The sequence below is a fragment of the Hemitrygon akajei genome, chromosome 5 (assembly GCF_048418815.1).
Source record: "Hemitrygon akajei chromosome 5, sHemAka1.3, whole genome shotgun sequence".
In the NCBI taxonomy this organism is placed as follows: Eukaryota; Metazoa; Chordata; class Chondrichthyes; order Myliobatiformes; family Dasyatidae; genus Hemitrygon; species Hemitrygon akajei.
This window is the reverse complement of record NC_133128.1, coordinates 93051335-93339692: the sequence shown is the minus strand read 5'-3', so window position 1 is coordinate 93339692 and position 288358 is coordinate 93051335. Positions and strand designations below refer to the sequence as shown.

The 288358-nt window shown below is 50.9% G+C and overlaps 2 protein-coding genes across 9 annotated transcripts in view; both read right to left on the bottom strand.

The window, feature by feature from the left end:
- Nucleotides 1-125107: 125107 nt before the first annotated feature.
- On the bottom strand, nucleotides 125108-271432 carry LOC140727993 (coagulation factor VII-like). 2 transcript variants are annotated; one of them, XM_073046067.1, is made up of 8 exons: nucleotides 271310-271432; nucleotides 253932-254092; nucleotides 153472-153496; nucleotides 138951-139064; nucleotides 129942-130082; nucleotides 129103-129218; nucleotides 127491-127611; nucleotides 125108-125782 (listed from the first exon to the last, which is right to left on the bottom strand). In XM_073046067.1, exons 1-8 carry the CDS (start codon nucleotides 271377-271379, stop codon nucleotides 125154-125156), a joined length of 1377 nt encoding a protein of 458 aa, XP_072902168.1. In that variant the 5' UTR covers nucleotides 271380-271432; the 3' UTR covers nucleotides 125108-125153. The 2 variants fall into 2 exon arrangements, with proteins under 2 accessions (XP_072902168.1, XP_072902169.1); XM_073046068.1 differs by lacking the exons at nucleotides 153472-153496; nucleotides 253932-254092 and having other exon boundaries at nucleotides 271310-271416.
- Nucleotides 271433-281633: 10201 nt separating this feature from the next.
- mcf2la (mcf.2 cell line derived transforming sequence-like a) overlaps nucleotides 281634-288358 on the bottom strand; it is a 275198-nt gene continuing 268473 nt past the window's right edge. For all 7 annotated transcript variants that reach the window (XM_073046062.1, XM_073046063.1, XM_073046061.1 and 4 more), the window contains 3 exons: nucleotides 287873-287985; nucleotides 284538-284641; nucleotides 281634-283038 (listed from right to left, as the gene is read on the bottom strand). In XM_073046062.1, the coding sequence (XP_072902163.1) occupies nucleotides 282944-283038; nucleotides 284538-284641; nucleotides 287873-287985 (312 nt within the window). In that variant the 3' untranslated portion in view covers nucleotides 281634-282943. The remainder of the gene's footprint in view (nucleotides 283039-284537; nucleotides 284642-287872; nucleotides 287986-288358) is intronic.

The window sequence follows — 288358 nt, the reverse complement described above, 5'->3', positions numbered from 1 at the left end:
CAGTTTCCTTACAGGAAACTCATGTGGTCACGGAGAGAACGTACAGATTCCTTACAGGAAACCCACGTGGTCAAGGAGAATCTACAGACTCCTTACAGGAAACCCACGTGGTCACGGAGAGAAAGTGCAGACTCCTTACAGTAAACCAACGTGGTCACGGTCAGAACGTACAGACTACTTACAGTAAACCCACGTGGTCACGGAGAACGTACAGATTCCTTACAGGAAACCCACGTGGTCATGGAGAGAACGTATAGACTCCTTACAGGAAACCCACGTGGTCACAGAGAGAACGTGCAGATTCCTTACATGAAAGCCACTGGGTCACGGAGAGAACGTACAGATTCCTAACAGGAAACCCACGTGGTCACAGAGAGAACGTACAGATTCCTTACAGGAAAGCCACGTGGTCACGCTGAGAACATACAGAGTCCATACAGGAAACCCATGTGGTCACGGAGAGAACGTACATACTCCTTAATCAAACCCACGTAGTCACGGAGAGAACGTACAGATTCCTTACAGGAAAGCCACGTGGTCACGCTGAGAACATACAGAGTCCATACAGGAAACCCATGTGGTCACGGAGAGAACGTACATACTCCTTAATCAAACCCACGTAGTCACGGAGAGAACGTACAGATTCCTTACAGGAAACCCACGTGGTCAAGGAGAACATACAGACTCCTTACGGGAAACCCACGTGGTCACGGAGAGAACGTGCAGACTCCTTACAGGAAAGCCACGTGGTCACGGAAAGAACGTACAGAGTCCTTACAGGAAACGCACGTGGTCACAGAGAGAACGTACAGATTCCTTACAGGAAACTCATGTGGTCACGGAGAGAACGTACAGACTCCTTACGGGAAACCCACGTGGTCACGGAGAGAACGTACAGACTACTTACAGTAAACCCATGTGGTCATGGAGAACGTACAGATTCCTTACAGGAAACCCACGTGGTCACGGAGAGAAGGTACAGACTCCTAACAGGAAACCCACGTGGTCACAGAGAGAACGTACAGATTCCTTACAGGAAAGCCACGTGGTCACGCTGAGAACATACAGAGTCCATACAGGAAACCCATGTGGTCACGGAGAGAACGTACATACTCCTTAATCAAACCCACGTAGTCACGGAGAGAACGTACAGATTCCTTACAGGAAAGCCACGTTGTCATGCTGAGAACATACAGAGTCCATACAGGAAACCCATGTGGTCACGGAGAGAACGTACATACTCCTTAATCAAACCCACGTAGTCACGGAGAGAACGTACAGATTCCTTACAGGAAACCCACGTGGTCAAGGAGAACGTACAGACTCCTTACGGGAAACCAACGTGGTCACCGAGAGAACGTGCAGACTCCTTACAGGAAAGCCACGTGGTCATGGAGAGAACGTACAGACTCCTTACAGGAAACCCACGTGGTCACAGAGAGAACGTACAGATTCCTTACAGGAAACTCATGTGGTCACGGAGAGAACGTACAGACTCCTTACGGGAAACCCACGTGGTCACGTAGAGAACGTACAGACTACTTACAGTAAACCCATGTGGTCATGGAGAACGTACAGATTCCTTACAGGAAACCCACATGATCACGGAGAGAAGGTACAGACTCCTTACAGGAAACCCACGTGGTCACAGAGAGAACGTACAGATTCCTTACAGGAAACCCTTGTGGTCACGAAGAAAACGTACAGACTACTTACAGTAAACCCATGTGGTCATGGAGAACGTACAGATTCCTTACAGGAAATGCACGTGGTCACGGAGAGAAGGTACAGATTCCTTACAGGAAACTCATGTGGTCACGGAGAGAACGTACAGACTCCTTACAGTAAACTCATGTGGTCACGGAGAGAACGTACAGACTCCTTACGGGAAACCCACGTGATCACGGAGAGAACGTACAGACTCCTTACAGGAAACCCACGTGGTCACAGAGAGAACGTACAGATTCCTTACAGGAAACCCATGTGGTCACGGAGAGAACGTACAGACTACTTACAGTAAACCCATGTGGTCATGGAGAACGTACAGATTCCTTACAGGAAACCCACGTGGTCACGGAGAGAAGGTACAGACTCCTTACAGGAAACCCACGTGGTCACAGAGAGAACGTACAGATTCCTTACAGGAATCTCATGTGGTCACGGAGAGAACGTACAGACTCCTTACAGGAAACCCTCGTGGTCACGGAGAGAACGTACAGATTCCTTACAGGAAACCCACGTGGTCACAGAGAGAACGTACAGATTCCTTACAGGAAACCCACGTGGTCACGGAGAGAATGTAGAGACTCCTTACAGTAAACTCATGTGGTCACGGAGAGAACGTACAGACTCAATACAGGAAACCCACGTGGTCATGGAGAGAACGTACAGACTCCCTACACTAAACCCACGTGGTCACGGAGAGAACGTGCAGACTCCCTACACTAAACCCACGTGGTCACGGAGAGAACGTGCAGACTCCCTACACTAAACCCACATGGTCACGGAGAGAACGTAAAGACTCCCTACACTAAACCCACGTGGTCACGGAGAGAATGTACAGAATCCTTACGGGAAACCCACGTGGTCACGGTGAGAACGTAAAGACTCCCTACACTAAACCCACGTGGTCACGGAGAGAACGTAAAGACTCCCTACACTAAACCCACGTGGTCACGGAGAGAACGAACAGACTCCTTACAGGAAACCCATGTGGTCATGGAGAGAACGTACAGATTCCTGACATGAAAACTACGTGGTCACGGTGAGAACATACAGACTCCTTACAGGAAACCCACCTGGTCATGGAGAGAACGTACAGACTCCTTACAGGAAACCCACGTGGTCACAGAGAGAACGTGCAGATTCCTTACAGGAAAGCCACTGGGTCACGGAGAGAACGTACAGATTCCTAACAGGAAACCCACGTGGTCACAGAGAGAACGCACAGATTCCTTACAGGAAAGCCACTTGGTCACGGAGAGAACGTACAGATTCCTTACAGGAAAGCTACGTGGTCACGCTGAGAGCATACAGAGTCCATACAGGAAACCCATGTGGTCACGGAGAGAACGTACATACTCCTTAATCAAACCCACGTAGCAACGGAGAGAACGTACAGATTCCTTACAGGAAACCCACGTGGTCAAGGAGAACGTACAGACTCCTTACGGGAAACCCACGTGGTCACGGAGAGAACGTGCAGACTCCTTACAGGAAAGCCACGTGGTCACGGAGAGAACGTACAGACTCCTTACAGGAAACCCACGTGGTCACAGAGAGAACGTACAGATTCCTTACAGGAAACTCATGTGGTCACGGAGAGAACGTACAGACTCCTTACGGGAAACCCACGTGGTCACGGAGAGAACGTACAGACTACTTACAGTAAACCCATGTGGTCATGGAGAACGTACAGATTCCTTACAGGAAACCCACGTTGTCACGGAGAGAACGTACAGACTCCTTACGGGAAACCCACGTTGTCACAGAGAGAACGTACAGATTCCTTACAGGAAACCCATGTGGTCACGGAGAAAACGTACAGACTACTTACAGTAAACCCATGTGGTCATGGAGAACGTACAGATTCCTTACAGGAAATGCACGTGGTCACAGAGAGAACGTACAGTTTCCTTACAGGAAACTCATGTGGTCACGGAGAGAACGTACAGATTCCTTACAGGAAACCCACGTGGTCAAGGAGAATCTACAGACTCCTTACAGGAAACCCACGTGGTCACGGAGAGAAAGTGCAGACTCCTTACAGTAAACCAACGTGGTCACGGTCAGAACGTACAGACTACTTACAGTAAACCCACGTGGTCACGGAGAACGTACAGATTCCTTACAGGAAACCCACGTGGTCATGGAGAGAACGTACAGACTCCTTACAGGAAACCCACGTGGTCACAGAGAGAACGTGCAGATTCCTTACATGAAAGCCACTGGGTCACGGAGAGAACGTACAGATTCCTAACAGGAAACCCACGTGGTCACAGAGAGAACGTACAGATTCCTTACAGGAAAGCCACGTGGTCACGCTGAGAACATACAGAGTCCATACAGGAAACCCATGTGGTCACGGAGAGAACGTACATACTCCTTAATCAAACCCACGTAGTCACGGAGAGAACGTACAGATTCCTTACAGGAAAGCCACGTGGTCACGCTGAGAACATACAGAGTCCATACAGGAAACCCATGTGGTCACGGAGAGAACGTACATACTCCTTAATCAAACCCACGTAGTCACGGAGAGAACGTACAGATTCCTTACAGGAAACCCACGTGGTCAAGGAGAACATACAGACTCCTTACGGGAAACCCACGTGGTCACGGAGAGAACGTGCAGACTCCTTACAGGAAAGCCACGTGGTCACGGAAAGAACGTACAGAGTCCTTACAGGAAACGCACGTGGTCACAGAGAGAACGTACAGATTCCTTACAGGAAACTCATGTGGTCACGGAGAGAACGTACAGACTCCTTACGGGAAACCCACGTGGTCACGGAGAGAACGTACAGACTACTTACAGTAAACCCATGTGGTCATGGAGAACGTACAGATTCCTTACAGGAAACCCACGTGGTCACGGAGAGAAGGTACAGACTCCTTACAGGAAACCCACGTGGTCACAGAGAGAACGTACAGATTCCTTACAGGAAACTCATGTGGTCACGGAGAGAACGTACAGACTCCTTACAGGAAATGCACGTGGTCACGGAGAGAAGGTACAGATTCCTTACAGGAAACTCATGTGGTCACGGAGAGAACGTACAGACTCCTTACAGTAAACTCATGTGGTCACGGAGAGAACGTACAGACTCCTTACGGGAAACCCACGTGATCACGGAGAGAACGTACAGACTCCTTACAGGAAACCCACGTGGTCACAGAGAGAACGTACAGATTCCTTACAGGAAACCCATGTGGTCACGAAGAGAACGTACAGACTAATTACAGTAATCCCATGTGGTCATGGAGAACGTACAGATTCCTTACAGGAAACCCACGTGGTCACGGAGAGAAGGTACAGACTCCTTACAGGAAACCCACGTGGTCACAGAGAGAACGTACAGATTCCTTACAGGAATCTCATGTGGTCACGGAGAGAACGTACAGACTCCTTACAGGAAACCCTCGTGGTCACGGAGAGAACGTACAGATTCCTTACAGGAAACCCACGTGGTCACAGAGAGAACGTACAGATTCCTTACAGGAAACCCACGTGGTCACGGAGAGAATGTACAGACTCCTTACAGTAAACTCATGTGGTCACGGAGAGAACGTACAGACTCCTTACAGGAAACCCACGTGGTCATGGAGAGAACGTACAGACTCCCTACACTAAACCCACGTGGTCACGGAGAGAACGTGCAGACTCCCTACACTAAACCCACGTGGTCACGGAGAGAACGTGCAGACTCCCTACACTAAACCCACATGGTCACGGAGAGAACGTAAAGACTCCCTACACTAAACCCACGTGGTCACGGAGAGAATGTACAGACTCCTTACGGGAAACCCACGTGGTCACGGAGAGAACGTAAAGACTCCCTACACTAAACCCACGTGGTCACGGAGAGAACGTAAAGACTCCCTGCACTAAACCCACGTGGTCACGGAGAGAACGTACAGACTCCTTACAGGAAACCCATGTGGTCACGGAGAGAACGTACAGATTCCTGACATGAAAAGTACGTGGTCACGGTGAGAACATAGAGACTCCTTACAGGAAACCCACCTGGTCATGGAGAGAACGTACAGACTCCTTACAGGAAACCCACGTGGTCACAGAGAGAACATGCAGATTCCTTACAGGAAAGCCACTGGGTCACGGAGAGAACGTACAGATTCCTTACAGGAAACCCACGTGGTCAAGGAGAACGTACAGACTCCTTACAGGAAACCCACGTGGTCACGGAGAGAACGTGCAGACTCCTTACAGTAAACCAACGTGGACACGGTCAGAACGTACAGACTACTTACAGTAAACCCATGTGGTCACGGAGAGAACGTACATACTGCTTAATCAAACCCACGTAGTCACGGAGAGAACGTACAGATTCCTTACAGGAAACCCACGTGGTCAAGGAGAACGTACAGACACCTTACGGGAAACCCACGTGGTCACGGAGAGAACGTGCAGACTCCTTACAGGAAACCCACGTGGTCACGGAGAGAACGTACAGACTCCTTACAGGAAACCCACTTGGTCACAGAGAGAACGTACAGATTCCTTACACGAAACTCATGTGGTCACGGAGAGAACGTACAGACTCCTTAATCAAACCCACGTAGTCACGGAGAGAACGTACAGATTCCTTACAGGAAAGCCACGTTGTCATGCTGAGAACATACAGAGTCCATACAGGAAACCCATGTGGTCACGGAGAGAACGTACATACTCCTTAATCAAACCCACGTAGTCACGGAGAGAACGTACAGATTCCTTACAGGAAACCCACGTGGTCAAGGAGAACGTACAGACTCCTTACGGGAAACCAACGTGGTCACCGAGAGAACGTGCAGACTCCTTACAGGAAAGCCACGTGGTCATGGAGAGAACCTACAGACTCCTTACAGGAAACCCACGTGGTCACAGAGAGAACGTACAGATTCCTTACAGGAAACTCATGTGGTCACGGAGAGAACGTACAGACTCCTTACGGGAAACCCACGTGGTCACGTAGAGAACGTACAGACTACTTACAGTAAACCCATGTGGTCATGGAGAACGTACAGATTCCTTACAGGAAACCCACATGATCACGGAGAGAAGGTACAGACTCCTTACAGGAAACCCACGTGGTCACAGAGAGAACGTACAGATTCCTTACAGGAAACCCTTGTGGTCACGAAGAAAACGTACAGACTACTTACAGTAAACCCATGTGGTCATGGAGAACGTACAGATTCCTTACAGGAAATGCACGTGGTCACGGAGAGAAGGTACAGATTCCTTACAGGAAACTCATGTGGTCACGGAGAGAACGTACAGACTCCTTACAGTAAACTCATGTGGTCACGGAGAGAACGTACAGACTCCTTACGGGAAACCCACGTGATCACGGAGAGAACGTACAGACTCCTTACAGGAAACCCACGTGGTCACAGAGAGAACGTACAGATTCCTTACAGGAAACCCATGTGGTCACGGAGAGAACGTACAGACTACTTACAGTAAACCCATGTGGTCATGGAGAACGTACAGATTCCTTACAGGAAACCCACGTGGTCACGGAGAGAAGGTACAGACTCCTTACAGGAAACCCACGTGGTCACAGAGAGAACGTACAGATTCCTTACAGGAATCTCATGTGGTCACGGAGAGAACGTACAGACTCCTTACAGGAAACCCTCGTGGTCACGGAGAGAACGTACAGATTCCTTACAGGAAACCCACGTGGTCACAGAGAGAACGTACAGATTCCTTACAGGAAACCCACGTGGTCACGGAGAGAATGTAGAGACTCCTTACAGTAAACTCATGTGGTCACGGAGAGAACGTACAGACTCCTTACAGGAAACACACGTGGTCATGGAGAGAACGTACAGACTCCCTACACTAAACCCACGTGGTCACGGAGAGAACGTGCAGACTCCCTACACTAAACGCACGTGGTCACGGAGAGAACGTGCAGACTCCCTACACTAAACCCACATGGTCACGGAGAGAACGTAAAGACTCCCTACACTAAACCCACGTGGTCACGGAGAGAATGTACAGAATCCTTACGGGAAACCCACGTGGTCACGGTGAGAACGTAAAGACTCCCTACACTAAACCCACGTGGTCACGGAGAGAACGTAAAGACTCCCTACACTAAACCCACGTGGTCACGGAGAGAACGAACAGACTCCTTACAGGAAACCCATGTGGTCATGGAGAGAACGTACAGATTCCTGACATGAAAACTACGTGGTCACGGTGAGAACATACAGACTCCTTACAGGAAACCCACCTGGTCATGGAGAGAACGTACAGACTCCTTACAGGAAACCCACGTGGTCACAGAGAGAACGTGCAGATTCCTTACAGGAAAGCCACTGGGTCACGGAGAGAACGTACAGATTCCTAACAGGAAACCCACGTGGTCACAGAGAGAACGCACAGATTCCTTACAGGAAAGCCACTTGGTCACGGAGAGAACGTACAGATTCCTTACAGGAAAGCCACGTGGTCACGCTGAGAGCATACAGAGTCCATACAGGAAACCCATGTGGTCACGGAGAGAACGTACATACACCTTAATCAAACCCACGTAGTCACGGAGAGAACGTACAGATTCCTTACAGGAAACCCACGTGGTCAAGGAGAACGTACAGACTCCTTACAGGAAACCCACGTGGTCACGGAGAGAACGTGCAGACTCCTTACAGTAAACCAACGTGGTCACGGTCAGAACGTACAGACTACTTACAGTAAACCCATGTGGTCACGGAGAGAACGTACATACTGCTTAATCAAACCCACGTAGTCACGGAGAGAACGTACAGATTCCTTACAGGAAACCCACGTGGTCAAGGAGAACGTACAGACTCCTTACGGGAAACCCACGTGGTCACGGAGAGAACGTGCAGACTCCTTACAGGAAAGCCACGTGGTCACGGAGAGAACGTACAGACTCCTTACAGGAAACCCACGTGGTCACAGAGAGAACGTACAGATTCCTTACAGGAAACTCATGTGGTCACGGAGAGAACGTACAGACTCCTTACGGGAAACCCACGTGGTCACGGAGAGAACGTACAGACTACTTACAGTAAACCCATGTGGTCATGGAGAACGTACAGATTCCTTACAGGAAACCCACGTGGTCACGGAGAGAACGTACAGACTCCTTACGGGAAACCCACGTTGTCACAGAGAGAACGTACAGATTCCTTACAGGAAACCCATGTGGTCACGGAGAAAACGTACAGACTACTTACAGTAAACCCATGTGGTCATGGAGAACGTACAGATTCCTTACAGGAAACCCACATGATCACGGAGAGAAGGTACAGACTCCTTACAGGAAACCCACGTGGTCACAGAGAGAACGTACAGATTCCTTACAGGAAACCCTTGTGGTCACGAAGAAAACGTACAGACTACTTACAGTAAACCCATGTGGTCATGGAGAACGTACAGATTCCTTACAGGAAATGCACGTGGTCACGGAGAGAAGGTACAGATTCCTTACAGGAAACTCATGTGGTCACGGAGAGAACGTACAGACTCCTTACAGTAAACTCATGTGGTCACGGAGAGAACGTACAGACTCCTTACGGGAAACCCACGTGATCACGGAGAGAACGTACAGACTCCTTACAGGAAACCCACGTGGTCACAGAGAGAACGTACAGATTCCTTACAGGAAACCCATGTGGTCACGGAGAGAACGTACAGACTACTTACAGTAAACCCATGTGGTCATGGAGAACGTACAGATTCCTTACAGGAAACCCACGTGGTCACGGAGAGAAGGTACAGACTCCTTACAGGAAACCCACGTGGTCACAGAGAGAACGTACAGATTCCTTACAGGAATCTCATGTGGTCACGGAGAGAACGTACAGACTCCTTACAGGAAACCCTCGTGGTCACGGAGAGAACGTACAGATTCCTTACAGGAAACCCACGTGGTCACAGAGAGAACGTACAGATTCCTTACAGGAAACCCACGTGGTCACGGAGAGAATGTAGAGACTCCTTACAGTAAACTCATGTGGTCACGGAGAGAACGTACAGACTCCTTACAGGAAACCCACGTGGTCATGGAGAGAACGTACAGACTCCCTACACTAAACCCACGTGGTCACGGAGAGAACGTGCAGACTCCCTACACTAAACGCACGTGGTCACGGAGAGAACGTGCAGACTCCCTACACTAAACCCACATGGTCACGGAGAGAACGTAAAGACTCCCTACACTAAACCCACGTGGTCACGGAGAGAATGTACAGAATCCTTACGGGAAACCCACGTGGTCACGGTGAGAACGTAAAGACTCCCTACACTAAACCCACGTGGTCACGGAGAGAACGTAAAGACTCCCTACACTAAACCCACGTGGTCACGGAGAGAACGAACAGACTCCTTACAGGAAACCCATGTGGTCATGGAGAGAACGTACAGATTCCTGACATGAAAACTACGTGGTCACGGTGAGAACATACAGACTCCTTACAGGAAACCCACCTGGTCATGGAGAGAACGTACAGACTCCTTACAGGAAACCCACGTGGTCACAGAGAGAACGTGCAGATTCCTTACAGGAAAGCCACTGGGTCACGGAGAGAACGTACAGATTCCTAACAGGAAACCCACGTGGTCACAGAGAGAACGCACAGATTCCTTACAGGAAAGCCACTTGGTCACGGAGAGAACGTACAGATTCCTTACAGGAAAGCCACGTGGTCACGCTGAGAGCATACAGAGTCCATACAGGAAACCCATGTGGTCACGGAGAGAACGTACATACACCTTAATCAAACCCACGTAGTCACGGAGAGAACGTACAGATTCCTTACAGGAAACCCACGTGGTCAAGGAGAACGTACAGACTCCTTACAGGAAACCCACGTGGTCACGGAGAGAACGTGCAGACTCCTTACAGTAAACCAACGTGGTCACGGTCAGAACGTACAGACTACTTACAGTAAACCCATGTGGTCACGGAGAGAACGTACATACTGCTTAATCAAACCCACGTAGTCACGGAGAGAACGTACAGATTCCTTACAGGAAACCCACGTGGTCAAGGAGAACGTACAGACTCCTTACGGGAAACCCACGTGGTCACGGAGAGAACGTGCAGACTCCTTACAGGAAAGCCACGTGGTCACGGAGAGAACGTACAGACTCCTTACAGGAAACCCACGTGGTCACAGAGAGAACGTACAGATTCCTTACAGGAAACTCATGTGGTCACGGAGAGAACGTACAGACTCCTTACGGGAAACCCACGTGGTCACGGAGAGAACGTACAGACTACTTACAGTAAACCCATGTGGTCATGGAGAACGTACAGATTCCTTACAGGAAACCCACGTGGTCACGGAGAGAACGTACAGACTCCTTACGGGAAACCCACGTTGTCACAGAGAGAACGTACAGATTCCTTACAGGAAACCCATGTGGTCACGGAGAAAACGTACAGACTACTTACAGTAAACCCATGTGGTCATGGAGAACGTACAGATTCCTTACAGGAAATGCACGTGGTCACAGAGAGAACGTACAGTTTCCTTACAGGAAACTCATGTGGTCACGGAGAGAACGTACAGATTCCTTACAGGAAACCCACGTGGTCAAGGAGAATCTACAGACTCCTTACAGGAAACCCACGTGGTCACGGAGAGAACGTGCAGACTCCTTACAGTAAACCAACGTGGTCACGGTCAGAACGTACAGACTACTTACAGTAAACCCACGTGGTCACGGAGAACGTACAGATTCCTTACAGGAAACCCACGTGGTCATGGAGAGAACGTACAGACTCCTTACAGGAAACCCACGTGGTCACAGAGAGAACGTGCAGATTCCTTACATGAAAGCCACTGGGTCACGGAGAGAACGTACAGATTCCTTACAGGAAACCCACGTGGTCATGGAGAGAACGTACAGACTCCTTACAGGAAACCCACGTGGTCACAGAGAGAACGTACAGATTCCTTACAGGAAAGCCACGTGGTCACGCTGAGAACATACAGAGTCCATACAGGAAACCCATGTGGTCACGGAGAGAACGTACATACTCCTTAATCAAACCCACGTAGTCACGGAGAGAACGTACAGATTCCTTACAGGAAAGCCACGTGGTCACGCTGAGAACATACAGAGTCCATACAGGAAACCCATGTGGTCACGGAGAGAACGTACATACTCCTTAATCAAACCCACGTAGTCACGGAGAGAACGTACAGATTCCTTACAGGAAACCCACGTGGTCAAGGAGAACATACAGACTCCTTACGGGAAACCCACGTGGTCACGGAGAGAACGTGCAGACTCCTTACAGGAAAGCCACGTGGTCACGGAAAGAACGTACAGAGTCCTTACAGGAAACGCACGTGGTCACAGAGAGAACGTACAGATTCCTTACAGGAAACTCATGTGGTCACGGAGAGAACGTACAGACTCCTTACGGGAAACCCACGTGGTCACGGAGAGAACGTACAGACTACTTACAGTAAACCCATGTGGTCATGGAGAACGTACAGATTCCTTACAGGAAACCCACGTGGTCACGGAGAGAAGGTACAGACTCCTTACAGGAAACCCACGTGGTCACAGAGAGAACGTACAGATTCCTTACAGGAAACTCATGTGGTCACGGAGAGAACGTACAGACTCCTTACAGGAAATGCACGTGGTCACGGAGAGAAGGTACAGATTCCTTACAGGAAACTCATGTGGTCACGGAGAGAACGTACAGACTCCTTACAGTAAACTCATGTGGTCACGGAGAGAACGTACAGACTCCTTACGGGAAACCCACGTGATCACGGAGAGAACGTACAGACTCCTTACAGGAAACCCACGTGGTCACAGAGAGAACGTACAGATTCCTTACAGGAAACCCATGTGGTCACGAAGAGAACGTACAGACTAATTACAGTAATCCCATGTGGTCATGGAGAACGTACAGATTCCTTACAGGAAACCCACGTGGTCACGGAGAGAAGGTACAGACTCCTTACAGGAAACCCACGTGGTCACAGAGAGAACGTACAGATTCCTTACAGGAATCTCATGTGGTCACGGAGAAAACGTACAGACTACTTACAGTAAACCCATGTGGTCATGGAGAACGTACAGATTCCTTACAGGAAATGCACGTGGTCACAGAGAGAACGTACAGTTTCCTTACAGGAAACTCATGTGGTCACGGAGAGAACGTACAGATTCCTTACAGGAAACCCACGTGGTCAAGGAGAATCTACAGACTCCTTACAGGAAACCCACGTGGTCACGGAGAGAACGTGCAGACTCCTTACAGTAAACCAACGTGGTCACGGTCAGAACGTACAGACTACTTACAGTAAACCCACGTGGTCACGGAGAACGTACAGATTCCTTACAGGAAACCCACGTGGTCATGGAGAGAACGTACAGACTCCTTACAGGAAACCCACGTGGTCACAGAGAGAACGTGCAGATTCCTTACATGAAAGCCACTGGGTCACGGAGAGAACGTACAGATTCCTTACAGGAAACCCACGTGGTCATGGAGAGAACGTACAGACTCCTTACAGGAAACCCACGTGGTCACAGAGAGAACGTACAGATTCCTTACAGGAAAGCCACGTGGTCACGCTGAGAACATACAGAGTCCATACAGGAAACCCATGTGGTCACGGAGAGAACGTACATACTCCTTAATCAAACCCACGTAGTCACGGAGAGAACGTACAGATTCCTTACAGGAAAGCCACGTGGTCACGCTGAGAACATACAGAGTCCATACAGGAAACCCATGTGGTCACGGAGAGAACGTACATACTCCTTAATCAAACCCACGTAGTCACGGAGAGAACGTACAGATTCCTTACAGGAAACCCACGTGGTCAAGGAGAACATACAGACTCCTTACGGGAAACCCACGTGGTCACGGAGAGAACGTGCAGACTCCTTACAGGAAAGCCACGTGGTCACGGAAAGAACGTACAGAGTCCTTACAGGAAACGCACGTGGTCACAGAGAGAACGTACAGATTCCTTACAGGAAACTCATGTGGTCACGGAGAGAACGTACAGACTCCTTACGGGAAACCCACGTGGTCACGGAGAGAACGTACAGACTACTTACAGTAAACCCATGTGGTCATGGAGAACGTACAGATTCCTTACAGGAAACCCACGTGGTCACGGAGAGAAGGTACAGACTCCTTACAGGAAACCCACGTGGTCACAGAGAGAACGTACAGATTCCTTACAGGAAACTCATGTGGTCACGGAGAGAACGTACAGACTCCTTACAGGAAATGCACGTGGTCACGGAGAGAAGGTACAGATTCCTTACAGGAAACTCATGTGGTCACGGAGAGAACGTACAGACTCCTTACAGTAAACTCATGTGGTCACGGAGAGAACGTACAGACTCCTTACGGGAAACCCACGTGATCACGGAGAGAACGTACAGACTCCTTACAGGAAACCCACGTGGTCACAGAGAGAACGTGCAGACTCCCTACACTAAACGCACGTGGTCACGGAGAGAACGTGCAGACTCCCTACACTAAACCCACATGGTCACGGAGAGAACGTAAAGACTCCCTACACTAAACCCACGTGGTCACGGAGAGAATGTACAGAATCCTTACGGGAAACCCACGTGGTCACGGTGAGAACGTAAAGACTCCCTACACTAAACCCACGTGGTCACGGAGAGAACGTAAAGACTCCCTACACTAAACCCACGTGGTCACGGAGAGAACGAACAGACTCCTTACAGGAAACCCATGTGGTCATGGAGAGAACGTACAGATTCCTGACATGAAAACTACGTGGTCACGGTGAGAACATACAGACTCCTTACAGGAAACCCACCTGGTCATGGAGAGAACGTACAGACTCCTTACAGGAAACCCACGTGGTCACAGAGAGAACGTGCAGATTCCTTACAGGAAAGCCACTGGGTCACGGAGAGAACGTACAGATTCCTAACAGGAAACCCACGTGGTCACAGAGAGAACGCACAGATTCCTTACAGGAAAGCCACTTGGTCACGGAGAGAACGTACAGATTCCTTACAGGAAAGCCACGTGGTCACGCTGAGAGCATACAGAGTCCATACAGGAAACCCATGTGGTCACGGAGAGAACGTACATACACCTTAATCAAACCCACGTAGTCACGGAGAGAACGTACAGATTCCTTACAGGAAACCCACGTGGTCAAGGAGAACGTACAGACTCCTTACAGGAAACCCACGTGGTCACGGAGAGAACGTGCAGACTCCTTACAGTAAACCAACGTGGTCACGGTCAGAACGTACAGACTACTTACAGTAAACCCATGTGGTCACGGAGAGAACGTACATACTGCTTAATCAAACCCACGTAGTCACGGAGAGAACGTACAGATTCCTTACAGGAAACCCACGTGGTCAAGGAGAACGTACAGACTCCTTACGGGAAACCCACGTGGTCACGGAGAGAACGTGCAGACTCCTTACAGGAAAGCCACGTGGTCACGGAGAGAACGTACAGACTCCTTACAGGAAACCCACGTGGTCACAGAGAGAACGTACAGATTCCTTACAGGAAACTCATGTGGTCACGGAGAGAACGTACAGACTCCTTACGGGAAACCCACGTGGTCACGGAGAGAACGTACAGACTACTTACAGTAAACCCATGTGGTCATGGAGAACGTACAGATTCCTTACAGGAAACCCACGTGGTCACGGAGAGAACGTACAGACTCCTTACGGGAAACCCACGTTGTCACAGAGAGAACGTACAGATTCCTTACAGGAAACCCATGTGGTCACGGAGAAAACGTACAGACTACTTACAGTAAACCCATGTGGTCATGGAGAACGTACAGATTCCTTACAGGAAACCCACATGATCACGGAGAGAAGGTACAGACTCCTTACAGGAAACCCACGTGGTCACAGAGAGAACGTACAGATTCCTTACAGGAAACCCTTGTGGTCACGAAGAAAACGTACAGACTACTTACAGTAAACCCATGTGGTCATGGAGAACGTACAGATTCCTTACAGGAAATGCACGTGGTCACGGAGAGAAGGTACAGATTCCTTACAGGAAACTCATGTGGTCACGGAGAGAACGTACAGACTCCTTACAGTAAACTCATGTGGTCACGGAGAGAACGTACAGACTCCTTACGGGAAACCCACGTGATCACGGAGAGAACGTACAGACTCCTTACAGGAAACCCACGTGGTCACAGAGAGAACGTACAGATTCCTTACAGGAAACCCATGTGGTCACGGAGAGAACGTACAGACTACTTACAGTAAACCCATGTGGTCATGGAGAACGTACAGATTCCTTACAGGAAACCCACGTGGTCACGGAGAGAAGGTACAGACTCCTTACAGGAAACCCACGTGGTCACAGAGAGAACGTACAGATTCCTTACAGGAATCTCATGTGGTCACGGAGAGAACGTACAGACTCCTTACAGGAAACCCTCGTGGTCACGGAGAGAACGTACAGATTCCTTACAGGAAACCCACGTGGTCACAGAGAGAACGTACAGATTCCTTACAGGAAACCCACGTGGTCACGGAGAGAATGTAGAGACTCCTTACAGTAAACTCATGTGGTCACGGAGAGAACGTACAGACTCCTTACAGGAAACCCACGTGGTCATGGAGAGAACGTACAGACTCCCTACACTAAACCCACGTGGTCACGGAGAGAACGTGCAGACTCCCTACACTAAACGCACGTGGTCACGGAGAGAACGTGCAGACTCCCTACACTAAACCCACATGGTCACGGAGAGAACGTAAAGACTCCCTACACTAAACCCACGTGGTCACGGAGAGAATGTACAGAATCCTTACGGGAAACCCACGTGGTCACGGTGAGAACGTAAAGACTCCCTACACTAAACCCACGTGGTCACGGAGAGAACGTAAAGACTCCCTACACTAAACCCACGTGGTCACGGAGAGAACGAACAGACTCCTTACAGGAAACCCATGTGGTCATGGAGAGAACGTACAGATTCCTGACATGAAAACTACGTGGTCACGGTGAGAACATACAGACTCCTTACAGGAAACCCACCTGGTCATGGAGAGAACGTACAGACTCCTTACAGGAAACCCACGTGGTCACAGAGAGAACGTGCAGATTCCTTACAGGAAAGCCACTGGGTCACGGAGAGAACGTACAGATTCCTAACAGGAAACCCACGTGGTCACAGAGAGAACGCACAGATTCCTTACAGGAAAGCCACTTGGTCACGGAGAGAACGTACAGATTCCTTACAGGAAAGCCACGTGGTCACGCTGAGAGCATACAGAGTCCATACAGGAAACCCATGTGGTCACGGAGAGAACGTACATACACCTTAATCAAACCCACGTAGTCACGGAGAGAACGTACAGATTCCTTACAGGAAACCCACGTGGTCAAGGAGAACGTACAGACTCCTTACAGGAAACCCACGTGGTCACGGAGAGAACGTGCAGACTCCTTACAGTAAACCAACGTGGTCACGGTCAGAACGTACAGACTACTTACAGTAAACCCATGTGGTCACGGAGAGAACGTACATACTGCTTAATCAAACCCACGTAGTCACGGAGAGAACGTACAGATTCCTTACAGGAAACCCACGTGGTCAAGGAGAACGTACAGACTCCTTACGGGAAACCCACGTGGTCACGGAGAGAACGTGCAGACTCCTTACAGGAAAGCCACGTGGTCACGGAGAGAACGTACAGACTCCTTACAGGAAACCCACGTGGTCACAGAGAGAACGTACAGATTCCTTACAGGAAACTCATGTGGTCACGGAGAGAACGTACAGACTCCTTACGGGAAACCCACGTGGTCACGGAGAGAACGTACAGACTACTTACAGTAAACCCATGTGGTCATGGAGAACGTACAGATTCCTTACAGGAAACCCACGTGGTCACGGAGAGAACGTACAGACTCCTTACGGGAAACCCACGTTGTCACAGAGAGAACGTACAGATTCCTTACAGGAAACCCATGTGGTCACGGAGAAAACGTACAGACTACTTACAGTAAACCCATGTGGTCATGGAGAACGTACAGATTCCTTACAGGAAATGCACGTGGTCACAGAGAGAACGTACAGTTTCCTTACAGGAAACTCATGTGGTCACGGAGAGAACGTACAGATTCCTTACAGGAAACCCACGTGGTCAAGGAGAATCTACAGACTCCTTACAGGAAACCCACGTGGTCACGGAGAGAACGTGCAGACTCCTTACAGTAAACCAACGTGGTCACGGTCAGAACGTACAGACTACTTACAGTAAACCCACGTGGTCACGGAGAACGTACAGATTCCTTACAGGAAACCCACGTGGTCATGGAGAGAACGTACAGACTCCTTACAGGAAACCCACGTGGTCACAGAGAGAACGTGCAGATTCCTTACATGAAAGCCACTGGGTCACGGAGAGAACGTACAGATTCCTTACAGGAAACCCACGTGGTCATGGAGAGAACGTACAGACTCCTTACAGGAAACCCACGTGGTCACAGAGAGAACGTACAGATTCCTTACAGGAAAGCCACGTGGTCACGCTGAGAACATACAGAGTCCATACAGGAAACCCATGTGGTCACGGAGAGAACGTACATACTCCTTAATCAAACCCACGTAGTCACGGAGAGAACGTACAGATTCCTTACAGGAAAGCCACGTGGTCACGCTGAGAACATACAGAGTCCATACAGGAAACCCATGTGGTCACGGAGAGAACGTACATACTCCTTAATCAAACCCACGTAGTCACGGAGAGAACGTACAGATTCCTTACAGGAAACCCACGTGGTCAAGGAGAACATACAGACTCCTTACGGGAAACCCACGTGGTCACGGAGAGAACGTGCAGACTCCTTACAGGAAAGCCACGTGGTCACGGAAAGAACGTACAGAGTCCTTACAGGAAACGCACGTGGTCACAGAGAGAACGTACAGATTCCTTACAGGAAACTCATGTGGTCACGGAGAGAACGTACAGACTCCTTACGGGAAACCCACGTGGTCACGGAGAGAACGTACAGACTACTTACAGTAAACCCATGTGGTCATGGAGAACGTACAGATTCCTTACAGGAAACCCACGTGGTCACGGAGAGAAGGTACAGACTCCTTACAGGAAACCCACGTGGTCACAGAGAGAACGTACAGATTCCTTACAGGAAACTCATGTGGTCACGGAGAGAACGTACAGACTCCTTACAGGAAATGCACGTGGTCACGGAGAGAAGGTACAGATTCCTTACAGGAAACTCATGTGGTCACGGAGAGAACGTACAGACTCCTTACAGTAAACTCATGTGGTCACGGAGAGAACGTACAGACTCCTTACGGGAAACCCACGTGATCACGGAGAGAACGTACAGACTCCTTACAGGAAACCCACGTGGTCACAGAGAGAACGTACAGATTCCTTACAGGAAACCCATGTGGTCACGAAGAGAACGTACAGACTAATTACAGTAATCCCATGTGGTCATGGAGAACGTACAGATTCCTTACAGGAAACCCACGTGGTCACGGAGAGAAGGTACAGACTCCTTACAGGAAACCCACGTGGTCACAGAGAGAACGTACAGATTCCTTACAGGAATCTCATGTGGTCACGGAGAAAACGTACAGACTACTTACAGTAAACCCATGTGGTCATGGAGAACGTACAGATTCCTTACAGGAAATGCACGTGGTCACAGAGAGAACGTACAGTTTCCTTACAGGAAACTCATGTGGTCACGGAGAGAACGTACAGATTCCTTACAGGAAACCCACGTGGTCAAGGAGAATCTACAGACTCCTTACAGGAAACCCACGTGGTCACGGAGAGAACGTGCAGACTCCTTACAGTAAACCAACGTGGTCACGGTCAGAACGTACAGACTACTTACAGTAAACCCACGTGGTCACGGAGAACGTACAGATTCCTTACAGGAAACCCACGTGGTCATGGAGAGAACGTACAGACTCCTTACAGGAAACCCACGTGGTCACAGAGAGAACGTGCAGATTCCTTACATGAAAGCCACTGGGTCACGGAGAGAACGTACAGATTCCTTACAGGAAACCCACGTGGTCATGGAGAGAACGTACAGACTCCTTACAGGAAACCCACGTGGTCACAGAGAGAACGTACAGATTCCTTACAGGAAAGCCACGTGGTCACGCTGAGAACATACAGAGTCCATACAGGAAACCCATGTGGTCACGGAGAGAACGTACATACTCCTTAATCAAACCCACGTAGTCACGGAGAGAACGTACAGATTCCTTACAGGAAAGCCACGTGGTCACGCTGAGAACATACAGAGTCCATACAGGAAACCCATGTGGTCACGGAGAGAACGTACATACTCCTTAATCAAACCCACGTAGTCACGGAGAGAACGTACAGATTCCTTACAGGAAACCCACGTGGTCAAGGAGAACATACAGACTCCTTACGGGAAACCCACGTGGTCACGGAGAGAACGTGCAGACTCCTTACAGGAAAGCCACGTGGTCACGGAAAGAACGTACAGAGTCCTTACAGGAAACGCACGTGGTCACAGAGAGAACGTACAGATTCCTTACAGGAAACTCATGTGGTCACGGAGAGAACGTACAGACTCCTTACGGGAAACCCACGTGGTCACGGAGAGAACGTACAGACTACTTACAGTAAACCCATGTGGTCATGGAGAACGTACAGATTCCTTACAGGAAACCCACGTGGTCACGGAGAGAAGGTACAGACTCCTTACAGGAAACCCACGTGGTCACAGAGAGAACGTACAGATTCCTTACAGGAAACTCATGTGGTCACGGAGAGAACGTACAGACTCCTTACAGGAAATGCACGTGGTCACGGAGAGAAGGTACAGATTCCTTACAGGAAACTCATGTGGTCACGGAGAGAACGTACAGACTCCTTACAGTAAACTCATGTGGTCACGGAGAGAACGTACAGACTCCTTACGGGAAACCCACGTGATCACGGAGAGAACGTACAGACTCCTTACAGGAAACCCACGTGGTCACAGAGAGAACGTACAGATTCCTTACAGGAAACCCATGTGGTCACGAAGAGAACGTACAGACTAATTACAGTAATCCCATGTGGTCATGGAGAACGTACAGATTCCTTACAGGAAACCCACGTGGTCACGGAGAGAAGGTACAGACTCCTTACAGGAAACCCACGTGGTCACAGAGAGAACGTACAGATTCCTTACAGGAATCTCATGTGGTCACGGAGAGAACGTACAGACTCCTTACAGGAAACCCTCGTGGTCACGGAGAGAACGTACAGATTCCTTACAGGAAACCCACGTGGTCACAGAGAGAACGTACAGATTCCTTACAGGAAACCCACGTGGTCACGGAGAGAATGTACAGACTCCTTACAGTAAACTCATGTGGTCACGGAGAGAACGTACAGACTCCTTACAGGAAACCCACGTGGTCATGGAGAGAACGTACAGACTCCCTACACTAAACCCACGTGGTCACGGAGAGAACGTGCAGACTCCCTACACTAAACCCACGTGGTCACGGAGAGAACGTGCAGACTCCCTACACTAAACCCACATGGTCACGGAGAGAACGTAAAGACTCCCTACACTAAACCCACGTGGTCACGGAGAGAATGTACAGACTCCTTACGGGAAACCCACGTGGTCACGGAGAGAACGTAAAGACTCCCTACACTAAACCCACGTGGTCACGGAGAGAACGTAAAGACTCCCTGCACTAAACCCACGTGGTCACGGAGAGAACGTACAGACTCCTTACAGGAAACCCATGTGGTCACGGAGAGAACGTACAGATTCCTGACATGAAAAGTACGTGGTCACGGTGAGAACATACAGACTCCTTACAGGAAACCCACCTGGTCATGGAGAGAACGTACAGACTCCTTACAGGAAACCCACGTGGTCACAGAGAGAACATGCAGATTCCTTACAGGAAAGCCACTGGGTCACGGAGAGAACGTACAGATTCCTTACAGGAAACCCACGTGGTCAAGGAGAACGTACAGACTCCTTACAGGAAACCAACGTGGTCACGGAGAGAACGTGCAGACTCCTTACAGTAAACCAACGTGGACACGGTCAGAACGTACAGACTACTTACAGTAAACCCATGTGGTCACGGAGAGAACGTACATACTGCTTAATCAAACCCACGTAGTCACGGAGAGAACGTACAGATTCCTTACAGGAAACCCACGTGGTCAAGGAGAACGTACAGACACCTTACGGGAAACCCACGTGGTCACGGAGAGAACGTGCAGACTCCTTACAGGAAACCCACGTGGTCACGGAGAGAACGTACAGACTCCTTACAGGAAACCCACTTGGTCACAGAGAGAACGTACAGATTCCTTACACGAAACTCATGTGGTCACGGAGAGAACGTACAGACTCCTTACGGGAAACCCACGTGGTCACGGAGAGAACGTACAGACTACTTACAGTAAACCCATGTGGTCATGGAGAACGTACAGATTCCTTACAGGAAACCCACGTGGTCACGGAGAGAACGTACAGACTCCTTACGGGAAACCCACGTGGTCACAGAGAGAACGTACAGATTCCTTACAGGAAACCCATGTGGTCACGGAGAAAACGTACAGACTACTTACAGTAAACCCATGTGGTCATGGAGAACGTACAGATTCCTTACAGGAAATGCACGTGGTCACAGAGAGAACGTACAGTTTCCTTACAGGAAACTCATGTGGTCACGGAGAGAACGTACAGATTCCTTACAGGAAACCCACGTGGTCAAGGAGAACGTACAGACTCCTTACAGGAAACCCACGTGTCTCGGAGAGAACGTGCAGACTCCTTACAGTAAACCAACGTGTTCACGGTCAGAACGTACAGACTACTTACAGTAAACCCACGTGGTCACGGAGAGAACGTACAGATTCCTTACAGGAAAACCACGTGGTCACGCTGAGAACATACAGAGTCCATACAAGAAACCCATGTGGTCACGGAGAGAACGTACATACTCCTTAATCAAACCCACGGAGTCACGGAGAGAACGTACAGATTCCTTACAGTAAAGCCACGTGATCACGCTGAGAACATACAGAGTCCATACAGGAAACCCATGTGGTCACGGAGAGAACGTACATACTCCTTAATCAAACCCAAGTAGTCACGGAGAGAACGTACAGATTCCTTACAGGAAACCCACATGGTCAAGGAGAACGTACAGACTCCTTACGGGAAACCCACGTGGTCATGGAGAGAACGTGCAGACTCCTTAAAGGAAAGCCATGTGGACACGGAGAGAACGTACAGACTCCTTACAGGAAACCCACGTGGTCACAGAGAGAACGTGCAGATTCCTTACAGGAAAGCCACTGGGTCACGGAGAGAACGTACAGATTCCTAACAGGAAACCCACGTGGTCACAGAGAGAACGTACAGATTCCTTACAGGAAAGCCACGTGGTCACGCTGAGAACATACAGAGTCCATACAGGAAACCCATGTGGTCACGGAGAGAACGTACATACTCCTTAATCAAACCCACGTAGTCACGGAGAGAACGTACAGATTCCTTGCAGGAAAGCCACGTGGTCACGCTGAGTACATACAGAGTCCATACAGGAAACCCATGTGGTCACGGAGAGAACGTACATACTCCTTAATCAAACCCACGTAGTCACGGAGAGAACGTACAGATTCCTTACAGGAAACCCACGTGGTCAAGGAGAACGTACAGACTCCTTACGGGAAACCAACGTGGTCACCGAGAGAACGTGCAGACTCCTTACAGGAAAGCCACGTGGTCATGGAGAGAACGTACAGACTCCTTACAGGAAACCCACGTGGTCACAGAGAGAACGTACAGATTCCTTACAGGAAACTCATGTGGTCACGGAGAGAACGTACAGACTCCTTACGGGAAACCCACGTGGTCACGTAGAGAACGTACAGACTACTTACAGTAAACCCATGTGGTCATGGAGAACGTACAGTTTCCTTACAGGAAACCCACATGGTTACGGAGAGAAGGTACAGACTCCTTACAGGAAACCCACGTGGTCACAGAGAGAACGTACAGATTCCTTACAGGAAACCCTTGTGGTCACGAAGAAAACGTACAGACTACTTACAATAAACCCATGTGGTCATGGAGAACGTACAGATTCCTTACAGGAAATGCACGTGGTCACGGAGAGAAGGTACAGATTCCTTACAGGAAACTCATGTGGTCACGGAGAGAATGTACAGACTCCTTACAGTAAACTCATGTGGTCACGGAGAGAACGTACAGACTCCTTACGGGAAACCCACGTGATCACGGAGAGAACGTACAGATTCCTTACAGGAAACCCACGTGGTCACAGAGAGAACGTACAGATTCCTTACAGTAAACTCATGTGGTCACGGAGAGAACGTACAGACTCCTTACAGGAAACCCACGTGGTCATGGAGAGAACGTACTGACTCCCTACACTAAACCCACGTGGTCACGGAGAGAACGTGCAGACTCCCTACACTAAACCCACGTGGTCACGGAGAGAACGTGCAGACTCCCTACACTAAACCCACATGGTCACGGAGAGAACGTACAGACTACTTACAGTAAACCCATGTGGTCATGGAGAACGTACAGATTCCTTACAGGAAACCCACGTGGTCACGGAGAGAAGGTACAGACTCCTTACAGGAAACCCACGTGGTCACAGAGAGAACGTACAGATTCCTTACAGGAATCTCATGTGGTCACGGAGAGAACGTACAGACTCCTTACAGGAAACCCTCGTGGTCACGGAGAGAACGTACAGATTCCTTACAGGAAACCCACGTGGTCACAGAGAGAACGTACAGATTCCTTACAGGAAACCCACGTGGTCACGGAGAGAATGTACAGACTCCTTACAGTAAACTCATGTGGTCACGGATAGAACGTACAGACTCCTTACAGGAAACCCACGTGGTCATGGAGAGAATGTACAGACTCCCTACACTAAACCCACGTGGTCACGGAGAGAACGTGCAGACTCCCTACACTAAACCCACGTGGTCACGGAGAGAACGTGCAGACTCCCTACACTAAACCCACATGGTCACGGAGAGAACGTAAAGACTCCCTACACTAAACCCACGTGGTCACGGAGAGAACGTACAGACTCCTTACGGGAAACCCACGTGGTCACGGAGAGAAGGTAAAGACTCCGTACACTAAACCCACGTGGTCACGGAGAGAACGTAAAGACTCCCTACACTAAACCCACGTGGTCACGGAGAGAACGTACAGACTCCTTACAGGAAACCCATGTGGTCATGGAGAGAACGTACAGATTCCTGACATGAAACCTACGTGGTCACGGTGAGAACATACAGACTCCTTACAGGAAACCCACCTGGTCATGGAGAGAACGTACAGACTCCTTACAGGAAACCCACGTGGTCACAGAGAGAACGTGCAGATTCCTTACAGGAAAGCCACTGGGTCACGGAGAGAACGTACAGATTCCTAACAGGAAACCCACGTGGTCACAGAGAGAACGCACAGATTCCTTACAGGAAAGCCACTTGGTCACGGAGAGAACGTACAGATTCCTTACAGGAAAGCCACGTGGTCACGCTGAGAGCATACAGAGTCCATACAGGAAACCCATGTGGTCACGGAGAGAACGTACATACTCCTTAATCAAACCCACGTAGTCACGGAGAGAAGGTACAGATTCCTTACAGGAAACCCACGTGGTCAAGGAGAACGTACAGACTCCTTACAGGAAACCCACGTGGTCACGGAGAGAACGTGCAGACTCCTTACAGTAAACCAACGTGGTCACGGTCAGAACGTACAGACTACTTACAGTAAACCCAAGTGGTCACGGAGAGAACGTACATACTGCTTAATCAAACCGACGTAGTCACGGAGAGAACGTACAGATTCCTTACAGGAAACCCACGTGGTCAAGGAGAACGTACAGTCTCCTTATGGGAAACCCACGTGGTCACGGAGAGAACGTGCAGACTCCTTACAGGAAAGCCACGTGGTCACGGAGAGAACGTACAGACTCCTTACAGGAAACCCACGTGGTCACAGAGAGAACGTACAGATTCCTTACAGGAAACTCATGTGGTCACGGAGAGAACGTACAGACTCCTTACGGGAAACCCACGTGATCACGGAGAGAACGTACAGGCTCCTTACAGGAAACCCATGTGGTCACGGAGAGAACGTACAGACTACTTACAGTAAACCCATGTGGTCATGGAGAACGTACAGATTCCTTACAGGAAACCCACGTGGTCACGGAGAGAAGGTACAGACTCCTTACAGGAAACCCACGTGGTCACAGAGAGAACGTACAGATTCCTTACAGGAATCTCATGTGGTCACGGAGAGAACGTACAGACTCCTTACAGGAAACCCTCGTGGTCACGGAGAGAACGTACAGATTCCTTACAGGAAACCCACGTGGTCACAGAGAGAACGTACAGATTCCTTACAGGAAACCCACGTGGTCACGGAGAGAATGTACAGACTCCTTACAGTAAACTCATGTGGTCACGGAGAGAACGTACAGACTCCTTACAGGAAACCCACGTGGTCATGGAGAGAATGTACAGACTCCCTACACTAAACCCACGTGGTCACGGAGAGAACGTGCAGACTCCCTACACTAAACCCACGTGGTCACGGAGAGAACGTGCAGACTCCCTACACTAAACCCACATGGTCACGGAGAGAACGTAAAGACTCCCTACACTAAACCCACGTGGTCACGGAGAGAATGTACAGACTCCTTACGGGAAACCCACGTGGTCACGGAGAGAACGTAAAGACTCCCTACACTAAACCCACTTGGTCACGGAGAGAACGTAAAGACTCCCTACACTAAACCCACGTGGTCACGGAGAGAACGTACAGACTCCTTACAGGAAACCCATGTGGTCATGGAGAGAACGTACAGATTCCTGACATGAAAACTACGTGGTCACGGTGAGAACATACAGACTCCTTACAGGAAACCCACCTGGTCATGGAGAGAACGTACAGACTCCTTACAGGAAACCCACGTGGTCACAGAGAGAACGTGCAGATTCCTTACAGGAAAGCCACTGGGTCACGGAGAGAACGTACAGATTCCTAACAGGAAACCCACGTGGTCACAGAGAGAACGCACAGATTCCTTACAGGAAAGCCACTTGGTCACGGAGAGAACGTACAGATTCCTTACAGGAAAGCCACGTGGTCACGCTGAGAGCATACAGAGTCCATACAGGAAACCCATGTGGTCACGGAGAGAACGTACATACTCCTTAATCAAACCCACGTAGTCACGGAGAGAAGGTACAGATTCCTTACAGGAAACCCACGTAGTCAAGGAGAACGTACAGACTCCTTACAGGAAACCCACGTGGTCACGGAGAGAACGTGCAGACTCCTTACAGTAAACCAACGTGGTCACGGTCAGAACGTACAGACTACTTACAGTAAACCCAAGTGGTCACGGAGAGAACGTACATGCTGCTTAATCAAACCCACGTAGTCACGGAGAGAACGTACAGATTCCTTACAGGAAACCCACGTGGTCAAGGAGAATGTACAGTCTCCTTACGGGAAACCCACGTGGACACGGAGAGAACGTGCAGACTCCTTACAGGAAAGCCACGTGGTCACGGAGAGAACGTACAGACTCCTTACAGGAAACCCACGTGGTCACAGAGAGAACGTACAGATTCCTTACAGGAAACTCATGTGGTCACGGAGAGAACGTACAGACTCCTTACGGGAAACCCACGTGATCACGGAGAGAACGTACAGACTCCTTACAGGAAACCCACGTGGTCACAGAGAGAACGTACAGATTCCTTACAGGAAACCCATGTGGTCACGGAGAGAACGTACAGACTACTTACAGTAAACCCATGTGGTCATGGAGAACGTACAGATTCCTTACAGGAAACCCACGTGGTCACGGAGAGAAGGTACAGACTCCTTACAGGAAACCCACGTGGTCACAGAGAGAACGTACAGATTCCTTACAGGAATCTCATGTGGTCACGGAGAGAACGTACAGACTCCTTACAGGAAACCCTCGTGGTCACGGAGAGAACGTACAGATTCCTTACAGGAAACCCACGTGGTCACAGAGAGAACATACAGATTCCTTACAGGAAACCCACGTGGTCACGGAGAGAATGTACAGACTCCTTACAGTAAACTCATGTAGTCACGGAGAGAACGTACAGACTCCTTACAGGAAACCCACGTGGTCATGGAGAGAACGTACAGACTCCCTACACTAAACCCACGTGGTCACGGAGAGAACGTGCAGACTCCCTACACTAAACCCACGTGGTCACGGAGAGAACGTGCAGACTCCCTACACTAAACCCACATGGTCACGGAGAGAACGTAAAGACTCCCTACACTAAACCCACGTGGTCACGGAGAGAATGTACAGACTCCTTACGGGAAACCCACGTGGTCAAGGAGAACGTACAGACTCCTTACAGGAAACCCACGTGGTCACGGAGAGAACGTGCAGACTCCTTACAGTAAACCAACGTGGTCACGGTCAGAACGTACAGACTACTTACAGTAAACCCAAGTGGTCACGGAGAGAACGTACATACTGCTTAATCAAACCCACGTAGTCACGGAGAGAACGTACAGATTCCTTACAGGAAACCCACGTGGTCAAGGAGAATGTACAGTCTCCTTACGGGAAACCCACGTGGACACGGAGAGAACGTGCAGACTCCTTACAGGAAAGCCACGTGGTCACGGAGAGAACGTACAGACTCCTTACAGGAAACCCACGTGGTCACAGAGAGAACGTACAGATTCCTTACAGGAAACTCATGTGGTCACGGAGAGAACGTACAGACTCCTTACGGGAAACCCACGTGATCACGGAGAGAACGTACAGACTCCTTACAGGAAACCCACGTGGTCACAGAGAGAACGTACAGATTCCTTACAGGAAACCCATGTGGTCACGGAGAGAACGTACAGACTACTTACAGTAAACCCATGTGGTCATGGAGAACGTACAGATTCCTTACAGGAAACCCACGTGGTCACGGAGAGAAGGTACAGACTCCTTACAGGAAACCCACGTGGTCACAGAGAGAACGTACAGATTCCTTACAGGAATCTCATGTGGTCACGGAGAGAACGTACAGACTCCTTACAGGAAACCCTCGTGGTCACGGAGAGAACGTACAGATTCCTTACAGGAAACCCACGTGGTCACAGAGAGAACATACAGATTCCTTACAGGAAACCCACGTGGTCACGGAGAGAATGTACAGACTCCTTACAGTAAACTCATGTAGTCACGGAGAGAACGTACAGACTCCTTACAGGAAACCCACGTGGTCATGGAGAGAACGTACAGACTCCCTACACTAAACCCACGTGGTCACGGAGAGAACGTGCAGACTCCCTACACTAAACCCACGTGGTCACGGAGAGAACGTGCAGACTCCCTACACTAAACCCACATGGTCACGGAGAGAACGTAAAGACTCCCTACACTAAACCCACGTGGTCACGGAGAGAATGTACAGACTCCTTACGGGAAACCCACGTGGTCACGGAGAGAACGTAAAGACTCCCTACACTAAACCCACGTGGTCACGGAGAGAACGTAAAGACTCCCTACACTAAACCCACGTGGTCACGGAGAGAACGTACAGACTCCTTACAGGAAACCCATGTGGTCATGGAGAGAACGTACAGATTCCTGACATGAAAACTACGTGGTCACGGTGAGAACATACAGACTCCTTACAGGAAACCCACCTGGTCATGGAGAGAACGTACAGACTCCTTACAGGAAACCCACGTGGTCACAGAGAGAACGTGCAGATTCCTTACAGGAAAGCCACTGGGTCACGGAGAGAACGTACAGATTCCTAACAGGAAACCCACGTGGTCACAGAGAGAACGCACAGATTCCTTACAGGAAAGCCACTTGGTCACGGAGAGAACGTACAGATTCCTTACAGGAAAGCCACGTGGTCACGCTGAGAGCATACAGAGTCCATACAGGAAACCCATGTGGTCACGGAGAGAACGTACATACTCCTTAATCAAACCCACGTAGTTACGGAGAGAACGTACAGATTCCTTACAGGAAAGCCACGTGGTCATGGAGAGAACGTACAGACTCCTTACAGGAAACCCACGTGGTCACAGAGAGAACGTACAGATTCCTTACAGGAAACCCACGTGGTCACGGAGAGAACGTGCAGACTCCTTACAGTAAACCAACGTGGTCACGGACAGAACGTACAGACTACTTACAGTAAACCCATGTGGTCACGGAGAGAACGTACATACTGCTTAATCAAACCCACGTAGTCACGGAGAGAACGTACAGATTCCTTACAGGAAACCCACGTGGTCAAGGAGAACGTACAGACTCCTTACGGGAAACCCACGTGGTCACGGAGAGAACGTGCAGACTCCTTACAGGAAAGCCACGTGGTCACGGAGAGAACGTACAGACTCCTTACAGGAAACCCACGTGGTCACAGAGAGAACGTACAGATTCCTTACAGGAAACTCATGTGGTCACGGAGAGAACGTACAGACTCCTTACGGGAAACCCACGTGGTCATGGAGAGAACGTACAGACTACTTACAGTAAACCCATGTGGTCATGGAGAACGTACAGATTCCTTACAGGAAACCCACGTGGTCACGGAGAGAACGTACAGACTCCTTACGGGAAACCCACGTTGTCACAGAGAGAACGTACAGATTCCTTACAGGAAACCCATGTGGTCACGGAGAAAACGTACAGACTACTTACAGTAAACCCATGTGGTCATGGAGAACGTACAGATTCCTTACAGGAAATGCACGTGGTCACAGAGAGAACGTACAGTTTCCTTACAGGAAACTCATGTGGTCACGGAGAGAACGTACAGATTCCTTACAGGAAACCCACGTGGTCAAGGAGAATCTACAGACTTCTTACAGGAAACCCACGTGGTCAGGGAGAGAACGTGCAGACTCCTTACAGTAAACCAACGTGGTCACGGTCAGAACGTACAGACTACTTACAGTAAACCCACGTGGTCACGGAGAACGTACAGATTCCTTACAGGAAACTCATGTGGTCACGGAGAGAACATACAGATTCCTTACAGGAAACCCACGTGGTCATGGAGAGAACGTACAGACTCCTTACAGGAAACCCACGTGTTCACAGAGAGAACGTGCAGATTCCTTACATGAAAGCCACTGGGTCACGGAGAGAACGTACAGATTCCTAACAGGAAACCCACGTGGTCACAGAGAGAACGTACAGATTCCTTACAGGAAACCCACGTGGTCACAGAGAGAACGTACAGATTCCTTACAGGAAACCCACGTGGTCACGCTGAGAACATACAGAGTCCATACAGGAAACCCATGTGGTCACGGAGAGAACGTACATACTCCTTAATCAAACCCACGTAGTCACGGAGAGAACGTACAGATTCCTTACAGGAAAGCCATCTGGTCACGCTGAGAACATACAGAGTCCATACAGGAAACCCATGTGGTCACGGAGAGAACGTACATACTCCTTAATCAAACCCACGTAGTCACGGAGAGAACGTACAGATTCCTTACAGGAAACCCACGTGGTCAAGGAGAACGTACAGACTCCTTACGGGAAACCCACGTGGCCACGGAGAGAACGTGCAGACTCCTTACAGGAAAGCCACGTGGTCACGGAGAGAACGTACAGACTCCTTACAGGAAACCCACGTGGTCACAGAGAGAACGTGCAGATTCCTTACAGGAAAGCCACTGGGTCACGGAGAGAACGTACAGATTCCTAACAGGAAACCCACGTGGTCACAGAGAGAACGTACAGATTCCTTACAGGAAAGCCACGTGGTCACGCTGAGAACATACAGAGTCCATACAGGAAACCCATGTGGTCACGGAGAGAACGTACATACTCCTTAATCAAACCCACGTAGTCACGGAGAGAACGTACAGATTCCTTACAGGAAAGCCACGTGGTCACGCTGAGAACATACAGAGTCCATACAGGAAACCCATGTGGTCACGGAGAGAACGTACATACTCCTTAATCAAACCCACGTAGTCACGGAGAGAACGTACAGATTCCTTACAGGAAACCCACGTGGTCAAGGAGAACGTACAGACTCCTTACGGGAAACCAAAGTGGTCACCGAGAGAACGTGCAGACTCCTTACAGGAAAGCCACGTGGTCATGGAGAGAACGTACAGACTCCTTACAGGAAACCCACGTGGTCACAGAGAGAACGTACAGATTCCTTACAGGAAACTCATGTGGTCACGGAGAGAACGTACAGACTCCTTACGGGAAACCCACGTGGTCACGTAGAGAACGTACAGACTACTTACAGTAAACCCATGTGGTCATGGAGAACGTACAGATTCCTTACAGGAAACCCACATGGTCACGGAGAGAAGGTACAGACTCCTTACAGGAAACCCACGTGGTCACAGAGAGAACGTACAGATTCCTTACAGGAAACCCTTGTGGTCACGAAGAAAACGTACAGACTACTTACAGTAAACCCATGTGGTCATGGAGAACGTACAGATTCCTTACAGGAAATGCACGTGGTCACGGAGAGAAGGTACAGATTCCTTACAGGAAACTCATGTGGTCACGGAGAGAACGTACAGACTCCTTACAGTAAACTCATGTGGTCACGGAGAGAACGTACAGACTCCTTACGGGAAACCCACGTGATCACGGAGAGAACGTACAGACTCCTTACAGGAAACCCACGTGGTCACAGAGAGAACGTACAGATTCCTTACAGGAAACCCATGTGGTCACGGAGAGAACGTACAGACTACTTACAGTAAACCCATGTGGTCATGGAGAACGTACAGATTCCTTACAGGAAACCCACGTGGTCACGGAGAGAAGGTACAGACTCCTTACAGGAAACCCACGTGGTCACAGAGAGAACGTACAGATTCCTTACAGGAATCTCATGTGGTCACGGAGAGAACGTACAGACTCCTTACAGGAAACCCTCGTGGTCACGGAGAGAACGTACAGATTCCTTACAGGAAACCCACGTGGTCACAGAGAGAACGTACAGATTCCTTACAGGAAACCCACGTGGTCACGGAGAGAATGTACAGACTCCTTACATAAACTCATGTGGTCACGGAGAGAACGTACAGACTCCTTACAGGAAACCCTCGTGGTCACGGAGAGAACGTACAGATTCCTTACAGGAAACCCACATGGTCACGGAGAGAACGTAAAGACTCCCTACACTAAACCCACGTGGTCACGGAGAGAACGTAAAGACTCCCTACACTAAACCCACGTGGTCACGGAGAGAACGTACAGACTCCTTACAGGAAACCCATGTGGTCATGGAGAGAACGTACAGATTCCTGACATGAAAACTACGTGGTCACGGTGAGAACATACAGACTCCTTACAGGAAACCCACCTGGTCATGGAGAGAACGTACAGACTCCTTACAGGAAACCCACGTGGTCACAGAGAGAACGTGCAGATTCCTTAAAGGAAAGCCACTGGGTCACGGAGAGAACGTACAGATTCCTAACAGGAAACCCACGTGGTCACAGAGAGAACGCACAGATTCCTTACAGGAAAGCCACTTGGTCACGGAGAGAACGTACAGATTCCTTACAGGAAAGCCACGTGGTCACGCTGAGAGCATACAGAGTCCATACAGGAAACCCATGTGGTCACGGAGAGAACGTACATACTCCTTAATCAAACCCACGTAGTCACGGAGAGAACGTACAGATTCCTTACAGGAAACCCACGTGGTCAAGGAGAACGTACAGACTCCTTACAGGAAACCCACGTGGTCACGGAGAGAACGTGCAGACTCCTTACAGTAAACCAACGTGGTCACGGTCAGAACGTACAGACTACTTACAGTAAACCCATGTGGTCACGGAGAGAACGTACATACTGCTTAATCAAACCCACGTAGTCACGGAGAGAACGTACAGATTCCTTACAGGAAACCCACGTGGTCAAGGAGAACGTACAGACTCCTTACGGGAAACCCACGTGGTCACGGAGAGAACGTGCAGACTCCTTACAGGAAAGCCACGTGGTCACGGAGAGAACGTACAGACTCCTTACAGGAAACCCACGTGGTCACAGAGAGAACGTACAGATTCCTTACAGGAAACTCATGTGGTCACGGAGAGAACGTACAGACTCCTTACGGGAAACCCAGGTGGTCACGGAGAGAACGTACAGACTACTTACAGTAAACCCATGTGGTCATGGAGAACGTACAGATTCCTTACAGGAAACCCACGTGGTCACGGAGAGAACGTACAGACTCCTTACGGGAAACCCACGTTGTCACAGAGAGAACGTACAGATTCCTTACAGGAAACCCATGTGGTCACGGAGAAAACGTACAGACTACTTACAGTAAACCCATGTGGTCATGGAGAACGTACAGATTCCTTACAGGAAATGCACGTGGTCACAGAGAGAACGTACAGTTTCCTTACAGGAAACTCATGTGGTCACGGAGAGAACGTACAGATTCCTTACAGGAAACCCACGTGGTCAAGGAGAATCTACAGACTCCTTACAGGAAACCCACGTGGTCACGGAGAGAACGTGCAGACTCCTTACAGTAAACCAACGTGGTCACGGTCAGAACGTACAGACTACTTACAGTAAACCCACGTGGTCACGGAGAACGTACAGATTCCTTACAGGAAACTCATGTGGTCACGGAGAGAACATACAGATTCCTTACAGGAAACCCTCGTGGTCATGGAGAGAACGTACAGACTCCTTACAGGAAACCCACGTGGTCACAGAGAGAACGTGCAGATTCCTTACATGAAAGCCACTGGGTCACGGAGAGAACGTACAGATTCCTAACAGGAAACCCACGTGGTCACAGAGAGAACGTACAGATTCCTTACAGGAAAGCCACGTGGTCACGCTGAGAACATTCAGAGTCCATACAGGAAACCCATGTGGTCACGGAGAGAACGTACATACTCCTTAATCAAACCCACGTAGTCACGGAGAGAACGTACAGATTCCTTACAGGAAAGCCACGTGGTCACGCTGAGAACATACAGAGTCCATACAGGAAACCCATGTGGTCACGGAGAGAACGTACATACTCCTTAATCAACCCCACGTAGTCACGGAGAGAACGTACAGATTCCTTACAGGAAACCCACGTGGTCAAGGAGAACATACAGACTCCTTACGGGAAACCCACGTGGTCACGGAGAGAACGTGCAGACTCCTTACAGGAAAGCCACGTGGTCACGGAGAGAACGTACAGACTCCTTACAGGAAACCCACGTGGTCACAGAGAGAACGTACAGATTCCTTACAGGAAACTCATGTGGTCACGGAGAAAACGTACAGACTCCTTACGGGAAACCCACGTGGTCACGGAGAGAACGTACAGACTACTTACAGTAAACCCATGTGGTCATGGAGAACGTACAGATTCCTTACAGGAAACCCACGTGGTCACGGAGAGAAGGTACAGACTCCTTACAGGAAACCCACGTGGTCACAGAGAGAACGTACAGATTCCTTACAGGAAACTCATGTGGTCACGGAGAGAACGTACAGACTCCTTACAGGAAATGCACGTGGTCACGGAGAGAAGGTACAGATTCCTTACAGGAAACTCATGTGGTCACGGTGAGAACGTACAGACTCCTTACAGTAAACTCATGTGGTCACGGAGAGAACGTACAGATTCCTTACGGGAAACCCACGTGATCACGGAGAGAACGTACAGACTCCTCACAGGAAACCCACGTGGTCACAGAGAGAACGTACAGATTCCTTACAGGAAACCCATGTGGTCACGAAGAGAACGTACAGACTAATTACAGTAATCCCATGTGGTCATGGAGAACGTACAGATTCCTTACAGGAAACCCACGTGGTCACGGAGAGAAGGTACAGACTCCTTACAGGAAACCCACGTGGTCACAGAGAGAACGTACAGATTCCTTACAGGATTCTCATGTGGTCACGGAGAGAACGTACAGACTCCTTACAGGAAACCCTCGTGGTCACGGAGAGAACGTACAGATTCCTTACAGGAAACCCACGTGGTCACAGAGAGAACGTACAGATTCCTTACAGGAAACCCACGTGGTCACGGAGAGAATGTACAGACTCCTTACAGTAAACTCATGTGGTCACGGAGAGAACGTACAGACTCCTTACAGGAAACCCACGTGGTCATGGAGAGAACGTACAGACTCCCTACACTAAACCCACGTGGTCACGGAGAGAACGTGCAGACTCCCTACACTAAACCCACATGGTCACGGAGAGAACGTAAAGACTCCCTACACTAAACCCACGTGGTCACGGAGAGAATGTACAGACTCCTTACGGGAAACCCACGTGGTCACGGAGAGAACGTAAAGACTGCCTACACTAAACCCACGTGGTCACGGAGAGAACGTAAAGACTCCCTGCACTAAACCCACTTGGTCACGGAGAGAACGTACAGACTCCTTACAGGAAACCCATGTGGTCACCGAGAGAACGTACAGATTCCTGACATGAAAACTACGTGGTCACGGTGAGAACATACAGACTCCTTACAGGAAACCCACCTGGTCATGGAGAGAACGTACAGACTCCTTACAGGAAACCCACGTGGTCACAGAGAGAACATGCAGATTCCTTACAGGAAAGCCACTGGGTCACGGAGAGAACGTACAGATTCCTTACAGGAAACCCACGTGGTCAAGGAGAACGTACAGACTCCTTACAGGAAACCCACGTGGTCACGGAGAGAACGTGCAGACTCCTTACAGTAAACCAACGTGGTCACGGTCAGAACGTACAGACTACTTACAGTAAACCCATGTGGTCACGGAGAGAACGTACATACTGCTTAATCAAACCCACGTAGTCACGGAGAGAACGTACAGATTCCTTACAGGAAACCCACGTGGTCAAGGAGAACGTACAGACTCCTTACGGGAAACCCACGTGGTCACGGAGAGAACGTGCAGACTCCTTACAGGAAAGCCACGTGGTCACGGAGAGAACGTACAGACTCCTTACAGGAAACCCATGTGGTCACAGAGAGAACGTACAGATTCCTTACAGGAAACTCATGTGGTCACGGAGAGAACGTACAGACTCCTTACGGGAAACCCAGGTGGTCACGGAGAGAACGTACAGACTACTTACAGTAAACCCATGTGGTCATGGAGAACGTACAGATTCCTTACGGGAAACCCATGTGGTCACGGAGAAAACGTACAGACTACTTACAGTAAACCCATGTGGTCATGGAGAACGTACAGATTCCTTACAGGAAATGCACGTGGTCACAGAGAGAACGTACAGTTTCCTTACAGGAAACTCATGTGGTCACGGAGAGAACGTACAGATTCCTTACAGGAAACCCACGTGGTCAAGGAGAATCTACAGACTCCTTACAGGAAACCCACGTGGTCACGGAGAGAACGTGCAGACTCCTTACAGTAAACCAACGTGGTCACGGTCAGAACGTACAGACTACTTACAGTAAACCCACGTGGTCACGGAGAACGTACAGATTCCTTACAGGAAACTCATGTGGTCACGGAGAGAACATACAGATTCCTTACAGGAAACCCACGTGGTCATGGAGAGAACGTACAGACTCCTTACAGGAAACCCACGTGGTCACAGAGAGAACGTGCAGATTCCTTACATGAAAGCCACTGGGTCACGGAGAGAACGTACAGATTCCTAACAGGAAACCCACGTGGTCACAGAGAGAACGTACAGATTCCTTACAGGAAAGCCACGTGGTCACGCTGAGAACATACAGAGTCCATACAGGAAACCCATGTGGTCACGGAGAGAACGTACATACTCCTTAATCAAACCCACGTAGTCACGGAGAGAACGTACAGATTCCTTACAGGAAAGCCACGTGGTCACGCTGAGAACATACAGAGTCCATACAGGAAACCCATGTGGTCACGGAGAGAACGTACATACTCCTTAATCAAACCCACGTAGTCACGGAGAGAATGTACAGATTCCTTACAGGAAACCCACGTGGTCAAGGAGAACATACAGACTCCTTACGGGAAACCCACGTGGTCACGGAGAGAACGTGCAGACTCCTTACAGGAAAGCCACGTGGTCACGGAGAGAACGTACAGACTCCTTACAGGAAACCCACGTGGTCACAGAGAGAACGTACAGATTCCTTACAGGAAACTCATGTGGTCACGGAGAAAACGTACAGACTCCTTACGGGAAATCCACGTGGTCACGGAGAGAACGTACAGACTACTTACAGTAAACCCATGTGGTCATGGAGAACGTACAGATTCCTTACAGGAAACCCACGTGGTCACGGAGAGAAGGTACAGACTCCTTACAGGAAACCCACGTGGTCACAGAGAGAACGTACAGATTCCTTACAGGAAACTCATGTGGTCACGGAGAGAACGTACAGACTCCTTACAGGAAATGCACGTGGTCACGGAGAGAAGGTACAGATTCCTTACAGGAAACTCATGTGGTCACGGTGAGAACGTACAGACTCCTTACAGTAAACTCATGTGGTCACGGAGAGAACGTACAGATTCCTTACGGGAAACCCACGTGATCACGGAGAGAACGTACAGACTCCTCACAGGAAACCCACGTGGTCACAGAGAGAACGTACAGATTCCTTACAGGAAACCCATGTGGTCACGAAGAGAACGTACAGACTAATTACAGTAATCCCATGTGGTCATGGAGAACGTACAGATTCCTTACAGGAAACCCACGTGGTCACGGAGAGAAGGTACAGACTCCTTACAGGAAACCCACGTGGTCACAGAGAGAACGTACAGATTCCTTACAGGAATCTCATGTGGTCACGGAGAGAACGTACAGACTCCTTACAGGAAACCCTCGTGGTCACGGAGAGAACGTACAGATTCCTTACAGGAAACCCACGTGGTCACAGAGAGAACGTACAGATTCCTTACAGGAAACCCACGTGGTCACGGAGAGAATGTACAGACTCCTTACAGTAAACTCATGTGGTCACGGAGAGAACGTACAGACTCCTTACAGGAAACCCACGTGGTCATGGAGAGAACGTACAGACTCCCTACACTAAACCCACGTGGTCACGGAGAGAACGTGCAGACTCCCTACACTAAACCCACGTGGTCACGGAAAGAACGTGCAGACTCCCTACACTAAACCCACATGGTCACGGAGAGAACGTAAAGACTCCCTACACTAAACCCACGTGGTCACGGAGAGAATGTACAGACTCCTTACGGGAAACCCACGTAGTCACGGAGAGAACGTAAAGACTCCCTACACTAAACCCACGTGGTCACGGAGAGAACGTAAAGACTCCCTGCACTAAACCCACGTGGTCACGGAGAGAACGTACAGACTCCTTACAGGAAACCCATGTGGTCACGGAGAGAACGTACAGATTCCTGACATGAAAACTACGTGGTCACGGTGAGAACATACAGACTCCTTACAGGAAACCCACCTGGTCATGGAGAGAACGTACAGACTCCTTACAGGAAACCCACGTGGTCACAGAGAGAACATGCAGATTCCTTACAGGAAAGCCACTGGGTCACGGAGAGAACGTACAGATTCCTTACAGGAAACCCACGTGGTCTAGGAGAACGTACAGACTCCTTACAGGAAACCCACGTGGTCACGGAGAGAACGTGCAGACTCCTTACAGTAAACCAACGTGGACACGGTCAGAACGTACAGACTACTTACAGTAAACCCATGTGGTCACGGAGAGAACGTACATACTGCTTAATCAAACCCACGTAGTCACGGAGAGAACGTACAGATTCCTTACAGGAAACCCACGTGGTCAAGGAGAACGTACAGACACCTTACGGGAAACCCACGTGGTCACGGAGAGAACGTGCAGACTCCTTACAGGAAAGCAACGTGGTCACGGAGAGAACGTACAGACTCCTTACAGGAAACCCACGTGGTCACAGAGAGAACGTACAGATTCCTTACAGGAAACTCATGTGGTCACGGAGAGAACGTACAGACTCCTTACGGGAAACCCACGTGGTCACGGAGAGAACGTACAGACTACTTACAGTAAACCCATGTGGTCATGGAGAACGTACAGATTCCTTACAGGAAACCCACGTGGTCACGGAGAGAACGTACAGACTCCTTACGGGAAACCCACGTGGTCACAGAGAGAACGTACAGATTCCTTACAGGAAACCCATGTGGTCACGGAGAAAACGTACAGACTACTTACAATAAACCCATGTGGTCATGGAGAGAACGTACAGACTCCTTACAGGAAACCCACGTGGTCACAGAGAGAACGTGCAGATTCCTTACATGAAAGCCACTGGGTCACGGAGAGAACGTACAGATTCCTAACAGGAAACCCACATGGTCACAGAGAGAACGTACAGATTCCTTACAGGAAAGCCACGTGGTCACGCTGAGAACATACAGAGTCCATACAAGAAACCCATGTGGTCACGGAGAGAACGTACATACTCCTTAATCAAACCCACGTAGTCACGGAGAGAACGTACAGATTCCTTACAGGAAAGCCACGTGGTCACGCTGAGAACATACAGAGTCCATACAGGAAACCCATGTGGTCACGGAGAGAACGTACATACTCCTTAATAAAACCCACGTAGTCACGGAGAGAACGTACAGATTCCTTACAGGAAACCCACGTGGTCAAGGAGAACGTACAGACTCCTTACGGGAAACCCACGTGGTCACGGAGAGAACGTGCAGACTCCTTACAGGAAAGCCACGTGGTCACGGAGAGAACGTACAGACTCCTTACAGGAAACCCACGTGGTCACAGAGAGAACGTACAGATTCCTTACAGGAAACTCATGTGGTCACGGAGAGAACGTACAGACTCCTTACGGGAAAACCACGTGGTCACGGAGAGAACGTACAGACTACTTACAGTAAACCCATGTGGTCATGGAGAACGTACAGATTCCTTACAGGAAACCCACGTGGTCACGGAGAGAAGGTACAGACTCCTTACAGGAAACCCACGTGGTCACAGAGAGAACGTACAGATTCCTTACAGGAAACTCATGTGGTCACGGAGAGAACGTACAGACTCCTTACGGGAAACCCACGTGGTCACGGAGAGAATGTACAGACTCCTTACAGGAAACCCACGTGGTCACAGAGAGAACGTACAGATTCCTTACAGGAAACCCACGTGGTCACAGAGAGAACGCACAGATTCCTTACAGGAAAGCCACTTGGTCACGGAGAGAACGTACAGATTCCTTACAGGAAAGCCACGTGGTCATGCTGAGAGCATACAGAGTCCATACAGGAAACCCATGTGGTCACGGAGAGAACGTACATACTCCTTAATCAAACCCACGTAGTCACGGAGAGAACGTACAGATTCCTTACAGGAAAGCCACGTGGTCATGGAGAGAACGTACAGACTCCTTACAGGAAACCCACGTGGTCACAGAGAGAACGTACAGATTCCTTACAGGAAACCCACGTGGTCACGGAGAGAACGTGCAGACTCCTTACAGTAAACCAACGTGGTCACGGTCAGAACGTACAGACTACTTACAGTAAACCCATGTGGTCACGGAGAGAATGTACATACTGCTTAATCAAACCCACGTAGTCACGGAGAGAACGTACAGATTCCTTACAGGAAACCCACGTGGTCAAGGAGAACGTACAGACTCCTTACGGGAAACCCACGTGGTCACGGAGAGAACCTGCAGACTCCTTACAGGAAAGCCACGTGGTCACGGAGAGAACGTACAGACTCCTTACAGGAAACCCACGTGGTCACAGAGAGAACGTACAGATTCATTACAGGAAACTCATGTGGTCACGGAGAGAACGTACAGACTCCTTACGGGAAACCCACGTGGTCACGGAGAGAACGTACAGACTACTTACAGTAAACCCATGTGGTCATGGAGAACGTACAGATTCCTTACAGGAAACCCACGTGGTCACGGAGAGAACGTACAGACTCCTCACGGGAAACCCACGTTGTCACAGAGAGAACGTACAGATTCCTTACAGGAAACCCATGTGGTCACGGAGAAAACGTACAGACTACTTACAGTAAACCCATGTGGTCATGGAGAACGTACAGATTCCTTACAGGAAATGCACGTGGTCACAGAGAGAACGTACAGTTTCCTTACAGGAAACTCATGTGGTCACGGAGAGAACGTACAGATTCCTTACAGGAAACCCACGTGGTCAAGGAGAATCTACAGACTCCTTACAGGAAACCCACGTGGTCAGGGAGAGAACGTGCAGACTCCTTACAGTAAACCAACGTGGTCACGGTCAGAACGTACAGACTACTTACAGTAAACCCACGTGGTCACGGAGAACGTACAGATTCCTTACAGGAAACTCATGTGGTCACGGAGAGAACATACAGATTCCTTACAGGAAACCCACGTGGTCATGGAGAGAACGTACAGACTCCTTACAGGAAACCCACGTGGTCACAGAGAGAACGTGCAGATTCCTTACATGAAAGCCACTGGGTCACGGAGAGAACGTACAGATTGCTAACAGGAAACCCACGTGGTCACAGAGAGAACGTACAGATTCCTTACAGGAAACCCACGTGGTCACAGAGAGAACGTACAGATTCCTTACAGGAAAGCCACGTGGTCACGCTGAGAACATACAGAGTCCATACAGGAAACCCATGTGGTCACGGAGAGAACGTACATACTCCTTAATCAAACCCACGTAGTCACGGAGAGAATGTACAGATTCCTTACAGGAAACCCACGTGGTCAAGGAGAACATACAGACTCCTTACGGGAAACCCACGTGGTCACGGAGAGAACGTGCAGACTCCTTACAGGAAAGCCACGTGGTCACGGAGAGAACGTACAGACTCCTTACAGGAAACCCACGTGGTCACAGAGAGAACGTACAGATTCCTTACAGGAAACTCATGTGGTCACGGAGAAAACGTACAGACTCCTTACGGGAAATCCACGTGGTCACGGAGAGAACGTACAGACTACTTACAGTAAACCCATGTGGTCATGGAGAACGTACAGATTCCTTACAGGAAACCCACGTGGTCACGGAGAGAAGGTACAGACTCCTTACAGGAAACCCACGTGGTCACAGAGAGAACGTACAGATTCCTTACAGGAAACTCATGTGGTCACGGAGAGAACGTACAGACTCCTTACAGGAAATGCACGTGGTCACGGAGAGAAGGTACAGATTCCTTACAGGAAACTCATGTGGTCACGGTGAGAACGTACAGACTCCTTACAGTAAACTCATGTGGTCACGGAGAGAACGTACAGATTCCTTACGGGAAACCCACGTGATCACGGAGAGAACGTACAGACTCCTCACAGGAAACCCACGTGGTCACAGAGAGAACGTACAGATTCCTTACAGGAAACCCATGTGGTCACGAAGAGAACGTACAGACTAATTACAGTAATCCCATGTGGTCATGGAGAACGTACAGATTCCTTACAGGAAACCCACGTGGTCACGGAGAGAAGGTACAGACTCCTTACAGGAAACCCACGTGGTCACAGAGAGAACGTACAGATTCCTTACAGGAATCTCATGTGGTCACGGAGAGAACGTACAGACTCCTTACAGGAAACCCTCGTGGTCACGGAGAGAACGTACAGATTCCTTACAGGAAACCCACGTGGTCACAGAGAGAACGTACAGATTCCTTACAGGAAACCCACGTGGTCACGGAGAGAATGTACAGACTCCTTACAGTAAACTCATGTGGTCACGGAGAGAACGTACAGACTCCTTACAGGAAACCCACGTGGTCATGGAGAGAACGTACAGACTCCCTACACTAAACCCACGTGGTCACGGAGAGAACGTGCAGACTCCCTACACTAAACCCACGTGGTCACGGAGAGAACGTGCAGACTCCCTACACTAAACCCACATGGTCACGGAGAGAACGTAAAGACTCCCTACACTAAACCCACGTGGTCACGGAGAGAATGTACAGACTCCTTACGGGAAACCCACGTAGTCACGGAGAGAACGTAAAGACTCCCTACACTAAACCCACGTGGTCACGGAGAGAACGTAAAGACTCCCTGCACTAAACCCACGTGGTCACGGAGAGAACGTACAGACTCCTTACAGGAAACCCATGTGGTCACGGAGAGAACGTACAGATTCCTTACAGGAAACCCATGTGGTCACGGAGAAAACGTACAGACTACTTACAGTAAACCCATGTGGTCATGGAGAACGTACAGATTCCTTACAGGAAATGCACGTGGTCACAGAGAGAACGTACAGTTTCCTTACAGGAAACTCATGTGGTCACGGAGAGAACGTACAGATTCCTTACAGGAAACCCACGTGGTCAAGGAGAATCTACAGACTCCTTACAGGAAACCCACGTGGTCAGGGAGAGAACGTGCAGACTCCTTACAGTAAACCAACGTGGTCACGGTCAGAACGTACAGACTACTTACAGTAAACCCACGTGGTCACGGAGAACGTACAGATTCCTTACAGGAAACTCATGTGGTCACGGAGAGAACATACAGATTCCTTACAGGAAACCCACGTGGTCATGGAGAGAACGTACAGACTCCTTACAGGAAACCCACGTGGTCACAGAGAGAACGTGCAGATTCCTTACATGAAAGCCACTGGGTCACGGAGAGAACGTACAGATTGCTAACAGGAAACCCACGTGGTCACAGAGAGAACGTACAGATTCCTTACAGGAAACCCACGTGGTCACAGAGAGAACGTACAGATTCCTTACAGGAAAGCCACGTGGTCACGCTGAGAACATACAGAGTCCATACAGGAAACCCATGTGGTCACGGAGAGAACGTACATACTCCTTAATCAAACCCACGTAGTCACGGAGAGAATGTACAGATTCCTTACAGGAAACCCACGTGGTCAAGGAGAACATACAGACTCCTTACGGGAAACACACGTGGTCACGGAGAGAACGTGCAGACTCCTTACAGGAAAGCCACGTGGTCACGGAGAGAACGTACAGACTCCTTACAGGAAACCCACGTGGTCACAGAGAGAACGTACAGATTCCTTACAGGAAACTCATGTGGTCACGGAGAAAACGTACAGACTCCTTACGGGAAATCCACGTGGTCACGGAGAGAACGTACAGACTACTTACAGTAAACCCATGTGGTCATGGAGAACGTACAGATTCCTTACAGGAAACCCACGTGGTCACGGAGAGAAGGTACAGACTCCTTACAGGAAACCCACGTGGTCACAGAGAGAACGTACAGATTCCTTACAGGAAACTCATGTGGTCACGGAGAGAACGTACAGACTCCTTACAGGAAATGCACGTGGTCACGGAGAGAAGGTACAGATTCCTTACAGGAAACTCATGTGGTCACGGAGAGAACGTACAGATTCCTTACGGGAAACCCACGTGATCACGGAGAGAACGTACAGACTCCTCACAGGAAACCCACGTGGTCACAGAGAGAACGTACAGATTCCTTACAGGAAACCCATGTGGTCACGAAGAGAACGTACAGACTAATTACAGTAATCCCATGTGGTCATGGAGAACGTACAGATTCCTTACAGGAAACCCACGTGGTCACGGAGAGAAGGTACAGACTCCTTACAGGAAACCCACGTGGTCACAGAGAGAACGTACAGATTCCTTACAGGAAGCTCATGTGGTCACGGAGAGAACGTACAGACTCCTTACAGGAAACCCTCGTGGTCACGGAGAGAACGTACAGATTCCTTACAGGAAACCCACGTGGTCACAGAGAGAACGTACAGATTCCTTACAGGAAACCCACGTGGTCACGGAGAGAATGTACAGACTCCTTACAGTAAACTCATGTGGTCACGGAGAGAACGTACAGACTCCTTACAGGAAACCCACGTGGTCATGGAGAGAACGTACAGACTCCCTACACTAAACCCACGTGGTCACGGAGAGAACGTGCACACTCCCTACACTAAACCCACGTGGTCACGGAGAGAACGTGCAGACTCCCTACACTAAACCCACATGGTCACGGAGAGAACGTAAAGACTCCCTACACTAAACCCACGTGGTCACGGAGAGAATGTACAGACTCCTTACGGGAAACCCACGTAGTCACGGAGAGAACGTAAAGACTCCCTACCCTAAACCCACGTGGTCACGGAGAGAACGTAAAGACTCCCTGCACTAAACCCACGTGGTCACGGAGAGAACGTACAGACTCCTTACAGGAAACCCATGTGGTCACGGAGAGAACGTACAGATTCCTGACATGAAAACTACGTGGTCACGGTGAGAACATACAGACTCCTTACAGGAAACCCACCTGGTCATGGAGAGAACGTACAGACTCCTTACAGGAAACCCACGTGGTCACAGAGAGAACATGCAGATTCCTTACAGGAAAGCCACTGGGTCACGGAGAGAACGTACAGATTCCTTACAGGAAACCCACGTGGTCTAGGAGAACGTACAGACTCCTTACAGGAAACCCACGTGGTCACGGAGAGAACGTGCAGACTCCTTACAGTAAACCAACGTGGACACGGTCAGAACGTACAGACTACTTACAGTAAACCCATGTGGTCACGGAGAGAACGTACATACTGCTTAATCAAACCCACGTAGTCACGGAGAGAACGTACAGATTCCTTACAGGAAACCCACGTGGTCAAGGAGAACGTACAGACACCTTACGGGAAACCCACGTGGTCACGGAGAGAACGTGCAGACTCCTTACAGGAAAGCCACGTGGTCACGGAGAGAACGTACAGACTCCTTACAGGAAACCCACGTGGTCACAGAGAGAACGTACAGATTCCTTACAGGAAACTCATGTGGTCACGGAGAGAACGTACAGACTCCTTACGGGAAACCCACGTGGTCACGGAGAGAACGTACAGACTACTTACAGTAAACCCATGTGGTCATGGAGAACGTACAGATTCCTTACAGGAAACCCACGTGGTCACGGAGAGAACGTACAGACTCCTTACGGGAAACCCACGTGGTCACAGAGAGAACGTACAGATTCCTTACAGGAAACCCATGTGGTCACGGAGAAAACGTACAGACTACTTACAATAAACCCATGTGGTCATGGAGAGAACGTACAGACTCCTTACAGGAAACCCACGTGGTCACAGAGAGTACGTGCAGATTCCTTACATGAAAGCCACTGGGTCACGGAGAGAACGTACAGATTCCTAACAGGAAACCCACATGGTCACAGAGAGAACGTACAGATTCCTTACAGGAAAGCCACGTGGTCACGCTGAGAACATACAGAGTCCATACAAGAAACCCATGTGGTCACGGAGAGAACGTACATACTCCTTAATCAAACCCACGTAGTCACGGAGAGAACGTACAGATTCCTTACAGGAAAGCCACGTGGTCACGCTGAGAACATACAGAGTCCATACAGGAAACCCATGTGGTCACGGAGAGAACGTACATACTCCTTAATCAAACCCACGTAGTCACGGAGAGAACGTACAGATTCCTTACAGGAAACCCACGTGGTCAAGGAGAACGTACAGACTCCTTACGGGAAACCCACGTGGTCACGGAGAGAACGTGCAGACTCCTTACAGGAAAGCCACGTGGTCACGGAGAGAACGTACAGACTCCTTACAGGAAACCCACGTGGTCACAGAGAGAACGTACAGATTCCTTACAGGAAACTCATGTGGTCACGGAGAGAACGTACAGACTCCTTACGGGAAAACCACGTGGTCACGGAGAGAACGTACAGACTACTTACAGTAAACCCATGTGGTCATGGAGAACGTACAGATTCCTTACAGGAAACCCACGTGGTCACGGAGAGAAGGTACAGACTCCTTACAGGAAACCCACGTGGTCACAGAGAGAACGTACAGATTCCTTACAGGAAACTCATGTGGTCACGGAGAGAACGTACAGACTCCTTACGGGAAACCCACGTGGTCATGGAGAGAATGTACAGACTCCTTACAGGAAACCCACGTGGTCACAGAGAGAACGTACAGATTCCTTACAGGAAACCCACGTGGTCACAGAGAGAACGCACAGATTCCTTACAGGAAAGCCACTTGGTCACGGAGAGAACGTACAGATTCCTTACAGGAAAGCCACGTGGTCATGCTGAGAGCATACAGAGACCATACAGGAAACCCATGTGGTCACGGAGAGAACGTACATACTCCTTAATCAAACCCACGTAGTCACGGAGAGAACGTACAGATTCCTTACAGGAAAGCCACGTGGTCATGGAGAGAACGTACAGACTCCTTACAGGAAACCCACGTGGTCACAGAGAGAACGTACAGATTCCTTACAGGAAACCCACGTGGTCACGGAGAGAACGTGCAGACTCCTTACAGTAAACCAACGTGGTCACGGTCAGAACGTACAGACTACTTACAGTAAACCCATGTGGTCACGGAGAGAATGTACATACTGCTTAATCAAACCCACGTAGTCACGGAGAGAACGTACAGATTCCTTACAGGAAACCCACGTGGTCAAGGAGAACGTACAGACTCCTTACGGGAAACCCACGTGGTCACGGAGAGAACGTGCAGACTCCTTACAGGAAAGCCACGTGGTCACGGAGAGAACGTACAGACTCCTTACAGGAAACCCACGTGGTCACAGAGAGAACGTACAGATTCATTACAGGAAACTCATGTGGTCACGGAGAGAACGTACAGACTCCTTACGGGAAACCCACGTGGTCACGGAGAGAACGTACAGACTACTTACAGTAAACCCATGTGGTCATGGAGAACGTACAGATTCCTTACAGGAAACCCACGTGGTCACGGAGAGAACGTACAGACTCCTCACGGGAAACCCACGTTGTCACAGAGAGAACGTACAGATTCCTTACAGGAAACCCATGTGGTCACGGAGAAAACGTACAGACTACTTACAGTAAACCCATGTGGTCATGGAGAACGTACAGATTCCTTACAGGAAATGCACGTGGTCACAGAGAGAACGTACAGTTTCCTTACAGGAAACTCATGTGGTCACGGAGAGAACGTACAGATTCCTTACAGGAAACCCACGTGGTCAAGGAGAATCTACAGACTCCTTACAGGAAACCCACGTGGTCAGGGAGAGAACGTGCAGACTCCTTACAGTAAACCAACGTGGTCACGGTCAGAACGTACAGACTACTTACAGTAAACCCACGTGGTCACGGAGAACGTACAGATTCCTTACAGGAAACTCATGTGGTCACGGAGAGAACATACAGATTCCTTACAGGAAACCCACGTGGTCATGGAGAGAACGTACAGACTCCTTACAGGAAACCCACGTGGTCACAGAGAGAACGTGCAGATTCCTTACATGAAAGCCACTGGGTCACGGAGAGAACGTACAGATTGCTAACAGGAAACCCACGTGGTCATAGAGAGAACGTACAGATTCCTTACAGGAAACCCACGTGGTCACAGAGAGAACGTACAGATTCCTTACAGGAAACCCACGTGGTCACGCTGAGAACATACAGAGTCCATACAGGAAACCCATGTGGTCACGGAGAGAACGTACATACTCCTTAATCAAACCCACGTAGTCACGGAGAGAACGTACAGATTCCTTACAGGAAACCCACGTGGTCAAGGAGAACGTACAGACTCCTTACGGGAAACCCACGTGGCCACGGATAGAACGTGCAGACTCCTTACAGGAAAGCCACGTGGTCACGGAGAGAACGTACAGACTCCTTACAGGAAACCCACGTGGTCACAGAGAGAACGTGCAGATTCCTTACAGGAAAGCCACTGGGTCACGGAGAGAACGTACAGATTCCTAACAGGAAACCCACGTGGTCACAGAGAGAACGTACAGATTCCTTACAGGAAAGCCACGTGGTCACGCTGAGAACATACAGAGTCCATACAGGAAACCCATGTGGTCACGGAGAGAACGTACATACTCCTTAATCAAACCCACGTAGTCACGGAGAGAACGTACAGATTCCTTACAGGAAAGCCACGTGGTCACGCTGAGAACATACAGAGTCCATACAGGAAACCCATGTGGTCACGGAGAGAACGTACATACTCCTTAATCAAACCCACGTAGTCACGGAGAGAACGTACAGATTCCTTACGGGAAACCCACGTGGTCACGGAGAGAACGTGCAGACTCCTTACAGGAAAGCCACGTGGTCACGGAGAGAACGTACAGACTCCTTACAGGAAACCCACGTGGTCACAGAGAGAACGTACAGATTCCTTACAGGAAACTCATGTGGTCACGGAGAGAACGTACAGACTCCTTATGGGAAACCCACGTGGTCACGGAGAGAACGTACAGACTACTTACAGTAAACCCATGTGGTCATGGAGAACGTACAGATTCCTTACAGGAAACCCACGTGGTCACGGAGAGAACGTACAGACTCCTTACGGGAAACCCACGTGGTCACAGAGAGAACGTACAGATTCCTTACAGGAAACCCATGTGGTCACGGAGAAAACGTACAGACTACTTACAGTAAACCCATGTGGTCATGGAGAACGTACAGATTCCTTACAGGAAATGCACGTGGTCACAGAGAGAACGTACAGATTCCTTACAGGAAACTCATGTGGTCACGGAGAGAACGTACAGACTCCTTACGGGAAACCCACGTGGTCACGGAGAGAATGTACAGACTCCTTACAGGAAACCCACGTGGTCACAGAGAGAACGCACAGATTCCTTACAGGAAAGCCACTTGGTCACGGAGAGAACGTACAGATTCCTTACAGGAAAGCCACGTGGTCATGCTGAGAGCATACAGAGTCCATACAGGAAACCCATGTGGTCACGGAGAGAACGTACATACTCCTTAATCAAACCCACGTAGTCACGGAGAGAACGTACAGATTCCTTACAGGAAAGCCACGTGGTCATGGAGAGAACGTACAGACTCCTTACAGGAAACCCACGTGGTCACAGAGAGAACGTACAGATTCCTTACAGGAAACCCACGTGGTCACGGAGAGAACGTGCAGACTCCTTACAGTAAACCAACGTGGTCACGGTCAGAACGTACAGACTACTTACAGTAAACCCATGTGGTCACGGAGAGAATGTACATACTGCTTAATCAAACCCACGTAGTCACGGAGAGAACGTACAGATTCCTTACAGGAATCCCACGTGGTCAAGGAGAACGTACAGACTCCTTACGGGAAACCCACGTGGTCACGGAGAGAACGTGCAGACTCCTTACAGGAAAGCCACGTGGTCACGGAGAGAACGTACAGACTCCTTACGGGAAACCCACGTGGTCACAGAGAGAACGTACAGATTCATTACAGGAAACTCATGTGGTCACGGAGAGAACGTACAGACTCCTTACGGGAAACCCACGTGGTCACGGAGAGAACGTACAGACTACTTACAGTAAACCCATGTGGTCATGGAGAACGTACAGATTCCTTACAGGAAACCCACGTGGTCACGGAGAGAACGTACAGACTCCTCACGGGAAACCCACGTTGTCACAGAGAGAACGTACAGATTCCTTACAGGAAACCCATGTGGTCACGGAGAAAACGTACAGACTACTTACAGTAAACCCATGTGGTCATGGAGAACGTACAGATTCCTTACAGGAAATGCACGTGGTCACAGAGAGAACGTACAGTTTCCTTACAGGAAACTCATGAGGTCACGGAGAGAACGTACAGATTCCTTACAGGAAACCCACGTGGTCAAGGAGAATCTACAGACTCCTTACAGGAAACCCACGTGGTCAGGGAGAGAACGTGCAGACTCCTTACAGTAAACCAACGTGGTCACGGTCAGAACGTACAGACTACTTACAGTAAACCCACGTGGTCACGGAGAACGTACAGATTCCTTACAGGAAACTCATGTGGTCACGGAGAGAACATACAGATTCCTTACAGGAAACCCACGTGGTCATGGAGAGAACGTACAGACTCCTTACAGGAAACCCACGTGGTCACAGAGAGAACGTGCAGATTCCTTACATGAAAGCCACTGGGTCACGGAGAGAACGTACAGATTGCTAACAGGAAACCCACGTGGTCACAGAGAGAACGTACAGATTCCTTACAGGAAACCCACGTGGTCACAGAGAGAACGTACAGATTCCTTACAGGAAAGCCACGTGGTCACGCTGAGAACATACAGAGTCCATACAGGAAACCCTTGTGGTCACGGAGAGAACGTACATACTCCTTAATCAAACCCACGTAGTCACGGAGAGAATGTACAGATTCCTTACAGGAAACCCACGTGGTCAAGGAGAACATACAGACTCCTTACGGGAAACCCACGTGGTCACGGAGAGAACGTGCAGACTCCTTACAGGAAAGCCACGTGGTCACGGAGAGAACGTACAGACTCCTTACAGGAAACCCACGTGGTCACAGAGAGAACGTACAGATTCCTTACAGGAAACTCATGTGGTCACGGAGAAAACGTACAGACTCCTTACGGGAAATCCACGTGGTCACGGAGAGAACGTACAGACTACTTACAGTAAACCCATGTGGTCATGGAGAACGTACAGATTCCTTACAGGAAACCCACGTGGTCACGGAGAGAAGGTACAGACTCCTTACAGGAAACCCACGTGGTCACAGAGAGAACGTACAGATTCCTTACAGGAAACTCATGTGGTCACGGAGAGAACGTACAGACTCCTTACAGGAAATGCACGTGGTCACGGAGAGAAGGTACAGATTCCTTACAGGAAACTCATGTGGTCACGGTGAGAACGTACAGACTCCTTACAGTAAACTCATGTGGTCACGGAGAGAACGTACAGATTCCTTACGGGAAACCCACGTGATCACGGAGAGAACGTACAGACTCCTCACAGGAAACCCACGTGGTCACAGAGAGAACGTACAGATTCCTTACAGGAAACCCATGTGGTCACGAAGAGAACGTACAGACTAATTACAGTAATCCCATGTGGTCATGGAGAACGTACAGATTCCTTACAGGAAACCCACGTGGTCACGGAGAGAAGGTACAGACTCCTTACAGGAAACCCACGTGGTCACAGAGAGAACGTACAGATTCCTTACAGGAATCTCATGTGGTCACGGAGAGAACGTACAGACTCCTTACAGGAAACCCTCGTGGTCACGGAGAGAACGTACAGATTCCTTACAGGAAACCCACGTGGTCACAGAGAGAACGTACAGATTCCTTACAGGAAACCCACGTGGTCACGGAGAGAATGTACAGACTCCTTACAGTAAACTCATGTGGTCACGGAGAGAACGTACAGACTCCTTACAGGAAACCCACGTGGTCATGGAGAGAACGTACAGACTCCCTACACTAAACCCACGTGGTCACGGAGAGAACGTGCAGACTCCCTACACTAAACCCACGTGGTCACGGAGAGAACGTGCAGACTCCCTACACTAAACCCACATGGTCACGGAGAGAACGTAAAGACTCCCTACACTAAACCCACGTGGTCACGGAGAGAATGTACAGACTCCTTACGGGAAACCCACGTAGTCACGGAGAGAACGTAAAGACTCCCTACACTAAACCCACGTGGTCACGGAGAGAACGTAAAGACTCCCTGCACTAAACCCACGTGGTCACGGAGAGAACGTACAGACTCCTTACAGGAAACCCATGTGGTCACGGAGAGAACGTACAGATTCCTTACAGGAAACCCATGTGGTCACGGAGAAAACGTACAGACTACTTACAGTAAACCCATGTGGTCATGGAGAACGTACAGATTCCTTACAGGAAATGCACGTGGTCACAGAGAGAACGTACAGTTTCCTTACAGGAAACTCATGTGGTCACGGAGAGAACGTACAGATTCCTTACAGGAAACCCACGTGGTCAAGGAGAATCTACAGACTCCTTACAGGAAACCCACGTGGTCAGGGAGAGAACGTGCAGACTCCTTACAGTAAACCAACGTGGTCACGGTCAGAACGTACAGACTACTTACAGTAAACCCACGTGGTCACGGAGAACGTACAGATTCCTTACAGGAAACTCATGTGGTCACGGAGAGAACATACAGATTCCTTACAGGAAACCCACGTGGTCATGGAGAGAACGTACAGACTCCTTACAGGAAACCCACGTGGTCACAGAGAGAACGTGCAGATTCCTTACATGAAAGCCACTGGGTCACGGAGAGAACGTACAGATTGCTAACAGGAAACCCACGTGGTCACAGAGAGAACGTACAGATTCCTTACAGGAAACCCACGTGGTCACAGAGAGAACGTACAGATTCCTTACAGGAAAGCCACGTGGTCACGCTGAGAACATACAGAGTCCATACAGGAAACCCATGTGGTCACGGAGAGAACGTACATACTCCTTAATCAAACCCACGTAGTCACGGAGAGAATGTACAGATTCCTTACAGGAAACCCACGTGGTCAAGGAGAACATACAGACTCCTTACGGGAAACACACGTGGTCACGGAGAGAACGTGCAGACTCCTTACAGGAAAGCCACGTGGTCACGGAGAGAACGTACAGACTCCTTACAGGAAACCCACGTGGTCACAGAGAGAACGTACAGATTCCTTACAGGAAACTCATGTGGTCACGGAGAAAACGTACAGACTCCTTACGGGAAATCCACGTGGTCACGGAGAGAACGTACAGACTACTTACAGTAAACCCATGTGGTCATGGAGAACGTACAGATTCCTTACAGGAAACCCACGTGGTCACGGAGAGAAGGTACAGACTCCTTACAGGAAACCCACGTGGTCACAGAGAGAACGTACAGATTCCTTACAGGAAACTCATGTGGTCACGGAGAGAACGTACAGACTCCTTACAGGAAATGCACGTGGTCACGGAGAGAAGGTACAGATTCCTTACAGGAAACTCATGTGGTCACGGAGAGAACGTACAGATTCCTTACGGGAAACCCACGTGATCACGGAGAGAACGTACAGACTCCTCACAGGAAACCCACGTGGTCACAGAGAGAACGTACAGATTCCTTACAGGAAACCCATGTGGTCACGAAGAGAACGTACAGACTAATTACAGTAATCCCATGTGGTCATGGAGAACGTACAGATTCCTTACAGGAAACCCACGTGGTCACGGAGAGAAGGTACAGACTCCTTACAGGAAACCCACGTGGTCACAGAGAGAACGTACAGATTCCTTACAGGAAGCTCATGTGGTCACGGAGAGAACGTACAGACTCCTTACAGGAAACCCTCGTGGTCACGGAGAGAACGTACAGATTCCTTACAGGAAACCCACGTGGTCACAGAGAGAACGTACAGATTCCTTACAGGAAACCCACGTGGTCACGGAGAGAATGTACAGACTCCTTACAGTAAACTCATGTGGTCACGGAGAGAACGTACAGACTCCTTACAGGAAACCCACGTGGTCATGGAGAGAACGTACAGACTCCCTACACTAAACCCACGTGGTCACGGAGAGAACGTGCACACTCCCTACACTAAACCCACGTGGTCACGGAGAGAACGTGCAGACTCCCTACACTAAACCCACATGGTCACGGAGAGAACGTAAAGACTCCCTACACTAAACCCACGTGGTCACGGAGAGAATGTACAGACTCCTTACGGGAAACCCACGTAGTCACGGAGAGAACGTAAAGACTCCCTACACTAAACCCACGTGGTCACGGAGAGAACGTAAAGACTCCCTGCACTAAACCCACGTGGTCACGGAGAGAACGTACAGACTCCTTACAGGAAACCCATGTGGTCACGGAGAGAACGTACAGATTCCTGACATGAAAACTACGTGGTCACGGTGAGAACATACAGACTCCTTACAGGAAACCCACCTGGTCATGGAGAGAACGTACAGACTCCTTACAGGAAACCCACGTGGTCACAGAGAGAACATGCAGATTCCTTACAGGAAAGCCACTGGGTCACGGAGAGAACGTACAGATTCCTTACAGGAAACCCACGTGGTCTAGGAGAACGTACAGACTCCTTACAGGAAACCCACGTGGTCACGGAGAGAACGTGCAGACTCCTTACAGTAAACCAACGTGGACACGGTCAGAACGTACAGACTACTTACAGTAAACCCATGTGGTCACGGAGAGAACGTACATACTGCTTAATCAAACCCACGTAGTCACGGAGAGAACGTACAGATTCCTTACAGGAAACCCACGTGGTCAAGGAGAACGTACAGACACCTTACGGGAAACCCACGTGGTCACGGAGAGAACGTGCAGACTCCTTACAGGAAAGCCACGTGGTCACGGAGAGAACGTACAGACTCCTTACAGGAAACCCACGTGGTCACAGAGAGAACGTACAGATTCCTTACAGGAAACTCATGTGGTCACGGAGAGAACGTACAGACTCCTTACGGGAAACCCACGTGGTCACGGAGAGAACATACAGACTACTTACAGTAAACCCATGTGGTCATGGAGAACGTACAGATTCCTTACAGGAAACCCACGTGGTCACGGAGAGAACGTACAGACTCCTTACGGGAAACCCACGTGGTCACAGAGAGAACGTACAGATTCCTTACAGGAAACCCATGTGGTCACGGAGAAAACGTACAGACTACTTACAATAAACCCATGTGGTCATGGAGAGAACGTACAGACTCCTTACAGGAAACCCACGTGGTCACAGAGAGTACGTGCAGATTCCTTACATGAAAGCCACTGGGTCACGGAGAGAACGTACAGATTCCTAACAGGAAACCCACATGGTCACAGAGAGAACGTACAGATTCCTTACAGGAAAGCCACGTGGTCACGCTGAGAACATACAGAGTCCATACAAGAAACCCATGTGGTCACGGAGAGAACGTACATACTCCTTAATCAAACCCACGTAGTCACGGAGAGAACGTACAGATTCCTTACAGGAAAGCCACGTGGTCACGCTGAGAACATACAGAGTCCATACAGGAAACCCATGTGGTCACGGAGAGAACGTACATACTCCTTAATCAAACCCACGTAGTCACGGAGAGAACGTACAGATTCCTTACAGGAAACCCACGTGGTCAAGGAGAACGTACAGACTCCTTACGGGAAACCCACGTGGTCACGGAGAGAACGTGCAGACTCCTTACAGGAAAGCCACGTGGTCACGGAGAGAACGTACAGACTCCTTACAGGAAACCCACGTGGTCACAGAGAGAACGTACAGATTCCTTACAGGAAACTCATGTGGTCACGGAGAGAACGTACAGACTCCTTACGGGAAAACCACGTGGTCACGGAGAGAACGTACAGACTACTTACAGTAAACCCATGTGGTCATGGAGAACGTACAGATTCCTTACAGGAAACCCACGTGGTCACGGAGAGAAGGTACAGACTCCTTACAGGAAACCCACGTGGTCACAGAGAGAACGTACAGATTCCTTACAGGAAACTCATGTGGTCACGGAGAGAACGTACAGACTCCTTACGGGAAACCCACGTGGTCACGGAGAGAATGTACAGACTCCTTACAGGAAACCCACGTGGTCACAGAGAGAACGTACAGATTCCTTACAGGAAACCCACGTGGTCACAGAGAGAACGCACAGATTCCTTACAGGAAAGCCACTTGGTCACGGAGAGAACGTACAGATTCCTTACAGGAAAGCCACGTGGTCATGCTGAGAGCATACAGAGACCATACAGGAAACCCATGTGGTCACGGAGAGAACGTACATACTCCTTAATCAAACCCACGTAGTCACGGAGAGAACGTACAGATTCCTTACAGGAAAGCCACGTGGTCATGGAGAGAACGTACAGACTCCTTACAGGAAACCCACGTGGTCACAGAGAGAACGTACAGATTCCTTACAGGAAACCCACGTGGTCACGGAGAGAACGTGCAGACTCCTTACAGTAAACCAACGTGGTCACGGTCAGAACGTACAGACTACTTACAGTAAACCCATGTGGTCACGGAGAGAATGTACATACTGCTTAATCAAACCCACGTAGTCACGGAGAGAACGTACAGATTCCTTACAGGAAACCCACGTGGTCAAGGAGAACGTACAGACTCCTTACGGGAAACCCACGTGGTCACGGAGAGAACGTGCAGACTCCTTACAGGAAAGCCACGTGGTCACGGAGAGAACGTACAGACTCCTTACAGGAAACCCACGTGGTCACAGAGAGAACGTACAGATTCATTACAGGAAACTCATGTGGTCACGGAGAGAACGTACAGACTACTTACGGGAAACCCACGTGGTCACGGAGAGAACGTACAGACTACTTACAGTAAACCCATGTGGTCATGGAGAACGTACAGATTCCTTACAGGAAACCCACGTGGTCACGGAGAGAACGTACAGACTCCTCACGGGAAACCCACGTTGTCACAGAGAGAACGTACAGATTCCTTACAGGAAACCCATGTGGTCACGGAGAAAACGTACAGACTACTTACAGTAAACCCATGTGGTCATGGAGAACGTACAGATTCCTTACAGGAAATGCACGTGGTCACAGAGAGAACGTACAGTTTCCTTACAGGAAACTCATGTGGTCACGGAGAGAACGTACAGATTCCTTACAGGAAACCCACGTGGTCAAGGAGAATCTACAGACTCCTTACAGGAAACCCACGTGGTCAGGGAGAGAACGTGCAGACTCCTTACAGTAAACCAACGTGGTCACGGTCAGAACGTACAGACTACTTACAGTAAACCCACGTGGTCACGGAGAACGTACAGATTCCTTACAGGAAACTCATGTGGTCACGGAGAGAACATACAGATTCCTTACAGGAAACCCACGTGGTCATGGAGAGAACGTACAGACTCCTTACAGGAAACCCACGTGGTCACAGAGAGAACGTGCAGATTCCTTACATGAAAGCCACTGGGTCACGGAGAGAACGTACAGATTGCTAACAGGAAACCCACGTGGTCATAGAGAGAACGTACAGATTCCTTACAGGAAACCCACGTGGTCACAGAGAGAACGTACAGATTCCTTACAGGAAACCCACGTGGTCACGCTGAGAACATACAGAGTCCATACAGGAAACCCATGTGGTCACGGAGAGAACGTACATACTCCTTAATCAAACCCACGTAGTCACGGAGAGAACGTACAGATTCCTTACAGGAAACCCACGTGGTCAAGGAGAACGTACAGACTCCTTACGGGAAACCCACGTGGCCACGGATAGAACGTGCAGACTCCTTACAGGAAAGCCACGTGGTCACGGAGAGAACGTACAGACTCCTTACAGGAAACCCACGTGGTCACAGAGAGAACGTGCAGATTCCTTACAGGAAAGCCACTGGGTCACGGAGAGAACGTACAGATTCCTAACAGGAAACCCACGTGGTCACAGAGAGAACGTACAGATTCCTTACAGGAAAGCCACGTGGTCACGCTGAGAACATACAGAGTCCATACAGGAAACCCATGTGGTCACGGAGAGAACGTACATACTCCTTAATCAAACCCACGTAGTCACGGAGAGAACGTACAGATTCCTTACAGGAAAGCCACGTGGTCACGCTGAGAACATACAGAGTCCATACAGGAAACCCATGTGGTCACGGAGAGAACGTACATACTCCTTAATCAAACCCACGTAGTCACGGAGAGAACGTACAGATTCCTTACGGGAAACCCACGTGGTCACGGAGAGAACGTGCAGACTCCTTACAGGAAAGCCACGTGGTCACGGAGAGAACGTACAGACTCCTTACAGGAAACCCACGTGGTCACAGAGAGAACGTACAGATTCCTTACAGGAAACTCATGTGGTCACGGAGAGAACGTACAGACTCCTTATGGGAAACCCACGTGGTCACGGAGAGAACGTACAGACTACTTACAGTAAACCCATGTGGTCATGGAGAACGTACAGATTCCTTACAGGAAACCCACGTGGTCACGGAGAGAACGTACAGACTCCTTACGGGAAACCCACGTGGTCACAGAGAGAACGTACAGATTCCTTACAGGAAACCCATGTGGTCACGGAGAAAACGTACAGACTACTTACAGTAAACCCATGTGGTCATGGAGAACGTACAGATTCCTTACAGGAAATGCACGTGGTCACAGAGAGAACGTACAGATTCCTTACAGGAAACTCATGTGGTCACGGAGAGAACGTACAGACTCCTTACGGGAAACCCACGTGGTCACGGAGAGAATGTACAGACTCCTTACAGGAAACCCACGTGGTCACAGAGAGAACGCACAGATTCCTTACAGGAAAGCCACTTGGTCACGGAGAGAACGTACAGATTCCTTACAGGAAAGCCACGTGGTCATGCTGAGAGCATACAGAGTCCATACAGGAAACCCATGTGGTCACGGAGAGAACGTACATACTCCTTAATCAAACCCACGTAGTCACGGAGAGAACGTACAGATTCCTTACAGGAAAGCCACGTGGTCATGGAGAGAACGTACAGACTCCTTACAGGAAACCCACGTGGTCACAGAGAGAACGTACAGATTCCTTACAGGAAACCCACGTGGTCACGGAGAGAACGTGCAGACTCCTTACAGTAAACCAACGTGGTCACGGTCAGAACGTACAGACTACTTACAGTAAACCCATGTGGTCACGGAGAGAATGTACATACTGCTTAATCAAACCCACGTAGTCACGGAGAGAACGTACAGATTCCTTACAGGAATCCCACGTGGTCAAGGAGAACGTACAGACTCCTTACGGGAAACCCACGTGGTCACGGAGAGAACGTGCAGACTCCTTACAGGAAAGCCACGTGGTCACGGAGAGAACGTACAGACTCCTTACAGGAAACCCACGTGGTCACAGAGAGAACGTACAGATTCATTACAGGAAACTCATGTGGTCACGGAGAGAACGTACAGACTCCTTACGGGAAACCCACGTGGTCACGGAGAGAACGTACAGAGTACTTACAGTAAACCCATGTGGTCATGGAGAACGTACAGATTCCTTACAGGAAACCCACGTGGTCACGGAGAGAACGTACAGACTCCTTACGGGAAACCCACGTTGTCACAGAGAGAACGTACAGATTCCTTACAGGAAACCCATGTGGTCACGGAGAAAACGTACAGACTACTTACAGTAAACCCATGTGGTCATGGAGAACGTACAGATTCCTTACAGGAAATGCACGTGGTCACAGAGAGAACGTACAGTTTCCTTACAGGAAACTCATGTGGTCACGGAGAGAACGTACAGATTCCTTACAGGAAACCCACGTGGTCAAGGAGAATCTACAGACTCCTTACAGGAAACCCACGTGGTCAGGGAGAGAACGTGCAGACTCCTTACAGTAAACCAACGTGGTCACGGTCAGAACGTACAGACTACTTACAGTAAACCCACGTGGTCACGGAGAACGTACAGACTCCTTACAGGAAACCCACGTGGTCATGGAGAGAACGTACAGACTCCTTACAGGAAACCCACGTGGTCACAGAGAGAACGTGCAGATTCCTTACATGAAAGCCACTGGGTCACGGAGAGAACGTACAGATTCCTAACAGGAAACCCACGTGGTCACAGAGAGAACGTACAGATTCCTTACAGGAAACCCACGTGGTCACAGAGAGAACGTACAGATTCCTTACAGGAAACCCACGTGGTCACGCTGAGAACATACAGAGTCCATACAGGAAACCCATGTGTTCACGGAGAGAACGTACATACTCCTTAATCAAACCCACGTAGTCACGGAGAGAACATACAGATTCCTTACAGGAAACCCACGTGGTCAAGGAGAACGTACAGACTCCTTACGGGAAACCCACGTGGCCACGGATAGAACGTGCAGACTCCTTACAGGAAAGCCACGTGGTCACGGAGAGAACGTACAGACTCCTTACAGGAAACCCACGTGGTCACTGAGAGAACGTGCAGATTCCTTACAGGAAAGCCACTGGGTCACGGAGAGAACGTACAGATTCCTAACAGGAAACCCACGTGGTCACAGAGAGAACGTACAGATTCCTTACAGGAAAGCCACGTGGTCACGCTGAGAACATACAGAGTCCATACAGGAAACCCATGTGGTCACGGAGAGAACGTACATACTCCTTAATCAAACCCACGTAGTCACGGAGAGAACGTACAGATTCCTTACAGGAAAGCCACGTGGTCACGCTGAGAACATACAGAGTCCATACAGGAAACCCATGTGGTCACGGAGAGAACGTACATACTCCTTAATCAAACCCACGTAGTCACGGAGAGAACGTACAGATTCCTTACAGGAAACCCACGTGGTCAAGGAGAACGTACAGACACCTTACGGGAAACCCACGTGGTCACGGAGAGAACGTGCAGACTCCTTACAGGAAAGCCACGTGGTCACGGAGAGAACGTACAGACTCCTTACAGGAAACCCACGTGGTCACAGAGAGAACGTACAGATTCCTTACAGGAAACTCATGTGGTCACGGAGAAAACGTACAGACTCCTTACGGGAAATCCACGTGGTCACGGAGAGAACGTACAGACTACTTACAGTAAACCCATGTGGTCATGGAGAACGTACAGATTCCTTACAAGAAACCCACGTGGTCACGGAGAGAAGGTACAGACTCCTTACGGGAAACCCACGTGGTCACAGAGAGAACGTACAGATTCCTTACAGGAAACCCATGTGGTCACGGAGAAAACGTACAGACTACTTACAGTAAACCCATGTGGTCATGGAGAACGTACAGATTCCTTACAGGAAATGCACGTGGTCACAGAGAGAACGTACAGATTCCTTACAGGAAAGCCACGTGGTCATGCTGAGAGCATACAGAGTCCATACAGGAAACCCATGTGGTCACGGAGAGAACGTACATACTCCTTAATCAAACCCACGTAGTCACGGAGAGAACGTACAGATTCCTTACAGGAAAGCCACGTGGTCATGGAGAGAACGTACAGACTCCTTACAGGAAACCCACGTGGTCACAGAGAGAACGTACAGATTCCTTACAGGAAACCCACGTGGTCACGGAGAGAACGTGCAGACTCCTTACAGTAAACCAACGTGGTCACGGTCAGAACGTACAGACTACTTACAGTAAACCCATGTGGTCACGGAGAGAATGTACATACTGCTTAATCAAACCCACGTAGTCACGGAGAGAACGTACAGATTCCTTACAGGAAACCCACGTGGTCAAGGAGAACGTACAGACTCCTTACGGGAAACCCACGTGGTCACGGAGAGAACGTGCAGACTCCTTACAGGAAAGCCACGTGGTCACGGAGAGAACGTACAGACTCCTTACAGGAAACCCACGTGGTCACAGAGAGAACGTACAGATTCATTACAGGAAACTCATGTGGTCACGGAGAGAACGTACAGACTCCTTACGGGAAACCCACGTGGTCACGGAGAGAACGTACAGACTACTTACAGTAAACCCATGTGGTCATGGAGAACGTACAGATTCCTTACAGGAAACCCACGTTGTCACAGAGAGAACGTACAGATTCCTTACAGGAAACCCATGTGGTCACGGAGAAAACGTACAGACTACTTACAGTAAACCCATGTGGTCATGGAGAACGTACAGATTCCTTACAGGAAATGCACGTGGTCACAGAGAGAACGTACAGTTTCCTTACAGGAAACTCATGTGGTCACGCTGAGAACATACAGAGTCCATACAGGAAACCCATGTGGTCACGGAGAGAACGTACAGATTCCTTACAGGAAAGCCATCTGGTCACGCTGAGAACATACAGAGTCCATACAGGAAACCCATGTGGTCACGGAGAGAACGTACATACTCCTTAATCAAACCCACATAGTCACGGAGAGAACGTACAGATTCCTTACAGGAAACCCACGTGGTCAAGGAGAACGTACAGACTCCTTACGGGAAACCCACGTGGCCACGGATAGAACGTGCAGACTCCTTACAGGAAAGCCACGTGGTCACGGAGAGAACGTACAGACTCCTTACAGGAAACCCACGTGGTCACTGAGAGAACTTGCAGATTCCTTACAGGAAAGCCACTGGGTCACGGAGAGAACGTACATACTCCTTAATCAAACCCACGTAGTCACGGAGAGAACGTACAGATTCCTTACAGGAAAGCCATCTGGTCACGCTGAGAACATACAGAGTCCATACAGGAAACCCATGTGGTCACGGAGAGAACGTACATACTCCTTAATCAAACCCACGTAGTCACGGAGAGAACGTACAGATTCCTTACAGGAAAGCCACGTGGTCACGCTGAGAACATACAGAGTCCATACAGGAAACCCATGTGGTCACGGAGAGAACGTACATACTCCTTAATCAAACCCACGTAGTCACGGAGAGAACGTACAGATTCCTTACAGGAAACCCACGTGGTCAAGGAGAACGTACAGACACCTTACGGGAAACCCACGTGGTCACGGAGAGAACGTGCAGACTCCTTACAGGAAAGCCACGTGGTCACGGAGAGAACGTACAGACTCCTTACAGGAAACCCACGTGGTCACAGAGAGAACGTACAGATTCCTTACAGGAAACTCATGTGGTCACGGAGAGAACGTACAGACTCCTTATGGGAAACCCACGTGGTCACGGAGAGAACGTACAGACTACTTACAGTAAACCCATGTGGTCATGGAGAACGTACAGATTCCTTACAGGAAACCCACGTGGTCACGGAGAGAACGTACAGACTCCTTACGGGAAACCCACGTGGTCACAGAGAGAACGTACAGATTCCTTACAGGAAACCCATGTGGTCACGGAGAAAACGTACAGACTACTTACAGTAAACCCATGTGGTCATGGAGAACGTACAGATTCCTTACAGGAAATGCACGTGGTCACAGAGAGAACGTACAGTTTCCTTACAGGAAACTCATGTGGTCACGGAGAGAACGTACAGATTCCTTACAGGAAACCCACGTGGTCAAGGAGAACGTACAGACTCCTTACAGGAAACACACGTGGTCACGGAGAGAACGTGCAGACTCCTTACAGTAAACCAACGTGTTCACGGTCAGAACGTACAGACTACTTACAGTAAACCCACGTGGTCACGGAGAACGTACAGATTCCTTACAAAAAACTCATGTGGTCACGGAGAGAACATACAGATTCCTTACAGGAAACCCACGTGGTCATGGAGAGAACGTACAGACTCCTTACAGGAAACCCACGTGGTCACAGAGAGAACGTGCAGATTCCTTACATGAAAGCCACTGGGTCACGGAGAGAACGTACAGATTCCTAACAGGAAACCCACATGGTCACAGAGAGAACGTACAGATTCCTTACAGGAAAGCCACGTGGTCACGCTGAGAACATACAGAGTCCATACAAGAAACCCATGTGGTCACGGAGAGAACGTACATACTCCTTAATCAAACCCACGTAGTCACGGAGAGAACGTACAGATTCCTTACAGGAAAGCCACGTGGTCACGCTGAGAACATACAGAGTCCATACAGGAAACCCATGTGGTCACGGAGAGAACGTACATACTCCTTAATCAAACCCACGTAGTCACGGAGAGAACGTACAGATTCCTTACAGGAAACCCACGTGGTCAAGGAGAACGTACAGACTCCTTACGGGAAACCCACGTGGTCACGGAGAGAACGTGCAGACTCCTTACAGGAAAGCCACGTGGTCACGGAGAGAACGTACAGACTCCTTACAGGAAACCCACGTGGTCACAGAGAGAACGTACAGATTCCTTACAGGAAACTCATGTGGTCACGGAGAGAACGTACAGACTCCTTACGGGAAAACCACGTGGTCACGGAGAGAACGTACAGACTACTTACAGTAAACCCATGTGGTCATGGAGAACGTACAGATTCCTTACAGGAAACCCACGTGGTCACGGAGAGAAGGTACAGACTCCTTACAGGAAACCCACGTGGTCACAGAGAGAACGTACAGATTCCTTACAGGAAACTCATGTGGTCACGGAGAGAACGTACAGACTCCTTACGGGAAACCCACGTGGTCACGGAGAGAATGTACAGACTCCTTACAGGAAACCCACGTGGTCACAGAGAGAACGCACAGATTCCTTACAGGAAAGCCACTTGGTCACGGAGAGAACGTACAGATTCCTTACAGGAAAGCCACGTGGTCATGTTGAGAGCATACAGAGTCCATACAGGAAACCCATGTGGTCACGGAGAGAATGTACATACTCCTTAATCAAACCCACGTAGTCACGGAGAGAACGTACAGATTCCTTACAGGAAAGCCACATGGTCATGGAGAGAACGTACAGACTCCTTACAGGAAACCCACGTGGTCACAGAGAGAACGTACAGATTCCTTACAGGAAACCCACGTGGTCACGGAGAGAACGTGCAGACTCCTTACAGTAAACCAACGTGGTCACGGTCAGAACGTACAGACTACTTACAGTAAACCCATGTGGTCACGGAGAGAATGTACATACTGCTTAATCAAACCCACGTAGTCACGGAGAGAACGTACAGATTCCTTACAGGAAACCCACGTGGTCAAGGAGAACGTACAGACTCCTTACTGGAAACCCACGTGGTCACGGAGAGAACGTGCAGACTCCTTACAGGAAAGCCACGTGGTCACGGAGAGAACGTACAGACTCCTTACAGGAAACCCACGTGGTCACAGAGAGAACGTACAGATTCCTTACAGGAAACTCATGTGGTCACGGAGAGAACGTACAGACTCCCTACAGGAAACCCACGTGGTCACGGAGAGAACGTACAGACTACTTACAGTAAACCCATGTGGTCATGGAGAACGTACAGATTCCTTACAGGAAACCCACGTGGTCACAGAGAGAACGTACAGTTTCCTTACAGGAAACTCATGTGGTCACGGAGAGAACGTACAGATTCCTTACAGGAAACCCACGTGGTCAAGGAGAATCTACAGACTCCTTACAGGAAACCCACGTGGTCAGGGAGAGAACGTGCAGACTCCTTACAGTAAACCAACGTGGTCACGGTCAGAACGTACAGACTACTTACAGTAAACCCACGTGGTCACGGAGAACGTACAGATTCCTTACAGGAAACTCATGTGGTCACGGAGAGAACATACAGATTCCTTACAGGAAACCCACGTGGTCATGGAGAGAACGTACAGACTCCTTACAGGAAACCCACGTGGTCACAGAGAGAACGTGCAGATTCCTTACATGAAAGCCACTGGGTCACGGAGAGAACGTACAGATTCCTAACAGGAAACCCACGTGGTCACAGAGAGAACGTACAGATTCCTTACAGGAAACCCACGTGGTCACAGAGAGAACGTACAGATTCCTTACAGGAAACCCACGTGGTCACGCTGAGAACATACAGAGTCCATACAGGAAACCCATGTGGTCACGGAGAGAACGTACATACTCCTTAATCAAACCCACGTAGTCACGGAGAGAACGTACAGATTCCTTACAGGAAAGCCATCTGGTCACGCTGAGAACATACAGAGTCCATACAGGAAACCCATGTGGTCACGGAGAGAACGTACATACTCCTTAATCAAACCCACGTAGTCACGGAGAGAACGTACAGATTCCTTACAGGAAAGCCACGTGGTCACGCTGAGAACATACAGAGTCCATACAGGAAACCCATGTGGTCACGGAGAGAACGTACATACTCCTTAATCAAACCCACGTAGTCACGGAGAGAACGTACAGATTCCTTACAGGAAACCCACGTGGTCAAGGAGAACGTACAGACTCCTTACGGGAAACCAAAGTGGTCACCGAGAGAACGTGCAGACTCCTTACAGGAAAGCCACGTGGTCATGGAGAGAACGTACAGACTCCTTACAGGAAACCCACGTGGTCACAGAGAGAACGTACAGATTCCTTACAGGAAACTCATGTGGTCACGGAGAGAACGTACAGACTCCTTACGGGAAACCCACGTGGTCACGTAGAGAACGTACAGACTACTTACAGTAAACCCATGTGGTCATGGAGAACGTACAGATTCCTTACAGGAAACCCACATGGTCACGGAGAGAAGTTACAGACTCCTTACAGGAAACCCACATGGTCACAGAGAGAACGTACAGATTCCTTACAGGAAACCCTTGTGGTCACGAAGAAAACGTACAGACTACTTACAGTAAACCCATGTGGTCATGGAGAACGTACAGATTCCTTACAGGAAATGCACGTGGTCACGGAGAGAAGGTACAGATTCCTTACAGGAAACTCATGTGGTCACGGAGAGAACGTACAGACTCCTTACAGTAAACTCATGTGGTCACGGAGAGAACGTACAGACTCCTTACGGGAAACCCACGTGATCACGGAGAGAACGTACAGACTCCTTACAGGAAACCCACGTGGTCACAGAGAGAACGTACAGATTCCTTACAGGAAACCCATGTGGTCACGGAGAGAACGTACAGACTACTTACAGTAAACCCATGTGGTCATGGAGAACGTACAGATTCCTTACAGGAAACCCACGTGGTCACGGAGAGAAGGTACAGACTCCTTACAGGAAACCCACGTGGTCACAGAGAGAACGTACAGATTCCTTACAGGAATCTCATGTGGTCACGGAGAGAACGTACAGACTCCTTACAGGAAACCCTCGTGGTCACGGAGAGAACGTACAGATTCCTTACAGGAAACCCACGTGGTCACAGAGAGAACGTACAGATTCCTTACAGGAAACCCACGTGGTCACGGAGAGAATGTACAGACTCCTTACAGTAAACTCATGTGGTCACGGAGAGAACGTACAGACTCCTTACAGGAAACCCACGTGGTCATGGAGAGAACGTACAGACTCCCTACACTAAACCCACGTGGTCACGGAGAGAAAGTGCAGACTCCCTACACTAAACCCACGTGGTCACGGAGAGAACGTGCAGACTCCCTACACTAAACCCACATGGTCACGGAGAGAACGTAAAGACTCCCTACACTAAACCCACGTGGTCACGGAGAGAATGTACAGACTCCTTACGGGAAACACACGTGGTCACGGAGGGAACGTAAAGACTCCCTACACTAAACCCACGTGGTCACGGAGAGAACGTAAAGACTCCCTACACTAAACCCACGTGGTCACGGAGAGAACGTACAGACTCCTTACAGGAAACCCATGTGGTCATGGAGAGAACGTAGAGATTCCTGACATGAAAACTACGTGGTCACGGTGAGAACATACAGACTCCTTACAGGAAACCCACCTGGTCATGGAGAGAACGTACAGACTCCTTACAGGAAACCCACGTGGTCACAGAGAGAACGTGCAGATTCCTTAAAGGAAAGCCACTGGGTCACGGAGAGAACGTACAGATTCCTAACAGGAAACCCTTGTGGTCACGAAGAAAACGTACAGACTACTTACAGTAAACCCATGTGGTCATGGAGAACGTACAGATTCCTTACAGGAAATGCACGTGGTCACGGAGAGAACGTACAGACTCCTTACAGTAAACTCATGTGGTCACGGAGAGAACGTACAGACTCCTTACGGGAAACCCACGTGATCACGGAGAGAACGTACAGACTCCTTACAGGAAACCCACGTGGTCACAGAGAGAACGTACAGATTCCTTACAGGAAACCCATGTGGTCACGGAGAGAACGTACAGACTACTTACAGTAAACCCATGTGGTCATGGAGAACGTACAGATTCCTTACAGGAAACCCACGTGGTCACGGAGAGCAGGTACAGACTCCTTACAGGAAACCCACGTGGTCACAGAGAGAACGTACAGATTCCTTACAGGAATCTCATGTGGTCACGGAGAGAACGTACAGACTCCTTACAGGAAACCCTCGTGGTCACGGAGAGAACGTACAGATTCCTTACAGGAAACCCACGTGGTCACAGAGAGAACGTACAGATTCCTTACAGGAAACCCACGTGGTCACGGAGAGAATGTACAGACTCCTTACAGTAAACTCATGTGGTCACGGAGAGAACGTACAGACTCCTTACAGGAAACCCACGTGGTCATGGAGAGAACGTACAGACTCCCTACACTAAACCCACGTGGTCACGGAGAGAAAGTGCAGACTCCCTACACTAAACCCACGTGGTCACGGAGAGAACGTGCAGACTCCCTACACTAAACCCACATGGTCACGGAGAGAACGTAAAGACTCCCTACACTAAACCCACGTGGTCACGGAGAGAATGTACAGACTCCTTACGGGAAACACACGTGGTCACGGAGAGAACGTAAAGACTCCCTACACTAAACCCACGTGGTCACGGAGAGAACGTAAAGACTCCCTACACTAAACCCACGTGGTCACGGAGAGAACGTACAGACTCCTTACAGGAAACCCATGTGGTCATGGAGAGAACGTACAGATTCCTGACATGAAAACTACGTGGTCACGGTGAGAACATACAGACTCCTTACAGGAAACCCACCTGGTCATCGAGAGAACGTACAGACTCCTTACAGGAAACCCACGTGGTCACAGAGAGAACGTGCAGATTCCTTAAAGGAAAGCCACTGGGTCACGGAGAGAACGTACAGATTCCTAACAGGAAACCCACGTGGTCACAGAGAGAACGCACAGATTCCTTACAGGAAAGCCACTTGGTCACGGAGAGAACGTACAGATTCCTTACAGGAAAGCCACGTGGTCACGCTGAGAGCATACAGAGTCCATACAGGAAACCCATGTGGTCACGGAGAGAACGTACATACTCCTTAATCAAACCCACGTAGTCACGGAGAGAACGTACAGATTCCTTACAGGAAACCCACGTGGTCAAGGAGAACGTACAGACTCCTTACAGGAAACCCACGTGGTCACGGAGAGAACGTGCAGACTCCTTACAGTAAACCAACGTGGTCACGGTCAGAACGTACAGACTACTTACAGTAAACCCATGTGGTCACGGAGAGAACGTACATACTGCTTAATCAAACCCACGTAGTCACGGAGAGAACGTACAGATTCCTTACAGGAAACCCACGTGGTCAAGGAGAACGTACAGACTCCTTACGGGAAACCCACGTGGTCACGGAGAGAACGTGCAGACTCCTTACAGGAAAGCCACGTTATCACGGAGAGAACGTACAGACTCCTTACAGGAAACCCACGTGGTCACAGAGAGAACGTACAGATTCCTTACAGGAAACTCATGTGGTAACGGAGAGAACGTACAGACTCCTTACGGGAAACCCACGTGGTCACGGAGAGAACGTACAGACTACTTACAGTAAACCCATGTGGTCATGGAGAACGTACAGATTCCTTACAGGAAACCCACGTGGTCACGGAGAGAACGTACAGACTCCTTACGGGAAACCCACGTTGTCACAGAGAGAACGTACAGATTCCTTACAGGAAACCCATGTGGTCACGGAGAACGTACAGATTCCTTACAGGAAATGCACGTGGTCACAGAGAGAACGTACAGTTTCCTTACAGGAAACTCATGTGGTCACGGAGAGAACGTACAGATTCCTTACAGGAAACCCACGTGGTCAAGGAGAATCTACAGTCTCCTTACAGGAAACCCACGTGGTCACGGAGAGAACGTGCAGACTCCTTACAGTAAACCAACGTGGTCACGGTCAGAACGTACAGACTACTTACAGTAAACCCACGTGGTCACGGAGAACGTACAGATTCCTTACAGGAAACTCATGTGGTCACGGAGAGAACATACAGATTCCTTACAGGAAACCCTCGTGGTCACGGAGAGAACGTACAGACTCCTTACAGGAAACCCACGTGGTCACAGAGAGAACGTGCAGATTCCTTACATGAAAGCCACTGGGTCACGGAGAGAACGTACAGATTCCTAACAGGAAACCCACGTGGTCACAGAGAGAACGTACAGATTCCTTACAGGAAAGCCACGTGGTCATGCTGAGAACATACAGAGTCCATACAGGAAACCCATGTGGTCACGGAGAGAACGTACATACTCCTTAATCAAACCCACGTAGTCACGGAGAGAACGTACAGATTCCTTACAGGAAAGCCACGTGGTCACGCTGAGAACATACAGAGTCCATACAGGAAACCCATGTGGTCACGGAGAGAACGTACATACTCCTTAATCAAACCCACGTAGTCACGGAGAGAACGTACAGATTCCTTACAGGAAACCCACGTGGTCAAGGAGAACATACAGACTCCTTACGGGAAACCCACGTGGTCACGGAGAGAACGTGCAGACTCCTTACAGGAAAGCCACGTGGTCACGGAGAGAACGTACAGACTCCTTACAGGAAACCCACGTGGTCACAGAGAGAACGTACAGATTCCTTACAGGAAACTCATGTGGTCACGGAGAAAACGTACAGACTCCTTACGGGAAACCCACGTGGTCACGGAGAGAACGTACAGACTACTTACAGTAAACCCATGTGGTCATGGAGAACGTACAGATTCCTTACAGGAAACCCACGTGGTCACGGAGAGAAGGTACAGACTCCTTACAGGAAACCCACGTGGTCACAGAGAGAACGTACAGATTCCTTACAGGAAACTCATGTGGTCACGGAGCGAACGTACAGACTCCTTACAGGAAATGCACGTGGTCACGGAGAGAAGGTACAGATTCCTTACAGGAAACTCATGTGGTCATGGAGAGAACGTACAGACTCCTTACAGTAAACTCATGTGGTCACGGAGAGAACGTACAGACTCCTTACGGGAAACCCACGTGATCACGGAGAGAACGTACAGACTCCTTACAGGAAACCCACGTGGTCACAGAGAGAACGTACAGATTCCTTACAGGAAACCCATGTGGTCACGAAGAGAACGTACAGACTAATTACAGTAATCCCATGTGGTCATGGAGAACATACAGATTCCTTACAGGAAACCCACGTGGTCACGGAGAGAAGGTGCAGACTCCTTACAGGAAACCCACGTGGTCACAGAGAGAATGTACAGATTCCTTACAGGAATCTCATGTGGTCACGGAGAGAACGTACAGATTCCTAACAGGAAACCCACGTGGTCACAGAGAGAACGTACAGATTCCTTACAGGAAAGCCACTGGGTCACGGAGAGAACGTACAGATTCCTAACAGGAAACCCATGTGGTCACGGAGAGAACGTACATACTCCTTAATCAAACCCACGTAGTCACGGAGAGAACGCACAGATTCCTTGCAGGAAAGCCACGTGGTCACGCTGAGAACATACAGAGTCCATACAGGAAACCCATGTGGTCACGGAGAGAACGTACATACCCCTTAATCAAACCCACGTGGTCACGGAGAGAACGTGCAGACTCCTTACAGGAAAGCCACGTGGTCACGGAGAGAACGTACAGACTCCTTACAGGAAACCCACGTGGTCACAGAGAGAACGTGCAGATTCCTTACAGGAAAGCCACTGGGTCACGGAGAGAACGTACAGATTCCTAACAGGAAACCCACGTGGTCACAGAGAGAACGTACAGATTCCTTACAGGAAAGCCACGTGGTCACGCTGAGAACATACAGAGTCCATACAGGAAACACATGTGGTCACGGAGAGAACATACATACTCCTTAATCAAACCCACGTGGTCACAGAGAGAACGTAGAGATTCCTTACAGGAAACTCATGTGGTCACGGAGAGAACGTACAGACTCCTTACGGGAAACCCACGTGGTCACGGAGAGAACGTACAGACTACTTACAGTAAACCCATGTGGTCATGGAGAACGTACAGACTCCTTACAGGAAACCCACGTGGTCACAGAGAGAACGTACAGATTCCTTACAGGAAACCCTTGTGGTCACGAAGAAAACGTACAGACTACTTACAGTAAACCCATGTGGTCATGGAGAACGTACAGATTCCTTACAGGAAATGCACGTGGTCACGGAGAGAAGGTACAGATTACTTACAGGAAAATCATGTGGTCACGGAGAGAACGTACAGACTCCTTACAGTAAACTCATGTGGTCACGGAGAGAACGTACAGACTCCTTACGGGAAACCCACGTGATCACGGAGAGAACGTACAGACTCCTTACAGGAAACCCACGTGGTCACAGAGAGAACGTACAGATTCCTTACAGGAAACCCATGTGGTCACGGAGAGAACGTACAGACTACTTACAGTAAACCCATGTGGTCATGGAGAACGTACAGATTCCTTACAGGAAACCCACGTGGTCACGGAGAGAAGGTACAGACTACTTACAGTAAACCCACGTGGTCACGGAGAACGTACAGATTCCTTACAAAAAACTCATGTGGTCACGGAGAGAACATACAGATTCCTTACAGGAAACCCACGTGGTCATGGAGAGAACGTACAGACTCCTTACAGGAAACCCACGTGGTCACAGAGAGAACGTGCAGATTCCTTACATGAAAGCCACTGGGTCACGGAGAGAACGTACAGATTCCTAACAGGAAACCCACATGGTCACAGAGAGAACGTACAGATTCCTTACAGGAAAGCCACGTGGTCACGCTGAGAACATACAGAGTCCATACAAGAAACCCATGTGGTCACGGAGAGAACGTACATACTCCTTAATCAAACCCACGTAGTCACGGAGAGAACGTACAGATTCCTTACAGGAAAGCCACGTGGTCACGCTGAGAACATACAGAGTCCATACAGGAAACCCATGTGGTCACGGAGAGAACGTACATACTCCTTAATCAAACCCACGTAGTCACGGAGAGAACGTACAGATTCCTTACAGGAAACCCACGTGGTCAAGGAGAACGTACAGACTCCTTACGGGAAACCCACGTGGTCACGGAGAGAACGTGCAGACTCCTTACAGGAAAGCCACGTGGTCACGGAGAGAACGTACAGACTCCTTACAGGAAACCCACGTGGTCACAGAGAGAACGTACAGATTCCTTACAGGAAACTCATGTGGTCACGGAGAGAACGTACAGACTCCTTACGGGAAAACCACGTGGTCACGGAGAGAACGTACAGACTACTTACAGTAAACCCATGTGGTCATGGAGAACGTACAGATTCCTTACAGGAAACCCACGTGGTCACGGAGAGAAGGTACAGACTCCTTACAGGAAACCCACGTGGTCACAGAGAGAACGTACAGATTCCTTACAGGAAACTCATGTGGTCACGGAGAGAACGTACAGACTCCTTACGGGAAACCCAAGTGGTCACGGAGAGAATGTACAGACTCCTTACAGGAAACCCACGTGGTCACAGAGAGAACGCACAGATTCCTTACAGGAAAGCCACTTGGTCACGGAGAGAACGTACAGATTCCTTACAGGAAAGCCACGTGGTCATGCTGAGAGCATACAGAGTCCATACAGGAAACCCATGTGGTCACGGAGAGAACGTACATACTCCTTAATCAAACCCACGTAGTCACGGAGAGAACGTACAGATTCCTTACAGGAAAGCCACATGGTCATGGAGAGAACGTACAGACTCCTTACAGGAAACCCACGTGGTCACAGAGAGAACGTACAGATTCCTTACAGGAAACCCACGTGGTCACGGAGAGAACGTGCAGACTCCTTACAGTAAACCAACGTGGTCACGGTCAGAACGTACAGACTACTTACAGTAAACCCATGTGGTCACGGAGAGAATGTACATACTGCTTAATCAAACCCACGTAGTCACGGAGAGAACGTACAGATTCCTTACAGGAAACCCACGTGGTCAAGGAGAACGTACAGACTCCTTACTGGAAACCCACGTGGTCACGGAGAGAACGTGCAGACTCCTTACAGGAAAGCCACGTGGTCACGGAGAGAACTTACAGACTCCTTACAGGAAACCCACGTGGTCACAGAGAGAACGTACAGATTCCTTACAGGAAACTCATGTGGTCACGGAGAGAACGTACAGACTCCTTACAGGAAACCCACGTGGTCACGGAGAGAACGTACAGACTACTTACAGTAAACCCATGTGGTCATGGAGAACGTACAGATTCCTTACAGGAAACCCACGTGGTCACAGAGAGAACGTACAGTTTCCTTACAGGAAACTCATGTGGTCACGGAGAGAACGTACAGATTCCTTACAGGAAACCCACGTGGTCAAGGAGAATCTACAGACTCCTTACAGGAAACCCACGTGGTCAGGGAGAGAACGTGCAGACTCCTTCCAGTAAACCAACGTGGTCACGGTCAGAACGTACAGACTACTTACAGTAAACCCACGTGGTCACGGAGAACGTACAGATTCCTTACAGGAAACTCATGTGGTCACGGAGAGAACATACAGATTCCTTACAGGAAACCCACGTGGTCATGGAGAGAACGTACAGACTCCTTACAGGAAACCCACGTGGTCACAGAGAGAACGTGCAGATTCCTTACATGAAAGCCACTGGGTCACGGAGAGAACGTACAGATTCCTAACAGGAAACCCACGTGGTCACAGAGAGAACGTACAGATTCCTTACAGGAAACCCACGTGGTCACAGAGAGAACGTACAGATTCCTTACAGGAAACCCACGTGGTCACGCTGAGAACATACAGAGTCCATACAGGAAACCCATGTGGTCACGGAGAGAACGTACATACTCCTTAATCAAACCCACGTAGTCACGGAGAGAACGTACAGATTCCTTACAGGAAAGCCATCTGGTCACGCTGAGAACATACAGAGTCCATACAGGAAACCCATGTGGTCACGGAGAGAACGTACATACTCCTTAATCAAACCCACGTAGTCACGGAGAGAACGTACAGATTCCTTACAGGAAAGCCACGTGGTCACGCTGAGAACATACAGAGTCCATACAGGAAACCCATGTGGTCACGGAGAGAACGTACATACTCCTTAATCAAACCCACGTAGTCACGGAGAGAACGTACAGATTCCTTACAGGAAACCCACGTGGTCAAGGAGAACGTACAGACTCCTTACGGGAAACCAAAGTGGTCACCGAGAGAACGTGCAGACTCCTTACAGGAAAGCCACGTGGTCATGGAGAGAACGTACAGACTCCTTACAGGAAACCCACGTGGTCACAGAGAGAACGTACAGATTCCTTACAGGAAACTCATGTGGTCACGGAGAGAACGTACAGACTCCTTACGGGAAACCCACGTGGTCACGTAGAGAACGTACAGACTACTTACAGTAAACCCATGTGGTCATGGAGAACGTACAGATTCCTTACAGGAAACCCACATGGTCACGGAGAGAAGGTACAGACTCCTTACAGGAAACCCACATGGTCACAGAGAGAACGTACAGATTCCTTACAGGAAACCCTTGTGGTCACGAAGAAAACGTACAGACTACTTACAGTAAACCCATGTGGTCATGGAGAACGTACAGATTCCTTACAGGAAATGCACGTGGTCACGGAGAGAAGGTACAGATTCCTTACAGGAAACTCATGTGGTCACGGAGAGAACGTACAGACTCCTTACAGTAAACTCATGTGGTCACGGAGAGAACGTACAGACTCCTTACGGGAAACCCACGTGATCACGGAGAGAACGTACAGACTCCTTACAGGAAACCCACGTGGTCACAGAGAGAACGTACAGATTCCTTACAGGAAACCCATGTGGTCACGGAGAGAACGTACAGACTACTTACAGTAAACCCATGTGGTCATGGAGAACGTACAGATTCCTTACAGGAAACCCACGTGGTCACGGAGAGAAGGTACAGACTCCTTACAGGAAACCCACGTGGTCACAGAGAGAACGTACAGATTCCTTACAGGAATCTCATGTGGTCACGGAGAGAACGTACAGACTCCTTACAGGAAACCCTCGTGGTCACGGAGAGAACGTACAGATTCCTTACAGGAAACCCACGTGGTCACAGAGAGAACGTACAGATTCCTTACAGGAAACCCACGTGGTCACGGAGAGAATGTACAGACTCCTTACAGTAAACTCATGTGGTCACGGAGAGAACGTACAGACTCCTTACAGGAAACCCACGTGGTCATGGAGAGAACGTACAGACTCCCTACACTAAACCCACGTGGTCACGGAGAGAAAGTGCAGACTCCCTACACTAAACCCACGTGGTCACGGAGAGAACGTGCAGACTCCCTACACTAAACCCACATGGTCACGGAGAGAACGTAAAGACTCCCTACACTAAACCCACGTGGTCACGGAGAGAATGTACAGACTCCTTACGGGAAACACACGTGGTCACGGAGGGAACGTAAAGACTCCCTACACTAAACCCACGTGGTCACGGAGAGAACGTAAAGACTCCCTACACTAAACCCACGTGGTCACGGAGAGAACGTACAGACTCCTTACAGGAAACCCATGTGGTCATGGAGAGAACGTAGAGATTCCTGACATGAAAACTACGTGGTCACGGTGAGAACATACAGACTCCTTACAGGAAACCCACCTGGTCATGGAGAGAACGTACAGACTCCTTACAGGAAACCCACGTGGTCACAGAGAGAACGTGCAGATTCCTTAAAGGAAAGCCACTGGGTCACGGAGAGAACGTACAGATTCCTAACAGGAAACCCTTGTGGTCACGAAGAAAACGTACAGACTACTTACAGTAAACCCATGTGGTCATGGAGAACGTACAGATTCCTTACAGGAAATGCACGTGGTCACGGAGAGAAGGTACAGATTCCTTACAGGAAACTCATGTGGTCACGGAGAGAACGTACAGACTCCTTACAGTAAACTCATGTGGTCACGGAGAGAACGTACAGACTCCTTACGGGAAACCCACGTGATCACGGAGAGAACGTACAGACTCCTTACAGGAAACCCACGTGGTCACAGAGAGAATGTACAGATTCCTTACAGGAAACCCATGTGGTCACGGAGAGAACGTACAGACTACTTACAGTAAACCCATGTGGTCATGGAGAACGTACAGATTCCTTACAGGAAACCCACGTGGTCACGGAGAGAAGGTACAGACTCCTTACAGGAAACCCACGTGGTCACAGAGAGAACGTACAGATTCCTTACAGGAATCTCATGTGGTCACGGAGAGAACGTACAGACTCCTTACAGGAAACCCTCGTGGTCACGGAGAGAACGTACAGATTCCTTACAGGAAACCCACGTGGTCACAGAGAGAACGTACAGATTCCTTACAGGAAACCCACGTGGTCACGGAGAGAATGTACAGACTCCTTACAGTAAACTCATGTGGTCACGGAGAGAACGTACAGACTCCTTACAGGAAACCCACGTGGTCATGGAGAGAACGTACAGACTCCCTACACTAAACCCACGTGGTCACGGAGAGAAAGTGCAGACTCCCTACACTAAACCCACGTGGTCACGGAGAGAACGTGCAGACTCCCTACACTAAACCCACATGGTCACGGAGAGAACGTAAAGACTCCCTACACTAAACCCACGTGGTCACGGAGAGAATGTACAGACTCCTTACGGGAAACACACGTGGTCACGGAGAGAACGTAAAGACTCCCTACACTAAACCCACGTGGTCACGGAGAGAACGTACAGACTCCTTACAGGAAACCCATGTGGTCATGGAGAGAACGTACAGATTCCTGACATGAAAACTACGTGGTCACGTTGAGAACATACAGACTCCTTACAGGAAACCCACCTGGTCATCGAGAGAACGTACAGACTCCTTACAGGAAACCCACGTGGTCACAGAGAGAACGTGCAGATTCCTTAAAGGAAAGCCACTGGGTCACGGAGAGAACGTACAGATTCCTAACAGGAAACCCACGTGGTCACGGAGAGAACGTACATACTCCTTAATCAAACCCACGTAGTCACGGAGAGAACGTACAGATTCCTTACAGGAAACCCACGTGGTCAAGGAGAACGTACAGACTCCTTACAGGAAACCCACTTGGTCACGGAGAGAACGTGCAGACTCCTTACAGTAAACCAACGTGGTCACGGTCAGAACGTACAGACTACTTACAGTAAACCCATGTGGTCACGGAGAGAACGTACATACTGCTTAATCAAACCCACGTAGTCACGGAGAGAACGTACAGACTCCTTACGGGAAACCCACGTGGTCACGGAGAGAACGTGCAGACTCCTTACAGGAAAGCCACGTTATCACGGAGAGAACGTACAGACTCCTTACAGGAAACCCACGTGGTCACAGAGAGAACGTACAGATTCCTTACAGGAAACTCATGTGGTCACGGAGAGAACGTACAGACTCCTTACGGGAAACCCACGTGGTCACGGAGAGAACGTACAGACTACTTACAGTAAACCCATGTGGTCATGGAGAACGTACAGATTCCTTACAGGAAACCCACGTGGTCACGGAGAGAACGTACAGACTCCTTACGGGAAACCCACGTTGTCACAGAGAGAACGTACAGATTCCTTACAGGAAACCCATGTGGTCACGGAGAAAACGTACAGACTACTTACAGTAAACCCATGTGGTCATGGAGAACGTACAGATTCCTTACAGGAAATGCACGTGGTCACAGAGAGAACGTACAGTTTCCTTACAGGAAACTCATGTGGTCACGGAGAGAACGTACAGATTCCTTACAGGAAACCCACGTGGTCAAGGAGAATCTACAGACTCCTTACAGGAAACCCACGTGGTCACGGAGAGAACGTGCAGACTCCTTACAGTAAACCAACGTGGTCACGGTCAGAACGTACAGACCACTTACAGTAAACCCACGTGGTCACGGAGAACGTACAGATTCCTTACAGGAAACTCATGTGGTCACGGAGAGAACATACAGATTCCTTACAGGAAACCCTCGTGGTCACGGAGAGAACGTACAGACTCCTTACAGGAAACCCACGTGGTCACAGAGAGAACGTGCAGATTCCTTACATGAAAGCCACTGGGTCACGGAGAGAACGTACAGATTCCTAACAGGAAACCCACGTGGTCACAGAGAGAACGTACAGATTCCTTACAGGAAAGCCACGTGGTCATGCTGAGAACATACAGAGTCCATACAGGAAACCCATGTGGTCACGGAGAGAACGTACATACTCCTTAATCAAACCCACGTAGTCACGGAGAGAACGTACAGATTCCTTACAGGAAAGCCACGTGGTCACGCTGAGAACATACAGAGTCCATACAGGAAACCCATGTGGTCACGGAGAGAACGTACATACTCCTTAATCAAACCCACGTAGTCACGGAGAGAACGTACAGATTCCTTACAGGAAACCCACGTGGTCAAGGAGAACATACAGACTCCTTACGGGAAACCCACGTGGTCACGGAGAGAACGTGCAGACTCCTTACAGGAAAGCCACGTGGTCACGGAGAGAACGTACAGACTCCTTACAGGAAACCCACGTGGTCACAGAGAGAACGTACAGATTCCTTACAGGAAACTCATGTGGTCACGGAGAAAACGTACAGACTCCTTACGGGAAACCCACGTGGTCACGGAGAGAACGTACAGACTACTTACAGTAAACCCATGTGGTCATGGAGAACGTACAGATTCCTTACAGGAAACCCACGTGGTCACGGAGAGAAGGTACAGACTCCTTACAGGAAACCCACGTGGTCACAGAGAGAACGTACAGATTCCTTACAGGAAACTCATGTGGTCACGGAGAGAACGTACAGACTCCTTACAGGAAACCCACGTGGTCACGGAGAGAACGTGCAGACTCCTTACAGTAAACCAACGTGGTCACGGTCAGAACGTACAGACTACTTACAGTAAACCCATGTGGTCACGGAGAGAACGTACATACTGCTTAATCAAACCCACGTAGTCACGGAGAGAACGTACAGATTCCTTACAGGAAACCCACGTGGTCAAGGAGAACGTACAGACTCCTTACGGGAAACCCACGTGGTCACGGAGAGAACGTGCAGACTCCTTACAGGAAAGCCACGTTATCACGGAGAGAACGTACAGACTCCTTACAGGAAACCCACGTGGTCACAGAGAGAACGTACAGATTCCTTACAGTAAACTCATGTGGTCACGGAGAGAACGTACAGACTCCTTACGGGAAACCCACGTGGTCACGGAGAGAACGTACAGACTACTTACAGTAAACCCATGTGGTCATGGAGAACGTACAGATTCCTTACAGGAAACCCACGTGGTCACGGAGAGAACGTACAGACTCCTTACGGGAAACCCACGTTGTCACAGAGAGAACGTACAGATTCCTTACAGGAAACCCATGTGGTCACGGAGAAAACGTACAGACTACTTACAGTAAACCCATGTGGTCATGGAGAACGTACAGATTCCTTACAGGAAATGCACGTGGTCACAGAGAGAACGTACAGTTTCCTTACAGGAAACTCATGTGGTCACGGAGAGAACGTACAGATTCCTTACAGGAAACCCACGTGGTCAAGGAGAATCTACAGACTCCTTACAGGAAACCCACGTGGTCACGGAGAGAACGTGCAGACTCCTTACAGTAAACCAACGTGGTCACGGTCAGAACGTACAGACCACTTACAGTAAACCCACGTGGTCACGGAGAACGTACAGATTCCTTACAGGAAACTCATGTGGTCACGGAGAGAACATACAGATTCCTTACAGGAAACCCTCGTGGTCACGGAGAGAACGTACAGACTCCTTACAGGAAACCCACGTGGTCACAGAGAGAACGTGCAGATTCCTTACATGAAAGCCACTGGGTCACGGAGAGAACGTACAGATTCCTAACAGGAAACCCACGTGGTCACAGAGAGAACGTACAGATTCCTTACAGGAAAGCCACGTGGTCATGCTGAGAACATACAGAGTCCATACAGGAAACCCATGTGGTCACGGAGAGAACGTACATACTCCTTAATCAAACCCACGTAGTCACGGAGAGAACGTACAGATTCCTTACAGGAAAGCCACGTGGTCACGCTGAGAACATACAGAGTCCATACAGGAAACCCATGTGGTCACGGAAAGAACGTACATACTCCTTAATCAAACCCACGTAGTCACGGAGAGAACGTACAGATTCCTTACAGGAAACCCACGTGGTCAAGGAGAACATACAGACTCCTTACGGGAAACCCACGTGGTCACGGAGAGAACGTGCAGACTCCTTACAGGAAAGCCACGTGGTCACGGAGAGAACGTACAGACTCCTTACAGGAAACCCACGTGGTCACAGAGAGAACGTACAGATTCCTTACAGGAAACTCATGTGGTCACGGAGAAAACGTACAGACTCCTTACAGGAAACCCACGTGGTCACAGAGAGAACGTACAGATTCCTTACAGGAAACTCATGTGGTCACGGAGCGAACGTACAGACTCCTTACAGGAAATGCACGTGGTCACGGAGAGAAGGTACAGATTCCTTACAGGAAACTCATGTGGTCATGGAGAGAACGTACAGACTCCTTACAGTAAACTCATGTGGTCACGGAGAGAACGTACAGACTCCTTACGGGAAACCCACGTGATCACGGAGAGAACGTACAGACTCCTTACAGGAAACCCACGTGGTCACAGAGAGAACGTACAGATTCCTTACAGGAAACCCATGTGGTCACGAAGAGAACGTACAGACTAATTACAGTAATCCCATGTGGTCATGGAGAACATACAGATTCCTTACAGGAAACCCACGTGGTCAGGGAGAGAAGGTGCAGACTCCTTACAGGAAACCCACGTGGTCACAGAGAGAATGTACAGATTCCTTACAGGAATCTCATGTGGTCACGGAGAGAACGTACAGATTCCTAACAGGAAACCCACGTGGTCACAGAGAGAACGTACAGATTCCTTACAGGAAAGCCACTGGGTCACGGAGAGAACGTACAGATTCCTAACAGGAAACCCATGTGGTCACGGAGAGAACGTACATACTCCTTAATCAAACCCACGTAGTCACGGAGAGAACGCACAGATTCCTTGCAGGAAAGCCACGTGTTCACGCTGAGAACATACAGAGTCCATACAGGAAACCCATGTGGTCACGGAGAGAACGTACATACTCCTTAATCAAACCCACGTGGTCACGGAGAGAACGTGCAGACTCCTTACAGGAAAGCCACGTGGTCACGGAGAGAACGTACAGACTCCTTACAGGAAACCCACGTGGTCACAGAGAGAACGTGCAGATTCCTTACAGGAAAGCCACTGGGTCACGGAGAGAACGTACAGATTCCTAACAGGAAACCCACGTGGTCACAGAGAGAACGTACAGATTCCTTACAGGAAAGCCACGTGGTCACGCTGAGAACATGCAGAGTCCATACAGGAAACACATGTGGTCACGGAGAGAACATACATACTCCTTAATCAAACCCACGTGGTCACAGAGAGAACGTAGAGATTCCTTACAGGAAACTCATGTGGTCACGGAGAGAACGTACAGACTCCTTACGGGAAACCCACGTGGTCACGGAGAGAACGTACAGACTACTTACAGTAAACCCATGTGGTCATGGAGAACGTACAGACTCCTTACAGGAAACCCACGTGGTCACAGAGAGAACGTACAGATTCCTTACAGGAAACCCTTGTGGTCACGAAGAAAACGTACAGACTACTTACAGTAAACCCATGTGGTCATGGAGAACGTACAGATTCCTTACAGGAAATGCACGTGGTCACGGAGAGAAGGTACAGATTCCTTACACTAAACTCATGTGGTCACGGAGAGAACGTACAGACTCCTTACAGTAAACTCATGTGGTCACGGAGAGAACGTACAGACTCCTTACGGGAAACCCACGTGATCACGGAGAGAACGTACAGACTCCTTACAGGAAACCCACGTGGTCACAGAGAGAACGTACAGATTCCTTACAGGAAACCCATGTGGTCACGGAGAGAACGTACAGACTACTTACAGTAAACCCATGTGGTCATGGAGAACGTACAGATTCCTTACAGGAAACCCACGTGGTCACGGAGAGAAGGTACAGACTCCTTACAGGAAACCCACGTGGTCACAGAGAGAACGTACAGATTCCTTACAGGAATCTCATGTGGTCACAGAGAGAACGTACAGACTCCTTACGGGAAACCCACGTGATCACGGAGAGAACGTACAGACTCCTTACAGGAAACCCACGTGGTCACAGAGAGAACGTACAGATTCCTTACAGGAAACCCATGTGGTCACGGAGAGAACGTACAGACTACTTACAGTAAACCCATGTGGTCATGGAGAACGTACAGATTCCTTACAGGAAACCCATGTGGTCACGGAGAGAACGTACATACTCCTTAATCAAACCCACGTAGTCACGGAGAGAACGCACAGATTCCTTGCAGGAAAGCCACGTGGTCACGCTGAGAACATACAGAGTCCATACAGGAAACCCATGTGGTCACGGAGAGAACGTACATACTCCTTAATCAAACCCACGTGGTCACGGAGAGAACGTGCAGACTCCTTACAGGAAAGCCACGTGGTCACGGAGAGAACGTACAGACTCCTTAAAGGAAACCCACGTGGTCACAGAGAGAACGTGCAGATTCCTTACAGGAAAGCCACTGGGTCACGGAGAGAACGTACAGATTCCTAACAGGAAACCCACGTGGTCACAGAGAGAACGTACAGATTCCTTACAGGAAAGCCACGTGGTCACGGAGAGAACGTACAGACTACTTACAGTAAACCCATGTGGTCATGGAGAACGTATAGATTCCTTACAGGAAACCCACGTGGTCACGGAGAGAAGGTACAGACTCCTTACAGGAAACCCACGTGGTCACAGAGAGAACGTACAGATTCCTTACAGGAATCTCATGTGGTCACGGAGAGAACGTACAGACTCCTTACAGGAAACCCTCGTGGTCACGGAGAGAACGTACAGATTCCTTACAGGAAACCCACGTGGTCACAGAGAGAACGTACAGATTCCTTACAGGAAACCCACGTGGTCACGGAGAGAATGTACAGACTCCTTACAGTAAACTCATGTGGTCACGGAGAGAACGTACAGACTCCTTACAGGAAACCCACGTGGTCATGGAGAGAACGTACAGACTCCCTACACTAAACCCACGTGGTCACGGAGAGAAAGTGCAGACTCCCTACACTAAACCCACGTGGTCACGGAGAGAACGTGCAGACTCCCTACACTAAACCCACATGGTCACGGAGAGAACGTAAAGACTCCCTACACTAAACCCACGTGGTCACGGAGAGAATGTACAGACTCCTTACGGGAAACACACGTGGTCACGGAGAGAACGTAAAGACTCCCTACACTAAACCCACGTGGTCACGGAGAGAACGTAAAGACTCCCTACACTAAACCCACGTGGTCACGGAGAGAACGTACAGACTCCTTACAGGAAACCCATGTGGTCATGGAGAGAACGTACAGATTCCTGACATGAAAACTACGTGGTCACGGTGAGAACATACAGACTCCTTACAGGAAACCCACCTGGTCATCGAGAGAACGTACAGACTCCTTACAGGAAACCCACGTGGTCACAGAGAGAACGTGCAGATTCCTTAAAGGAAAGCCACTGGGTCACGGAGAGAACGTACAGATTCCTAACAGGAAACCCACGTGGTCACAGAGAGAACGCACAGATTCCTTACAGGAAAGCCACTTGGTCACGGAGAGAACGTACAGATTCCTTACAGGAAAGCCACGTGGTCACGCTGAGAGCATACAGAGTCCATACAGGAAACCCATGTGGTCACGGAGAGAACGTACATACTCCTTAATCAAACCCACGTAGTCACGGAGAGAACGTACAGATTCCTTACAGGAAACCCACGTGGTCAAGGAGAACGTACAGACTCCTTACAGGAAACCCACGTGGTCACGGAGAGAACGTGCAGACTCCTTACAGTAAACCAACGTGGTCACGGTCAGAACGTACAGACTACTTACAGTAAACCCATGTGGTCACGGAGAGAACGTACATACTGCTTAATCAAACCCACGTAGTCACGGAGAGAACGTACAGATTCCTTACAGGAAACCCACGTGGTCAAGGAGAACGTACAGACTCCTTACGGGAAACCCACGTGGTCACGGAGAGAACGTGCAGACTCCTTACAGGAAAGCCACGTTATCACGGAGAGAACGTACAGACTCCTTACAGGAAACCCACGTGGTCACAGAGAGAACGTACAGATTCCTTACAGGAAACTCATGTGGTCACGGAGAGAACGTACAGACTCCTTACGGGAAACCCACGTGGTCACGGAGAGAACGTACAGACTACTTACAGTAAACCCATGTGGTCATGGAGAACGTACAGATTCCTTACAGGAAACCCACGTGGTCACGGAGAGAACGTACAGACTCCTTACGGGAAACCCACGTTGTCACAGAGAGAACGTACAGATTCCTTACAGGAAACCCATGTGGTCACGGAGAAAACGTACAGACTACTTACAGTAAACCCATGTGGTCATGGAGAACGTACAGATTCCTTACAGGAAATGCACGTGGTCACAGAGAGAACATACAGTTTCCTTACAGGAAACTCATGTGGTCACGGAGAGAACGTACAGATTCCTTACAGGAAACCCACGTGGTCAAGGAGAATCTACAGACTCCTTACAGGAAACCCACGTGGTCACGGAGAGAACGTGCAGACTCCTTACAGTAAACCAACGTGGTCACGGTCAGAACGTACAGACTACTTACAGTAAACCCACGTGGTCACGGAGAACGTACAGATTCCTTACAGGAAACTCATGTGGTCACGGAAAGAACATACAGATTCCTTACAGGAAACCCTCGTGGTCACGGAGAGAACGTACAGACTCCTTACAGGAAACCCACGTGGTCACAGAGAGAACGTGCAGATTCCTTACATGAAAGCCACTGGGTCACGGAGAGAACGTACAGATTCCTAACAGGAAACCCACGTGGTCACAGAGAGAACGTACAGATTCCTTACAGGAAAGCCACGTGGTCATGCTGAGAACATACAGAGTCCATACAGGAAACCCATGTGGTCACGGAGAGAACGTACATACTCCTTAATCAAACCCACGTAGTCACGGAGAGAACGTACAGATTCCTTACAGGAAAGCCACGTGGTCACGCTGAGAACATACAGAGTCCATACAGGAAACCCATGTGGTCACGGACAGAACGTACATACTCCTTAATCAAACCCACGTAGTCACGGAGAGAACGTACAGATTCCTTACAGGAAACCCACGTGGTCAAGGAGAACATACAGACTCCTTACGGGAAACCCACGTGGTCACGGAGAGAACGTGCAGACTCCTTACAGGAAAGCCACGTGGTCACGGAGAGAACGTACAGACTCCTTACAGGAAACCCACGTGGTCACAGAGAGAACGTACAGATTCCTTACAGGAAACTCATGTGGTCACGGAGAAAACGTACAGACTCCTTACGGGAAACCCACGTGGTCACGGAGAGAACGTACAGACTACTTACAGTAAACCCATGTGGTCATGGAGAACGTACAGATTCCTTACAGGAAACCCACGTGGTCACGGAGAGAAGGTACAGACTCCTTACAGGAAACCCACGTGGTCACAGAGAGAACGTACAGATTCCTTACAGGAAACTCATGTGGTCACGGAGCGAACGTACAGACTCCTTACAGGAAATGCACGTGGTCACGGAGAGAAGGTACAGATTCCTTACAGGAAACTCATGTGGTCATGGAGAGAACGTACAGACTCCTTACAGTAAACTCATGTGGTCACGGAGAGAACGTACAGACTCCTTACGGGAAACCCACGTGATCACGGAGAGAACGTACAGACTCCTTACAGGAAACCCACGTGGTCACAGAGAGAACGTACAGATTCCTTACAGGAAACCCATGTGGTCACGAAGAGAACGTACAGACTAATTACAGTAATCCCATGTGGTCATGGAGAACATACAGATTCCTTACAGGAAACCCACGTGGTCACGGAGAGAAGGTGCAGACTCCTTACAGGAAACCCACGTGGTCACAGAGAGAATGTACAGATTCCTTACAGGAATCTCATGTGGTCACGGAGAGAACGTACAGATTCCTAACAGGAAACCCACGTGGTCACAGAGAGAACGTACAGATTCCTTACAGGAAAGCCACTGGGTCACGGAGAGAACGTACAGATTCCTAACAGGAAACCCATGTGGTCACGGAGAGAACGTACATACTCCTTAATCAAACCCACGTAGTCACGGAGAGAACGCACAGATTCCTTGCAGGAAAGCCACGTGGTCACGCTGAGAACATACAGAGTCCATACAGGAAACCCATGTGGTCACGGAGAGAACGTACATACTCCTTAATCAAACCCACGTGGTCACGGAGAGAACGTGCAGACTCCTTACAGGAAAGCCACGTGGTCACGGAGAGAACGTACAGACTCCTTACAGGAAACCCACGTGGTCACAGAGAGAACGTGCAGATTCCTTACAGGAAAGCCACTGGGTCACGGAGAGAACGTACAGATTCCTAACAGGAAACCCACGTGGTCACAGAGAGAACGTACAGATTCCTTACAGGAAAGCCACGTGGTCACGCTGAGAACATACAGAGTCCATACAGGAAACACATGTGGTCACGGAGAGAACATACATACTCCTTAATCAAACCCACGTGGTCACAGAGAGAACGTAGAGATTCCTTACAGGAAACTCATGTGGTCACGGAGAGAACGTACAGACTCCTTACGGGAAACCCACGTGGTCACGGAGAGAACGTACAGACTACTTACAGTAAACCCATGTGGTCATGGAGAACGTACAGACTCCTTACAGGAAACCCACGTGGTCACAGAGAGAACGTACAGATTCCTTACAGGAAACCCTTGTGGTCACGAAGAAAACGTACAGACTACTTACAGTAAACCCATGTGGTCATGGAGAACGTACAGATTCCTTACAGGAAATGCACGTGGTCACGGAGAGAAGGTACAGATTCCTTACAGGAAACTCATGTGGTCACGGAGAGAACGTACAGACTCCTTACAGTAAACTCATGTGGTCACGGAGAGAACGTACAGACTCCTTACGGGAAACCCACGTGATCACGGAGAGAACGTACAGACTCCTTACAGGAAACCCACGTGGTCACAGAGAGAACGTACAGATTCCTTACAGGAAACCCATGTGGTCACGGAGAGAACGTACAGACTACTTACAGTAAACCCATGTGGTCATGGAGAACGTACAGATTCCTTACAGGAAACCCACGTGGTCACGGAGAGAAGGTACAGACTCCTTACAGGAAACCCACGTGGTCACAGAGAGAACGTACAGTTTCCTTACAGGAATCTCATGTGGTCACGGAGAGAACGTACAGACTCCTTACGGGAAACCCACGTGATCACGGAGAGAACGTACATACTCCTTAATCAAACCCACGTGGTCACGGAGAGAACGTACAGATTCCTTACAGGAAACCCATGTGGTCACGGAGAGAACGTACAGACTCCTTACAGGAAACCCACGTGGTCACAGAGAGAACGTGCAGATTCCTTACAGGAAAGCCACTGGGTCACGGAGAGAACGTACAGATTCCTAACAGGAAACCCACGTGGTCACAGAGAGAACGTACAGAGTCCTTACAGGAAAGCCACGTGGTCACGCTGAGAACATACAGAGTCCATACAGGAAACACATGTGGTCACGGAGAGAACATACATACTCCTTAATCAAACCCACGTGGTCACAGAGAGAACGTAGAGATTCCTTACAGGAAACTCATGTGGTCACGGAGAGAACGTACAGACTCCTTACGGGAAACCCACGTGGTCACGGAGAGAACGTACAGACTACTTACAGTAAACCCATGTGGTCATGGAGAACGTACAGACTCCTTACAGGAAACCCACGTGGTCACAGAGAGAATGTACAGATTCCTTACAGGAAACTCATGTGGTCACGGAGAGAACGTACAGACTCCTTACGGGAAACCCACGTGGTCACGGAGAGAACGTACAGACTACTTACAGTAAACCCATGTGGTCATGGAGAACGTACAGACTCCTTACAGGAAACCCACGTGGTCACAGAGAGAACGTACAGATTCCTTACAGGAAACCCTTGTGGTCACGAAGAAAACGTACAGACTACTTACAGTAAACCCATGTGGTCATGGAGAACGTACAGATTCCTTACAGGAAATGCACGTGGTCACGGAGAGAAGGTACAGATTCCTTACAGGAAACTCATGTGGTCACGGAGAGAACGTACAGACTCCTTACAGTAAACTCATGTGGTCACGGAGAGAACGTACAGACTCCTTACGGGAAACCCACGTGATCACGGAGAGAACGTACAGACTCCTTACAGGAAACCCACGTGGTCACAGAGAGAACGTACAGATTCCTTACAGGAAACCCATGTGGTCACGGAGAGAACGTACAGACTACTTACAGTAAACCCATGTGGTCATGGAGAACGTACAGATTCCTTACAGGAAACCCACGTGGTCACGGAGAGAAGGTACAGACTCCTTACAGGAAACCCACGTGGTCACAGAGAGAACGTACAGTTTCCTTACAGGAATCTCATGTGGTCACGGAGAGAACGTACAGACTCCTTTCGGGAAACCCACGTGATCACGGAGAGAACGTACAGACTCCTTACAGGAAACCCACGTGGTCACAGAGAGAACGTACAGATTCCTTACAGGAAACCCATGTGGTCACGGAGAGAACGTACAGACTACTTACAGTAAACCCATGTGGTCATGGAGAACGTACAGATTCCTTACAGGAAACCCATGTGGTCACGGAGAGAACGTACATACTCCTTAATCAAACCCACGTAGTCACGGAGAGAACGCACAGATTCCTAACAGGAAACCCACGTGGTCACAGAGAGAACGTACAGATTCCTTACAGGAAAGCCACTGGGTCACGGAGAGAACGTACAGATTCCTAACAGGAAACCCATGTGGTCACGGAGAGAACGTACATACTCCTTAATCAAACCCACGTAGTCACGGAGAGAACGCACAGATTCCTTGCAGGAAAGCCACGTGGTCACGCTGAGAACATACAGAGTCCATACAGGAAACCCATGTGGTCACGGAGAGAACGTACAGACTACTTACAGTAAACCCACGTGGTCACGGAGAACGTACAGATTCCTTACAGGAAACTCATGTGGTCACGGAGAGAACGTACAGATTCCTTACAGGAAACCCACGTGGTCATGGAGAGAACGTACAGACTCCTTACAGGAAACCCACGTGGTCACAGAGAGAACGTGCAGATTCCTTACAGGAAAGCCACTGGGTCACGGAGAGAACGTACAGATTCCTAACAGGAAACCCACGTGGTCACAGAGAGAACGTACAGATTCCTTACAGGAAAGCCACTGGGTCACGGAGAGAACGTACAGATTCCTAACAGGAAACCCATGTGGTCACGGAGAGAACGTACATACTCCTTAATCAAACCCACGTAGTCACGGAGAGAACGCACAGATTCCTTGCAGGAAAGCCACGTGGTCACGCTGAGAACATACAGAGTCCATACAGGAAACCCATGTGGTCACGGAGAGAACGTACATACTCCTTAATCAAACCCACGTGGTCACGGAGAGAACGTGCAGACTCCTTACAGGAAAGCCACGTGGTCACGGAGAGAACGTACAGACTCCTTACAGGAAACCCACGTGGTCACAGAGAGAACGTGCAGATTCCTTACAGGAAAGCCACTGGGTCACGGAGAGAACGTACAGATTCCTAACAGGAAACCCACGTGGTCACAGAGAGAACGTACAGATTCCTTACAGGAAAGCCACGTGGTCACGCTGAGAACATACAGAGTCCATACAGGAAACACATGTGGTCACGGAGAGAACATACATACTCCTTAATCAAACCCACGTGGTCACAGAGAGAACGTAGAGATTCCTTACAGGAAACTCATGTGGTCACGGAGAGAACGTACAGACTCCTTACGGGAAACCCACGTGGTCACGGAGAGAATGTACAGACTACTTACAGTAAACCCATGTGGTCATGGAGAACGTACAGACTCCTTACAGGAAACCCACGTGGTCACAGAGAGAACGTACAGATTCCTTACAGGAAACCCTTGTGGTCACGAAGAAAACGTACAGACTACTTACAGTAAACCCATGTGGTCATGGAGAACGTACAGATTCCTTACAGGAAACCCACGTGGTCACGGAGAGAACGTGCAGACTCCTTACAGTAAACCAACGTGGTCACGGTCAGAACGTACAGACTACTTACAGTAAACCCACGTGGTCACGGAGAACGTACAGATTCCTTACAGGAAACTCATGTGGTCACGGAGAGAACGTACAGATTCCTTACAGGAAACCCACGTGGTCATGGAGAGAACGTACAGACTCCTTACAGGAAACCCACGTGGTCACAGAGAGAACGTGCAGATTCCTTACAGGAAAGCCACTGGGTCACGGAGAGAACGTACAGATTCCTAACAGGAAACCCACGTGGTCACAGAGAGAACGTACAGATTCCTTACAGGAAAGCCACTGGGTCACGGAGAGAACGTACAGATTCCTAACAGGAAACCCATGTGGTCACGGAGAGAACGTACATACTCCTTAATCAAACCCACGTAGTCACGGAGAGAACGCACAGATTCCTTGCAGGAAAGCCACGTGGTCACGCTGAGAACATACAGAGTCCATACAGGAAACCCATGTGGTCACGGAGAGAACGTACATACTCCTTAATCAAACCCACGTGGTCACGGAGAGAACGTGCAGACTCCTTACAGGAAAGCCACGTGGTCACGGAGAGAACGTACAGACTCCTTACAGGAAACCCACGTGGTCACAGAGAGAACGTGCAGATTCCTTACAGGAAAGCCACTGGGTCACGGAGAGAACGTACAGATTCCTAACAGGAAACCCACGTGGTCACAGTGAGAACGTACAGATTCCTTACAGGAAAGCCACGTGGTCACGCTGAGAACATACAGAGTCCATACAGGAAACACATGTGGTCACGGAGAGAACATACATACTCCTTAATCAAACCCACGTGGTCACAGAGAGAACGTAGAGATTCCTTACAGGAAACTCATGTGGTCACGGAGAGAATGTACAGACTCCTTACGGGAAACCCACGTGGTCACGGAGAGAATGTACAGACTACTTACAGTAAACCCATGTGGTCATGGAGAACGTACAGACTCCTTACAGGAAACCCACGTGGTCACAGAGAGAACGTACAGATTCCTTACAGGAAACCCTTGTGGTCACGAAGAAAACGTACAGACTACTTACAGTAAACCCATGTGGTCATGGAGAACGTAAAGATTCCTTACAGGAAATGCACGTGGTCACGGAGAGAAGGTACAGATTCCTTACAGGAAACTCATGTGGTCACGGAGAGAACGTACAGACTCCTTACAGTAAACTCATGTGGTCACGGAGAGAACGTACAGACTCCTTACGGGAAACCCACGTGATCACGGAGAGAACGTACAGACTCCTTACAGGAAACCCACGTGGTCACAGAGAGAACGTACAGATTCCTTACAGGAAACCCATGTGGTCACGGAGAGAACGTACAGACTACTTACAGTAAACCCATGTGGTCATGGAGAACGTACAGATTCCTTACAGGAAACCCACGTGGTCACGGAGAGAAGGTACAGACTCCTTACAGGAAACCCACGTGGTCACAGAGAGAACGTACAGATTCCTTACAGGAATCTCATGTGGTCACGGAGAGAACGTACAGACTCCTTACGGGAAACCCACGTGATCACGGAGAGAACGTACAGACTCCTTACAGGAAACCCACGTGGTCACAGAGAGAACGTACAGATTCCTTACAGGAAACCCATGTGGTCACGGAGAGAACGTACAGACTACTTACAGTAAACCCATGTGGTCATGGAGAACGTACAGATTCCTTACAGGAAACCCATGTGGTCACGGAGAGAACGTACATACTCCTTAATCAAACCCACGTAGTCACGGAGAGAACGCACAGATTCCTTGCAGGAAAGCCACGTGGTCACGCTGAGAACATACAGAGTCCATACAGGAAACCCATGTGGTCACGGAGAGAACGTACATACTCCTTAATCAAACCCACGTGGTCACGGAGAGAACGTGCAGACTCCTTACAGGAAAGCCACGTGGTCACGGAGAGAACGTACAGACTCCTTACAGGAAACCCACGTGGTCACAGAGAGAACGTGCAGATTCCTTACAGGAAAGCCACTGGGTCACGGAGAGAACGTACAGATTCCTAACAGGAAACCCACGTGGTCACAGAGAGAACGTACAGATTCCTTACAGGAAAGCCACGTGGTCACGCTGAGAACATACAGAGTCCATACAGGAAACACATGTGGTCACGGAGAGAACATACATACTCCTTAATCAAACCCACGTGGTCACAGAGAGAACGTAGAGATTCCTTACAGGAAACTCATGTGGTCACGGAGAGAACGTACAGACTCCTTACGGGAAACCCACGTGGTCACGGAGAGAACGTACAGACTACTTACAGTAAACACATGTGGTCATGGAGAACGTACAGACTCCTTACAGGAAACCCACGTGGTCACAGAGAGAACGTACAGATTCCTTACAGGAAACCCTTGTGGTCACGAAGAAAACGTACAGACTACTTACAGTAAACCCATGTGGTCATGGAGAACGTACAGATTCCTTACAGGAAATGCACGTGGTCACGGAGAGAAGGTACAGATTCCTTACAGGAAACTCATGTGGTCACGGAGAGAACGTACAGACTCCTTACAGTAAACTCATGTGGTCACGGAGAGAACGTACAGACTCCTTACGGGAAACCCACGTGATCACGGAGAGAACGTACAGACTCCTTACAGGAAACCCACGTGGTCACAGAGAGAACGTACAGATTCCTTACAGGAAACCCATGTGGTCACGGAGAGAACGTACAGACTACTTACAGTAAACCCATGTGGTCATGGAGAACGTACAGATTCCTTACAGGAAACCCACGTGGTCACGGAGAGAAGGTACAGACTCCTTACAGGAAACCCACGTGGTCACAGAGAGAACGTACAGATTCCTTACAGGAATCTCATGTGGTCACGGAGAGAACGTACAGACTCCTTACGGGAAACCCACGTGATCACGGAGAGAACGTACAGACTCCTTACAGGAAACCCACGTGGTCACAGAGAGAACGTACAGATTCCTTACAGGAAACCCATGTGGTCACGGAGAGAACGTACAGACTACTTACAGTAAACCCATGTGGTCATGGAGAACGTACAGATTCCTTACAGGAAACCCATGTGGTCACGGAGAGAACGTACATACTCCTTAATCAAACCCACGTAGTCACGGAGAGAACGCACAGATTCCTTGCAGGAAAGCCACGTGGTCACGCTGAGAACATACAGAGTCCATACAGGAAACCCATGTGGTCACGGAGAGAACGTACATACTCCTTAATCAAACCCACGTGGTCACGGAGAGAACGTGCAGACTCCTTACAGGAAAGCCACGTGGTCACGGAGAGAACGTACAGACTCCTTACAGGAAACCCACGTGGTCACAGAGAGAACGTGCAGATTCCTTACAGGAAAGCCACTGGGTCACGGAGAGAACGTACAGATTCCTAACAGGAAACCCACGTGGTCACAGAGAGAACGTACAGATTCCTTACAGGAAAGCCACGTGGTCACGCTGAGAACATACAGATCCATACAGGAAACACATGTGGTCACGGAGAGAACATACATACTCCTTAATCAAACCCACGTGGTCACAGAGAGAACGTAGAGATTCCTTACAGGAAACTCATGTGGTCACGGAGAGAACGTACAGACTCCTTACGGGAAACCCACGTGGTCACGGAGAGAACGTACAGACTACTTACAGTAAACACATGTGGTCATGGAGAACGTACAGACTCCTTACAGGAAACCCACGTGGTCACAGAGAGAACGTACAGATTCCTTACAGGAAACCCTTGTGGTCACGAAGAAAACGTACAGACTACTTACAGTAAACCCATGTGGTCATGGAGAACGTACAGATTCCTTACAGGAAATGCACGTGGTCACGGAGAGAAGGTACAGATTCCTTACAGGAAACTCATGTGGTCACGGAGAGAACGTACAGACTCCTTACAGTAAACTCATGTGGTCACGGAGAGAACGTACAGACTCCTTACGGGAAACCCACGTGATCACGGAGAGAACGTACAGACTCCTTACAGGAAACCCACGTGGTCACAGAGAGAACGTACAGATTCCTTACAGGAAACCCATGTGGTCACGGAGAGAACGTACAGACTACTTACAGTAAACCCATGTGGTCATGGAGAACGTACAGATTCCTTACAGGAAACCCACGTGGTCACGGAGAGAAGGTACAGACTCCTTACAGGAAACCCACGTGGTCACAGAGAGAACGTACAGATTCCTTACAGGAATCTCATGTGGTCACGGAGAGAACGTACAGACTCCTTATGGGAAACCCACGTGATCACGGAGAGAACGTACAGACTCCTTACAGGAAACCCACGTGGTCACAGAGAGAACGTACAGATTCCTTACAGGAAACCCATGTGGTCACGGAGAGAACGTACAGACTACTTACAGTAAACCCATGTGGTCATGGAGAACGTACAGATTCCTTACAGGAAACCCACGTGGTCACGGAGAGAACGTACAGACTACTTACAGTAAACCCATGTGGTCATGGAGAACGTACAGACTCCTTACAGGAAACCCACGTGGTCACAGAGAGAACGTACAGATTCCTTACAGGAAACCCTTGTGGTCACGAAGAAAACGTACAGACTACTTACAGTAAACCCATGTGGTCATGGAGAACGTACAGATTCCTTACAGGAAATGCACGTGGTCACGGAGAGAAGGTACAGATTCCTTACAGGAAACTCATGTGGTCACGGAGAGAACGTACAGACTCCTTACAGTAAACTCATGTGGTCACGGAGAGAACGTACAGACTCCTTACGGGAAACCCACGTGATCACGGAGAGAACGTACAGACTCCTTACAGGAAACCCACGTGGTCACAGAGAGAACGTACAGATTCCTTACAGGAAACCCATGTGGTCACGGAGAGAACGTACAGACTACTTACAGTAAACCCATGTGGTCATGGAGAACGTACAGATTCCTTACAGGAAACCCACGTGGTCACGGAGAGAAGGTACAGACTCCTTACAGGAAACCCACGTGGTCACAGAGAGAACGTACAGATTCCTTACAGGAATCTCATGTGGTCACGGAGAGAACGTACAGACTCCTTACGGGAAACCCACGTGATCACGGAGAGAACGTACAGACTCCTTACAGGAAACCCACGTGGTCACAGAGAGAACGTACAGATTCCTTACAGGAAACCCATGTGGTCACGGAGAGAACATACATACTCCTTAATCAAACCCACGTGGTCACAGAGAGAACGTAGAGATTCCTTACAGGAAACTCATGTGGTCACGGAGAGAATGTACAGACTCCTTACGGGAAACCCACGTGGTCACGGAGAGAATGTACAGACTACTTACAGTAAACCCATGTGGTCATGGAGAACGTACAGACTCCTTACAGGAAACCCACGTGGTCACAGAGAGAACGTACAGATTCCTTACAGGAAACCCTTGTGGTCACGAAGAAAACGTACAGACTACTTACAGTAAACCCATGTGGTCATGGAGAACGTAAAGATTCCTTACAGGAAATGCACGTGGTCACGGAGAGAAGGTACAGATTCCTTACAGGAAACTCATGTGGTCACGGAGAGAACGTACAGACTCCTTACAGTAAACTCATGTGGTCACGGAGAGAACGTACAGACTCCTTACGGGAAACCCACGTGATCACGGAGAGAACGTACAGACTCCTTACAGGAAACCCACGTGGTCACAGAGAGAACGTACAGATTCCTTACAGGAAACCCATGTGGTCACGGAGAGAACGTACAGACTACTTACAGTAAACCCATGTGGTCATGGAGAACGTACAGATTCCTTACAGGAAACCCACGTGGTCACGGAGAGAAGGTACAGACTCCTTACAGGAAACCCACGTGGTCACAGAGAGAACGTACAGATTCCTTACAGGAATCTCATGTGGTCACGGAGAGAACGTACAGACTCCTTACGGGAAACCCACGTGATCACGGAGAGAACGTACAGACTCCTTACAGGAAACCCACGTGGTCACAGAGAGAACGTACAGATTCCTTACAGGAAACCCATGTGGTCACGGAGAGAACGTACAGACTACTTACAGTAAACCCATGTGGTCATGGAGAACGTACAGATTCCTTACAGGAAACCCATGTGGTCACGGAGAGAACGTACATACTCCTTAATCAAACCCACGTAGTCACGGAGAGAACGCACAGATTCCTTGCAGGAAAGCCACGTGGTCACGCTGAGAACATACAGAGTCCATACAGGAAACCCATGTGGTCACGGAGAGAACGTACATACTCCTTAATCAAACCCACGTGGTCACGGAGAGAACGTGCAGACTCCTTACAGGAAAGCCACGTGGTCACGGAGAGAACGTACAGACTCCTTACAGGAAACCCACGTGGTCACAGAGAGAACGTGCAGATTCCTTACAGGAAAGCCACTGGGTCACGGAGAGAACGTACAGATTCCTAACAGGAAACCCACGTGGTCACAGAGAGAACGTACAGATTCCTTACAGGAAAGCCACGTGGTCACGCTGAGAACATACAGAGTCCATACAGGAAACACATGTGGTCACGGAGAGAACATACATACTCCTTAATCAAACCCACGTGGTCACAGAGAGAACGTAGAGATTCCTTACAGGAAACTCATGTGGTCACGGAGAGAACGTACAGACTCCTTACGGGAAACCCACGTGGTCACGGAGAGAACGTACAGACTACTTACAGTAAACACATGTGGTCATGGAGAACGTACAGACTCCTTACAGGAAACCCACGTGGTCACAGAGAGAACGTACAGATTCCTTACAGGAAACCCTTGTGGTCACGAAGAAAACGTACAGACTACTTACAGTAAACCCATGTGGTCATGGAGAACGTACAGATTCCTTACAGGAAATGCACGTGGTCACGGAGAGAAGGTACAGATTCCTTACAGGAAACTCATGTGGTCACGGAGAGAACGTACAGACTCCTTACAGTAAACTCATGTGGTCACGGAGAGAACGTACAGACTCCTTACGGGAAACCCACGTGATCACGGAGAGAACGTACAGACTCCTTACAGGAAACCCACGTGGTCACAGAGAGAACGTACAGATTCCTTACAGGAAACCCATGTGGTCACGGAGAGAACGTACAGACTACTTACAGTAAACCCATGTGGTCATGGAGAACGTACAGATTCCTTACAGGAAACCCACGTGGTCACGGAGAGAAGGTACAGACTCCTTACAGGAAACCCACGTGGTCACAGAGAGAACGTACAGATTCCTTACAGGAATCTCATGTGGTCACGGAGAGAACGTACAGACTCCTTACGGGAAACCCACGTGATCACGGAGAGAACGTACAGACTCCTTACAGGAAACCCACGTGGTCACAGAGAGAACGTACAGATTCCTTACAGGAAACCCATGTGGTCACGGAGAGAACGTACAGACTACTTACAGTAAACCCATGTGGTCATGGAGAACGTACAGATTCCTTACAGGAAACCCATGTGGTCACGGAGAGAACGTACATACTCCTTAATCAAACCCACGTAGTCACGGAGAGAACGCACAGATTCCTTGCAGGAAAGCCACGTGGTCACGCTGAGAACATACAGAGTCCATACAGGAAACCCATGTGGTCACGGAGAGAACGTACATACTCCTTAATCAAACCCACGTGGTCACGGAGAGAACGTGCAGACTCCTTACAGGAAAGCCACGTGGTCACGGAGAGAACGTACAGACTCCTTACAGGAAACCCACGTGGTCACAGAGAGAACGTGCAGATTCCTTACAGGAAAGCCACTGGGTCACGGAGAGAACGTACAGATTCCTAACAGGAAACCCACGTGGTCACAGAGAGAACGTACAGATTCCTTACAGGAAAGCCACGTGGTCACGCTGAGAACATACAGATCCATACAGGAAACACATGTGGTCACGGAGAGAACATACATACTCCTTAATCAAACCCACGTGGTCACAGAGAGAACGTAGAGATTCCTTACAGGAAACTCATGTGGTCACGGAGAGAACGTACAGACTCCTTACGGGAAACCCACGTGGTCACGGAGAGAACGTACAGACTACTTACAGTAAACACATGTGGTCATGGAGAACGTACAGACTCCTTACAGGAAACCCACGTGGTCACAGAGAGAACGTACAGATTCCTTACAGGAAACCCTTGTGGTCACGAAGAAAACGTACAGACTACTTACAGTAAACCCATGTGGTCATGGAGAACGTACAGATTCCTTACAGGAAATGCACGTGGTCACGGAGAGAAGGTACAGATTCCTTACAGGAAACTCATGTGGTCACGGAGAGAACGTACAGACTCCTTACAGTAAACTCATGTGGTCACGGAGAGAACGTACAGACTCCTTACGGGAAACCCACGTGATCACGGAGAGAACGTACAGACTCCTTACAGGAAACCCACGTGGTCACAGAGAGAACGTACAGATTCCTTACAGGAAACCCATGTGGTCACGGAGAGAACGTACAGACTACTTACAGTAAACCCATGTGGTCATGGAGAACGTACAGATTCCTTACAGGAAACCCACGTGGTCACGGAGAGAAGGTACAGACTCCTTACAGGAAACCCACGTGGTCACAGAGAGAACGTACAGATTCCTTACAGGAATCTCATGTGGTCACGGAGAGAACGTACAGACTCCTTATGGGAAACCCACGTGATCACGGAGAGAACGTACAGACTCCTTACAGGAAACCCACGTGGTCACAGAGAGAACGTACAGATTCCTTACAGGAAACCCATGTGGTCACGGAGAGAACGTACAGACTACTTACAGTAAACCCATGTGGTCATGGAGAACGTACAGATTCCTTACAGGAAACCCACGTGGTCACGGAGAGAACGTACAGACTACTTACAGTAAACCCATGTGGTCATGGAGAACGTACAGACTCCTTACAGGAAACCCACGTGGTCACAGAGAGAACGTACAGATTCCTTACAGGAAACCCTTGTGGTCACGAAGAAAACGTACAGACTACTTACAGTAAACCCATGTGGTCATGGAGAACGTACAGATTCCTTACAGGAAATGCACGTGGTCACGGAGAGAAGGTACAGATTCCTTACAGGAAACTCATGTGGTCACGGAGAGAACGTACAGACTCCTTACAGTAAACTCATGTGGTCACGGAGAGAACGTACAGACTCCTTACGGGAAACCCACGTGATCACGGAGAGAACGTACAGACTCCTTACAGGAAACCCACGTGGTCACAGAGAGAACGTACAGATTCCTTACAGGAAACCCATGTGGTCACGGAGAGAACGTACAGACTACTTACAGTAAACCCATGTGGTCATGGAGAACGTACAGATTCCTTACAGGAAACCCACGTGGTCACGGAGAGAAGGTACAGACTCCTTACAGGAAACCCACGTGGTCACAGAGAGAACGTACAGATTCCTTACAGGAATCTCATGTGGTCACGGAGAGAACGTACAGACTCCTTACGGGAAACCCACGTGATCACGGAGAGAACGTACAGACTCCTTACAGGAAACCCACGTGGTCACAGAGAGAACGTACAGATTCCTTACAGGAAACCCATGTGGTCACGGAGAGAACGTACAGACTACTTACAGTAAACCCATGTGGTCATGGAGAACGTACAGATTCCTTACAGGAAACCCACGTGGTCACGGAGAGAAGGTACAGACTCCTTACAGGAAACCCACGTGGTCACAGAGAGAATGTACAGATTCCTTACAGGAATCTCATGTGGTCACGGAGAGAACGTACAGACTCATTACAGGAAACCCTCGTGGTCACGGAGAGAATGTACAGATTCCTTACAGGAAACCCACGTGGTCACAGAGAGAACGTACAGATTCCTTACAGGAAACCCACGTGGTCACGGAGAGAATGTACAGACTCCTTACAGTAAACTCATGTGGTCACGGAGAGAACGTACAGACTCCTTACAGGAAACCCACGTGGTCATGGAGAGAACGTACAGACTCCCTACACTAAACCCACGTGGTCACGGAGAGAACGTGCAGACTCCCTACACTAAACCCACGTGGTCACGGAGAGAACGTGCAGACTCCCTACACTAAACCCACATGGTCACGGAGAGAACGTAAAGACTCCCTACACTAAACCCACGTGGTCACGGAGAGAATGTACAGACTCCTTACGGGAAACCCACGTGGTCACGGAGAGAACGTAAAGACTCCCTACACTAAACCCACGTGGTCACGGAGAGAACGTAAAGATCCCTACACTAAACCCACGTGGTCACGGAGAGAACGTACAGACTCCTTACAGGATACCCATGTGGTCACGGAGAGAACATACAGATTCCTGACATGAAAACTACGTGGTCACGGTGAGAACATACAGACTCCTTACAGGAAACCCACCTGGTTATGGAGAGAACGTACCGACTCCTTACAGGAAACCCACGTGGACACAGAGAGAACGTGCAGATTCCTTAAAGGAAAGCCACTGGGTCACGGAGAGAACGTATAGATTCCTAACAGGAAACCCACGTGGTCACAGAGAGAACGCACAGATTCCTTACAGGAAAGCCACTTGGTCACGGAGAGAACGTACAGATTCCTTACAGGAAAGCCACGTGGTCACGCTGAGAGCATACAGAGTCCATACAGGAAACCCATGTGGTCACGGAGAGAACGTACATACTCCTTAATCAAACCCACGTAGTCACGGAGAGAACGTACAGATTCCTTACAGGAAACCCACGTGGTCAAGGAGAACGTACAGACTCCTTACGGGAAACCCACGTGGTCACGGAGAGAACGTGCAGACTCCTTACAGGAAAGCCACGTGGTCACGGAGAGAACGTACAGACTCCTTACAGGAAACCCACGTGGTCACAGAGAGAACGTACATTTATTCCTTACAGGAAACTCATCTGGTCACGGAGAGAACGTACAGACTCCTTACGGGAAACCCACGTGGTCACGGAGAGAACGTACAGACTACTTACAGTAAACCCATGTGGTCATGGAGAACGTACAGATTCCTTACAGGAAACCCACGTGGTCACGGAGAGAACGTACAGACTCCTTACAGGAAACCCACGTGGTCACAGATAGAACGTACACATTCCTTACAGGAAACTCATGTGGTCACGGAGAGAACGTACAGACTCCTTACGGGAAACCCACGTGGTCACAGAGAGAACGTACAGATTCCTTACAGGAAACCCATGTGGTCACGGAGAAAACGTACAGACTACTTACAGTAAACCCATGTGGTCATGGAGAACGTACAGATTCCTTACAGGAAATGCACGTGGTCACAGAGAGAACGTACAGTTTCCTTACAGGAAACATGTGGTCACGGAGAAAACGTACAGATTCCTTACAGGAAACCCACGTGGTCATGGAGAGAAGGTACAGACTCCTTACAGGAAACCCACGTGGTCACAGAGAGAACGTACAGATTCCTTACAGGAAACCCACGTGGTCAAGGAGAACGTACAGACTCCTTACAGGAAACCCACGTGGTCACGGAGAGAACGTGCAGACTCTTTACAGTAAACCAACGTGGTCACGGTCAGAACGTACAGACTACTTACAGTAAACCCACGTGGTCACGGAGAACGTACAGATTCCTTACAGGAAACTCATGTGGTCACGGAGAGAACATACAGATTCCTTACAGGAAACCCACGTGGTCATGGAGAGAACGTACAGACTCCTTACAGGAAACCCACGTGGTCACAGAGAGAACGTGCAGATTCCTTACATGAAAGCCACTGGGTCACGGAGAGAACGTACAGATTCCTAACAGGAAACCTACGTGGTCACAGAGAGAACGTACAGATTCCTTACAGGAAAGCCACGTGGTCACGCTGAGAACATACAGAGTCCATACAGGAAACCCATGTGGTCACGGAGAGAACGTACATACTCCTTAATCAAACCCACGTAGTCACGGAGAGAACGTACAGATTCCTTACAGGAAAGCCACGTGGTCACGCTGAGAACATACAGAGTCCATACAGGAAACCCATGTGGTCACGGAGAGAACGTACATACTCATTAATCAAACCCACGTAGTCACGGAGAGAACGTACAGGTTCCTTACAGGAAACCCACGTGGTCAAGGAGAACGTACAGACTCCTTACGGGAAACCCACGTGGTCACGGAGAGAACGTGCAGACTCCTTACAGGAAAGCCACATGGTCACGGAGAGAATGTACAGACTCCTTACAGGAAACCCACGTGGTCACAGAGAGAACGTACAGATTCCTTACAGGAAACTCATGTGGTCACGGAGAGAACGTACAGACTCCTTACGGGAAACCCACGTGGTCACGGAGAGAAAGTACAGACTACTTACAGTAAACCCATGTGGTCATGGAGAACGTACAGATTCCTTACAGGAAACCCACGTGGTCACGGAGAGAAGGTACAGACTCCTTACAGGAAACCCACGTGGTCACAGAGAGAACGTACAGATTCCTTACAGGAAACTCATGTGTTCACGGAGAGAACGTACAGACTCCTTACGGGAAACCCACGTGGTCACGGAGAGAACGTACAGACTCCTTACAGGAAACCCACGTGGTCACAGTGAGAACGTACAGATTCCTTACAGGAAACCCATGTGGTCACGGAGAAAACGTACAGACTACTTACAGTAAACCCATGTGGTCATGGAGAACGTACAGATTCCTTACAGGAATTGCACGTGGTCACAGAGAGAACGTACAGATTCCTTACAGGAAACTCATGTGGTCACGGAGCGAATGTACCAATTCCTTACAGGAAACCCACGTGGTCAAGGAGAACGTACAGACTCCTTACAGGAAACCCACGTGGTCACGGAGAGAACGTGCAGACTCCTTACAGTAAACCAACGTGGTCACGGTCAGAACGTACAGACTACTTACAGTAAACCCACGTGGTCACGGAGAACGTACAGATTCCTTACAGGAAACTCATGTGGTCACGGAGAGAACGTACAGATTCCTTACAGGAAACCCACGTGGTCATGGAGAGAACGTACAGACTCCTTACAGGAAACCCACGTGGTCACAGAGAGAATGTGCAGATTCCTTACATGAAAGCCACTGGGTCACGGAGAGAACGTACAGATTCCTAACAGGAAACCCACGTGGTCACAGAGAGAATGTACAGATTCCTTACAGGAAAGCCACGTGGTCACGCTGAGAACATACAGAGTCCATACAGGAAACCCATGTGGTCACGGAGAGAACGTACATACTCCTTAATCAAACCCACGTAGTCACGGAGAGAACGTACAGATTCCTTACAGGAAAGCCACGTGGTCACGCTGAGAACATACAGAGTCCATACAGGAAACCCATGTGGTCACGGAGAGAACGTACATACTCCTTAATCAAACCCACGTAGTCACGGAGAGAACGTACAGATTCCTTACAGGAAACCCACGTGGTCAAGGAGAACGTACAGACTCCTTACGGGAAACCCACGTGGTCACGGAGAGAACGTGCAGACTCCTTACAGGAAAGCCACGTGGTCACGGAGAGAACGTACAGACTCCATACAGGAAACCCACGTGGTCACAGAGAGAACGTGCAGATTCCTTACAGGAAAGCCACTGGTTCACGGAGAGAACGTACAGATTCCTAACAGGAAACCCACGTGGTCACGGAGAGAACGTACAGACTACTTACAGTAAACCCATGTGGTCATGGAGAACGTACAGATTCCTTACAGGAAACCCACGTGGTCACGGAGAGAAGGTACAGACTCCTTACAAGAAACCCACGTGGTCACAGAGAGAACGTACAGATTCCTTACAGGAAACTCATGTGGTCACGGAGAGAACGTACAGACTCCTTACGGGAAACCCACGTGGTCACGGAGAGAACGTACAGACTCCTTACAGGAAACCCACGTGGTCACAGAGAGAACGTACAGATTCCTTACAGGAAACCCTTGTGGTCACGAAGAAAACGTACAGACTACTTACAGTAAACCCATGTGGTCATGGAGAACGTACAGATTCCTTACAGGAAATGCACGTGGTCACGGAGAGAAGGTACAGACTCCTTACAGGAAACCCACGTGGTCACAGAGAGAACGTACAGATTCCTTACAGGAAACTCATGTGGTCACGGAGAGAACGTACAGACTCCTTACAGTAATCTCATGTGGTCACGGAGAGATCGTACAGACTCCTTACAGGAAACCCACGTGGTCATGGAGAGAACGTACAGACTCCCTACACTAAACCCACGTGGTCACGGAGAGAACGTGCAGACTCCCTACACTAAACCCACGTGGTCACGGAGAGAACGTGCAGACTCCCTACACTAAACCCACGTGGTCACAGAGAACGTAAAGACTCCCTACACTAAACCCACGTGGTCACGGAGAGAACGTACAGACTCCTTACGGGAAAACCACTTGGTCACGGAGAGAACGTAAAGACTCCCTACACTAAACCCACGTGGTCACGGAGAGAACGTAAAGACTCCCTACACTAAACCCACGTGGTCACGGAGAGAACGTACAGACTCCTTACAGGAAACCCATGTGGTCACGGAGAGAACGTACAGATTCCTTACAGGAAACCCACGTGGTAACGGAGATAACGTACAGACTTATTACAGGAAACCCACGTGGTCATGGAGATAACGTACAGACTCCTTACAGGAAACCCACGTGGTCACGGAGAGTACGTACAGATTCCTTACACTAAACCCACATGGTCACGAAATAACATACAGACTCCTTACAGGAAACCCATGTGGTCACGGAGAGAACGTACAGATTCCTTACAGGAAACCCACGTGGTCATGGAGAACGTACAGACTCCTTACAGGAAACCCACCTGGTCACGGTGAGAACGTACAGACTACTTACAGTAAACCCACGTGGTCATGGAGAACGTACAGATTCCTTACAGGAAACCCACGTGGTCACGGAGAGAACGTACAGATTCCTTACAGGAAACCCACGTGGTCACGGAGAGAACGTACTGATTCCTTACAGGAAACCCACGTCGTCATGGAGAACGTACAAACTCCTTACAGGAAACCCACGTGGTCACGGTGAGAACGTACAGACTACTTACAGTAAACCCACGTGGTCACGGAGAATGTACAGATTCCTTACAGGAAACTCATGTGGTCACGGAGAGAACATACAAGCTCCTTACAGGAAACCCATGTGGTCACGGAGAGAACGTACAGATTCCTTACAGGAAACCCACGTGGTCACGGAGAGAACGTACAGACTCCTTACAGGAAACCCACGTGGTCATGGAGAGAACGTACAGACTCCTTACAGGAAACCCATGTGGTCATGGAGAACGTACAGACTCCTTACAGGAAACCCACGTCGTCATGGAGAACGTACAGATTCCTTACAGGAAACCCATGTGGTCACGGAGAGAACGTACAGATTCCTGACATGAAACCCATGTGGTCACGGAGAGAACGTACAGAATCCTTACAGGAAACCCATGTGGTCACGGAGAGAACGTACAGATTCCTTACAGGAAACCCATGTGGTCACGGAGAGAACGTACAGACTCCTTACAGGAAACCCATGTGGTCACGGAGAGAACGTACAGACTCCTTACAGGAAACCCATGTGGTCACGGAGAGAACGTACAGAATCCTTACAGGAAACCCAGGTGGTCACGGAGAGAACGTACAGAATCCTTACAGGAAACCCAGGTGGTCACGGAGAGAACGTACAGACTCCTTACAGGAAACCCACGTGGTCACGGAGAGAACGTACAGACTCCTTACAGGAAACCCACGTGGTCACGGAGAGAACGTACAGACTCCTTACAGGAAACCCACGTGGTCACGGAGAGAACGTACAGACTCCTTACAGGAAACCCACGTGGTCACGGAGAGAACGTACAGACTCCTTACAGGAAACCCACGTGGTCACGGAGAGAAGGTACAGACTCCTTACAGGAAACCCACGTGGTCACAGAGAGAACGTACAGACTCCTTACAGGAAACCAACGTGGTCACGGAGAGAACGTACAGACTCCTTACAGGAAACCCACGTGGTCATTGAGAGAACGTACAGACTCCTTACAGGAAACCCACGTGGTCACGGAGAGAACGTACCGATTCCTGACATGAAACCCACGTGGTCATGGTGAGAACGTACAGACTCCTTACAGGAAACCCACGTGGTCATGTAGAGAACGTACAGACTCCTTACATGAAACCCACGTGGTCATGGTGAGAACGTACCGATTCCTTACAGGAAACCCATGTGGTCATGGAGAACGTACAGCCTCCTTACAGGTGTTACGTACCCATGACACGTGTCAGTGGTACCCTTGTCATGTGACTGGTGTTGAAGCTATACTGGACTTGAGGTAATGGTCTTGTGATGGTGGAGTGACGTCATTTTCCCGCCAGTAGAGGTCATGTGACAGGTTTCTTTTACAGGGTATAAAGGGAGGACCCCTCCCTGTGAGGAGCGGCAGTTCGTGGCTGGATTTGCCATGTTGACTTCATGCCACTGCATGATTTATTGTTATGATGCAGTTTAGTTGAAAGATGGAGTTTTATTTAATGCCTAAAGTTTAAAAGGTCCTTTCCAGCAGTTTCTTTATAATACTGCTAGTTGAGAACCAGTGGAGAGTGAAGATCGGAGTTCGGGAGTTAAAAGATCGAGGAAAGTCGATTTCGACGATGAAACAGGTTCGACCTTGATTGATCCTCATTCGGAAGGAATTCCTTGACTGTACTCATGTTAATCCCTGTGAATAGCAGAAAGGATTGATTACAGTGTTGTAAAGGAAAGGTCAGTGCCTTTAAGCTGCTTCATTTTCCATCTTCGTAAATTCTTCGTTGGAAAATTAGTTTGACTGGGAATCGCAACAAGACGACGTGAAAGAGAATTTAAATCGTCTTAAAAAGTCTCTCCCTTAAATGGACTGTAAGCATTTTGAACTTTTGCAATACTACTTTGAAGAATTGTTTAAGCTTCATTGCTTTAAGAACTGTTTAAGCTGCCGCACAGCAGCTGATTTCCGGTTACGTTAGTGTATTGCTTACTTTGGGGGGTTTGTTTTTTAGTGTTTAATAAATGTTTTATTTGTTATCAAAACCCTGCCTCACTCATATATTTATTGTTGCTGAATCCGTAACACAGGAAACTCACGTAGTCACGGAGAGAACGTACAGACTCCTTACAGGAAGCCCATGTGGTCACGGAGAGAATGTACAGATTCCTTATAGGAAACCCACGTGGTGACGGAGAGAACGTACAGATTCCTTACAGGAAACCTACGTGGTCACGGAGGGAACGTATAGACTACTTACAGGAAACCCACGTGGTCACGGAGAGAACATACAGACTACTTAGAGGAAACCCACGTGGTCACGGAGAGAACGTACAGACTCCTTACAGGAAACCCACGTGGTCATGGAGAGATCGTACAGATTCCTTACAGGAAACCCACGTGGTCACGGAGAGAACGTACAGACTCCTTACAGGCAGCAAAGGAAATTGAAGATGGGTCACCTGTAATGTAAAGCATTGTGCTAACCACTACACTACTGTGATACGTGACAGGGTTTGCTGGGAGTTGAGGTGAGAGGGGCTTAATCCACCCTGTATCACTAAAAAATAAACAACTACCTCATGTTTTTGCTCTCTGTTGCATGACTTAATTCTTATTGTAAATTATTGTAATGATGTATGCCTTGCACTGTACTGTTACCACAAAAATGAATGAAGCACTTGAGGAGTATAAGAAATGCAACAAAACAGTTAGGAAATAAATCAAAAGGGCTAAAAGAGGACATGAGGACATCCTAGCAGACAACGTGAAGGAGAATTCTAAGGGCTTCTACAAACATGCTAAAAGCAGAAGGACAAAACTGTTCCTCTGAAAGAGAAGAATGGTAATTCATGCACAGAGCCAAATGAATTGGGGGAGATGTTAAGTGTTTTTTTTCATCTGTAGTTACTCAGGAGATGGACACAGAGTCTCTAGAAGTGATGAAAGCAGCAACAAAGTCATGGACCCTATACAAATTACAGAGAAGGAGGGTGGATAAATCCCAAGTGCTTGACAAGGACCCTGTGGGAGACAAGTGCAGAAATTGCCAGAGCCCTAGCAGAGATATTTAAATTGTCTTTAGTGACCAGTGAAGTACTGGAGGGTAGCTAATGTTGTTCTGCTGTTTAAGAAAGGCTGTACGAATAAACCAGGCAATTATAAGCTGGGAGCCTGATACCAGTAGTGGGAAGGTGTTTGGAAGGTGTTCCAAGGAAACAGATAGACAGGGACTGATGAGGGATAGTCAGCATGGCTTTGTGCATGGTTGGTCATGTCTAACCACTCTTATAGGGTTTTTTGATGAAGTTACCAGGAAAGTTGATGAAGTCAAGTCAGTGGAATGTTGTCTACATGGACTTTAGCAAGGCATTTGATGAGGTCCTGCATGAAAGTTGTTTGGGAAGTTTCAGATGTTTGGCATTCAGGATGAGGTAGTAAACTGGATTAGACATTTGCTTTCCAGGAGGAGCCAGAGAGTGGTAGTAGATGGTTGCCTTTCTGACTGAAGGCCTGTGACTAGTGGAGTTTTGCAGGGATCAGTGCTGGGTCCATTGTTGCTTGTCGTCTATATCAACAATATGGATGAATATGGTTAACTGGATCAGCAATTTTGCACTTTCCCTAGTTATTTCCTAGCCTATTCTTTCTTGCATGCCTATCAACTCCCCTAATTCTCCTGTCACCCACCCGTACTAGTATGATATAACGTGGCCAATTAACCTATTAGCCAGAGCACCCAGGGTTTGGGTGGGGGTTTGGTAGTAGGAACTCACACATCCAGAGAAGGTAACTGAGGAATTCCAAAGTCCACACAAACAGTATCTGGTGTTAGCATCAAACCTGGGTCTCTTAACACTATAAAGCAGCAGCTTTATGAACTGCTTCACTCTGCACTTATTCTTTAAACTTTTTTTCTGATTTAGATCTAGTCACTCTGTCCAAGTGGATGTTTATAGTGTCCTCAAACTCATCTTCTCTGATGGGAATATTCCAGTTTCAATGCCTGACCCACTCTACGACCTTCCTCCTCATTTGCCATTTTCATCCCAAGCCTGCACTGTTCACATACAATTTGTAGTTTGATATTTATATATATATGGAATGTACCCTGTAAATTCATGCAGACATCCACATCTGCCAAGTAATCTTTTAGTGTGGCTCTCAATTTTATTTTGTTTCTGCTCTTGAATTGCAGCATTCCTGCTCCTTTTATCTGATCTGATATGGAAGTTAACTGCTTATTTATTCAGTATTTTCTCCTTGTAGTTTCTTGTGTTCTGTTGTGAGTGCTGAACAAACCAGATGGAAATGGGGTCCAGAGCTGCCCCCCCCCCCCACTGGGAACTATGCTGCTAAAGAGAGAGAGAGAGATGAAGAACAGGGGTAGAGGCATCTTCTACAGATAAGAGAGAGAGAGACGAATGATCTAAGTATTCTGGCTTCTTCACTGATGGAAAGGTAAACAATCTTTTGGTTACAAGGACACTTCTTTGCTCGTTAACATTCTTGCTGGGACAGCAGGGTGTGGCCTAGTTTGATGGACATGGATATGTTGAGTTGATGGATGGCTGATACCCCATCAGTGGGGATAAAAGACGGGTCTGGGGAGATACCCTCAGACACACCAGTGGACACTGAAAGAGTGTTGTGCACCCACAGGAAGGTGGGGGCCTAGAAGATCGGTTCAGGAGAATCGGTCCGGAGTATGGTGGATGAAGGCAGACCGGTGGGGACTTGTGTGTGTGTCTGCCCTTGCCTGGGTGACGAGTCCATCACTGAAGAATGGTCTAGCCTGGAACAGAAGGGTCATAATCGGTGACCCCAACGGTACAACGGAACAAGAAGATGACGGAAGGTTTGCCTGCTGCAGCTGCTCATCTCTCTCTCTCTCTCTCTCTCTCTCTCTCTCTCGCTCTCTCTCTCTCTCTCTCTCTCTCTCTCTCTCTCTCTCTCTCTCTCTCTCTCTCTCCAACATTGCAACACAGCAACAACTACCTCAGCACGAACTGAACTGAACTCTGTATTTTCTTATGACAATTCATTTACCCCTAGACTTTGATAGAGCTTGTTTTTTACTGTTGATTCTTATTCCTACACTTCTGTATTTATTATTGCTAACCTGTTTTATATGTATATTGGCATTATTATTACTGTATTGCTTAGTTTACTAATAAACACCTTTAGTTACAGTACCACCAGACTCCAATGTATCATTCCATTTCTGCTGGTCTGTTAACCCAGTAACGGGGTACGTAACAGTTCCAGCTCATTCCAGCATATGCTTTAAGGAGTACCAACTTTCTAATCAAGGATTTTTGTAGATCTGGGTTTGTTAAGCCCCAAATTAGAGTTTCCAGTAACTTTAAGTCCTCAAACCTGCATTTCTAAGCTGCACATAGAAGTTACCTGGAGTCTCACTTACTTCTTTGTAATTTATATCTGTGCCTGTGTTGACCCGAGGTGTGTACTAAAATTTTCAATGATCACATCAGGAGTTTATCTTTGATATTACGTATTCCCACCTGTTAAAAATGTTATGTTCCTTCTCATCCTATTCACAAAAGGACATAGCTGACCTTTCAATGTTTTCAGAAAACTACTGAATCATAGTGTGCATTTTTATTTACACTTCCTGATGCTTCTGAAGTCGCTGTCTGAGAAAGGGTGTGTGAAGGGGGATGACATGCTAATCAGAAGATAACTCTAGAGGTTATGAATTCTACATCTATGAAATCATCAGGCCAGGGCTTAGGAGTGAATTCAAATAAAAAGCAACAAGATACCCTTTAGAAACCCTATCACAGTAAAAGGGTGTTAAAGTCATGCTGAGGGGTAGTTTTCAGCAACTTTTGTCAAACCCTTTAGTAGCAAAGCCCTTTACATCAGATAGCCCAGGCAACATAGGGGAGCTGTCCTCACTAATCTCTCCCAAAAGTCTTTCTGCTCCTGGGTCCTCTTTTGGGCTATGGGGTGGGAGAACAGGGTAGTGACAGGAATTGTGAGCATTGGTAGTGCTGGTATTAGGGATGGAGTAATGTTGCCATTTATAGTGGGTGGTGGGCTTGTTCATAGGGTCCCTGCAGAGGGATCAAGAGGTGGGAGGTGGGCTATCAGACACTCATTTGGGCTATGAACTTGAGAAGACAGTCTGGGCCCCACCAGGCTCCCCAGAAGCAATCCAGCTGGACTTTAACCAATGCAGAAGCAAACTGCAACTCTCCCTAAGCACCAATGTTGCTCTGAATAGCCATTGACACCTGATGGTCTTAAATGAAATAAACAATATTATCCTCGGCAGGAGGACTGATCAAATGTTCAGACGTGTGATACACATGGGAAGGGACCCAGTCACATTTATTGGATGGGTTTCAAGCCTATATATTTCTGACAAATAGTCTCAGTGAGATGTAACTCAAAAGGTCAAAGGAAGAAGATAATTTTCTAAAACTTTCATCTGAAGGATTTAAGGATAGAATGCTATGTGGCATTGGACTTACAGTGCATTAGGGAAGAACCTTATTCCTTTCTCCCGTAAATTACAATATATCATCCATGATTATGTCAGATAACATTGGATGGTATCTGAAGAGGGCATTGGAGCTGTGCTTAGCCCCACAGTCATGTGTGTATAGAGATTAGAGGTGCACCTGCATTGATGATCAGGAAGAAGGAGATGCTGTTACCAGTCTTCACTGAGGACTGCCAATGCTGAAGTCAAGTGCCCAGAGGTACAGAGCCCCAGGGTTTTGAAGCTTGATAATGAGTTTGAATAGAATGATTGTGTTGAATGTATAGCTCCAGCCGATGAACAACAGCCTTATGTAGGAGATCCTGTTATGTAGAGCAAGTTAAGAGCCAGAGAAGTCCCATTTACTGTTGTCCTGTTGTAATGGTAGACACACTGGAACAGATCTAGATAATCTCTGAGGGAGGAGTTAATTCACACCATAGTTCACTCTATGAACATTTGCATAAAAGTATTGAGCTCATTCAGGAGGGATGGGTCAATGCCATTTATATTCTCCCATTACACCTTTTAGGTACCAATCCTGCACAGCTATCAACAGTCCACCTGTGATTCCAGTCTGAAACTGCCTCTTTGACCCCGTAATAGCCTTCTGGATGTCATAACTAGATTTCTGATATGACTTTGGGTTGCCAGCCTTAAATGTCACAGATCTAGTTCTCAGTAGATTACAAATCTTCTGGTTCATCCAGGGCTAGTGGCTGGGCAGGGCTCTGAATGTTTTTGTGTGAACACACTCGGCCATGTCCTTATGAAGTCAGTGATGACTGTGGCATATTTATTTAGGTCTACTGATGAATCCTTGACATGGTTCAGTCCACCAGCTGGAAGCTACCTCAAAATTGCTCCTTGTTTCTGAAGACCCCTCTTTCTAGACTTCTTCACTACAGCCCTCTTGCGTCTCTGTCTGTATACAGGCAGAAGGAGCACAGCCCGACCAGGGCACGACTGTGCAAGCGTGAGGACATCAGCCAGTTAGAACAGCAACAGGAGTTTAAAAAGAAGATAGCTATATAGAGTGGGCAACAGAGCAGCGGGCAATGGAGTAGAGGGAGACAGAGTAGGAGGGCTTTGGCTCAATAGGGCTTTGGCAATAACGGGTCGAGGCGAGGTAGGTTATCTGTGTAGAATACAGACAGGAAGTATGTGTGTGAGGATGGTGTTCTGTGCTTGGTGTCAGATGTGGGAAGTCCTGGAGACTCCCAGCCTCCTGGATGGCCACATCTGCACCAGGTGCATCGAGCTGCAGCTCCTTAGGGACCGAGTTAAGGAACTGGAGATGTGGCTCTGTGACCTTCATCTGGTCAGGGAGAGTGAAGTGGTGATAAAGAGGAGCTATAGGCAGGTAGTCATACCGGGGCCTGGGGAGACAGATAAGTGGGTAACAGTCAGGAGAGGGAAGGGCAAGAGTCAGATGCCAGAGAGTACCCCTATGGCTGTCCCCCTTAACAATAAGCACTCCTGCTTGAGTACTGTTGGAGGTGGGGACGGCCTACCTGGGGGAAGCAACAGTGATCGCACCTCTGGCACAGAGTCTGGCCCTGTGGTTCAGAAGGGCAGGGAAAGGAAGAGGATGGCAGCAGTGATAGGGAACACTATAGTTAGGGGGTCAGACAGGCGATTCTGAAAGAAATTCAGATGGTAGTTTGCCTCCCAGGTGCCAGGGTCCAGGGTGTTTCTGATCACGTCCATGATATCCTGAAGTGGGAAGGAGAACAGCCAGAGGTCGTGGTACATATTGGTACCAATGACATAGGTAGGAAAAGGGAGGAGCTCCTGAAAACGGACTACAGGAACTTAGGAAGAAAGTTGAGAAGCAAGACCTCAAAGGTAGTAATCGCGGGATTACTGCCTGTGCCATGCAACAGTGAGTATAGGAATAGAGTGAGGTGGAGGATAAATGCATGGCTGACAGATTGGAGCAGAGGGCAGGGATTCAGATTTCTGGATCATTGGGACCTCTTTTGGGGCAGGCATGACCTGTGCAAAAAGGATGGGTTGCAGTTGAATCCCAGGGGGACCAAATTTCTGGTGGGGAGGTTTGCAAAGGCTATTGGGGAGAGTTTAAACTAGAATTGCTGGGGGGTGGAATCCGAACTGAAGAGACGGAGGAAGAGGTGGTTGGCTCACAAATAGAGAAAGCCTGGAGACAGTGTGAGAGGGAGGATAGGCAGATGACAGAGAAAGGATATGCTCAGACCAATGGTTTGAGATGTGTCTATTTTAATGCAAGGAGTATTATAACAAAGCAGATGAGCTTAGAGCATGGATCAGTACTTGGAGCTATGACGTTGAGGCCATTACAGAGACTTGGATGGTTCAGGTGCAGGAATAGTTACTTCCAGTGCCAGGCTTTAGATGTTTCAGAAAGGATAGGGAGGGAGGCAAAAGAAGTGGGGGTGTGGCACTGTTGATCAGAGATAGTGACATGGCTGCAGAAAAGAAAAGGAGAAAAGGATTGTCTACTGAGTCTCTGTGGGTGGAAGTTAGAAACAGGAAGGGTCAATAACTCAACTGGGTGTTTTTTATAGACCACCTAATAGTAACAGGGACATCGAGGAGCAGATACAGAGACAGATTCTGGAAAGGTGTAATAATAACGGGGTTGTTGTGGTGGGAGATTTTAATTTCCCAAATATCAATTGGCATCTCCCTAGAGCGAGGGGTTCAGATGGAGTGGAGTTTGTTAGGTGTGTTCAGGAAGGTTTCTTGAAACAATACTTAGATAAGCCTAGAAGATAAGCTGTTCTGGATCTGGTATTGGGAAATGAACCTGGTCCCTCGTCAGGTGTTAGATCTCTCAGTGGGAGAACATTTTGGAAATAGTGATCACAATTCTATCTCCTTTGCCGTAGCATTGGAGAAGGATAGGAAGAAATAAGTTAGAAAAGTGTTTAATTGGAGTAAGGGGAAATATGAGGCTATCAGGCAGGAACTTGGAAGCATAAACTGGAAATCGATGTTCTCAGGGAAACGTATGGAAGAAATGTGGCAAATGTTCAGGGGATATTTGCGTGGAGTTCTGCATAGGTACATCCCAATGAGATAGAGAAAGGATGGTAGGATACAGGAACCGTGGTGTACAAAGGCTGTTGAAAATCTAGTCAAGAAGAAAAGCTTATGAATGGTTCAAAAAACTAGGTATTGACAAAAATCTAGAAGATTATAAGGCTAGCAGGAAGGAGTTTAAGAATGAAATTAGGAGAGCCAGAAGGGGCCATGAGAAGGCCTTGGCGGACAGGATTAAGGAAAACCCCAAGGCATTCTGCAAGTATGTGAAGAGCATGATGATAAGACTTGAGAGAATAGGACCAATTAAGTATGACAGTGGAAAAGTGTGTATGGAATTGGAGGAGATAGCAGAGGTGCTTAATGAATACTTTGCTTCAGTATTCATTATGGAAAAGGATCTTGGTGATTGTAGGGATGACTTACAGTGGACTGAAAAGCTTGAGCATGTAGATATTAAGGAAAAGGATGTGTTGGAACTTTTGGAAAACATCAAGTTGGATAAGTCACCTGGACCGGATAAGATGTACCCCAGGCTACTGTGGGAGGCAAGTGAGGAGATTGTTGAGCCTCTGGCAATGAGCTTTGCATCATCAATGGGAACGGGAGAGTTTCCGGAGGATTGGACGGTTGTGGACGTTGTTCCTTTATTCAAGAAAGAGTGTAGAGATAGCGCAGGAAATTATAGACCAGTGAGTCTTACCTCAGTGGTTGTTAAGCTGATGGAGAAGATCCTGGGAGGCAGGATTTATGAATATTTGGAGAGGCACAATATGATTAGGAGTAGTCAGCATGGCTTTGTCAAGGCAGGTCTCCAAGAACTCCAGTGGGGTCTGACCAGGGTCCTATATAGCTGCAATATTACCTCTCAGCTCCTAAACTCAATTCCATGATTGACGAAACCCAATGCACCATATGCCTTCTTAACCACAGAGTCAACCTGCGTAGAAGCTTGGAGTGACCTATGGACTTGGACCCCAAGTTCCCTTTGATCCTCCACACAGCCAACAGTCTTGCTATATTCTGCCATCATATTTGACCTACCAAAATGAACCACCTCACATTTATCTGAGTTGAACTCCATCTGCCACTTCTCAGCCCAGTTTTGCATCCTATCAATGTCCCGCTGTAACCTCTGACAGCCCTCCACACTATCTACAACACCCCCAACCTTTGTGTCATCACCATATTTACTCACCCATCCCTCCACTTCCTCATCCAGGTCATTTATAAAAATCACAAAGAGGAGGGGTCCCAGAACAGATCCCTGAGGCACAGCACTGGTCACCGGCCTCCATGCAGAATATGACCCGTCTACAACCACTCTTTGCCTTCTGTGGGCAAGCCAGTTCTGGATCCACAAAGCAATGTCCCCTTGGATCCCATGCCTCCTTACTTTCTCAATAAGCCTTGCATGGGGTACCTTATCAAATGCTTTGCTGAAATCCATATACACTACATTTATGGCTCTACTTTCATCAATGTGTTTAGTCACATCCTCAAAAAATTCAGTCAGGCCTTTAAGGCATGACCTGCCTTTGACAAAGCCATGCTGACTATTCCTAATCATATTGTGCCTCTCCAAATGTTCATAAATCCTTCCTCTCAGGATCTTCTCCATCAACTTACCAACCACTGAAGTAAGACTCTCTGGTCTATAATTTCCTGGGCTATCCCTACTCCCTTTCTTGAATAAATGAACAACATCCACAACCCTCCAATCCTCCAGTCTCCCGGAACCTCTCCTGTCCTCATTAATGATGCAAAGATCATTGCCAGAGGCTCAGCAATCTCCTCTCTTGCTTCCCACAGTAGCCTTGGGTACATCCTGTTTGATCCCGGTGACTTATCCAACTTGATGCTTTCCAATAGCTCTGGCACATCCTCTTCCTTAATATCTACAAGCTCTCGCTTTTCAGTTTGCTGCAAGACATCCCTACAATCGCCAAGATTCTTTTCCTTAGTGAATACTGAAGTAAAGTATTCATTAAGTACCTCTGCCATCTCCTCCAGTTCCATACAGACTTTTCCACTGTCACACTTGATTGGTCCTATTCTCTCATGTCTTATTCTCTTGCTCTTCACATACTTGTAGAATGCCTTGGGGTTTTCCTTAATCCTGTCCACCAAGGCCTTCTCATTGCCCCTTCTGGCTCTCATAATTTCATTCTTAAGCTCCTTCCTGCTAGCCTTATAATCTTCTAGATTTCTATCAATACCTAGTTTTTTGAACCTTTCGTAAGCTTTTCTTTTCTTCTTGACTAGATTTACAACAGCCTTTGTTCACAAGGATATTGCCTGCATTGGGGAGCATGCCTTATGTGAATAGGTTGAGTGAACTTGGCCTTTTCTCCTTGGAGCAACGGAGGATGAAAGGTGACCTGATAGAGGTGTATAAGATGATGAGAGGCATTGATCGTGTGGACAGTTAGAGGCTTTTTCCCCGGCTGAAATGGCTAGCATGAAAGGGCACAGTTCTAAGGTGCTTTGAATTAGGTACCGAGGAGATGTCATGGGTAAGCTTCTTATGCAGAGAGTGGTGAGTGCGTGGAATGGGCTGCCGGTGGCAGCGGTGGAGGCGGATACAATAGGGTCTTTTAAGAGACGCCTGGATAAGTACATGGAGCTTAGAAAAATAGAGGGCTATGGGCAACCCTAGGTAATTTCTAAGGTAAGGACGTGTTTGGTGCAGCTTTGTGGGCCGAGGACGTGTATTCTGCTGTAGGTTTTCTATGTTTCTATGTTAGATGGCTAGATTTACCCAGGTGCCACTGAGGGAAGACAGAGGAGGTGTTCTTGATGGCCGGCGATGTTGAGTTCTATAGTTTTGCAGGTGATGTGCTGATAGAAGGTAGGCAGAGACACCTTCCAGATAACATGATTAAAGTCTTCCAACATGAAATGACAGGTGTCAAGCTACACCATTTCCTTTTTTGTTGATTACAGCTCTTTTTTCCTCAAGAGCTAGTTTGATGTCTGCCTGAGGTGAGATATTGACTGCAATCCGGATAATAGCAGAGAACGTAGGTGGAAGGTAGAAGTTTGATTGCCAGATGTTGTGTGTAATTTAGGTTTAATATGATTTTCTTGTAAATGCTTATATGATGCTCTGTCCCTGCGATGCTGCTGCAGGTAAGCTTTTCATTGCACATATGCAAATGACAATTATCAACTTTGACTTTGTTGTATTATTGTAGAGTTATAAAGCACTACTGCTCAGAAACAGGCCCTTTGGCCTATCTAGTTCATGCTTAACCCAGTTGATTTGCACCTGGACCCTAGCCCATCATACCCCGCCCATCCGTATACTTACTCAAACTTCCCTTAAATGTTGAAATCAACCTCGCTGAAAGATCGTTCCACACTCTCACCATCCTCTGAGTAAAGCCACACGACAGTGAGAGGAGGAATGGAATGAGGTGGAGGATAAGTGTGTGGCTGAGGGATTGGAGCAGGGGGCAGGGATTCAAGTTTCTGGATCTTTGGGGCAGGTGGGACCTGTACAAAAAGGACCGGTTGCAGTTGAATCCTAGGGGGCAAATATCCTGGTGGGGAGATTTGCTAAAGCTACTGGGGAGACTTTAAACTAGAATGGTTGGGGGGTGGGAATCAGTTTGAAGAGACTAGGAGAGAGGAGGTTTGTTCACAAATAGAGAAAGCTAGTAGACAGTGTGTGGGGGAGGATAGGCAGGTGACAGAGAAGGGGAGTGTTCAGACCACAGATGAAGGGGAGAAGGAAGAAAAAGATAATAAAGTTGTTTGCACCGTTAGGGATAAACAGAGAGTAAGAGGCAGAGAATTTCTTAAATGCATCTATTTTAATGCTAGGAGCATTGTAAGAAAGGTGGATGAGCTTAGAGCCTGGATTGATACCTGGAAATATGATGTTGTAGCTATTAGTGAAACATGGTTGCAGGAGAGGTGTGATTGGCAACTAAATATTCCTGGATTTCATTGCTTCAGGTGTGGTAGAATCGGAGGGGCAAGAGGGGGAGGTGTTGCATTGCTTGTCAGAGAAAATATAATGGTGGTGCTTTGGCAGGATAGATTAGAGGGCTCGTCTAGGGAGGCTATTTAGGTGGAATTGAGGAATGGGAAAGGTGTAGTAACACTTATAGGGGTGTATTATAGACCACCTAATGGGGAGCGAGAATTGGAGGAGCAAATTTGTAAGGAGATAGCAGATATCTGTAGTAAGCACAGGGTCGTGATTGTGGGAGATTTTAATTTTCCACACATAGACTGGGAAGCCCATTCTTTAAAAGGGCTGGATGGTTTAGAGTTTGTAAAATGTGTGTAGGATAGTTTTTTGCAGCAACACATAGAGGTACCGACTAGAGAAGGGGCAGTGTTGGATCTCCTGTTAGGGAATGAGATAGGTCAGGTGACGAAGGTATGTGTTGGGGAGCACTTTGGGTCCAGTGATCATAATGTCATTAGTTTCAATATAATTATGGAGAAGGATAGGACTGGACCCAGGGTTGAGATTTTTGATTGGAGAAAGGTTAACTTTGAGGAGATGCGAAAGGATTTAGAAGGAGTGGATTGGGACAATTTGTTTTATGGGAAGGATGTAATACAGAAATGGAGATCATTTAAAGGTGAAATTTTGAGGATACAGAATCATTATGTTCCTATTAAGTTGAAAGGAAAGGTTAAAAGTTTGAGAGAGCCATGGTTTTCAAGGGATATCGGAAACTTGGTTTGGAAAAAGAGAGAGATCTACAATAAATATAGGCAGCATGGAGTAACTGAGGTGCTCGAGGAATATAAAGAATGTAAAAAGAATCTTAAGAAAGAAATTAGAAAAGCTAAAAGAAGATACAAGGTTGCTTTGGCAAGTAAGGTGAAAATAAATCCAAAGGGTTTCTACAGTTATATTAATAGCAAAAGGATAGTGAGGGATAAAATTGGTCCCTTAGAGAATCAGAGCAGACAGCTATGTGCAGAGCCAAAAGAGATGGGGGAGATTTTAAACAATTTCTTTTCTTTGGTATTCACTAAGGAGAAGGATATTGAATTGTGTAAGGTAAGGGAAACAAGTAGGGTAGTTATGGAAACCATGATGATTAAAGAAGAGGAAGTACTGGTGCTTTTAAAGATTATAAAAGTGGATAAGTCTCTGGATCCTGACAGGATATTCCCTAGGACCTTGAGGGAAGTTAGTGTAGAAATAGCAGGGGCTCTGACAGAAATAGTTCAAATGTCATTAGAAGCAGGGATGGTGCCGGAGGATTGGCGTATTGCTCATATGGTTCCATTTTTTTAAAAAGGGTTCTAAGAGTAAACCTGGCAATTATCAGCCTGTAAGTTTGATGTCAATGGTGGGTAAATTAATGGAAAGTATTCTTAGAGATGGTATATATAATTATCTGGATAGACAGGGCCTGATTAGGAACAGTCAACATGGATTTGTGCGTGGAATGTCAGGTTTGACAAAACTTGAATTTTTTGAAGAGGTTACTAGGAAAGTTGACCAAGGTAAAGCAGTGGATGTTGTCTATATGGACTTCAGTAAGGCCTTTGACAAGGTTCCACACAGAAGGTTAGTTAGGAAGCTTCAATTGTTAGGTATTAATATTGAAGTAGTAAAATTGATTCAACAGTTGGCTGGATGGGAGATGCCAGAGAGTAGTGGTGGATAACTGTTTGTCAGGTTGGAGGCCGGTGACTAGTGGTGTGCCTCAGAGATCTGTACTGGGTCCAATGTTGTTTGTCATATACATTAATGATCTGGATGATGGGGTGGTAAATTGGATTAGTAAATATGCAGATGATACTAAGATAGGTGGCGTTGTGGATAATGAAGTAGGTTTTCAAAGCTTGCAGAGAGATTTAGGCCAAGTTAGAAGAGTGGGCTGAAAGATGGCAGATGGAGTTTAATGCTGATAAGTGTGGGGTGCTACATTTTGGTAGGATTAATCAGAATAGGAAAAACATGGTAAATGGTAAGGCATTGAGGAATGCAGTATAACAGAGTGATCTAGGAATAATGGTGCATAGTTCCCTGAAGGTGGAATCTCATGTGGATAGGGTGGTGAAGAAAGCTTTTGGTGTGCTAGCCTTTATAAATCAGAACATTGAGTATAGAAGTTGGGATGTAATGTTAAAATTGTACAAGGCATTGGTGAGGACAAATTTGGAGTATTGTGTACAGTTCTGCTCACCAAATTATAGGAAAGATGTCAACAAAATAGAGAGAGTACAGAGGAGATTTACTAGAATGTTACCTGGGTTTCAGCACCTAAGTTACAGAGAAATGTTGAACAAGCTAGGTCTTTATTCTTTGGAGTGTAGAAGGTTGATGGGGGACTTGATAGAGGTATTTAAAATTATGAGGGGGATAGATAGAGTTGACGTGGATAGGCTTTTTCCATTGAGAGTAGGGGAGATTCAAACAATAGGACATGATTTGAGAGTTAAGGGGAAAAAGTTTAGGGGTAACACAAGGGGGAACTTCTTTACTCAGAGGGTGGTAGCTGTGTGGAACGTGCTTTCAGTAGAAGTGGTAGAGGCAGGTTTGATATTGTCATTTAAAGAAAAATTGGATAGGTATATGGACAGGAAAGGAATGGAGGGTCATGGGCTGAGTGCAGGTCGGTGGGACTAGGTGAGAGTAAGTGTTTGGCACGCACTAGAAGGGCTGAGATGGCCTGTTTCCGTGCTGTAATTGTTATATGGTTATATAAAGAACATCCCCCTCATGTTCCCCTTAAAAATGTCACCTTTCACCCTTATCCCATGATCTTTAGTTTTAGTCTCGCCACACCTCAATGGAAAAAACCTGCTTGCGTTTATCCTATCTATGCCCTTCATAATGTTGTATATCTTTATCAAATCTCCACTCATTCCCCTACATTCCAGAAAATGAAGTCCTAACCTATTCAACCTATCTCTATAACTCAGACCTGGCAACATCCTTATGAATTTTCTGTGTATTCTTTCAGTTTATTGATATAATTCCTGTGGGTAGGTGACCAAAACTACACACAACACTCCAAAATATGACTCACCAATGTTTTATCAAACTTCGACATAACATCCCAACTTCTGTGCTCTACATTGTGATTTATGAAAGCCAATGTCCCAAAAGTGCTCTATATGGCCCCGTCCACCTATGTCACCACTTTAAAGGAATTATGTATCTGTATTCCCAGATCCCTCTGTTCTACTGCGCTCCTCAGTGCCCTACCATTTACCTTGACTTGTCCTTTCAAAGTTCAACACTTCAGACTTGTCTGCATTAAATTCCATCTGTTATTTTTCAGCACATTTTTACAGGAAGTCCAGATCCTCTGCAAACTTAGCTAGCCTTCCTCGCTGACCACTACACCCATAATCTTGGAGTCATCAGCTAATTTGCTGATCCAGTTTACCACATTATCATCCAGATCAGTGATATAGATGACAAACAACCATGCTCTGAATCCTGTGGCACAGCGCTAGTTACAGGCCTCCAGTCACAGAGGAAACCACATACTCTACTCCCGCTCTCTGGCTTCTGCCACAAAGCCAATGGTGTATCATCCACTGGTTTAAAGGGTTCAATTATTGGATGTCCTGCTGGAATGAATTATTGGGTTGGCATCAGGAAGCGGAAATCGCTGGGGCATGACTGGGATACACCTGGAGATGGTCAAATTACCTGATTCATCCATCCCTTTCCTCCACACGAGACCCTCTGAAGAGGCAAAACCTTGTTTCTGGATTGCTACAACACTCTTGGTTGGCTCCAAAAAATAAATTCACTTTCTCAGCGCTGAGAAAACAAAGGACTATGGAATTGAATTTCTGGACATTACCTAATCAGTGTTGTGATTAGAACCTACGGAAAGCAGTTCAGGATATTTGTACAATTTGTTAAATTGTCATTTAAAAATTTAATAAACTGATTCAGGATTTTACTAGTGATGTAGAAATAACACGATTGAATATTTAACATCAAGATCTTTATTTCTCAGTAACTACATGTCCCTTACTAGTTTATGAAACTAACATGAGAAATATTTGTCACTGGTTCTGATGATTCTGTAAGATTCACAAAACTTGTACTGAGTGTCAGATTTGCGGGATTCAGGAACTGCCTTATCCAGTGGAAGTACTTGTGAATTTTGGTGTAGACTCCATACTTGCTCTCACGGGCACACCCTTCTCCCCAACTAACTATTCCTGTCAAAAACCAGGTGCCTTTGTACTTTGTGACGTGTGGTCCCCCACTGTCTCCCTTGCAAGTGTCTTTTGATGCCTCAAAATACCCAGCACAGAACATGTTATCAGTAATGGTATAATCGGTGGTCTGCTGGCACTTAGATGTCCAGACAACTGGCACCTGGAGGATTTGCAGTGTGTTAGCTATCAGCCCACCTTCAAATTGCCTTCCCCATCCAGACACAGTGGAAAAGTGAATTTGTGTTAACTCCCGCATAGCAAAGTCTGGCTTAGGTAAACAGATAGGAACTGCATAGTCATTCAGAGTAATGGGCACATCGAGCTTCAGCATTGCAATATCATTGTCAACAGTCTTAGGGTTGTAGTTCTGATGATTGATCATTTCCGACACATTCCTTTTCTGCTCTGTCCCTTCTTCTTCATTCAGCACATGTTCCCCTTCAGAGAAGAGTAAAGGTGAATTCAATTAGGCTCTCTTTTCAAATCAATCCATTTGCCTCGTGCTGGCCAACAGTAAATTAACATTAGTTTCCTCGGTCCATCTGTTCAATGTTATTCCAAAACTCCATCAGATGATCACATTCAATAATGAGCCTGCTTGGAATTGGCAAATTCTAATCCCACGCATTTTCATCAAACCCGTAAGATTCTATACCCTGGGGGCAATTTACAGTGCCTGACAAAGCAGCCAATCTACGTGTCTTTAGGATGTGGGAGGAAGCACAACACTTGGGGATAACTCATGCCAGCACAAAGAGAACATACTTGCTCCTCATAGCCATGTTGATGGAGGTAATGGAGCTCTACCAGCTGCACTGCTGGCTCATCCCTTTTCTGCAAATGTAGGCCTTCAAGAAGCATATGATGGGGTTTTTAATAACCAACGTGTGTCTTTTCTGAATCCTTTAAGAACTAAAGAGATGGCTGGTGAGAATTTGGCATTTGCTCAGTTGTTGATGTTATTTGGTGAAAGCTTTAAATTGAACAATACTTCTGTGTTGACATAAATTACACTTTTTCAGAGCAGTACAAAACTTTTTCTAGCCCCTGATTATTCTTTACTTATGTGTGAAATCCCAAACAAATCACCTGCAAATTCAATATGAGTTATACCCAAATCCATCTAATCCCCACCTCAAACCACTGTAACCCCTACTATAGATTCCCAGACCAATGTGGCCTCAGCTGCACAATTCCAATCCAAACTTCATGATATTATCTCAAATTGGTAGATTTTCAGTTATTTCCATGCAAATGAAAGTACAATACAGAATTCAAAAGCAACCACATTTTGAGCTGCACATTGACCAGTTTTGGGTCAGCTGCAGGGAATGTTGGAGGATAACATAGGATTTGCGTAAATGGCTGGTTGTTGGCTGGCACAGATTCAATGATTTCGGTGATTCAGTGGGCCTGCTTCCATGGGACATCTCTTAATCACTCTACAATTCTCCCTCACAAGCTACACTTTCCTAGTGGACTTCCAATCCAGTTCCATTGACACAATCCCAAACCACAATAGCATCCAGATTTGTGTTAAATGTTATCATATCGAGTATCAACGACAATCAAACTGAAATAGGAAAGGATGGAAGGGGTGAATCATAATGCGGTTCCACAAAAGAGCTCAGGTTTTCAGCCTTGGATCTACTCCGTGGCAGAATTGAGAATAAAGAAACACAAGGGGAAGCCCCTGAACTCAAAACTATGCTTCTAGCTGAAGACTCTCTGGGAGAGAAGGCATTAATCACTGGTGAAGACAAGTAAATGTGTGCTGGACAATAAATGTTTTGAAGACCTACTCCAATAAAGTTGGGCAGCACACAATACTGCTGCTGATTTGATGTCCCACAGTGAAACGCCATTGCTTCACCCTCTGCATGCAAAGGAAATCCAGATTCATATTTGATGGGGGGGAAGGGGTTGTTAGTACTGTAAATTTGCACTTGCAATGGAGGAGATGAGGGGAGAGATTGGTTGACGTGGCGGTTGGGACAGATGAACAGGTGTGGGAGGAGGTGTGAAGTAGCTACCACTTGAATGGGGTTGAAATAATAAATCAGCCATGATCGAATGGCGGAGCAGACTTGATGAGGTGGAATGGCTTAAACTTGCTCTTTTGTCTTATAGTCTAAGAAAAACGTACCTGCTACAATTTGCAGATCCTCTCTCCTCTTGTCATGAGTGCAGTGAGCAGCAGTGAGAACCCACTGAGGAGCAATTAACACAGCACCACACAAAAATTCTCCTTTATAAGTTAAAAAAATCTGTTCAAAAATACAGACCAGAATCAGATAAAGCATTCATCTAATTCCACTCTAGTGCTCAGATACTGTACAAGCATTTAATAGTATAAATACCCAATTAAGTTGAGGGGTATAAAAACAAAAAGAATGAGGTACCTACACCCTATCGAGGACTACATAGATTTATATACACAATGAGAATATGTACAAAGATTTAGAAGTTGGAACCTTCATATTGTGTTCGATTCTGAAAGGTAGTAATGCTTCCAACTGTTTCAGTAAATCTGGAGATGTGTGTCAGAGCAAGAAAAGCAGGAGTCTCCTTTTTCACTGGTTGGAGCCACAATCTGAGGCCAAATACCATCAGGATGCCAATCTTGTGCAATTGGATCCCCAATTTCCTCACCTGCAGACCCCAGTCAGTTCAGATTAGCAACAACATCAGCACAGGAGCTCCACACTCCAATGCCATATTTAAGTTTGCTGATGTCATTGGCGAAATAAATGGTAGTGACAAATTAGCATTTAGGAGAGAGATTGAAAATCTGGCTGAGTGGCCAGACAACAACCTCTCACTCAATGTCAGCAAGACCAAGGAGCTGATTATTGACTTCAGGAGGAGGAAACCAGAGATCCACAAGCCAGTCCTCACGAGAGAGAGCAGAGATGGAGAGGGTCAGCACCTTTAAGTTCTTCAGTTTTTTATCATTGCAGTGGACCTGTCACACACACAAGTGCAATTATGAAGAAAGCATGGCAGCACCTGACTTCATTAGGAGTTTGCAAAGTTCGGCATGATATCTAAATCTTTGACAAACGTCTTTAGGTGTGGGGTGGGGAGTGTATGGATTGGCTGCATCACAGCCTGGTATGGGAACACCAATGCCCTTGATAGAAGAATCTTATGAAAAGTAGTGGATACAGCCCAGTCCATCACAGGTAAAGCCCTCCCCACCACTGAGCACATCTGCTTGGAGCACCATTACAGAAAAGCAGCATCCATCATCCGGGAATCCCACCGCTCTCCGCTCACTATCAGGAAGAAAGTACAGGAGCCTCCTGGTTCAGGAACAGTTATTATTCCTCAACTATCAGGCTATGAACTACTGGGGATAACCTCATTCACTGAACTGTCCCCCACAACCTATGGACTTTGTTTGTTTGTCTGTCTGTCTTTTGCACATTGGTTGTCAGTCTGTCCTATCGGATGCAGTCTTCCATTGGTTTTATTATATTTCTTGGACTTACTGAGTATGGCTGCAAGAATCTCGGGGTAATATATATACTTTGACAATAAATTAACTTTGACCTTTGAGGAGGAAGTCATGTGTGTAGCATGTAGATTGAGCTGCTGAAGCCCAATCAAGAGTAGTTGGGTCAATTGTGCAAGGGAGCAGAGGAGAAGAGACTTTGATTGTTTGATACCTGCAGCTTTACTAGCCATGACTAGTGACACCAGTGAATTGTCAGGGGCACTGCAGTTATGGTCAGAATCCAATTATTGGTGTTTACCTGCCATGGGGATTCTCCTTTGACAGCATTTTCCCCATCCACAATTCTACCCAAGTGGCCAGGTGCTTCAGCCTCAGTCCCATTCATCCGGGGCGCTTTCCCACATGGGTATTGCACTATTGAAAAAATAAATCATTTCTTTTTTTCATTAAGTAAATGTTGCACCAACAGATTTGTTTTGATTCAGGTTATCTCCAACTAAGACTTTTGATCTATGGCAGTGATAGGGTCAGATAGCAGAAAGCCAATGTGTCCATGTGTCTTATGGATCAACTGCTCAATCAAGTGCAGCTGAGATTTCTGCTCTTACTGACGTTAGTCAGCTCCACACCCCAGTATGGGATGGGAACTAACTCCTCCAGCTCCACCATTCACCCTCAATCCCTGCCTAACCTTCTTTTCAACAAGGGAAAGTACTGCCCTTTCTTAATTTCTTAACCTTTCAGAATCTACCCTCCTCACACAGCCTCCTCTTTTTTAGGATGAAGAACCTCAGCACTGCCAATCATTCTTCATTATTAAAGTTTTCAACTCCAAAATCATTCTCATGACACTATCATGGGGTCCTCAACTATACATGGTTTTCTAACTGACCTAACTAAGAGCCACTCTGCTCTTGCATTGATTGCTAAAGGAATATTTTACTTTATCTTTCCTTATCTTCCTTTCCCTTTGCTATCAGCTCTCTATAGACCTACTGAAGGTTCTGTTTGTGTTCCTGATGTCTCAAAATGCTGCTGTCAGCAGGTTTAGAGATTGACCCTTCAGCACCTGCTCTTTGTCACCCTGTTCTTGCCAATGTTACAAATCACTTGTCAAATAAAGATGGTAGAAATGACCTGTACTTATACATGATGCTCCATCTTCTGCAAGCCTGTAGTCTTCTGTACAGCTACATTCACGAGATGAATGAGGAAGATCATTGCAGAACTGCTCGCAATATCCATTTTCAAAGATGCATTTAATCTTCCTGATTTTTTCTACAAGCAAGCAAAGTAGGTTATTTTCAGGCAATGGAGATACAAGTGACTGCAGATGTTGGATCCTGAAGCAAAATAAATTATAGGAACTCAAAGGGTCAGGCAGCATCTATGGTGGGAGATGGAGTGTTGATGCTTCAGGTTGAGGACCTTCACTTGGACTGCTCTTCTCTCTGGTCCCCCATTAGTTAATTCCCATTGTTCTCTCCAATTAGGCCCTGACCTGACTTTTGGCCTGTACTCTGTCTGTCCAGCTCCCATGCTGCTCTCTCAAAGACAGATCAGCAATAACAAAGCTATTGGGATCAGGCAGGCGAGCAGGGCTCAGCTCAGATTATACCAGCTATGCCCTCAGTGAACAGTGTAGCGGATCGCAGGGTAACATGCTCATATCCTAAACATGATCCCTCTTGTCCAAAACTAGAGGGATTTACACAGAAGCATTAGTTATTGTCCCTTTAAATGTCATCTGCCAAGGGTTGTCCAGAGGCATTTAAGGTCACCAAAATGGAGTCCATATGGACCTTGTTCAGAAAGCTGATCAGAACTTTATAAGGATTTTATGAGGCTTGAAATTTTAGAGGGTGGAACATGACATGGTAAGACCTTTAAGAATGACACAAATAGAGTTGGGAGATATCTACACATAGCCATTTCTACCATAAATGGGAAAATTCTAATGGTTATGAATTTGTGAGGAATTTGAGGGACCCTAAAGTCAGCAAAACCATCGAGATTGCTAATGTAACTAATACATAGTAAATCTCTGATAATTCAAAGATTAGGCAGTGCTGGACTGGCTGATTCTCCACTCTACTGAATGCTACTCCATATTAATACTCCAACCATTTTTTTAGACAAGTCATAAAACATGGCAGCACAGAAATAGACACTTTATCCCATCCTCAGTGCCGAAATATAAATCAGCCTAGTTGCATTGATCTGCATTCAGACTATAGCCCTTCTACGCCCCTTCCATCCATGTACCTACCTGAATTACTCTTCAATGTTGAAATCAAACCTGCATCCACCACTTCCACTGGAAGCTCATTCCACACTCTCACCACCCTCTGAGAGAAGAAGCTCCCTCTCATGGTCCCCTTAAACAATTCACCTTTCACCTTTAACCCATGACCTCCACTTCAAGTCTCATCCAACCTCAGTGGAAAAAGCCTGCTTTCATTTACCCTATTTATACCCCTCATAATTTTGTATATCGCCCCTCATTCTTCTATGGTTTAGGGAAAAAAGGCATAACTATTCAATTTTTCCTTATAACTCAGGTCATCCAGCCCTGGCAACATCCTTGTAAGTTTTCCCTGCACGCTTTCAACCTTATTTACATCTTTCCTGTAGGTAGGTGACCAAAACACTACACAATACTCCAGATTAGGCCTCAACCATGTCTTATACAATCTCAACATAACATCCTATCTCCTGTACTCAATACTTTGATTTATGAAGGCTGATGTGCCAAAAGCTTTCTCTATGACCCTACCTACCTGTGACACATCTTTTAATGAATTATGGATCCGTATTTCAAGATCCCTTTGTTCTACCACAACCTTCAATGCCCTCCCATTCACTGTGTAAGTCCAACCCTGCTTGGTCCTACTGAAGTGCAACACTTGTCTGCATTAGATTCCAACTGCCATTTTTCAGCCCATTTCTCCAGTGGTCCAGATACTACTGCAAGCTTTGATAGTCTTCATTGCTGTCACCAATCTTGGTATCATCTGCAAATTTGTTGATCCAGTTAACTGCTTTATCATCCAGATGGTTGGTATAGATGACAAACAACAATCGACCCAGCACTGATCTCTGAGGCACATCTCTAGTCACAGTCTCCAGTCAGAGAGGCAACCATCTACTACAACTCTTGGGCTTCTCCTGTGAAGCCAATGACCAATCCAATTTACTATCTCATGTTGAATACCGAGTGACTGAATCTTCTTGATCAACTTTCCTATGTGGAACTTTGCTGAAGGCCTTGCTCAAGTTCATGCAGACAACATCTGCTGCCTTGCCTTCATAAACTATCCTGGTAACTTCCTTGAAAAACTGTATAAGATTGGTTAGACATGACCTACCACACCTTGTAGCTACATTGACTATCCCAAATCAGTCCATCTATCCAAATACTAATGTACCTGTTCCTTTAGAATACCTTCCAATAACTCACCCACTACTGATGAAGGCTCACCAGCTTATAATTTCGTGACTTATTCTTGGAGCCTTTATTAAACAACAGAACAAATTTGCTACCCTCCTATCCTCTATGGTTAAGGGTGTTTTAAATAGCTCTGCTAAGGCCCCTGAAATTTCTGCACTAACCTGCCTCAAGGTCTGAGGGAATCCATCCCAATTTTCCTCAAAACAGCCAAACCTCCTCCTTCTCTCTAATCTGTATATGGTTCTGACTTTGCTGCTGTTTTGCCTGACTTCTTGGTCCATCTCCAGAGTCAATACAGATGCAAAATATCCATTCAAGATCTCCCCATCTCTTTTGGCTCCATGCATAGATGACCATTCTGATCTTCCAAGGGACCAGCTTTGTTCCTTGCCATCTTTTGTGTCTTAATATATCTGTAGAAGCCCTTGGGATTCTCCTTCACTTTGTCTGCTAGAGCAACTTCGTACCTTCTGTTAGTCCTCCTGATTTCCTTTTAAGTGTTCTCATGCATTTCTTATACTTCACAAGTAGCCAATTTGTTCCTACCTGCCTATACCTGATCTGTCAATTTTCTTTTTATTTATTTTGAGTAACAGCATGGAGTAGGCCTTCTGGCCCTTTGAGCATCATTGCCCAGCAACCCCCAACCACCCCGATTTAATCCTGACCTAATCATGGAACAATGGACAATGAACAATTAATCTATCTAGTATGTCTTTAGAATGCAGAGGAAACTGGAGCACCCAGGGAAAACCTGTGCATTTCACAGACACTCCTTACAGAGGATGCTGGGATTGAACTCTGGACTCCAATGCCCTGAACTGTAATAGCATCACCCTAATCTCTGCACTACTGTGGCTATGCACCTCCTTTTTCTTAACCAGGGCCTCAATATCTCTCGAAAACCAAGGTTCCCTAAACCTTTTATCCTTGCCTTTTATTCTGTCAGGAACATACAAACAGACAGACAGACAGCTTTCAAAATTGCACTCTTAAAAGCTTCCCACTTGCTAACTATATCTTTACCAGAAAACAACCTGTCCCAAATCATACTTGCCAGCTCCTTTTTGATACCATCAAAACTGGCCTTTCTCCAGTTGAGATTCTCAACCCAAGGACCAGACCTATCCTTCTCCATAATTATCTTGAAACTAATGGCATTATGATCACTGGATGCAAAGTGTTCCCATACACAAACTTCTGTCACCTGTCCTGTCTCATTCCCAAATAGGAGATCTAGTATCTCTTTAAACAAAATAAACCTAATTTATAATGAAGAATTATTTCTAATAATAAACCATTCAATTCCTATTCATTCTTTACTTTCATAGTCAATGCTTTCTGAACCGTTCACACCTGCATTCATACACATCAACAGCGTTGCTGGCTGTCACTCATGTGGCACTCCGTCCGGGGTGGTATAATGCTACAATAATAATTGGTGGGCTTCCTCCCCCAGTCTGGCTGCTCCCTCTCTGGTTGAGGAAGAACTCTGCTCTGTGCTCCTTCCCACCGAGCCCTTGCGGTGGCTGCACCAAGTTTCAGAGTGTCCCTCAGCACGACCTCCTGCAGCCTGGGAAATGCCAGTCAGCAGCATTCCTCCATGAACATCTCGATGTGTTGGCAGATCAAGTAGTTTCAGGCAAACCAAAGAGATGATGAACTGCCAGCAGCACTTGCTGTTTGTCTCCATGTGTGTCCCTGGGAACAACCCTAGATCAGACGCTCTTCTATCGCTCAACTCCTCGGGAGCAACTACAACATTACTAATGCCTCCAGATTCTCTTCTGCTACCTCGTTAAGTACCCTGGGGAGTCGTTCTTCTGGTCCAGCTGACTTATCAACCTTCAGACCTTTCAGCTTAGCAACTGCACACACTTCTGCTCCCTGACTCTCTCGAACTTTCAGCTAGTGTCTTCCCCAGTGAAGCCTGATGTAAAATATTTATTTAATTTGTCTGCCATCTCCTTGCTCCCCCATTACTATCTCTCCTACATCATCTTCTGATTGTCTGATCATCTCTCTCCTATTCTTTATGTATCTGAAAAAACCTTTTGTATCCTCTGATATTATTAGCTAGCTTACCTTCATATTTAATCTTTTTGCACCTTATGGTTTTTTTCAGTTGCTTTCTGTTGGCTTTGACTTCCCTTGCCAGCCACTATTGTGTCATCCTGCATTTAGAATACTTCTTCTTGGGAAGAACCTTTCCTGTGCCTTCCAGTTTTCTCCCAGAAACTCCAGACATCGCTGCTCTGCCATCATCCCTGCTAGTGTCTCCTTCCAATCAACTTTGCAAGCTCCTCTGATACGTTTGACTTGAGCTTCTTGCTCTCACATTGCAGGGTGAATTTGATCATATTATGATCACAGCCTCCTAAGGGCTCCTTTACCTGATCAAATCCAGATCATTACACAACACCCAATCCAGAATAGCTGATCCCAGAGTGGGCTCAACCAGCAGCTACTCTGAAAAGCCATCTCACAGGCATTGTACAAATTCTCTCTGTGATCCAAAATCAGCACCAATCTGAATTTCCAAACTTACCTGCATATTGAAATACCCCATGACTACCGTAACATTGCCCCTTTGACATGCATTTTCTGTCCCCCATTATAACTTATAGCCCACAACCTGGCTACTGTTTGGATGCCTGTATCTAACTCCCATCGGGGTCTTTTTACCCTTACGGTTCCTTAACTCTATCCACACAGATTCTAACTTTCGATCCTATGTCACCTCTTTCTAAGGATTCGTTTTCATTTTTTACCCACTGAACCACACCGCCCCTCTATCCACCTGCCTGTCCTTTCGGTAGAATGCGTATCCTTGAATGTTAAGCTCCCAGTTATAATCTTTCAGTCATGACTTAGTGATGCTTAGAAAGAAAGAAAAAATAAGCAAAAAAAAAAACTACCTACAGCCTTTGTCTCTCCTTGCAGAAGCCTCTATGAGATGCTACATGTAGTACAATAAATTCTTCAGCAAATCACATGGAACTAAAGGGAGTGTGGGGAATTTTCTCCTATTGAGTTTAAAAGTAACAATATCAGCTGATGCTGAAACTTCAGGGTATCCAAACACCCAGGCTCTGGATTATTAAGATTTTTACAATAGAATGGGAATCACTAACCATTACCAAAACCCAACAGTGCATGGACATCAGCACCTGAACTACAATTTAGGTGCCTGCTCTCTTCCCCAGTCCAGACTGAAGTAATTTTAGAAAGGTTATGGAGGATCTGAGGAACATCAGCAGTGGGAAAAGAGTAGAGCAACTGTGTTTATTCTCCCTGGAGTGCAAAAGGTTAAAATGAGGCAGACATTCAAGATTATGAAATGTCCTTGCAGAGTAAACAGAGGAGCAACTGTTGCCATTTGCAAATGTCGGTGACCAGCAGTGCATGAGCTGTTTTCCAGCCGGGAGGTTAGAATGATCCAGACTGTGCTCTCTGAAAAGGCAGATGAAGGTCCCATGTTGTGATGCAGAAACTAGCTATTCAGTCTGCCCAAATCATACATCTCTCAAAGCAATTCCAACCACACCCCCTCCAGCTTATGAGTAACATCTATAACCCACGATTCTCGACCACCCACACCAGTCATAGAACAAACCTGCGCACCTTTGGGATGTGGGAGAAACCAGCACATCCATGGGAAACACAATGTCACGGGACACAGTCAGCACCAGAGGTCAGGATTGAGTCTGAGTTTCTAGAGCTGTGACTCTAGCACTAACTTTCAAAAGAGAATGGGATTAATACCTGGGAAAAAGAAATTGCAGTGCTCTTGGAAAAGGCTGGAGATGTTTAGTTAGGGATCAACCATGGGCCAAATGATTGTGCCAAACTGTATAATTCTGAAATTGCATGAGTATTTGTCTTGCGTTAGCTATAATGCTCCAGAATCCTTCAGATAAAGGAGCTGTGAAGCCATGTTGCAATGCTGCTGTAATTTACTGGAAGGGTGAAAATTCTGAGGAGCGGGGTAATTCAGATCCTGAACGTCATTCCAAGCACTTGACAAGAATTGGGAGAAAGCAGTCTGAGGATAAGAGAAGTGCCAGAAGTAATGGGAGCCCATCCCGAACAATACAAGAGTTCAGATGGAAAAAGGGAATCTGTGTCTATGAGATAATAAAATGGACTGAGGAATAGAGAGTGCAGCATGTCCTGCACTTGATCAGCTCCCACCTCAGAGGCTGTGGAAAATCAGGGGTTATGACGCAGGAGGTAACATTTTAGTGTGGATAGAAGATTGGTTAACAGGAAACAGAGTTCACATACAGGCAGACCCCAGGTTCATTAGGGATCCATTCCCGAGAATTGTTCGTATCCTGAATAGCTCGCAAGTCAGAATGAACAATAGCAGTGTGTAGGAGAGAATCACAGAAACAGCTGGGATGGGAGAGTGAGCAGGCATGGGAACCCTGGCCCCACTAACACAACACTCCCACCTCTGCTCAGTTTGGGGTGGGGAGATCCACTTGTCAGCAGATGAAGGCAGCCCCACCATAGCTGGCCGCGTCTGTAAATCTAGGAGAACCGACACATGGGTCTTCCTCGCCTTGGCAAAATGTGCTGCACTGTTGTATAAATTACCTGGATTAAGGCACCAAAAGGTATGGTTGCTAAATTTGCTGATGATACAAACATAGGTAAGAAAGTTAGCTATGAAGAGAACACGAGGGAGATAAAAAGGAACATAAATAGCAGGAGTCTTTGAAACGTGGAGCAGAATGATGAGAACAAAGAACAATACAGCACATTACAGGCCCTTCGGCCCACAATGCTGTGCCAACCCTTAAACCCTGCCTCCCATACAACCCTCCATCTTAAATTCTTCCATATACTTGTCTAGTAGTCTTTTAAACTTGACTAGTGTATCTGCCTCCACCACTGACTCAGGCAGTGCATTCCATGCACCAACCACTCTCCGAGTGAAAAACCTTCCTCTAATATCCCCCCTGAACTTCCCTCCCCTTACCTTAAAGTCGTCCTCTTGTACTGAGCAGTGGTGTCCTGGGGAAGAGGCGCTGGCTGCGCACTCTGTCTATTCCTCTTAATATCTTGTACACCTCTATCATGTCTCCTCTCATCCTCCTTCTCTCCAAAGAGTAAAATCCTAGCATCCCTAATCTCTGATCATAATGCATATTCTCTAAACCAGGCAGCATCCTGGTGAATCTCCTCTGTACCCTTTCCAGTGCTTCCACATCCTTCCTATAGTGAGGTGACCAGAACTGAACGAGGTGAATTTATTTTCTCTCAGATGCTCGAGGAACTTTGCAACTCTCTTTCTTAAAGCAAAGAGGAAGAAGAGCCTGAATATTTCTAAGGCAGAGGTAAATAGGTTGTTGATAACTTAGTGGGTGAAAGCTTCTGGCGTTAGGTGGGAATGAAGTTAAAGTCAAATTCGTCAAGATCCTATTGAATGACAAAGAACCAAGATGATGACTTTTGGCCTGAATTTGTATGCTCTGGCTGGCTACAGTGATGTCTGTAAGGTCTTTGGGACTGAGAGAAGACATGAATCGAAATGAAACACCAGATAAGTGAAAGGCAGGATGGATGAGTGATGAAGGCATGCAGGGATGGGTAGGTAGAGAGGAAATATTTGTCAAAGATGGGTGGGAAGTGTGATAAATGCAATGTTGAAGGGGAGGGTGAAGCAACAAAGAAAGGATGGGATGAAGAAAAAGAGAAGTGTTAGTATGAATAAAGAAACTTCAATGGGGTTAGTCAGTAGGATTTAGAAAATTATAAGTAGACTGGCCCCATTTTCCTGCTTTCGACCCTTTACTAATCAAGAACCTGACAACTTTAAATATATCCAATGGCTTGTCTGCTTTAACTCTACCCAATGACTCGGCCCCTCACAGCCATCTGCAGCAATAGATTTCTTTTTTTTATTAGTTTTTTTATGCATATTCTACATTGCTACAGATAAAAAAAAACCCAAATCAAAATGAAGCAAATTAATACAGTGCAAAAATAAACATACAATAATAATATAATACAAAAAAGATAATTGAGAAAGCACCCGAATTAAAGACATATAAAATTGGTACCCTCCCCAAGCCCCACAACAACAAAAAACTCCAGACCAACCACAACACAATATAGAGAATATAAATCAGGACATTCAAACCCCCAAAACTGTAAATACACTTAAAAACAGAAGATAATAATGCCTACTACCCAAAAAAAGAGCTGAAAGCAAGGGACCGAAAAAAAAACCTTAATTAAGAGCAAGGTTAATAGATTTCATGGATTCACCACGACCTGGCTAAAGAAATTCTTCCTCTTCTCTATCTCTAATCTGAAGCTGTGCTCTTTGGTTCTAGACTCTCCCACTATTGGAAAAGCTCTCTCCGTGTCCACTCTATCTAGGTCTTTCAATATTCAGTAAGTTTCAATGAAATTCCCCCATTACTCTTCTGAACCTTAGCCCAGAACCATCAGATACACCTTAATCCCATCATCTTTTATCTATTATGACCCCATTATTGTATTTTCTGGCTTCAGCAGCTTGCTTTTCATTTGCTAAATCCTGACATGGTGAACTTTGGCAGAAAGATATACACATTTAGCTGAAGCTAAATAGTGAATTTGAAGTAGGAGCAATTTCCAAATGTGAAAAAAAAAGCCTGACTTGTTTTTATTTGTCTGCTTCTATAAAATATTTCTCTTACCGGTTTCACAATTCCAGCCTTCAAAGTTCTCTGTACACCAGCACTGGTAACTTTTCAACTGGTCACGACATGTTCCGCCGTTTTGGCACGGGTTTGACGCACATTGATTGCCATCTGCAGGTGACAATCGTTAAAACAAGTCTCTGGTTTCAACAAAGTAACACATCAATAGTATATGAAAATACTTGAATCACAGATATTGCGAACACAGCTTTGAAAAATTGCGATTAAATCAAAGTAGCAAGAAAGCATTTGTGATTTTTACATCGTTGTTTAATCCCATTCAGTGATTTCAGATTGCACAGTCTCTGCTGTGTTTACCAGAACCCTCAGGCATTGCCACTATTCCCACTGACAAGTCTCCATTTCCATCCTCGGGCAAATTAACGTAATGGTAATTAAAGTAAAGAATGGGAGTTTGAGAGTTTATGTTTAGCCTCTGAGAGGTTTCTTAACAACAGAACAGGAGCCATCCTTGAGTGTTCTCAAGCTTTTAAAATCTTGCTCAATGGAAGAGGGTGAAGAAAAAAGTAATGAGAGGGCGGGTTCCTTGATTATGTTGGATATTTTCTCAAGTAGTTGGTGTTGTAGACAGTCAGTGGAGGCAGGCTGATTTGAGTGATAGGCTGGGCTGCATTCTCAACTCTTTAGAGTTTGGCCCTATGAACGCATAGGCTTCCCCTCACGTGATAAAGGTTTGGTAGGTTAATCGGCCAAAATGGATTTCCTTTAGTATGTAGGTGAGTGGTAGAGTGGATTAAAGACATGCAGCACAGAAACAATCCTTTCAGTTCACCACCCTACTTCCAGAGGATCTTCAGAGACCCCATATCATAAGACCATAAAACAATAATGGTCATTTGGCCCATCGATTCTGCTCCAACACTCCATCATGTTTTAGGGATTCATTTCCCCCTCAAAGCCATTCTCCTGCTTTCTCCCTGTAACTTTTCACAGCCTGACTAATCAAGAATCCGTCAATCTCCACCTTAAATATACCCAATGACCTGGCCTCCAGAGCCACTTGTGGGAACAAATTCCACAGATTCACCACCCTCAGGCTAAGGAAATTCCTCCTCATCTCTGTTCTACATGGACAGCCCTTTATTCTGAAGTTGTACCCGCTGGTCCTAGACTCCCCCACTGTAGGAACCATCCTCTCCACATCCATTCTATCTAGGCATTTCAATATTCGATAGCTCTCAGTAACATCTTGCCTCATTCTTTTAAATGCCAGCAAATACAGGCCCTGAGCCATCGCAGTGCCTATAAAAAGTATTCATTCTCCCTTGGAAGTTTTCATGTTTTAGTGTTTTACAACATTGAATAACAGTGGATTTAATTTGGCTTTTTTGACACTGATCAAAAAGAAAAGACTCTTCAGTGTCAATGAGAAGTAAATTAATTACAAATATAAAACATAAAAGAATTGATTGCATAAGTATTCACCTCCCTTTAATACAACAGACCAAATCAACACTAGTGCAGCTAATTCATTTTAGAAGTCACATAATTAGTCAAAGCAGGCGGTGAAAAGGGCAAATGGTATGTTGGCATTCATAGCAAAAGGATTTGAGTACAGGAGCAGGGAGGTTCTACTGCAGTTGTACAAGGCCTTGGTGAGACCGCACCTAGAATATTGTGTGCAGTTTTGGTCCCCTAATCTGAGGAAAGACATTCTTGCCATAGAGGGAGTACAGAGAAGGTTCACCAGATTGATTCCTGGGATGGCAGGACTTTCATATGAAGAAAGACTGGATCGACTAGGCTTATACTCACTGGAATTTAGAAGATTGAGGGGGGATCTTATTGAAACGTATAAAATTCTAAAGGGATTGGACAGGCTAGATGCAGGAAGATTGTTTCCGATGTTGGGGAAGTCCAGAACGAGGGGTCACAGTTTAAGGATAAAGGGGAAGCCTTTTAGAACCGACAGAGAGTGGTGAATCTGTGGAATTCTCTGCCACAGGAAACAGTTGAGGCCAGTTCATTGGCTTTATTTAAGAGGAAGTTAGATATGGCCCTTGTGGCTAAAGGGATCAGGGGGCATGGAGAGAAAGCAGGTACAGGGTTCTGAGTTGGATGATCAGCCATGATCATACTGAATGGCGGTGCAGGCTCAAAGGGCCGAATGGCCTACTCCTGCACCTATTTTCTATGTTTCTAAATTAAAATGTGTTTTTGGAGACCTGTGTGCAGTCAAGGTGTTTCAATTGATTGTAGTAAAAATACACCTGTATCTGGAAGGTCCAACTGCTGGAGAGTCAGTATCCTGGCAACAACTACACCATGAAGACAAAACAACACTCCAAGCAACTCCACGAAAAGGTTATTGAAAAGCACAAGTCAGGAGATGGGTACAAGAAAATTACCAAGTCACTGAATATCCCCTGGAGTACAGTTGTCAGTATCAAGAAATGCAAAGAATATGGCACAGCTGTAAATCTGCCTGGAGCAAGCTGTCGTCAAAAACTGAGTGACCGTGCAAGAAGGGGACTAGTGAGGGAGGCCACCAAGAGACCTATGACAACTCTGGAGGAGTTATAAGCTTCAGTGGCTGAGATGGGAGAGACTGCACACAATGGCTGTTGCCCAGGTGCGTCACCAGTTGCAGCTTTATGGGAGAGTGGGAAAGAGAAAGCCACTGTTGAAAAAAACTCACATGAAATCTCAGCTAGAGTTTGCCAGAAGGCACGTGGGAGACACTGATGTCAGCTGGACGAAGGTTCTATGGTCTGATGAAACCAAAATTGAGCATTTTGGCCATCAAATTAAGTGCTAAGTTTGGCATAAGCTAAACACCGGACATCATCAAAAACAGACCATCCCTACTGTGAAGCACGGTGGTGGCTGCATCATGCTGTGGGGATGCTTCACTGCATCAGGCCCTGGAAGGCTTGTGAAGGTAGAGGGTAAAATGAATGCAGCAAAATACAGGAAAATCTTGGAGGAAAACCTGATGCAGTCTGCAAGAGAACTGTGATTTGGGAGCAGTTTTCCAGCAAGACGATGACCCCAAGCATAAAGCCAAAGCTACACTGGGCTGGCTTAAAACCAACAAAGTTAACATCCTGGAGTGGCCAAGTCAGAGTCCAGACCTCAATCCAATTGAGAATTTGTGAACAGCCCTTTAAGTCCAGCCACTCACAATTCCCATGTAATCCGACAGAGCGTGAGCAGTTTTGTAAAGAATGGGGGGAAATTGCAGTGTCCAGATATGTAAAGCTGATAGAGACCTATCCACACTGACTCAAGGCTGCAATTGCTGCCAAAGGTGCATCTACTAAATACTGACTTGAAGGGGGGGGGGGGGGGTTAATACTGGTGTAATCAATTATTTTGTGTTTTATATTTGTAATTAATTTCGATCACTTTGACACAAAAGTGTCTTTTTCTGTTAATCAGAATAAAAAAAGCCAAATTAAATTCATCTTAATTCAATGTTGTAAAACAATGAAACAAAAACTTCCAGGGGGTGACTACTTTTCCAAGGCACTGTAAATGATCCCCATATGATAAGTCTTTCAGACAGACAGACAGATATACTTTATTGATCCCGAGGGAAATTGGGTTTCGTTACAGCCGCACCAACCAAGAATAGTGTAGAAATATAGCAATATAAAACCATAAATAATTAAATAATAATAAGTTAATCATGCCAATTGGAAAAATAAGTCCAGGACCAGCCTATTGGCTCAAGGTGTCTGACACTCCAAGAGAGGAGTTGTAAAGTTTGATGGCCACAGGTAGGAATGACTTCCTATGACACTCAGTGTTACATCTCAGTGGAATGAGTCTCTGGCTGAATGTACTCCTGTGCCTAACCAGTACATTATGGAGTGGATGGGAGTCATTGTCCAAGATGGCATGCAACAGACACCACCATCAGAGAGTCCAGTTCCACCCCCACAACATCACTGGCCTTACGAATGAGTTTGTTGATTCTGTTGGTGTCTGCTACCCTCAGCCTGCTGCCCCAGCACACAACAGCAAACATGATAGCACTGGCCACCACAGACTCGTAGAACATCCTCAGCATCGTCTGGCAGATGTTAAAAGACCTCAGTCTCCTCAGGAAGTAGAGACAGCTCTGACCCTTCTTGTAGACAGCCTCAGTGTTCTTTGACCATTCCAGTTTATTGTCCATTCGTATCCCCAGGTATTTGTAATCCTCCACCATGTCCACACTGACCCCTTGGATGGAAACAGGGGTCACCGGTGCCTTAGCCCTGCTCAGGTCCACCACCAGCTCCTTAGTCTTTTTCACATTAAGCTGCAGATGATTCTGCTCACACCATGTGACAAAGTTTCCCACGGTAGCCCTGTACTCAGCCTCATCTCCCTTGCTGATGCATCCAACTATGGCAGAGTTTTCATCCCCTCCTTGGAACCCCCTCCAATGTCAGCTCATCTTTTCTTAAATAAGGGGCCCAAAAGTACACATAATACTCCAGGTGAGGTCTCACTAGTGCCTTATGAAGCCTGAACTTTAATAATAATACTAAGTACTTTATCGATCCTGGTGAGAAATTCTTTCGTTACAGCGGCAACTTTTAAAAACATACTTAGCAGTGTACAGACTTAACTAATAATAAAGTATAGAATAATATACACAACAATAATATCCCAATGTGCAATACTATGCAATAATAATGTACAAAGCAATAAAACAGACTATTGTACTAAGAACACACACAAAATGCTGGTGGAACACTGCAGGCCAGGCTGCCTCTATAAGGAGAAGCACTGTCAACGTTTCGGGCCGAGACCCTTCGTCAGGACTAACTGAAAGGAAAGATAGTAAGAGATTTGAAAGTAGTGGGGGGGGAGGGGGAAATGTGAAATGATAGGAGAAGACCGGAGGGGGTGGGATGAAGCTAAGAGCTGGAAAGGTGATTGGCAAAAGTGATACAGAGCTGGAGAAGGGAAAGGATCATGGGACGGGAGGCCTCAGGAGAAAGAAAGAAAGTGGGGGGAGCACCAGAGGGAGATGAAGAACAGGCAGAGAGAGAAAAAAGAACTAAATATGTCAGGGATGGGGTAAGAAGGGGAGGAGGGGCATTAACGGAAGTTAGAGAAGTCAATGTTCATGCCATCAGGTTGAAGGCTACCCAGCCAGTATATAAGGTGTTGTTCCTGCAACCTGAGTGTGGCTTCATCTTGACAGTAGAGGAGGCCATGGATAGACATATCAGAATGGGAATGGGATGCGGAATTAAAATGTGTGGCCACTAGGAGATCCTGCTTTCTCTGGCGGACCGAGCGTAGGTGTTCAGCGAAACGGTCTCCCAGTCTGCGTCGGGTCTCATCAATATATTAAAGGCCACACTGGGAGCACCGGACGCAGTATACCACACCAGCCGACTCACAGGTGAAGTGTCGCCTCACCTGGAAGGACTGTCTGGGGCCCTGAATGGTGGTGAGGGAGGAAGTGTAAGGGCAGTGTAGCACTTGTTCTGTTTACAAGGATAAGTGCCAGGAGGGAGATCGGTGGGAAGGGATGGGGGGGACGAGTGGACAAGGGAGTCGCGTAGGGAGCGATTCCTGCGGAAAGCAGAAAGGGGGGGGGGAGGGAAAGATGTGCTGGGTAGTGGGATCCCATTGGAGGTGGCGGAAGTTACGGAGAATTATACGTTGGACCTGGAGGCTGGTGGGGTGGTAGGTGAGGACAAGGGGAACCCTGTCCCGAGTGGGGTGGCGGGTGGTTGAGGTGAGGGCAGATGTGCGGGAAATGGGAGAGATGAGTTTGAAAGCAGAGTTGATGGTGGAAGAAGGGAAGCCCCTTTGTTTAAAAAAAGGAACATCCTGGAATGAAAAGCCTCATCCTGAGAGCAGATGCGGCAGAGACGGAGGAATTGTGAGAAGGGGATAGCATTTTTGCAAGAGACAGGGTGGGAAGAGGAACCTGGCCTTCTTAAGAACCTTAAGAGGTTCTCATACCTTCTCATACCTGTAGAAGCTCTTAGGATTATCCTTCACCTTGACTGCCAAATCAACCTCATGTCTTCTTTTAGCCCTCCTGATTTCTTAAGTATTTTTTTGCACTTTTTATACTCCTCAAGCACCTTATTTGCTCCCTGTTTCCTATACATGTCATACATCTCTCTCTTCTTCTTTATCAGAGTTCCAATATCCCTCGAGAACCAAGGTTCCTTATTCTTATTTACTTTGCCTTAAATCCCGACAGGAACATACAAACTCTGAACTCTCAAAATTTCTCCTTTGAAGGTTTCCCACTAACCAATCACATCCTTGTCAGAGAACAACCTGTCCCAATCCACGCTTTTTAGATCCTTTCTCATTTCTTCAAATTTGGCCTTTTTCCAGTTTAGAACCTCAACCTGAGGACCAGATCTATCTTTATCCATGATCAAGTTAAAACTGATGGTGTTATGATCACTGGAACCTACACACACTTCTGTCACCTGTCCTAACTTGGTTCCCAATAGGAAATCTAATATTGCATCCTCTCTAGTTGATACCTCTATATATTAATTTAGAAAACTTTCCTGAACACATTTTACAAACTCTAACCCGTCTAGACCTTTAACAGTATGGAGTCCATACCAATATGTGTAAAATTAAAATCCCCTACAATCACAACTTTCTGTTGCCTGCAGTTGTCTGCTATCTCTCTGCAGATTTGCTCCTCCAATTCTCACTGACTGTTGGGTGGTCTATAATACAACCCCATTAATGTGGTCATACCTTTTCTGTTTCTCAGCTCTACCCATATGGCCTCGGTAGACAAGCCCTCTAATCTGTCCTGACTGAACACTGCTGTAACGTTTTCCCTGACTAGCAATGCCACCCCACTACCCCACCCTTCATCCCTCTGCCTCTATCACGTCTGAAACATCGGAACCCTGGAACATTAAGCTGCCAGTCCTGCCCTCCTGTAGCCAAGTTTCACTAATGGCTACAATGTCATAATTCCACGTGTCAATCCACGCCCTCAGCTCATTAGCCTTCCCCACAATACTCCTCGCATTGAAATAGACACACCTCAGAAGATTATTACCACCACACACAACCTGAGGACCTAGATCTTGTTACACGGACGTGGCAGGAAGAACAAACCCAAGTGCAGGACTCCGACACGGAGGCAGGATCAGGAGGCAGAATCTCCGTAGTGAGCACAGAATCGAGACCGGGCTGAGTCAGGATTAGGGAGGCTTGATTCACGAAGAGATACGGGGTTGAAGACTTGGAGCAAGGTTCCTCTCTTTCTGAGAGTCGACCAACAATCTAGCAAGGGCTGACCGGAGCTGTCGGGGTCTTATCCTCCGGTGGCTAATGGAAACCAGGTGCTAGTGATTGAGAGGAATTGGGAAAGATTGGGAATCAAGTGTGGGGATTAAGGACCAATTAGGGAGGAAAGGGAAAAGGTGGGAAATGCCAGCCAGGACCATGACAGTACCCCCTCCTCAAAAGGAGCCTCCCGGTGATTTTCCCGGCTTGTTGGGATGGTCTCGATAAAAGTCCTGGATGAGGGAGGGGTCCAGGATAAAGGAGCGGGGAACCCAGGAACGCTCCTCCGGACCATACCCTTCCCAATCCACCAAGTACTGGAACCCTCTGCCCCTTCGGCACACATCCAATTGTCGTCGGACGGTGAAGGCTGGATGGTTGTCAATGATTCGGGCTGGTGGGGGAGTATCGGGCGGTGGACACAAGGGGCTGACGGAGACTGGTTTAACTTGGGAAACATGGAAGGTAGGGTGGATGCATAGGGAACTTAGTATCTTCAGTTGGACCGCCATAGGACTGATAACCCGTTCGACTCTGAATGGTCCTAGGAAGCGCGGAGCGAGTTTTCTATGCCCATTCTTGAGCGGAATGTCTTTGGAGGACAGCCATACCAACTGCCCAGGTTGGTACTCCGGTGTCGGTCGGCTGTCTCCTTGTAGTGATCTGCTGAATGGGCTAGGGCCGCGTGTGTCTCCTCCCAAATCCTGCGGCACCGGTTGATATGATCGCGGACAGATGGTACTGCAATCTCTTCTTCCTGCGCGGGAAACAACGGGGGCTGGTACTCGAACGTGAGCACTCGAACAGGGATTTTCCTACGGCTGAACTCACGAGGGTGTTGTGGGCGTACTCGACCGACGGGAGTTGGTCGCTCCAGGTGTCCGGGTTGTTTTTGGTCACGCAACACGACGTTGCTTCCAGGTCCTGGTTAATCCGCTCCGTCTGTCCGTTTGTCTGGGGGTGGAAACCGGATGATAGGCTGACTGATGCACCCAGACTCGGCATTCGCTCTCCACACCTTGGAGATGAACTGGGGACCTCGGTCTGAGACGATGTCGGTGGGGATTCCGCGGAGGCAGAAGACGTGGCGGACAAGGAGGTCAGCGGTCTCTTGGGCTGAGGGGAGTTTCAGCAGGCCTACAAAATGCACAGCCTTGGAAAATCTGTCTAGCACAGTGAGAATGGTCGTATTCCCGCGGGATTTGGGCAGACCTGTAACGAAGTCCAGGGCGATGTGCGACCATGAGCAGCCAGGAACAGCCAGGGGGCGTAGCAATCCCGCAGGCGGCAGATGCGAGGCCTTTCCCTGGGCACAGGTGGGACATGCCGCGACGTAGGAACGGGTGTCTGACTCCATGGAGGGCCACCAAAAATGTCTTCTCAGGAGGGCCAGGGTTTGATTACTTCCGGGGTGGCAAGCAAACCGAGATGCATGCCCCCACTGGAGGACCTGAGATTGGACGCGTTTGGGCACATAGAGGCAGTCATTGGGTCCTTTACCTGGGTCCGGGTCATCTCGTTGGGCTTCCTTTACCACGGACTCGATCTCCCAGGTGAGGGGAGGGCACCACGCAGGACGGGGGGTGGGGGGGGATGATCGTTTCTGGACTGGAGGTGTCCTCCCTGGAGACATATTGGCGAGAGAACGCGTCCGGCTTTCTGTTCTTGGACCCTGGGTGGTAAGTGATGGTAAACTTGAATCGCCCAAAGAATAATGCCCAGCGAGCCTGGCGGGAGTTCAGGCGCTTGGCGGTTTGAATGTACCCCAGGTTCTTGTGATCTGTCCAGACAACGAATGGGTGCTCTGCCCCTCCAGCCAGTGCCTCCATTCTTCCAACACCAGTTTGACCGCCAATAATTCTCGATTTCCCACATCATAATTCCGTTCCGCGGGGGACAATCGGCGGGAAAGGAAGGCACGGGGTGAACCCTTTCATCCGTACCCGACCATTGGGACAGGACTGCTCCTACCCCGGAATCTGAAGCGTCCACCTCCACGATGAATTGTCGCGATGGGTCCGGATGGATCAGGATGGGGGCGGTGGTGAAGCGTCTCTTTCAGCTATCGAATGCCGCTTCCACTTCGGCGTCCCAAGAAAAGGGTGTGGAGGGCGAGGTAAGCCGGGTGAGGGGGACGGCCACCCAACTGTAGTCCCTGATAAAACGGCGGTAGAAGTTCGCGAACCCCAGGAACCGCTGGAGTTGCTTGCGGGTCATGGGCCTAGGCCATTCCTCCACCGCACGGATCTTCTCGGGGTCCGCTCTCACCTGCCCATCTTCGATGATGTATCCTAGGAAGCTGACCGAAGGGAAATGGAACTCATTTCTCTGCCTTCACAAACAGTTGGTTTTCCCACAGCCTCTGAAGGACTCTACGGACATGGCGAACATGTTCTTGCAGGTTGCGGGAAAAGATCAGGATGTCGTCTAGATAGATGAACATGAAACGGTTAACGAAGTCCCTTAACACATCGTTGATGAAGGCCTGGAAAACGGCTGGGGCATTCGTAAGGCCAAACAGCATTACCAGATATTCAAAATGGCCCAGAGGGGTGTTAAAGGCTGTCTTCCACTCATCCCCTTCCCGTATCCTAACGAGGTGGTAGGCATTCGGTAGGTCCAGCTTGGAAAAGATGGTCATTCCGTCTAGCAGGTCGAAGGCTGAACTAATGAGAGGTAAGGGGTATTTGTTCTTAATGGTTATATTGTTCAAGCCTCGATAATCGATGCAGGGGCGAAGCGATCCATCTTTCTTTTCCACAAAGAAGAACCCGGCGGTCACAGGGGAGGAAGAGGGCCTGATGAGGCCCGCTGCGAGGGACTCACCCAGGTATTTCTCCATGGTCTCCCTCTCTGGCCGCGATAAATTATAGAGGCGACTGGTGGGCAGCGGGGCCCCAGGGAGGAGGTCGATGGCACGGTCATAAGGGCGGGGCGGAGGCAGGGCAAGTGCTCGTTGTTTGCTGAACACCTGTCCCAGGTCGTGGTGTTCAGCAGGTACCCTGGAGAGGTCAAGGTCTTCGGAGACCAGCGGAGTCGCCGGAGCCTCCCTGGGAGGTGGGACCGACCGTAGACCATGGGCGTGACATGCCGGACTCCACCTGGCTATTCTCCCGGTGGTCCAGTCGATCTGGGGATTGTGGTGAACCAGCCATGGGTATCCTAGTACCACCGGGGCTCGAGGCCAGTGGATTAGGTTGAATCTAACCTTCTCTTGGTGGTCACCGGACAGGACTAGTGCTAAGAGCGGAGTGCGGTGGGTTACCCGAGCCAGCAGTCCAGACCCCAGGCCTCCACGGGGCTGGTGAGTGGTTCTCGAGGGATTCCGGCCCGGGCGGCTACGTCTTCATCCATCAGATTCCCCTCAGCACCGGAGTCTATCAAGGTGGGCAAGGACAGGGACTGTTGGTTGTAGGTTACCGTAGCTGGGATCTGCATCCGGGTTTGGGGAACTGAAGGAAGTGTCGCCTGATTCACCAGAACCGTTGGAGTGGGGGCAACACTAGGAGCGGACAGGAAAGAGAGGCTGGCCGAAGATGGTAAGGTGGGCCGTAGGATGCCCCGGGGAGCGGGGTGACCGGCCTTCTCTCTCCGACGTTCTCGAAGTCGGTTATCTAACGGGGTGGCTAGAGCGATCAAAGTGTCCAGGCTGTTCGCGTCATCCCTGGTCGCTAATTCATCTTTTCTCTTGACCCCGTCGAGACACTTCCTGTAGTGCTTCATCATTCCACCCAGAGTCGGCCGCTAAAGTTCAGAACTCCACGGAGTATTTCGCTACGCTTCGTGAGCCCTGACAGAGAGTCAGAAGGCGCCTAGCGGCGTCCCTCCCACAAATGGGCTGTTCAAAGACCTTCCTCATTTCGGAGACGAAGGTGGAGAAGGAGGAACAGACCTCTGGCCGGTTGTCCCAGATCGCGGTGGCACATGATAAGGCATCCCCTCATAACAGCCCCATGATGTACGCAATCTTTGATCTGTCCGAGCTGTACGTACGTGGCTGTTGCTCAAACACCAGAGAGCACTGCAGTAAGAAAGCCCGGCACTTCCCTAGGTCCCCGGCGTAGGGTTCTGGTTCAGGGACGTATGGCTCTCGAGGGGGTCTTATTGCTCAAACACCAGAGAGCACTGCAGTAAGAAAGCCCGGCACTTCCCTAGGTCCCCGGCGTAGGGTTCTGGTTCGGGGACATACGGCTCTCGAGGGGGTCTTATTGCTCAAACACCAGAGAGCACTGCAGTAGGAAAACCTGGCACTTCCCTAGGTCCCCAGCGTAGGGTTCTGGTTCGGGGACATACGGCTCTCGAGGAGGTCTTGTTGCCGGTTCCAGGGGCACAGACAGTCCAGATTGCCCGGATGGGTCGGCCAGAGTTCTCGGTGGGTTGAGGCAGACCAAGGAAGACGGACAGCCGGTCCACCTGCTCACTGACCTTCCCCACACTTGTGGCCAGCGTATGGAGGTGTTCCGTAACTTCCTGGAGCAATTGGTCGTGGGCACCCAGCAACTGGCCCTGGCTGGTGAGGGCCTGTTGTATGGGATCCGAGTCCGCTGGGTTCATGGCTGGCCAGATTGTCCTGTTACACGGGCGTGGCAGGAAGAACGAACCCAAGTGCAGGACTCCGACACGGAGGCAGGATCAGGAGGCAGAATCTCCGTAGTGAGCACAGAATCGAGACCAGGCTGAGTCAGGATTAGGGAGGCTTGATTCACGAAAAGATACGGGGTTGAAGACTTGGAGCAAGGTTCCTCTCTTTCTGAGAGTCGACCAACAATCTAGCAAGGGCTGACCGGAGCTGTCGGAGTCTTATCCTCCGGTGGCTAATGGAAACCAGGTGCTGGTGATTGAGAGGAATTGGGAAAGATTGGGAATCAAGTGTGGGGATTAAGGACCAATTAGGGAGGAAAGGGAAAAGGTGGGAAATGCCAGCCAGGACCATGACAGATCTATCTTTATCCATGATCAAGTTGAAACTAATGACATTATGATCACTGGAACCAAAGTGTTCCCCTACACACACTTCCGTCACCTGCCCTAACTCATTTCCTAATAGGAGATCTAATATTGCATCCTCCCTAGTTGGTACATCTATATATTGATTTAGAAAACTTTCCTGAACACATTTCACAAACTCTAACCCATCTAGACCTTTAACAGAATGGGAGTCCCAATCAATGTGTGGAAAATTAAAATCCCCTACAATCACAACTTTCTGTCTCCTGCAGTTGTCTGTTATCTCTCTGCAGATTTGCTCCTCCAATTCTCGCTGACTATTGGGTGGTCTATAATACAACCCTATTAATGTGGTCTTACCTTTCCTGTTTCTCAGCTCCACCTATATGGCCTCAGTAGACAAGCCCTCTAATCTGTCCTGCCGAAGCACTGTTGTAATATTTTCCCTGACTAGCAAAGCCACCCCCAACCCTTCATCCCTCTGCCTCTATCACTCTGAAACATCGGAACCCTGGAACATTGAGCTGCCAGTCCTGCCCCTCCTGTAGCCAAGTTTCAGTAATGGCTATGAAGTCATAATTGTGTGTCAATGTTGTCAGTGTGGAATTTGCTCATCCTCCCTGCGACCCTGTCGCTTCCCCTCGGGTGTCCCAGTATGTTTGCAGTTCTGACGCCCTGGCAAATGGGTCACTAGGCTGTCTGGCCACTATAAATTACCTTGAATGTGTCGGTGAGTGGTTGAAACTGGGAGAAATTATTTGGAGAGAAGAAAATCCAAAGTGAAGCTCCTGCAGGAGTGAACCTGAGGTTCCTGTTGCCTCTTGCCTTCTGCTTGTAGTTCCCTGCCCACTCTGACCCCTGCAATATTATTCTGAAGCCCAGTATGAGGTTGAGGATTAATACCTTATCTTCAGTCTGGGCACATTGCTTCTGCCTGGACTCTGTACAGAATTCTCCACCTTTGGGTAACTTTCCACTGTATCAAACTATTTCTGTTGCCATCGTTTTGGCTCTTGTTTTTAATTCTAATTTTACAATCTAGCTTGTTGGACATGATCTACAGTCTTACTATTTAAAACACATTAACCAACAAAGAACCTTACTGTGCTGGTAACTGCCGCATTAACTGATTTGGTCTCATCCTATCAAAGATATGCCCATTGTTCTACCCGTCCCTTCCTCCACCTCCCCTCATGACAACTAAGTTGTGTTTTTTTTGCTGACAACACTACATTGATTGGCCTTATCTCAAATATTAATGAGGTGGCCTACAGGGAAGAAGTCATCTCTCTGACACAGTGGTGTCAAGAAAACAACCTCTCCCTCAATGTCGCAAAAACAAAGGAGCTGGTTGTGGATTACAGGAGGAATGGAGACGGGCTAACCCCTATTGACATCAATGGATCTGGGTTGAGAGGGTAAACAGCTTTAAGTTCCTTGGCATCCACATCACCGAGGACCTCACGTGGTCTGTACACACCAGCTGTGTGGTGAAAAAGACACAAAACTGCCTCTTGCACCTCAGATGGTTGAGGAAGTTTGGTATAGGTCCCCATATCCTAAGAACCTTCTACAGAGGTACAATTGAGAGCATCCTGACTGGCTGAATCACTGCCTGGCATGGGAACGGTACCTCCCTTAATCGCAGGACTCTGCAGAGAGTGGTGCAGACAGCCCAGTGTATCTGCAGTTGTGAACTTCCCATGATTCAGGACATTTACAAGGACAGGTGTGTAAAAAGGGCCAGTAGGATCATTGGGGACCCAAGTCACCACAATCACAATCTATTCCAGCTGCTACCATCCGGGAAACGGTACCGCAGCATAAAAGCCAGGACCAACAGGCTCCAGGACAGCTTCTTCCACCAGGCCATTGGGCTGATGAAGTCACGCTGATTTGAGAGTACTCTATATTACATTGACTGTTCTATTTATTATAAAATATTATAAATTACTATGATTACACATTGCACATTTAGATGGAGATGTAATGTAAAGAGTTTTACTCATGTATGTGAAGGATGTAAGAAATAAACTCAATTCAATTTAATTCTTTCCCAGTTTTGACAGCAAGTGTTAGCTGTTTATCTCCAGAGATGCTGCAGGACTTACTGAGTATTTCTTGCCTTTTCTGTTAATATTGTATCCTGATGGTTCACAGATTCTGTGTTCCTGGTGGTTCACAGAGGCTCAGAAGACATTGCTGTGTTACACCTCAACAGAGATTTTTGAAAGACCATCCCAAGTTTAGGACAGAAGTGGAGAAATACATTTCAGTCTGCTGATAACCACCCAGCAGTTTGTGAAATGTTCTGAGAGCATACCTGTATAGATGGCCCAGAACTCCTCCTGGAAAGAAGAGAAGAAACTAGTTTGTGTAAATTCCCTTAAAACAACACCAACACAAAGTACAGTCAAAAGATAAAGAGATGCTTAAATCAATTCCCAAAAAGTGGTGTTGGGTCATGGCAGAGGTCACACTGTAAAAATCTGTAATAGTAATCAAGTTTGCCCGAAAGTGGCCATTTCATCTCTACTTCCTGAGGAGACTGAGGTCCTTTAACATCTGCCGGACGATGCTGAGGATGTTCAACGAGGCTGTGGGGGCCAGTGCTGTCATGTTTGCTGTTGTGTGCTGGGGCAGCAGGCTGAGGGTAGCAGACACCAACAGAATCAACAAACTCATTCGTAAGGCCAGTGATGTTGTGGGGGTGGAACTGGACTCTCTGACGGTGGTGTCTGAAAAGAGGATGCTGTCCAAGTTGCATGCCATCTTGGACAATGACTCCCATCCACTCCATAACGCACTGGTTAGGCACAGGAGTACACTCAGCCAGAGACTCATTCCACTGAGATGTAACACTGAGTGTCACAGGAAGTCACTCCTGACTGTGACCATCAAACTTTACAACTCCTCCCTCGGAGTGTCAGATACCCTGAGCCAATAGGCTGGTCCTGGACTTATTTTTCCAATTGGCATGATTAACTTATTATTATTTAATTATTTATGGTTTTATATTGCTATATTTCTACTCTATTATTGGTTGGTGCGAGAATAGTGTAGAAATATAGCAATATAAAACCATAAATAATTAAACTGTAATGAAACCCAATTTCCCTTGGGATCAATAAAGTATGTCTGTCTGTCTGTTCAGTCCTAGGTGGTGGTTGCTGGCCTACTCAGGGTGAAGCAATGTCATTACAGCTTAAAGATAAAATGTGTTCTATCCCAGCAATGGGGGCAAGAAGCCGGTGAGGTAAGTACCTTTACAACACAGCTTGTTAGAGCAAGAACATCCCATAATGTCACCAGCAGCAGAATGATGATTCAAGATAAGGTTGCCCCATTCCAATATCCCCATCTGTCCATCTGCAAAGACCTTCCACCCACTGCATTCAGGTTCCAATGCCACATCAAATGTCGGCCACAATTAGGACCCAACACCATTCAAAATTGGAAGATCACACCGCCACCCATTTATAAATATTCCTCCCCATCCTTCTACTTTCGTGATTAGCGTCATTGAAAACAACAACAACCACATTTCTCTGACTGCAAAGACCCAGCGTCTGTCTCTCTTTCCTCCTTCACCTCTGGGTGGCTGTGAGGTAGTTGCATGCTCTTGGAAGCAGGGAGATGTGGCATCAACTATGGAGAGGGTCAAGGGAAAACGAACAAAAGTGGTGACACAGGACGAGGGGTGTAGCACAGAGAGTGAAGGGGTTCAGGTACACTCGGTGTAGGAGAGTGAAGGGGTTCGGGTACACTGGGTGTGGGAGGGTGAAGGGGTTTGGGTACACTGGGTGAGGGAAGGTGAAGGGATTCGGGTACACTGGGTGTGGGAGTATGAAGGGGTTTGGGTACACTGGGTGAGGGAGTGTGAAGGGGTTTGGGTACACTGGGTGAGGGAGAGTGAAGGTGTTTGGGTACACTGGATGAGGGAGAGTGAAGGGGTTTGGGTACACTGGGTGAGGGAGAGTGAAGGGGTTTGGGTACACTGGGTGTGGGAGGGTGAAGGGGTTTGGGTACACTGGGTGTGGGAGGGTGAAGGTGTTTGGGTACACTCGGTGAGGGAGTGTGAAGGGGTTCGGGTACACTGGGTGTGGGAGAGTGAAGGGGTTTGGGTACACTGGGTGAGGGAGAGTGAAGGTGTTTGGGTACACTGGATGAGGGAGAGTGAAGGGGTTTGGGTACACTGGGTGAGGGAGAGTGAAGGGGTTTGGGTACACTGGGTGAGGGAGGGTGAAGGGGTTTGGGTACACTGGATGAGGGAGAGTGAAGGGGTTTGGGTACACTGGGTGTGGGAGGGTGAAGGGGTTTGGGTACACTGGGTGAGGGAGAGTGAAGGTGTTTGGGTACACTGGATGAGGGAGAGTGAAGGGGTTTGGGTACACTGGGTGAGTGAGAGTGAAGGTGTTTGGGTACACTGGGTGAGGGAGTGTGAAGGGGTTCGGGTACACTGGGTGAGGGAGAGTGAAGGGGTTTGGGTACACTGGGTGAGGGAGTGTGAAGGGGTTTGGGTACACTGGGTGTGGGAGAGTGAAGGGGTTTGGGTACACTGGGTGAGGGAGGGTGAAGGTGTTCGGGTACACTGGATGAGGGAGAGTGAAGGGGTTTGGGTACACTGGGTGAGGGAGAGTGAAGGGGTTTGGGTACACTGGGTGTGGGAGGGTGAAGGGGTTTGGGTACACTGGGTGTGGGAGGGTGAAGGTGTTTGGGTACACTCGGTGAGGGAGTGTGAAGGGGTTCGGGTACACTGGGTGTGGGAGAGTGAAGGGGTTTGGGTACACTGGGTGAGGGAGAGTGAAGGTGTTTGGGTACACTGGATGAGGGAGAGTGAAGGGGTTTGGGTACACTGGGTGAGGGAGAGTGAAGGGGTTTGGGTACACTGGGTGAGGGAGTGTGAAGGGGTTCGGGTACACTGGGTGAGGGAGAGTGAAGGGGTTTGGGTACACTGGGTGAGGGAGTGTGAAGGGGTTTGGGTACACTGGGTGTGGGAGAGTGAAGGGGTTTGGGTACACTGGGTGAGGGAGGGTGAAGGTGTTCGGGTACACTGGATGAGGGAGAGTGAAGGGGTTTGGGTACACTGGGTGAGGGAGAGTGAAGGGGTTTGGGTACACTGGGTGTGGGAGGGTGAAGGGGTTTGGGTACACTGGGTGTGGGAGGGTGAAGGTGTTTGGGTACACTCGGTGAGGGAGTGTGAAGGGGTTTGGGTACACTGGGTGTGGGAGAGTGAAGGGGTTTGGGTACACTGGGTGAGGGAGAGTGAAGGTGTTTGGGTACACTGGATGAGGGAGAGTGAAGGGGTTTGGGTACACTGGGTGAGGGAGAGTGAAGGGGTTTGGGTACACTGGGTGAGGGAGGGTGAAGGGGTTTGGGTACACTGGATGAGGGAGAGTGAAGGGGTTTGGGTACACTGGGTGTGGGAGGGTGAAGGGGTTTGGGTACACTGGGTGAGGGAGAGTGAAGGTGTTTGGGTACACTGGATGAGGGAGAGTGAAGGGGTTTGGGTACACTGGGTGAGTGAGAGTGAAGGTGTTTGGGTACACTGGGTGAGGGAGTGTGAAGGGGTTCGGGTACAATGGGTGAGGGAGAGTGAAGGGGTTCGGGTACACTGGGTGAGGGAGTGTGAAGGGGTTTGGGTACACTGGGTGAGGGAGAGTGAAGGGGTTTGGGTACACTGGGTGAGGGAGAGTGAAGGGGTTTGGGTACACTGGGTGAGGGAGTGTGAAGGGGTTTGGGTACACTGGGTGAGGGAGAGTGAAGGAGTTTGGGTACACTGGGTGTGGGAGAGTGAAGGAGTATGGGTACACTGGGTGAGGGAGTGTGAAGGGGTTTGGGTACACTGGGTGAGGGAGTGTGAAGGAGTTTGGGTACACTGGGTGAGGGAGGGTTAAGGTGTTTGGGTACACTGGGTGTGGGAGAGTGAAGGTGTTTGGGTACACTGGGTGTGGGAGGGTTAAGGAGTTTGGGTACACTGGGTGTAGGAGGGTGAAGGGGTTTGGGTACACTGGGTGAGGGAGGGTGAAGGGGTTCGGGTACACTGGGTGAGGGAGGGTGAAGGGGTTGGGTACACTGGGTGAGGGAGGGTGAGGGGGTTTGGGTACACTGGATGAGGGAGAGTGAAGGTGTTTGGGTACACTGGGTGAGGGAGAGTGAAGGGGTTTGGGTACACTGGGTGTGGGAGGGTGAAGGGGTTCGGGTACACTGGGTGAGGGAGAGTGAAGGGGTTTGGGTACACTGGGTGAGGGAGTGTGAAGGGGTTTGGGTACACTGGGTGTGGGAGAGTGAAGGGGTTTTGGTACACTGGGTGTGGGAGGGTGAAGGAGTTTGGGTACACTGGGTGAGGGAGGGTGAAGGAGTTTGGGTACACTGTGTGAGGGAGAGTGAAGGGGTTTGGGTACACTGGGTGTGGGAGGGTGAAGGAGTTTGGGTACACTGGGTGTGGGAGGGTGAAGGGGTTTGGGTACACTGGGTGAGGGAGTGTGAAGGGGTTTGGGTACACTGGGTGAGGGAGGGTGAAGGTGTTTGGGTACACTGGGTGTGGGAGGGTGAAGGAGTTTGGGTACACTGGGTGTGGGAGAGTGAAGGGGTTTGGGTACACTGGGTGTGGGAGAGTGAAGGGGTTTGGGTACACTGGGTGTGGGAGGGTGAAGGTGTTTGGGTACACTGGGTGAGGGAGTGTGAAGGGGTTTGGGTACACTGGGTGAGGGAGGGTGAAGGGGTTCGGGTACACTGGGTGAGGGAGTGTGAAGGGGTTTGGGTACACTGGGTGAGGGAGGGTGAAGGAGTTTGGGTACACTGTGTGAGGGAGAGTGAAGGGGTTTGGGTTCACTGGGTGAGGGAGAGTGAAGGGGTTTGGGTACACTGGGTGAGGGAGTGTGAAGGTGTTAGGGTACACTGGGTGTGGGAGAGTGAAGGGGTTTGGGTACACTGGGTGTGGGAGTGTGAAGGTGTTAGGGTACACTGGGTGAGGGAGGGTGAAGGAGTTTGGGTACACTGGGTGTGGGAGGGTGAAGGGGTTTGGGTACACTGGGTGTGGGAGGGTGAAGGTGTTTGGGTACGCTGGGTGTGGGAGGGTGAAGGGGTTTGGGTACACTGGGTGAGGGAGAGTGAAGGGGTTTGGGTACACTGGATGAGGGAGAGTGAAGGGGTTTGGGTACACTGGGTGTGGGAGGGTGAAGGGGTTCGGGTACACTGGGTGAGGGAGAGTGAAGGGGTTTGGGTACACTGGGTGAGGGAGTGTGAAGGGGTTTGGGTACACTGGGTGTGGGAGAGTGAAGGGGTTTTGGTACACTGGGTGTGGGAGGGTGAAGGAGTTTGGGTACACTGGGTGAGGGAGGGTGAAGGAGTTTGGGTACACTGTGTGAGGGAGAGTGAAGGGGTTTGGGTACACTGGGTGTGGGAGGGTGAAGGAGTTTGGGTACACTGGGTGTGGGAGGGTGAAGGGGTTTGGGTACACTGGGTGAGGGAGTGTGAAGGGGTTTGGGTACACTGGGTGAGGGAGGGTGAAGGTGTTTGGGTACACTGGGTGTGGGAGGGTGAAGGAGTTTGGGTACACTGGGTGTGGGAGAGTGAAGGGGTTTGGGTACACTGGGTGAGGGAGGGTGAAGGGGTTTGGGTACACTGGGTGTGGGAGGGTGAAGGTGTTTGGGTACACTGGGTGAGGGAGTGTGAAGGGGTTTGGGTACACTGGGTGAGGGAGGGTGAAGGGGTTCGGGTACACTGGGTGAGGGAGTGTGAAGGGGTTTGGGTACACTGGGTGAGGGAGGGTGAAGGAGTTTGGGTACACTGTGTGAGGGAGAGTGAAGGGGTTTGGGTACACTGGGTGAGGGAGTGTGAAGGGGTTTGGGTTCACTGGGTGAGGGAGAGTGAAGGGGTTTGGGTACACTGGGTGAGGGAGTGTGAAGGTGTTAGGGTACACTGGGTGTGGGAGAGTGAAGGGGTTTGGGTACACTGGGTGTGGGAGTGTGAAGGTGTTAGGGTACACTGGGTGAGGGAGGGTGAAGGAGTTTGGGTACACTGGGTGTGGGAGGGTGAAGGGGTTTGGGTACACTGGGTGTGGGAGGGTGAAGGTGTTTGGGTACGCTGGGTGTGGGAGGGTGAAGGGGTTTGGGTACACTGGGTGAGGGAGAGTGAAGGGGTTTGGGTACACTGGATGAGGGAGAGTGAAGGGGTTTGGGTACACTGGGTGTGGGAGAGTGAAGGGGTTTGGGTACACAGGGTGTGGGAGTGTGAAGGTATTTGGGTACACTGGATGTGGGAGAGTGAAGGGGTTTGGGTACACTGGGTGAGGGAGGGTGAAGGTGTTTGGGTACACTGGGTGAGGGAGGGTGAAGGTGTTTGGGTACACTGGGTGTGGGAGGGTGAAGGGGTTTGGGTACACTGGGTGAGGGAGAGTGAAGGGGTTTGGGTACACTGGGTGAGGGAGTGTGAAGGTGTTTGGGTACACTGGGTGAGGGAGGGTGAAGGGGTTTGGGTACACTGGGTGAGGGAGAGTGAAGGGGTTTGGGTACACTGGGTGAGGGAGTGTGAAGGGGTTTGGGTACACTGGGTGTGGGAGTGTGAAGGTGTTAGGGTACACTGGGTGAGGGAGAGTGAAGGGGCTTGGGTACACTGGGTGAGGGAGGGTGAAGGGGTTTCGGTACACTGGGTGAGGGAGAGTGAAGGGGTTTGGGTACACTGGGTGTGGGAGAGTGAAGGGGTTTGGGTACACTGGGTGTGGGAGAGTGAAGGGGCTTGGGTACACTGGGTGAGGGAGGGTGAAGGGGTTTGGGTACACTGGGTGAGGGAGGGTGAAGGGGTTTGGGTACACTGGGTGAGGGAGAGTGAAGGGGTTTGGGTACACTGGGTGTGGGAGAGTGAAGGGGTTTGGGTACACTTGGTGAGGGAGAGTGAAGGGGTTTGGGTACACTGGGTGAGGGAGAGTGAAGGGGCTTGGGTACACTGGGTGAGGGAGGGTGAAGGTGTTTGGGTACACTGGGTGAGGGAGAGTGAAGGGGTTTGGGTACACTGGGTGTGGGAGAGTGAAGGGGTTTGGGTACACTGGGTGTGGGAGGGTGAAGGGGTTTGGGTACACTGGGTGTGGGAGAGTGAAGGGGTTTGGGTACACTGGGTGTGGGAGAGTGACGGGGTTTGGGTACACTGTGTGAGGGAGGGTGAAGGGGTTTGGGTACACTGTGTGAGGGAGGGTGAAGGGGTTTGGGTACACTGGGTGTGGGAGAGTGAAGGGGTTTGGGTACACTGGGTGAGGGAGTGTGAAGGGGTTTGTGTACACTGGGTGAGGGAGAGTGAAGGGGTTTGGGTACACTGGGTGAGGGAGTGTGAAGGGGTATGGGTACACTGGGTGAGGGAGTGTGAAGGGGTTTGTGTACACAGGGTGAGGGAGTGTGAAGGTGTTTGGGTACACTGGGTGAGGGAGAGTGAAGGGGTTTGGGTACACTGGGTGAGGGAGTGTGAAGGTGTTAGGGTACACTGGGTGAGGGAGAGTGAAGGGGTTTGGGTACACTGGGTGTGGGAGAGTGAAGGGGTTTGGGTACACAGGGTGTGGGAGAGTGAAGGTGTTTGGGTACACTGGGTGTGGGAGGGTGAAGGTGTTTGGGTACACTGGGTGAGGGAGTGTGAAGGGGTATGGGTACACTGGGTGAGGGAGAGTGAAGGGGTTTGGGTACACTGGGTGAGGGAGGGTGAAGGGATTCGGGTACACTGGGTGAGGGAGTGTGAAGGGGTTTGGGTACACTGGGTGAGGGAGGGTGAAGGGGTTTGGGTACACTGGGTGAGGGAGGGTGAAGGTGTTCGGGTACACTGGGTGTGGGAGGGTGAAGGGGTTTGGGTACACTGGGTGTGGGAGTGTGAAGGGGTTTGGGTACACTGTGTGAGGGAGGGTGAAGGGGTTCGGGTACACTGGGTGTGGGAGTGTGAAGGGGTTTGGGTACACTGGGTGAGGGAGGGTGAAGGGGTTTGGGTACACTGGGTGAGGGAGTGTGAAGGTGTTAGGGTACACTGGGTGTGGGAGAGTGAAGGGGTTTGGGTACACTGGGTGAGGGAGTGTGAAGGGGTTTGGGTACACTGGGTGTGGGAGAGTGAAGGGGTTTGGGTACATTGTGAGGGAGGGTGAAGGGGTTTGGGTACACTGGGTGAGGGAGGGTGAAGGTGCTTGGGTACACTGGGTGAGGGAGTGTGAAGGGGTTTGGGTACACTGGATGTGGGAGTGTGAAGGGGTTTGGGTACACTGGGTGTGGGAGTGTGAAGGGGTTTGGGTACACTGGATGTGGGAGAGTGAAGGGGTTTGGGTACACTGGGTGTGGGAGAGTGAAGGTATTTGGGTACACTCGGTGAGGGTGTGTGAAGGGGTTTGGGTACACTGGGTGAGGGAGAGTGAAGGGGTTTGGGTACACTGGGTGTGGGAGTGTGAAGGGGTTTGGGTACACTGGGTGAGGGAGGGTGAAGGTGTTCGGGTACACTGGGTGAGGGAGTGTGAAGGGGTTCGGGTACACTGGGTGAGGGAGGGTGAAGGGGTTCGGGTACACTGGGTGAGGGAGTGTGAAGGGGTTTGGGTACACTGGGTGTGGGAGGGTGAAGGGGTTTTGGTACACTGGGTGAGGGAGTGTGAAGGGGTTTGGGTACACTGGGTGAGGGAGGGTGAAGGGGTTTGGGTACACTGGGTGAGGGAGAGTGAAGGGGTTTGGGTACACTGTGTGTGGGAGGGTGAAGGGGTTTGGGTACACTGGGTGTGGGAGAGTGAAGGGGTTTGGGTACACTGGGTGAGGGAGAGTGAAGGGGTTTGGGTACACTGGGTGTGGGAGAGTGAAGGGGTTTGGGTACACTGGGTGTGGGAGTGTGAAGGGGTTTGGGTACACTGGGTGTGTGAGTTGAAGGGGTTTGGGTACACTGGGTGAGGGAGTGTGAAGGTGTTTGGGTACACTGGGTGAGGGAGTGTGAAGGGGTTTGGGTACACTGGGTGAGGGAGTGTGAAGGGGTTTGGGTATACTGGGTGAGGGAGGGTGAAGGGGTTTGGGTACACTGGGTGAGGGAGAGTGAAGGGGTTTGGGTACACTGGGTGTGGGAGGGTGAAGGGGTTTGGGTACACTGGGTGAGGGAGGGTGAAGGTGTTTGGGTACACTGGGTGAGGGAGGGTGAAGGTGTTCGGGTACACTGGGTGAGGGAGGGTGAAGGTGTTTGGGTACAGTGGGTGTGGGAGGGTGAAGGTGTTTGGGTACACTGGGTGAGGGAGGGTGAAGGTGTTTGGGTACACTGGGTGAGGGAGTGTGAAGGGGTTTGGGTACACTGGGTGAGGGAGGGTGAAGGTGTTCGGGTACACTGGGTGAGGGAGTGTGAAGGGGTTTGGGTACACTGGGTGTGGGAGTGTGAAGGTGTTTGGGTACACTGGGTGTGGGAGGGTGAAGGGGTTTGGGTACTGGGTGAGGGAGGGTGAAGGGTTTTGGGTACACTGGGTGTGGGAGGGTGAAGGGGTTTGGGTACTGGGTGAGGGAGGGTGAAGGGTTTTGGGTACACTGTGTGAGGGAGGGTGAAGGGGTTTGGGTACACTAGGTGAGGGAGGGTGAAGGAGTTTGGGTACACTGTGTGAGGGAGAGTGAAGGGGTTTGGGTACACTGGGTGTGGGAGAGTGAAGGGGTTTGGGTACACTGGGTGAGGGAGGGTGAAGGGGTTTGGGTACACTGGGTGAGGGAGTGTGAAGGGGTTTGAGTACACTGGGTGTGGGAGTGTGAAGGGGTTTGGGTACACTGGGTGAGGGAGGGTGAAGGGGTTTGGGTACACTGGGTGAGGGAGGGTGAAGGGGTTTGGGTACACTGGGTGAGGGAGTGTGAAGGGGTTTGAGTACACTGGGTGTGGGAGTGTGAAGGGGTTTGGGTACACTGGGTGAGGGAGGGTGAAGGGGTTTGGGTACACTGGGTGAGGGAGAGTGAAGGTGTTTGGGTATACTGGGTGAGGGAGAGTGAAGGGGTTCGGGTACACTGGGTGAGGGAGGGTGAAGGGGTTTGGGTACACTGGGTGTGGGAGGGTGAAGGTGTTTGGGTACACTGGGTGTGGGAGTGTGAAGGGTTTTGGGTACACTGGGTGAGGGAGGGTGAAGGGTTTTGGGTACACTGGGTGAGGGAGGGTGAAGGGGTTTGGGTACACTGGGTGAGGGAGGGTGAAGGGGTTTGGGTACACTGGGTGAGGGAGTGTAAGGGTTTTGGGTACACTGGGTGAGGGAGGGTGAAGGGTTTTGGGTACACTGGGTGAGGGAGGGTGAAGGGGTTTGGGTACACTGGGTGAGGGAGTGTGAAGGGGTTTGGGTACACTGGGTGAGGGAGGGTGAAGGTGTTTGGGTACACTGGGTGTGGGAGGGTGAAGGTGTTTGGGTACACTGGGTGTGGGAGTGTGAAGGGGTTTGGGTACACTGGGTGAGGGAGTGTGAAGGGGTTTGGGTACACTGGGTGTGGGAGTGTGAAGGGGTTTGGGTACACTGGGTGTGGGAGGGTGAAGGGGTTTGGGTACACTGGGTGTGGGAGTGTGAAGGGGTTTGGGTACACTGGGTGTGGGAGGGTGAAGGGGTTTGGGTACTGGGTGAGGGAGGGTGAAGGGGTTTGGGTACACTGGGTGTGGGAGGGTGAAGGGGTTTGGGTACTGGGTGAGGGAGGGTGAAGGGTTTTGGGTACACTGTGTGAGGGAGGGTGAAGGGGTTTGGGTACACTAGGTGAGGGAGGGTGAAGGAGTTTGGGTACACTGTGTGAGGGAGAGTGAAGGGGTTTGGGTACACTGTGTGAGGGAGAGTGAAGGGGTTTGGGTAAACTGGGTGTGGGAGTGTGAAGGGGTTTGGGTACACTGGGTGAGGGAGAGTGAAGGGGTTTGGGTACACTGGGTGTGGGAGTGTGAAGGGGTTTGGGTACACTGGGTGAGGGAGGGTGAAGGGGTTTGGGTACACTGGGTGTGGGAATGTGAAGGGGTTCAGGTACACTGGGTGAGGGAGTGTGAAGGGGTTTGGGTACACTGGGTGAGGGAGGGTGAAGGGGTTTGGGTACACTGGGTGTGGGAGGGTGAAGGTGTTTGGGTACACTGGGTGTGGGAGTGTGAAGGGTTTTGGGTACACTGGGTGAGGGAGGGTGAAGGGTTTTGGGTACACTGGGTGAGGGAGGGTGAAGGGGTTTGGGTACACTGGGTGAGGGAGGGTGAAGGGGTTTGGGTACACTGGGTGAGGGAGTGTAAGGGTTTTGGGTACACTGGGTGAGGGAGGGTGAAGGGTTTTGGGTACACTGGGTGAGGGAGGGTGAAGGGGTTTGGGTACACTGGGTGAGGGAGTGTGAAGGGGTTTGGGTACACTGGGTGAGGGAGGGTGAAGGTGTTTGGGTACACTGGGTGTGGGAGGGTGAAGGTGTTTGGGTACACTGGGTGTGGGAGTGTGAAGGGGTTTGGGTACACTGGGTGAGGGAGTGTGAAGGGGTTTGGGTACACTGGGTGAGGGAGGGTGAAGGTGTTTGGGTACACTGGGTGTGGGAGGGTGAAGGTGTTTGGGTACACTGGGTGTGGGAGTGTGAAGGGGTTTGGGTACACTGGGTGAGGGAGTGTGAAGGTGTTTGGGTACACTGGGTGAGGGAGTGTGAAGGGGTTTGGGTACACTGGGTGAGGGAGAGTGAAGGGGTTTGGGTACACTGGGTGTGGGAGTGTGAAGGGGTTTGGGTACACTGGGTGAGGGAGGGTGAAGGGGTTTGGGTACACTGGGTGAGGGAGTGTGAAGGGGTTTGGGTACACTGGGTGAGGGAGGGTGAAGGGGTTTGGGTACACTGGGTGAGGGAGGGTGAAGGTGTTTGGGTACACTGGGTGAGGGAGAGTGAAGGTGTTTGGGTACACAGGGTGAGGGAGGGTGAAGGGGTTTGGGTACACTGGGTGTGGGAGGGTGAAGGGGTTTGTGTACACTGGGTGTGGGAGAGTGAAGGGGTTTGGGTACACTGTGTGAGGGAGGGTGAAGGGGTTCGGGTACACTGGGTGAGGGAGGTTGAAGGGGTTTGGGTACACTGGGTGTGGGAGTGTGAAGGGGTTTGGGTACACTTGGTGTGGGAGAGTGAAGGGGTTTGGGTACACTGGGTGAGGGAGAGTGAAGGGGTTTTGGGTACACTGGGTGAGGGAGAGTGAAGGGGTTTGGGTACACTGGGTGTGGGAGAGTGAAGGGGTTTGGGTACACTGGGTGAGGGAATGTGAAGGGGTTTGGGTACACTGGGTGAGGGAGGGTGAAGGGGTTTGGGTACACTGGGTGAGGGAGGGTGAAGGGGTTTGGGTATACTGGGTGAGGGAGAGTGAAGGGGTTTGGGTACACTGTGTGAGGGAGGGTGAAGGGGTTTGGGTACACTGGGTGAGGGAGTGTGAAGGGGTTTGGGTACACTGGGTGAGGGAGTGTGAAGGGGTTTGGGTACACTGGGTGAGGGAGAGTGAAGGAGTTTGGGTACACTGGGTGTGGGAGTGTGAAGGTGTTTGGGTACACAGGGTGAGGGAGTGTGAAGGGATTCGGGTACACTGGGTGAGGGAGGGTGAAGGGGTTTGGGTACACTGGGTGATGGAGAGTGAAGGGGTTTGGGTACACTGGGTGAGGGAGGGTGAATGGGTTTGGGTACACTGGGTGTGGGAGAGTGAATGGGTTTGGGTACACTGGGTGTGGGAGTGTGAATGGGTTTGGGTACACTGGGTGAGGGAGTGTGAAGGGGTTTGGGTACACTGGGTGAGGGAGGGTGAAGGGGTTTGGGTACACTGGGTGAGGGAGTGTGAAGGGTTTTGGGTACACTGGGTGAGGGAGAGTGAAGGGGTTTGGGTAAACTGGGTGAGGGAGAGTGAAGGGGTTTGGGTACACTGGGTGAGGGAGTGTGAAGGGGTTTGGGTACACTGGGTGAGGGAGTGTGAAGGGGTTTGGGTACACTGGGTGAGGGAGGGTGAAGGGGTTTGGGTACACTGGGTGTGGGAGTGTGAAGGGGTTCGGGTACACTGGGTGTGGGAGTGTGAAGGGGTTCGGGTACACTGGGTGAGGGAGGGTGAAGGGGTTTGGGTACACTGGGTGTGGGAGTGTGAAGGGGTTTGGGTACACTGGGTGAGGGAGGGTGAAGGGGTTTGGGTACACTGGGTGTGGGAGTGTGAAGGGGTTCGGGTACACTGGGTGAGGGAGTGTGAAGGGGTTTGGGTACACTGGGTGAGGGAGTGTGAAGGGGTTTGGGTACACTGGGTGTGGGAGTGTGAAGGGGTTTGGGTACACTGGGGGAGGGAGGGTGAAGGGGTTTGGGTACACTGGGTGTGGGAGTGTGAAGGGGTTTGGGTACACTGAGTGTGGGAGAGTGAAGGGGTTTGGGTGCACTGGGTGAGGGAGGGTGAAGGGGTTTGGGTACACTGGGTGAGGGAGGGTGAAGGGGTTTGGGTACACTGGGTGAGGGAGGGTGAAGGTGTTCGGGTACACTGGGTGAGGGAGGGTGAAGGGGTTTGGGTACACTGGGTGAGGGAGTGTGAAGGGGTTTGGGTACACTGGGTGTGGGAGGGTGAAGGTGTTTGGGTAAACTGGTTGAGGGAGTGTGAAGGGGTTTGGGTACACTGGGTGAGGGAGAGTGAAGGGGTTTGGGTACACTGGGTGAGTGAGGTTGAAGGGGTTTGGGTACACTGGGTGAGGGAGGGTGAAGGTGTTTGGGTACACTGGGTGAGGGACTGTGAAGGGGTTTGGGTACACTGGGTGTGGGAGTGTGAAGGGGTTTGGGTACACTGGGTGAGGGAGAGTGAAGGGGTTTGGGTACACTGTGTGAGGGAGGGTGAAGGGGTTTGGGTACACTGGGTGAGGGAGAGTGAAGGGGTTTGGGTACACTGTGTGAGGGAGGGTGAAGGGGTTTGGGTACACTGGGTGTGGGAGAGTGAAGGGGTTTGGGTACACTGGGTGAGGGAGAGTGAAGGGGTTTTGGGTACACTGGGTGAGGGAGAGTGAAGGGGTTTGGGTACACAGGGTGTGGGAGAGTGAAGGGGTTTGGGTACACTGTGTGAGGGAGAGTGAAGGGGTTTGGGTACACTGGGTGAGGGAGGGTGAAGGTGTTTGGGTACACTGGGTGTGGGAGGGTGAAGGAGTTTGGGTACACTGGGTGTGGGAGGGTGAAGGTGTTTGGGTACACTGGGTGAGGGAGTGTGAAGGGGTTTGGGTACACTGGGTGAGGGAGGGTGAAGGGGTTTGGGTACACTGGGTGAGGGAGGGTGAAGGTGTTTGGGTACACTGGGTGTGGGAGGGTGAAGGTGTTTGGGTACACTGGGTGTGGGAGTGTGAAGGGGTTTGGGTACACTGGGTGAGGGAGTGTGAAGGTGTTTGGGTACACTGGGTGAGGGAGTGTGAAGGGGTTTGGGTACACTGGGTGAGGGAGGGTGAAGGGGTTTGGGTACACTGGGTGAGGGAGTGTGAAGGGGTTTGGGTACACTGGGTGAGGGAGGGTGAAGGGGTTTGGGTACACTGGGTGAGGGAGGGTGAAGGGGTTTGGGTACACTGGGTGAGGGAGGGTGAAGGTGTTTGGGTACACTGGGTGAGGGAGAGTGAAGGTGTTTGGGTACACAGGGTGAGGGAGGGTGAAGGGGTTTGGGTACACTGGGTGTGGGAGGGTGAAGGGGTTTGTGTACACTGGGTGTGGGAGAGTGAAGGGGTTTGGGTACACTGTGTGAGGGAGGGTGAAGGGGTTCGGGTACACTGGGTGTGGGAGTGTGAAGGGGTTTGGGTACACTGGGTGTGGGAGAGTGAAGGGGTTTGGGTACACTGGGTGAGGGAGAGTGAAGGGGTTTTGGGTACACTGGGTGAGGGAGAGTGAAGGGGTTTGGGTACACTGGGTGTGGGAGAGTGAAGGGGTTTGGGTACACTGGGTGAGGGAATGTGAAGGGGTTTGGGTACACTGGGTGAGGGAGGGTGAAGGGGTTTGGGTACACTGGGTGAGGGAGGGTGAAGGGGTTTGGGTATACTGGGTGAGGGAGAGTGAAGGGGTTTGGGTACACTGTGTGAGGGAGGGTGAAGGGGTTTGGGTATACTGGGTGAGGGAGAGTGAAGGGGTTTGGGTACACTGGGTGAGGGAGAGTGAAGGAGTTTGGGTACACTGGGTGAGGGAGTGTGAAGGGGTTTGGGTACACTGGGTGAGGGAGTGTGAAGGGATTCGGGTACACTGGGTGAGGGAGGGTGAAGGGGTTTGGGTACACTGGGTGATGGAGAGTGAAGGGGTTTGGGTACACTGGGTGAGGGAGGGTGAATGGGTTTGGGTACACTGGGTGTGGGAGAGTGAATGGGTTTGGGTACACTGGGTGTGGGAGTGTGAATGGGTTTGGGTACACTGGGTGAGGGAGTGTGAAGGGGTTTGGGTACACTGGGTGAGGGAGGGTGAAGGGGTTTGGGTACACTGGGTGAGGGAGTGTGAAGGGGTTTGGGTACACTGGGTGAGGGAGAGTGAAGGGGTTTGGGTAAACTGGGTGAGGGAGAGTGAAGGGGTTTGGGTACACTGGGTGAGGGAGTGTGAAGGGGTTTGGGTACACTGGGTGAGGGAGTGTGAAGGGGTTTGGGTACACTGGGTGAGGGAGGGTGAAGGGGTTTGGGTACACTGGGTGTGGGAGTGTGAAGGGGTTCGGGTACACTGGGTGTGGGAGTGTGAAGGGGTTCGGGTACACTGGGTGAGGGAGGGTGAAGGGGTTTGGGTACACTGGGTGAGGGAGGGTGAAGGGGTTTGGGTACACTGGGTGTGGGAGTGTGAAGGGGTTTGGGTACACTGGGTGAGGGAGGGTGAAGGGGTTTGGGTACACTGGGTGTGGGAGTGTGAAGGGGTTCGGGTACACTGGGTGAGGGAGTGTGAAGGGGTTTGGGTACACTGGGTGAGGGAGGGTGAAGGGGTTTGGGTACACTGGGTGTGGGAGTGTGAAGGGGTTTGGGTACACTGGGTGAGGGAGGGTGAAGGGGTTTGGGTACACTGGGTGTGGGAGTGTGAAGGGGTTTGGGTACACTGAGTGTGGGAGAGTGAATGGGTTTGGGTGCACTGGGTGAGGGAGGGTGAAGGGGTTTGGGTACACTGGGTGAGGGAGGGTGAAGGGGTTTGGGTACACTGGGTGAGGGAGGGTGAAGGTGTTCGGGTACACTGGGTGAGGGAGGGTGAAGGGGTTTGGGTACACTGGGTGAGGGAGTGTGAAGGGGTTTGGGTACACTGGGTGTGGGAGGGTGAAGGTGTTTGGGTAAACTGGTTGAGGGAGTGTGAAGGGGTTTGGGTACACTGGGTGAGGGAGAGTGAAGGGGTTTGGGTACACTGGGTGAGTGAGGTTGAAGGGGTTTGGGTACACTGGGTGAGGGAGGGTGAAGGTGTTTGGGTACACTGGGTGAGGGACTGTGAAGGGGTTTGGGTACACTGGGTGTGGGAGTGTGAAGGGGTTTGGGTACACTGGGTGTGGGAGAGTGAAGGGGTTTGGGTACACTGGGTGAGGGAGAGTGAAGGGGTTTTGGGTACACTGGGTGAGGGAGAGTGAAGGGGTTTGGGTACACTGGGTGTGGGAGAGTGAAGGGGTTTGGGTACACTGTGTGAGGGAGAGTGAAGGGGTTTGGGTACACTGGGTGAGGGAGGGTGAAGGTGTTTGGGTACACTGGGTGTGGGAGGGTGAAGGAGTTTGGGTACATTGGGTGTGGGAGAGTGAAGGGGTTTGGGTACACTGGGTGTGGGAGAGTGAAGGGGTTTGGGTACACTGGGTGTGGGAGGGTGAAGGTGTTTGGGTACACTGGGTGAGGGAGTGTGAAGGGGTTTGGGTACACTGGGTGAGGGAGGGTGAAGGGGTTTGGGTACACTGGGTGAGGGAGTGTGAAGGGGTTTGGGTACACTGTGTGAGGGAGGGTGAAGGAGTTTGGGTACACTGTGTGAGGGAGAGTGAAGGGGTTTGGGTACAATGGGTGAGGGAGAGTGAAGGGGTTTGGGTACACTGGGTGAGGGAGTGTGAAGGTGTTAGGGTACACTGGGTGTGGGAGAGTGAAGGGGTTTGGGTACACTGGGTGTGGGAGTGTGAAGGTGTTAGGGTACACTGGGTGAGGGAGGGTGAAGGAGTTTGGGTACACTGGGTGTGGGAGGGTGAAGGGGTTTGGGTACGCTGGGTGTGGGAGGGTGAAGGGGTTTGGGTACACTGGGTGAGGGAGAGTGAAGGGGTTTGGGTACACTGGATGAGGGAGAGTGAAGGGGTTTGGGTACACTGGGTGTGGAGAGTGAAGGGGTTTGGGTACACTGGGTGTGGGAGTGTGAAGGTGTTTGGGTACACTGGATGTGGGAGAGTGAAGGGGTTTGGGTACACTGGGTGAGGGAGGGTGAAGGTGTTTGGGTACACTGGGTGAGGGAGGGTGAAGGTGTTTGGGTACACTGGGTGTGGGAGGGTGAAGGGGTTTGGGTACACTGGGTGAGGGAGAGTGAAGGGGTTTTGGTACACTGGGTGAGGGAGTATGAAGGTGTTTGGGTACACTGGGTGAGGGAGGGTGAAGGGGTTTGGGTACACTGGGTGAGGGAGAGTGAAGGGGTTTGGGTACACTGGGTGAGGGAGTGTGAATGGGTTTGGGTACACTGGGTGTGGGAGTGTGAAGGTGTTAGGGTACACTGGGTGAGGGAGAGTGAAGGGGCTTGGGTACACTGGGTGAGGGAGGGTGAAGGGGTTTGGGTACACTGTGTGAGGGAGGGTGAAGGGGTTTGGGTACACTGGGTGTGGGAGAGTGAAGGGGTTTGGGTACACTGGGTGAGGGAGTGTGAAGGGGTTTGTGTACACTGGGTGAGGGAGAGTGAAGGGGTTTGGGTACACTGGGTGAGGGAGTGTGAAGGGGTATGGGTACACTGGGTGAGGGAGTGTGAAGGGGTTTGTGTACACAGGGTGAGGGAGTGTGAAGGTGTTTGGGTACACTGGGTGAGGGAGAGTGAAGGGGTTTGGGTACACTGGGTGAGGGAGTGTGAAGGTGTTAGGGTACACTGGGTGTGGGAGAGTGAAGGGGTTTGGGTACACTGGGTGTGGGAGTGTGATGGTGTTAGGGTTCACTGGGTGTGGGAGAGTGAAGGGGTTTGGGTACACAGGGTGTGGGAGAGTGAAGGTGTTTGGGTACACTGGGTGTGGGAGGGTGAAGGTGTTTGGGTACACTGGGTGAGGGAGTGTGAAGGGGTATGGGTACACTGGGTGAGGGAGAGTGAAGGGGTTTGGGTACACTGGGTGAGGGAGGGTGAAGGGATTCGGGTACACTGGGTGAGGGAGTGTGAAGGGGTTTGGGTACACTGGGTGAGGGAGGGTGAAGGGGTTTGGGTACACTGGGTGAGGGAGGGTGAAGGTGTTCGGGTACACTGGGTGTGGGAGGGTGAAGGGGTTTGGGTACACTGGGTGTGGGAGTGTGAAGGGGTTTGGGTACACTGTGTGAGGGAGGGTGAAGGGGTTCGGGTACACTGGGTGTGGGAGTGTGAAGGGGTTTGGGTACACTGGGTGAGGGAGGGTGAAGGGGTTTGGGTACACTGGGTGAGGGAGTGTGAAGGTGTTAGGGTACACTGGGTGTGGGAGAGTGAAGGGGTTTGGGTACACTGGGTGAGGGAGTGTGAAGGGGTTTGGGTACACTGGGTGTGGGAGAGTGAAGGGGTTTGGGTACATTGTGAGGGAGGGTGAAGGGGTTTGGGTACACTGGGTGAGGGAGGGTGAAGGTGTTTGGGTACACTGGGTGAGGGAGTGTGAAGGGGTTTGGGTACACTGGATGTGGGAGTGTGAAGGGGTTTGGGTACACTGGGTGTGGGAGTGTGAAGGGGTTTGGGTACACTGGATGTGGGAGAGTGAAGGGGTTTGGGTACACTGGGTGTGGGAGAGTGAAGGTATTTGGGTACACTGGGTGAGGGTGTGTGAAGGGGTTTGGGTACACTGGGTGAGGGAGAGTGAAGGGGTTTGGGTACACTGGGTGTGGGAGTGTGAAGGGGTTTGGGTACACTGTGTGAGGGAGGGTGAAGGTGTTCGGGTACACTGGGTGAGGGAGTGTGAAGGGGTTTGGGTACACTGGGTGAGGGAGGGTGAAGGGGTTCGGGTACACTGGGTGAGGGAGTGTGAAGGGGTTTGGGTACACTGGGTGTGGGAGGGTGAAGGGGTTTGGGTACACTGGGTGAGGGAGTGTGAAGGGGTTTGGGTACATTGGGTGAGGGAGGGTGAATGGGTTTGGGTACACTGGGTGAGGGAGAGTGAAGGGGTTTGGGTACACTGTGTGTGGGATGGTGAAGGGGTTTGGGTACACTGGGTGTGGGAGAGTGAAGGGGTTTGGGTACACTGGGTGAGGGAGAGTGAAGGGGTTTGGGTACACTGGGTGTGGGAGAGTGAAGGGGTTTGGGTACACTGGGTGAGGGAGTGTGAAGGGGTTTGTGTACACTGGGTGAGGGAGAGTGAAGGGGTTTGGGTACACTGGGTGAGGGAGTGTGAAGGGGTATGGGTACACTGGGTGAGGGAGTGTGAAGGGGTTTGTGTACACAGGGTGAGGGAGTGTGAAGGTGTTTGGGTACACTGGGTGAGGGAGAGTGAAGGGGTTTGGGTACACTGGGTGAGGGAGTGTGAAGGTGTTAGGGTACACTGGGTGTGGGAGAGTGAAGGGGTTTGGGTACACTGGGTGTGGGAGTGTGATGGTGTTAGGGTTCACTGGGTGTGGGAGAGTGAAGGGGTTTGGGTACACAGGGTGTGGGAGAGTGAAGGTGTTTGGGTACACTGGGTGTGGGAGGGTGAAGGTGTTTGGGTACACTGGGTGAGGGAGTGTGAAGGGGTATGGGTACACTGGGTGAGGGAGAGTGAAGGGGTTTGGGTACACTGGGTGAGGGAGGGTGAAGGGATTCGGGTACACTGGGTGAGGGAGTGTGAAGGGGTTTGGGTACACTGGGTGAGGGAGGGTGAAGGGGTTTGGGTACACTGGGTGAGGGAGGGTGAAGGTGTTCGGGTACACTGGGTGTGGGAGGGTGAAGGGGTTTGGGTACACTGGGTGTGGGAGTGTGAAGGGGTTTGGGTACACTGTGTGAGGGAGGGTGAAGGGGTTCGGGTACACTGGGTGTGGGAGTGTGAAGGGGTTTGGGTACACTGGGTGAGGGAGGGTGAAGGGGTTTGGGTACACTGGGTGAGGGAGTGTGAAGGTGTTAGGGTACACTGGGTGTGGGAGAGTGAAGGGGTTTGGGTACACTGGGTGAGGGAGTGTGAAGGGGTTTGGGTACACTGGGTGTGGGAGAGTGAAGGGGTTTGGGTACATTGTGAGGGAGGGTGAAGGGGTTTGGGTACACTGGGTGAGGGAGGGTGAAGGTGTTTGGGTACACTGGGTGAGGGAGTGTGAAGGGGTTTGGGTACACTGGATGTGGGAGTGTGAAGGGGTTTGGGTACACTGGGTGTGGGAGTGTGAAGGGGTTTGGGTACACTGGATGTGGGAGAGTGAAGGGGTTTGGGTACACTGGGTGTGGGAGAGTGAAGGTATTTGGGTACACTGGGTGAGGGTGTGTGAAGGGGTTTGGGTACACTGGGTGAGGGAGAGTGAAGGGGTTTGGGTACACTGGGTGTGGGAGTGTGAAGGGGTTTGGGTACACTGTGTGAGGGAGGGTGAAGGTGTTCGGGTACACTGGGTGAGGGAGTGTGAAGGGGTTTGGGTACACTGGGTGAGGGAGGGTGAAGGGGTTCGGGTACACTGGGTGAGGGAGTGTGAAGGGGTTTGGGTACACTGGGTGTGGGAGGGTGAAGGGGTTTGGGTACACTGGGTGAGGGAGTGTGAAGGGGTTTGGGTACATTGGGTGAGGGAGGGTGAATGGGTTTGGGTACACTGGGTGAGGGAGAGTGAAGGGGTTTGGGTACACTGTGTGTGGGATGGTGAAGGGGTTTGGGTACACTGGGTGTGGGAGAGTGAAGGGGTTTGGGTACACTGGGTGAGGGAGAGTGAAGGGGTTTGGGTACACTGGGTGTGGGAGAGTGAAGGGGTTTGGGTACACTGGGTGTGGGAGTGTGAAGGGGTTTGGGTACACTGGGTGTGGGAGTTGAAGCGGTTTGGGTACACTGGGTGAGGGAGTGTGAAGGTGTTTGGGTACACTGGGTGAGGGAGTGTGAAGGGGTTTGGGTACACTGGGTGAGGGAGTGTGAAGGGGTTTGGGTATACTGGGTGAGGGAGGGTGAAGGGGTTTGGGTACACTGGGTGAGGGAGAGTGAAGGGGTTTGGGTACACTGGGTGTGGGAGGGTGAAGGGGTTTGGGTACACTGGGTGAGGGAGGGTGAAGGTGTTTGGGTACACTGGGTGAGGGAGTGTGAAAGGGTTTGGGTACACTGGGTGAGGGAGGGTGAAGGTGTTCGGGTACACTGGGTGAGGGAGGGTGAAGGTGTTTGGGTACAGTGGGTGTGGGAGGGTGAAGGTGTTTGGGTACACTGGGTGAGGGAGTGTGAAGGGGTTTGGGTACACTGGGTGAGGGAGGTTGAAGGTGTTCGGGTACACTGGGTGAGGGAGTGTGAAGGGGTTTGGGTACACTGGGTGTGGGAGTGTGAAGGGGTTTGGGTACACTGGGTGTGGGAGGGTGAAGGGGTTTGGGTACTGGGTGAGGGAGGGTGAAGGAGTTTGGGTACACTGGGTGAGGGAGAGTGAAGGAGTATGGGTACACTGGGTGAAGGAGAGTGAAGGTGTTTGGGTATACTGGGTGAGGGAGAGTGAAGGTGTTTGGGTACACTGGGTGAGGGAGGGTGACGGAGTTTGGGTACACTGGGTGAAGGAGAGTGAAGGTGTTTGGGTACACTGGGTGAGGGAGGGTGAGGGGTTTGGGTACACTGGGTGAGGGAGGGTGAAGGGGTTTGGGTACACTGGGTGTGGGAGTGTGAAGGGGTTTGGGTACACTGGGTGAAGGAGAGTGAAGGTGTTTGGGTACACTGGGTGAGGGAGAGTGAAGGTGTTTGGGTACACTGGGTGTGGGAGTGTGAAGGGGTTTGGGTACTGGGTGAGGGAGGGTGAAGGGGTTTGGGTACACTGGGTGTGGGGGAGGGTGAAGGGGTTTGGGTACACTGGGCGAGGGAGAGTGAAGGAGTTTGGGTACACTGGGTGAGGGAGGGTGAAGGAGTTTGGGTACACTGGGCGAGGGAGAGTGAAGGAGTTTGGGTACACTGGGTGAGGGATGGTGAAGGGGTTTGGGTACACTGGGCGAGGGAGAGTGAAGGAGTTTGGGTACACTGGGTGAGGGAGGGTGAAGGGGTTTGGGTACACTGGGTGTGGGAGTGTGAAGGGGTTTCGGTACACAGGGTGAGGGAGGGTGAAGGTGTTTGGGTACACTGGGTGAGGGAGTGTGAAGGGGTTTGGGTACACTGGGTGTGGGAGAGTGAAGGGGTTTGGGTACACTGGGTGTGGGAGAGTGAAGGGGTTTGGGTACACTGGGTGAGGGAGAGTGAAGGGGTTTGGGTACACTGGGTGAGGGAGTGTGAAGGAGTTTGGGTACACTGGGTGAAGGAGTGTGAAGGGGTTTGGGTACACTGGGTGTGGGAGTGTGAAGGGGTTTGGGTACACTGTGTGAGGGAGAGTGAAGGGGTTTGGGTACACTGGGTGAGGGAGTGTGAAGGGGTTAGGGTACACTGGGTGAGGGAGGGTGAAGGAGTTTGGGTACACTGGGTGTGGGAGGGTGAAGGGGTTTGGGTACACTGGGTGTGGGAGGGTGAAGGGGATTGGGTACACTGGGTGAGGGAGTGTGAAGGGGATTGGGTACACTGGGTGTGGGAGTGTGAAGGGGTTTGGGTACACTGGGTGAGGGAGGGTGAAGGTGTTTGGGTACACTGGGTGAGGGAGGGTGAAGGGGTTTGGGTACACTGGGTGAGGGAGTGTGAAGGGGTTTGGGTACTGGGTGAGGGAGGGTGAAGGTGTTTGGGTACACTGGGTGTGGGAGGGTGAAGGTGTTTGGGTACACTGGGTGTGGGAGTGTGAAGGGTTTTGGGTACACTGGGTGAGGGAGTGTGAAGGGTTTTGGGTACACTGGGTGTGGGAGGGTGAAGGAGTTTGGGTACACTGGGTGTGGGAGGGTGAAGGTGTTTGGGTACACTGGGTGTGGGAGTGTGAAGGGTTTTGGGTACACTGGGTGAGGGAGTGTGAAGGGTTTTGGGTACACTGGGTGAGGGAGTGTGAAGGGGTTTGGGTACACTGGGTGAGGGAGAGTGAAGGGGTTTGGGTACACTGGGTGAGGGAGTGTGAAGGGGTTAGGGTACACTGGGTGAGGGAGGGTGAAGGAGTTTGGGTACACTGTGTGAGGGAGGGTGAAGGTGTTTGGGTACACTGGGTGTGGGAGGGTGAAGGGGTTTGGGTACACTGGGTGTGGGAGAGTGAAGGGTTTTGGGTACACTGGGTGAGGGAGTGTGAAGGGGTTAGGGTACACTGGGTGAGGGAGGGTGAAGGAGTTTGGGTACACTGTGTGAGGGAGGGTGAAGGTGTTTGGGTACACTGGGTGTGGGAGGGTGAAGGGGTTTGGGTACACTGGGTGTGGGAGAGTGAAGGGGTTTGGGTACACTGGGTGTGGGAGTGTGAAGGGTTTTGGGTACACTGGGTGAGGGAGGGTGAAGGGTTTTGGGTACACTGGGTGAGGGAGGGTGAAGGGGTTTGGGTACACTGGGTGAGGGAGGGTGAAGGGGTTTGGGTACACTGGGTGAGGGAGTGTAAGGGTTTTGGGTACACTGGGTGAGGGAGGGTGAAGGGTTTTGGGTACACTGGGTGAGGGAGGGTAAAGGGGTTTGGGTACACTGGGTGAGGGAGTGTGAAGGGGTTTGGGTACACTGGGTGAGGGAGGGTGAAGGTGTTTGGGTACACTGGGTGTGGGAGGGTGAAGGTGTTTGGGTACACTGGGTGTGGGAGTGTGAAGGGGTTTGGGTACACTGGGTGAGGGAGTTTGAAGGGGTTTGGGTACACTGGGTGAGGGAGGGTGAAGGTGTTTGGGTACACTGGGTGTGGGAGGGTGAAGGTGTTTGGGTACACTGGGTGTGGGAGTGTGAAGCTGTTTGGGTACACTGGGTGAGGGAGTGTGAAGGTGTTTGGGTACACTGGGTGAGGGAGTGTGAAGGGGTTTGGGTACACCCGGTGAGGGAGAGTGAAGGGGTTTGGGTACACTGGGTGTGGGAGTGTGAAGGGGTTTGGGTACACTGGGTGAGGGAGGGTGAAGGGGTTTGGGTACACTGGGTGAGGGAGTGTGAAGGGGTTTGGTTACACTGGGTGAGGGAGGGTGAAGGGGTTTGGGTACACTGGGTGAGGGAGAGTGAAGGTGTTTGGGTACACAGGGTGAGGGAGGGTGAAGGGGTTTGGGTACACTGGGTGTGGGAGGGTGAAGGGGTTTGTGTACACTGGGTGTGGGAGAGTGAAGGTATTTGGGTACACTCGGTGAGGGTGTGTGAAGGGGTTTGGGTACACTGGGTGAGGGAGAGTGAAGGGGTTTGGGTACACTGGGTGTGGGAGAGTGAAGGGGTTTGGGTACACTGTGTGAGGGAGGGTGAAGGTGTTCGGGTACACTGGGTGAGGGAGTGTGAAGGGGTTTGGGTACACTGGGTGAGGGAGGGTGAAGGGGTTTGGGTACACTGGGTGAGGGAGAGTGAAGGGGTTTGGGTACACTGTGTGTGGGAGGGTGAAGGGGTTTGGGTACACTGGGTGTGGGAGAGTGAAGGGGTTTGGGTACACTGGGTGAGGGAGAGTGAAGGGGTTTGGGTACACTGGGTGTGGGAGAGTGAAGGGGTTTGGGTACACTGGGTGAGGGAGAGTGAAGGGGTTTGGGTACACTGTGTGTGGGAGGGTGAAGGGGTTTGGGTACACTGGGTGTGGGAGAGTGAAGGGGTTTGGGTACACTGGGTGAGGGAGAGTGAAGGGGTTTGGGTACACTGGGTGAGGGAGAGTGAAGGGGTTTGGGTACACTGGGTGTGGGAGTGTGAAGGGGTTTGGGTACACTGGGTGAGGGAGGGTGAAGGTGTTCGGGTACACTGGGTGAGGGAGTGTGAAGGGGTTTGGGTACACTGGGTGTGGGAGTGTGAAGGGGTTTGGGTACACTGGGTGTGGGAGGGTGAAGGGGTTTGGGTACTGGGTGAGGGAGGGTGAAGGGTTTTGGGTACACTGGGTGTGGGAGGGTGAAGGGGTTTCGGTACACTGTGTGAGGGAGGGTGAAGGGGTTTGGGTACACTGGGTGAGGGAGGGTGAAGGGGTTTGGGTACACTGGGTGAGGGAGAGTGAAGGGGTTTGGGTAAACTGGGTGAGGGAGAGTGAAGGGGTTTGGGTACACTGGGTGAGGGAGTGTGAAGGGGTTTGGGTACACTGGGTGAGGGAGTGTGAAGGGGTTTGGGTACACTGGGTGAGGGAGGGTGAAGGGGTTTGGGTACACTGGGTGTGGGAGTGTGAAGGGGTTCGGGTACACTGGGTGTGGGAGTGTGAAGGGGTTTGGGTACACTGGGTGAGGGAGGGTGAAGGGGTTTGGGTACACTGGGTGTGGGAGTGTGAAGGGGTTTGGGTACACTGGGTGAGGGAGGGTGAAGGGGTTTGGGTACACTGGGTGTGGGAGTGTGAAGGGGTTCGGGTACACTGGGTGAGGGAGTGTGAAGGGGTTTGGGTACACTGGGTGAGGGAGGGTGAAGGGGTTTGGGTACACTGGGTGTGGGAGTGTGAAGGGGTTTGGGTACACTGGGTGAGGGAGGGTGAAGGGGTTTGGGTACACTGGGTGTGGGAGTGTGAAGGGGTTTGGGTACACTGAGTGTGGGAGAGTGAAGGGGTTTGGGTACACTGGGTGAGGGAGGGTGAAGGGGTTTGGGTACACTGGGTGAGGGAGGGTGAATATGTTCGGGTACACTGGGTGAGGGAGGGTGAAGGGGTTTGGGTACACTGGGTGAGGGAGTGTGAAGGGGTTTGGGTACACTGGGTGTGGGAGGGTGAAGGTGTTTGGGTAAACTGGTTGAGGGAGTGTGAAGGGGTTTGGGTACACTGGGTGAGGGAGAGTGAAGGGGTTTGGGTACACTGGGTGAGTGAGGTTGAAGGGGTTTGGGTACACTGGGTGAGGGAGGGTGAAGGTGTTTGGGTACACTGGGTGAGGGACTGTGAAGGGGTTTGGGTACACTGGGTGTGGGAGTGTGAAGGGGTTTGGGTACACTGGGTGTGGGAGAGTGAAGGGGTTTGGGTACACTGGGTGAGGGAGAGTGAAGGGGTTTTGGGTACACTGGGTGAGGGAGAGTGAAGGGGTTTGGGTACACTGGGTGTGGGAGAGTGAAGGGGTTTGGGTACACTGTGTGAGGGAGAGTGAAGGGGTTTGGGTACACTGGGTGAGGGAGGGTGAAGGTGTTTGGGTACACTGGGTGTGGGAGGGTGAAGGAGTTTGGGTACATTGGGTGTGGGAGAGTGAAGGGGTTTGGGTACACTGGGTGTGGGAGAGTGAAGGGGTTTGGGTACACTGGGTGTGGGAGGGTGAAGGTGTTTGGGTACACTGGGTGAGGGAGTGTGAAGGGGTTTGGGTACACTGGGTGAGGGAGGGTGAAGGGGTTTGGGTACACTGGGTGAGGGAGTGTGAAGGGGTTTGGGTACACTGTGTGAGGGAGGGTGAAGGAGTTTGGGTACACTGGGTGTGGGAGGGTGAAGGGGTATGGGTACACTGGGTGAGGGAGAGTGAAGGGGTTTGGGTACACTGTGTGAGGGAGGGTGAAGGAGTTTGGGTACACTGGGTGTGGGAGGGTGAAGGAGTTTGGGTACACTGTGTGAGGGAGAGTGAAGGGGTTTGGGTACACTGGGTGAGGGAGAGTGAAGGGGTTTGGGTACACTGGGTGAGGGAGTGTGAAGGTGTTAGGGTACACTGGGTGTGGGAGAGTGAAGGGGTTTGGGTACACTGGGTGTGGGAGTGTGAAGGTGTTAGGGTACACTGGGTGAGGGAGGGTGAAGGAGTTTGGGTACACTGGGTGTGGGAGGGTGAAGGGGTATGGGTACACTGGGTGAGGGAGAGTGAAGGGGTTTGGGTACACTGGGTGTGGGAGGGTGAAGGAGTTTGGGTACACTGTGTGAGGGAGAGTGAAGGGGTTTGGGTACACTGGGTGAGGGAGAGTGAAGGTGTTTGGGTATACTGGGTGAGGGAGTGTGAAGGGGTTTGGGTACACTGTGTGAGGGAGGGTGAAGGAGTTTGGGTACACTGGGTGTGGGAGGGTGAAGGAGTTTGGGTACACTGTGTGAGGGAGAGTGAAGGGGTTTGGGTACACTGGGTGAGGGAGAGTGAAGGGGTTTGGGTACACTGGGTGAGGGAGTGTGAAGGGGTTTGGGTACACTGGGTGTGGGAGAGTGAAGGGGTTTGGGTACACTGGGTGTGGGAGTGTGAAGGTGTTAGGGTACACTGGGTGAGGGAGGGTGAAGGAGTTTGGGTACACTGGGTGTGGGAGGGTGAAGGGGTTAGGGTACACTGGGTGAGGGAGGGTGAAGGGGTTTGGGTACACTGGGTGTGGGAGGGTGAAGGAGTTTGGGTACACTGGGTGTGGGAGGGTGAAGGGGTTTGGGTACGCTGGGTGTGGGAGGGTGAAGGGGTTTGGGTACACTGGGTGAGGGAGAGTGAAGGGGTTTGGGTACACTGGATGAGGGAGAGTGAAGGGGTTTGGGTACACTGGGTGTGGGAGAGTGAAGGGGTTTGTGTACACTGGGTGTGGGAGTGTGAAGGTGTTTGGGTACACTGGATGTGGGAGAGTGAAGGGGTTTGGGTACACTGGGTGAGGGAGGGTGAAGGTGTTTGGGTACACTGGGTGAGGGAGGGTGAAGGTGTTTGGGTACACTGGGTGTGGGAGGGTGAAGGGGTTTGGGTACACTGGGTGAGGGAGAGTGAAGGGGTTTTGGTACACTGGGTGAGGGAGTATGAAGGTGTTTGGGTACACTGGGTGAGGGAGGGTGAAGGGGTTTGGGTACACTGGGTGAGGGAGAGTGAAGGGGTTTGGGTACACTGGGTGTGGGAGTGTGAAGGGGTTTGGGTACACTGGGTGAGGGAGAGTGAAGGGGTTTGGGTACACTGGGTGAGGGAGTGTGAATGGGTTTGGGTACACTGGGTGTGGGAGTGTGAAGGTGTTAGGGTACACTGGGTGAGGGAGAGTGAAGGGGCTTGGGTACACTGGGTGAGGGAGGGTGAAGGGGTTTGGGTACACTGGGTGAGGGAGAGTGAAGGGGTTTGGGTACACTGGGTGTGGGAGAGTGAAGGGGTTTGGGTACACTGGGTGTGGGAGGGTGAAGGGGTTTGGGTACACTGGGTGTGGGAGAGTGAAGGGGTTTGGGTACACTGGGTGTGGGAGAGTGACGGGGTTTGGGTACACTGAGTGAGGGAAGGTGAAGGGGTTTGGGTACACTGTGTGAGGGAGGGTGAAGGGGTTTGGGTACACTGGGTGTGGGAGAGTGAAGGGGTTTGGGTACACTGGGTGAGGGAGTGTGAAGGGGTTTGTGTACACTGGGTGAGGGAGAGTGAAGGGGTTTGGGTACACTGGGTGAGGGAGTGTGAAGGGGTATGGGTACACTGGGTGAGGGAGTGTGAAGGGGTTTGTGTACACAGGGTGAGGGAGTGTGAAGGTGTTTGGGTACACTGGGTGAGGGAGAGTGAAGGGGTTTGGGTACACTGGGTGAGGGAGTGTGAAGGTGTTAGGGTACACTGGGTGTGGGAGAGTGAAGGGGTTTGGGTACACTGGGTGTGGGAGTGTGATGGTGTTAGGGTACACTGGGTGTGGGAGAGTGAAGGGGTTTGGGTACACAGGGTGTGGGAGAGTGAAGGTGTTTGGGTACACTGGGTGTGGGAGGGTGAAGGTGTTTGGGTACACTGGGTGAGGGAGTGTGAAGGGGTATGGGTACACTGGGTGAGGGAGAGTGAAGGGGTTTGGGTACACTGGGTGAGGGAGGGTGAAGGGATTCGGGTACACTGGGTGAGGGAGTGTGAAGGGGTTTGGGTACACTGGGTGAGGGAGGGTGAAGGGGTTTGGGTACACTGGGTGAGGGAGGGTGAAGGTGTTCGGGTACACTGGGTGTGGGAGGGTGAAGGGGTTTGGGTACACTGGGTGTGGGAGTGTGAAGGGGTTTGGGTACACTGTGTGAGGGAGGGTGAAGGGGTTCGGGTACACTGGGTGTGGGAGTGTGAAGGGGTTTGGGTACACTGGGTGAGGGAGGGTGAAGGGGTTTGGGTACACTGGGTGAGGGAGTGTGAAGGTGTTAGGGTACACTGGGTGTGGGAGAGTGAAGGGGTTTGGGTACACTGGGTGAGGGAGTGTGAAGGGGTTTGGGTACACTGGGTGTGGGAGACTGAAGGGGTTTGGGTACATTGTGAGGGAGGGTGAAGGGGTTTGGGTACACTGGGTGAGGGAGGGTGAAGGTGTTTGGGTACACTGGGTGAGGGAGTGTGAAGGGGTTTGGGTACACTGGATGTGGGAGTGTGAAGGGGTTTGGGTACACTGGGTGTGGGAGTGTGAAGGGGTTTGGGTACACTGGATGTGGGAGAGTGAAGGGGTTTGGGTACACTGGGTGTGGGAGAGTGAAGGTATTTGGGTACACTGGGTGAGGGTGTGTGAAGGGGTTTGGGTACACTGGGTGAGGGAGAGTGAAGGGGTTTGGGTACACTGGGTGTGGGAGTGTGAAGGGGTTTGGGTACACTGTGTGAGGGAGGGTGAAGGTGTTCGGGTACACTGGGTGAGGGAGTGTGAAGGGGTTTGGGTACACTGGGTGAGGGAGGGTGAAGGGGTTCGGGTACACTGGGTGAGGGAGTGTGAAGGGGTTTGGGTACACTGGGTGTGGGAGGGTGAAGGGGTTTGGGTACACTGTGTGAGGGAGGGTGAAGGTGTTCGGGTACACTGGGTGAGGGAGTGTGAAGGGGTTTGGGTACACTGGGTGAGGGAGGGTGAAGGGGTTCGGGTACACTGGGTGAGGGAGTGTGAAGGGGTTTGGGTACACTGGGTGTGGGAGGGTGAAGGGGTTTGGGTACACTGGGTGAGGGAGTGTGAAGGGGTTTGGGTACATTGGGTGAGGGAGGGTGAAGGGGTTTGGGTACACTGGGTGTGGGAGTGTGAAGGGGTTTGGGTACACTGTGTGAGGGAGGGTGAAGGTGTTCGGGTACACTGGGTGAGGGAGTGTGAAGGGGTTTGGGTACACTGGGTGAGGGAGGGTGAAGGGGTTCGGGTACACTGGGTGAGGGAGTGTGAAGGGGTTTGGGTACACTGGGTGTGGGAGGGTGAAGGGGTTTGGGTACACTGGGTGAGGGAGTGTGAAGGGGTTTGGGTACATTGGGTGAGGGAGGGTGAAGGGGTTTGGGTACACTGGGTGAGGGAGAGTGAAGGGGTTTGGGTACACTGTGTGTGGGATGGTGAAGGGGTTTGGGTACACTGGGTGTGGGAGAGTGAAGGGGTTTGGGTACACTGGGTGAGGGAGAGTGAAGGGGTTTGGGTACACTGGGTGTGGGAGAGTGAAGGGGTTTGGGTACACTGGGTGTGGGAGTGTGAAGGGGTTTGGGTACACTGGGTGTGGGAGTTGAAGGGGTTTGGGTACACTGGGTGAGGGAGTGTGAAGGTGTTTGGGTACACTGGGTGAGGGAGTGTGAAGGGGTTTGGGTACACTGGGTGAGGGAGTGTGAAGGGGTTTGGGTATACTGGGTGAGGGAGGGTGAAGGGGTTTGGGTACACTGGGTGAGGGAGAGTGAAGGGGTTTGGGTACACTGGGTGTGGGAGGGTGAAGGGGTTTGGGTACACTGGGTGAGGGAGGGTGAAGGTGTTTGGGTACACTGGGTGAGGGAGTGTGAAAGGGTTTGGGTACACTGGGTGAGGGAGGGTGAAGGTGTTCGGGTACACTGGGTGAGGGAGGGTGAAGGTGTTTGGGTACAGTGGGTGTGGGAGGGTGAAGGTGTTTGGGTACACTGGGTGAGGGAGTGTGAAGGGGTTTGGGTACACTGGGTGAGGGAGTGTGAAGGGGTTTGGGTACACTGGGTGAGTGAGAGTGAAGGTGTTTGGGTACACTGGGTGTGGGAGAGTGAAGGGGTTTGGGTACACTGGGTGAGGGAGTGTGAAGGGGTTTGGGTACACTGGGTGAGGGAGGTTGAAGGTGTTCGGGTACACTGGGTGAGGGAGTGTGAAGGGGTTTGGGTACACTGGGTGTGGGAGTGTGAAGGGGTTTGGGTACACTGGGTGTGGGAGGGTGAAGGGGTTTGGGTACTGGGTGAGGGAGGGTGAAGGGTTTTGGGTACACTGGGTGTGGGAGGGTGAAGGGGTTTGGGTACACTGTGTGAGGGAGGGTGAAGGGGTTTGGGTACACTGGGTGAGGGAGGGTGAAGGAGTTTGGGTACACTGTGTGAGGGAGAGTGAAGGGGTTTGGGTACACTGGGTGTGGGAGGGTGAAGGTGTTTGGGTACACTGGGTGAGGGAGTGTGAAGGGGTTAGGGTACACTGGGTGTGGGAGTGTGAAGGGTTTTGGGTACACTGGGTGAGGGAGTGTGAAGGGGTTAGGGTACACTGGGTGAGGGAGGGTGAAGGAGTTTGGGTACACTGGGTGTGGGAGGGTGAAGGTGTTTGGGTACACTGGGTGTGGGAGTGTGAAGGGTTTTGGGTACACTGGGTGAGGGAGTGTGAAGGGTTTTGGGTACACTGGGTGTGGGAGGGTGAAGGAGTTTGGGTACACTGGGTGTGGGAGGGTGAAGGTGTTTGGGTACACTGGGTGTGGGAGTGTGAAGGGTTTTGGGTACACTGGGTGAGGGAGTGTGAAGGGTTTTGGGTACACTGGGTGAGGGAGTGTGAAGGGGTTTGGGTACACTGGGTGAGTGAGTGTGAAGGGGTTAGGGTACACTGGGTGAGGGAGGGTGAAGGAGTTTGGGTACACTGGGTGAGGGAGGGTGAAGGGTTTTGGGTACACTGGGTGAGGGAGGGTGAAGGGGTTTGGGTACACTGGGTGTGGGAGAGTGAAGGAGTTTGGGTACACTGGGTGAGGGAGGGTGAAGGGTTTTGGGTACACTGGGTGAGGGAGGGTGAAGGGGTTTGGGTACACTGGGTGAGGGAGGGTGAAGGGGTTTGGGTACACTGGGTGAGGGAGTGTAAGGGTTTTGGGTACACTGGGTGAGGGAGGGTGAAGGGTTTTGGGTACACTGGGTGAGGGAGGGTAAAGGGGTTTGGGTACACTGGGTGAGGGAGTGTGAAGGGGTTTGGGTACACTGGGTGAGGGAGGGTGAAGGTGTTTGGGTACACTGGGTGTGGGAGGGTGAAGGTGTTTGGGTACACTGGGTGTGGGAGTGTGAAGGGGTTTGGGTACACTGGGTGAGGGAGTTTGAAGGGGTTTGGGTACACTGGGTGAGGGAGGGTGAAGGTGTTTGGGTACACTGGGTGTGGGAGGGTGAAGGTGTTTGGGTACACTGGGTGTGGGAGTGTGAAGGGGTTTGGGTACACTGTGTGAGGGAGTGTGAAGGTGTTTGGGTACACTGGGTGAGGGAGTGTGAAGGGGTTTGGGTACACCCGGTGAGGGAGAGTGAAGGGGTTTGGGTACACTGGGTGTGGGAGTGTGAAGGGGTTTGGGTACACTGGGTGAGGGAGGGTGAAGGGGTTTGGGTACACTGGGTGAGGGAGTGTGAAGGGGTTTGGTTACACTGGGTGAGGGAGGGTGAAGGGGTTTGGGTACACTGGGTGAGGGAGGGTGAAGGTGTTTGGGTACACTGGGTGAGGGAGAGTGAAGGTGTTTGGGTACACAGGGTGAGGGAGGGTGAAGGGGTTTGGGTACACTGGGTGTGGGAGGGTGAAGGGGTTTGTGTACACTGGGTGTGGGAGAGTGAAGGTATTTGGGTACACTCGGTGAGGGTGTGTGAAGGGGTTTGGGTACACTGGGTGAGGGAGAGTGAAGGGGTTTGGGTACACTGGGTGTGGGAGTGTGAAGGGGTTTGGGTACACTGTGTGAGGGAGGGTGAAGGTGTTCGGGTACACTGGGTGAGGGAGTGTGAAGGGGTTTGGGTACACTGGGTGAGGGAGGGTGAAGGGGTTTGGGTACACTGGGTGAGGGAGTGTGAAGGGGTTTGGGTACATTGGGTGAGGGAGGGTGAAGGGGTTTGGGTACACTGGGTGAGGGAGAGTGAAGGGGTTTGGGTACACTGTGTGTGGGAGGGTGAAGGGGTTTGGGTACACTGGGTGTGGGAGAGTGAAGGGGTTTGGGTACACTGGGTGAGGGAGAGTGAAGGGGTTTGGGTACACTGGGTGTGGTAGAGTGAAGGGGTTTGGGTACACTGGGTGAGGGAGAGTGAAGGGGTTTGGGTACACTGTGTGTGGGAGGGTGAAGGGGTTTGGGTACACTGGGTGTGGGAGAGTGAAGGGGTTTGGGTACACTGGGTGAGGGAGAGTGAAGGGGTTTGGGTACACTGGGTGAGGGAGAGTGAAGGGGTTTGGGTACACTGGGTGTGGGAGTGTGAAGGGGTTTGGGTACACTGGGTGAGGGAGGGTGAAGGTGTTCGGGTACACTGGGTGAGGGAGTGTGAAGGGGTTTGGGTACACTGGGTGTGGGAGTGTGAAGGGGTTTGGGTACACTGGGTGTGGGAGGGTGAAGGGGTTTGGGTACTGGGTGAGGGAGGGTGAAGGGTTTTGGGTACACTCGGTGTGGGAGGGTGAAGGCGTTTGGGTACACTGTGTGAGGGAGGGTGAAGGGGTTTGGGTACACTGGGTGAGGGAGGGTGAAGGAGTTTGGGTACACTGTGTGAGGGAGAGTGAAGGGGTTTGGGTACACTGGGTGTGGGAGGGTGAAGGGGTTTGGGTACACTGGGTGTGGGAGGGTGAAGGTGTTTGGGTACACCGGGTGTGGGAGTGTGAAGGGTTTTGGGTACACTGGGTGAGGGAGGGTGAAGGGTTTTGGGTACACTGGGTGAGGGAGGGTGAAGGGGTTTGGGTACACTGGGTGAGGGAGGGTGAAGGGGTTTGGGTACACTGGGTGAGGGAGTGTAAGGGTTTTGGGTACACTGGGTGAGGGAGGGTGAAGGGTTTTGGGTACACTGGGTGAGGGAGGGTGAAGGGGTTTGGGTACACTGGGTGAGGGAGTGTGAAGGGGTTTGGGTACACTGGGTGAGGGAGGGTGAAGGTGTTTGGGTACACTGGGTGTGGGAGGGTGAAGGTGTTTGGGTACACTGGGTGTGGGAGTGTGAAGGGGTTTGGGTACACTGGGTGAGGGAGTGTGAAGGGGTTTGGGTACACTGGGTGAGGGAGGGTGAAGGTGTTTGGGTACACTGGGTGAGGGAGTGTGAAGGGGTTTGGGTACACCCGGTGAGGGAGAGTGAAGGGGTTTGGGTACACTGGGTGTGGGAGTGTGAAGGGGTTTGGGTACACTGGGTGAGGGAGGGTGAAGGGGTTTGGGTACACTGGGTGAGGGAGTGTGAAGGGGTTTGGTTACACTGGGTGAGGGAGGGTGAAGGGGTTTGGGTACACTGGGTGAGGGAGGGTGAAGGTGTTTGGGTACACTGGGTGAGGGAGAGTGAAGGTGTTTGGGTACACAGGGTGAGGGAGGGTGAAGGGGTTTGGGTACACTGGGTGTGGGAGGGTGAAGGGGTTTGTGTACACTGGGTGTGGGAGAGTGAAGGTATTTGGGTACACTTGGTGAGGGTGTGTGAAGGGGTTTGGGTACACTGGGTGAGGGAGAGTGAAGGGGTTTGGGTACACTGGGTGTGGGAGTGTGAAGGGGTTTGGGTACACTGTGTGAGGGAGGGTGAAGGTGTTCGGGTACACTGGGTGAGGGAGTGTGAAGGGGTTTGGGTACACTGGGTGAGGGAGGGTGAAGGGGTTTGGGTACACTGGGTGAGGGAGTGTGAAGGGGTTTGGGTACATTGGGTGAGGGAGGGTGAAGGGGTTTGGGTACACTGGGTGAGGGAGAGTGAAGGGGTTTGGGTACACTGTGTGTGGGAGGGTGAAGGGGTTTGGGTACACTGGGTGTGGGAGAGTGAAGGGGTTTGGGTACACTGGGTGAGGGAGAGTGAAGGGGTTTGGGTACACTGGGTGTGGTAGAGTGAAGGGGTTTGGGTACACTGGGTGAGGGAGAGTGAAGGGGTTTGGGTACACTGTGTGTGGGAGGGTGAAGGGGTTTGGGTACACTGGGTGTGGGAGAGTGAAGGGGTTTGGGTACACTGGGTGAGGGAGAGTGAAGGGGTTTGGGTACACTGGGTGAGGGAGAGTGAAGGGGTTTGGGTACACTGGGTGTGGGAGTGTGAAGGGGTTTGGGTACACTGGGTGAGGGAGGGTGAAGGTGTTCGGGTACACTGGGTGAGGGAGTGTGAAGGGGTTTGGGTACACTGGGTGTGGGAGTGTGAAGGGGTTTGGGTACACTGGGTGTGGGAGGGTGAAGGGGTTTGGGTACTGGGTGAGGGAGGGTGAAGGGTTTTGGGTACACTCGGTGTGGGAGGGTGAAGGCGTTTGGGTACACTGGGTGAGGGAGGGTGAAGGAGTTTGGGTACACTGTGTGAGGGAGAGTGAAGGGGTTTGGGTACACTGGGTGTGGGAGGGTGAAGGTGTTTGGGTACACTGTGTGAGGGAGTGTGAAGGGGTTTGGGTACACTGGGTGAGGGAGGGTGAAGGGGTTTGGGTACACTGGGTGAGGGAGTGTAAGGGTTTTGGGTACACTGGGTGAGGGAGGGTGAAGGGTTTTGGGTACACTGGGTGAGGGAGGGTGAAGGGGTTTGGGTACACTGGGTGAGGGAGGGTGAAGGGGTTTGGGTACACTGGGTGAGGGAGTGTAAGGGTTTTGGGTACACTGGGTGAGGGAGGGTGAAGGGTTTTGGGTACACTGGGTGAGGGAGGGTGAAGGGGTTTGGGTACACTGGGTGAGGGAGTGTGAAGGGGTTTCGGTACACTGGGTGAGGGAGTGTGAAGGGGTTTGGGTACACTGGGTGAGGGAGGGTGAAGGGGTTTGGGTACACTGGGTGAGGGAGGGTGAAGGGGTTTGGGTACACTGGGTGAGGGAGTGTGAAGGGGTTTGGGTACACTGGGTGAGGGAGGGTGAAGGGGTTTGGGTACACTGGGTGAGGGAGTGTAAGGGTTTTGGGTACACTGGGTGAGGGAGGGTGAAGGGTTTTGGGTACACTGTGTGAGGGAGGGTGAAGGGGTTTGGGTACACTGGGTGAGGGAGGGTGAAGGAGTTTGGGTACACTGTGTGAGGGAGAGTGAAGGGGTTTGGGTACACTGGGTGTGGGAGGGTGAAGGTGTTTGGGTACACCGGGTGTGGGAGTGTGAAGGGTTTTGGGTACACTGGGTGAGGGAGGGTGAAGGGTTTTGGGTACACTGGGTGAGGGAGGGTGAAGGGGTTTGGGTACACTGGGTGAGGGAGGGTGAAGGGGTTTGGGTACACTGGGTGAGGGAGTGTAAGGGTTTTGGGTACACTGGGTGAGGGAGGGTGAAGGGTTTTGGGTACACTGGGTGAGGGAGGGTGAAGGGGTTTGGGTACACTGGGTGAGGGAGTGTGAAGGGGTTTGGGTACACTGGGTGAGGGAGGGTGAAGGTGTTTGGGTACACTGGGTGTGGGAGGGTGAAGGTGTTTGGGTACACTGGGTGTGGGAGTGTGAAGGGGTTTGGGTACACTGGGTGAGGGAGTGTGAAGGGGTTTGGGTACACTGGGTGAGGGAGGGTGAAGGTGTTTGGGTACACTGGGTGTGGGAGGGTGAAGGTGTTTGGGTACACTGGGTGTGGGAGTGTGAAGGGGTTTGGGTACACTGGGTGAGGGAGTGTGAAGGTGTTTGGGTACACTGGGTGAGGGAGTGTGAAGGGGTTTGGGTACACTGGGTGAGGGAGAGTGAAGGGGTTTGGGTACACTGGGTGTGTGAGTGTGAAGGGGTTTGGGTACACTGGGTGAGGGAGGGTGAAGGGGTTTGGGTACACTGGGTGAGGGAGTGTGAAGGGGTTTGGTTACACTGGGTGAGGGAGGGTGAAGGGGTTTGGGTACACTGGGTGAGGGAGGGTGAAGGTGTTTGGGTACACTGGGTGTGGGAGAGTGAAGGTGTTTGGGTACACAGGGTGAGGCAGGGTGAAGGGGTTTGGGTACACTGGGTGTGGGAGGGTGAAGGGGTTTGTGTACACTGGGTGTGGGAGAGTGAAGGGGTTTGGGTACACTGTGTGAGGGAGGGTGAAGGGGTTCGGGTACACTGGGTGAGGGAGGTTGAAGGGGTTTGGGTACACTGGGTGTGGGAGTGTGAAGGGGTTTGGGTACACTGGGTGTGGGAGAGTGAAGGGGTTTGGGTACACTGGGTGAGGGAGAGTGAAGGGGTTTTGGGTACACTGGGTGAGGGAGAGTGAAGGGGTTTGGGTACACTGGGTGTGGGAGAGTGAAGGGGTTTGGGTACACTGGGTGAGGGAATGTGAAGGGGTTTGGGTACACTGGGTGAGGGAGGGTGAAGGGGTTTGGGTATACTGGGTGAGGGAGAGTGAAGGGGTTTGGGTACACTGTGTGAGGGAGGGTGAAGGGGTTTGGGTATACTGGGTGAGGGAGAGTGAAGGGGTTTGGGTACACTGGGTGAGGGAGAGTGAAGGAGTTTGGGTACACTGGGTGTGGGAGTGTGAAGGTGTTTGGGTACACTGGGTGAGGGAGTGTGAAGGGATTCGGGTACACTGGGTGAGGGAGGGTGAAGGGGTTTGGGTACACTGGGTGATGGAGATTGAAGGGGTTTGGGTACACTGGGTGAGGGAGGGTGATTGGGTTTGGGTACACTGGGTGAGGGAGAGTGAATGGGTTTGGGTACACTGGGTGTGGGAGGGTGAATGGGTTTGGGTATACTGGGTGAGGGAGAGTGAAGGGGTTTGGGTACACTGTGTGAGGGAGGGTGAAGGGGTTTGGGTATACTGGGTGAGGGAGAGTGAAGGGGTTTGGGTACACTGGGTGAGGGAGAGTGAAGGAGTTTGGGTACACTGGGTGTGGGAGTGTGAAGGTGTTTGGGTACACAGGGTGAGGGAGTGTGAAGGGATTCGGGTACACTGGGTGAGGGAGGGTGAAGGGGTTTGGGTACACTGGGTGATGGAGAGTGAAGGGGTTTGGGTACACTGGGTGAGGGAGGGTGAATAGGTTTGGGTACACTGGGTGTGGGAGAGTGAATGGGTTTGGGTACACTGGGTGTGGGAGTGTGAATGGGTTTGGGTACACTGGGTGAGGGAGTGTGAAGGGGTTTGGGTACACTGGGTGAGGGAGGGTGAAGGGGTTTGGGTACACTGTGTGAGGGAGTGTGAAGGGGTTTGGGTACACTGGGTGAGGGAGAGTGAAGGGGTTTGGGTAAACTGGGTGAGGGAGAGTGAAGGGGTTTGGGTACACTGGGTGAGGGAGTGTGAAGGGGTTTGGGTACACTGGGTGAGGGAGTGTGAAGGGGTTTGGGTACACTGGGTGAGGGAGGGTGAAGGGGTTCGGGTACACTGGGTGTGGGAGTGTGAAGGGGTTCGGGTACACTGGGTGTGGGAGTGTGAAGGGGTTCGGGTACACTGGGTGAGGGAGGGTGAAGGGGTTTGGGTACACTGGGTGAGGGAGGGTGAAGGGGTTTGGGTACACTGGGTGTGGGAGTGTGAAGGGGTTTGGGTACACTGGGTGAGGGAGGGTGAAGGGGTTTGGGTACACTGGGTGTGGGAGTGTGAAGGGGTTCGGGTACACTGGGTGAGGGAGTGTGAAGGGGTTTGGGTACACTGGGTGAGGGAGGGTGAAGGGGTTTGGGTACACTGGGTGTGGGAGTGTGAAGGGGTTTGGGTACACTGGGTGAGGGAGGGTGAAGGGGTTTGGGTACACTGGGTGTGGGAGTGTGAAGGGGTTTGGGTACACTGAGTGTGGGAGAGTGAAGGGGTTTGGGTGCACTGGGTGAGGGAGGGTGAAGGGGTTTGGGTACACTGGGTGAGGGAGGGTGAAGGGGTTTGGGTACACTGGGTGAGGGAGGGTGAAGGTGTTCGGGTACACTGGGTGAGGGAGGGTGAAGGGGTTTGGGTACACTGGGTGAGGGAGTGTGAAGGGGTTTGGGTACACTGGGTGTGGGAGGGTGAAGGTGTTTGGGTAAACTGGTTGAGGGAGTGTGAAGGGGTTTGGGTACACTGGGTGAGGGAGAGTGAAGGGGTTTGGGTACACTGGGTGAGTGAGGTTGAAGGGGTTTGGGTACACTGGGTGAGGGAGGGTGAAGGTGTTTGGGTACACTGGGTGAGGGACTGTGAAGGGGTTTGGGTACACTGGGTGTGGGAGTGTGAAGGGGTTTGGGTACACTGGGTGTGGGAGAGTGAAGGGGTTTGGGTACACTGGGTGAGGGAGAGTGAAGGGGTTTTGGGTACACTGGGTGAGGGAGAGTGAAGGGGTTTGGGTACACTGGGTGTGGGAGAGTGAAGGGGTTTGGGTACACTGTGTGAGGGAGAGTGAAGGGGTTTGGGTACACTGGGTGAGGGAGGGTGAAGGTGTTTGGGTACACTGGGTGTGGGAGGGTGAAGGAGTTTGGGTACATTGGGTGTGGGAGAGTGAAGGGGTTTGGGTACACTGGGTGTGGGAGAGTGAAGGGGTTTGGGTACACTGGGTGTGGGAGGGTGAAGGTGTTTGGGTACACTGTGTGAGGGAGTGTGAAGGGGTTTGGGTACACTGGGTGAGGGAGGGTGAAGGGGTTTGGGTACACTGGGTGAGGGAGTGTGAAGGGGTTTGGGTACACTGTGTGAGGGAGGGTGAAGGAGTTTGGGTACACTGTGTGAGGGAGAGTGAAGGGGTTTGGGTACACTGGGTGAGGGAGAGTGAAGGGGTTTGGGTACACTGGGTGAGGGAGTGTGAAGGTGTTAGGGTACACTGGGTGTGGGAGAGTGAAGGGGTTTGGGTACACTGGGTGTGGGAGTGTGAAGGTGTTAGGGTACACTGGGTGAGGGAGGGTGAAGGAGTTTGGGTACACTGGGTGTGGGAGGGTGAAGGGGTTTGGGTACGCTGGGTGTGGGAGGGTGAAGGGGTTTGGGTACACTGGGTGAGGGAGAGTGAAGGGGTTTGGGTACACTGGATGAGGGAGAGTGAAGGGGTTTGGGTACACTGGGTGTGGGAGAGTGAAGGGGTTTGGGTACACTGGGTGTGGGAGTGTGAAGGTGTTTGGGTACACTGGATGTGGGAGAGTGAAGGGGTTTGGGTACACTGGGTGAGGGAGGGTGAAGGTGTTTGGGTACACTGGGTGAGGGAGGGTGAAGGTGTTTGGGTACACTGGGTGTGGGAGGGTGAAGGGGTTTGGGTACACTGGGTGAGGGAGAGTGAAGGGGTTTTGGTACACTGGGTGAGGGAGTATGAAGGTGTTTGGGTACACTGGGTGAGGGAGGGTGAAGGGGTTTGGGTACACTGGGTGAGGGAGAGTGAAGGGGTTTGGGTACACTGGGTGAGGGAGTGTGAATGGGTTTGGGTACACTGGGTGTGGGAGTGTGAAGGTGTTAGGGTACACTGGGTGAGGGAGAGTGAAGGGGCTTGGGTACACTGGGTGAGGGAGGGTGAAGGGGTTTGGGTACACTGGGTGAGGGAGAGTGAAGGAGTTTGGGTACACTGGGTGTGGGAGAGTGAAGGGGTTTGGGTACACTGGGTGTGGGAGGGTGAAGGGGTTTGGGTACACTGGGTGTGGGAGAGTGAAGGGGTTTGGGTACACTGGGTGTGGGAGAGTGACGGGGTTTGGGTACACTGAGTGAGGGAAGGTGAAGGGGTTTGGGTACACTGTGTGAGGGAGGGTGAAGGGGTTTGGGTACACTGGGTGTGGGAGAGTGAAGGGGTTTGGGTACACTGGGTGAGGGAGTGTGAAGGGGTTTGTGTACACTGGGTGAGGGAGTGTGAAGGGGTTTGGTTACACTGGGTGAGGGAGGGTGAAGGGGTTTGGGTACACTGGGTGAGGGAGGGTGAAGGTGTTTGGGTACACTGGGTGAGGGAGAGTGAAGGTGTTTGGGTACACAGGGTGAGGCAGGGTGAAGGGGTTTGGGTACACTGGGTGTGGGAGGGTGAAGGGGTTTGTGTACACTGGGTGTGGGAGAGTGAAGGGGTTTGGGTACACTGTGTGAGGGAGGGTGAAGGGGTTCGGGTACACTGGGTGAGGGAGGTTGAAGGGGTTTGGGTACACTGGGTGTGGGAGTGTGAAGGGGTTTGGGTACACTGGGTGTGGGAGAGTGAAGGGGTTTGGGTACACTGGGTGAGGGAGAGTGAAGGGGTTTTGGGTACACTGGGTGAGGGAGAGTGAAGGGGTTTGGGTACACTGGGTGTGGGAGAGTGAAGGGGTTTGGGTACACTGGGTGAGGGAATGTGAAGGGGTTTGGGTACACTGGGTGAGGGAGGGTGAAGGGGTTTGGGTACACTGGGTGAGGGAGGGTGAAGGGGTTTGGGTATACTGGGTGAGGGAGAGTGAAGGGGTTTGGGTACACTGTGTGAGGGAGGGTGAAGGGGTTTGGGTATACTGGGTGAGGGAGAGTGAAGGGGTTTGGGTACACTGGGTGAGGGAGAGTGAAGGAGTTTGGGTACACTGGGTGTGGGAGTGTGAAGGTGTTTGGGTACACTGGGTGAGGGAGTGTGAAGGGATTCGGGTACACTGGGTGAGGGAGGGTGAAGGGGTTTGGGTACACTGGGTGATGGAGATTGAAGGGGTTTGGGTACACTGGGTGAGGGAGGGTGATTGGGTTTGGGTACACTGGGTGAGGGAGAGTGAATGGGTTTGGGTACACTGGGTGTGGGAGGGTGAATGGGTTTGGGTATACTGGGTGAGGGAGAGTGAAGGGGTTTGGGTACACTGTGTGAGGGAGGGTGAAGGGGTTTGGGTATACTGGGTGAGGGAGAGTGAAGGGGTTTGGGTACACTGGGTGAGGGAGAGTGAAGGAGTTTGGGTACACTGGGTGTGGGAGTGTGAAGGTGTTTGGGTACACAGGGTGAGGGAGTGTGAAGGGATTCGGGTACACTGGGTGAGGGAGGGTGAAGGGGTTTGGGTACACTGGGTGATGGAGAGTGAAGGGGTTTGGGTACACTGGGTGAGGGAGGGTGAATGGGTTTGGGTACACTGGGTGTGGGAGAGTGAATGGGTTTGGGTACACTGGGTGTGGGAGTGTGAATGGGTTTGGGTACACTGGGTGAGGCAGTGTGAAGGGGTTTGGGTACACTGGGTGAGGGAGGGTGAAGGGGTTTGGGTACACTGGGTGAGGGAGTGTGAAGGGGTTTGGGTACACTGGGTGAGGGAGAGTGAAGGGGTTTGGGTAAACTGGGTGAGGGAGAGTGAAGGGGTTTGGGTACACTGGGTGAGGGAGTGTGAAGGGGTTTGGGTACACTGGGTGAGGGAGTGTGAAGGGGTTTGGGTACACTGGGTGAGGGAGGGTGAAGGGGTTCGGGTACACTGGGTGTGGGAGTGTGAAGGGGTTCGGGTACACTGGGTGTGGGAGTGTGAAGGGGTTCGGGTACACTGGGTGAGGGAGGGTGAAGGGGTTTGGGTACACTGGGTGAGGGAGGGTGAAGGGGTTTGGGTACACTGGGTGTGGGAGTGTGAAGGGGTTTGGGTACACTGGGTGAGGGAGGGTGAAGGGGTTTGGGTACACTGGGTGTGGGAGTGTGAAGGGGTTCGGGTACACTGGGTGAGGGAGTGTGAAGGGGTTTGGGTACACTGGGTGAGGGAGGGTGAAGGGGTTTGGGTACACTGGGTGTGGGAGTGTGAAGGGGTTTGGGTACACTGGGTGAGGGAGGGTGAAGGGGTTTGGGTACACTGGGTGTGGGAGTGTGAAGGGGTTTGGGTACACTGAGTGTGGGAGAGTGAAGGGGTTTGGGTGCACTGGGTGAGGGAGGGTGAAGGGGTTTGGGTACACTGGGTGAGGGAGGGTGAAGGGGTTTGGGTACACTGGGTGAGGGAGGGTGAAGGTGTTCGGGTACACTGGGTGAGGGAGGGTGAAGGGGTTTGGGTACACTGGGTGAGGGAGTGTGAAGGGGTTTGGGTACACTGGGTGTGGGAGGGTGAAGGTGTTTGGGTAAACTGGTTGAGGGAGTGTGAAGGGGTTTGGGTACACTGGGTGAGGGAGAGTGAAGGGGTTTGGGTACACTGGGTGAGTGAGGTTGAAGGGGTTTGGGTACACTGGGTGAGGGAGGGTGAAGGTGTTTGGGTACACTGGGTGAGGGACTGTGAAGGGGTTTGGGTACACTGGGTGTGGGAGTGTGAAGGGGTTTGGGTACACTGGGTGTGGGAGAGTGAAGGGGTTTGGGTACACTGGGTGAGGGAGAGTGAAGGGGTTTTGGGTACACTGGGTGAGGGAGAGTGAAGGGGTTTGGGTACACTGGGTGTGGGAGAGTGAAGGGGTTTGGGTACACTGTGTGAGGGAGAGTGAAGGGGTTTGGGTACACTGGGTGAGGGAGGGTGAAGGTGTTTGGGTACACTGGGTGTGGGAGGGTGAAGGAGTTTGGGTACATTGGGTGTGGGAGAGTGAAGGGGTTTGGGTACACTGGGTGTGGGAGAGTGAAGGGGTTTGGGTACACTGGGTGTGGGAGGGTGAAGGTGTTTGGGTACACTGGGTGAGGGAGTGTGAAGGGGTTTGGGTACACTGGGTGAGGGAGGGTGAAGGGGTTTGGGTACACTGGGTGAGGGAGTGTGAAGGGGTTTGGGTACACTGTGTGAGGGAGGGTGAAGGAGTTTGGGTACACTGTGTGAGGGAGTGTGAAGGGGTTTGGGTACACTGGGTGTGGGAGGGTGAAGGAGTTTGGGTACACTGGGTGTGGGAGGGTGAAGGGGTTTGGGTACACTGGGTGAGGGAGAGTGAAGGGGTTCGGGTACACTGGGTGAGGGAGAGTGAAGGGGTTTGGGTACACTGGGTGAGGGAGAGTGAAGGGGTTTGGGTACACTGGGTGAGGGAGTGTGAAGGTGTTAGGGTACACTGGGTGTGGGAGAGTGAAGGGGTTTGGGTACACTGGGTGTGGGAGTGTGAAGGTGTTAGGGTACACTGGGTGAGGGAGGGTGAAGGAGTTTGGGTACACTGGGTGTGGGAGGGTGAAGGGGTTTGGGTACGCTGGGTGTGGGAGGGTGAAGGGGTTTGGGTGAGGGAGAGTGAAGGGGTTTGGGTACACTGGATGAGGGAGAGTGAAGGGGTTTGGGTACACTGGGTGTGGGAGAGTGAAGGGGTTTGGGTACACTGGGTGTGGGAGTGTGAAGGTGTTTGGGTACACTGGATGTGGGAGAGTGAAGGGGTTTGGGTACACTGGGTGAGGGAGGGTGAAGGTGTTTGGGTACACTGGGTGAGGGAGGGTGAAGGTGTTTGGGTACACTGGGTGTGGGAGGGTGAAGGGGTTTGGGTACACTGGGTGAGGGAGAGTGAAGGGGTTTTGGTACACTGGGTGAGGGAGTATGAAGGTGTTTGGGTACACTGGGTGAGGGAGGGTGAAGGGGTTTGGGTACACTGGGTGAGGGAGAGTGAAGGGGTTTGGGTACACTGGGTGTGGGAGTGTGAAGGTGTTAGGGTACACTGGGTGAGGGAGAGTGAAGGGGCTTGGGTACACTGGGTGAGGGAGGGTGAAGGGGTTTGGGTACACTGGGTGAGGGAGAGTGAAGGGGTTTTGGTACACTGGGTGAGGGAGTATGAAGGTGTTTGGGTACACTGGGTGAGGGAGGGTGAAGGGGTTTGGGTACACTGGGTGAGGGAGAGTGAAGGGGTTTGGGTACACTGGGTGTGGGAGTGTGAAGGTGTTAGGGTACACTGGGTGAGGGAGAGTGAAGGGGCTTGGGTACACTGGGTGAGGGAGGGTGAAGGGGTTTGGGTACACTGGGTGAGGGAGAGTGAAGGGGTTTGGGTACACTGGGTGAGGGAGAGTGAAGGGGCTTGGGTACACTGGGTGAGGGAGGGTGAAGGGGTTTGGGTACACTGGGTGAGGGAGAGTGAAGGGGTTTGGGTACACTGGGTGTGGGAGAGTGAAGGGGTTTGGGTACACTGGGTGTGGGAGGGTGAAGGGGTTTGGGTACACTGGGTGTGGGAGAGTGAAGGGGTTTGGGTACACTGGGTGTGGGAGAGTGACGGGGTTTGGGTACACTGAGTGAGGGAAGGTGAAGGGGTTTGGGTACACTGTGTGAGGGAGGGTGAAGGGGTTTGGGTACACTGGGTGTGGGAGAGTGAAGGGGTTTGGGTACACTGGGTGAGGGAGTGTGAAGGGGTTTGTGTACACTGGGTGAGGGAGAGTGAAGGGGTTTGGGTACACTGGGTGAGGGAGTGTGAAGGGGTATGGGTACACTGGGTGAGGGAGTGTGAAGGGGTTTGTGTACACAGGGTGAGGGAGTGTGAAGGTGTTTGGGTACACTGGGTGAGGGAGAGTGAAGGGGTTTGGGTACACTGGGTGAGGGAGTGTGAAGGTGTTAGGGTACACTGGGTGTGGGAGAGTGAAGGGGTTTGGGTACACTGGGTGTGGGAGTGTGATGGTGTTAGGGTACACTGGGTGTGGGAGAGTGAAGGGGTTTGGGTACACAGGGTGTGGGAGAGTGAAGGTGTTTGGGTACACTGGGTGTGGGAGGGTGAAGGTGTTTGGGTACACTGGGTGAGGGAGTGTGAAGGGGTATGGGTACACTGGGTGAGGGAGAGTGAAGGGGTTTGGGTACACTGGGTGAGGGAGGGTGAAGGGATTCGGGTACACTGGGTGAGGGAGTGTGAAGGGGTTTGGGTACACTGGGTGAGGGAGGGTGAAGGGGTTTGGGTACACTGGGTGAGGGAGGGTGAAGGTGTTCGGGTACACTGGGTGTGGGAGGGTGAAGGGGTTTGGGTACACTGGGTGTGGGAGTGTGAAGGGGTTTGGGTACACTGTGTGAGGGAGGGTGAAGGGGTTCGGGTACACTGGGTGTGGGAGTGTGAAGGGGTTTGGGTACACTGGGTGAGGGAGGGTGAAGGGGTTTGGGTACACTGGGTGAGGGAGTGTGAAGGTGTTAGGGTACACTGGGTGTGGGAGAGTGAAGGGGTTTGGGTACACTGGGTGAGGGAGTGTGAAGGGGTTTGGGTACACTGGGTGTGGGAGAGTGAAGGGGTTTGGGTACATTGTGAGGGAGGGTGAAGGGGTTTGGGTACACTGGGTGAGGGAGGGTGAAGGTGTTTGGGTACACTGGGTGAGGGAGTGTGAAGGGGTTTGGGTACACTGGATGTGGGAGTGTGAAGGGGTTTGGGTACACTGGGTGTGGGAGTGTGAAGGGGTTTGGGTACACTGGATGTGGGAGAGTGAAGGGGTTTGGGTACACTGGGTGTGGGAGAGTGAAGGTATTTGGGTACACTGGGTGAGGGTGTGTGAAGGGGTTTGGGTACACTGGGTGAGGGAGAGTGAAGGGGTTTGGGTACACTGGGTGTGGGAGTGTGAAGGGGTTTGGGTACACTGTGTGAGGGAGGGTGAAGGTGTTCGGGTACACTGGGTGAGGGAGTGTGAAGGGGTTTGGGTACACTGGGTGAGGGAGGGTGAAGGGGTTCGGGTACACTGGGTGAGGGAGTGTGAAGGGGTTTGGGTACACTGGGTGTGGGAGGGTGAAGGGGTTTGGGTACACTGGGTGAGGGAGTGTGAAGGGGTTTGGGTACATTGGGTGAGGGAGGGTGAAGGGGTTTGGGTACACTGGGTGAGGGAGAGTGAAGGGGTTTGGGTACACTGTGTGTGGGATGGTGAAGGGGTTTGGGTACACTGGGTGTGGGAGAGTGAAGGGGTTTGGGTACACTGGGTGAGGGAGAGTGAAGGGGTTTGGGTACACTGGGTGTGGGAGAGTGAAGGGGTTTGGGTACACTGGGTGTGGGAGTGTGAAGGGGTTTGGGTACACTGGGTGTGGGAGTTGAAGGGGTTTGGGTACACTGGGTGAGGGAGTGTGAAGGTGTTTGGGTACACTGGGTGAGGGAGTGTGAAGGGGTTTGGGTACACTGGGTGAGGGAGTGTGAAGGGGTTTGGGTATACTGGGTGAGGGAGGGTGAAGGGGTTTGGGTACACTGGGTGAGGGAGAGTGAAGGGGTTTGGGTACACTGGGTGTGGGAGGGTGAAGGGGTTTGGGTACACTGGGTGAGGGAGGGTGAAGGTGTTTGGGTACACTGGGTGAGGGAGTGTGAAGGGGTTTGGGTACACTGGGTGAGGGAGGGTGAAGGTGTTCGGGTACACTGGGTGAGGGAGGGTGAAGGTGTTTGGGTACAGTTGGTGTGGGAGGGTGAAGGTGTTTGGGTACACTGGGTGAGGGAGTGTGAAGGGGTTTGGGTACACTGGGTGAGGGAGGTTGAAGGTGTTCGGGTACACTGGGTGAGGGAGTGTGAAGGGGTTTGGGTACACTGGGTGTGGGAGTGTGAAGGGGTTTGGGTACACTGGGTGTGGGAGGGTGAAGGGGTTTGGGTACTGGGTGAGGGAGGGTGAAGGGTTTTGGGTACACTGGGTGTGGGAGGGTGAAGGGGTTTGGGTACACTGTGTGAGGGAGGGTGAAGGGGTTTGGGTACACTGGGTGAGGGAGGGTGAAGGAGTTTGGGTACACTGTGTGAGGGAGAGTGAAGGGGTTTGGGTACACTGGGTGTGGGAGGGTGAAGGTGTTTGGGTACACTGGGTGTGGGAGTGTGAAGGGTTTTGGGTACACTGGGTGAGGGAGTGTGAAGGGGTTAGGGTACACTGGGTGAGGGAGGGTGAAGGAGTTTGGGTACACTGGGTGTGGGAGGGTGAAGGTGTTTGGGTACACTGGGTGTGGGAGGGTGAAGGGGTTTGGGTACACTGGGTGTGGGAGTGTGAAGGAGTTTGGGTACACTGGGTGAGGGAGGGTGAAGGGTTTTGGGTACACTGGGTGAGGGAGGGTGAAGGGGTTTGGGTACACTGGGTGAGGGAGGGTGAAGGGGTTTGGGTACACTGGGTGAGGGAGTGTAAGGGTTTTGGGTACACTGGGTGAGGGAGGGTGAAGGGTTTTGGGTACACTGGGTGAGGGAGGGTAAAGGGGTTTGGGTACACTGGGTGAGGGAGTGTGAAGGGGTTTGGGTACACTGGGTGAGGGAGGGTGAAGGTGTTTGGGTACACTGGGTGTGGGAGGGTGAAGGTGTTTGGGTACACTGGGTGTGGGAGTGTGAAGGGGTTTGGGTACACTGGGTGAGGGAGTTTGAAGGGGTTTGGGTACACTGGGTGAGGGAGGGTGAAGGTGTTTGGGTACACTGGGTGTGGGAGGGTGAAGGTGTTTGGGTACACTGGGTGTGGGAGTGTGAAGGGGTTTGGGTACACTGGGTGAGGGAGTGTGAAGGTGTTTGGGTACACTGGGTGAGGGAGTGTGAAGGGGTTTGGGTACACCCGGTGAGGGAGAGTGAAGGGGTTTGGGTACACTGGGTGTGGGAGTGTGAAGGGGTTTGGGTACACTGGGTGAGGGAGGGTGAAGGGGTTTGGGTACACTGGGTGAGGGAGTGTGAAGGGGTTTGGTTACACTGGGTGAGGGAGGGTGAAGGGGTTTGGGTACACTGGGTGAGGGAGGGTGAAGGTGTTTGGGTACACTGGGTGAGGGAGAGTGAAGGTGTTTGGGTACACAGGGTGAGGGAGGGTGAAGGGGTTTGGGTACACTGGGTGTGGGAGGGTGAAGGGGTTTGTGTACACTGGGTGTGGGAGAGTGAAGGTATTTGGGTACACTCGGTGAGGGTGTGTGAAGGGGTTTGGGTACACTGGGTGAGGGAGAGTGAAGGGGTTTGGGTACACTGGGTGTGGGAGTGTGAAGGGGTTTGGGTACACTGGGTGTGGGAGAGTGAAGGGGTTTGGGTACACTGTGTGAGGGAGGGTGAAGGTGTTCGGGTACACTGGGTGAGGGAGTGTGAAGGGGTTTGGGTACACTGGGTGAGGGAGGGTGAAGGGGTTTGGGTACACTGGGTGAGGGAGTGTGAAGGGGTCTGGGTACATTGGGTGAGGGAGGGTGAAGGGGTTTGGGTACACTGGGTGAGGGAGTGTGAAGGGGTTTGGGTACACTGGGTGAGGGAGTGTGAAGGGGTTTGGGTACACTGGGTGAGGGAGAGTGAAGGGGTTTGGGTACACTGTGTGTGGGAGGGTGAAGGGGTTTGGGTACACTGGGTGTGGGAGAGTGAAGGGGTTTGGGTACACTGGGTGAGGGAGAGTGAAGGGGTTTGGGTACACTGGGTGTGGGAGAGTGAAGGGGTTTGGGTACACTGGGTGAGGGAGAGTGAAGGGGTTTGGGTACACTGTGTGTGGGAGGGTGAAGGGGTTTGGGTACACTGGGTGTGGGAGAGTGAAGGGGTTTGGGTACACTGGGTGAGGGAGAGTGAAGGGGTTTGGGTACACTGGGTGAGGGAGAGTGAAGGGGTTTGGGTACACTGGGTGAGGGAGTGTGAAGGGGTTTGGGTACACTGGGTGAGGGAGGGTGAAGGTGTTCGGGTACACTGGGTGAGGGAGTGTGAAGGGGTTTGGGTACACTGGGTGTGGGAGTGTGAAGGGGTTTGGGTACACTGGGTGTGGGAGGGTGAAGGGGTTTGGGTACTGGGTGAGGGAGGGTGAAGGGTTTTGGGTACACTGGGTGTGGGAGGGTGAAGGGGTTTGGGTACACTGTGTGAGGGAGGGTGAAGGGGTTTGGGTACACTGGGTGAGGGAGGGTGAAGGAGTTTGGGTACACTGGGTGTGGGAGGGTGAAGGGGTTTGGGTACACTGTGTGAGGGAGAGTGAAGGGGTTTGGGTACACTGTGTGAGGGAGAGTGAAGGGGTTTGGGTACACTGGGTGTGGGAGGGTGAAGGTGTTTGGGTACACTGGGTGAGGGAGGGTGAAGGGGTTTGGGTACACTGGGTGAGGGAGGGTGAAGGGGTTTGGGTACACTGGGTGAGGGAGTGTAAGGGTTTTGGGTACACTGGGTGAGGGAGGGTGAAGGGTTTTGGGTACACTGGGTGAGGGAGGGTGAAGGGGTTTGGGTACACTGGGTGAGGGAGTGTGAAGGGGTTTGGGTACACTGGGTGAGGGAGGGTGAAGGTGTTTGGGTACACTGGGTGTGGGAGGGTGAAGGTGTTTGGGTACACTGGGTGTGGGAGTGTGAAGGGGTTTGGGTACACTGGGTGAGGGAGTGTGAAGGGGTTTGGGTACACTGGGTGAGGGAGGGTGAAGGTGTTTGGGTACACTGGGTGTGGGAGGGTGAAGGTGTTTGGGTACACTGGGTGTGGGAGTGTGAAGGGGTTTGGGTACACTGGGTGAGGGAGTGTGAAGGTGTTTGGGTACACTGGGTGAGGGAGTGTGAAGGGGTTTGGGTACACTGGGTGAGGGAGAGTGAAGGGGTTTGGGTACACTGGGTGTGTGAGTGTGAAGGGGTTTGGGTACACTGGGTGAGGGAGGGTGAAGGGGTTTGGGTACACTGGGTGAGGGAGTGTGAAGGGGTTTGGTTACACTGGGTGAGGGAGGGTGAAGGGGTTTGGGTACACTGGGTGAGGGAGGGTGAAGGGGTTTGGTTACACTGGGTGAGGGAGGGTGAAGGGGTTTGGGTACACTGGGTGAGGGAGGGTGAAGGGGTTTGGGTACACTGGGTGAGGGAGGGTGAAGGTGTTTGGGTACACTGGGTGAGGGAGAGTGAAGGTGTTTGGGTACAGAGGGTGAGGCAGGGTGAAGGGGTTTGGGTACACTGGGTGTGGGAGGGTGTACACTGGGTGTGGGAGAGTGAAGGGGTTTGGGTACACTGTGTGAGGGAGGGTGAAGGGGTTCGGGTACACTGGGTGAGGGAGGTTGAAGGGGTTTGGGTACACTGGGTGTGGGAGTGTGAAGGGGTTTGGGTACACTGGGTGTGGGGAGAGTGAAGGGGTTTGGGTACACTGGGTGAGGGAGAGTGAAGGGGTTTTGGGTACACTGGGTGAGGGAGAGTGAAGGGGTTTGGGTTACACTGGGTGTGGGAGAGTGAAGGGGTTTGGGTACACTGGGTGAGGGAGAGTGAAGGGGTTTGGTACACTGGGTGTGTGAGTGTGAAGGGGTTTGGGTACACTGGGTGAGGGAGGGTGAAGGGGTTTGGGTACACTGGGTGAGGGAGTGTGAAGGGGTTTGGTTACACTGGGTGAGGGAGGGTGAAGGGGTTTGGGTACACTGGGTGAGGGAGGGTGAAGGGGTTTGGTTACACTGGGTGAGGGAGGGTGAAGGGGTTTGGGTACACTGGGTGAGGGAGGGTGAAGGGGTTTGGGTACACTGGGTGAGGGGAGGGTGAAGGTGTTTGGGTACACTGGGTGAGGGAGAGTGAAGGTGTTTGGGTACAGAGGGTGAGGCAGGGTGAAGGGGTTTGGGTACACTGGGTGTGGGAGGGTGTACACTGGGTGTGGGAGAGTGAAGGGGTTTGGGTACACTGTGTGAGGGAGGGTGAAGGGGTTCGGGTACACTGGGTGAGGGAGGTTGAAGGGGTTTGGGTACACTGGGTGTGGGAGTGTGAAGGGGTTTGGGTACACTGGTGTGGGAGAGTGAAGGGGTTTGGGTACACTGGGTGAGGGAGAGTGAAGGGGTTTTGGGTACACTGGGTGAGGGAGAGTGAAGGGGTTTGGGTACACTGGGTGTGGGAGAGTGAAGGGGTTTGGGTACACTGGGTGAGGGAATGTGAAGGGGTTTGGGTACACTGGGTGAGGGAGGGTGAAGGGGTTTGGGTACACTGGGTGAGGGAGGGTGAAGGGGTTTGGGTATACTGGGTGAGGGAGAGTGAAGGGGTTTGGGTACACTGTGTGAGGGAGGGTGAAGGGGTTTGGGTATACTGGGTGAGGGAGAGTGAAGGGGTTTGGGTACACTGGGTGAGGGAGAGTGAAGGAGTTTGGGTACACTGGGTGTGGGAGTGTGAAGGTGTTTGGGTACACTGGGTGAGGGAGTGTGAAGGGATTCGGGTACACTGGGTGAGGGAGGGTGAAGGGGTTTGGGTACACTGGGTGATGGAGATTGAAGGGGTTTGGGTACACTGGGTGAGGGAGGGTGATTGGGTTTGGGTACACTGGGTGAGGGAGAGTGAATGGGTTTGGGTACACTGGGTGTGGGAGGGTGAATGGGTTTGGGTACACTGGGTGAGGGAGTGTGAAGGGGTTTGGGTACACTGGGTGAGGGAGGGTGAAGGGGTTTGGGTACACTGGGTGAGGGAGTGTGAAGGGGTTTGGGTACACTGGGTGTGGGAGAGTGAAGGGGTTTGGTTACACTGGGTGAGGGAGGGTGAAGGAGTTTGGGTACACTGGGTGTGGGAGAGTGAAGGGGTTTGGGTAAACTGGGTGAGGGAGAGTGAAGGGGTTTGGGTACACTGGGTGAGGGAGTGTGAAGGGGTTTGGGTACACTGGGTGAGGGAGGGTGAAGGGGTTTGGGTACACTGGGTGTGGGAGTGTGAAGGGGTTTGGGTACACTGGGTGTGGGAGTGTGAAGGGGTTCGGGTACACTGGGTGAGGGAGGGTGAAGGGGTTTGGGTACACTGGGTGAGGGAGGGTGAAGGGGTTTGGGTACACTGGGTGTGGGAGTGTGAAGGGGTTTGGGTACACTGGGTGAGGGAGGGTGAAGGGGTTTGGGTACACTGGGTGTGGGAGTGTGAAGGGGTTCGGGTACACTGGGTGAGGGAGTGTGAAGGGGTTTGGGTACACTGGGTGAGGGAGGGTGAAGGGGTTTGGGTACACTGGGTGTGGGAGTGTGAAGGGGTTTGGGTACACTGGGTGAGGGAGGGTGAAGGGGTTTGGGTACACTGGGTGTGGGAGTGTGAAGGGGTTTGGGTACACTGGGTGTGGGAGAGTGAAGGGGTTTGGGTGCACTGGGTGAGGGAGGGTGAAGGGGTTTGGGTACACTGGGTGAGGGAGGGTGAAGGGGTTTGGGTACACTGGGTGAGGGAGGGTGAAGGTGTTCGGGTACACTGGGTGAGGGAGGGTGAAGGGGTTTGGGTACACTGGGTGAGGGAGTGTGAAGGGGTTTGGGTACACTGGGTGTGGGAGGGTGAAGGTGTTTGGGTAAACTGGTTGAGGGAGTGTGAAGGGGTTTGGGTACACTGGGTGAGGGAGAGTGAAGGGGTTTGGGTACACTGGGTGAGTGAGGTTGAAGGGGTTTGGGTACACTGGGTGAGGGAGGGTGAAGGTGTTTGGGTACACTGGGTGAGGGACTGTGAAGGGGTTTGGGTACACTGGGTGTGGGAGTGTGAAGGGGTTTGGGTACACTGGGTGTGGGAGAGTGAAGGGGTTTGGGTACACTGGGTGAGGGAGAGTGAAGGGGTTTTGGGTACACTGGGTGAGGGAGAGTGAAGGGGTTTGGGTACACTGGGTGTGGGAGAGTGAAGGGGTTTGGGTACACTGGGTGAGGGTGAGTGAATGGGTTTGGGTACACTGGATGAGGGAGAGTGAAGGGGTTTGTGTACACTGGGTGAGGGAGGGTCAAGGGATTCGGGTACACTGGGTGAGGGAGGGTGAAGGGGTTTGGGTACACTGGGTGAGGGAGTGTGAAGGGGTTTGGGTACACTGGGTGAGGGAGAGTGAAGGGGTTGGGGTACTGGGTGAGGGAGGGTGAAGGGGTTTGGGTACACTGGGTGTGGGAGAGTGAAGGGGTTTTGGTACACTGGGTGTGGGAGGGTGAAGGAGTTTCGGTACACTGGGTGAGGGAGGGTGAAGGGGTTTGGGTACACTGGGTGTGGGAGTGTGAAGGGGTTTGGGTACACTGGGTATGGGAGAGTGAAGGGGTTTGGGTACACTGGGTGAGGGAGGGTGAAGGGGTTTGGGTACACTGGGTGTGGGAGTGTGAAGGGTTTTGGGTACACTGGGTGAGGGAGGGTGAGGGGGTTCGGGTACACTGGGTGTGGGAGTGTGAAGGGGTTCGGGTACACTGGTTGAGGGAGTGTGAAGGGGTTTGCGTACACTGGGTGAGGGAGGGTGAAGGGGTTTGGGTACACTGGGTGAGGGAGGGTGAAGGGGTTTGGGTAAACTGGGTGAGGGAGTGTGAAGGGGTATGGGTACACTGGGTGAGGGAGAGTGAAGGGGTTTGGGTACACTGGGTGTGGGAGGGTGAAGGGGTTTGGGTACACTGGGTGAGGGAGGGTGAAGGGGTTCGGGTACACTGGGTGTGGGAGTGTGAAGGGGTTTGGGTACACTGGGTGAGGGAGGGTGAAGGGGTTTGGGTACACTGGGTGAGGGAGGGTGAAGGGGTTTGGGTAAACTGGGTGAGGGAGTGGGAAGGGGTTTCTGTACACTGGGTGAGGGCGGGTGAAGGGGTTTGGGTACACTGGGTGAGGGAGTGTGAAGGTGTTTGGGTAAACTGGGTGAGGGAGTCTGAAGGGGTTTGGGTACACTGCGTGAGGGAGAGTGAAGGGGTTTGGGTACACTGGGTGAGGGAGTGTGAAGGTGTTTGGGTACACTGGGTGTGGGAGGGTGAAGGTGTTTGGGTACACTGGGTGAGGGAGAGTGAAGGGGTTTGGGTACACTGGGTGAGGGAGGGTGAAGGGGTTTGGGTAAACTGGGTGAGGGAGTGTGAAGGGGTTTGGGTACACTGGGTGAGGGAGGGTGAAGGGGTTTGGGTACACTGGGTGAGGGAGTGTGAAGGGGTTTGGGTACACTGGGTGAGGGAGAGTGAAGGGGTTTGGGTACACTGGGTGAGGGAGTGTGAAGGGGTTTGGGTACACTGGGTGAGGGAGAGTGAAGGGGTTTGGGTAAACTGGGTTAGGGAGTGTGAAGGGGTTTGGGTACACTGGGTGAGGGAGGGTGAAGGGGTTTGGGTACACTGGGTGTGGCAGGGTGAAGGTGTTTGGGTACACTGGGTGAGGGAGAGGGAAGGGGTTTGGGTACACTGGGTGAGGGAGGGTGAAGGGGTTTGGGTACACTGGGTGAGGGAGTGTGAAGGGGTTTGGGTACACTGGGTGAGGGAGGGTGAAGGGGTTTGGGTACACTGGGTGTGGGAGTGTGAAGGGGTTTGGGTACACTGGGTGTGGGAGTTGAAGGGGTTTGGGTACACTGGGTGAGGGAGTGTGAAGGTGTTTGGGTACACTGGGTGAGGGAGTGTGAAGGGGTTTGGGTACACTGGGTGAGGGAGTGTGAAGGGGTTTGGGTATACTGGGTGAGGGAGGGTGAAGGGGTTTGGGTGGGTGAGGGAGAGTGAAGGGGTTTGGGTACACTGGGTGTGGGAGGGTGAAGGGGTTTGGGTACACTGGGTGAGGGAGGGTGAAGGTGTTTGGGTACACTGGGTGAGGGAGTGTGAAGGGGTTTGGGTACACTGGGTGAGGGAGGGTGAAGGTGTTCGGGTACACTGGGTGAGGGAGGGTGAAGGTGTTTGGGTACAGTTGGTGTGGGAGGGTGAAGGTGTTTGGGTACACTGGGTGAGGGAGTGTGAAGGGGTTTGGGTACACTGGGTGAGGGAGGTTGAAGGTGTTCGGGTACACTGGGTGAGGGAGTGTGAAGGGGTTTGGGTACACTGGGTGTGGGAGTGTGAAGGGGTTTGGGTACACTGGGTGTGGGAGGGTGAAGGGGTTTGGGTACTGGGTGAGGGAGGGTGAAGGGTTTTGGGTACACTGGGTGTGGGAGGGTGAAGGGGTTTGGGTACACTGTGTGAGGGAGGGTGAGGGTTTGGGTACACTGGGTGAGGGAGGGTGAAGGAGTTTGGGTACACTGTGTGAGGGAGAGTGAAGGGGTTTGGGTACACTGGGTGTGGGAGGGTGAAGGTGTTTGGGTACACTGGGTGTGGGAGTGTGAAGGGTTTTGGGTACACTGGGTGAGGGAGTGTGAAGGGGTTAGGGTACACTGGGTGAGGGAGGGTGAAGGAGTTTGGGTACACTGGGTGTGGGAGGGTGAAGGTGTTTGGGTACACTGGGTGTGGGAGGGTGAAGGGGTTTGGGTACACTGGGTGTGGGAGTGTGAAGGAGTTTGGGTACACTGGGTGAGGGGAGGGTGAAGGGTTTTGGGTACACTGGGTGAGGGAGGGTGAAGGGGTTTGGGTACACTGGGTGAGGGAGGGTGAAGGGGTTTGGTACACTGGGTGAGGGAGTGTAAGGGTTTTGGGTACACTGGGTGAGGGAGGGTGAAGGGTTTTGGGTACACTGGGTGAGGAGGGTAAAGGGGTTTGGGTACACTGGGTGAGGGAGTGTGAAGGGGTTTGGGTACACTGGGTGAGGGAGGGTGAAGGTGTTTGGGTACACTGGGTGTGGGAGGGTGAAGGTGTTTGGGTACACTGGGTGTGGGAGTGTGAAGGGGTTTGGGTACACTGGGTGAGGGAGTTTGAAAGGGTTTGGGTACACTGGGTGAGGGAGGGTGAAGGTGTTTGGGTACACTGGGTGTGGGAGGGTGAAGGTGTTTGGGTACACTGGGTGTGGGAGTGTGAAGGGGTTTGGGTACACTGGGTGAGGGAGTGTGAAGGTGTTTGGGTACACTGGGTGAGGGAGTGTGAAGGGGTTTGGGTACACCCGGTGAGGGAGAGTGAAGGGGTTTGGGTACACTGGGTGTGGGAGTGTGAAGGGGTTTGGGTACACTGGGTGAGGGAGGGTGAAGGGGTTTGGGTACACTGGGTGAGGGAGTGTGAAGGGGTTTGGTTACACTGGGTGAGGGAGGGTGAAGGGGTTTGGGTACACTGGGTGAGGGAGGGTGAAGGTGTTTGGGTACACTGGGTGAGGGAGAGTGAAGGTGTTTGGGTACACAGGGTGAGGGAGGGTGAAGGGGTTTGGGTACACTGGGTGTGGGAGGGTGAAGGGGTTTGTGTACACTGGGTGTGGGAGAGTGAAGGTATTTGGGTACACTCGGTGAGGGTGTGTGAAGGGGTTTGGTACACTGGGTGAGGGAGAGTGAAGGGGTTTGGGTACACTGGGTGTGGGAGTGTGAAGGGGTTTGGGTACACTGTGTGAGGGAGGGTGAAGGTGTTCGGGGTACACTGGGTGAGGGAGTGTGAAGGGGTTTGGGTACACTGGGTGAGGGAGGGTGAAGGGGTTTGGGTACACTGGGTGTGGGAGTGTGAAGGGGTCTGGGTACATTGGGTGAGGGAGGGTGAAGGGGTTTGGGTACACTGGGTGAGGGAGAGTGAAGGGGTTTGGGTACACTGTGTGTGGGAGGGTGAAGGGGTTTGGGTACACTGGGTGTGGGAGAGTGAAGGGGTTTGGGTACACTGGGTGAGGGAGAGTGAAGGGGTTTGGGTACACTGGGTGTGGGAGAGTGAAGGGGTTTGGGTACACTGGGTGAGGGAGAGTGAAGGGGTTTGGGTACACTGTGTGTGGGAGGGTGAAGGGGTTTGGGTACACTGGGTGTGGGAGAGTGAAGGGGTTTGGGTACACTGGGTGAGGGAGAGTGAAGGGGTTTGGGTACACTGGGTGAGGGAGAGTGAAGGGGTTTGGGTACACTGGGTGAGGGAGTGTGAAGGGGTTTGGGTACACTGGGTGAGGGAGGGTGAAGGTGTTCGGGTACACTGGGTGAGGGAGTGTGAAGGGGTTTGGGTACACTGGGTGTGGGAGTGTGAAGGGGTTTGGGTACACTGGGTGTGGGAGGGTGAAGGGGTTTGGGTACTGGGTGAGGGAGGGTGAAGGGTTTTGGGTACACTGGGTGTGGGAGGGTGAAGGGGTTTGGGTACACTGTGTGAGGGAGGGTGAAGGGGTTTGGGTACACTGGGTGAGGGAGGGTGAAGGGGTTTGGGTACTGGGTGAGGGAGGGTGAAGGGTTTTTGGGTACACTGGGTGAGGGAGAGTGAAGGGGTTTGGGTACACTGGGTGAGGGAGAGTGAAGGGGTTTGGGTACACTGTGTGAGGGAGAGTGAAGGGGTTTGGGTACACTGGGTGTGGGAGGGTGAAGGTGTTTGGGTACACTGGGTGTGGGAGTGTGAAGGGTTTTGGGTACACTGGGTGAGGGAGGGTGAAGGAGTTTGGGTACACTGGGTGAGGGAGGGTGAAGGTGTTTGGGTACACTGGGTGAGGGAGTGTGAAGGGGTTTGGGTACACTGGGTGAGGGAGGGTGAAGGGGTTTGGGTACACTGGGTGAGGGAGTGTGAAGGGGTTTGGGTACACTGGGTGAGGGAGGGTGAAGGTGTTTGGGTACACTGGGTGTGGGAGGGTGAAGGTGTTTGGGTACACTGGGTGTGGGAGTGTGAAGGGGTTTGGGTACACTGGGTGAGGGAGTGTGAAGGGGTTTGGGTACACTGGGTGAGGGAGGGTGAAGGTGTTTGGGTACACTGGGTGTGGGAGGGTGAAGGTGTTTGGGTACACTGGGTGTGGGAGTGTGAAGGGGTTTGGGTACACTGGGTGAGGGAGTGTGAAGGTGTTTGGGTACACTGGGTGAGGGAGTGTGAAGGGGTTTGGGTACACTGGGTGAGGGAGAGTGAAGGGGTTTGGGTACACTGGGTGTGTGAGTGTGAAGGGGTTTGGGTACACTGGGTGAGGGAGGGTGAAGGGGTTTGGGTACACTGGGTGAGGGAGTGTGAAGGGGTTTGGTTACACTGGGTGAGGGAGGGTGAAGGGGTTTGGGTACACTGGGTGAGGGAGGGTGAAGGTGTTTGGGTACACTGGGTGAGGGAGAGTGAAGGTGTTTGGGTACAGAGGGTGAGGCAGGGTGAAGGGGTTTGGGTACACTGGGTGAGGGAGGGTGAAGGGGTTTGGGTACACTGGGTGAGGGAGTGTGAAGGGGTTTGGTTACACTGGGTGAGGGAGGGTGAAGGGGTTTGGGTACACTGGGTGAGGGAGGGTGAAGGTGTTTGGGTACACTGGGTGAGGGAGAGTGAAGGTGTTTGGGTACAGAGGGTGAGGCAGGGTGAAGGGGTTTGGGTACACTGGGTGAGGGAGGGTGAAGGGGTTTGGGTACACTGGGTGAGGGAGTGTGAAGGGGTTTGGGTACACTGGGTGAGGGAGGGTGAAGGTGTTTGGGTACACTGGGTGTGGGAGGGTGAAGGTGTTTGGGTACACTGGGTGTGGGAGTGTGAAGGGGTTTGGGTACACTGGGTGAGGGAGTGTGAAGGGGTTTGGGTACACTGGGTGAGGGAGGGTGAAGGTGTTTGGGTACACTGGGTGTGGGAGGGTGAAGGTGTTTGGGTACACTGGGTGTGGGAGTGTGAAGGGGTTTGGGTACACTGGGTGAGGGAGTGTGAAGGTGTTTGGGTACACTGGGTGAGGGAGTGTGAAGGGGTTTGGGTACACTGGGTGAGGGAGAGTGAAGGGGTTTGGGTACACTGGGTGTGTGAGTGTGAAGGGGTTTGGGTACACTGGGTGAGGGAGGGTGAAGGGGTTTGGGTACACTGGGTGAGGGAGTGTGAAGGGGTTTGGTTACACTGGGTGAGGGAGGGTGAAGGGGTTTGGGTACACTGGGTGAGGGAGGGTGAAGGTGTTTGGGTACACTGGGTGAGGGAGAGTGAAGGTGTTTGGGTACAGAGGGTGAGGCAGGGTGAAGGGGTTTGGGTACACTGGGTGAGGGAGAGTGAAGGGGTTTTGGGTACACTGGGTGAGGGAGAGTGAAGGGGTTTGGGTACACTGGGTGTGGGAGAGTGAAGGGGTTTGGGTACACTGGGTGAGGGAATGTGAAGGGGTTTGGGTACACTGGGTGAGGGAGGGTGAAGGGGTTTGGGTACACTGGGTGAGGGAGGGTGAAGGGGTTTGGGTATACTGGGTGAGGGAGAGTGAAGGGGTTTGGGTACACTGTGTGAGGGAGTGTGAAGGGGTTTGGGTATACTGGGTGAGGGAGAGTGAAGGGGTTTGGGTACACTGGGTGAGGGAGAGTGAAGGAGTTTGGGTACACTGGGTGTGGGAGTGTGAAGGTGTTTGGGTACACTGGGTGAGGGAGTGTGAAGGGATTCGGGTACACTGGGTGAGGGAGGGTGAAGGGGTTTGGGTACACTGGGTGATGGAGATTGAAGGGGTTTGGGTACACTGGGTGAGGGAGGGTGATTGGGTTTGGGTACACTGGGTGAGGGAGAGTGAATGGGTTTGGGTACACTGGGTGTGGGAGGGTGAATGGGTTTGGGTACACTGGGTGAGGGAGTGTGAAGGGGTTTGGGTACACTGGGTGAGGGAGGGTGAAGGGGTTTGGGTACACTGGGTGAGGGAGTGTGAAGGGGTTTGGGTACACTGGGTGTGGGAGAGTGAAGGGGTTTGGTTACACTGGGTGAGGGAGGGTGAAGGAGTTTGGGTACACTGGGTGTGGGAGAGTGAAGGGGTTTGGGTAAACTGGGTGAGGGAGAGTGAAGGGGTTTGGGTACACTGGGTGAGGGAGTGTGAAGGGGTTTGGGTACACTGGGTGAGGGAGGGTGAAGGGGTTTGGGTACACTGGGTGTGGGAGTGTGAAGGGGTTTGGGTACACTGGGTGTGGGAGTGTGAAGGGGTTCGGGTACACTGGGTGAGGGAGGGTGAAGGGGTTTGGGTACACTGGGTGAGGGAGGGTGAAGGGGTTTGGGTACACTGGGTGTGGGAGTGTGAAGGGGTTTGGGTACACTGGGTGAGGGAGGGTGAAGGGGTTTGGGTACACTGGGTGTGGGAGTGTGAAGGGGTTCGGGTACACTGGGTGAGGGAGTGTGAAGGGGTTTGGGTACACTGGGTGAGGGAGGGTGAAGGGGTTTGGGTACACTGGGTGTGGGAGTGTGAAGGGGTTTGGGTACACTGGGTGAGGGAGGGTGAAGGGGTTTGGGTACACTGGGTGTGGGAGTGTGAAGGGGTTTGGGTACACTGGGTGTGGGAGAGTGAAGGGGTTTGGGTGCACTGGGTGAGGGAGGGTGAAGGGGTTTGGGTACACTGGGTGAGGGAGGGTGAAGGGGTTTGGGTACACTGGGTGAGGGAGGGTGAAGGTGTTCGGGTACACTGGGTGAGGGAGGGTGAAGGGGTTTGGGTACACTGGGTGAGGGAGTGTGAAGGGGTTTGGGTACACTGGGTGTGGGAGGGTGAAGGTGTTTGGGTAAACTGGTTGAGGGAGTGTGAAGGGGTTTGGGTACACTGGGTGAGGGAGAGTGAAGGGGTTTGGGTACACTGGGTGAGTGAGGTTGAAGGGGTTTGGGTACACTGGGTGAGGGAGGGTGAAGGTGTTTGGGTACACTGGGTGAGGGACTGTGAAGGGGTTTGGGTACACTGGGTGTGGGAGTGTGAAGGGGTTTGGGTACACTGGGTGTGGGAGAGTGAAGGGGTTTGGGTACACTGGGTGAGGGAGAGTGAAGGGGTTTTGGGTACACTGGGTGAGGGAGAGTGAAGGGGTTTGGGTACACTGGGTGTGGGAGAGTGAAGGGGTTTGGGTACACTGGGTGAGGGTGAGTGAATGGGTTTGGGTACACTGGATGAGGGAGAGTGAAGGGGTTTGGGTACACTGGGTGAGGGAGGGTCAAGGGATTCGGGTACACTGGGTGAGGGAGGGTGAAGGGGTTTGGGTACACTGGGTGAGGGAGTGTGAAGGGGTTTGGGTACACTGGGTGAGGGAGAGTGAAGGGGTTGGGGTACTGGGTGAGGGAGGGTGAAGGGGTTTGGGTACACTGGGTGTGGGAGAGTGAAGGGGTTTTGGTACACTGGGTGTGGGAGGGTGAAGGAGTTTCGGTACACTGGGTGAGGGAGGGTGAAGGGGTTTGGGTACACTGGGTGTGGGAGTGTGAAGGGGTTTGGGTACACTGGGTATGGGAGAGTGAAGGGGTTTGGGTACACTGGGTGAGGGAGGGTGAAGGGGTTTGGGTACACTGGGTGTGGGAGTGTGAAGGGTTTTGGGTACACTGGGTGAGGGAGGGTGAGGGGGTTCGGGTACACTGGGTGTGGGAGTGTGAAGGGGTTCGGGTACACTGGTTGAGGGAGTGTGAAGGGGTTTGCGTACACTGGGTGAGGGAGGGTGAAGGGGTTTGGGTACACTGGGTGAGGGAGGGTGAAGGGGTTTGGGTAAACTGGGTGAGGGAGTGTGAAGGGGTATGGGTACACTGGGTGAGGGAGAGTGAAGGGGTTTGGGTACACTGGGTGTGGGAGGGTGAAGGGGTTTGGGTACACTGGGTGAGGGAGGGTGAAGGGGTTCGGGTACACTGGGTGTGGGAGTGTGAAGGGGTTTGGGTACACTGGGTGAGGGAGGGTGAAGGGGTTTGGGTACACTGGGTGAGGGAGGGTGAAGGGGTTTGGGTAAACTGGGTGAGGGAGTGGGAAGGGGTTTCTGTACACTGGGTGAGGGCGGGTGAAGGGGTTTGGGTACACTGGGTGAGGGAGTGTGAAGGTGTTTGGGTAAACTGGGTGAGGGAGTCTGAAGGGGTTTGGGTACACTGCGTGAGGGAGAGTGAAGGGGTTTGGGTACACTGGGTGAGGGAGTGTGAAGGTGTTTGGGTACACTGGGTGTGGGAGGGTGAAGGTGTTTGGGTACACTGGGTGAGGGAGAGTGAAGGGGTTTGGGTACACTGGGTGAGGGAGGGTGAAGGGGTTTGGGTAAACTGGGTGAGGGAGTGTGAAGGGGTTTGGGTACACTGGGTGAGGGAGGGTGAAGGGGTTTGGGTACACTGGGTGAGGGAGTGTGAAGGGGTTTGGGTACACTGGGTGAGGGAGAGTGAAGGGGTTTGGGTACACTGGGTGAGGGAGTGTGAAGGGGTTTGGGTACACTGGGTGAGGGAGAGTGAAGGGGTTTGGGTAAACTGGGTTAGGGAGTGTGAAGGGGTTTGGGTACACTGGGTGAGGGAGGGTGAAGGGGTTTGGGTACACTGGGTGTGGCAGGGTGAAGGTGTTTGGGTACACTGGGTGAGGGAGAGGGAAGGGGTTTGGGTACACTGGGTGAGGGAGGGTGAAGGGGTTTGGGTACACTGGGTGAGGGAGTGTGAAGGGGTTTGGGTACACTGGGTGAGGGAGGGTGAAGGGGTTTGGGTACACTGGGTGAGGGAGTGTGAATGGGTTTGGGTACACTGGGTGGGGGAGTGTGAAGGTGTTTGGGTACACTGGGTGAGGGAGGGTGAAGGGGTTTGGGTACACTGGGTGAGGGAGGGTGAAGGGGTTTGGGTACACTGGGTGTGGGAGTGTGAAGGGGTTCGGGTACACTGGGTGAGGGAGGGTGAAGGGGTTCGGGTACACTGGGTGAGGGAGAGTGAAGGGGTTTGGGTACACTGGGTGTGGGAGGGTGAAGGGGTTTGGGTAAACTGGGTGAGGGAGTGTGAAGTGGTTTGGGTACACTGGGTGAGGGAGAGTGAAGGGGTTTGGGTACACTGGGTGTGGGAGGGTGAAGGGGTTTGGGTAAACTGGGTGAGGGAGTGTGAAGTGGTTTGGGTACACTGGGTGAGGGAGAGTGAAGGGGTTTGGGTACACTGGGTGTGGGAGAGTGAAGGAGTTTGGGTACACTGGGTGAGGGAGAGTGAAGGGGTTTGGGTACACTGGGTGTGGGAGTGTGAAGGGGTTTGGGTACACTGGGTGAGGGAGGGTGAAGGGGTTTGTGTACACTGGGTGAGGGAGGGTGAAGGGGTTTGTGTACACTGGGTGTGGGAGTGTGAAGGGGTTTGGGTACACTGGGTGAGGGAGGGTGAAGGGGTTTGGGTACACTGGGTGTGGGAGAGTGAAGGGGTTTGGGTACACTGGGTGTGGGAGGGTGAAGGTGTTTGGGTACACTGGGTGAGGGAGTGTGAAGGGGTTTGGGTACACTGGGTGTGGGAGAGTGAAGGGGTTCGGGTACACAGGGTGAGGGAGTGTGAAGGTGTTTGGGTACACTGGGTGAGGGAGGATGAAGGTGTTTGGGTACACTGGGTGAGGGAGTGTGAAGGAGTTTGGGTACACTGTGTGTGGGAGTGTGAAGGGGTTTGGGTACTGGGTGAGGGAGGGTGAAGGGGTTTGGGTACACTGGGTGTGGGAGGGTGAAGGTGTTTGGGTACACTGGGTGAGGGAGTGTGAAGGGGTTTGGGTACACTGGGTGTGGGAGAGTGAAGGGGTTCGGGTACACTGGGTGAGGGAGAGTGATGGGGTTTGGGTACACTGGGTGAGGGAGAGTGAAGGGGTTTGGGTACACTGTGTGAGGGAGGATGAAGGTGTTTGGGTACACTGGGTGTGGGAGGGTGAAGGGGTTTGGGTACACTGGGTGTGGGAGAGTGAAGGGGTTCGGGTACACTGGGTGAGGGAGAGTGATGGGGTTTGGGTACACTGGGTGAGGGAGAGTGAAGGGGTTCGGGTACACTGGGTGAGGGAGAGTGATGGGGTTTGGGTACACTGGGTGAGGGAGAGTGAAGGGGTTCGGGTACACTGGGTGAGGGAGAGTGATGGGGTTTGGGTACACTGGGTGAGGGAGTGTGAAGGAGTTCGGGTACACTGGGTGAGGGAGAGTGATGGGGTTTGGGTACACTGTGTGAGGGAGGGTGAAGGAGTTTGGGTACACTGGGTGAGGGAGGGTGAAGGGGTTTGGGTACACTGTGTGAGGGAGTGTGAAGGTGTTTGGGTACACTGGGTGTGGGAGAGTGAAGGTGTTTGGGTACACTGGGTGTGGGAGGGTGAAGGGGTTTGGGTATACTGGGTGAGGGAGAGTGAAGGGGTTTGGGTACACTGGGTGTGGGAGGGTGAAGGAGTTTGGGTACACTGTGTGAGGGAGTGTGAAGGTGTTTGGGTACACTGGGTGTGGGAGAGTGAAGGTGTTTGGGTACACTGGATGAGGGAGAGTGAAGGGGTTTGGGTACACTGGGTGAGGGAGGGTGAAGGAGTTTGGGTACACTGGGTGTGGGAGTGTGAAGGGGTTTGGGTACACAGGGTGAGGGAGGGTGAAGGGGTTTGGGTACACTGGGTGTGGGAGGGTGAAGGGGTTTGGGTACACTGGGTGAGGGAGGGTGAAGGGTTTTGGGTACACTGGGTGAGGGAGAGTGAAGGGGTTTGGGTACACTGGGTGAGGGAGTGTGAAGGGGTTTGGGTACACTGGGTGAGGGAGTGTGAAGGGGTTTGGGTACACTGGGTGAGGGAGGGTGAAGGTGTTTGGGTACACTGGGTGAGGGAGTGTGAAGGGGTTAGGGTACACTGGGTGAGGGAGGGTGAAGGGGTTTGGGTACACTGGGTGAGGGAGGGTGAAGGGGTTCGGGTACACTGGGTGAGGGAGTGTGATGGGGTTCGGGTACACTGGGTGAGGGAGAGTGAAGGGGTTTGGGTACACTGGGTGAGGGAGTATGAAGGGGTTTGGGTACACTGGGTGAGGGAGTGTGAAGGGGTTTGGGTACACTGTGTGAGGGAGGGTGAAGGGGTTTGGGTACACTGGGTGTGGGAGGGTGAAGGGGTTTGGGTACACTGGGTGTGGGAGAGTGAAGGGGTTTGGGTACACTGGGTGAGGGAGTGTGAAGGGGTTTGGGTACACTGGGTGAGGGAGTGTGAAGGGGTTTGGGTACACTGGGTGTGGGAGGGTGAAGTGGTTTGGGTACACTGGGTGTGGGAGAGTGAAGGGGTTTGGGTACACTGTGTGAGGGAGTGTGAAGGGGTTTGGGTACACTGGGTGAGGGAGTGTGAAGGTGTTTGGGTACACTGGGTGAGGGAGTGTGAAGGGGTTTGGGTACACTGGGTGAGGGAGGGTGAAGGGGTTTGGGTACACTGGGTGTGGGAGTGTGAAGGGGTTTGGGTACACTGGGAGTGGGAGAGTGAAGGGGTTCGGGTACACAGGGTGAGGGAGGGTGAAGGGGTTTGGGTACACTGGGTGTGGGAGGGTGAAGGAGTTTGGGTACACTGGGTGAGCGAGGGTGAAGGAGTTTGGGTACACTGGGTGAGGGAGGGTGAAGGGGTTTGGGTACACTGGGTGAGGGAGGGTGAAGGGGTTTGGGTACACTGTGTGTGGGAGAGTGAAGGTGTTTGGGTACACTGGGTGAGGGAGTGTGAAGGGGTTTGGGTACACTGGGTGTGGGAGTGTGAAGGGGTTTGGGTACACTAGGTGAGGGAGTGTGAAGGTGTTTGGGTACACTGTGTGAGGGAGAGTGAAGGGGTTTGGGTACACTGGGTGAGGGAGGGTGAAGGGGTTTGGGTACACTGGGTGTGGGAGTGTGAAGGGGGTTGGGTACACTGGGTGTGGGAGGGTGAAGGGGTTTGGGTACACTGGGTGAGGGAGGGTGAAGGTGTTTGGGTACACTGGGTGAGGGAGTGTGAAGGGGTTTGGGTACACTGGTTGAGGGAGGGTGAAGGGGTTTGGGTACACTGTGTGAGGGAGAGTGAAGGGGTTTGGGTACACTGGGTGAGGGAGTGTGAAGGTGTTTGGGTACACTGGGTGAGGGAGGGTGAAGGTGTTTGGGTACACTGGGTGAGGGAGTGTGAAGGGGTTTGGAAACACTGGGTGAGGGAGAGTGAAGGGGTTTGGGTACACTGGGTGAGGGAGAGTGAAGGGGTTTGGGTACACTGGGTGAGGGAGGGTGAAGGTGTTTGGGTACACTGGGTGAGGGAGTGTGAAGGTGTTTGGGTACACTGGGTGAGGGAGGGTGAAGGTGTTTGGGTACACTGGGTGAGGGAGTGTGAAGGGGTTTGGGTACACTGGGTGAGGGAGGGTGAAGGGGTTTGGGTACACTGTGTGAGGGAGAGTGAAGGGGTTTGGGTACACTGGGTGAGGGAGTGTGAAGGGGTTTGGGTACACCGGGTGAGGGAGAGTGAAGGGGTTTGGGTACACTGTGTGAGGGAGAGTGAAGGGGTTTGGGTACACTGGGTGAGGGAGTGTGAAGGGGTTTGGGTACACTGGGTGAGGGAGTGTGAAGGGGTTTGGGTACACTGGCTGAGGGAGGGTGAAGGGGTTTGGGTACACTGTGTGAGGGAGAGTGAAGGGGTTTGGGTACACTGGGTGAGGGAGTGTGAAGGGGTTTGGGTACACTGGGTGAGGGAGAGTGAAGGGGTTTGGGTACACTGTGTGAGGGAGAGTGAAGGGGTTTGGGTACACTGGGTGAGGGAGTGTGAAGGGGTTTGGGTACACTGGGTGAGGGAGTGTGAAGGGGTTTGGAAACACTGGGTGAGGGAGAGTGAAGGGGTTTGGGTACACTGGGTGTGGGAGAGTGAAGGGGTTTGGAAACACTGGGTGAGGGAGTGTGAAGGGGTTTGGGTACACTGGGTGAGGGAGGGTGAAGGGGTTTGGAAACACTGGGTGAGGGAGAGTGAAGGGGTTTGGGTACACTGGGTGTGGGAGAGTGAAGGGGTTTGGAAACACTGGGTGAGGGAGTGTGAAGGGGTTTGGGTACACTGGGTGAGGGAGAGTGAAGGGGTTTGGGTACACTGGGTGAGGGAGGGTGAAGGGGTTTGGGTACACTGGGTGAGGGAGTGTGAAGGGGTTTGGGTACACTGGGTGAGGGAGGGTGAAGGTGTTTGGGTACACTGGGTGAGGGAGTGTGAAGGGGTTTGGGTACACTGGGTGAGGGAGGGTGAAGGGGTTTGTAAACACTGGGTGAGGGAGTGTGAAGGGGTTTGGGTACACTGGGTGTGGGAGTGTGAAGGGGTTTGGGTACACTGGGTGTGGGAGAGTGAAGGGGTTTGGTTACACTGGGTGAGGGAGAGTGAAGGTGTTTGGGTACACTGGCTGAGGGAGAGTGAAGGTGTTTGGGTACACTGTGTGAGGGAGGGTAAAGGGGTTGGGGTACACTGGGTGTGGGAGAGTGAAGGGGTTTGGGTACACTGTGTGAGGGAGAGTGAAGGGGTTTGGGTACACTGGGTGTGGGAGGGTGAGGGGTTTGGGTACACTGGGTGAGGGAGAGTGAAGGTGTTTGGGTACACTGGGTGAGGGAGAGTGAAGGTGTTTGGGTACACTGGGTGAGGGAGTGTGAAGGGGTTTGGGTACACTGAGTGTGGGAGAGTGAAGGGGTTTGGGTACACTGGGTGAGGGAGTGTGAAGGTGTTTGGGTACACTGGGTGAGGGAGAGTGAAGGTGTTTGGGTACACTGGGTGAGGGAGTTTGAAGGTGTTTGGGTAAACTGGGTGAGGGAGTGTGAAGGGGTTTGGGTAAACTGGGTGAGGGAGGGTGAAGGTGTTTGGGTACACTGGGTGAGGGAGGGTGAAGGAGTTTGGGTACACTGGGTGAGGGAGGGTGAAGGTGTTTGGGTACACTGGGTGAGGGAGGTTGAAGGAGTTTGGGTACACTGGGTGAGGGAGTGTGAAGGGGTTTGGGTACACTGGGTGTGGGAGGGTGAAGGGGTTTGGGTACACTGGGTGAGGTAGAGTGAAGGTGTTTGGGTACACTGGGTGAGGGAGAGTGAAGGTGTTTGGGTACACTGGGTGAGGGAGTGTGAAGGGGTTTGGGTACACTGAGTGTGGGAGAGAGAAGGGGTTTGGGTACACTGGGTGAAAGAGAGTGAAGGTGTTTGGGTACACTGGGTGAGGGAGAGTGAAGGTGTTTGGGTACACTGGGTGTGGGAGTGTGAAGGGGTTTGGGTACACTGGGTGTGGGCGGGTGAAGGAGTTTGGGTACACTGGGTGAGGGAGTGTGAAGGGGTTCGGGTACACTGGGTGTGGGAGAGTGAAGGGGTTCGGGTACACTGGGTGTGGGAGAGTGAAGGGGTTTGGGTACACTGGGTGTGGGAGAGTGAAGGGGTTTGGGTACACTGGGTGTGGGAGGGTGAAGGTGTTTGGGTACACTGGGTGTGGGAGAGTGAAGGGGTTCGGGTACACAGGGTGAGGGAGGGTGAAGGGGTTTGGGTACACTGGGTGTGGGAGGGTGAAGGAGTTTGGGTACACTGGGTGAGGGAGAGTGAAGGAGTTTGGGTACACTGGGTGAGGGAGAGTGAAGGAGTTTGGGTTCACTGGGTGAGGGAGAGTGAAGGGGTTTGGGTACACAGGGTGAGGGAGGGTGAAGGGGTTTGGGTACACTGGGTGAGGGAATGTGAAGGGGTTTGGGTACACTGGGTGAGGGAGGGTGAAGGGGTTTGGGTACACTGGGTGAGGGAGGGTGAAGGTGTTTGGGTACACTGGGTGAGGGAGTGTGAAGGGGTTAGGGTACACTGGGTGTGGGAGTGTGAAGGGGTTTGGGTACACTGGGTGTGGGAGTGTGAAGGGGTTTGGGTACACTGGGTGAGGGAGTGTGAAGGGGTTTGGCTACACTGGGTGAGGGAGTGTGAAGGGGTTTGGGTACACTGGGTGTGGGAGTGTGAAGGGGTTTGGGTACACTGGGTGAGGGAGAGTGAAGGTGTTTGGGTACACTGTGTGAGGGAGGGTGAAGGGGTTTGGGTACACTGGGTGTGGGAGTGTGAAGGAGTTTGGGTACACTGGGTGAGGGAGGGTGAAGGAGTTTGGGTACACTGGGTGAGGGAGAGTGAAGGGGTTTGGGTACACTGGGTGTGGGAGGGTGAAGGGGTTTGGGTACACTGGGTGAGGGAGTGTGAAGGGGTTTGGGTACACTGGGTGAGGGAGAGTGAAGGGGTTTGGGTACACTGGGTGAGGGAGTGTGAAGGGGTATGGGTACACTGGGTGAGGGAGAGTGAAGGTGTTTGGGTACACTGGGTGTGGGAGGGTGAAGGGGTTTGGGTACACTGGGTGTGGGAGTGTGAAGGGGTTTGGGTACACTGTGTGAGGGAGGGTGAAGGGGTTTGGGTACACTGGGTGAGGGAGTGTGAAGGGGTTTGGGTACACTGGGTGAGGGAGAGTGAAGGTGTTTGGGTACACTGGGTGAGGGAGGGTGAAGGGGTTTGGGTACACTGGGTGATGGAGAGTGAAGGGGTTTGGGTACACTGGGTGAGGGAGTGTGAAGGGGTTTGGGTACACTGTGTGAGGGAGGGTGAAGGGGTTTGGGTACACTGGGTGTGGGAGGGTGAAGGGGTTTGGGTACACTGGGTGTGGGAGAGTGAAGGGGTTTGGGTACACTGGGTGAGGGAGTGTGAAGGGATTTGGGTACACTGGGTGAGGGAGTGTGAAGGGGTTTGGAAACACTGGGTGAGGGAGAGTGAAGGGGTTTGGGTACACTGGTTGAGGGAGGGTGAAGGGGTTTGGGTACACTGTGTGAGGGAGAGTGAAGGGGTTTGGGTACACTGGGTGAGGGAGTGTGAAGGTGTTTGGGTACACTGGGTGAGGGAGGGTGAAGGTGTTTGGGTACACTGGGTGAGGGAGTGTGAAGGGGTTTGGAAACACTGGGTGAGGGAGAGTGAAGGGGTTTGGGTACACTGGGTGAGGGAGAGTGAAGGGGTTTGGGTACACTGGGTGAGGGAGGGTGAAGGTGTTTGGGTACACTGGGTGAGGGAGTGTGAAGGTGTTTGGGTACACTGGGTGAGGGAGGGTGAAGGTGTTTGGGTACACTGGGTGAGGGAGTGTGAAGGGGTTTGGGTACACTGGGTGAGGGAGGGTGAAGGGGTTTGGGTACACTGTGTGAGGGAGAGTGAAGGGGTTTGGGTACACTGGGTGAGGGAGTGTGAAGGGGTTTGGGTACACTGGGTGAGGGAGAGTGAAGGGGTTTGGGTACACTGTGTGAGGGAGAGTGAAGGGGTTTGGGTACACTGGGTGAGGGAGTGTGAAGGGGTTTGGGTACACTGGGTGAGGGAGTGTGAAGGGGTTTGGGTACACTGGGTGAGGGAGGGTGAAGGGGTTTGGGTACACTGTGTGAGGGAGAGTGAAGGGGTTTGGGTACACTGGGTGAGGGAGTGTGAAGGGGTTTGGGTACACTGGGTGAGGGAGAGTGAAGGGGTTTGGGTACACTGTGTGAGGGAGAGTGAAGGGGTTTGGGTACACTGGGTGAGGGAGTGTGAAGGGGTTTGGGTACACTGGGTGAGGGAGCGTGAAGGGGTTTGGAAACACTGGGTGAGGGAGAGTGAAGGTGTTTGGGTACACTGGGTGAGGGAGTGTGAAGGGGTTTGGGTACACTGGGTGAGGGAGGGTGAAGGGGTTTGTAAACACTGGGTGAGGGAGTGTGAAGGGGTTTGGGTACACTGGGTGTGGGTGTGTGAAGGGGTTTGGGTACACTGGGTGTGGGAGAGTGAAGGGGTTTGGTTACACTGGGTGAGGGAGAGTGAAGGTGTTTGGGTACACTGGGTGAGGGAGAGTGAAGGTGTTTGGGTACACTGTGTGAGGGAGGGTGAAGGGGTTGGGGTACACTGGGTGTGGGAGAGTGAAGGGGTTTGGGTACACTGGGTGAGGGAGAGTGAAGGGGTTTGGGTACACTGGGTGTGGGAGGGTGAAGGGGTTTGGGTACACTGGGTGAGGGAGAGTGAAGGTGTTTGGGTACACTGGGTGAGGGAGAGTGAAGGTGTTTGGGTACACTGGGTGAGGGAGTGTGAAGGGGTTTGGGTACACTGAGTGTGGGAGAGTGAAGGGGTTTGGGTACACTGGGTGAGGGAGTGTGAAGGTGTTTGGGTACACTGGGTGAGGGAGTGTGAAGGGGTTTGGGTACACTGGGAGTGGGAGAGTGAAGGGGTTCGGGTACACAGGGTGAGGGAGGGTGAAAGGGTTTGGGTACACTGGGTGTGGGAGGGTGAAGGGGTTTGGGTACACTGGGTGTGGGAGAGTGAAGGGGTTTGGGTACACTGGGTGAGGGAGAGTGAAGGGGTTCGGGTACACTGGGTGTGGGAGGGTGAAGGTGTTTGGGTACACTGGGTATGGGAGGGTGAAGGGGTTCGGTTACACTGGGTGAGGGAGAGTGAAGGGGTTTGGGTACACTGGGTGTGGGAGGGTGAAGGCGTTTGGGTACACTGGGTGTGGGAGTGTGAAGGGGTTCGGGTACACTGGGTGAGGGAGTGTGAAGGGGTTCGGGTACACTGGGTGAGGGAGTGTGAAGGGGTTCAGGTACACTGGGTGAGGGAGTGTGAAGGGGTTCGGGTACACTGGGTGAGGGAGTGTGAAGGGGTTAGGGTACACTGGGTGTGGGAGGGTGAAGGGGTTTGGGTACACTGGGTGAGGGAGTGTGAAGGGGTTTGGGTACACTGGGTGTGGGAGGGTGAAGGGGTTTGGGTACACTGTGTGAGGGAGTGTGAAGGGGTTTGGGTACACTGGGTGTGGGAGAGTGAAGGGGTTTGGGTACACTGTGTGAGGGAGTGTGAAGGGGTTTGGGTACACTGGGTGTGGGAGAGTGAAGGGGTTTGGGTACACTGGGTGAGGGAGTGTGAAGGGGTTTGGGTACACTGGGTGAGGGAGGGTGAAGGAGTTTGGGTACACTGGGTGAGGGAGGGTGAAGGAGTTTGGGTACACTGGGTGAGGGAGAGTGAAGGGGTTTGGGTACACTGTGTGAGGGAGGGTGAAGGGGTTTGGGTACACTGGGTGAGGGAGAGTGAAGGAGTTTGGGTAAACTGGGTGAGGGAGAGTGAAGGGGTCTGGGTACACTGGGTGAGGGAGAGTGAAGGGGTTTGGGTACACTGGGTGAGGGAGAGTGAAGGGGTTTGGGTACACTGGGTGAGGGAGAGTGAAGGTGTTTGGGTACACTGGGTGAGGGAGGGTGAAGGGGTTCGGGTACACTGGGTGAGGGAGAGTGAAGGGGTTTGGGTACACAGGGTGAGGGAGGGTGAAGGGGTTTGGGTACACTGGGTGAGGGAATGTGAAGGGGTTTGGGTACACTGGGTGAGGGAGGGTGAAGGGGTTTGGGTACACTGGGTGAGGGAGGGTGAAGGTGTTTGGGTACACTGGGTGAGGGAGTGTGAAGGGGTTAGGGTACACTGGGTGTGGGAGTGTGAAGGGGTTTGGGTACACTGGGTGTGGGAGTGTGAAGGGGTTTGGGTACACTGGGTGAGGGAGTGTGAAGGGGTTTGGCTACTATGGGTGAGGGAGTGTGAAGGGGTTTGGGTACACTGGGTGTGGGAGTGTGAAGGGGTTTGGGTACACTGGGTGAGGGAGAGTGAAGGTGTTTGGGTACACTGTGTGAGGGAGGGTGAAGGGGTTTGGGTACACTGGGTGTGGGAGTGTGAAGGAGTTTGGGTACACTGGGTGAGGGAGGGTGAAGGAGTTTGGGTACACTGGGTGAGGGAGAGTGAAGGGGTTTGGGTACACTGGGTGTGGGAGGGTGAAGGGGTTTGGGTACACTGGGTGAGGGAGTGTGAAGGGGTTTGGGTACACTGGGTGAGGGAGAGTGAAGGGGTTTGGGTACACTGGGTGAGGGAGTGTGAAGGGGTATGGGTACACTGGGTGAGGGAGAGTGAAGGTGTTTGGGTACACTGGGTGTGGGAGGGTGAAGGGGTTTGGGTACACTGGGTGTGGGAGTGTGAAGGGGTTTGGGTACACTGTGTGAGGGAGGGTGAAGGGGTTTGGGTACACTGGGTGAGGGAGTGTGAAGGGGTTTGGGTACACTGGGTGAGGGAGAGTGAAGGTGTTTGGGTACACTGGGTGAGGGAGGGTGAAGGGGTTTGGGTACACTGGGTGATGGAGAGTGAAGGGGTTTGGGTACACTGGGTGAGGGAGTGTGAAGGGGTTTGGGTACACTGTGTGAGGGAGGGTGAAGGGGTTTGGGTACACTGGGTGTGGGAGGGTGAAGGGGTTTGGGTACACTGGGTGTGGGAGGGTGAAGGGGTTTGGGTACACTGGGTGAGGGAGTGTGAAGGGGTTTGGGTACACTGGGTGTGGGAGGGTGAAGTGGTTTGGGTACACTGGGTGTGGGAGAGTGAAGGGGTTTGGGTACACTGGGTGAGGGAGTGTGAAGGGGTTTGGGTACACTGTGTGAGGGAGTGTGAAGGGGTTTGGGTACACTGGGTGAGGGAGTGTGAAGGTGTTTGGGTACACTGGGTGAGGGAGTGTGAAGGGGTTTGGGTACACTGGGTGAGGGAGGGTGAAGGGGTTTGGGTACACTGGGTGTGGGAGTGTGAAGGGGTTTGGGTACACTGGGAGTGGGAGAGTGAAGGGGTTCGGGTACACAGGGTGAGGGAGGGTGAAGGGGTTTGGGTACACTGGGTGTGGGAGGGTGAAGGAGTTTGGGTACACTGGGTGAGGGAGGGTGAAGGAGTTTGGGTACACTGGGTGAGGGAGGGTGAAGGGGTTTGGGTACACTGGGTGAGGGAGGGTGAAGGTGTTTGGGTACACTGGGTGAGGGAGTGTGAAGGGGTTTGGGTACACTGGGTGTGGGAGTGTGAAGGGGTTTGGGTACACTGTGTGTGGGAGAGTGAAGGTGTTTGGGTACACTGGGTGAGGGAGTGTGAAGGGGTTTGGGTACACTGGGTGTGGGAGTGTGAAGGGGTTTGGGTACACTGGGTGAGGGAGTGTGAAGGTGTTTGGGTACACTGTGTGAGGGAGAGTGAAGGGGTTTGGGTACACTGGGTGAGGGAGGGTGAAGGGGTTTGGGTACACTGGGTGTGGGAGTGTGAAGGGGTTTGGGTACACTGGGTGTGGGAGGGTGAAGGGGTTTGGGTACACTGGGTGAGGGAGGGTGAAGGTGTTTGGGTACACTGGGTGAGGGAGTGTGAAGGGGTTTGGGTACACTGGTTGAGGGAGGGTGAAGGGGTTTGGGTACACTGTGTGAGGGAGAGTGAAGGGGTTTGGGTACACTGGGTGAGGGAGTGTGAAGGTGTTTGGGTACACTGGGTGAGGGAGGGTGAAGGTGTTTGGGTACACTGGGTGAGGGAGTGTGAAGGGGTTTGGAAACACTGGGTGAGGGAGAGTGAAGGGGTTTGGGTACACTGGGTGAGGGAGAGTGAAGGGGTTTGGGTACACTGGGTGAGGGAGGGTGAAGGTGTTTGGGTACACTGGGTGAGGGAGTGTGAAGGTGTTTGGGTACACTGGGTGAGGGAGGGTGAAGGTGTTTGGGTACACTGGGTGAGGGAGTGTGAAGGGGTTTGGGTACACTGGGTGAGGGAGGGTGAAGGGGTTTGGGTACACTGTGTGAGGGAGAGTGAAGGGGTTTGGGTACACTGGGTGAGGGAGTGTGAAGGGGTTTGGGTTCACTGGGTGAGGGAGAGTGAAGGGGTTTGGGTACACTGTGTGAGGGAGAGTGAAGGGGTTTGGGTACACTGGGTGAGGGAGTGTGAAGGGGTTTGGGTACACTGGGTGAGGGAGTGTGAAGGGGTTTGGGTACACTGGGTGAGGGAGGGTGAAGGGGTTTGGGTACACTGTGTGAGGGAGAGTGAAGGGGTTTGGGTACACTGGGTGAGGGAGTGTGAAGGGGTTTGGGTACACTGGGTGAGGGAGAGTGAAGGGGTTTGGGTACACTGTGTGAGGGAGAGTGAAGGGGTTTGGGTACACTGGGTGAGGGAGTGTGAAGGGGTTTGGGTACACTGGGTGAGGGAGCGTGAAGGGGTTTGGAAACACTGGGTGAGGGAGAGTGAAGGTGTTTGGGTACACTGGGTGAGGGAGTGTGAAGGGGTTTGGGTACACTGGGTGAGGGAGGGTGAAGGGGTTTGTAAACACTGGGTGAGGGAGTGTGAAGGGGTTTGGGTACACTGGGTGTGGGTGTGTGAAGGGGTTTGGGTACACTGGGTGTGGGAGAGTGAAGGGGTTTGGTTACACTGGGTGAGGGAGAGTGAAGGTGTTTGGGTACACTGGGTGAGGGAGAGTGAAGGTGTTTGGGTACACTGTGTGAGGGAGGGTGAAGGGGTTGGGGTACACTGGGTGTGGGAGAGTGAAGGGGTTTGGGTACACTGGGTGAGGGAGAGTGAAGGGGTTTGGGTACACTGGGTGTGGGAGGGTGAAGGGGTTTGGGTACACTGGGTGAGGGAGAGTGAAGGTGTTTGGGTACACTGGGTGAGGGAGAGTGAAGGTGTTTGGGTACACTGGGTGAGGGAGTGTGAAGGGGTTTGGGTACACTGAGTGTGGGAGAGTGAAGGGGTTTGGGTACACTGGGTGAGGGAGTGTGAAGGTGTTTGGGTACACTGGGTGAGGGAGAGTGAAGGTGTTTGGGTACACTGGGTGAGGGAGTTTGAAGGTGTTTGGGTACACTGGGTGAGGGAGTGTGAAGGGGTTTGGGTACACTGGGTGTGGGAGTTTGAAGGAGTTTGGGTACACTGGGTGAGGGAGGGTGAAGGTGTTTGGGTACACTGGGTGAGGGAGGGTGAAGGAGTTTGGGTACACTGGGTGAGGGAGTGTGAAGGGGTTTGGGTACACTGGGTGTGGGAGGGTGAAGGGGTTTGGGTACACTGGGTGAGGGAGAGTGAAGGTGTTTGGGTACACTGGGTGAGGGAGAGTGAAGGTGTTTGGGTACACTGGGTGAGGGAGTGTGAAGGGGTTTGGGTACACTGAGTGTGGGAGAGAGAAGGGGTTTGGGTACACTGGGTGAAAGAGAGTGAAGGTGTTTGGGTACACTGGGTGAGGGAGAGTGAAGGTGTTTGGGTACACTGGGTGTGGGAGTGTGAAGGGGTTTGGGTACACTGGGTGTGGGCGGGTGAAGGAGTTTGGGTACACTGGGTGAGGGAGTGTGAAGGGGTTCGGGTACACTGGGTGTGGGAGAGTGAAGGGGTTCGGGTACACTGGGTGTGGGAGAGTGAAGGGGTTTGGGTACACTGGGTGTGGGAGAGTGAAGGGGTTTGGGTACACTGGGTGTGGGAGAGTGAAGGGGTTTGGGTACACTGGGTGAGGGAGGGTGAAGGGGTTTGGGTACACTGGGTGTGGGAGAGTGAAGGGGTTTGGGTACACTGGGTGAGGGAGGGTGAAGGAGTTTGGGTACACTGGGTGTAGGAGAGTGAAGGGGTTTGGGTACACTGGGTGAGGGAGGGTGAAGGAGTTTGGGTACACTGGATGAGGGAGAGTGAAGGGGTTTGGGTACACTGGGTGAGGGAGGGTGAAGGGGTTTGGGTACACTGGGTGAGGGAGGGTGAAGGAGTTTGGGTACACTGGATGAGGGAGAGTGAAGGGGTTTGGGTACACTGGGTGAGGGAGTGTGAAGGGTTTTGGGTACACTGGGTGAGGGAGAGTGAAGGGGTTTGGGTACACTGGGTGAGGGAGGGTGAAGGGGTTTGGGTACACTGGGTGAGGGAGAGTGAAGGGGTTTGGGTACACTGGGTGAGGGAGAGTGAAGGGGTTTTGTTACACTGTGTGAGGGAGAGTGAAGGGGTTTGGGTACACTGGGTGAGGGAGTGTGAAGGGGTTCGGGTACACTGGGTGAGGGAGTGTGAAGGGGTTTGGGTACACTGGGTGAGGGAGGGTGAAGGTGTTCGGGTACACTGGGTGAGGGAGGGTGAAGGTGTTTGGGTACACTGGGTGAGGGAGTGTGAAGGTGTTTGGGTACACTGGGTATGGGAGGGTGAAGGGGTTTGGGTACACTGGGTGTGGGAGTGTGAAGGGGTTTGGGTACACTGGGTGAGGGAGAGTGAAGGTGTTTGGGTACACTGGGTGTGGGAGGGTGAAGGTGTTTGGGTACACTGGGTGTGGGAGGGTGAAGGAGTTTGGGTACACTGGGTGAGGGAGGGTGAGGGGGTGTGGGTACATTGGGTGAGGGAGGGTGAGGGGGTGTGGGTACACTGGGTGAGGGAGGGTGAAGGTGTTTGGGTACACTGGGTGAGGGAGGGTGAAGGGGTTTGGGTACACTGGGTGTGGGAGGGTGAAGGGGTTTGGGTACACTGGGTGTGGGAGAGTGAAGGGGTTCGGGTACACTGGGTGAGGGAGAGTGAAGGGGTTCGGGTACACTGGGTGTGGGAGGGTGAAGGTGTTTGGGTACACTGGGTATGGGAGGGTGAAGGGGTTCGGGTACACTGGGTGAGGGAGAGTGAAGGGGTTTGGGTACACTGGGTGTGGGAGGGTGAAGGCGTTTGGGTACACTGGGTGTGGGAGTGTGAAGGGGTTCGGGTACACTGGGTGAGGGAGTGTGAAGGGGTTCGGGTACACTGGGTGAGGGAGTGTGAAGGGGTTAGGGTACACTGGGTGTGGGAGGGTGAAGGGGTTTGGGTACACTGGGTGAGGGAGTGTGAAGGGGTTTGGGTACACTGGGTGTGGGAGGGTGAAGGGGTTTGGGTACACTGGGTGTGGGAGAGTGAAGGGGTTTGGGTACACTGGGTGAGGGAGTGTGAAGGGGTTTGGGTACACTGGGTGAGGGAGGGTGAAGGTGTTTGGGTACACTGGGTGAGGGAGGGTGAAGGAGTTTGGGTACACTGGGTGAGGGAGAGTGAAGGGGTTTGGGTACACTGGGTGTGGGAGGGTGAAGGGGTTTGGGTACACTGGGTGAGGGAGTGTGAAGGTGTTTGGGTACACTGAGTGTGGGAGTGTGAAGGGGTTTGGGTACACTGTGTGAGGGAGGGTGAAGGGGTTTGGGTACACTGGGTGTGGGAGGGTGAAGGGGTTTGGGTACACTGGGTGAGGGAGTGTGAAGGTGTTTGGGTACACTGGGTGTGGGAGGGTGAAGGGGTTTGGGTACACTGGGTGAGGGAGAGTGAAGGGGTTTGGGTACACTGGGTGAGGGAGAGTGAAGGAGTTTGGGTAAACTGGGTGAGGGAGAGTGAAGGGGTTTGGGTACACTGGGTGAGGGAGAGTGAAGGGGTTTGGGTACACTGGGTGAGGGAGAGTGAAGGAGTTTGGGTTCACTGGGTGAGGGAGAGTGAAGGGGTTTGGGTACACAGGGTGAGGGAGGGTGAAGGGGTTTGGGTACAGTGGGTGAGGGAATGTGAAGGGGTTTGGGTACACTGGGTGAGGGAGGGTGAAGGGGTTTGGGTACACTGGGTGAGGGAGGGTGAAGGTGTTTGGGTACACTGGGTGAGGGAGTGTGAAGGGGTTAGGGTACACTGGATGTGGGAGTGTGAAGGGGTTTGGGTACACTGGGTGTGGGAGTGTGAAGGGGTTTGGGTACACTGGGTGAGGGAGTGTGAAGGGGTTTGGCTACACTGGGTGAGGGAGTGTGAAGGGGTTTGGGTACACTGGGTGTGGGAGTGTGAAGGGGTTTGGGTACACTGGGTGAGGGAGAGTGAAGGTGTTTGGGTACACTGTGTGAGGGAGGGTGAAGGGGTTTGGGTACACTGGGTGTGGGAGTGTGAAGGAGTTTGGGTACACTGGGTGAGGGAGGGTGAAGGAGTTTGGGTACACTGGGTGAGGGAGAGTGAAGGGGTTTGGGTACACTGGGTGTGGGAGGGTGAAGGGGTTTGGGTACACTGCGTGAGGGAGTGTGAAGGGGTTTGGGTACACTGGGTGAGGGAGAGTGAAGGGGTTTGGGTACACTGGGTGAGGGAGTGTGAAGGGGTATGGGTACACTGGGTGAGGGAGAGTGAAGGTGTTTGGGTACACTGGGTGTGGGAGGGTGAAGGGGTTTGGGTACACTGGGTGTGGGAGTGTGAAGGGGTTTGGGTACACTGTGTAAGGGAGGGTGAAGGGGTTTGGGTACACTGGGTGAGGGATGGTGAAGGGGTTTGGGTACACTGGGTGAGGGAGTGTGAAGGGGTTTGGGTACACTGGGTGAGGGAGAGTGAAGGTGTTTGGGTACACTGGGTGAGGGAGGGTGAAGGGGTTTGGGTACACTGGGTGATGGAGAGTGAAGGGTTTTGGGTACACTGGGTGAGGGAGTGTGAAGGAGTTTGGGGACACTGGGTGAGGGAGAGTGAAGGAGTTTGGGTACACTGGGTGAGGGAGGGTGAAGGGGTTTGGGTACCGGGTGAGGGAGGGTGAAGGGGTTTGGGTACACTGGGTGTGGGAGTGTGAAGGGGTTTGGGTACACTGGGTGAGGGAGGGTGAAGGGGTTTGGGTACACTGGGTGTGGGAGTGTGAAGGAGTTTGGGTACACTGGGTGTGGGAGTGTGAAGGGGTTTGGGTACACTGGGTGAGGGAGTGTGAAGGGGTTCGGGTACACCGGGTGAGGGAGAGTGAAGGTGTTTGGGTACACCGGGTGAGGGAGGGTGAAGGGGTTTGGGTACACTGGGTGAGGGAGTGTGAAGGGGTTTGGGTACACAGGGTGAGGGAGAGTGAAGGGGTTTGGGTACACTGGGTGTGGGAGAGTGAAGGGGTTTTGTTACACTGTGTGAGGGAGAGTGAAGGGGTTTGGGTACACTGGGTGAGGGAGTGTGAAGGGATTCGGGTACACTGGGTGTGGGAGGGTGAAGGGTTTTGGGTACACTGGGTGAGGGAGTGTGAAGGGGTTTGGGTACACTGGGTGAGGGAGGGTGAAGGTGTTTGGGTACACTGGGTGTGGGAGGGTGAAGGGGTTTGGGTACACTGGGTGAAGGAGTGTGAAGGGGTTTGGGTACACTGGGTGAGGGAGGGTGAAGGTGTTTGGGTACACTGGGTGAGGGAGAGTGAAGGTGTTTGGGTACACGGTGAGGGAGTGTGAAGGGGTTTGGGTACACTGGGTGAGCGAGGGTGAAGGTGTTTGGGTACACTGGGTGAGGGAGAGTGAAGGGGTTTGGGTACACTGGGTGTGGGAGGGTGAAGGGGTTTGGGTACACTGGGTGAGGGAGTGTGAAGGGGTTTGGGTACACTGGGTGAGGGAGTGTGAAGGGGTTTGGGAAAACTGGGTGAGGGAGTGTGAAGGTGTTCGGGTACACTGAGTGTGGGAGGGTGAAGGTGTTTGGGTACACTGGGTGAGGGAGAGTGAAGGTGTTTGGGTACACTGGGTGTGGGAGTGTGAAGGGGTTTGGGTACACTGGGTGAGGGAGAGTGAAGGGGTTTGGGTACACTGGGTGAGGGAGTGTGAAGGGGTTCGGGTACACTGAGTGAGTGAGGGTGATGGGGTTTGGTTACACTGGGTGAGGGAGGGTGAAGGGGTTTGGGTACACTGGGTGTGGGAGTGTGAAGGGGTTTGGGTATACTGGGTGAGGGAGAGTGAAGGGGTTTGGGTACACTGGGTGAGGGAGTGTGAAGGGGTTTGGGTACACAGGGTGTGGGAGAGTGAAGGGGTTTGTGTACACAGGGTGAGGGAGTGTGAAGCGGTTCGGGTACACTGGGTGAGGGAGGGTGAAGGGGTTTGGGTACACTGGGTGTGGGAGAGTGAAGGGGTTTGGGTATACTGGGTGAGGGAGGGTGAAGGGGTTTCGGTACACTGGGTGAGGGAGTGTGAAGGGGTTTCGGTACACTGGGTGTGGGAGAGTGAAGGGGTTTGGGTACACTGGTTGAGGGAGTGTGAAGGAGTTTGGGTACACTGGGTGTGGGGGAGGGTGAAGGGGTTTGGGTACACTGGGTGTGGGAGAGTGAAGGGGTTTGGGTACACTGGGTGTGGGAGGGTGAAGGGGTTTGGGTACACTGTGTGTGGGAGTGTGAAGGAGTTTGGGTACACTGGGTGAGGGAGAGTGAAGGAGTTTGGGTTCACTGGGTGAGGGAGAGTGAAGGGGTTTGGGTACACAGGGTGAGGGAGGGTGAAGGGGTTTGGGTACACTGGGTGAGGGAATGTGAAGGGGTTTGGGTACACTGGGTGAGGGAGGGTGAAGGGGTTTGGGTACACTGGGTGAGTGAGGGTGAAGGTGTTTGGGTACACTGGGTGAGGGAGTGTGAAGGGGTTAGGGTACACTGGGTGTGGGAGTGTGAAGGGGTTTGGGTACACTGGGTGTGGGAGTGTGAAGGGGTTTGGGTACACTGGGTGAGGGAGTGTGAAGGGGTTTGGCTACACTGGGTGAGGGAGTGTGAAGGGGTTTGGGTACACTGGGTGTGGGAGTGTGAAGGGGTTTGGGTACACTGGGTGAGGGAGAGTGAAGGTGTTTGGGTACACTGTGTGAGGGAGGGTGAAGGGGTTTGGGTACACTGGGTGTGGGAGTGTGAAGGAGTTTGGGTACACTGGGTGAGGGAGGGTGAAGGAGTTTGGGTACACTGGGTGAGGGAGAGTGAAGGGGTTTGGGTACACTGGGTGTGGGAGGGTGAAGGGGTTTGGGTACACTGGGTGAGGGAGTGTGAAGGGGTTTGGGTACACTGGGTGAGGGAGAGTGAAGGGGTTTGGGTACACTGGGTGAGGGAGTGTGAAGGGGTATGGGTACACTGGGTGAGGGAGAGTGAAGGTGTTTGGGTACACTGGGTGTGGGAGGGTGAAGGGGTTTGGGTACACTGGGTGTGGGAGTGTGAAGGGGTTTGGGTACACTGTGTAAGGGAGGGTGAAGGGGTTTGGGTACACTGGGTGAGGGAGGGTGAAGGGGTTTGGGTACACTGGGTGAGGGAGTGTGAAGGGGTTTGGGTACACTGGGTGAGGGAGAGTGAAGGTGTTTGGGTACACTGGGTGAGGGAGGGTGAAGGGGTTTGGGTACACTGGGTGATGGAGAGTGAAGGGTTTTGGGTACACTGGGTGAGGGAGTGTGAAGGAGTTTGGGGACACTGGGTGAGGGAGAGTGAAGGGATTTGGGTACACTGGGTGAGGGAGGGTGAAGGGGTTTGGGTACCGGGTGAGGGAGGGTGAAGGGGTTTGGGTACACTGGGTGTGGGAGTGTGAAGGGGTTTGGGTACACTGGGTGAGGGAGGGTGAAGGGGTTTGGGTACACTGGGTGTGGGAGTGTGAAGGAGTTTGGGTACACTGGGTGTGGGAGTGTGAAGGGGTTTGGGTACACTGGGTGAGGGAGTGTGAAGGGGTTCGGGTACACTGGGTGAGGGAGAGTGAAGGTGTTTGGGTACACCGGGTGAGGGAGGGTGAAGGGGTTTGGGTACACTGGGTGAGGGAGTGTGAAGGGGTTTGGGTACACTGGGTGAGGGAGAGTGAAGGGGTTTGGGTACACTGGGTGTGGGAGAGTGAAGGGGTTTTGTTACACTGTGTGAGGGAGAGTGAAGGGGTTTGGGTACACTGGGTGAGGGAGTGTGAAGGGATTCGGGTACACTGGGTGTGGGAGGGTGAAGGGGTTTGGGTACACTGGGTGAGGGAGTGTGAAGGGGTTTGGGTACACTGGGTGAGGGAGGGTGAAGGTGTTTGGGTACACTGGGTGTGGGAGGGTGAAGGTGTTTGGGTACACTGGGTGAGGGAGAGTGAAGGTGTTTGGGTACACGGTGAGGGAGTGTGAAGGGGTTTGGGTACACTGGGTGAGCGAGGGTGAAGGTGTTTGGGTACACTGGGTGAGGGAGAGTGAAGGGGTTTGGGTACACTGGGTGTGGGAGGGTGAAGGGGTTTGGGTACACTGGGTGAGGGAGTGTGAAGGGGTTTGGGTACACTGGGTGAGGGAGTGTGAAGGGGTTTGGGAAAACTGGGTGAGGGAGTGTGAAGGTGTTCGGGTACACTGAGTGTGGGAGGGTGAAGGTGTTTGGGTACACTGGGTGAGGGAGAGTGAAGGTGTTTGGGTACACTGGGTGTGGGAGTGTGAAGGGGTTTGGGTACACTGGGTGAGGGAGAGTGAAGGGGTTTGGGTACACTGGGTGAGGGAGTGTGAAGGGGTTCGGGTACACTGAGTGAGTGAGGGTGATGGGGTTTGGTTACACTGGGTGAGGGAGGGTGAAGGGGTTTGGGTACACTGGGTGTGGGAGTGTGAAGGGGTTTGGGTATACTGGGTGAGGGAGAGTGAAGGGGTTCGGGTACACTGGGTGAGGGAGAGTGAAGGGGTTTGGGTACACTGGGTGAGGGAGTGTGAAGGGGTTTGGGTACACTGGGTGTGGGAGTGTGAAGGGGTTTGGGTATACTGGGTGAGGGAGAGTGAAGGGGTTCGGGTACACTGGGTGAGGGAGAGTGAAGGGGTTTGGGTACACTGGGTGAGGGAGTGTGAAGGGGTTTGTGTACACAGGGTGAGGGAGTGTGAAGCGGTTCGGGTACACTGGGTGAGGGAGGGTGAAGGGGTTTGGGTACACTGGGTGTGGGAGAGTGAAGGGGTTTGGGTATACTGGGTGAGGGAGGGTAAAGGGGTTTCGGTACACTGGGTGAGGGAGTGTGAAGGGGTTTCGGTACACTGGGTGTGGGAGAGTGAAGGGGTTTGGGTACACTGGTTGAGGGAGTGTGAAGGAGTTTGGGTACACTGGGTGTGGGGGAGGGTGAAGGGGTTTGGGTACACTGGGTGTGGGAGAGTGAAGGGGTTTGGGTATACTGGGTGTGGGAGGGTGAAGGGGTTTGGGTACACTGTGTGTGGGAGTGTGAAGGAGTTTGGGTACACTGGGTGTGGGAGGGTGAAGGGGTTTGGGTACACTGGGTGAGGGAGGGTGAAGGAGTTTGGGTACACTGGATGAGGGAGAGTGAAGGGGTTTGGGTACACTGGGTGTGGGAGTGTGAAGGGGTTTGGGAATACTGGGTGAGGGAGAGTGAAGGGGTTCGGGTACACTGGGTGAGGGAGAGTGAAGGGGTTTGGGTACACTGGGTGAGGGAGTGTGAAGGGGTTTGGGTACACAGGGTGTGGGAGAGTGAAGGGGTTTGTGTACACAGGGTGAGGGAGTGTGAAGCGGTTCGGGTACACTGGGTGAGGGAGGGTGAAGGGGTTTGGGTACACTGGGTGTGGGAGAGTGAAGGGGTTTGGGTACACTGGGTGAGGGAGGGTGAAGGGGTTTCGGTACACTGGGTGAGGGAGTGTGAAGGGGTTTCGGTACACTGGGTGTGGGAGAGTGAAGGGGTTTGGGTACACTGGTTGAGGGAGTGTGAAGGAGTTTGGGTACACTGGGTGTGGGGGAGGGTGAAGGGGTTTGGGTACACTGGGTGTGGGAGAGTGAAGGGGTTTGGGTACACTGGGCGTGGGAGGGTGAAGGGGTTTGGGTACACTGTGTGTGGGAGTGTGAAGGAGTTTGGGTACACTGGGTGTGGGAGGGTGAAGGGGTTTGGGTACACTGGGTGAGGGAGAGTGAAGGAGTTTGGGTACACTGGGTGAGGGAGAGTGAAGGGGTTTGGGTACACTGGGTGAGGGAGAGTGAAGGGGTTCGGGTACACTGGGTGAGGGAGGGTGAAGGGGTTTGGGTACACTGGGTGAGGGAGAGTGAAGGGGTTTGGGTACACTGGGTGTGGGAGGGTGAAGGTGTTTGGGTACACTGGGTGTGGGAGGGTGAAGGAGTTTGGGTACACTGGGTGAGGGAGGGTGAGGGGGTGTGGGTACACTGGGTGAGGGAGGGTGAGGGGGTGTGGGTACACTGGGTGAGGGAGGGTGAAGGGGTTTGGGTACACTGGGTGTGGGAGGGTGAAGGGGTTTGGGTACACTGGGTGTGGGAGAGTGAAGGGGTTTGGGTACACTGGGTGAGGGAGAGTGAAGGGGTTCGGGTACACTGGGTGTGGGAGGGTGAAGGTGTTTGGGTACACTGGGTATGGGAAGGTGAAGGGGTTCGGGTACACTGGGTGAGGGAGAGTGAAGGGGTTTGGGTACACTGGGTGTGGGAGGGTGAAGGCGTTTGGGTACACTGGGTGTGGGAGTGTGAAGGGGTTCGGGTACACTGGGTGAGGGAGTGTGAAGGGGTTCGGGTACACTGGGTGAGGGAGTGTGAAGGGGTTCGGGTACACTGTGTGAGGGAGTGTGAAGGGGTTAGGGTACACTGGGTGTGGGAGGGTGAAGGGGTTTGGGTACACTGGGTGAGGGAGTGTGAAGGGGTTTGGGTACACTGGGTGTGGGAGGGTGAAGGGGTTTGGGTACACTGGGTGTGGGAGAGTGAAGGGGTTTGGGTACACTGGGTGAGGGAGTGTGAAGGGGTTTGGGTACACTGGGTGAGGGAGGGTGAAGGAGTTTGGGTACACTGGGTGAGGGAGGGTGAAGGAGTTTGGGTACACTGGGTGAGGGAGAGTGAAGGGGTTTGGGTACACTGTGTGAGGGAGGGTGAAGGGGTTTGGGTACACTGGGTGAGGGAGAGTGAAGGAGTATGGGTAAACTGGGTGAGGGAGAGTGAAGGGGTTTGGGTACACTGGGTGAGGGAGAGTGAAGGGGTTTGGGTACACTGGGTGAGGGAGAGTGAAGGAGTTTGGGTTCACTGGGTGAGGGAGAGTGAAGGGGTTTGGGTACACAGGGTGAGGGAGGGTGAAGGGATTTGGGTACACTGGGTGAGGGAGTGTGAAGGGGTTTGGCTACACTGGGTGAGGGAGTGTGAAGGGGTTTGGGTACACTGGGTGTGGGAGGGTGAAGGGGTTTGGGTACACTGGGTGAGGGAGAGTGAAGGTGTTTGGGTACACTGTGTGAGGGAGGGTGAAGGGGTTTGGGTACACTGGGTGTGGGAGTGTGAAGGAGTTTGGGTACACTGGGTGAGGGAGAGTGAAAGGGTTTGGGTATACTGGGTGTGGGAGGGTGAAGGGGTTTGGGTACACTGTGTGAGGGAGTGTGAAGGGGTTTGGGTACACTGGGTGAGGGAGAGTGAAGGGGTTTGGGTACACTGGGTGAGGGAGTGTGAAGGGGTATGGGTACACTGGGTGAGGGAGAGTGAAGGTGTTTGGGTACACTGGGTGTGGGAGGGTGAAGGGGTTTGGGTACACTGGGTGTGGGAGTGTGAAGGGGTTTGGGTACACTGTGTGAGGGAGGGTGAAGGGGTTTGGGTACACTGGGTGAGGGAGGGTGAAGGGGTTTGGGTACACTGGGTGAGGGAGTGTGAAGGGGTTTGGGTACACTGGGTGAGGGAGAGTGAAGGTGTTTGGGTACACTGGGTGAGGGAGGGTGAAGGGGTTTGGGTACACTGGGTGATGGAGAGTGAAGGGTTTTGGGTACACTGGGTGAGGGAGTGTGAAGGAGTTTGGGTACACTGGGTGAGGGAGAGTGAAGGTGTTTGGTTACACTGGGTGAGGGAGAGTAAAGGAGTTTGGGTACACTGGGTGAGGGAGGGTGAAGGGGTTTGGGTACCGGGTGAGGGAGGGTGAAGGGGTTTGGGTACACTGGGTGTGGGAGTGTGAAGGGGTTTGGGTACACTGGGTGAGGGAGGGTGAAGGGGTTTGGGTACACTGGGTGTGGGAGTGTGAAGGAGTTTGGGTACACTGGGTGTGGGAGTGTGAAGGGGTTTGGGTACACTGGGTGAGGGAGTGTGAAGGGGTTCGGGTACACCGGGTGAGGGAGAGTGAAGGTGTTTGGGTACACCGGGTGAGGGAGGGTGAAGGGGTTTGGGTACACTGGGTGAGGGAGTGTGAAGGGATTTGGGTACACTGGGTGAGGGAGAGTGAAGGGGTTTGGGTACACTGGGTGTGGGAGAGTGAAGGGGTTTGGTTACACTGGGTGAGGGAGAGTGAAGGTGTTTGGGTACACTGGGTGTGGGAGTGTGAAGGGGTTTGGGTACACTGGGTGTGGGAGTGTGAAGGGGTTTGGGTACACTGGGTGAGGGTTGGTGAAGGTGTTAGGGTACACTGGGTGAGGGAGAGTGAAGGGATTCGGGTACACTGGGTGTGGGAGGGTGAAGGGGTTTGGGTACACTGGGTGAGGGAGTGTGAAGGGGTTTGGGTACACTGGGTGAGGGAGGGTGAAGGTGTTTGTGTACACTGGGTGTGGGAGGGTGAAGGGGTTTGGGTACACTGGGTGAGGGAGTGTGAAGGGGTTTGGGTACACTGGGTGAGGGAGGGTGAAGGTGTTTGGGTACACTGGGTGTGGGAGGGTGAAGGGGTTTGGGTACACTGGGTGAGGGAGTGTGAAGGGGTTTGGGTACACTGGGTGAGGGAGGGTGAAGGTGTTTGGGTACACTGGGTGAGGGAGAGTGAAGGTGTTTGGGTACACGGTGAGGGAGTGTGAAGGGGTTTGGGTACACTGGGTGAGGGAGGGTGAAGGTGTTTGGGTACACTGGGTGAGGGAGTGTGAAGGGGTTTGGGTACACTGGGTGTGGGAGGGTGAAGGAGTTTGGGTACACTGGGTGAGGGAGAGTGAAGGGGTTTGGGTACACTGGGTGAGGGAGGGTGAAGGGGTTTGGGTACACTGGGTGAGGGAGAGTGAAGGGGTTTGGGTACACTGGGTGTGGGAGGGTGAAGGGGTTTGGGTACACTGGGTGAGGGAGTGTGAAGGGGTTTGGGTACACTGGGTGAGGGAGTGTGAAGGGGTTTGGGAAAACTGGGTGAGGGAGTGTGAAGGTGTTCGGGTACACTGAGTGTGGGAGGGTGAAGGTGTTTGGGTACACTGGGTGAGGGAGAGTGAAGGTGTTTGGGTACACTGGGTGTGGGAGTGTGAAGGGGTTTGGGTACACTGGGTGTGGGAGTGTGAAGGGGTTTGGGTACACTGGGTGAGGGAGAGTGAAGGGGTTTGGGTACACTGGGTGAGGGAGAGTGAAGGGGTTTGGGTACACTGGGTGAGGGAGTGTGAAGCGGTTCGGGTACACTGGGTGAGGGAGGGTGAAGGGGTTTGGGTACACTGGGTGTGGGAGAGTGAAGGGGTTTGGGTACACTGGGTGAGGGAGGGTGAAGGGGTTTCGGTACACTGGGTGAGGGAGTGTGAAGGGGTTTCGGTACACTGGGTGTGGGAGAGTGAAGGGGTTTGGGTACACTGGTTGAGGGAGTGTGAAGGAGTTTGGGTACACTGGGTGTGGGAGTGTGAAGGGGTTTGGGTACACTGTGTGAGGGAGGGTGAAGGGGTTCGGGTACACTGTGTGTGGGAGAGTGAAGGGGTTTGGGTACACTGGGTGTGGGGGAGGGTGAAGGGGTTTGGGTACACTGGGTGAGGGAGAGTGAAGGGGTTTGGGTACACTGGGTGAGGGAGAGTGAAGGGGTTTGGGTACACTGGGTGAGGGAGAGTGAAGGTGTTTGGGTACACTGGGTGAGGGAGTGTGAAGGGGTTTGGGTACACTGGGTGAGGGAGTGTGAAGGTGTTTGGGTACACTGGGTGTGGGAGGGTGAAGGGGTTTGGGTACACTGGGTGTGGGAGTGTGAAGGGGTTTGGGTACACTGTGTGAGGGAGGGTGAAGGGGTTTGGGTACACTGGGTGTGGGAGTGTGAAGGGTTTTGGGTACACTGTGTGTGGGATGGTGAAGGGGTTCGGGTACACTGGGTGAGGGAGAGTGAAGGGGTTCAGGTACAATGGGTGAGGGAGTGTGAAGGGGTTCGGGTACACTGGGTGTGGGAGAGTGAAGGGGTTCGGGTACACTGGGTGAGAGAGAGTGAAGGGGTTTGGGTACACTGGGTGAGTGAGAGTGAAGGGGTTTGGGTACACTGGGTGTGGGAGTGTGAAGGGGTTTGGGTACAGTGGGTGAGTGAGGGTGAAGGGGTTTGGGTACACTGGGTGAGGGAGAGTGAAGGGGTTTGGGTACACTGGGTGAGGGAGGGTGAAGGGGTTTGGTTACACTGGGTGAGGGAGGGTGAAGGAGTTTGGGTACACTGGGTGTGGGAGAGTGAAGGGGTTTGGGTACACTGGGTGAGGGAGGGTGAAGGGGTTTGGGTACACTGGGTGTGGGAGTGTGAAGGGGTTTGGGTACACTGGGTGAGGGAGGGTGAAGGGGTTTGGGTACACTGGGTGTGGGAATGTGAAGGGGTTCAGGTACACTGGGTGAGGGAGTGTGAAGGGGTTTGGGTACACTGGGTGAGGGAGGGTGAAGGGGTTTGGGTACACTGGGTGAGGGAGGGTGAAGGGGTTTGGGTACACTGGGTGTGGGAGTGTGAAGGGGTTTGGGTACACTGGGTGAGGGAGAGTGAAGGGGTTTGGGTACACTGGGTGAGGGAGTGTGAAGGGGTTTGGGTAAACTGGGTGTGGGAGTGTGAAGGGGTTCGGGTACACAGGGTGAGGTAGGATGAAGGTGTTTGGGTACACTGGGTGTGGGAGAGTGAAGGGGTTTGGGTACACTGGGTGAGGGAGAGTGAAGGGGTTTGGGTACACTGGGTGAGGGAGTGTGAAGGTGTTTGGGTACACTGGGTGAGGGAGGGTGAAGGGGTTTGGGTACACTGGGTGAGGGAGAGTGAAGGTGTTTGGGTACACTGGGTGAGGGAGTGTGAAGGTGTTTGGGTACACAGGGTGAGGGAGGGTGTAGGGGTTTGGGTACACTGGGTGTGGGAGAGTGAAGGGGTTTGGGTACACTGTGTGTGGGAGTGTGAGGGGGTTTTGGTACACTGGGTGAGGGAGGGTGAAGGGGTTTGGGTACACTGGGTGAGGGAGAGTGAAGGGGTTTCGGTACACTGGGTGAGGGAGAGTGAAGGTGTTTGGGTACACTGGGTGAGGGAGTGTGAAGGTGTTTGGGTACACAGGGTGAGGGAGGGTGAAGGGGTTTGGGTACACTGGGTGTGGGAGAGTGAGGGGGTTTGGGTACACTGGGTGAGGGAGTGTGAAGGGGTTTGGGTACACTGGGTGTGGGAGTGTGAAGGGGTTTGGGTACACTGTGTGTGGGAGTGTGAGGGGGTTTGGGTACACTGGGTGAGGGAGTGTGAAGGGGTTTGGGTAAACTGGGTGAGGGAGTGTGAAGGGGTTTGGGTACACTGGGTGAGGGAGAGTGAAGGGGTTTGGGTACACTGGGTGAGGGAGTGTGAAGGGGTTTGGGTACACTGGGTGTGGGAGGGTGAAGGGGTTTGGGTACACTGGGTGAGGGAGGGTGAAGGGGTTTGGGTACACTGGGTGTGGGAGGGTGAAGGGGTTTGGGTACACTGGGTGAGGGAGGGTGAAGGGGTTTGGGTACACTGGGTGTGGGAGAGTGAAGGGGTTTGGGTACACTGGGTGAGGGAGTGTGAAGGGGTTTGGGTACACTGGGTGAGGGAGGGTGAAGGGGTTTGGGTACACTGGGTGTGGGAGTGTGAAGGGGTTTGGGTACACTGGGTGTGGGAGGGTGAAGGGGTTTGGGTACACTGGGTGAGGGAGAGTGAAGGTGTTTGGGTACACTGTGTGAGGGAGGGTGAAGGGGTTTGGGTACACTGGGTGTGGGAGTGTGAAGGAGTTTGGGTACACTGGGTGAGGGAGGGTGAAGGAGTTTGGGTACACTGGGTGAGGGAGAGTGAAAGGGTTTGGGTATACTGGGTGTGGGAGGGTGAAGGGGTTTGGGTACACTGTGTGAGGGAGTGTGAAGGGGTTTGGGTACACTGGGTGAGGGAGAGTGAAGGGGTTTGGGTACACTGGGTGAGGGAGTGTGAAGGGGTATGGGTACACTGGGTGAGGGAGAGTGAAGGTGTTTGGGTACACTGGGTGTGGGAGGGTGAAGGGGTTTGGGTACACTGGGTGTGGGAGTGTGAAGGGGTTTGGGTACACTGGGTGAGGGAGGGTGAAGGGGTTTGGGTACACTGGGTGAGGGAGTGTGAAGGGGTTTGGGTACACTGGGTGAGGGAGAGTGAAGGTGTTTGGGTACACTGGGTGAGGGAGGGTGAAGGGGTTTGGGTACACTGGGTGATGGAGAGTGAAGGGTTTTGGGTACACTGGGTGAGGGAGTGTGAAGGAGTTTGGGTACACTGGGTGAGGGAGAGTGAAGGTGTTTGGTTACACTGGGTGAGGGAGAGTAAAGGAGTTTGGGTACACTGGGTGAGGGAGGGTGAAGGGGTTTGGGTACCGGGTGAGGGAGGGTGAAGGGGTTTGGGTACACTGGGTGTGGGAGTGTGAAGGGGTTTGGGTACACTGGGTGAGGGAGGGTGAAGGGGTTTGGGTACACTGGGTGTGGGAGTGTGAAGGAGTTTGGGTACACTGGGTGTGGGAGTGTGAAGGGGTTTGGGTACACTGGGTGAGGGAGTGTGAAGGGGTTCGGGTACACCGGGTGAGGGAGAGTGAAGGTGTTTGGGTACACCGGGTGAGGGAGGGTGAAGGGGTTTGGGTACACTGGGTGAGGGAGTGTGAAGGGATTTGGGTACACTGGGTGAGGGAGAGTGAAGGGGTTTGGGTACACTGGGTGTGGGAGAGTGAAGGGGTTTGGTTACACTGGGTGAGGGAGAGTGAAGGTGTTTGGGTACACTGGGTGTGGGAGGGTGAAGGGGTTTGGGTACACTGGGTGTGGGAGTGTGAAGGGGTTTGGGTACACTGGGTGTGGGAGTGTGAAGGGGTTTGGGTACACTGGGTGAGGGTTGGTGAAGGTGTTAGGGTACACTGGGTGAGGGAGAGTGAAGGGATTCGGGTACACTGGGTGTGGGAGTGTGAAGGTGTTTGGGTACACTGGGTGAGGGAGGGTGAAGGGGTTTGGGTACACTGGGTGAGGGAGAGTGAAGGTGTTTGGGTACACTGGGTGAGGGAGTGTGAAGGTGTTTGGGTACACAGGGTGAGGGAGGGTGTAGGGGTTTGGGTACACTGGGTGTGGGAGAGTGAAGGGGTTTGGGTACACTGTGTGTGGGAGTGTGAGGGGGTTTTGGTACACTGGGTGAGGGAGGGTGAAGGGGTTTGGGTACACTGGGTGAGGGAGAGTGAAGGGGTTTCGGTACACTGGGTGAGGGAGAGTGAAGGTGTTTGGGTACACTGGGTGAGGGAGTGTGAAGGTGTTTGGGTACACAGGGTGAGGGAGGGTGAAGGGGTTTGGGTACACTGGGTGTGGGAGAGTGAGGGGGTTTGGGTACACTGGGTGAGGGAGTGTGAAGGGGTTTGGGTACACTGGGTGTGGGAGTGTGAAGGGGTTTGGGTACACTGTGTGTGGGAGTGTGAGGGGGTTTGGGTACACTGGGTGAGGGAGTGTGAAGGGGTTTGGGTAAACTGGGTGAGGGAGTGTGAAGGGGTTTGGGTACACTGGGTGAGGGAGAGTGAAGGGGTTTGGGTACACTGGGTGAGGGAGTGTGAAGGGGTTTGGGTACACTGGGTGTGGGAGGGTGAAGGGGTTTGGGTACACTGGGTGAGGGAGGGTGAAGGGGTTTGGGTACACTGGGTGTGGGAGGGTGAAGGGGTTTGGGTACACTGGGTGAGGGAGGGTGAAGGGGTTTGGGTACACTGGGTGTGGGAGAGTGAAGGGGTTTGGGTACACTGGGTGAGGGAGTGTGAAGGGGTTTGGGTACACTGGGTGAGGGAGGGTGAAGGGGTTTGGGTACACTGGGTGTGGGAGTGTGAAGGGGTTTGGGTACACTGGGTGTGGGAGGGTGAAGGGGTTTGGGTACACTGGGTGAGGGAGAGTGAAGGTGTTTGGGTACACTGTGTGAGGGAGGGTGAAGGGGTTTGGGTACACTGGGTGTGGGAGTGTGAAGGAGTTTGGGTACACTGGGTGAGGGAGGGTGAAGGAGTTTGGGTACACTGGGTGAGGGAGAGTGAAAGGGTTTGGGTATACTGGGTGTGGGAGGGTGAAGGGGTTTGGGTACACTGTGTGAGGGAGTGTGAAGGGGTTTGGGTACACTGGGTGAGGGAGAGTGAAGGGGTTTGGGTACACTGGGTGAGGGAGTGTGAAGGGGTATGGGTACACTGGGTGAGGGAGAGTGAAGGTGTTTGGGTACACTGGGTGTGGGAGGGTGAAGGGGTTTGGGTACACTGGGTGTGGGAGTGTGAAGGGGTTTGGGTACACTGGGTGAGGGAGGGTGAAGGGGTTTGGGTACACTGGGTGAGGGAGTGTGAAGGGGTTTGGGTACACTGGGTGAGGGAGAGTGAAGGTGTTTGGGTACACTGGGTGAGGGAGGGTGAAGGGGTTTGGGTACACTGGGTGATGGAGAGTGAAGGGTTTTGGGTACACTGGGTGAGGGAGTGTGAAGGAGTTTGGGTACACTGGGTGAGGGAGAGTGAAGGTGTTTGGTTACACTGGGTGAGGGAGAGTAAAGGAGTTTGGGTACACTGGGTGAGGGAGGGTGAAGGGGTTTGGGTACCGGGTGAGGGAGGGTGAAGGGGTTTGGGTACACTGGGTGTGGGAGTGTGAAGGGGTTTGGGTACACTGGGTGAGGGAGGGTGAAGGGGTTTGGGTACACTGGGTGTGGGAGTGTGAAGGAGTTTGGGTACACTGGGTGTGGGAGTGTGAAGGGGTTTGGGTACACTGGGTGAGGGAGTGTGAAGGGGTTCGGGTACACCGGGTGAGGGAGAGTGAAGGTGTTTGGGTACACCGGGTGAGGGAGGGTGAAGGGGTTTGGGTACACTGGGTGAGGGAGTGTGAAGGGATTTGGGTACACTGGGTGAGGGAGAGTGAAGGGGTTTGGGTACACTGGGTGTGGGAGAGTGAAGGGGTTTGGTTACACTGGGTGAGGGAGAGTGAAGGTGTTTGGGTACACTGGGTGTGGGAGGGTGAAGGGGTTTGGGTACACTGGGTGTGGGAGTGTGAAGGGGTTTGGGTACACTGGGTGTGGGAGTGTGAAGGGGTTTGGGTACACTGGGTGAGGGTTGGTGAAGGTGTTAGGGTACACTGGGTGAGGGAGAGTGAAGGGATTCGGGTACACTGGGTGTGGGAGGGTGAAGGGGTTTGGGTACACTGGGTGAGGGAGTGTGAAGGGGTTTGGGTACACTGGGTGAGGGAGGGTGAAGGTGTTTGGGTACACTGGGTGTGGGAGGGTGAAGGGGTTTGGGTACACTGGGTGAGGGAGTGTGAAGGGGTTTGGGTACACTGGGTGAGGGAGGGTGAAGGTGTTTGGGTACACTGGGTGTGGGAGGGTGAAGGGGTTTGGGTACACTGGGTGAGGGAGTGTGAAGGGGTTTGGGTACACTGGGTGAGGGAGGGTGAAGGTGTTTGGGTACACTGGGTGAGGGAGAGTGAAGGTGTTTGGGTACACGGTGAGGGAGTGTGAAGGGGTTTGGGTACACTGGGTGAGGGAGGGTGAAGGTGTTTGGGTACACTGGGTGAGGGAGTGTGAAGGGGTTTGGGTACACTGGGTGTGGGAGGGTGAAGGAGTTTGGGTACACTGGGTGAGGGAGAGTGAAGGGGTTTGGGTACACTGGGTGAGGGAGGGTGAAGGGGTTTGGGTACACTGGGTGAGGGAGAGTGAAGGGGTTTGGGTACACTGGGTGTGGGAGGGTGAAGGGGTTTGGGTACACTGGGTGAGGGAGTGTGAAGGGGTTTGGGTACACTGGGTGAGGGAGTGTGAAGGGGTTTGGGAAAACTGGGTGAGGGAGTGTGAAGGTGTTCGGGTACACTGAGTGTGGGAGGGTGAAGGTGTTTGGGTACACTGGGTGAGGGAGAGTGAAGGTGTTTGGGTACACTGGGTGTGGGAGTGTGAAGGGGTTTGGGTACACTGGGTGTGGGAGTGTGAAGGGGTTTGGGTACACTGGGTGAGGGAGAGTGAAGGGGTTTGGGTACACTGGGTGTGGGAGTGTGAAGGGGTTTGGGTACACTGGGTGTGGGAGTGTGAAGGGGTTTGGGTACACTGGGTGAGGGAGAGTGAAGGGGTTTGGGTACACTGGGTGTGGGAGTGTGAAGGGGTTTGGGTACACTGGGTGAGGGAGAGTGAAGGGGTTTGGGTACACTGGGTGTGGGAGGGTGAAGGGGTTTGGGTACACTGGGTGAGGGAGGGTGAAGGTGTTCGGGTACACAGGGTGAGGGAGGGTGAAGGGGTTTGGGTACACTGGGTGAGGGAGTGTGAAGGGGTTCGGGTACACTGAGTGAGTGAGGGTGATGGGGTTTGGTTACACTGGGTGAGGGAGGGTGAAGGGGTTTGGGTACACTGGGTGTGGGAGTGTGAAGGGGTTTGGGTATACTGGGTGAGGGAGAGTGAAGGGGTTCGGGTACACTGGGTGAGGGAGAGTGAAGGGGTTTGGGTACACTGGGTGAGGGAGTGTGAAGGGGTTTGGGTACACAGGGTGTGGGAGAGTGAAGGGGTTTGGGTACACTGGGTGAGGGAGTGTGAAGGGGTTTGGGTACACAGGGTGAGGGAGTGTGAAGGTGTTCGGGTACACTGGGTGAGGGAGTGTGAAGGGGTTTGGGTACACAGGGTGAGGGAGTGTGAAGGTGTTCGGGTACACTGGGTGAGGGAGTGTGAAGGGGTTTGGGTACACTGGGTGAGGGAGGGTGAAGGGGTTTGGGTACACAGGGTGAGGGAGTGTGAAGCGGTTCGGGTACACTGGGTGAGGGAGGGTGAAGGGGTTTGGGTACACTGGGTGTGGGAGAGTGAAGGGGTTTGGGTACACTGGGTGAGGGAGGGTGAAGGGGTTTCGGTACACTGGGTGAGGGAGTGTGAAGGGGTTTCGGTACACTGGGTGTGGGAGAGTGAAGGGGTTTGGGTACACTGGTTGAGGGAGTGTGAAGGAGTTTGGGTACACTGGGTGTGGGGGAGGGTGAAGGGGTTTGGGTACACTGGGTGAGGGAGAGTGAAGGGGTTTGGGTACACTGGGTGAGGGAGAGTGAAGGGGTTTGGGTATACTGGGTGTGGGAGAGTGAAGGGGTTTGGGTACACTGGGTGAGGGAGAGTGAAGGTGTTTGGGTACACTGGGTGAGGGAGTGTGAAGGGGTTTGGGTACACTGGGTGAGGGAGTGTGAAGGTGTTTGGGTACACTGGGTGTGGGAGGGTGAAGGGGTTTGGGTACACTGGGTGTGGGAGTGTGAAGGGGTTTGGGTACACTGTGTGAGGGAGGGTGAAGGGGTTTGGGTACACTGGGTGTGGGAGTGTGAAGGGTTTTGGGTACACTGTGTGTGGGATGGTGAAGGGGTTCGGGTACACTGGGTGAGGGAGAGTGAAGGGGTTCAGGTACAATGGGTGAGGGAGTGTGAAGGGGTTCGGGTACACTGGGTGTGGGAGAGTGAAGGGGTTCGGGTACACTGGGTGAGAGAGAGTGAAGGGGTTTGGGTACACTGGGTGAGTGAGAGTGAAGGGGTTTGGGTACACTGGGTGTGGGAGTGTGAAGGGGTTTGGGTACAGTGGGTGAGTGAGGGTGAAGGGGTTTGGGTACACTGGGTGAGGGAGTGTGAAGGGGTTTGGGTACACTGGGTGAGGGAGGGTGAAGGGGTTTGGTTACACTGGGTGAGGGAGGGTGAATGAGTTTGGGTACACTGGGTGTGGGAGAGTGAAGGGGTTTGGGTACACTGGGTGAGGGAGGGTGAAGGGGTTTGGGTACACTGGGTGTGGGAGTGTGAAGGGGTTTGGGTACACTGGGTGAGGGAAGGTGAAGGGGTTTGGGTACACTGGGTGTGGGAATGTGAAGGGGTTCAGGTACACTGGGTGAGGGAGTGTGAAGGGGTTTGGGTACACTGGGTGAGGGAGGGTGAAGGGGTTTGGGTACACTGGGTGAGGGAGGGTGAAGGGGTTTGGGTACACTGGGTGTGGGAGTGTGAAGGGGTTTGGGTACACTGGGTGAGGGAGAGTGAAGGGGTTTGGGTACACTGGGTGAGGGAGTGTGAAGGGGTTTGGGTAAACTGGGTGTGGGAGTGTGAAGGGGTTCGGGTACACAGGGTGAGGTAGGATGAAGGTGTTTGGGTACACTGGGTGTGGGAGAGTGAAGGGGTTTGGGTACACTGGGTGAGGGAGAGTGAAGGGGTTTGGGTACACTGGGTGAGGGAGTGTGAAGGTGTTTGGGTACACTGGGTGAGGGAGGGTGAAGGGGTTTGGGTACACTGGGTGAGGGAGAGTGAAGGTGTTTGGGTACACTGGGTGAGGGAGTGTGAAGGTGTTTGGGTACACAGGGTGAGGGAGGGTGTAGGGGTTTGGGTACACTGGGTGTGGGAGAGTGAAGGGGTTTGGGTACACTGTGTGTGGGAGTGTGAGGGGGTTTTGGTACACTGGGTGAGGGAGGGTGAAGGGGTTTGGGTACACTGGGTGAGGGAGAGTGAAGGGGTTTCGGTACACTGGGTGAGGGAGAGTGAAGGTGTTTGGGTACACTGGGTGAGGGAGTGTGAAGGTGTTTGGGTACACAGGGTGAGGGAGGGTGAAGGGGTTTGGGTACACTGGGTGTGGGAGAGTGAGGGGGTTTGGGTACACTGGGTGAGGGAGTGTGAAGGGGTTTGGGTACACTGGGTGTGGGAGTGTGAAGGGGTTTGGGTACACTGTGTGTGGGAGTGTGAGGGGGTTTGGGTACACTGGGTGAGGGAGTGTGAAGGGGTTTGGGTAAACTGGGTGAGGGAGTGTGAAGGGGTTTGGGTACACTGGGTGTGGGAGGGTGAAGGGGTTTGGGTACACTGGGTGAGGGAGGGTGAAGGGGTTTGGGTACACTGGGTGTGGGAGAGTGAAGGGGTTTGGGTACACTGGGTGAGGGAGTGTGAAGGGGTTTGGGTACACTGGGTGAGGGAGGGTGAAGGGGTTTGGGTACACTGGGTGTGGGAGTGTGAAGGGGTTTGGGTACACTGGGTGTGGGAGAGTGAAGGGTTTTGGGTACACTGGGTGAGGGAGTGTGAAGGGGTTTGGGTACACTGGGTGTGGGAGAGTGAAGGGGTTTGGGTACACAGGGTGTGGGAGGGTGAAGGTGTTTGGGTACACTGGGTGTGGGAGTGTGAAGGGGTTTGGGTACACTGGGTGAGGGAGTGTGAAGGGGTTTGGGTACACTGGGTGTGGGAGAGTGAAGGGGTTTGGGTACACAGGGTGTGGGAGGGTGAAGGTGTTTGGGTACACTGGGTGTGGGAGTGTGAAGGGGTTTGGGTACACTGGGTGAGGGAGGGTGAAGGGGTTTGGGTACACTGTGTGAGGGAGGGTGAAGGGGTTCGGGTACACTGTGTGAGGGAGGGTGAAGGGGTTTGTGTACACTGGGTGTGGGAGTGTGAAGGGGTTTGGGTACACTGGGTGTGGGAGTGTGAAGGGGTTTGGGTACACTGGGTGAGGGAGGGTGAAGGGGTTTGGGTACACTGTGTGAGGGAGGGTGAAGGGGTTCGGGTACACTGTGTGAGGGAGGGTGAAGGGGTTTGTGTACACTGGGTGTGGGAGTGTGAAGGGGTTTGGGTACACTGGGTGTGGGAGAGTGAAGGGGTTTGGGTACACTGGGTGTGGGAGAGTGAAGGGTTTTGGGTTCACTGGGTGAGGGAGTGTGAAGGGGTTTGGGTACACTGGGTGAGGGAGTGTGAAGGGGTTTGGGTACACTGGGTGTGGGAGAGTGAAGGGGTTTGGGTACACAGGGTGTGGGAGGGTGAAGGTGTTTGGGTACACTGGGTGTGGGAGTGTGAAGGGGTTTGGGTACACTGGGTGAGGGAGTGTGAAGGGATTTGGGTACACTGGGTGTGGGAGAGTGAAGGGGTTTGGGTACACAGGGTGTGGGAGGGTGAAGGTGTTTGGGTACACTGGGTGTGGGAGTGTGAAGGGGTTTGGGTACACTGGGTGAGGGAGGGTGAAGGGGTTTGGGTACACTGTGTGAGGGAGGGTGAAGGGGTTCGGGTACACTGTGTGAGGGAGGGTGAAGGGGTTTGTGTACACTGGGTGTGGGAGTGTGAAGGGGTTTGGGTACACTGGGTGTGGGAGTGTGAAGGTGTTTGGGTACACTGGGTGAGGGAGAGTGAAGGGGTTTGGGTACACTGGGTGAGGGAGTGTGAAGGGGTTTGGGTACACTGGGTGTGGGAGTGTGAAGGTGTTTGGGTACACTGGGTGAGGGAGAGTGAAGGGGTTTGGGTACACTGGGTGAGGGAGTGTGAAGGGGTTTGGGTACACTGGGTGAGGGAGAGTGAAGGGGTTTGGGTACACTGGGTGAGGGAGGGTGAAGGGGTTTGGGTACACTGGGTGTGGGAGTGTGAAGGGGTTTGGGTATACTGGGTGAGGGAGTGTGAAGGGGTTTGGGTACACTGGGTGTGGGAGGGTGAAGGTGTTTGTGTACACTGGGTGTGGGAGTGTGAAGGGGTTTGGGTACACTGGGTGAGGGAGAGTGAAGGGGTTCGGGTACACTGTGTGAGGGAGTGTGAAGGGGTTTGGGTACACTGGGTGAGGGAGTGTGAAGGGGTTTCGGTACACTGGGTGAGGGAGTGTGAAGGGGTTTGGGTACACTGGGTGTGGGAGAGTGAAGGGGTTTGGGTACACTGGGTGAGGGAGAGTGAAGGGGTTTGGGTACACTGGGTGTGGGAGAGTGAAGGGGTTTGGGTACACAGGGTGAGGGAGGGTGAAGGGGTTTGTGTACACTGGGTGAGGGAGTGTGAAGGGGTTTGGGTACACTGAGTGTGGGAGAGAGAAGGTGTTTGGGTACACTGGGTGAGGGAGAGTGAAGGTGTTTGGGTACACTGGGTGAGGGAGAGTGAAGGTGTTTGGGTACACTGGGTGAGGGAGAGTGAAGGTGTTTGGGTACACTGGGTGAGGGAGTGTGAAGGGGTTTGGGTACACTGGGTGAGGGAGAGTGAAGGGGTTTGGGTACACTGGGTGTGGGAGGGTGAAGGGGTTTGTGTACACTGGGTGTGGGAGAGTGAAGGGGTTTGGGTACACTGTGTGAGGGAGGGTGAAGGGGTTCGGGTACACTGTGTGAGGGAGGGTGAAGGGGTTTGTGTACACTGGGTGTGGGAGAGTGAAGGGGTTTGGGTACACTGGGTGTGGGAGGGTGAAGGGGTTTGGGTACACTGGGTGAGGGAGAGTGAAGGGGTTTGGGTACACTTCGTGAGGGAGGGTGAAGGGGTTTGGGTACACTGGGTGAGGGAGTGTGAAGGGGTTTGGGTACACTGGGTGAGGGAGGGTGAAGGGGTTTGGGTACACTGGGTGAGGGAGTGTGAAGGGGTTTGGGTACACTGGGTGTGGGAGAGTGAAGGTGTTTGGGTACACTGGGTGAGGGAGAGTGAAGGATTTTGGGTACACTGGGTGTGGGAGAGTGAAGGGGTTTGGGTACACTGGGTGAGGGAGAGTGAAGGGGTTTGGGTACACTGGGTGAGGGAGTGTGAAGGGGTTTGGGTACACTGGGTGTGGGAGAGTTGAGGTGTTTGGGTACACTGGGTGTGGGAGAGTGAAGGATTTTGGGTACACTGGGTGTGGGAGAGTGAAGGGGTTTGGGTACACTGGGTGTGGGAGAGTGAAGGGGTTTGGGTACACTGGGTGAGGGAGTGTGAAGGGGTTTGGGTACACTGGGTGAGGGAGGGTGAAGGGGTTTGGGTACACAGGGTGAGGGAGGGTGAAGGGGTTTGGGTACACTGGGTGTGGGAGAGTGAAGGGGTTTGGGTACACTGGGTGAGGGAGTGTGAAGGGGTTTGGGTACACTGGGTGTGGGAGAGTGAAGGTGTTTGGGTACACTGGGTGAGGGAGAGTGAAGGATTTTGGGTACACTGGGTGTGGGAGAGTGAAGGGGTTTGGGTACACTGGGTGAGGGAGGGTGAAGGGGTTTGGGTACACTGTGTGAGGGAGGGTGAAGGGGTTTGTGTACACTGGGTGAGGGAGAGTGAAGGGGTTTGGGTACACTGTGTGAGGGAGGGTGAAGGGGTTTGGGTACACTGTGTGAGGGAGGGTGAAGGGGTTTGTGTACACTGGGTGTGGGAGAGTGAAGGGGTTTGGGTACACTGTGTGAGGGAGGGTGAAGGGGTTTGTGTACACTGGGTGAGGGAGGGTGAAGGGGTTCAGGTACACACAGTTGTGAGTTGATGTTGGGAATTCGGATTGCAGTGAGGTGTTATATTGTGAAGTGATTGTGTTTGGTGAATGATTTATGTGATAAAAACAACTGAGAGAATAAGAAAGAGGTGAGAGTGAAGGTCAGAGTTAGATGGGTAACGGATTCTGACTGGACGGAATTCATGGTAACGGGTCTGTGATTGGTCTAACTTGATGAGATATATTTCCAACCTCTCCCTAATTATCACAGAAAATATGTTAGCGGACAGATAGGCTTGCTGGTTTTGCATGCTTCCATCTAACAATTTTATCCATTCATATTCATCCCCTGAGCCCAACTAGGTTCTTCAAATGGATCTTACCATTCTCGATTCATTATCAAACACTTCTCTTGCTTCTTCACGAGAGCATTTTTCCTCGAAACACTCTCGCTCAACAGAACCTCTTTTCAGCTCTTCCAAGAGCTTATTAGCTCGCTGTCTTCTGTGCAATACGCTCTTAGCTTCACCCTCCTGCAGGAAGACTGGCATGACAAATTGCGATCAGCACGTCACCACACTCACCCAACTCTACACAGATATTCTACACTGAGACCGATTAAACCAACGTGTCTGATTGTTAGGACTCTGGTAATTATTGCTTCTTTCTTTCCTCAACACTCAGTTTGCTAATTTAATAATGTCGGTTTGGAGTAAAGTTTGATCCCAAATCTACTTAATATTAATCGATGAAATATCTCATTGTCTTAAAATGGGGGAATTAATATTTCATGCAGTTACTGAGACAACAGTAAAACAAACCCGATGCAAAAACGCACTCACACTGTAAAGGTACAAACAACCTTCTGCAGGAACTCAGTGAGTTATACAGTATTCCTGGGAGCAAGGAATAGTCGAAATTTCAGGCGAAAACTCTGTACTGTTTCTCCAGCAGATTGTGTGTTGCTCCAGACTCCAGATCTGCAGTCTATTGTGCCTGCATACAAGGTATATATCAGAGCCAGCAAACCTTTGCTCTGTCTTTGTTGGTTGCCTTGGCCTTACAGCAGTATGGCTGCTTCTCCTTCAGAAACCCAACCATTCACTTCTGATCCTCAGGTAGAATCATGGAGTTTGCAGGTACAGAGCAGATCCTTCAGCCCACACCATCCTCGCTAAACCCACCTACCAGCCTAGTGTTCCACAAGGCTTTAAGAGTCTCTGATTTCACCACCCCTTAGGCGGGGTGTCTCATTTCCCAATCGCCCTCAAAGTGAAAACATTCTTCATGATCCCCTCTAAATCTCCTATTTCTTCCTTAAACCTATGATCTTGAATTTTAGACACCTCTGCTAGGGAGAGATTTCATTTGGCCTACACTTTTTCTGCCTCTCAAGATTTGGAGACTTTAATGCATTGTCCATTGCAAGGCCAGTAAATCAAGCTCATCCAATCTCACGTACTTCTTGTTCTAATTGTATTCTTTCTTGTAAAAAAAAGGTGTATAATTTGTGTTAAAATTAAACTGCTTGTTTGATGCTATGTGCTTGGGATGCTGCTGCAAGTAAGATTTTCATTGTACATGTATTTGTGCATATGACAATACACTCAACTTGACTCATAACTGATAAACTCCAGGCAACATCGTGGTGAATCTCCTTACAGTGTAATGACATCCACTCTACTGTGTGGTACACACAATTCTTCAGCTTTGCTCTGGCCAGAGTTTTATAATGTTGTACAATTGTCTCCATCCTTTTATTTTCTGTGCCCCAGTTAATGAAGCCAAGAATCCTGGATTCCCTAATCACTGCATCGTCCCTTCCCTCGTTCATGCACACACACATTGATTCCCCAATTCACATGCACACATTGATTCCCTGATTCATGCACACACATTGATTCCCCAATTCACATGCACACATTGATTCCCTGATTCATGCACACACATTGATTCCCCAATTCACATGCACACATTGATTCCCTGATTCATGCACACACATTGATTCCCCAATTCACATGCACACATTGATTCCCTGATTCATGCACACACATTGATTCCCCAATTCACATGCACACATTGATTCCCTGATTCATGCACACACATTGATTCCCCAATTCACATGCACACATTGATTCCCTGATTCATGCACACACATTGATTCCACTAAGTGAGTGTTGATTTTGCTGAATACATGGTGAAGATGGGGGACTGAGAGTAGAGCAGACTCTTATGATTCTCTCTGTCATGGTCCCAATCATTAATTCCCTATCTTGCACCTAATTTTCTTTGATTATGCCATGGTCCCGATCATCAATTTCCCTAATTGTTTCCAATTCTCTTTAATGATGACAGATCTGGTTTCCATCAAAGACTCAGTATAAGAACCTCCACATCACAACCACTAGTCGCCAGTTCATTGGTCTTTTTTTCCTGTGAGTAAATGACATTTCCTGATTGCTTGGAATTGTTTGTTCTAAGTTTAGCTCCAGTTTCAAGGTACCTATGAGACTTTATTTCTCTGAGTCAAGGCCTCGTGTCAAGATCCCTTCTGCTTGCTCTTTGGTGTTTACACTCGTGTAAAACATCCAAACTCAATCTCTGGGCCTGTGCCCCGCACTTGGGTTTGCTCCAGAGTCGCTCATTGCAACGGAATGAACCAGCCACAATGAACCCAATGGTCACCAAGACCCTGTAACAAGCCCTTGCCAGCCAGGGCTCCCTACTGGGTCTGCACAATCAACTCCTCCGGGACGTTGTGGACAACCTCCGTTCCCTGTCCGCTAACATAACAAAGATTGGTAATCAGATGGACCATGTATCCACTAATCTTACCCCTTCCTCTCCTGGAACTCTGTCTAACCTGTCCAGACAGTCTGTAGTGGCAACTCCCTTTGTGTCAGCAACCCCACCGCCAAGAGAGCCGCACGTTCCTGAACCAGAACATTACACTGGGGATCTGAGGAAGTGCCGGGCCTTCCTTCTGCAATGCTCTTTGGTGTTCGATCAGCAGTCATCCACTTACCCATCGGACAAGTCAAAGATAGCTTACATCATGGGGTTGTTGTGGGGAAGTGCCTTAGTGTGGGGGCAGCACTCTGGGATAATCAGCTGGACTATCTACTGGGCCTGTGCCCTGCACTTGGGTTTGCTCCAGAGTCGCTCATTGCAACAGAATGAACTGGCCACAATGAACCCAATGGTCATGAAGACCCTGTAACAAGTCATTCCCCACCTTTATCACAGAGATGAGAAAGGTCTTTAACCACCCTGTCCATGGTAAAGATGCTGCTAAGTATCTACTCATCTTCTGTCAGGGCTCCCGTAGTGTCGCTGAGTATTCTGTGGAGTTCCAGACATTAGCGGCCGACTCAGGGTGGAATGATGAGGCATTCCAAGAGGTTTTCTGGAATGGCCTCAGCAATATGGCGAAGGATGAGCTGGTGGCATAGGTGACACCAACAGCCTGGATACATTGATCTCCCCTAGCCACCAGGCTGGACAACTGTCTTCGAGCGCGCCATAGGGAAAGATCTAGTCGTCCACCACCGTTGGCCATTCCACGGCACTCATTTCCACTACCCACAAGAACAAGTCCCTCTCCTCCTCCTGCTCCAAGAGTAGCTCCCAGTCCAGCCATTTCCACCACCCTGGGAGAGGAAACCATGCAGCTGGGATGGAACCCCTCTCCTCCTCCTGCTCCAAGAGTAGCTCCCAGTCCAGCCATTTCCACCACCCCGGGAGAGGAACCCATGCAGCTGGGATGGAACTGCCCCTCTCCTCCTCCTGCTCCAAGAGTAGCTCCCAGTCCAGCCATTTCCACCACCCCAGGAGAGGAACCCATGCAGCTGGGATGGAACTGCCCCTCTCCTCCTCCTGCTCCAAGAGTAGCTCCCAGTCCAGCCATTTCCACCACCCCGGGAGAGGAACCCATGCAGCTGGGATGGAACTGCCCCTCTCCTCCTCCTGCTCCAAGAGTAGCTCCCAGTCCAGCCATTTCCACCACCCCGGGAGAGGAACCCATGCAGCTGGGATGGAACTGCCCCTCTCCTCCTCCTGCTCCAAGAGTAGCTCCCAGTCCAGCCATTTCCACCACCCCAGGAGAGGAACCCATGCAGCTGGGATGGAACTGCCCCTCTCCTCCTCCTGCTCCAAGAGTAGCTCCCAGTCCAGCCATTTCCACCACCCCGGGAGAGGAACCCATGCAGCTGGGATGGAACTGCCCCTCTCCTCCTCCTGCTCCAAGAGTAGCTCCCAGTCCAGCCATTTCCACCACCCCAGGAGAGGAACCCATGCAGCTGGGATGGAACTGCCCCTCTCCTCCTCCTGCTCCAAGAGTAGCTCCCAGTCCAGCCATTTCCACCACCCCGGGAGAGGAACCCATGCAGCTGGGATGGAACTGCCCCTCTCCTCCTCCTGCTCCAAGAGTAGCTCCCAGTCCAGCCATTTCCACCACCCCGGGAGAGGAACCCATGCAGCTGGGATGGAACTGCCCCTCTCCTCCTCCTGCTCCAAGAGTAGCTCCCAGTCCAGCCATTTCCACTGCCCCGGGAGAGGAACTCATGCAGCTGGGATGGGACTGCCCCTCTCCTCCTCCTGCTCCAAGAGTAGCTCCCAATCCAGCCATTTCCACTGCCCTGGGAGAGGAACCCATGCAGCTGGGATGGAACTGCCCCTCTCCCGCTGAGCGACTCTGGAGATTTAGAGCAGGTGAGTGTCTATATTGCAGCCAGTCCGCCACTTCCAAGCTACCTGTCCCCTTTGGCCAAAGAAGGAAGGTTCACTAGTAGAAAGTGGACCCTGGTGAGCCGGACAACATTCCCTTCCGTTCCCAGAATCTGGATGCAGATCCCAGCTACTTTATGTTACAACAAATAATCCCTGCCTCTGTCAGCTCTACTTTACTCCGGTGCTGAGGACAATCTTCTGGATGAAGACATAGCTTCCTGGGTTGGAATTCCTCGGGAGCCGTTGAGTGCCCCTCTGGAGATCTGGATGCTGGACAGCAGACTTCTGGCCCGAGTCACACACTACACACCACCCCTGTCTCTAATTCTCTCCGGGCAGGTACAATTTAACTTAATTTCCTCCCCTCAAGATCCTATAGTTCTTGGGTATCCCTGGTTGATTCACCATAATCCTCACATCGACTGGTCTATGGGGAAGGTAGCCAGCTGGAGCCCGTTCTGTCACTCCACTTGTCTTCAATCAGCCCTTTCCCCTGTGAAAATCACCACGACCTCCTCTGCCACTGAGACCCCTGACCTATCCAAGGTTCCAGTAGAGTACCACAATCTGGGAGAAGTGTTTTGCAAACAATGGGCCCTTTCCCTGCCACCACACTGCCCTTATGATTGTGCAGTCGACCTTCTCCCCAGGGCCCTTCTACCCACCCATCGGCTGTATGACTTGTCCTGGCCAGAAAGGGAGTTAATGGAGGCATACTTAAATGAATCTTTCGTGACGGGCATTATCCAGCCCTCATCCTCCCCTGTTGGCACAGGTTTCTTCTTTGTGGGGAAGAAGGACAGCTCACTGTGCCCCTGCATTGATTACTGAGGCCTAAATAGCATCACCATGAAGAATAAGTATCCACTGCCCCTTATCAACTCTGCTTTCGAACCACTTCACGGAGCCATCTGTTCCAAGTTGGACCTACGAAGTGCCTATCATCTGGTCAGGATAAGGGAGGGAGATGAGTGGAAGACTGCGTTCAACACCCCTCTTGGTCACTTCAAATACCTGGTCATGCCATTTGGCCTCACCAATGCTCCCGTCATTTTCCAAGCCCTGATAAATGATGTCCTTAGAGATTTCATTAACTGCTTCATGCTTGTTTATTTGGATGACATTTTAATCTTCTCCAGCAATCTTCAGGAACACACCCATCATGTCTGTCAGGTTCTGCAGAGGCTTTGGGAGAACCAACTATTCGTAAAAGCTGAGGTGCGAATTTCACATTCCTTCAGTCAGTTTCTTAGGATACATCATCGAGAGCCAGCAAGTGAGAGCAGTTCCTGAAAAGATCCAGGCGGTACTGGAGTGGCCAACACCTACAACATTCAAGCAACTCCAGCGATTTCTGGGGTTTGCAAACATTTTTTTAAAAAATTTTTGAGTTTCTACATACAACTACAAAAAAAAACCATCAACAAAATGGAGATTTATACAGTGCAAAACAGAAGTGTCTAATATATAATTCATAACAATAAGGAAAAAGCACCCAAAATAAAATCATATAAAGTTAGTGTCTTCCCCACCCTCCCATTACAAAACTCCAGGCCAACCATCAATGTGTAAAAGAAAAATTAATCGGTGCATTCGACCCCACAGAGCTGTAAATATATATTTTAAAAAATGAAAATATAATGCCTACTACCAAAACTATAATGTAATTCACATCAACTGTAAAATTTACAGGAAAAAAAGCTGAAAGTAAGGGATTATAGTACAAAAAGAAGATAAACTTAATCTAAAGAGGAGTTATGAAAGTATTCAAGAATGGGTCCACACACCTTATGAAACTTTATGTCTGAATTGAGAAGTGAATAATGAATCTTTTCAAGGTCTAAGCAGGACATAATATCACTAAGCCATTGAGCACGAGTGGGTGGGGTAACATCTCTCCACCTGAGAAGAACCAACCATCTAGCCAAAAGAGAGGCAAAAGATAATGTTTGACGTTCAGTTGGACTCAAATGCATGTCTACTTCACCCAAGGTGCCACAAAAAGCAATCAGAGAGTTAGGTTCTAAGTGGCAATTAAAAATATGGGATAAGGATAAAAAAACTTCTCTCCAGACTTTCTCTAGACTAGGACAAGCCCAGTACATATGAATAAGAGAAGCCTAGCCCCCTTTACACTTGTCACAAATGGGACTAATGTCAGGATAAAACTGCGATAATTTAGTTTTAGACATGTGAGCCCTATGTACAACCTTAAACTGTAAAAGACAGTGGCGAGCACATAAAGAGGTTGAGTTAACTGAATTAAGAATTGAAACCCAAACTACATCAGAAAAAGAAATATTTAAATCATGCTCCCAGGCAGTTCTATTTTATCGAAGGGGGCACGCCTCAGTATCACTAACTTACCATGAATAGTAGACATTAAACCTTTACCCAATGGATTAATACAAAGAAACAGGTCCACAAAGGTTTTCTCGGACATCTCAGGAAAGTTTGATATTAAAGGGTTAATGAAATGTCTAATTTGAAGGTATCTAAAGAAATGAGTATTAGGTAGGTTAAACTTTACAGACAGTTGTTGAAAAGTTGCAAAACGATTTCCTATGAAAAGATCTTCAAAGTGCCTAATACCCTTTCTGTACCAACCATGAAATGTTGAGTCTTGCATAGAAGGTAGGAAAAGATGATTGTGTAAAATAGGACTAGAGAGAGAGAAACTATGGAGGCTATTATATTTTCTGAATATTCTCAGAGTATGTCCAATAAGAGGATTAACAATTAGTCCAGGCAAGTGACAAGGAAGTGGGGATCCAAGAAGTGCAGAAATGGAGAGGTCCTTACTAGAGTTCAACTCCATTGCCACCCATTTTGGACAGTCAGATTGATTATGAAAGAAGGATCAAAAAGTAAGACAATGAATATTGGCTGCCCAATAATATAAACGGAAATTAGGAAAGGCCATACCACATTGGTAAATAGTAGTCGGATTTGGTATAAAAAATAAAAGATCATTGGCATTAAGAGATACTTGATGCTCAATACCTCCCCTCCAAGTCCCCCATCAATTCAGCACAGCTATGAAATGCAATCGCCAGTGGCTCTATAGCCAAATCAAAAAGTAAGGGACTTAAAGGGCATCCTTGTCGGGTGCCACATTTAAGGCTAAAAGACTGGAATTGCTGAGAGTGGGTCAAAACAGAAGCAGTGGGACATGACTATAACAATTTAATCCATGAAATAAAACTTTGTCCAAAATTAAATTTTTCTAAAACCGCAAAAAAATAATTCCACTCCACACGATTGAATGCTTTCTCCGCATCAAGAGAAATGACACATTCAGGAGTCCCAATTGAGGGCGAATATAAGATATTAAATAAACACTGTATATTAAAAAAGAAAAGCGATTTTTAATAAAACCAGTTTGACCTTCAGAAATAATAGAAGGTACAATATTATCCAATCTACAAGCCAAAATGTTAGCCAAAATTTTAACATCGACATTTAACAAAGAATTTGGCTTATACGAAGAACACTCTGTTGGATCTTTACCTTTTTTGGCTAAAAGAATGATACATGCCTCGTTAAATGATGCTGGCAATTTACCATGTTTAAACGAATCAGATGGAACTAAGAATAATTGAGGCAAAAGCAATGAGGAAAATTATTTATAAAATTCTGCAGAAAAACCATCAGGTCCAGGAGATTTACCCAATTGCAGTGCAGAAATGGCAGAGGATATTTCCTCTAGTGATAATGCATTTTAAAGTTTTAAAGCATTGTGTTTTGCTTTAAGATTGGAAGAAAGTGAAGGAATATTTAAACTGTTTAAAAATGCTCAACAGAGAAACTATCATTTGGATATTCAGAGGTATAAAATCGAGAGTAATAATTCTTAAATGTGTCATTAATTTCAGAATGATTCAAAGTAATGTTCCCATTTCCCATTTGAATTTTCGTATTTTGTTGTTTAGCTTTAGAGTGTCTTAGTTGGTTTACTAAAAACTTGCTGGATTTATCACCATGAATATAAATTGGCTCTTGCTTTCAAGAAGCTGACATTCAATTGGTTGAGTGGAAATAAGGTCAAACTAGTTTGAAGTTCTACTCGCTTCTTGTACAGTTTGGGATTTTTGGTCTGGGCATATAGTTGGTCTGTTGCTTTAATCTGACTGATCAAATCTAATCGCTCTAAATAGGTCTTTCTTTTCAGATTCACAGTATATGAAATTATTTGACCCCTCAAATATGCTTTCATAACATCCCAGACAACCTGGGATGAAATTTCAGATGGCATGTTAGTGCTTAAAAAATAAGTTATCTGGTCCTTCATAAATTTTACAAAACCATTATCCAACAGCAAGGTCAAGTTAAAACGCCAATGTTTATTCATTTGAGGGAAACCAGGAAAATTTATAGACAGGGTAACTGGGGCATGATCCGAAATCAATATACTCTGATACTCACAAGAGCGAACAGATGGAATCAGCTGGTTATCCATTAAAAATAATCAATTCTAGTAAAAGTATGATGGACATGTGAAAAAAAAAGAATAATCTCTCTCAGTAGGATGGAAAATACACCACACATCAGAGATATCATAATTAGAAAGAAAAGAGTAAATAGATAAAGCAGATTTACTAGGTAGTCTAGGAACAGAGGAAGATCAATCCAAAACTGGATCTAATCAACAATTAAAATCACTACCCAATATAAGAGAATATAAACTCAAGTCAGACAATAAAGAGAAAAAAAATGATCAAAAAAAGTCCACGTCATCCGAATTGGGAGCATACAGGTTAGCCAAGACTATCCTAGTATTATACAATTCCCCAGAGACAAATGACCATTTGTATCAGATAATTTGTTGTGAAGTTCAAAGGGAACATTTTGATTAATAAGGATTGAGACCCTCCCCCAGCTTTAGCCGGGAAGGCAGAATAGAAGTGCTGTCCTACCCACCTTGACATAAGGCAAGAGTTATCAAAACTACGAATATATGTTTCTTGCAAAAAAGCAATGTCAGCTTTGAGCTGCTTAAGATGTGAAAACACCTTCCTTCTTTTAACAGGATGGTTCATTCCCTTAACATTCCAGCTTATAAGATTCAACATGCTAACCATTGCCATTTTAAAAAATGTAAAAGGTGGTAGACATAAACAAGATCACAAACTTTTAGCGTTATTTCATCAGGGATTACAGCCGGGTGGCAGCGCCCCTTACTTGACTCACCTCTCCTGCGACCCCTTTTCACTGGGACACTGAAGTGGACACTGCCTTTTCAGAGCTGAAGAGATGTTTCACCTCTGCTCCCATCCTGGTCCAACCAGACCCCTCTTGTCAATTCATTGTGGAGGTCGACGCCTCTGACTTTGGGGTGGGAGCAGTCCTCTCCCAACGTTCAGACCCTGACCAAAACTTCATCCCCGTGCCTTCTTTTCTCATTGGCTGTCCCCCGCTGAATGAAATTATGACGTAGGGAACTGGGAGTTACTGGCAGTCAAACTTGCTTTAGAGGAGAGGAGACACTGGCTGGAGGGAGCGGAACATCCATTTATTGTCTGGACCAATCACAAGAACCTTGCATATATCTAAACCTGAATTCCCGCCAGGTCCGTTGGGCATTATTTTTTGGTTGGTTCAGATTTACACTCACCTATCGTCTGGGGTCCAAGAACAGGAAGCCCGATGCCCTCTCCCGTCAATACGTTTCCGAGGAGGGCCTTCCCAACCCTGAGACCATCCTTCCACTATCCTGTGTAGTGGCTGCCCTCACCTGGTAGATTGAGGCCTTAGTCAAAGAGGCTCAATGGACTCAGCCAGACCCAGGCAACGGACCTCGAATTGCCTCTTTGTGCCTGACTCCATTTGATCTCAGGTTCTCCAGTGGGGGCACACGACTCATTTCGCCTGCCCTCCTGGGATCGATTGGACTCTATCCCTCCTAAAGAGACATTTCTGGTGACCCTCCATGGATGCTGACACCCTTTCCTTTGTCTCTGCCTGTTCTGTTTGTGCCCATGGAAAAGCCTCCCACCGACCACCTGCTGGATTGCTTCATCCCCTACCTGTTCCTAGCCACCTTTAGTCTCACATTGTGCTGGATTTCGTTATGGGACTACCCCCTTCCCATGGGAACACTGCTGTCCTCACCATGGTGGACCGCTTCTCCAAAGCTATGCACTTCGTAGCCCTTCCCAAACTCCCTACAGCTGGTGAAACAGTTGACCTTCTCATCCGTCATGTCTTGCGCCTTCTCGGGATTCCCTCGGACATTATTTCTGACCAGGGTCTCCAATTCGTCTCTCATGTCTGGAGATCTTTTTGTCAAGACCTTGGAGCCTCAATAAATCTGTCATCTGGCTTTCATCCGCAGACAAATGGTCAAATAGAGTGAGCTATCCAGGATTTGGAAGCAACACTGCGCTGCGTAACCGCTAACAACCCGTCTGCCTGGAGCACCCGCTTCTCTTGGGTAGAGTATGCCCACAACTCCCTGGTCAGCACCGCCACCAGAACATCTCCCTTTGAATGCTCCCTCGGTTACCAACCCCCTCTGTTCTCTACTCACGAAGATGACATTGCTGTGCCTTCTGTTCAGGCCCATCTCTGCCAGTGCCGCAAGATCTGGAAAGACACACGTGTGGCCCTGCTCCGTTCAGTCAACCGCAACCGGAGGATTGCCGATCACCATTGGATTCCTGCACCTGATTATTGGCTTGGGCAGAATGTTTGGCTCTCTCCTAAAGACATCCCCCTCAAGAACGAGCCCAGGAAACTCACCCCTCCCCCGTTTCCTGGAACCATTCGGGATTGAGTTTTATCAACCCCTCGGCGGTCCGACTCAAACTACCCAAATCTATGCACATCCATCCTACATTCCGCATTTCCCAATTGAAGCCGGTATCTATCAGCCCTTTATGCCCTCCTGCTAAACTCCCTCCACCCGCCCTGGTCATTGACGACCGCCCAGCGTACACCATCTGGCGATTACTGGATGTGCGCCATGGAGGCAGGGGCCTCCAATACCTGGTTGATTGGGAAGGATACGATCCAGAGGAATGTTCCTGGATTCCCCACTCCTTCATCTTAGATCCTTCCCTCATCTGTGATTTCCATCTGGACAAGCCTGGGGGATCGCCTGAAGACTCCCGTTGAGGGAGTGGGGGTTACTAACATGGTCCCGATCATTAATTCCCTATCTTGCTCCTTATTTTCTTTGATTATACCATGGTCCCAATCATTAATTTCCCTAATTGCTTCCAAATCTCTTTCATGATGGCACACCTGGTTTCCGTCAAAGACTCAGTATAAGAACCTTTACATCACAACCACTAGTCGCCAGTTCACTGGTCTTTTTTCCTGTGAGTAAACGACATATCCTGATCGCTTAGAACCATTTGTTCTAAGTTTAGCTCCAGTTTCAAAGTTTACCTATGAGACTGTTTCTCTGAGTCAAGGCTCTGTGTCAAGGTTCCATATCAGGGCTCCGTGTCAAGATCCCTCCTGCTTATAGACCCATTATAGATGCTTTTCTTATTTCTCAGTTCCACCCATAAAGCCTCACTCGATGAGTTCTCCAGTCTATACTGACTGAGAACTGCCGTGACATCTCTTATCCCTCTCACTCTGTCGCGTCTAAAATAATGGAACCCTGGAATATTGAGCTGCCAGTCCCGTCCCTCCTGCAACCAAGTCTCACCAATGGCTACAATGTCATAGTTCCAGGGGTTGACCCAAGCCCTGAGCTCAGCCGCGTTTCCCACGACACTCAAGGCATTGAAATATACACAGCTCAGTTGCAACTTACTCAACCTTTGAGTCCTGACTTTGCTGGAGGACTTCACACTGTCTGTCTCCATGACCTCTCCACTGGTTCCCACCCCCTACAACTGGAGTTTAACCCCTCCCCCATGCAGCACTAGCGGCTGTGAGAGTGGGTTAGCGGTTCCTATGGATGGCGTATGAGTATGCAAAAGCACTCTGAAGTTTTGGACGGTTGGGTCCACGTGAGGGTGCTGACACATACTGTTGAAGGGCTGGCGCTGAAAACAGGACTGTTGGAGGAACGTGTCCAGCTTCTCGGGTTTTGGGGAAAGCCGGGAGGGAGTAGCCCATTCCAGCCATTGTAGGGGAATGGCCTTAAAGAATTTGAGTCTCTGTAACCCGCCGTGGTGTAAGGGCTGGTACTTCCCAGGCAATGATTTGTCTAATCCCAAGGTGCTGACCCTGAGAGTCAGGCGACACCATGAGCACAGGTCCAACCAGTCAGTGGAGCACAGTGAGTGTGCGCAGGAGCGGTGACCTGCAGTGTCGACGCCGAATGGTGCCTTGAAGGTGGGCACTCCCTGGACTCTAAACGCTACCTGCTGGATACGCGGCACCCAGGCCTCCCTGTGGGTTTCTGTGGGACAGTGCGACTGTTGCTAACATAGCCTGAACAAGCACTCTGCTCATGAGAGTGACACGGTAGGAAGCAAACCACAGAGGCAGAAAGCCTTTTCCCTGTACGAAACATCCAGGCTGCCCTAGGAACTCTCACGCATTACCTCTGTCGTGCCAACTCCATAATTACTATACTCTGGGGCAGTTGCTGGCTTTGGGGGGCATGGAGAGGCTGGAGGACTACTGTATTACACTGGTGGGTTGATAATTCTGGGTGGAGAGCCCTCGGGGGTGGGGAGAGGGTTATACCAACCTGTGGGGTGAGTGTCACAGTGTTATGGCTTTCGAGTGCTGGGATGTTACAGTGAGGGGCTTGACTGACGAACTCAGCGAAGGGTGACGACCGGCCGGTGTGAGGAGCATTGAAGCTCCTCCCACTAGCTTCCATTGAGCCGATGATGTCACGCCCCAGGGATTTAGTCTGGTAAACACCTCTCAGTTAAGTGATCAGTGTGGAAACGGTGAACAGCGTTTGAGCATAGTTTGGCTAAGTATGTATGTTTAGTGTTAATTTTGTCTGATCACTTTGGACGCTCAGTTTAGAGTTTATCATGAAGGGTTATTGAATGGGTTAGCACTGTAGCCTTGTAACTGAGGGTGCTTAGGTAAATACTTGTTTGGTTGAGTGTTTCACTGTTTTAAAAATAAATAGCTAATGTGCTATTTGCAATGAGCGCCCTTTGACCCACTTACCAAATCGGGGAATCTGTTTCCCTGTAACGGACACCCACCACAGCTCACTCCACGTGCCACACCCCATCAATTTCTTCTCCTCGCTAAGCATGTTATAATCTCAGCTCTGTCTTTTATTAAATCATTGTGATGAATTCAGCAGGTCAGGCATTATTTATTGACGGAACTGATTAGTCGATGCTTCGAGCAGAGACCAGCACCCCCTCCCCCATCTACTCACCTGGACTCTAGCGTCTGCAAAATCTCTTGTGCCTTCATTCATCTTTTTACATCTGATTCTTTGTCAAAAATTATTAGTTCCCTCTGGGTTTGCTACATATCTGTTTGGATACACATATCCCAATTATTTCTAAAGATTGGAAAGACCAGTCAGCAATTAAACTGGCTCCTCTCACTGCCCTGTAATTTTGTCTGTTGAGAATTATCTACCCCTTTGAAATTCACTTTTAAATCTGCTTCTAGCATACTCTATGCAAGAAGCTTCCAGATCACTCCTGACTGTGTGCAGCTGCACCCGGCCTAGTAAAGTTTGCATATTCTCACGTGACCATGTTCCAGTTGGATGGGCTGCCAGAGGAAGTGTTTGAGGCAGGTACAATAGCAACTTTCAAAAGACACTTGGACACGTACATGGCTGCTTAAGCTTTAGAGCGATATGGGTCAAACACAAACCAGTCAGTCTAGCTTTGATGGACATCATGATCAGCACAGACAGTTTGGACTGAAGGGTTTCTTCCTGTGCTATACAACTATGCTCTATGGCAGGGTTTCTCAACTGGGGTTCTGCGAGAGGTCGCTAGGAGTTCCGCGAGGAATTGTGATTTTTAAAAAAACAGTTTTTTGAATGTTGCACGATGCTGGTGCTCGCAGTGGTGATTAGTGACCGAGCAGTCCCGTTAGCAAACTCATCACTCTCAGCCCAGTATGGTAGTGCGCAATGGGACCACGTTTATAGGAGTGGAGACTTTCGATTCCGGTTCTGATGCCCTGCCTTTCTAGTCTATCTGGGCTGACCTTTAAATTGTCCGAACAGTGGATCATGCTTCGCATTGGGACCCGGGCCCTGCCCCAGCGAAATGCTCTGGGTCCAGCCCACACTGCCCAGCCCGAAGCTGTTCTTGGCCTCCCCAAATCAGCTCACAATTTAGAGTGAACCAGCCTCGCACCTGGATTGGGTGGATGGGCTTTCGAAACTCCTCCTCCCCAAATCGCTCACATCAAATCCGACCCCAGTATCAATGTGCTTATTATCGTTGCTCTCTCACTCAATAAGATGAGCTCATTGCCCAGTTTTCACCCTCACGGGCTCTGCGCTACCCCATCATTGGACTGTACAGGGTGAGAGATGCTCAAGCAAGATTATTCCCTGCTTTGGCACCCATGTGACTACCAAGGTGCCCTCCTCGGCAGCCAAGGCTCCAATTTATTTCCCACTCTGTCCACTTGTAGTGTCTGCTTGTCACCTCTGTGGGCATTTTTCCTGCCCACACTTTCCTTTCAGTTCTTTAGTGAAACTTCCTCAGATTTTCTGCTGAAGGAAATCCATCAGGTTGCCTATTTAAGTCCAGTGAATCAACCAGTCGCCTGAATTGCCTCATTTGCAACCCTCTGAAAGTTCCAGAATTTGCTTCTGTTTGCCAGTCCTAATCTGATCATATATTTACAACCACTTCCTCTGGTCCCCATTTACAGCTGCAGGGCTCGTCACTGTTGAAACTTTCTGATGGTGTAAATGCAAGTGTATTCCTGGGGCTTGCAATGTGTCCTCTGTGTGTTGGGTGAGCAACCTACTCATCAACATCTTACTGGCATCCACTACAATCTTCTCTTCCTCGGTCTAATTACTTTAGACCATAAGATATAGGAGCCCATTTGGCTCATCGAGTCTGCTCCACCATTTCATCACGGCTGATCCAATTTTCCACTCAGCCCCAATCTCCTGTCTTCACCCTGTCCAATCAAGAACCTGTCAGGAATATACATAAAGGAATTGGCCTCCACAGCTGCCTTTGGCAAAAAATTCTACAGATCCACCACCCTCTGGCTAAAGAAATTCCTCCCAATCTCCATTCTAAAAGGAGCTCTATGCTGAGGCTGTGACCTCTGGTCTAAACTCTTCCACCACAGGGAACATCCTCTCCACATCCACTCAATCAAAGCCTTTCACCATTCAAAAGATTTCAATGAGCTCATCTCTCATTCTTCTGATTTCTCGTGAATACAGGCCTAGAGCCATCAGACGCTCTTCACATGACAAGACATTCAATATTGGAATCGTTTTCATCAGGCATCTTTGAACACTCTCGTTTCAGCACATTCTTTCTAAGATAAACCTCTCACAGCACTCTAAGTGAGGCCTCACCAGTGCTTTATCACTGTATCAACATTACCTCCTTGCTTTTATATTCTGGTCCTTTTGAAATGAATGCTAACATTGCATTTGCCTTCCTCACCACAGACCCAACCTGCTAATTAACCTTCCGGAAATCCTGCACAAGGACTCCCAAGTCCCTTTGCATCCCAGCTTTCTGTGTTTTCTCTATATTTAGCAAATAGTCAACCCTTTCATTTCTACTACCAAAGTGCATGACCATACACTTTGCGACATTGCCCTTTCTTTGTCCATTCTCCTAATTTGTCTAAGTCTTTCTGTAGCCTTTCTACTTCCTATTTCCTCAAAACTACCTGCCCCTCCACCCATCTTCATATTGTCTGTAAACAAAGCCATCAATTCCATCATCCAAATCATTGACATAGAACATAAAAAGAATTGGTCCCAACACTGACTCCACTAATCACTGGCAGATAGCCAGAAAAGGCTCCCTTTATTCCCACTCTTTGCCTCTTGCTAATCAGCCACTGTGTAATCCATACTAGAATCTTCTTGGTAATGTCATGGGCTCATAGCTTGTTAAGCAGCTTCAGGTTTGGCACTTTATCAAAGGCCTTCTGAAAATCCAATTACACAACATCAACCGATTCTCCTTTATCTATCCTACTTGTTACTTCTAAGAATTCTAACAGATTTGTCAGGTAAGATTTTCCCTTGAGAAAATTATGCTGACTACGGCTTATTAGTCCTCGATTATATCATTCACGCTTAGGAACACTGAGGGACCAAACCCATTTACTAAATACACCACAACCACTGCCTGCCATTACCCAAGGAACCCTGCTGTCCATTGACATCAACACCACAATGGGTTTGAGTTTCATCCTGACCTTGGGTCCTGCCTGGTGGAGTTCTCCATTTCCCCCAGATGATCCAGCTCCATCGCAATGACTTGTTAGCTGGTAGGTCATAGCCCCTGATGTGGGTGGATTGTAGGAAAGTTGACAGATGCGTTACAGGAAATGGGTTACATGAAATGTCTTCCTGTGTTTTAGGGAAACTGGATCACTGCACTGATTGGCCCACAAGCAGCAACAGCCCTGATTCAAGACCTCTGTAGCTCCTCTGACTCTCTGGTGCTGCTACTTACTCCAGTAAATAACACTGGTAAAGCTGGCGACAGAACATCCTTTATTGAAGGCAGTGACTCTGGCCTAACTGCAGTGTCTGTGACAATGCACCAAAGCTCATATCATGTAATATAATATATAAGTATAATATACTTATACTTTTGTATAAGTACACACAAACTGTACTATATAGGGAAGTATTTGTCAATTATTGAAACATTCCTTTTTCAGAACAATCCTATACCTTTTGTACAAATGGAAAAACAATCTTCACATCTATCCCATCTCCACCACAATCATCTTCTGTAGGCTTCTCACTTACAAAGAAATAAGTCAACTGTTTAGTCTTTCCTACTGTGAATGAGAAACCTTAAAAAGCAGGCAGAAAATTCATCAAATATTTTACAGTAACATACTGAGCAATGTCTTGGCAAAGGGTTAACAATAATTGGCAGACTGTGAGTAATTAACATACCTGCGGACTGTGTCAGACAGAACAGCTGGAGGACCCAGGAAACCAGTACACCGACATATAAAGAAGCCATGTTCAGGTTGACGATGACAGATCTCTTCAATCAGAGAACAAAAACAAACAAATCTTGTGGGCAAAGTACAGAACTTGCTCAAATGGACACTGACCTCAGAGCCATTAAACTCAAGCCAGCTCTGCCTTCTAATACTAATTGTCGTTACCCAGTCTACATTTGCCTAGCAAAGGAGCCCACAGGCTCTCTTGTCATAAAGATCAAGATTGGCCATTTCGCTCCTCTCTTGCTGTCCAATTCAAGCTGATGCCAGAAAGTGGTGACACTTTATGTGCAGCTGTAAAGGGACTCATCAAATATTCCAGTTTAGGACTAGTAAAGCTGAGGTCCAGCACTGCCTTGGGTACTTCAGTTAGCAACATTGTTCTAAGACATTAAAAATCAATCAATCAAAACCTATCAATCCTCAAAATTGTCAGACTCTGGACTATAGACTCAGGTCGTAAGTGCAGTTACCCTTTAAGAAAAAGGAAATGAGGGAAGCGTGCTGGTCTTCAAGTAAAATTGAAATGCACAGTCCTTAGACCATCCCTCCCTACTATTCTGCTGGTGAATGTACAGGCTCTGGAAAATAAAACTGAAGACCTCAGCGCAAGATTGCTGTACCAGAGCGACATCAGGGATGGCTGTGTACGTTGCTTTGTGGAAGCATGGCTCACACTCACCATTTAGGATGCAGCACTGCAGCCCAAGGGCTTCACCTTCCACTGCAAGGGCAGGACAGTGGAGTCTTTTAAAGGTAGCGGAAAAGAAGTGTGTTTTATGATAAACTCACTGGTGTGGCAGTTCTGTCTCAGTCCTGCTCACCCGACCTACCTAGCGTGTCACATGTTAACCATTTTATCTGCCAGGATAGTCTTTTGCCATAATCCTGGTGGTGGTGTATATTCCACTCTTGGCCAATATCAGGCAGACACTGAAGGAGCTGGGCATAATGATCAGCAGTGACAAAACGGTGCATCCTAATGCCTTCATTACCATTGCAGGGGCTTTCAACCAGGCCAGTCTCTGACCAACTACCACCAACATATCACCTCCAGAACTAGACGAGACAACACTCTAGAACACTGTTACACCACCATCAAAAACACTTACTCTGCCATCCTACATCAACGTTTCAGAACGTCCGATCACCTGAGTGTACTTTTACTTCTGGCATACAGGCCAAGACTGAGAACTACAGCACCAATGGTGAGGACCACAAGGGTATGGTCATGGGTGGCAGAGGAACACCTGCAGAACTACTTTGAATTGATGGACTGGACAATATTCAGTGACTCATCTTCAAATCTGAATGAATATGCTATTGTGTCACTGACTTCATCAAGATCTGTGTAGATGAGTGTTGCTGTACCTTCGAGAATATACTGGACATACTGAAACCAAAAGCCATGGATGAGCCTGGAGATTCATAGTCTCCTGAGGACTAGGTCTGTGGAATTCAAGACCGGTGATGCACAACTACACAAGAAGTCCAGGTGCAACTTCTGGAAGGCTACTTTAAGAGCAATAAAAACAATTCTGATTGGACTTAAAGATGGAACCGGATGCACGCCAGCTCTGACAGGGTATGCAGGCCTTTACTTCCCTCAGCACGAAGCCTGACATCATGAATGACTCTACTGCTTCACTCCCGGATGAGCTTAGTGCTTTCTGTGCATAAACACAAGAAAATCTGCAGATGCTGGAAATCCAAAGCAACACACACAAAATGCAGGAAGAACTCTGCAGGTCAGGCAGCATCTGTGGAAATGAATGCATAATCAATGTTTCAGCCGAGACCCTTCTTCAGGACATGCATGCTTTGAAAGGGAGAATAAAACTACAGCTGTGCAAATCTCTGCAGCATCTGGTGACCCTGTGATCTCTGTCTCAGAAGCCTTTCAAGAGGGAGAACCCTTACAAGACATCATGTTCCACTGGTGTACCAGGTAGGGCTCTGAAAACCTGTGCCAACCAGCTGGCAGGAGTGTTCAAGGACATCTTCAATCTCTCAGTGCCGCAGTTGGAGGTTCCCACCTGCTTCCAAAGAGTGTCAATCATACCAGTGCCCAAGAAGAGTTGCTTGAGCTGTCTCAACAACTGTCGCCCAAGAGCATTCATATCTACTGTGATGAAGTACTTTGAGAGGTTGGTCACAGCCAGTATTAGCTCCTGCCTGAGCAAGGACCTGGACCCACTGCAATTTGCCACAAAAGGTAAAATTGGATGCAATCACGATGGCTCTCCTCTCAGCCTTAGACCAGCAGGACAATAGCAGTACCTATTTATTGAATACAGCTCAACATACAACAACATCCTACCTTCAGTACTAATCAACAAGCTCCAAAACCTGGGCCTCTGTACCTCCCCCTGCAACTGCATCCTTGTCTTTCTCATTGGGAGACCACAGTCAGTGTGAATCGGAAATAACATTGCCTCCTTGCTAACAATTGACACTGGCACACCTCAAGAATGTGTGCTTAGCCCACTGTCCTCTCTGCACTATGACTGTGTGGCTAGCCACAGCTCAAATGGCATCTAAAAATTTGCCAAGACACAACTATTGGCAGAATTTCAGCTGGTGAAGAGGAGGTGTACAGGAGTGAGTTAGATCTGCTGGTTGAGCGGTGTTGCAACGACAATGCACTCAATGTCAGTAAGACCAAGGAGTCGATTATGGACCAGGAAGGGAAAGTCGAGGGAACACACACCAGTCCTCTTTGAGGGATCAGCAATGAAAAAGGGGTGAGCAGTTTCAAGTTGCTCAGTATCGACATCCTGGGCCCAACATATCAGTACAATTACAAAGAAGGCATGACAGCAGCAGGTGGTAAGAGTGGGCTCCCTTACCTCTGCCCCTCTGACCCTCAACCCAGGAGACCCCCAGGTCCATGTCCTAAGCCCCTGCTTTTACTGTCTGTATACCCATGACTGTGTTGCCACCCACAGCTCCAATCTGCTAATTAAATTTGCAGATGATACTACATTGATTGGTCTAATCTCAAATAATAACAAGGGAGCCTACAATGAAGAGGTCACCACCCTGACACAGTGGTGTCAAAAGAAAACACCCTCTCTCCTAATGTCGCAAAAACAAAGGAGCTGGTTGTGGACTACAGGAGGAACGTAGACAGGCTAACCCCTGGTGACATCAATGGATCTGGGGTTGTGAGGGTGAACAGCTTCAAGTTCCTTGGTATGCACATCACCGAGGACCTCACTTGGTCTGTACATACTGGCTGTGTGGTGAAAAAAGCACAAGAGCACCTCTTTCATCTCAGACGGTTGAAGTTCAGCATGAGTCCCCAGATCCTAAGGACTTTCTACAGGGAAACAACTGAGAGCATCCTGACTGTCTGTATCACAGCCTGGTATGGGATCTGTACCTCCCATAGTCACAGGACTCTGCAGAGTGGTGCGGTCAGCCCAGTGCATCTGTGAATGTGAACTTACCACCATTCAGGACATTTACAGTGACAGGTGTGTAAAAAGGGTCCAAAGGATCCCTGGGGACCTGAGTCACCCCAACCACAAACTGTTCCAGCTGCTACCATCAGGAAAACGGTACCGCAGCATTAAAGTCAGGACCAACGGGCTCTGGGACAGCTTCTTCCTCCAGGCCATCACACTGATTAATTCACGCTGATATAATTGTATTTCTAAGCTATATTGGCTGTTCTGTTATATATCTTACTGTAGATACTACTTATTACAAATTACTATAAATTGCACATTGCACATTCAGATGGAGAGGTAAGGTAAAGTTTTGTACTCCTCTTGTATGTGAAGGATGTAAGAAATAAAGTCAATTCAAGTCAATTCAATTTCGTTAGGAATTTGAGGAGATTTGGTATGTCATCAAAGACTCTTGCAAATTTCTTCAGATGTATCATGGAGAGCATTCTAACTGGTTACATCACTGTCTGGTATGGAGGGGCCACTGCACGGGATCGGAAAAAGCTGCAGAAAGTTGTAAACTCAGCCAGCTCCATCATGGGCACCAGCCTTCCCCACAATGAGGACATCTTCAAAAAGGTGATGTCTCAAAAAGGTTAAATCCATTGTTAAGGACCTCCATCCTGCAAAAATGCTACCATCAGGTACAGGAGCGTGAAGACACATAGTCAATAATTTAGAAACAGCTTCTTCCCCTCCGCCATCAGAGTTCTAACGGATAATGAACACATGTACATAATCTCACTAATTTTGTACTATATATATATATATACACACACATATATATATATATATATATATATATAGAGAGAGAGAGAGAGAGAGAGAGAGAGAGAGAGAGAGAGAGAGAGAGAGAGAGAGAGAGAGAGAGAGAGAGAGAGAGAGAGAGAGAGAGAGAGAGAGAGAGAGAGAGAGTTCTTATTATAATTGATAGTGTTTTTATTTATGTTTTCCACTGCACGGCTGCCTGAAAACAACAAATTTCACAACATATGCTAGCGGCATAAAACCTGATTTTCATTCAATTTCCTTGGAAAGATTCATGATTGTTTAGTGATATTTCCAGTACACAAGTGTAACGGAGAATGAATAATTGTTATTCCAGGTCAGATGTAGCACCACAAAAAAAGTTATTCTTTTAATGGATTGATTGGATGTCCATAATGTGATGCTAGGCTGTCATAATGCACCTAACAGAAAATGATTAAGTAGTTGGGTCAGCTTCACGGCTTGGGGAAAGAACTGTTTTTGAGTCTGGTGGTCCTGGCGCAAATGCTACATAGTCTCCTCCCTGATGGAAGCAGGGCAAACAGTCCATGAGCAGGATGGGTGGGATATTTCATGATGTTACTGTCACTTTTCTGGCATCTTTCTGTATATATTTAATTGATAGTGGGTAGGCTGGTGCCGGAGATACTTTGAGCAGTTTGACTACCTATTATAGAGCCTCCCTGTCTGCCACAGAGCCGTTTCCGTACCCTGCAGTGATGCAGTTTGTTAGGGTGCCCCCTACTGTGTATCAGTAGAATAACATGAGTATAGTTCAAAGTCAAATCAAACTTAATGTCAAAGGAGATATATGAATATTTGGATAAGCATGGACTGATTATGATAGCATGGTTTTGTTAATGGTAGGTCATGTCTAACCAATCTTATAGAGTTTTTTGAGGAAGTCACTAGGAAGGTTGATGAAGACGAGGCGGTGGATGTTGTCTCCATGGACTTTAGGGAAGGATTTGATGAGATCCAATATGGGAAGTTGGTTGAGACCTGGCATTCAGGATGAGGTAGTAAATTGGATTAGAAATTGGCTTTGTGGGAGAAACCAGAGAGTGGTAGTCGATGGTTGCCTCTTTAACTGGAGGCCTGTGACTAATGGTGGGTCCTTTGTTGTTTTTCATTTATATCAGTGATCTGGTTAATAATGTGGTAAACCGGATCAGCAAATTTGTGGACGACACCAAGACCAGAGTCGCAGTGCATTGAGGATGACTATGAAAGCTTGCAGTGGGACCTTGCAGTATGTCTCCCCGTTCGCTGGGAAAACAGAGACACCTCCTTCTCCTTCATTAGGGAGAGTGAAAGCCTGTGGTATGTCGTATACTGGGTGAAATGCAAAGCCTTTGGGGTAACTGCAAGTCTGTGTCTTTGCTGTTGCTTTGCTCACGTTGAGTGCTCAGCGGTGGGTGCTGATGTTTTTTTTGCCAGTGGGGGGAGGGGGGATCATCGCTTGCTGCCACTTACACACGGGAGGGAGAGGAGCTGGGGGGGGGGGACTTTGGGGTTCTGACATTTAACTCTCATTCATTCTTTGGAGCACTCCTCTGTTTTCATGGATGTTTGCAAAGAAAAAGCATTTCAGAATGTATATTGTATACATTTCTGACATTAAATTGGACCTTTGAACCAGCTGGAAAAATGGGCTAAAAACTGGCTGATGGAATTTAATGCATGCGAGTGTGAGGCGTTGCACTTCAGTAAGTGTGAACGATAGGGCACTGAGGAGTGCAATAGAACATGGGGATCTGGGAATGCAGGTCCATAATTCATTGAAAGTACGGCACAGGTAGACAGGGTCATAAAGAAAGCTTTTGGTAGTTTGGCCTTCATAGATCAAAATACTGAATACAAGAAATGGGATGTTATGTTGACGTTGTATTAGATGTTGGTGAGTATCATGTGCATTTTTGGTCAACTACCTACAGGAAAGCTGTAAATAAGATTGAAAGCATACAGAGAAAGTCTGCAAGGATGTTGCTGTGTCTGGAGGATCTGATTATAAGGAAAGATTGAATAGATTAGGACTTTATTCCTTGGAATGTAGACGGTTGAGGGAAGATTTGATAGAGGTATACAGAATTATGAGGGGTATAGATAGGGTAAATGCAAGCAGGCTTTTTCCACTGAGGTTTCGTGGGACTACAACTAGAAGTCATGGGTTAAGGGGGAAAGTTGAAAAGTTTCAGGGGAACATGAGGGAAAACTTCTTCATTCAGAGGATTGTGAGAGTGTGGAACAAAGCTGCCAGCACAAGTGGTACATATGAACTCGATTTCGATGTTTAAGAGAAATTTGGATAGGTACATGGATGGTAGGGGTATGAAGGGCTATGGTCTAGAAGCAGGTCGATGGGAGTAGGCAGTTTAAATGTTTCGGCACAGACGAGATGAGTCAAAGGGCCTGTTTCTGCGCTGTTCTTCTCTATGACTCAATATGTCACCAGATACAACCCTGAGATTCATTTTCCCGTGACATGCTCAATAAATCCAATAACTATAATAGAATCGTTGCAAGACCACACAAACAGGGTGGACAACCAGTGTGCAAAAGATAATAAAACTGGCAAATACAAAAAGAAAGTAAAAAAAGAAAGAATAATAATAAGTAAACAAGTATCAAGAACACGAGATGAAGGGACCTCGAAAGAGAGCCTGTAATTTGTGGGAACAGTTTAGTGATGGGGCAAGTGAAGATGAGTGAAGGTTCAAGAGCCTGATGGTTGAAGAGTAGTAACTGTTCCTGAACCTGGTGGTGCGAGCCCCGAGGTTCCTATGGCTTCTTCCTGATGGTTGTGGTGAGGTCACTGATGATGGATGCTGCTTCTCTGCGACAATGCTCAGTGTCGATGTGCTGAACGTTGGTGGGGGATCTTTATCTATGAAGAGAGATGGAGGGGAGTGCTGAAGGGAGCTGGACCATGTGCACAGTCCCAACTCTCTCCAGCATCCTCAGGCATTGCTGAACTTTCCTGGGTGTAGGATATACTCTGGGATCATGAGAAGTTGTGAGAGATGTGCACTCCCAGAAATTTGAAATTGCTCGCAGTTTCCACTGCTGTGCTGCCGATGGAAAGAGGGGATTGAGTGGTACAAGTTCTTCTGGGTTTAGTAACACTCTCCATTGTCTTGTTGACATTGAGGAAAAGGTTATTTGCCTGGTACTGTCGTGGTTTATTGAAATAACCAGGAGACGCAGAAGATTCTTCGAGAAATTTAAGCCTTTATTTGCAAACAAAAGCTGAGACAATTAATGAATGTGTCACTAATTGCCTGCCCAGCCTAGTTCACAGTATTCTGTATAGTAATTTCTTATCTCGGTTACATTAGCATATACTTGTTCTCGTGCCTTGACTGGTCCCCATACATCACACCACTCCACGATCCCGTCTACCACTGTTATCTCTACATGCTTACTTTCACTGTTAGCTACATTCTCAAGGCACTGATGCGTTCAATAGTACAGAGACAATACAGAGATTACATTCTGGCCAATAAATTGGATATATAGCAAATAGCAAACACAAGGCTGGTTACATAGTTCTGGCCACACAGCGAACAATGCAACTTTATTCTCCAATAGTACCAAGCCTTGAACTCTTCCACCTCCTCTGCAGGCCATCTCATCATTGTTGGTGATGAGCCCCACCAACATCACATCTTCAGTGAAGTTGATGATGTGATTGCTTGGGTGTTTGGCCATGCACTCTTGTCTGAGCAATGCAATAGGCTCAGCACACCTCCCTGGGGACACTCGTGCTGAGGAAGATGCAGAGGGAGGACTGGTTGTGCATCCTAGCTATCAGAAAAACAAATAATTAACCTATTCTGACTCACTATCTGGGCCTTGAATCTATGCCTTTCTCAGCTACCTATTCTGTAAGCCCCACCCACCGTCCATCCTATCACCCCTACCCACCTCCCCCACCATCACCCACCCTCTACCCATCTCCTTCTCATCCACCATCTTCCACCCATCACCTACCCTCCACCATCATTCTCCCATCCACCTACTCTTCCCAGTCGCTTCCCACTAATCTACTATTCAGAAAGCTGCCATTTGGCAACTCCACATATTACCTTCCCACCCATCATCTTCTTGCCCACCATCTCCCATCTATCACCTTCCCACTCTCCATCTTCCTGCCCACCATCACTTTCCCACTCTCCATCTTCCTGCCCACAATCTCCCAATCTCTCCACCATCTCCCAGTCACACTCCCCAACCCACCATTGCCATATCCTACCCTCCAGCTTACCATTCCTCAACCTGTCTATGCAGCAACAAGCAACTGGGAGGCCTTAGTGAGACCCTGTCTGTAGTTTTGTGTGGAGCTTGGGTCTCCTTAACTAGGAAGGATGTACTCAGAAAAGAGTCAAAACCTTGGGAAAAAACGTGCATCATTCTCAAAACCTCATGAAGAGTCGAAGTGTTTAAAAAGCATTCAGTATAGTAGACAGAACCTTAGGTCTACATACTGCATATATTGGGAACACACAGAAGCCCAGAGTGAATGGTGGAAGGAGTAAATCATTGCATATAATATCCATAGACTTATCCCATCAAGTGCCGACCTGCTGGCCCATCTCTGACACAGACTTTGTTTTCCCCAATGGCCTTGCGTCATTACACACAACTGGAGTGGAAGGAAGTCATCCCTAGTTTTAAGGGGCAATCTAGGAATTGTAGTCCTGACATAAGTTCCAAACCACAATGTCAACCACCCTCTTCCTCTGCAAATGCTGCCTGAACTATTAAGTTCCTCTAGCACCTTTATATGTTGCTACATATGCAAAGTTGTGTGTGGCTGTGTCAGAAATATGATTGTAGCATCGTTTGTAGAAGGTTTGTGTACAAGGAATCCATTTGCAGAAATGTGTGATACTGAATGCAGAATTATTTGGTTGTAATATGTGCAGGAATGCTGGTTGCTGGACAACTGTGTAAAATTATTTTAGAACCAGATAACAATTACAGCACGGAAACAGGCCATCTTGGCCATTCTAGTCCGTGCCGAACACTTACTCTCACCTAGTCCCACCGACCTGCACTCAGCCCATAACCCTCCATTCCTTTCCTGTCCATATACCTATCCAATTTTTTTTAAATGACAATATCAAACCTGCCTCCACCACTTCTACTGGAAGCTCGTTCCACACAGCTACCACTCTCCAAGTAAAGAAATTCCCCCTTGTGTTACCCCTAAACTTTTGCTCCCTAACTCTCAACTCATGACCTCTTGTTTGAATCTCCCCTACTCTCAATGGAAAAAGCCTATCCACGTAACTCTATGTATCCCCCTCATAATTTTAAATACCTCTATCAAGTCCACCCTCAACCTTCTACGCTCCAAAGAATAAAGACCTAACTTGTTCAACCTTTCTCTGTAACTTAGGTGCTGAAACCAAGGTAACATTCTAGTAAATCTCCTCTGTTCTCTTTCTATTTTGTTGACATCTTTCCTATAATTTGGTGACCAGAATTGTACACAATACTCCAAATTTGGCCTCACCAAATTCATTTATTTTGGAGATCCAGTGCGGAACAGCCCCTCTGGTCCGATGAACTGTACTGCCCATTAACCCACTGATTTTACCCGAGGATAATCACAGGGCAATTGATCATGACCAATTAACCACTACCTCACTGGACTGTGGGAGGACACTGGAGCACCTGGAGGAAACCCATGCACATACGGGAAGAACTTTCTTATCGAGCACGTTTCATCAGGCGCTGTAATAGTGTCACACTAACCACCATGTTACTGTGGTGTAGAGAGACATATGGAGAGGTGTATGTGTAAGAAATTGTGGTTACATGTTTGTGTGTTTCATATTTGTCTGTATCTATCAATCAATTGAAACATTTGGGTACTCTGCCAGTGGTCTGCTGATGAGCAAACAGAGTTGATGTTAAACAATTATCATAGTTATTATATACATACGCTGCGTTACAATTATTTTGCAATATATTTCAAACTTATAGAAAGTAATCCTTATAAATAGTACAATATAAAAGATGAGAGCTATTCCAATAATATGTATCAGTTATTTCTTACTTTATTGTACACATGCTTCCATACACAAAATACAGTTGGACACAACTCGGACAGGATCTAACTGATGGACATCAGTGGTTAAAATGGACAGAGTATGCTGCGCCAGAAGTGCCAAGACATTTACTGCATTGCAAAATCTAAAAGAGAGCATTTTAAAAGTGTGATCAATAGCCAAATATTGGACCCATGAAAATCCTAAAAGGCCTGACAACCACTGAGACATCAGCCCCAGCTGAGGCTATTAATGCCCATCAGATGCTGACTCATCTGCTAGCGAGGGTGACACTGGGTGAGGAGCAGCAGGCAGATTTCTCTCTGTGCAGATAGCACCAAAGTAAGCTATTATATCTGGAAGTATTCTCAAGTTCACGTCCATGGACAAGAACAAAAGTAATTTGCTACAATGTACTCAAACACCAAGGTTCAAGGACACTGCGGAGAATCTTCTATTTGTAACATACTTACTCTTGATAAAGAGTTCCTAATACATCAATTGATAATGGCAGCAATTTTGCCGTCTCTATGATATAGTGCTTGTGGGACTATGGAATGCTGGGGGTGGGATGGAGCAACACAGGACTTCAACAGATGGATGGAAAAAGTGATGGAAAACAAAAAAATAACATGGAAGCTTGTGATGTAAACACTCTTAAATATTTCATCTTGAAATGGTAGATGTTCAACATTTCTAGATCAGATTTTCTCAGGGGTTATTAAGAAGAGGTTCCTCTCCCATGCACTAGATCCTGGGAACAAATGAATGTAATGGGCACACACACTTAGAAGCGTCCAAAAATCACAGTTAAGCGCTAGGAAGTGGAGCTCAATACGACTGCCGGTTTCCCAAAAATATTCAGAGCTCCTGTTGAAGTACCTAACACCTTTTTATTATTGTCACCATTGTTTCCATGATAAGTGCTCTCTTCCTAACATGGTATCACATTACTGCCTTCATCACTCCTCTCTACTCTACCATGCTGCCTGGGCCTACATCTTAGCTTCTTGTCCATCAGAAAGTGGTCAAGCTTCACACAGAGCGCAGCCTCAGTGTTCGTGGATGGTATTTAGCTCCCGGCTCCCCATTGTTGAAGGCACCCAGTTTCAGCTCCAGGGATATCGGTGGTAATCTCCACTCCAGGAAAAGTTCTGGAAATGTTAAAACCACAGCTGGCATCGACCGTAAGCCCAGGGTGCGAAGAAGCAGCAGGACAACTCATGGACTCTCTACCTCAGTGCCGGTTACATTGGAAAGGGAAAGGTTTGAGAAGAAGGACCACCAATTTTGTAAGTATTAGCCCTTTAAGTCGCTGATGCTGATGCCACTGGCTGTATAATGGTCAGTGCAGCTGGATGCAGAGCTCAGAGTACTTGAAGCACTGGCTGACTCTAGATTTAAAGAGAGAGAGAGTGAATAAAAAATTAAGAACAAGCACCACAAGGATATTGAACCAAATACAGAGAAAAAAGCTTTTTCTGTTCTGAGGCCAAAAGCTAGTAGCTTACTTAGAGTTTGGACAGTTTGCAGTTCATTCTTTTCACTTCACATAGTAAAGTACAATATGAGTGAGTGTGAAAAGTGCATTTGGGAAGAGGAAAGCACACAGGATCTTCTACAGTATTAATGCACAGAGTGATGTTGGGTCCAAGTTCATAGCTTACCTAAATTGGCCACACAAGTAGATAGGGTGATAAAGATGATGAATGGAATGCTTGCCTTTATTGGTCAGGGCATTTAGTAAAAGAGTCAGAAAGTCACGTTGCAGCTGTTAGGTTGCACTTGGAGTATTGTGTGCAATCCTGGTCACCCTATTGTAGGAAGGATGTGGAGGCTTTGGAGACAATGCAGAAGAGATTTACCAAGATGCTAACTGGATTAGAGAGCATGAGCTTTAAGGAGAGGTTGGACGGACTTGAAATGTTGATCCAGAGTGCTGGAAACTGAGGGGAGACTAGTAAAAGTTTACGGAATTATGAGCATAGGTAATGCAAATAATAGGATTCTTTTTCTCAGATTAAAAATGTCAATACTGGAGGAAATGTATTTAAAGTGAGAGGGGGAAGTTCAAAGGAGATGTGCAGGGCAAGGTTTATTTTACACACAGTGGTTGATGCCTGGAACAGATTGTCAGGGATAGCGGTGAATGAGAAGATATTAGACACATGGATATGCGGGGAATAGAGTCATATGGATCACACACAGGCAGAAGAGAGTTCAGCGCAGACATTGTAGGCCCAAGGGACACACCAGAAACCTGCAGATGCTGGAATCTGGAGCAACACAAGAATTGCTGGAGGATTTCAGCAGCTCAGGCAGAGCCTACAGAGTAAAATGGAGAGTCAGCATTTCGGATCGAGACCCGTCATCTGATCTCCAGGTGCTGTCTGACCTGCTGTGTTCCTCCAGTGCATTTTGTGTTGACTGTACACTGTGATGTACTGTTCTATATTCTACAAAGTAACAGTAATTGTGTCACCTTCATACCCATTATGTGAACATTGAGTTCTCAATTTGTTTGTGCGCTAGGCCAAACTGGTGTTAATAAGATTAGGACAAATAGGCCAGTTCACTGATTGTAGTACTCTAAAAGCATGAAGGAACAAATTAATAACGGGGTTAGTTAGCTCTCTGGTGTGGTACATAACAGGCTGGACAACATAATAATGGGCCGAGCAGCATAAGAACCTGGGGTAACAGGTGAGAAGGGAGATAAGTCAATGGAGGTAGAACATACTAATGGAGGGGGCAATATGTTAATAAAGCAAGAGTAATAATAACCATCAGTGGATGTGCTGTGGTGGATGGGTGCCATTCATGATGGCTGCTGGATCCTGGGGTGTTAATAATGCTGGCCTACAGCGAGCAGCCAATCTGAGATCTTTCTTACCTGAGCTGCTTATGGACCGAGAAGAACTAGAATCTCTGAGCAGTGTCTGTAGGGTTGTAGCTGGAACCCAGCCCTCTTTATTTGTATTGAGATTTCTTACGAGCCTTAGAGCAAAATAAAATCTGTATGAGCTTCACCCCTAATCCATTTTTAGCACGGAGGTAACAACATACTGATTATTGGGCCAGTAATCACTGAATATGGACTTACAAAGCTAATACATGCAAAGATGCTCTGGAGTTAACTCTAAAGGAACCAGAATGAATAATTAACTGTATAACATTTGGTAAAAAACATTGACAACTTTTTGACAAACACTGTATTTCCTCCTCCAAGTGATGTGTAGTTCTGATCACATTCAAACAGGATAATAAAGAAAGCAGCCAATTGCTTACATTGTGCTCAGCAACTGGGGTCCATCAGTGTTCTGGACCAGTCAGTATAAACATATTGCAAATGAACTCTAAAGTGATTGGAAATAGACCATCTGAGACTGGGACCAGGAACCTGTCTTTTGGGTCCATCACAAAAGACAGGACCTCCCGGTTGCCACCCACTTTGCCTCTCATTCCCATCTAGATATGTCCATACATGGTCTCCTCTACTGCCATGATGAGGCCAAACTCAGGTTGGAGGAGCAACACCTCATTTACCGTCTGGGTAGCCTCCAGCCTGGTGGTATGAACATTGAATTCTCCAATTTCCGGTAATTCCCTCCCCCTTTCCCTATCCCAGGTCCCTCTTTGCCTCTCTCCCCTTTCAACTTTATGCTTCTTTATCTCTACAGTTCTTTCATGCCCCTCCCCCCTTTATCTTTCCTCTGATTGGTTTTCCACCTGGTGCCTCTAGGCCCTACCCACTCCCCATCTCTATTACTGGGCTTCGGCCCTCTCCTCCCCCCCAGTCCGGATGAAGGGTCTCGGCCTGAAACGTTGGCTACTCTTTTCTCACGGATGTTGCCTGACCTGCTGAGTTCTTCCAGCGTTGTGTACGTAGACCATGGATTGTTACTGAATAATGATACACTATGAAAGGTATGCATGACTACCTTTATCAATGGAAGAGGGCTGAACAGAGATTTGACATTGAATGCCAATGGCTGCTTGCTTCAGATTCAATGTAGTGCATGGCAAAAATGGCTACTTGGGCTGCAGTGTGTGTTTCATCTACCTTCTCTCGCTCTTCCTCGTCCCAAGTTGTCCTGTTGTTTGTTACTGTGGAGTGCTGTGCACTCTGTTCCTGTCACCCTGAGCTTCTACATATTGAAGGTGTCTTCACTACTGTTCCAAGCATCAGAAGCACATTGCCACCATGATAATGGCTTGCTCAGTCTCACACACTGGCTTGGGTGATACCCCTCTTTGCTTGGGTTTCTCTTGGGTCTGCAGCCATTTTTTGTGGGCATCTCTTATCTTTGAACACTTGGCCAGTAAGGCTGCTGGAGCATGGGGCGGAATTGGGGAAAGTGGTGTGTCCAGGGTAAAAGCATCAGGCCAGCTGTCAGGGAGTCTTGTCAACAGCTGTATAAATGGCGTTCTTGTCAGTTTACAGACTGACTGCGCATTGATGTGTTGGAGTTTAGAAGAATGGTGGTGACTTTATTTGAAGATATCAAATCCAAAAGGGGCTTAACAGGGTAAATGTTGGAATGTTTTCATGAGTGGGAGAGTCATGAAGAAGGGGACATGACTGCCAAATGACTGTCATAAATCTGGTGTGTAGAAATTTCTTCTCTCAGAAGGGAGTGACTTCCTCAAATACTCTACCACTGAGAGTGGTAGACTTAATCATTAGATATGTTTAATATTAAGGAATTACTAGGGGAACTGAAGAAAACAGGAATTGGGCCTGCAGTGATCAGCCATATTGAATAGTGAAGCAGATTTAAGGAGCCTGGTTGCATGCTACTGGTTGTATTTCCTTAGCTTGTGTTCTTGTGGAAGACCTTATCGTCATCGACACAGAGCCCAAGCAGTTGTTTGTTTCATCAATGATAGAAAACAGAGTAACAGAGCCTTCTACGCTGGTACACAGCTGACTGCAAAGTACTCCAGCACAGACATCGATGGATCCCGTGGCAAAGGTTGTGGGAGGGATGATCACTTTGACAGCCACTGGAGAATGTTGCCCCAGCTCCTGTAATGTGATTGACATGACACATGTCACCTGGGTGCTTGAAATACCGAGATGACTGGGTCACTCACTATACGGCCTGTCGGCAGGAACGGAACAAGCTGACTGTGCTGATTCCTCTCCTCCTGTGCTGGAGGATCCGGTTGCCATGGTTTTCCCCAGGGTCCCAAGAACTGCAGCACAAACAGCGTCTGCAATTTGTGTGGCCAAGGAGAGATGCAAAGTTGGTAGAATGCGTGACACTGAACAGCAGCTAGCTCACACTACAACTGCTGGCATGGACATATTAGGAGTACTACGTACGGTTCTGATCACCCTACAATAGGAGCTATGTCATTAAGTTAGATAGGGTGGAAGTAAGATTTATGAAGATGTTAATTGAATTGGAGGGTTTGGGTTATGAGGAAAGCTGGATAGGCTGGGAATGTTTCCCATAGGAAGCGGAGGGGCTACTTTATAGAGGTTAATGAAATTATGAAGGGCATTAATGTGAATAGCCAAAGTCATTTTGCCATGGTAGGAGAGCCCAGTTAGAGGGCATAGGTTTCAAGTGACAGGAGAAAGCTTCAAAAGTGACCTGTGAGGTGACTTGTCCACACAGAGGACGGTGTGTGTATGGAATGAGTTGCCAGGGGAAGTACTAGCAGTGGGTGCAATAACAACAGTTAAAAGGTGTTTGGACAGTTACATGGATGGGGAAATTCAGAGGGGTATAGGCCACATAAAAACAAATAGAATTAACACCATTAGGCAACTTGGTCAGCACATGCAAGTTGGGGAAAATTTTTTGGGTTGAGAAGGAAGAAAAAAGTAACAAACTTCAAGACCGAATTGAACTCATTAATATAATGCACCATGATAATTGAACTCGTTAATATAATACACCATGATAATGTACCTCAGGTAGCGTTGTACCTTTACGTAAAATTACAAGTTGCCTTCATCTCCTGTTTACACTTCCCCACAGTATCTTTGTGTCAACCACTCTCAACCTGCATCACTCCCTCCTAGCCTCCACCCCATCACAATCTCCCTTTTCCTCTCTTCACCCTTCTCCAATTTATTCCCAGTTCTGATTAAATGTAAACAATTCAAAGCTTTAACTGTTTCTCTCATCATACATTCGTCTTGATCTCTGAATGTTTTCACAAGAATGTTGTGAAGTGTGCACCAGATGAACAAAAAGCAATCTGTAGACATACCATCGTTCTTCCTGGCCCTCACAGATCAGCTGTAACATATCACCACTGCACGCAATCAGCTCATCTCCTCCTGACTTCCCAAAGTCTGCTGTAACTGTGTACTTCCCTGGAAGCTAAAGATTAAGATAAAAGATTAGCTTTATTTGTCCCATGCCGAGCAAAACATTGAAACACACAGCGTCACTTGTGTCAATGACCAACAGTCCGAGAGTGAGCTGGGAAGTGTTAACATGCTTCCGGTACCAACATTGCATGCCCACAACTTATTATCCGTGGATTTTTAGAATGTGGGAGGAAATCAGATCACCTGGAGGAAACCCACATGGTCACAGAGACTCCTGCACAAACTTGTGACAGACAGCAGATTTCTGGGCTGAGGCCAGGGGGGAAACAGCCAGGGCGAGACCAGATGAAAGGACAGCCAGAGGAAGACGGAGTAGAATGGAATTAACTGAAAAAGGTGAAATATAAATGCTTTATTTTAAT

Coding starts and splice junctions, on each gene's coding strand:
- LOC140727993 (XM_073046067.1), bottom strand. CDS start 271,379: ATGGCTTCTTTATATGTCGGTGTACTGGTTTCCTGGGTCCTCCAGCTG. Junction 254,093..271,309: donor CTGTCTGACACAGTCCGCAG/GTATGTTAATTA, acceptor TTGTCATGCCAG/TCTTCCTGCAGGAGGGTGAA. Junction 153,497..253,931: donor TTGATAATGAATCGAGAATG/GTAAGATCCATT, acceptor TCTTCTTTCCAG/GAGGAGTTCTGGGCCATCTA.